The 275,559-nt window shown below is 40.5% G+C and overlaps 17 protein-coding genes, 3 long non-coding RNA genes and 96 other non-coding genes across 120 annotated transcripts in view; 92 read left to right on the top strand and 24 right to left on the bottom strand.

Annotated features, from left to right (window-relative positions):
- Positions 1-18,511, bottom strand: part of ints8 (integrator complex subunit 8) — a 25,138-nt gene extending 6,627 nt beyond the window's left edge. Inside the window, exons 1-16 of one of the 2 annotated variants that reach the window (XM_055219762.2) lie at positions 18,305-18,511; positions 17,591-17,726; positions 16,805-16,979; positions 16,243-16,383; positions 14,920-14,991; positions 14,788-14,839; positions 12,120-12,302; positions 11,880-11,987; positions 9,889-10,041; positions 5,605-5,705; positions 3,519-3,660; positions 3,041-3,105; positions 2,795-2,970; positions 2,557-2,687; positions 1,231-1,341; positions 662-866 (exon numbers count right to left, since the gene is read on the bottom strand). In XM_055219762.2, coding sequence (XP_055075737.2) covers positions 662-866; positions 1,231-1,341; positions 2,557-2,687; positions 2,795-2,970; positions 3,041-3,105; positions 3,519-3,660; positions 5,605-5,705; positions 9,889-10,041; positions 11,880-11,987; positions 12,120-12,302; positions 14,788-14,839; positions 14,920-14,991; positions 16,243-16,383; positions 16,805-16,979; positions 17,591-17,720 — 1,945 coding nt within the window. In that variant the 5' untranslated portion in view covers positions 17,721-17,726; positions 18,305-18,511. The remainder of the gene's footprint in view (positions 1-661; positions 867-1,230; positions 1,342-2,556; positions 2,688-2,794; positions 2,971-3,040; positions 3,106-3,518; positions 3,661-5,604; positions 5,706-9,888; positions 10,042-11,879; positions 11,988-12,119; positions 12,303-14,787; positions 14,840-14,919; positions 14,992-16,242; positions 16,384-16,804; positions 16,980-17,590; positions 17,727-18,304) is intronic. The other variant, XM_055219763.2, reaches the window with a different exon arrangement.
- Positions 18,512-19,561: 1,050 nt separating this feature from the next.
- LOC129455101 (zona pellucida sperm-binding protein 1) lies at positions 19,562-23,747 on the top strand. Its single transcript, XM_055219764.2, has 11 exons — positions 19,562-19,883; positions 19,967-20,085; positions 20,238-20,463; positions 20,849-20,971; positions 21,886-22,058; positions 22,144-22,241; positions 22,388-22,542; positions 22,649-22,826; positions 23,278-23,416; positions 23,496-23,570; positions 23,653-23,747. Exons 1-11 carry the CDS (start codon positions 19,613-19,615, stop codon positions 23,659-23,661), a joined length of 1,566 nt encoding a protein of 521 aa, XP_055075739.2. The 5' UTR covers positions 19,562-19,612; the 3' UTR covers positions 23,662-23,747.
- A 13,752-nt stretch (positions 23,748-37,499) lies between these two features.
- Positions 37,500-66,761, bottom strand: LOC129455638 (zinc-alpha-2-glycoprotein-like). Its single transcript, XM_073858033.1, has 5 exons — positions 66,595-66,761; positions 48,254-48,526; positions 47,875-48,162; positions 41,636-41,920; positions 37,500-37,639 (listed from the first exon to the last, which is right to left on the bottom strand). The coding sequence occupies exons 1-5, from the start codon at positions 66,674-66,676 to the stop codon at positions 37,515-37,517; spliced, it is 1,053 nt and encodes a 350-aa protein (XP_073714134.1). The 5' UTR covers positions 66,677-66,761; the 3' UTR covers positions 37,500-37,514.
- Positions 60,008-63,899, bottom strand: LOC141351380 (uncharacterized). Its single transcript, XR_012359623.1, has 2 exons — positions 63,715-63,899; positions 60,008-60,199 (listed from the first exon to the last, which is right to left on the bottom strand). It is a non-coding gene; the product is annotated as an uncharacterized lncRNA (long non-coding RNA).
- On the bottom strand, positions 64,296-65,820 carry LOC141349135 (class I histocompatibility antigen, F10 alpha chain-like). Its single transcript, XM_073858141.1, has 4 exons — positions 65,709-65,820; positions 65,235-65,531; positions 64,631-64,915; positions 64,296-64,477 (listed from the first exon to the last, which is right to left on the bottom strand). Exons 1-4 carry the CDS (start codon positions 65,818-65,820, stop codon positions 64,311-64,313), a joined length of 861 nt encoding a protein of 286 aa, XP_073714242.1. The 3' UTR covers positions 64,296-64,310.
- A 24,996-nt stretch (positions 66,762-91,757) lies between the features above and the next one.
- Positions 91,758-104,962, bottom strand: LOC141349023 (zinc-alpha-2-glycoprotein-like). The gene is made up of 6 exons (XM_073858031.1): positions 104,806-104,962; positions 101,495-101,769; positions 101,100-101,392; positions 96,410-96,694; positions 96,144-96,269; positions 91,758-96,053 (listed from the first exon to the last, which is right to left on the bottom strand). The coding sequence occupies exons 1-6, from the start codon at positions 104,878-104,880 to the stop codon at positions 96,043-96,045; spliced, it is 1,065 nt and encodes a 354-aa protein (XP_073714132.1). The 5' UTR covers positions 104,881-104,962; the 3' UTR covers positions 91,758-96,042.
- A 1,070-nt stretch (positions 104,963-106,032) lies between these two features.
- Positions 106,033-115,265, bottom strand: LOC129454452 (class I histocompatibility antigen, F10 alpha chain). Of its 2 annotated transcripts, XM_073858028.1 has the most exons (10): positions 115,115-115,265; positions 111,478-111,751; positions 111,100-111,387; positions 110,495-110,779; positions 110,230-110,358; positions 108,289-108,336; positions 107,968-108,096; positions 107,776-107,820; positions 106,882-106,959; positions 106,033-106,219 (listed from the first exon to the last, which is right to left on the bottom strand). In XM_073858028.1, exons 1-9 carry the CDS (start codon positions 115,172-115,174, stop codon positions 106,892-106,894), a joined length of 1,326 nt encoding a protein of 441 aa, XP_073714129.1. In that variant the 5' UTR covers positions 115,175-115,265; the 3' UTR covers positions 106,033-106,219; positions 106,882-106,891. The 2 variants fall into 2 exon arrangements, with proteins under 2 accessions (XP_073714129.1, XP_073714130.1); XM_073858029.1 differs by lacking the exon at positions 108,289-108,336 and having other exon boundaries at positions 115,115-115,264.
- A 1,637-nt stretch (positions 115,266-116,902) lies between these two features.
- Positions 116,903-118,978, bottom strand: qrfp (pyroglutamylated RFamide peptide). The gene is made up of 2 exons (XM_073858032.1): positions 118,491-118,978; positions 116,903-118,213 (listed from the first exon to the last, which is right to left on the bottom strand). Exon 2 carries the CDS (start codon positions 118,211-118,213, stop codon positions 117,710-117,712), a length of 504 nt encoding a protein of 167 aa, XP_073714133.1. The 5' UTR covers positions 118,491-118,978; the 3' UTR covers positions 116,903-117,709.
- Positions 118,979-128,409: 9,431 nt separating this feature from the next.
- On the bottom strand, positions 128,410-134,179 carry cenpa (histone H3-like centromeric protein A). Of its 3 annotated transcripts, none has more exons than XM_073858027.1 (5): positions 134,047-134,179; positions 133,169-133,323; positions 130,621-130,736; positions 129,050-129,124; positions 128,410-128,771 (listed from the first exon to the last, which is right to left on the bottom strand). In XM_073858027.1, the coding sequence occupies exons 2-5, from the start codon at positions 133,290-133,292 to the stop codon at positions 128,643-128,645; spliced, it is 444 nt and encodes a 147-aa protein (XP_073714128.1). In that variant the 5' UTR covers positions 133,293-133,323; positions 134,047-134,179; the 3' UTR covers positions 128,410-128,642. The 3 variants fall into 3 exon arrangements, with proteins under 3 accessions (XP_073714128.1, XP_055076637.2, XP_055076636.2); XM_055220662.2 differs by having other exon boundaries at positions 133,951-134,093; XM_055220661.2 differs by lacking the exon at positions 134,047-134,179 and adding an exon at positions 133,467-133,747.
- A 1,493-nt stretch (positions 134,180-135,672) lies between these two features.
- Positions 135,673-139,983, bottom strand: psmb10 (proteasome 20S subunit beta 10). Its single transcript, XM_073858026.1, has 8 exons — positions 139,761-139,983; positions 138,680-138,773; positions 138,464-138,561; positions 138,217-138,357; positions 137,777-137,892; positions 137,498-137,556; positions 136,174-136,323; positions 135,673-135,992 (listed from the first exon to the last, which is right to left on the bottom strand). The coding sequence occupies exons 1-8, from the start codon at positions 139,823-139,825 to the stop codon at positions 135,879-135,881; spliced, it is 837 nt and encodes a 278-aa protein (XP_073714127.1). The 5' UTR covers positions 139,826-139,983; the 3' UTR covers positions 135,673-135,878.
- Positions 139,984-151,173: 11,190 nt separating this feature from the next.
- On the top strand, positions 151,174-153,589 carry LOC129412685 (uncharacterized). The gene is made up of 3 exons (XM_055167061.2): positions 151,174-151,563; positions 152,237-152,742; positions 152,816-153,589. The coding sequence occupies exons 1-2, from the start codon at positions 151,174-151,176 to the stop codon at positions 152,639-152,641; spliced, it is 795 nt and encodes a 264-aa protein (XP_055023036.2). The 3' UTR covers positions 152,642-152,742; positions 152,816-153,589.
- Positions 153,590-157,812: 4,223 nt separating this feature from the next.
- On the top strand, positions 157,813-157,884 carry trnap-ugg (transfer RNA proline (anticodon UGG)). The gene has a single exon. It is a non-coding gene; the product is annotated as a tRNA-Pro (tRNA).
- A 266-nt stretch (positions 157,885-158,150) lies between these two features.
- Positions 158,151-162,400, top strand: LOC129438943 (uncharacterized). The gene is made up of 5 exons (XM_073858025.1): positions 158,151-158,805; positions 159,002-159,062; positions 159,917-160,601; positions 160,697-160,918; positions 161,595-162,400. The coding sequence occupies exons 3-5, from the start codon at positions 159,917-159,919 to the stop codon at positions 162,398-162,400; spliced, it is 1,713 nt and encodes a 570-aa protein (XP_073714126.1). The 5' UTR covers positions 158,151-158,805; positions 159,002-159,062.
- On the top strand, positions 162,365-166,617 carry LOC141351465 (uncharacterized). The gene is made up of 7 exons (XM_073858290.1): positions 162,365-163,186; positions 163,306-163,509; positions 163,682-164,068; positions 164,200-164,264; positions 164,400-164,653; positions 165,272-165,517; positions 165,927-166,617. Exons 1-7 carry the CDS (start codon positions 162,478-162,480, stop codon positions 166,615-166,617), a joined length of 2,556 nt encoding a protein of 851 aa, XP_073714391.1. The 5' UTR covers positions 162,365-162,477.
- Positions 166,618-167,845: 1,228 nt separating this feature from the next.
- trnaq-cug (transfer RNA glutamine (anticodon CUG)) lies at positions 167,846-167,917 on the top strand. The gene has a single exon. It is a non-coding gene; the product is annotated as a tRNA-Gln (tRNA).
- Positions 167,918-168,791: 874 nt separating this feature from the next.
- Positions 168,792-177,172, top strand: LOC129440513 (uncharacterized). Its single transcript, XM_073858289.1, has 10 exons — positions 168,792-170,888; positions 170,980-171,063; positions 171,151-171,234; positions 172,178-172,706; positions 172,803-173,130; positions 173,222-174,023; positions 174,269-174,475; positions 174,585-174,958; positions 175,634-176,139; positions 176,217-177,172. Exons 1-10 carry the CDS (start codon positions 169,883-169,885, stop codon positions 177,067-177,069), a joined length of 4,773 nt encoding a protein of 1,590 aa, XP_073714390.1. The 5' UTR covers positions 168,792-169,882; the 3' UTR covers positions 177,070-177,172.
- A 1,289-nt stretch (positions 177,173-178,461) lies between these two features.
- Positions 178,462-178,534, bottom strand: trnaa-agc (transfer RNA alanine (anticodon AGC)). Its single transcript has one exon. It is a non-coding gene; the product is annotated as a tRNA-Ala (tRNA).
- A 93-nt stretch (positions 178,535-178,627) lies between these two features.
- trnap-agg (transfer RNA proline (anticodon AGG)) lies at positions 178,628-178,699 on the top strand. Its single transcript has one exon. It is a non-coding gene; the product is annotated as a tRNA-Pro (tRNA).
- Positions 178,700-179,079: 380 nt separating this feature from the next.
- trnap-ugg (transfer RNA proline (anticodon UGG)) lies at positions 179,080-179,151 on the top strand. The gene has a single exon. It is a non-coding gene; the product is annotated as a tRNA-Pro (tRNA).
- A 90-nt stretch (positions 179,152-179,241) lies between these two features.
- On the top strand, positions 179,242-179,315 carry trnai-aau (transfer RNA isoleucine (anticodon AAU)). Its single transcript has one exon. It is a non-coding gene; the product is annotated as a tRNA-Ile (tRNA).
- Positions 179,316-179,395: 80 nt separating this feature from the next.
- Positions 179,396-179,468, top strand: trnaf-gaa (transfer RNA phenylalanine (anticodon GAA)). The gene has a single exon. It is a non-coding gene; the product is annotated as a tRNA-Phe (tRNA).
- Positions 179,469-179,575: 107 nt separating this feature from the next.
- trnaq-cug (transfer RNA glutamine (anticodon CUG)) lies at positions 179,576-179,647 on the top strand. Its single transcript has one exon. It is a non-coding gene; the product is annotated as a tRNA-Gln (tRNA).
- A 686-nt stretch (positions 179,648-180,333) lies between these two features.
- trnaa-agc (transfer RNA alanine (anticodon AGC)) lies at positions 180,334-180,406 on the bottom strand. Its single transcript has one exon. It is a non-coding gene; the product is annotated as a tRNA-Ala (tRNA).
- Positions 180,407-180,499: 93 nt separating this feature from the next.
- Positions 180,500-180,571, top strand: trnap-agg (transfer RNA proline (anticodon AGG)). The gene has a single exon. It is a non-coding gene; the product is annotated as a tRNA-Pro (tRNA).
- Positions 180,572-181,591: 1,020 nt separating this feature from the next.
- On the top strand, positions 181,592-181,663 carry trnap-ugg (transfer RNA proline (anticodon UGG)). The gene has a single exon. It is a non-coding gene; the product is annotated as a tRNA-Pro (tRNA).
- Positions 181,664-181,753: 90 nt separating this feature from the next.
- trnai-aau (transfer RNA isoleucine (anticodon AAU)) lies at positions 181,754-181,827 on the top strand. Its single transcript has one exon. It is a non-coding gene; the product is annotated as a tRNA-Ile (tRNA).
- An 80-nt stretch (positions 181,828-181,907) lies between these two features.
- trnaf-gaa (transfer RNA phenylalanine (anticodon GAA)) lies at positions 181,908-181,980 on the top strand. Its single transcript has one exon. It is a non-coding gene; the product is annotated as a tRNA-Phe (tRNA).
- Positions 181,981-182,087: 107 nt separating this feature from the next.
- Positions 182,088-182,159, top strand: trnaq-cug (transfer RNA glutamine (anticodon CUG)). Its single transcript has one exon. It is a non-coding gene; the product is annotated as a tRNA-Gln (tRNA).
- A 686-nt stretch (positions 182,160-182,845) lies between these two features.
- trnaa-agc (transfer RNA alanine (anticodon AGC)) lies at positions 182,846-182,918 on the bottom strand. The gene has a single exon. It is a non-coding gene; the product is annotated as a tRNA-Ala (tRNA).
- A 93-nt stretch (positions 182,919-183,011) lies between these two features.
- On the top strand, positions 183,012-183,083 carry trnap-agg (transfer RNA proline (anticodon AGG)). Its single transcript has one exon. It is a non-coding gene; the product is annotated as a tRNA-Pro (tRNA).
- Positions 183,084-184,179: 1,096 nt separating this feature from the next.
- Positions 184,180-184,253, top strand: trnai-aau (transfer RNA isoleucine (anticodon AAU)). Its single transcript has one exon. It is a non-coding gene; the product is annotated as a tRNA-Ile (tRNA).
- An 80-nt stretch (positions 184,254-184,333) lies between these two features.
- On the top strand, positions 184,334-184,406 carry trnaf-gaa (transfer RNA phenylalanine (anticodon GAA)). The gene has a single exon. It is a non-coding gene; the product is annotated as a tRNA-Phe (tRNA).
- A 107-nt stretch (positions 184,407-184,513) lies between these two features.
- On the top strand, positions 184,514-184,585 carry trnaq-cug (transfer RNA glutamine (anticodon CUG)). Its single transcript has one exon. It is a non-coding gene; the product is annotated as a tRNA-Gln (tRNA).
- Positions 184,586-190,814: 6,229 nt separating this feature from the next.
- trnaa-agc (transfer RNA alanine (anticodon AGC)) lies at positions 190,815-190,887 on the bottom strand. Its single transcript has one exon. It is a non-coding gene; the product is annotated as a tRNA-Ala (tRNA).
- A 93-nt stretch (positions 190,888-190,980) lies between these two features.
- Positions 190,981-191,052, top strand: trnap-agg (transfer RNA proline (anticodon AGG)). Its single transcript has one exon. It is a non-coding gene; the product is annotated as a tRNA-Pro (tRNA).
- Positions 191,053-192,072: 1,020 nt separating this feature from the next.
- Positions 192,073-192,144, top strand: trnap-ugg (transfer RNA proline (anticodon UGG)). The gene has a single exon. It is a non-coding gene; the product is annotated as a tRNA-Pro (tRNA).
- A 90-nt stretch (positions 192,145-192,234) lies between these two features.
- trnai-aau (transfer RNA isoleucine (anticodon AAU)) lies at positions 192,235-192,308 on the top strand. Its single transcript has one exon. It is a non-coding gene; the product is annotated as a tRNA-Ile (tRNA).
- An 80-nt stretch (positions 192,309-192,388) lies between these two features.
- On the top strand, positions 192,389-192,461 carry trnaf-gaa (transfer RNA phenylalanine (anticodon GAA)). Its single transcript has one exon. It is a non-coding gene; the product is annotated as a tRNA-Phe (tRNA).
- A 107-nt stretch (positions 192,462-192,568) lies between these two features.
- On the top strand, positions 192,569-192,640 carry trnaq-cug (transfer RNA glutamine (anticodon CUG)). Its single transcript has one exon. It is a non-coding gene; the product is annotated as a tRNA-Gln (tRNA).
- Positions 192,641-193,326: 686 nt separating this feature from the next.
- trnaa-agc (transfer RNA alanine (anticodon AGC)) lies at positions 193,327-193,399 on the bottom strand. Its single transcript has one exon. It is a non-coding gene; the product is annotated as a tRNA-Ala (tRNA).
- Positions 193,400-193,492: 93 nt separating this feature from the next.
- On the top strand, positions 193,493-193,564 carry trnap-agg (transfer RNA proline (anticodon AGG)). Its single transcript has one exon. It is a non-coding gene; the product is annotated as a tRNA-Pro (tRNA).
- Positions 193,565-194,584: 1,020 nt separating this feature from the next.
- On the top strand, positions 194,585-194,656 carry trnap-ugg (transfer RNA proline (anticodon UGG)). The gene has a single exon. It is a non-coding gene; the product is annotated as a tRNA-Pro (tRNA).
- A 90-nt stretch (positions 194,657-194,746) lies between these two features.
- On the top strand, positions 194,747-194,820 carry trnai-aau (transfer RNA isoleucine (anticodon AAU)). The gene has a single exon. It is a non-coding gene; the product is annotated as a tRNA-Ile (tRNA).
- Positions 194,821-194,953: 133 nt separating this feature from the next.
- Positions 194,954-195,025, top strand: trnaq-cug (transfer RNA glutamine (anticodon CUG)). Its single transcript has one exon. It is a non-coding gene; the product is annotated as a tRNA-Gln (tRNA).
- Positions 195,026-195,779: 754 nt separating this feature from the next.
- LOC129441128 (uncharacterized) lies at positions 195,780-204,005 on the top strand. Its single transcript, XM_073858024.1, has 11 exons — positions 195,780-196,076; positions 196,910-197,858; positions 197,950-198,033; positions 198,121-198,204; positions 199,184-199,712; positions 199,809-200,136; positions 200,229-201,030; positions 201,275-201,481; positions 201,591-201,964; positions 202,639-203,144; positions 203,224-204,005. The coding sequence occupies exons 2-11, from the start codon at positions 196,913-196,915 to the stop codon at positions 203,933-203,935; spliced, it is 4,572 nt and encodes a 1,523-aa protein (XP_073714125.1). The 5' UTR covers positions 195,780-196,076; positions 196,910-196,912; the 3' UTR covers positions 203,936-204,005.
- Positions 204,006-205,053: 1,048 nt separating this feature from the next.
- On the top strand, positions 205,054-205,125 carry trnap-agg (transfer RNA proline (anticodon AGG)). Its single transcript has one exon. It is a non-coding gene; the product is annotated as a tRNA-Pro (tRNA).
- A 1,020-nt stretch (positions 205,126-206,145) lies between these two features.
- On the top strand, positions 206,146-206,217 carry trnap-ugg (transfer RNA proline (anticodon UGG)). The gene has a single exon. It is a non-coding gene; the product is annotated as a tRNA-Pro (tRNA).
- Positions 206,218-206,307: 90 nt separating this feature from the next.
- Positions 206,308-206,381, top strand: trnai-aau (transfer RNA isoleucine (anticodon AAU)). The gene has a single exon. It is a non-coding gene; the product is annotated as a tRNA-Ile (tRNA).
- An 80-nt stretch (positions 206,382-206,461) lies between these two features.
- On the top strand, positions 206,462-206,534 carry trnaf-gaa (transfer RNA phenylalanine (anticodon GAA)). Its single transcript has one exon. It is a non-coding gene; the product is annotated as a tRNA-Phe (tRNA).
- A 107-nt stretch (positions 206,535-206,641) lies between these two features.
- trnaq-cug (transfer RNA glutamine (anticodon CUG)) lies at positions 206,642-206,713 on the top strand. Its single transcript has one exon. It is a non-coding gene; the product is annotated as a tRNA-Gln (tRNA).
- Positions 206,714-207,392: 679 nt separating this feature from the next.
- trnaa-agc (transfer RNA alanine (anticodon AGC)) lies at positions 207,393-207,465 on the bottom strand. Its single transcript has one exon. It is a non-coding gene; the product is annotated as a tRNA-Ala (tRNA).
- Positions 207,466-207,558: 93 nt separating this feature from the next.
- trnap-agg (transfer RNA proline (anticodon AGG)) lies at positions 207,559-207,630 on the top strand. The gene has a single exon. It is a non-coding gene; the product is annotated as a tRNA-Pro (tRNA).
- Positions 207,631-208,650: 1,020 nt separating this feature from the next.
- On the top strand, positions 208,651-208,722 carry trnap-ugg (transfer RNA proline (anticodon UGG)). The gene has a single exon. It is a non-coding gene; the product is annotated as a tRNA-Pro (tRNA).
- A 90-nt stretch (positions 208,723-208,812) lies between these two features.
- Positions 208,813-208,886, top strand: trnai-aau (transfer RNA isoleucine (anticodon AAU)). Its single transcript has one exon. It is a non-coding gene; the product is annotated as a tRNA-Ile (tRNA).
- Positions 208,887-208,966: 80 nt separating this feature from the next.
- On the top strand, positions 208,967-209,039 carry trnaf-gaa (transfer RNA phenylalanine (anticodon GAA)). Its single transcript has one exon. It is a non-coding gene; the product is annotated as a tRNA-Phe (tRNA).
- Positions 209,040-209,146: 107 nt separating this feature from the next.
- Positions 209,147-209,218, top strand: trnaq-cug (transfer RNA glutamine (anticodon CUG)). Its single transcript has one exon. It is a non-coding gene; the product is annotated as a tRNA-Gln (tRNA).
- A 680-nt stretch (positions 209,219-209,898) lies between these two features.
- On the bottom strand, positions 209,899-209,971 carry trnaa-agc (transfer RNA alanine (anticodon AGC)). Its single transcript has one exon. It is a non-coding gene; the product is annotated as a tRNA-Ala (tRNA).
- Positions 209,972-210,064: 93 nt separating this feature from the next.
- trnap-agg (transfer RNA proline (anticodon AGG)) lies at positions 210,065-210,136 on the top strand. Its single transcript has one exon. It is a non-coding gene; the product is annotated as a tRNA-Pro (tRNA).
- Positions 210,137-211,156: 1,020 nt separating this feature from the next.
- On the top strand, positions 211,157-211,228 carry trnap-ugg (transfer RNA proline (anticodon UGG)). The gene has a single exon. It is a non-coding gene; the product is annotated as a tRNA-Pro (tRNA).
- Positions 211,229-211,318: 90 nt separating this feature from the next.
- On the top strand, positions 211,319-211,392 carry trnai-aau (transfer RNA isoleucine (anticodon AAU)). Its single transcript has one exon. It is a non-coding gene; the product is annotated as a tRNA-Ile (tRNA).
- Positions 211,393-211,472: 80 nt separating this feature from the next.
- On the top strand, positions 211,473-211,545 carry trnaf-gaa (transfer RNA phenylalanine (anticodon GAA)). The gene has a single exon. It is a non-coding gene; the product is annotated as a tRNA-Phe (tRNA).
- Positions 211,546-211,652: 107 nt separating this feature from the next.
- On the top strand, positions 211,653-211,724 carry trnaq-cug (transfer RNA glutamine (anticodon CUG)). Its single transcript has one exon. It is a non-coding gene; the product is annotated as a tRNA-Gln (tRNA).
- A 680-nt stretch (positions 211,725-212,404) lies between these two features.
- Positions 212,405-212,477, bottom strand: trnaa-agc (transfer RNA alanine (anticodon AGC)). Its single transcript has one exon. It is a non-coding gene; the product is annotated as a tRNA-Ala (tRNA).
- A 93-nt stretch (positions 212,478-212,570) lies between these two features.
- On the top strand, positions 212,571-212,642 carry trnap-agg (transfer RNA proline (anticodon AGG)). The gene has a single exon. It is a non-coding gene; the product is annotated as a tRNA-Pro (tRNA).
- A 1,020-nt stretch (positions 212,643-213,662) lies between these two features.
- trnap-ugg (transfer RNA proline (anticodon UGG)) lies at positions 213,663-213,734 on the top strand. Its single transcript has one exon. It is a non-coding gene; the product is annotated as a tRNA-Pro (tRNA).
- Positions 213,735-213,824: 90 nt separating this feature from the next.
- On the top strand, positions 213,825-213,898 carry trnai-aau (transfer RNA isoleucine (anticodon AAU)). The gene has a single exon. It is a non-coding gene; the product is annotated as a tRNA-Ile (tRNA).
- Positions 213,899-213,978: 80 nt separating this feature from the next.
- On the top strand, positions 213,979-214,051 carry trnaf-gaa (transfer RNA phenylalanine (anticodon GAA)). Its single transcript has one exon. It is a non-coding gene; the product is annotated as a tRNA-Phe (tRNA).
- A 107-nt stretch (positions 214,052-214,158) lies between these two features.
- On the top strand, positions 214,159-214,230 carry trnaq-cug (transfer RNA glutamine (anticodon CUG)). Its single transcript has one exon. It is a non-coding gene; the product is annotated as a tRNA-Gln (tRNA).
- Positions 214,231-214,910: 680 nt separating this feature from the next.
- On the bottom strand, positions 214,911-214,983 carry trnaa-agc (transfer RNA alanine (anticodon AGC)). The gene has a single exon. It is a non-coding gene; the product is annotated as a tRNA-Ala (tRNA).
- Positions 214,984-215,076: 93 nt separating this feature from the next.
- trnap-agg (transfer RNA proline (anticodon AGG)) lies at positions 215,077-215,148 on the top strand. The gene has a single exon. It is a non-coding gene; the product is annotated as a tRNA-Pro (tRNA).
- Positions 215,149-216,168: 1,020 nt separating this feature from the next.
- On the top strand, positions 216,169-216,240 carry trnap-ugg (transfer RNA proline (anticodon UGG)). Its single transcript has one exon. It is a non-coding gene; the product is annotated as a tRNA-Pro (tRNA).
- A 90-nt stretch (positions 216,241-216,330) lies between these two features.
- trnai-aau (transfer RNA isoleucine (anticodon AAU)) lies at positions 216,331-216,404 on the top strand. The gene has a single exon. It is a non-coding gene; the product is annotated as a tRNA-Ile (tRNA).
- Positions 216,405-216,484: 80 nt separating this feature from the next.
- Positions 216,485-216,557, top strand: trnaf-gaa (transfer RNA phenylalanine (anticodon GAA)). The gene has a single exon. It is a non-coding gene; the product is annotated as a tRNA-Phe (tRNA).
- A 107-nt stretch (positions 216,558-216,664) lies between these two features.
- trnaq-cug (transfer RNA glutamine (anticodon CUG)) lies at positions 216,665-216,736 on the top strand. Its single transcript has one exon. It is a non-coding gene; the product is annotated as a tRNA-Gln (tRNA).
- A 680-nt stretch (positions 216,737-217,416) lies between these two features.
- Positions 217,417-217,489, bottom strand: trnaa-agc (transfer RNA alanine (anticodon AGC)). The gene has a single exon. It is a non-coding gene; the product is annotated as a tRNA-Ala (tRNA).
- Positions 217,490-217,582: 93 nt separating this feature from the next.
- Positions 217,583-217,654, top strand: trnap-agg (transfer RNA proline (anticodon AGG)). The gene has a single exon. It is a non-coding gene; the product is annotated as a tRNA-Pro (tRNA).
- Positions 217,655-218,674: 1,020 nt separating this feature from the next.
- Positions 218,675-218,746, top strand: trnap-ugg (transfer RNA proline (anticodon UGG)). The gene has a single exon. It is a non-coding gene; the product is annotated as a tRNA-Pro (tRNA).
- Positions 218,747-218,836: 90 nt separating this feature from the next.
- trnai-aau (transfer RNA isoleucine (anticodon AAU)) lies at positions 218,837-218,910 on the top strand. Its single transcript has one exon. It is a non-coding gene; the product is annotated as a tRNA-Ile (tRNA).
- An 80-nt stretch (positions 218,911-218,990) lies between these two features.
- Positions 218,991-219,063, top strand: trnaf-gaa (transfer RNA phenylalanine (anticodon GAA)). The gene has a single exon. It is a non-coding gene; the product is annotated as a tRNA-Phe (tRNA).
- A 793-nt stretch (positions 219,064-219,856) lies between these two features.
- On the top strand, positions 219,857-219,928 carry trnap-ugg (transfer RNA proline (anticodon UGG)). The gene has a single exon. It is a non-coding gene; the product is annotated as a tRNA-Pro (tRNA).
- Positions 219,929-220,018: 90 nt separating this feature from the next.
- On the top strand, positions 220,019-220,092 carry trnai-aau (transfer RNA isoleucine (anticodon AAU)). Its single transcript has one exon. It is a non-coding gene; the product is annotated as a tRNA-Ile (tRNA).
- An 80-nt stretch (positions 220,093-220,172) lies between these two features.
- Positions 220,173-220,245, top strand: trnaf-gaa (transfer RNA phenylalanine (anticodon GAA)). The gene has a single exon. It is a non-coding gene; the product is annotated as a tRNA-Phe (tRNA).
- Positions 220,246-220,352: 107 nt separating this feature from the next.
- Positions 220,353-220,424, top strand: trnaq-cug (transfer RNA glutamine (anticodon CUG)). The gene has a single exon. It is a non-coding gene; the product is annotated as a tRNA-Gln (tRNA).
- Positions 220,425-221,104: 680 nt separating this feature from the next.
- trnaa-agc (transfer RNA alanine (anticodon AGC)) lies at positions 221,105-221,177 on the bottom strand. Its single transcript has one exon. It is a non-coding gene; the product is annotated as a tRNA-Ala (tRNA).
- Positions 221,178-221,270: 93 nt separating this feature from the next.
- On the top strand, positions 221,271-221,342 carry trnap-agg (transfer RNA proline (anticodon AGG)). The gene has a single exon. It is a non-coding gene; the product is annotated as a tRNA-Pro (tRNA).
- Positions 221,343-222,362: 1,020 nt separating this feature from the next.
- Positions 222,363-222,434, top strand: trnap-ugg (transfer RNA proline (anticodon UGG)). The gene has a single exon. It is a non-coding gene; the product is annotated as a tRNA-Pro (tRNA).
- A 90-nt stretch (positions 222,435-222,524) lies between these two features.
- Positions 222,525-222,598, top strand: trnai-aau (transfer RNA isoleucine (anticodon AAU)). The gene has a single exon. It is a non-coding gene; the product is annotated as a tRNA-Ile (tRNA).
- An 80-nt stretch (positions 222,599-222,678) lies between these two features.
- trnaf-gaa (transfer RNA phenylalanine (anticodon GAA)) lies at positions 222,679-222,751 on the top strand. Its single transcript has one exon. It is a non-coding gene; the product is annotated as a tRNA-Phe (tRNA).
- Positions 222,752-222,858: 107 nt separating this feature from the next.
- On the top strand, positions 222,859-222,930 carry trnaq-cug (transfer RNA glutamine (anticodon CUG)). The gene has a single exon. It is a non-coding gene; the product is annotated as a tRNA-Gln (tRNA).
- Positions 222,931-223,610: 680 nt separating this feature from the next.
- trnaa-agc (transfer RNA alanine (anticodon AGC)) lies at positions 223,611-223,683 on the bottom strand. Its single transcript has one exon. It is a non-coding gene; the product is annotated as a tRNA-Ala (tRNA).
- A 93-nt stretch (positions 223,684-223,776) lies between these two features.
- Positions 223,777-223,848, top strand: trnap-agg (transfer RNA proline (anticodon AGG)). Its single transcript has one exon. It is a non-coding gene; the product is annotated as a tRNA-Pro (tRNA).
- Positions 223,849-224,868: 1,020 nt separating this feature from the next.
- trnap-ugg (transfer RNA proline (anticodon UGG)) lies at positions 224,869-224,940 on the top strand. The gene has a single exon. It is a non-coding gene; the product is annotated as a tRNA-Pro (tRNA).
- Positions 224,941-225,030: 90 nt separating this feature from the next.
- trnai-aau (transfer RNA isoleucine (anticodon AAU)) lies at positions 225,031-225,104 on the top strand. Its single transcript has one exon. It is a non-coding gene; the product is annotated as a tRNA-Ile (tRNA).
- Positions 225,105-225,184: 80 nt separating this feature from the next.
- trnaf-gaa (transfer RNA phenylalanine (anticodon GAA)) lies at positions 225,185-225,257 on the top strand. Its single transcript has one exon. It is a non-coding gene; the product is annotated as a tRNA-Phe (tRNA).
- A 107-nt stretch (positions 225,258-225,364) lies between these two features.
- Positions 225,365-225,436, top strand: trnaq-cug (transfer RNA glutamine (anticodon CUG)). Its single transcript has one exon. It is a non-coding gene; the product is annotated as a tRNA-Gln (tRNA).
- Positions 225,437-226,116: 680 nt separating this feature from the next.
- Positions 226,117-226,189, bottom strand: trnaa-agc (transfer RNA alanine (anticodon AGC)). Its single transcript has one exon. It is a non-coding gene; the product is annotated as a tRNA-Ala (tRNA).
- A 93-nt stretch (positions 226,190-226,282) lies between these two features.
- trnap-agg (transfer RNA proline (anticodon AGG)) lies at positions 226,283-226,354 on the top strand. The gene has a single exon. It is a non-coding gene; the product is annotated as a tRNA-Pro (tRNA).
- Positions 226,355-227,374: 1,020 nt separating this feature from the next.
- On the top strand, positions 227,375-227,446 carry trnap-ugg (transfer RNA proline (anticodon UGG)). The gene has a single exon. It is a non-coding gene; the product is annotated as a tRNA-Pro (tRNA).
- Positions 227,447-227,536: 90 nt separating this feature from the next.
- trnai-aau (transfer RNA isoleucine (anticodon AAU)) lies at positions 227,537-227,610 on the top strand. The gene has a single exon. It is a non-coding gene; the product is annotated as a tRNA-Ile (tRNA).
- An 80-nt stretch (positions 227,611-227,690) lies between these two features.
- On the top strand, positions 227,691-227,763 carry trnaf-gaa (transfer RNA phenylalanine (anticodon GAA)). The gene has a single exon. It is a non-coding gene; the product is annotated as a tRNA-Phe (tRNA).
- A 793-nt stretch (positions 227,764-228,556) lies between these two features.
- trnap-ugg (transfer RNA proline (anticodon UGG)) lies at positions 228,557-228,628 on the top strand. Its single transcript has one exon. It is a non-coding gene; the product is annotated as a tRNA-Pro (tRNA).
- A 90-nt stretch (positions 228,629-228,718) lies between these two features.
- trnai-aau (transfer RNA isoleucine (anticodon AAU)) lies at positions 228,719-228,792 on the top strand. Its single transcript has one exon. It is a non-coding gene; the product is annotated as a tRNA-Ile (tRNA).
- Positions 228,793-228,872: 80 nt separating this feature from the next.
- trnaf-gaa (transfer RNA phenylalanine (anticodon GAA)) lies at positions 228,873-228,945 on the top strand. Its single transcript has one exon. It is a non-coding gene; the product is annotated as a tRNA-Phe (tRNA).
- A 107-nt stretch (positions 228,946-229,052) lies between these two features.
- On the top strand, positions 229,053-229,124 carry trnaq-cug (transfer RNA glutamine (anticodon CUG)). Its single transcript has one exon. It is a non-coding gene; the product is annotated as a tRNA-Gln (tRNA).
- Positions 229,125-229,804: 680 nt separating this feature from the next.
- trnaa-agc (transfer RNA alanine (anticodon AGC)) lies at positions 229,805-229,877 on the bottom strand. The gene has a single exon. It is a non-coding gene; the product is annotated as a tRNA-Ala (tRNA).
- A 93-nt stretch (positions 229,878-229,970) lies between these two features.
- trnap-agg (transfer RNA proline (anticodon AGG)) lies at positions 229,971-230,042 on the top strand. Its single transcript has one exon. It is a non-coding gene; the product is annotated as a tRNA-Pro (tRNA).
- A 972-nt stretch (positions 230,043-231,014) lies between these two features.
- Positions 231,015-231,086, top strand: trnap-ugg (transfer RNA proline (anticodon UGG)). Its single transcript has one exon. It is a non-coding gene; the product is annotated as a tRNA-Pro (tRNA).
- A 90-nt stretch (positions 231,087-231,176) lies between these two features.
- Positions 231,177-231,250, top strand: trnai-aau (transfer RNA isoleucine (anticodon AAU)). Its single transcript has one exon. It is a non-coding gene; the product is annotated as a tRNA-Ile (tRNA).
- Positions 231,251-231,510: 260 nt separating this feature from the next.
- Positions 231,511-231,582, top strand: trnaq-cug (transfer RNA glutamine (anticodon CUG)). Its single transcript has one exon. It is a non-coding gene; the product is annotated as a tRNA-Gln (tRNA).
- Positions 231,583-232,282: 700 nt separating this feature from the next.
- Positions 232,283-245,711, top strand: LOC129455635 (uncharacterized). Its single transcript, XM_073858285.1, has 9 exons — positions 232,283-234,495; positions 234,587-234,670; positions 234,758-234,841; positions 235,783-236,284; positions 236,409-236,736; positions 236,828-237,561; positions 237,638-238,408; positions 240,646-240,793; positions 245,469-245,711. Exons 1-9 carry the CDS (start codon positions 233,550-233,552, stop codon positions 245,709-245,711), a joined length of 3,840 nt encoding a protein of 1,279 aa, XP_073714386.1. The 5' UTR covers positions 232,283-233,549.
- trnap-agg (transfer RNA proline (anticodon AGG)) lies at positions 239,699-239,770 on the top strand. The gene has a single exon. It is a non-coding gene; the product is annotated as a tRNA-Pro (tRNA).
- A 1,866-nt stretch (positions 245,712-247,577) lies between the features above and the next one.
- Positions 247,578-249,130, top strand: LOC129454641 (uncharacterized). Its single transcript, XM_055219183.2, has 3 exons — positions 247,578-248,155; positions 248,252-248,579; positions 248,669-249,130. The coding sequence occupies exons 1-3, from the start codon at positions 247,578-247,580 to the stop codon at positions 249,128-249,130; spliced, it is 1,368 nt and encodes a 455-aa protein (XP_055075158.2).
- Positions 249,131-253,448: 4,318 nt separating this feature from the next.
- On the top strand, positions 253,449-253,520 carry trnap-agg (transfer RNA proline (anticodon AGG)). The gene has a single exon. It is a non-coding gene; the product is annotated as a tRNA-Pro (tRNA).
- Positions 253,521-258,522: 5,002 nt separating this feature from the next.
- On the top strand, positions 258,523-261,371 carry LOC129455952 (uncharacterized). The gene is made up of 2 exons (XM_055220743.2): positions 258,523-259,987; positions 260,580-261,371. Exons 1-2 carry the CDS (start codon positions 259,460-259,462, stop codon positions 261,060-261,062), a joined length of 1,011 nt encoding a protein of 336 aa, XP_055076718.2. The 5' UTR covers positions 258,523-259,459; the 3' UTR covers positions 261,063-261,371.
- Positions 261,372-261,506: 135 nt separating this feature from the next.
- Positions 261,507-263,253, top strand: LOC129439900 (uncharacterized). The gene is made up of 2 exons (XR_012359622.1): positions 261,507-261,797; positions 263,070-263,253. It is a non-coding gene; the product is annotated as an uncharacterized lncRNA (long non-coding RNA).
- Positions 263,254-272,534: 9,281 nt separating this feature from the next.
- On the bottom strand, positions 272,535-275,349 carry LOC129455953 (uncharacterized). Its single transcript, XR_008648597.2, has 3 exons — positions 274,778-275,349; positions 274,349-274,716; positions 272,535-274,170 (listed from the first exon to the last, which is right to left on the bottom strand). It is a non-coding gene; the product is annotated as an uncharacterized lncRNA (long non-coding RNA).
- Positions 275,350-275,559: the final 210 nt, after the last annotated feature.

Below are 275,559 nucleotides of genomic sequence, written 5' to 3'. Positions count from 1 at the left end.
TTGTGCAGACCAAACGATAAGGCCTAGAGACTTGAAACTAAATGTGGGGACACATTTCAAGTGAGAGCAAGGTTACATCGTGTTACCTTTTAAGATAAATTGTTACAGTGTCCTTTCGAGGGAACTCGCGCTGCGTCACTGCGGTGACACTTTGGGGATGCCTCCAGGAGTAAGTGCGTCTGAATGTGTATATCAAATTCAACCAATGGTGAGGCTTAACAACAAAGACAGGGTGATGCGGGACCCAAGAAGTATATCGCTATCTGAAATATTGCCAAAGACGGCATTACAGGGACGCAGGAAGTATGGCAAGAAAGACGCAGCGCGAGTTCCCTTCTCCAGGAACAAAGGGTACATCTGTAACCAGAGACGTTTTCATGTGTCAAACACAACTATGGAAAAAAAGTCTAGAATTTTTATGATATTATACTACACTACACAGGGAATAATATGTTTTTTTCAGAAAACTTGTTGCATAAAATAGATTCAAGCACTTTCAATGACTTGTATCTATGTATGTATTTTTTCAAAAACTTCCCAGGGCCTTGAATTTTTCCCCCAGATGAACATACTTTCAAGGATTTCAAGGACCCGTGGGAACCCTGAATTTGTCAAAATATTAGTTAGAAAAAACTTGACAGTTCAAAGTATAAACACACACCATGTATCCTCATCTCCAGGTATCCTCGTACCCTGCTGACCAGATCGGGTGGAGGTCTCTCCATGTTGCCATCGGCAGTACCCGCCTCATGCGCTCTGATCTCCAGTAAGAGCATCTCATTGAGCATCACCTGACGCAGCTTAGGAGAAAACTCTGTTACCACCTCCAGACATGCTGTGAACAGCTGCCGAGCGTGAACAAAATCCTGTCGCACACAACGAAACAAAGGCTCCATCAAATAACAACCACAGAAAATCCACCAAAACCATGTAATAATAAGACTTACAACCTTTTCATGATTTAACATTATTTCGAGATCAGGAGCTGTATTTTTAAAAACATCAAAGGAATATTATTTGTATTACATGAAACAATATGTAAATATTATAAACATTTATAAATATATCATCAGATATAACAATATAACTTGCATTAAAATACCAATTGTCACTGTTGCAAAAAGCATTTTGGAAAACTTGGCTGTCAGAAGTCTGCAAAAGTCACATCCTGACATGATATGAACTGTAATTATTGTACGTCATTGATGTTGATCCTGTCTGGATACATACCTTTACATCGATGCAGTGCAGCCCCTTTGCCATTAAGATGTACAGCAGGTCTCGAGTCAGGTTATCTTTTATTGCTAGTATTACATTTACATAATCAGCTGGAACCTCCCACTAAGGAAAACACAAAATAAAATGGATAAATACATACAAACACTTTATCTTAGTTTAAAGTACACAGTCAACAATTATTAAGACTAATAAGACACATTTTTCCAAAAAAGTGTAAAAAACTATTATCAAACTAAAACTATTTAAATATAACATTCAACCATCCCAATTAGTCCCCCAAAAGTAATACAGGGCTCAACTGCTGAGTTTAAGGTGACCAATTTAACATAGAGCAATATGTGGCACATAAATTACACATTTCACAAATGACAGTAAGTGACCTCTAGGGCGCACTCACACTATCCAAACCAAACCCCTCCCGAGTGTTTTCGACCCCCAAAGCCTGGTTCATTTGACTAGTGTGCCTCATGCATATGGGCATCTAATTTGGAAAATAACTTGAGTAATGCAATTACTTAAAACAGTGTTTCCCAATCCTGGTCCTCGAGCACCCCCTCCCAGAAAAATTTAGGCTATGTTTACACGTACATGGTTATTTGGAAAACGGAGACATTTACCTTCGTTTGCACCCTTCGTTTACACGTAAACGTAGATTTCGCCTCTGAAACCGATTCTTTCTAAAAACTCCGGCCAAAGTGGATATTTTGAAAACCTTCGTTTGCACGCTTGCATGTAAACTGAGACAAACGAATCTCGCGAGAGCGAGTTGAGAAATCACACGTAGAGGTCTAATTTCGAATCAGTCTCGCGGTACTTTGACGTCATCGAACACCTACTGCTACAACTCCTCCCTCCAACACAAAGAACCAGTCCGCGTCACCACTAGCGCCGCCGGTGAGTGGCTTACGTTGGCTTGAGCTTCTCTTGACGGCATATATGCACGGGTACATGTAAATGAACACTTTTCTGAAAACTGACATGTGTGCACAATATTATTTTTGAAACCGGAGAGGTTGAAATGTCCGTTAATGAAAATATCCGCCCACGGATAAACGTAGCCTTAGATGTCTCTTTATTTAACACACGTGATTTAACTCATCAGCTTGTTAGGGAGACATGTTTACCATTTTGGAAGAAGGCTCGTAAGTTGAATCAGGTGTTTTAAATAAGGAGACATCTAAAACTTTTTTTGAAGGGTGCGCTTGAGGACCAGGATTGGGAAACACTGACTTAAATTATGAAGTTGATGCACACTTGAAAGATTGACTGCATTAATTTATTTTGTAATTTATTGCAGTAAAATTTGTGACATTTTACCTTACTGCTGACCCTCCAGAAGGGTCGCTCGGCCATCCCGTGAAGCTCAATAACAATTTGTCTGATCTGTCGAGCATCGAGTGAGAGAATGAGTTGTTGTTCAAGCTGACCGATGTTGACGCTGGCAGTCGCTGTCCAGAGCAAAACACAAACAACAATAACCAGTTAAATGACATTTCCCCCTAAGGCATTTGATTATAATTCACACTGTCAGATTAAATATAAATCAAAGACATACTGGGAATATCATAGAAGGAAGGGAGAGGTTTGGCGTTGAGGTTGACTGTGGCTGAGCTCCTCCTCATCTGCTCCATAAGGAGCCGCTTCTCCTCGTCCCCGAGAAGCTCTGTGAGAAGCTGATGAGACGACACCATGAGAGCCAGAGAAACATCCTCCAGACTTTCACAAACATTCCTGCAAATACAAACAAGGACATTAAATCTACAATGAAAAACTGCTGGCGAAACTTTGTAATTATACTTACTTGATGAAGAAAGCCATTTTCTTTTTGATTGTTTCAGACGTGTTATGTACAGACCGCGCACACACCTGCAGACACAACACAACTGTGAGTACTGACAGCGACAGGATTTTGTTTCAAGAGAAAACACTGTAAAGAAATATTATTTGTTCTGACTAATAACAAATGATTTATTTAACATTTGTGTCTTTTATTTTATTGATATTGCCACTGTTTATTAATGAAAAATAAACCACTTCAGTTGATATTTACATTTAGGCATGTGGCAGAAGTTTTATCTAAAGTGATTTTCTAAGGAAATCAGTATGTGTTTTTCCTGGGTCCAAGTAACGCCCACAACTTTTTGCGCTACTAACACATAGCTCTACACCTTCAACACTGAGCTATACAAGAGTCAACATAGAATGAGTAAAGAGGTTCACCAGTACCGCATGATAAAATGACTGTAATACACAGCAATGAGTGGGTGCTTGGTCTGTACCTCCAGCAGGAAGTTGATGTCATTTTTGCTGGGTTTCAGAAGCAGCTGATGAAATGACACACTGAGAATTCGACCTTCCAGCGAGTCTCTCACTGCGTTACACACACACAGTTTATGACACACCTCCTCCACAACCCTGTCCCTGACACAAAACACACAAAGTTATTTTCATTTATTTTTCACAAACTTTAAAAATTCCCATAATGGAAAACTGGCTTTGAAGCTTCTTCTCCAGTAAAAACAGTGCACCTTAAAAGGTACCCTGACTATGAAGACTTGTATGCTTGTAACTATAAAAATTAAAGGTATAGCGGAAGATTTCCGTTTTCCGGGCGGATCATCAAGACTATTGGTCATCCCAGATGTCAATCATTCTGATTATATGTTGACGTATAACTGTCGTACGTGCTCGCCTCTAGGTTCGCTTGCTGCACATGCGCACTTTCACGTGTATGTGTGTTGTTCTACGGTTTCAAACATTCATTGAAGCTCGCGTTCTCACTGTGTTTTTTTTCGAAATGTCTGAGGGTCGCAAGAAAAAGTGTCTACGAATTGTATGACAAGAAGAGAAAGGACTATAAAGAAAGAAACAAGACCAGAGTGTTTATGGGAGACTATTTCACACGCTGGCGTGAGCTAATAGGACAGGTTGGGCTTCCCACGCGAAGTTTCTACTGGAAAGGTACATTTTGTCATGCTATTTGGAGAAATCCATTTAAAATCACTGCTAGTAAAAGTTGATGTAAGCTATGATTAGCGATGCTAGCCCTGGCACAAGTCACGAACCGCACAGACACGGTAAACATGCCGACAGAAACTTGTAAACAGAGAGAAGAGAAGAATTGAGCTCCTGCATGCTCTCTCTCTGTCTCGTGCACGCGTTTAACAGGCGGTCCCTCTCGGGAGTGTTGCGTGTGCATTTTTTAAAAAATATCAAGGGCCGGTTCTTTTAAATAATTCGGGAAAAATCTTCCGCTATACCTTTAATTTAAAGAAAAACATTAAATATTAAAACATTACTTAAAAAACCCAACATGTAATAATTTTAACCTTTGGAGGCCGCCATTATGTTTTGCGTTCTGAAATGGATGACGTGTAAAGATTGTTGTGAAATATTACTAGTTTACTATAATAAATACTATGGTACATACTATAGTTTTTCATGTGAGAATATTTTATATTCTTACCTCTCAGATCACCTTTATTTTGATCTTGTTTCATTAGTATATTTTCTGTATTATTCTTCAATTAAGTTACTCACTGTGAAAGTGCTGAACAGAAGACCTGATGCTGTATTTTTAATGCAGACCAAATACTGCCACCTGCTGTCTGTGCGTGTTTATAACTCTGAACTTCTGTTTTAACTCATTTTATAATCTACTGATTAAAGACTTGTTTATCATGTTTACCTTGCTGTAGCCTTAATAGAATGTGTTTTATTGCAACCATTTGATGTCATGTGTAATGAAAAACACAATGGCAGCCTCCAATTAGTAAGATTTTTTCAAGTTTATTAAATGTCACATTCTTCCTGATCCCATTTTTCAAACTTTAGTTAGTGTGTAATGTTGCTGTAAGTGCATAAATAATATCTGCAAAATGATAAAGCTTAAAGTTCACTGCCAGGCGATATATTTTCTTGAACAGAATTCACTACAGCCCTCTACATTCTACTTTAATGACGTCAGTATAAGAGTTTTTGACTAAACTCCGTCCACAGGACTAGGTCAGTAGCCATATAAGGTCAAACGGCTCTGGCTAAACTGCTGTCGAATCACAACACACTAAACAAACTACACAATCAGAACTTGTTATGCATTTCTGAAGGAGGGACTTCATAGAACAAGGAAGACATCAGCCCGTTTATAGGACAGTGAAAACAGCAATATAAAGATAAGTTAATTGTGTAAAAATACCGTGTTTTTTACACGTGAAACATGAACACATGTTATATTGCACACTGTAAACACAAGTAAAGCTTCAAAAACCCAGAAAGAACGGGACCTTTAAAACTATGACATGTGTACTGTTTTTATTTTTACGTTTAAACCATACGTGTTTATAAAAGCATCAATTAGCGTCTCACCCTTGTTGAAGTTTGTGCAGTAGCTCCAGATGAACAGAATGTCTGAAGCTGTTGGGTAGATTTAGTGTGACATTGTCCCTAATAAAAGCCTCAATTATTGCCTGTATGACAGAGACATAAATAAAATATGTATGATTTAGAATTTTGGAAAGGAGTTAAAATGTTATAAGATTTTCAGTAGCTCTGTGTGTTCAAGTGTCATTTGAAAAGATCATTCCTCTAGCATTCAGTTCTCTGCTTGTCTACATTGCTGTTAAAGGTCTGGTCACCAATGCCCAACAACCGAAGTGTCCCTGTTGGTCCAGGTCAATACATTCCCAATCTGCCTTTACGAAAATTAACCATGTTTTTTGTAGTAAAAAATTATTAAGCATGTTTTTTTTGGTGTATTGATTATTATTAGTTATAACACAGGGTTGTTGAATGCTTTATTCTGATTGGTTGAGAAATGTTTCATGGGTGTTGATTACTTTTTTGTGAACTGCACACCGAACCTGTCAAATAGAGACAGAGCGCAGCGTGTCATAACCTGAAAACCACGCCCAACGGGGGGGAAAACAATCCAACCGTCTCCATTGACTTTGTATTGTGAGAGGCCACCTCCTTGTAGAGCCCTGCACGGGCCAAAAATTCCAGCCCTAACCCGGCCCTGGCCCGAAGTGTTCAAGCCCTACCCGACCCTAGCCCGACAAGGCCTGCAATTTTTTCAGCCCGAACCCGACCTGACCCGAGACCAATATCAATCACTTTTAAGCTCTCTCTGACGCGCGCGCTCTTTGATGCGCGCTCTCTCTCTCGGATGCGTAATAAGAGGTGAAGTATAGCTTTAGCCTACAGATTAGAAATGCTTATTGCTTTAATGTAGGGAGTTAATAGTTCATTGTTCACAGTTCATCTTTATGATCTTATAGTCCATTTGAACATTTTTGTACGAACTGACTGTATTCTTCAGAAAAACACTAAATAACTTATCTTCCCTTAACTGTCACTGTTCAGTGTGCAATTAATAAATAAAAATTAGTATGACGTTAATTTTTAAAAGTGTGCGAGGTCCGTGCACGTCCTCCGCTATAGCAAAAAGCGCAATTGGCTAAACAAGCATTAAATATTAATATGACGTTGATTTTTTTGTGTTTATTCATTTATATTCACAAAACTTATCAACAAAACATCGATTAAAATTAAGAGACAAATAATATGAAACGAAATTCATTTTAAAGTAGCAAGAAAAACTTAAATTAAACTCGAAAATAATATCTGACCCATTACAATTCTCCCTTCAAATTGACCTTTACAACGCGTATGGCGTTTAAAATTACGGTCTATCTTTCGTAATAAGCTAAATAAATTTAAACAAAACAACAACAACATTACAACAATATTCAAACCTAACAATACTCAAACATAAATATAAAACAGACATTTTCTATAAGGATACATGCTAAAACAATCTGATATAGCGTTTATAATAGCTGGTTGGTATAGATGTTTACTATTTTTGTCAAAACCTCCGTTGCAAACCTCCATTTACCTGAATAAAAATAATTTTTACTTTGAAAATGATGCGCTGTCACTGACAGCGCCTGTCACATTAACATGAGCTGTTCGTTTACATAAGACTCCATCTACGTTCATTTACACAGCAGCGCAACGTCTTGAGTTCTCAAACTAAAACAAGGTCTGCAGCTTTTGCGAACGAATCCGTTTATGAGGGTCGAAAACGGTGGTGTGTAAATGAAAGGAGTAAACGTAGCAAAAGTAACGTTTAAAGGATAAACCCATTAATGTAAGCCTCAGATGCGCGCTGTCTCTGCTACACACGCAAACACACACACAATGAGGAGAGACGTTAAAATAAGCCCGACCCGAGCCCGGTCTGTAAAAAAAAAGAACGGCCCGAGCCCGGCCCAAATGGGCTTAGCCTGTCGGGCCCCGTCGGGCCCCGACGGGCTTGCAGGGCTCTACCTCCTTGTCATTTCTGGCTTATAACAAAAAACTGAATAATGCCTAAAAGCTGCTGTGTGACAAGGTGTACAGCTAACAAGCCAAAAAAAAACAGAAATAAGTTTTAATAAGCTGTCAAGCCGTAAAACTCAGCCTTTAAAGAGAAAAAAGTGCATCATCGACTACCTTCCCCCCTAGTGGACGCAGTTCTACTAATATGAGTACTATGAAAAGCTGCCTGTTTATAAAAGTTTATAAAAACTTATTTACAGATTAAACTTAAAAACAGAATAATACCTAAAAGCTGCTGTGTGACAAGGTGTACAGCTAACAAGCAAAAAAGTTTTTATAAGCTGTCAACCTCAAAAAACGAGCGTTTAAAGACACAAAAGTGGAAACAGGCAACTTTGACACTATTAGATGGAAAATCTAACTGAGAATTTGATTGTAAAGTCTAGAAGGGAGTTTTGTTGAACTGGTCCTAATGTAGAGAGTCTTGCCTACTGCAAATATGGAAAAAAAACAGCAGCTAAATTTCAAGTTTCTATGAGGGCTTAATCTATCAAAGTGCATTAACCCTCTCAGCACAGTGTTGCCCTCGGGCAACAAACTACCTTTCTGAGCCTCACACCGCCCCTTTAATTATTTTTTTTAAATATATATATGTATAATATCACCTGACAAGTCTCTCCAATGAAATGAGGGGCTGAAGTGGTTGTGACCTTTTGTTTGGGGGTGGAGCAGTACTTGTTGAAAGCAAAGCCACATGGGATGCAGTGCCACCAATTGGCAGGATAAATATCACTTTTTAACATGTTTAAATTGAAATAATTTTACAGAAAAAATATGTGTATGTGCGCAGTATATAAAGAAGTATGTTTGATTGTCTGAAGACTTTCTTTGTTTTTATTTTCATACTTAGACCAGGGCAACGTTGTGCTATAAGGGTACTAAAACACCAAGGTTTTTTATCTGATAAGATATATGCATTAGAAAGTTTAACTCTAACAAACATCAATCACAAATGATTCCACTTAATCACAAACATGACTAATTCGTTTTATGGGCAACATTGTGCAGTTAGACCACTTTTTAACAGGCAATATCATGCCAAAATGATGCATAACACACACACACACACACACACACACACACGCAAGCACGCACGCACAAAGACACGCACACACAAAGACACGCACACACAAAGACACGCACACACAAAGACACGCACACACGCACACTTTTGTTGGTTTATATGTTTATATGAAAATGTGGAAAACATTTACCCATGCAGTGTTAGTTACAATTAGAAGTGGGCATGTTTGGCTGGAATCATTTGTGATTGATGTTTTTTCCCTAATGCATATATTGCTTATAATATGCATATAATGCATATATTTATCATATACAGGGTTCCAACACCTTGATTAAAGTCAAATTCAAGGACCTTTCAAGGACTTTCCAGGTCCAATACCCTCAAATTCAGAGACTAAATGTGGGGACACATTTCAAGTGAGAGCAAGGTTATATCGTGTTACCTTTTTCGTGTTACAGTTCCCTTTCGAGGGAACTCGCGCTGCGTCACTGCGGTGACACTTTGGGGACGCCTCCAAGGGTAAGTGTGTCTGAATGTGTATATCAAATTCAACCAATGGTGAAGCTTAACGACAAAGACAGGGTGACGCGGGGGCCAGGAAGTATATAGCTATCTGAAATATTGTCAAAGACGGCGTTACAGGGACTCAGGAAGTATGGCAAAAGAGAGACGCAACGTCTTATTCCCTTCTCAGGGAACAACAGTTACATATGTAACCCGAGACGTTTTCATGTGTCAAGCACATACCACAAAGCATTTTGGTATGTATCAACATTAGCATACAGAAGATATAAGCATTTAAAGCGAACAGTTTAGCACGTGTGCTTAAAAGTCTAGAATTTGTATGATATTATCCTACACTACACAGGGAATAATATGGATTTTTTTCCAGAAAACTTCTTGCATAAAATAGAATCAAGCACTTTCAATGACCTGTATCTATGTATGTATATTTTTAAAAACTTCCCAGGGCCTTGAATTTTTTCCCCCAGATTCACAAACTATCAAGGATTTCAAGGACCCGTGGGAACCCTGCATATAAAAAACCTTGTTGTTTTTGTACCATTGTAGCACAATGTTGCCCCGAGGCAACAAAATCAATTCTAAGACAGGGGTGGTGGGGGGATAAATTGTATGATGGATATTTTATCAGTGACCCGCAAGCTCCCAAAAAGTGAGGTGAAATATTTGTTTCCCCAAAAAATAAAAAGTCATGCCATAGAGGGTAAAGATTTTCCGCTGACCTCATAGTTTTCATTCCTCATGAAAGAGCTGATCTGGCCATATGGGCTGAGCTGAGCCTCGCTGGGGTCTGAGGTTCCGATCAGAGTCCTGCAGGCGCTCCAGTAACCTGCCAACCGCTGCTCATCCAAATGACAGAGAGACAGACGATCCAACTGACAAACACAAGAAACCTGTTATGGTTCACCCAATTACCTGTTTTATTTGATCATATACAATGCATGGATCGATGTCACGCTGTACTCAAATGCTGCCGCTCTGTCAGTGGGCATAACCGCAGTCCCTCTTGCCGACGGTGACGTCATGTGCATACCAGAGATGTATAAAGTACTAGGGACCCAGACTTGAGTAAAAGTACAAGTGCTCTATCAAAAAAGTGACTTAAGTAGAAGTTGAAGTGCTCTTTAAGCACAGCACTTAAGTGGAAGTACTAAAGTATTAAACATGTTTTGTACTTAAGTATTGCAAGTAGTTTTTTTAAAAATATACTACTCAAGTACTGAAAGTAAAAGTACAAGTATTGTGTAATGTAGTTATTAAAGAAAACAGTCAAAAGTTTGAATATAATATTGTTTATATTATTTCAAATGTTTAAAGGGATACTTCACCGATTTAGCATTCAGCTTTGTATCTGTAGAAACCCGGCAGTATTACTGAATGACCATGTTTCCCTCCCTCATTTCCCCCTGAGAGGAGAGATATCTGCATTTTGGTTCTGCAAAAAAGTCCTCCGATGATGTAATATGACGATTTTTGCATCATCGGAGGACTTTTTTGCAGAACCAAAATGCAGATATCTCTCCTCTCAGGGGGAAATGATGGAGGGAAACATGGTCATTCAGTAATACTGCCGGGTTTCTACAGATACAAAGCTGAATGCTAAATCGGTGAAGTATCCCTTTAAGCTAAAGGACACTCACAATTCCTTTGGCTGTAGCAGGAGTACAAAGACAGGACTGTTCAGATAATTTAGATTAATTTAACTGATATGGCGATAGAGAATTCAGAATTAATAAAATATTAGTCGATATAATGGTAATAGGTACAGTAAAGGTACAAGGTGTTTCAATGAATTTAGGTTTCCTTCTTTCGCGCACACTCGCCCTTTCTCGCGCACTTTGGTTCTCTCTTTGCTTCATATTTGTCCACAACCCCGGCTCATATTTGGGAGTGAGAGGGAGGGAGGGGTCCGCCCTTCACTATCTCTGATTGGTTTAGACCACCATGTGTGTGTGTTTCACCGCTCCGGCAGTGATAATGTGGGTTTGGAAAGATTCGTTACATTTGAGTGTAACGAGTAACTATGCAGCACATAACAAATATATCGAAGTAAAAGTATTAAACTCATCGAAAATATGTACTGAAGTAAAAGTGGAAGTAGGAGAAAAAAATAATACTTCAGTAGAGTACAGATACTGTCTTTTAGTACTTAAGTACAGTAGTGAAGTAGTTCTACTTCGTTACTATACATCTCTGGTGCATACCCTCTATAGACTGTTTCATCGGGTGCACGTGCAATGGTCTGACTAGTTGCTGAAACTGAACTCTTAAACAAATACCTCGTCGAAAATAATGAAAATGTTTTGGGTTCCAATGTACCGTAATCTACGTGTTGTTTATTTAGCTTGTTATATAAATAAACTACTTTAAAAGGACTTTATTGTTATTTATTCTTTGCAGAGTTTTCCGGAAGTTACGTGATGACCACGAAAGCCGCGTGTTTATGTTGTTACTGCTGAAACCGTCTCTAAATCATTTCGATTTATAGATAAAACAAAGGTGCTTACTCCTTTTTTATGATATGCCTGTATAATGTGATGTTTGAAGCTCTCTCAGATTAGTTAAGATAGTATGTCTTTATTTTTATTGGTTGATAAGGGACTAATCAGCAAACAAGTATTATTTTTAATATAAAAGCATCTATTTTATTGGTTTACACGGCACCATGACTGCATAATGAGAGTACTGATTCTTTATGTGGAAAATGTCTCACCTTTGCAAGTAATTCTCGAGTTTTTCTGAAGTGCTCTCTGGCTTTCTCATATGCTGAATGATCCGAACAGCCTTGTTGAAAGTAAATGCCTGCTAAATCAAAATGCACCTGACACAGACATAGTTTACAATATAGACGCGTTTTCTTGTAACATACAAAAGCAGCAGTCTAAAGACTAAAGCTAAAGCAGAGTTAACTAGTTAAAAATGTGTTATTCTCTCTATAGGTCATGTGACACACCTGACACTGCAGGTCATCGGTGCTAATCCTCAACCCTGCAGTCGACGACTCTGTCTCTCCGTTGGCCGAACTCGGATCAGCTGCCAGCAGGTCCAGGGTTCGAAGCGTGTGGATGTAGAAATCTTTTTTGATGTTCAAAGCTCTTTCTAACACCATGATAGAGTCTGCTGCTTGTTCTCTGAGCTAAGAAACAAAGCGTTAATTTACAGGTAAACACCAAGCTAATATTAAAGAAGGTTTATGAGCAAACAGATGTGGGGAACCATTTACGTCTATAGTTTTTTATTTTTCTATTGAAGTTTCCCAGATCTGCTTCGTTACAAACATTCTTCAAAATATCTTCCTTCGTGTTTAGCAGAACAAAAACAATACATACAGGTTTGTAAAAACTTAAAGTAGCCAAATGATCCAGTTTTCCACGTCCATTTACAACCCTAGGATTTGTCTCCAGAATCAAATAGTCTATTATTACCTTATTTGAAATGGTCATGAATAATAATGTTGAGCTCTGCTTTGATTGGCTGTTTCTCGGAGCAGCTCATTTCAGTAGCTCTGTGTGTGTGCAAACAGACCTTGGGCCCTATTTTAATGATCTAAGCACATTGTCTAAAGCGCACAGTCTAAACAGGCGTGTCCGATGCCACTTTTGCTAATTTAACGACGGGAAAAATGGTTTGTGCGCGGAGCGCACCGTTGAAAAGCGTTGTTCATATTCTCCTAATGAGTAATGGGTGTGTTTTGGGCATAACGTGCAATAAACCAATGAGAGTCTCATCTCTCATCCCCTTTAAAAGCAAAAGCAAAGCATTTATTTACTTACCAGGCTGCAGGTGAAGCAGCTCTTTGCGCCTTCTAACGTCTCATAATTAGTCCTCATTTATGTCTAAGAGACTCAATAATAATCTTTTACATTCAATCCTTTAATCTTTCATATTTAAAAGCATGTTTGTGCTGCTGCGCATTCATGTACTTTGTGATAAACAAACCCGCGTTGTCCTCCCGTTTAGCGCATATTACTAATGCGCTCTTTAAATAACATAAAACACATTGCGCCATTGACTTTAGACTTTAGAGCAGGATTTGTTGGTCAATGGCGTAGTCTATTTTAGTTGCCTCAAAATAGCAACGTGCCAACAATGCGCCTGAACACACCTCGTTCTCAGACCAGAACGCCCATGGGCGCAAAAGGGGGCGCAAATGCATTTGCTATTTAAACAACGTGGCGCTAAACGTGAAAATTAGGGTGGAAACTAGCGAAAGACACTTGCGTCGCGCATTGCGATGCATTGCGCCGGGTGTAAGATAGAGCCCTAAGAATTTACAAACGTTAACGTTAATGTTGTGTAACGTCACAGTTGGTGTTATGTTGAGATTGGTCTGTTAGTGGTCTTTTACATAAGAAAGAGGAAACAATAGTGTTTGAGATTTACAATAGGTCATCATTACCATGTACAGGACTCTTATTATTCATCTATGCCTACATAAATACACTTTTACATTCCATGGCACCTTTAAGGGCAGAGGTGGAAAAAGTACTAAAATATTGTACTCAAGTAAAAGTAAAGTTACTTTAATAATATTTTACTTAAGTAAAAGTAAATCTACTCAAGTAAAAGTAAAAAGTAAGTCATTTTAACTTTACTCAGAGTAAAAGTTACTTTTTTTACAGCGGGGAGAGGTGGAGGATTCTAGTATAGTTCAAAAACGACAAGGGAATATACATCTCAAACTAGTTATTTTTAATTGTAGGAACATCTTTACAATTAAAGTGCAATAACAAAAAGTTAATAAAATAAAAAGCTTTTTTAAAGTAAGAAACATTTATGGAATTGTTTAATGATTTTTACAGGTGAGTTATGCACTTTTGAAGGTGGTCAGCAGCTAGTAAATACAATCACTATAGTAAGGTTGTAATTGATGTATTGCTGGTAACATACATTATTTTATTAAACTATATATATAGTTTAAATGAGCATATAATGAGATGAGTGCCATGTCTATATACATTTGACACGTTTATTATCTACTTACTTCCCTGACCTGGGACCTGATGACCTTTATTCTTCTCTCTCTCTCTCTCTCTCTCTCTCTCTCTCTGCAATGTCTAATGACCTGAGCATTCTAGATGACGTTTTGAAGTTGTGTTTGAATTGACACGAAGCTGCTATACCTCCGAAGATAATGCGCATGGTATTAAAAACGCGTTGTGCAATTTCGTACTTAAGAGCATGAATCCTACCTTTCATAGAAATGAAACACTCGCTTTGCGTCAGTGGAAAGTGGCCACTTAAATATGACCAGGGGTTTCTTTCATAAGATTTGAACTGAGGCGGGTCTGCATTAGCGCGCGCCTGTCTCGTCCGTCTCCATGGTTCTTTTTGCGCGTTCCCCAGGGCCCCGCCCATTTACATCCGTTGCGCGTCTTTATCACCTTGCTTTTTAAAATATTTTTTTACTCAGTAACGGATATGATTTAAAATGTAGCAAAGTACAATACTTTAAATAAAACATACTTAAGTAAAAGTAAAAGTACAGATTTTAAAAACTACTCAAAAAAGTAAAAATACACAAAAAAACTACTCAATTACAGTAACGTGAGTAAATGTAATTCGTTACTTTCCACCTCTGTTTAAGGGTAAATTATTTTACAAACAGATACCAGTCATACCACACTCAGTATGTTGTCTGTGAGTTCCTTTTCCTGCTGGACCAGGTTCATCCTATAAGACACACAAAAAACATCACTAAAACACACTGTCCAATTATGCATGTTTTGTGACGGCAAAAAAAAAATTCTTACATGTTTAGCTGATGTGGTCCAGGTTTAGTCTGTTTGTCAGGAAAACTGCTTAACACAATGGTTCGAATAGCCCTTTTAAGACAAGAAGGCATTGAAAGTTAAAAAAAGTTTTAGTTCAGTACTTTATGTTCACTAACAACTAACAACTGGCAGTATTGATGCCGCACTTTCGAAACTGTAAAAGTAATTCTCTTCCATTTGATCATTTGCTAAACGAAATAGTTTACAATTGCATATATATGTTAGAAACAAACGATTATTTAAATACAAGCCCAAAGATCAGAAACTTCATGAGCAGGCCTGATATAACAACAAACAGGAAGTATGGCAAGGGAGACGCAGCGTCTCATTCCCTTCTGAGGGAACAACAGTTACATATGTAACCAGAGACGTCAAACACAATTATGCAAAAAAGCATTTTGGTAATAATCAACATTCGCATACAGAAGATACAAGCATTTAAAGTAAACAGTTTAGCACGTGTGCTTAAAAGTCTAGAAATTTTATGATATATCCTACACTACACAGGGAATAATATGGATTTATTCCAGAAATTGTCTTGCATAAAATAGATTCAAGAACTTTCAATGACCTGTATCTATGTATGTATATTTTCAAAAACTTCCCAGGGCCTTGAATCCCCCCCAGATCTACAAACTTTCAAGGATTTCAATGACCTGTGGGAACCCCGTGTAAACTATGTATTACTGGATTGTGAAGTTACACCATTTTTTTCTACATTTCTGTGTTCATGGTTATTTAGGTGGGGTTAAAACGGTCGCTCAATGACGCACTGAAGCCACCGAACTTGGCCACGCCCCTTCCATAATTGCGACCATCCATTCAGGTTGTAGCTGTGTCTACGTGTGGCTTTAGCACTGAAAGCAGACATGCCCAGCCCCCAAGGGTTGAGAATGCTGCTTATTTTTCCTAGATTTTGACTATTTATTTTATTTAGTTGGCGGTTTGTTATCATTCATATTTGGCTGGGTGGTTAATAACCCATTTTTCTCTGGTATGACAAACTCAGAACACATATTTAATATCACTTTACACAGACTATAAATACATAATGATTAGAATTTAATCAAAATTAAACCTAGTTCAGACAAAGGGTTTACATGTTATAACAATTAACATAAAAATACACAGAGAAATTATAGTTAAGTCCAAAACTATACACTAATACATTATGTAATGTTTAACATCACTAAAATAATATATATTTTTAAGTTTATCATTTCATTTTACTGAGTAATTTGTTAATTTGTAATTATAAAGCCAATTCATTAGTGACCACATAAAATTAAGCGTCACACTGACCATCTGTTGTAGATGAGAACAGCCATTGCTGTGGTGGGCGGCAGGCCTTGTAGATCCAGATCCACATGTTTAACTCCAGGAGGAACACGGCTAGCACACAGTAGCTCATTAAGTAACATGTTTAGTACAGGGATGGTCAGACTGCAAACACACATTTAAGCAGAAAGACATAAACAATTATTACAATTGTATACACAATCTGTTGTACTGCAACTGGCTGTAATGCTGCACATAATAGAGCAAATACTCAGATCTTCGCTTGAGGATTAATTATATTCAGCAGTGTTAGGCTCTCGGAAAGAAATCAAAGTGAGGCTTGTCAGTTCACTAGTTGGGTGTTTACTTACCCAAGTCAAAAAAGGCCACTCCTACATCTCAATAATAATCTATTTTCTAGGCTGGCTTGAGTTCTCAATTCTGCAAGCCTTAGTATGAGCAATGCAAGTAGTGATTCTTTATATGAAATAATAATAATTAATTATCATAGCTAATTGATTACTTAGATCAAATCTTCTAACTAAGAAGTGTGGATATGCAGCGAATCACATTAACCTTTACACACCCTTTCTCTAGAATGTTCAAGTCCCATTTTAGGTGAGCTGCCACTTTGAGGGCCAAGAGTTTGAGTGTACGGTTCCTACGGTTGTCTACCGGTGGCTGGACCTGGTTCTGTTCATTCACAGATGGTTTAGAGGCTTGCTCAAGAAACTGAATAATCAGCTGAACAGGAGATGGATCTGAAAAAACACAATACAGTGTAAGATTTCAGAAAATCACCATTATAAATAGAAAGTCTTTACTGCTTTATTGCTCACCCTTACAATGGTAAAACGTTTTAATTATCAGCCCAGATCTGCCCTATAAATTTAGCATTTATTGTAATGGTCCGGCTACAATCTTATATACATCACTGTTTTAAATTTGTAGGTTTGCGGTGCATCTAAGGATGATGATATCATTGCTCTATGCTTTTACACTGCTGTTCATGGTATTAATGCAGATTCCTTATGTGGTGCCAAATTTCTGCTCTTATAAATGTTTTTCTCCTTTTAAGGGCCATTTTATTGTCAGATGGAAAGGCGTGTCTAGTATGATGCCTGTTATTTGTCATGTTAATTGACTAAATGTTTGAAAGAAAATTAGATTATAATCTATTTATGAGTAAAATTGCATAAAAACACAATGTTTCCTATTCTATACACTGCATATAAATATTTTCCCATGTTCTGTTGTTTCTTTTCTTCGTCTTTTATGTAAAGCTGCTTTGAAACAATGCACCATTTTAAAAGGCATTTTATGAATACATTTGACTTGACTTTCTGAGAATAAATGTGAAGCTATCGGATACCTGGATGAGGCCCCTGTAAGTGCTGCTCCAGTAATGATGGATCAAGCAGAAACTCAAACCAGGAGGTCTGTGGTGGTGTGCAGGGTCGACTGCCGCTCACTGCAACCCGGTCTGCAGCCTCGGCACTCATTCTCACCTGTCCAAAAACAGAAAATAAGGCTCTGAAAACAGCCGATGCGCAGCAGCCCAGATAACTGTTCATGTATGTATGCTGGACTTGTGGCCCATCTATGTAAACATTTTACTGTGTTATTTAACTGTGTGATGCATGTAGTAATACATGTTCAGAATCTAATGAGCTGCAAACTTAAAGATTATTCTGCGTATTTTTTCTACTACAATGTATTGACATACTTCTGCATAATAGCCTAAATGACCCGTTTGCCTATAGATCAGGTGTAAAGTATCCTGTTTTGTGAAGTACATCATGTTGTTAAGTCAATGCCACAGAGTTAATGGCATGAAGGGTACATCACCTCATGAAGTTTTAAACATATTCCCCTCATGTATTGCTGCACCATGTCTAAGCAATTGCATGCAAACAGGCAGGCAATGTCGTTTTATCAACCGATCATAACATTGGTGCCAATATTATGTTTGATTTGCTTTATTCATAAAACGCAATTATGTACGCGTCTGTTCGGATGGTCAGTTCATTGATAGTCTTTGATTAGCATTGTCCTATTAAAAGTTATAAATACATTATACACTGACCTGTTTTGGGACTTCCAGGTTTATAATACGACAGAAATCAGAAACAGTTTATTTTAAAGCAAATGCTGTAATGCTCCTAACAAAGAGCGTCAGTATAAGTTATGTGCTGTTACGAAGCCATTGATCGGCTTCTTCAACGGAGAAAAACAACAGCGCCTCTTCCCTCCTTCCGTTTCAATAGCGCCACCCAAAGAACAGGCGACGCACTGCCAGTGTTGCCAGATCGTAAATATCCAAGGATCGTACCAGAAGCTCACAATTATGGTATTTTTAAGAAAATTATCGTACAATTATAGTAATTCAAATGTGCGAAACACAGCCATTATAGAGAGAGAGAGAGAGTTATTCTCCACGATGATTGGTCGAGAAGACGTGAGAAGAGTTGTGGCTAGAAGGGCTACAGGAACGCCGAAATCTCCCTTTTTTTAACAATGAATATGGTCAATGAAAAAACAAGTGTAATTCATCTTCTATATTACAAAATGAACATAAAGAAGATTTTTTTTTGGTGGCCCCCATTTTAAAAAAATTGCTCAAGTACAATCTTGAATTGGAGTTCCTTAATAATTTTGTTTGATAAAGCTTGTATGAAAAGTTCCATAAGTTTTTAACATCAGAGTTTGGAGCCGAAATCTCCCTGATGAGCGCTGTTTTATCCTAATCCAAAATTAACCCAAAACCAAACATCTCGCGAGATTTAGGCCGTAGCTGTATCCCTTCTAACCAAAACCAAGCAATAAAGACATGCGTAATTCACGTTATCCTCACAAATATAACGGTAGATGTGGGATCCACAGATAGATCACTGATTATAGAAGCCATACTATTGCAATGACCCTTTGAAGTTTCTCAAAAATGTGGAAATTATCGTACATTATGGGATTTTTCCCATTATTGATCGTACATACGTCTGGCAACACGGTCCATTGACTTCATTAGCGCCACCCACAGTACAGGCGACCCGCGCTGCGGCCGAAACCGCATACTTCCATACTATATAGTAGGCAAAGTAGTGCTTCTTGCATACTATATAGTATGGAAGTAGGCGATTTCGGACGCAGCATTGGCCACGCCAATTTGACCTAATTTCCATTCATTAACAAAAAGGGGCTGGCGTCTTCAAGCAGGGCGCAAGTACCGTCACATGACCTAATAAATATTCCACGTGGCCTAATTAAATATTGAAACTCAATTACGCACAAACCATTGGAAGACAGGTGTTGTGAATGATGTATCCACTAATTTAAGGACTGCTGGTTCCTTCCATTGCAATTCCAGTTCCAGTTCCGTTCAGGTGTAGATGCACACATGGCTGCACCGCAAGCAAACGCATTTGTAATTCTGTTTTTATTCTGCTTTGAATTGGGATTTTTACAGAGTTCAAAGCATGTCTCTGATTCAGATTATTTTGCGAGCATGGAAGATTATTATTCTGATAGTGAAGGTGAACATCTACAGTTCGAGGACAGCCCTCAAGGTACTTCGGATGTAATGAAATTTAAGCCAACTGTTGACTGTCTTGATGACTCTATGAGAGTGATTTTGCCCTCTGGTTCACCAAGTCTGGTAAAGATTTTGGGTGAGTGTGATTTCTAAAGTGTATTTGATTTATTTCAATGTTTAATCATGAAGATATTCAAGATTTTTAATTAATATTTGTAGGACATGCGGTACTTGACTCTGTGCTCGAAGCCCCAGAGTACTGTGGATATTCTCTAACACAAGGCCAAGACTACAATGTCCTGCTTGTCAACTATAAAGGTTGCCACGTCACCTTGGAGGTATCTCTTAAAGTTGCAAGAACATTTCAGCTTGAAACACTAAATCCAAACCAAAACTTATTTTCTTATCTGATGGTCAGAATAATGTCTTGCACTATGCTTGTTTTTAAATAGTTTTTATTTTCAATACAGAACTTACTTTTGTTTTTTAGCATGGCCGTTATACTCTGAAGGTTCTCTATCCAAATGAAGCCGGACAGCTGGATGTGGCTACTTTGTCATGTAATGCGAAAATAAATCCTGCAGCTTCCCAAAAAAAGTCCCGTATGCAGTCAGATGAGGCGCCACCCTGTGCCAAAATACCCCCTGCTGCTGAGCCTTTCCCCCAAGAAACACCATCCTTTGATAACATGATACCTTTGAGCAGCAAACCAGGAGGTAAAAGTTCTACAGCCCAAAACGGCACTTTTTTTTTAAGTGATTAACATTTTTGTATTTCTCCATTAATGATTTTAAGGGTTGAGATGCAAAACCCGTTAAGTGCATCTGTCTTTTTTCCCCCAATTGTCACTTTTTTTAAAATCCAATCCTTAATGGATTCTGCCAACAAAGCTGCATTTCTGCATGGCCATGGGATTAAGTGAATGTTAAGCAGTTCATGACCGTATAATGTGTGCAGAAAGCCTTTGGTTAATCTCATTAGGCCTCTCATTTTTAACTGAGGTGGCTTTTAGCGGTTTTTGCATCGCAGCTCCTCATTTGTTGCTTCATTTAGAAATGTCTAGTTGCATTAAGCAAGTTTGTCTTTGTGATTCTTTTGAAGGCTGCAGTGTTTCTTTTGGTCAGAGAGTGATGTGTAACTCCTCAGCAATATCTTCAGATCAATGTCTGGCCAATGGATGCTGCTTTGATGGGATAACCTCTGCCTGCTACTATCCCATGGATGGTATGTTTTTATTCCTCAGTTTTCTCATGTGTGGTTTTACACAATTGCTGAAATTCCCACAATTGATGTATACTGTATGTTGCTTAGTGACGTTTATCTGGAAAAAAATACAATTTTCCCAAATATCATTTAAGCAAAGTTAATTACCCAGCATGGGTTTATTCGCTACCAAATGGTTCTGTCCAATATTTAGTTAACCATGAGTTTAAAACAAACCCAGCATACATTATGCATTTATGTGCAGTTTAGGGTTTATGCTGACTCATTTGGAAGCTAACCTACAACTTGCTTAAACTAGTTTGTAGCTTTGGTGTTTTTAGACCTGAGACAGTACTTTTGAGTTAAATTGAGACATTTTAAAGCAATAGCTCACCCAAAAATGAAAATTCTCACAAGTATGCACGTTACAAACCCAGTGGTGTAGTGCAGGGTATATATGGGTATACCCACTTTATTTGATGGCATGGGGTATACCCACTTTAACTTTAATTTAAAAACATGGTGGCATAGAGTACCCACTTCTCCAGGCATCACTACACCAATATACAAACCTGTACAGTCGATCACGAATCTCTTTAGAAACAGATCATGAGCTCCATTTACTTGCATGGTAGAAAGAATACTAAAGTCAATAGGGCTCATGAATGGCTTTGTTACAAACATTCCTCGATCTTTCTTGGTGTTTACCAGAATAGAGATTTACTCGCACTCAAATTGTTACAAACCTGTATAAATGTTTTTCCTGGGCCTTTAAGTAGCTTTTATTGTGTGCATGCATTTATATCCTGCTCCTGTTTAGTGGTGTTTAATTTGGGTTTGTGTAACTAGTTGTCTAAAAATTGACATTGTGCCAGTATATGGTAAAAAATGTTAGACTTGAAGTTAAAATGGTTAAAATATTCTTCTCTTTTCAGAATGCACAGCTGACATGAATTTTGTATTTACCGTAAACAATGATTTTGCAAACATCCCAGTAAACCCCATGAGTTTGTTGGTTGCTGGAAATGCTGGTTGCAAGCCTGTTATTTCCAACAATGATTTCGCAGTCTTCAAATTTTCGGTCACTGAGTGTGGAACACGTTCTTTCGTAAGTATTCGGTTGTGGCGTCTGTGTACAGTCACTTACTGTAATCAAGTTACTATACTTAGGCCGCATGCTGTTTCTTCATCAGGTCATAGGCGATACAATAATTTATCTGGCTGAGGTACAGAGCATCGTAAGAGTCCGCAACCTGAAGTATGGCATGATCTCCAGGGATAATCCCATCAGGTTTTGTGAACTGGGTTCATTGAAAATAGTGCAGCCTTTTACTGCTTTGTACTGTATTGTCTGTCAATATTGGCTTGATTACTTCTTGAAAACATCAGTAACATGATTAGTTTTGAAACTCAAACTGTTACCTTTGTCCTCTTTAGACTTGTAGTTGAATGCCGTTACCCGAAGGATTCTTCCACTTCTGTGCTGACCAGACCCGTGCTTGCCAGTGCAGGATACATGGTTATGAGTCCAAGTCTTCCTCCATACCTGCTGTCTGAAGGATTGTTTGGCGTTCAGCTTTTGATTGCTGAGGGTAAAGCTCAAAAGCTATGTCACTGCTAGCCTTTATAGACACCATCTGTAATCGAACATCAGTAGAGATCTTTTAACTAACAATTTTGCTGTTCACTTTCCTGCAGATGTGTCTTTCACGAAGTTTTACCCACGGTGTCATCAGCCTTTGAGTGTTCTGTTGGGGAAATCCGTTTATCTGGAGTTGCGTCTGAAGTCTCCCAAACCTGAAGCTACTCTCCTTGTGCATTACTGTGTGGCTTACCCACGATCTGCTAGGAGTGCCCTCGTCCTGCTTTTTGATGGGTGAGAACATGCAGTGTAGATGATATACATAATGTTTTGGCACCGGAGATCAATCACGTGTCTCAGTCTCTAAATTAAATTGCATTTAAATGCAAACCTCTTGAGTTTGTTACAAAATCCAAAGCACAGCACAGGTGGAAGGTTTTTAAGGAAACTGAAAGATCTTATGAGAAATTTGATACACTGGCTTGTTTGAAAGCAGTATAAATATCAATAGTCTTTTTTTTTCAGTTAAAACTGCTGATGTAATTTCCCAATAAGTGTCCTATCAAATTAGTTGGCCCAATCCTGTTATGTTTACTTGTACTGTAAAGCTGCTATAAGAATTACATCGAACTTTCAGCTATTTCATGAGATTTTACAGTTCATTTAAAAGTGACTTGGACTCTTAAGCAGTGAATGTTTAAGATTGTAATAGTTTCTTATCTCAGACATGGCATTTATTTTTCAGATGCCCTAATCCTCTTGATACTGACAACACCGCGCTCCTTTATACGAAAGACCTGCCCCAGAGTCGGCACAGGCGTCGGTTTGAGATTAAAGCTTTCCAGTTCATTGATGTGGCCACCAATAAGTATCTAAATGAGGAGGTAACAAAATGAACACCCATGAGCATGTCAGTCCAGTGTCTGTCTGAATCACCTACTGATTGCATTATTTCTCAAACAGATTTACTTCATGTGCTCCACTGAAGTGTGTATGCCCAACGGATCACCTTGTGCAGAAACCTGTTTTGATGGAAAGGTTAGTTTTGTTATGAAATCCAAAAACATTCATGGATACAATTGCTTAACTCTGTCCTTATCCTTGTTTTTTTTTTCTTTAGTCTCCATGAATAAGGACTTGATGGACCAATGACATCGGAAGTGTGATAATCTGTGTTGTACTGCCTAACAAATAAATTTTATCTTTTCTTTGCAATATTGGACTTTGAGTTTTTGGACTGTGAGCCTTGGTTATTCACAAATGTAATTAGCTAGTGTAACTTATCAACACTGTAAAAAGCGCTACAGTATATACATTTGACTTGATGAACAGTTACTATCTAGTAAATTTAATCCACCAGTTCAAGTCAAATATATTGGAGCGCTTTCAGTGTTGCACTGTTTCCAAGCGGCTTTACATGAAGGAAAACCACAAACTATTAAATATTCAGCATAGAGTAGAATATAGTGATTGTTTTTTGTCCTTTAATAGATTAATGTAATAAAATGTGTACTTTGACTATTGTTTTGGTCAAGTAATATAAATAGCAGGTCACATTAAACGACATGCCTTTCCATTTTACATGGTCCTTAAGAGAAAAATTATAAGAGCAGGAGATTGACAGAGTTTAAAATGCTACTTCAAAAAAGCATAGAGAAATTATATCAACATTAAGTGGACCACACACCTAAAGTGATTTAATGAAACAGCCAGATAGTAGTCGCAGCATTACAAGTGTAATTCTCAGAATTTACAAAACCATAAATTAATGTCTGCAGTCTACTATATTGTTTATGTGCTTATAAGCTGATAGATCTAGAGGCAGTTTCCCGAACAAGGTTTGGATTAATCCAGGACTAGGCCTTGGCTATATTAGGAAAATTAAGTCTTTTTTTCAAACAAACCTTACAAACGGCTCAAATGTGCATTTTAGTCTGGGACTAGGATAAGCCCTGTCCTGTGTAACTGCCCATTAATCCAGTACTCTAGGGGGTGGTTTCCCAGACAGGGATTATCTAAAGCCAGGACTAGGCCTTAATTTAATTAGGAATATAACTAGTTTTAACAAACATGCCATACTAAAAACATTACTTGTGTGCATTTTTAGGCAAAACAAAGAGCACTGAATTTTAAAGGGCCATTTCACAGATGGGAACATTAATCTTTATAGAAAGTGGGTCATATTTGTAGTCAAAATGTAACATAAATGTAGAATTTTGTGCCTATTTGACTGAGAAAAGACAAAACGTGACTTTAGAGCACATTTGTATGAAAAAGTACAACTGCCACTATGCACCACAATGCACTACTTTGCAAGCCACTCCCATTAATCGGAACACGCCTCAGATATGATATTGTGTACATAAATGCCACGTTAGTAAAACAAAGAAAATAGCCACCACTGTGTCTGACAGACTTACTTTTAAATCATGACTTACTTTTAAATGTGATGTTACATTGTGTCACAGACAATAACACTCTGGCCTGGTGTGTAGCAAAGTCTTATTCAAACAGTAACGTGCGGTTTCAGCTCCGCAGTACAAATGTCTTTTCAAGTACTTAAAAAAGCGTATGCATTTTAAATGTTTATTTAGTTTTACCAATTTTCTTTTTGTCTCTTGGTTACTGTAATTACATCCGTGTTATATCGGCTCACTGCTCTCAAAATATAGACATATAAAACACCACTCAGATATCCTATTGTGTACATAAATATCACCTTAGTATAACAAAGACAACAGAAACACTCACTTTAGTCAGACGTCCGTTTATCCCTGCATCCTGCACACAAACGCGTCCCCTGCGCAATATCTCCACAGACGCGCTGCCTCAGCTCTGTGCTTGTAAGCCGAAACACGTCTTTGAAATAAGCACGCATCCAGAAACATTCACAAAACAAACGTTTATATCCTTATATGATGGAAAAATGTTAAACCGAAAGCACACAGCGAGAGTCCGTCCAAGCTCATATACTCCGCAGCGCGTCTGCTTGTAACCCGAAACACGTCTGTGAAATAAACATGTCCAAACGCGCGCAAAGTAGCTCTCTTACCTAGAAACCTTCCCCAAACAAACGTCCATATCCTTATCTGATGCAGAAGTGTTATAAAGCAAGCACACAGCGAGATACAGGCAGTAGTCTGTCCAAGCTTCTCTACGCAGCAGAGGCCGATGGTTGCGGCGTCTTCCCCGTGCTCCTCTACTCAGCCGAAGCCCAGGCTCCGGCCTACTCCTCGGGCTTCTGTTCCTCCATCTGCCTTAGATCTTTGCTGTATTGTGGCTAATAAAGGTGCAATGAACAGCGGATTAGAGCATCACGCTTGCGAATTCAACCTCTTCCATATCATATAAATTACCTTCAGCTATAATTGCAACAAGTCTGGCTCGCTCACAACTTCTGTTTAGCTTAGCTTAGCATAAAGATGGCGGCTGATCGTTTTTTTCCCGTCTGTATTCATATATTTTCGTAAGTCCCACCCACTGAGATGTAATAGGTCTGTAGCGTCAGTGGGTCCCACCCATAGCCCCCACCTTGGAAAAATGAGGAATGAGTATCTGTAGTCTTTCACACTCAACAGAGATACAGGATTTCCTTCTTTCAATGACGCAAAATGACGATTTTTACATCATTGAAAGAAGGAAGTGCCTCACTGAAATCAGTATTTCTCTCGTCTCAGGAGAAACTGAGGGAATGATGCACAACCATTCAAAAACATGACTGGGGTTCTAACTATACAAAGCTTAATGCAAATGGGTGAAGTTTCCCTTTAAGATATAATGTTGTTTACAGTTTGGACAGCTCTTACATTTATTTTAGTCTAGGACTAGTCTAATCTCTGTCCGGGAATCTGCCCCTTTATCTGTCTTCCAGGACTCTAGATTGCTCTTAGTGAGGCAAATGACTTCAACCATTACAATTTTAATTGAGCACAAGGCCCAGACACAGAAATGGGTGGGAAGAAAAGATACAATAAAATGAGCTCAGAAAAATCTTTGATTATCAATGCTGCAGCCTGACTTTGTCTGACTAGTATATATGTATATGTATATATATGTGTGTGTGTGTATGTATATGTGTATATGTATATGTGTATATGTGTATGTGTATATGTATCGTCGCGATTTCTGTGATCGGTGGTCCTATGTCGTACAGTGAGAGAGGTTCAAAGACGGCCGTTTTCCCGGTCTTGCGTCCAAAGATATCACCGCACAGTGTGTTTGCTGCTACGACCTGTGTACTGGTATTTGTTTACCACGAGCGCATGCTGTTGACGTTGCGCTACGTGTGACGCAGCCGCCGAAGCGTCTGTGTCATCATCGTACAGTCTACATGCCTTTCGTGCCCCAGTTTAAACAATCCATGTCGCACAGTGTGATAAGGTAATGATCTTATAAGAGGGCAAAAATCCTGCAGTGTATTCCGGGCTTACGGCATAGGACCACCGATAAAGAGCCACGATCACAGAAATTGCGACGATTGTTTCACGATGGCAATCTTTCGTCTGGGACAGCCAATAATTGTGCAGTGTATCTTGGGCTTTAGTTTAATTAGGATATATAACTAGTTTGAAAAAAAAAACATGCTTTACTACAAAGTTACTTGTGTGCATTTTTAGGGCAAACAAAGGGCACTGATGTATTTTAAGATGTGTCCGTGCAAGTTGTTTCAGTTTGGACAGCTCTTACATTTATTTTAGTCTAGGTCTAGTCTAATCCCTGTCTGGGAACTGCCCCATGTGTAATTTTAACACATTGTGTCATTCTGTGTTAAAATAAAACAAAAGTTGTTTTAAAAGTAAAACAAAATGTGTTGTTTCAATAATAACACAGAGATTATTGTGTGGATTCTGGGACAATTCGTTTGGTGTGTTCTCCCAAAACTTACACTGATGTGTTGTTTTTAACACATCTGTATTTACCAAAAAATAACTTGCTTTCTGAATTGTTGACTTCCAATCCGCAGGGCTCAACATAAAGGACTGCCCGGTGGCCCCGGGGCCAGTGTGAGAGACGCTCAGGTCAGTAAAAAGTATTGTCACTTGCCCGATCGGGCCAGTGCTTAACCCTCAGTCACTAAAATATATTTTCTGCATGTGGCCGTCAAGGCCGTAGCCAGGATTTTTCTAATACCGAGGACAATCCCTATTTTTTTTTTAAATTATTTATATTTTTTCCATATTACAGAATAACAATAAACATGTTCAAACTACGACATGGCACAAATGTAACTGTGTCTGTGAGATTTTTGTTGGTGACTAAAAGCATCCAAAATAAATCAATGGTTACATTTCATCATCTGAAGTGTAATTCACCCTTTGCCTAAAAACTGCAAAACTGTGTCATTTTTTTTCAAGAAGCTTCTTAAATATTTAATTTAGGATGAATTTTTTAAGAGTATAGAAGGGGTTTATAGTATGGGCTCTTATTTCCTGCTTTTTCTTCAATATTCAGTGTAAAATACATTTTTTTGTTTTCTAATAACAAAAATTTATCTGTTTGGCACAGCTATATTTTTGTCTACGAAAGTAATTTCAAGCATTTAACCATAAGCCTTCAGATTAAATGATTTTTAAGATCATAGTTAACATTTTAGTCAAGTGACCTTAAACTTTTGAACAGTAGTGTAGGTTTGAATCTCATTGGTACCTGTATTGCATTTCATATTGTAGGCTATTTGCTGCATAACCATTAACTCTCCCCTTCCCTCCTTCTCTTTGTCTGCTCATCTTTTGCTGGCTTTCCAAATGATAATTTAGTTTGTTGCAGCCTTTTCATTTTTATTTGCTTTATTAGATCAGAATTACAGACCTGGAGAGACTCTTTCTTCTTACTCAGCATAAGTTGCACGTTAAACATTCTTGCCTTTCTTGCATACTATTCTTGTATAAAAGCAGTGATTATCATACTTAGTGTTTGCGACTGCTACCTTCGAGTTTGTTGTACTTGCCATCATTCTGTCGTTGCGGGTGTCAGGGGCTCTGGTGGACTCCACGTGAGGACCGGGCTGCCTGTGAGTGTCTAGCAGAAGCACCCACTGCTCGTTGAGTGGAAACAATGATACATGCTCTCGCGTCAGTCTCCAACCACGACAGAAAAGATCGCTAGATTTGTCCTTTTTTGCTTTTTTAAGTCGCTAAAGGGGTTTAAAAATTGCTAAATCTAGGGACAAAGTTATCATCAAGTTGGCAACACGGCACTGCTCGGACTGTGCATGTTTATACAGTGTATGCACTAAGCCTGCTTCTGGTTGGCTAACGATGGAAATTCAGCCAGTAATTGTTGGTTATGTGGTTGTCCCACCCCCTTTAACATACACAGGCCAATCATCAGCAGTTGAAGAGAAAAACATTGCCTGTCTGACAGTCTACTCACTTCACTGAGATTAACGCGCAGCATTTTAATGTCAGTAACAGTAACGGCAGAAATGTATTTGATTACTCGTTACTGAAAAAAATAACACAGTTAGTAACGAAGTTTATATGCCATCACTGCACGTGATGTGCGTATATGCAAGGATAATTGTGTCGTCAGCTTTTTTCACATCAAAATGAAACGAAACTTCAAGAAAAACTACCGAGGACATGACCTCGGTGTCCTCAATGGTAGCTACGGCCATGGTGGCCGGTTGTCTGTTTGTATTCTTATACAATGTTACAATCGAGACACATTTTAAGCGTACGTTAACTTCTCGCTACACTAAAGGTACAACACTAAAGAAATTATGCAATGTTTTGCAGTTTGCCATCAGTTTCAAGGTAAAGCAGAGAAGTTAGGAGCTTTTTTGTTGGAACAAGCAACTAACGTAAAGGGTTGCCGATAACCCTTCATCTGGTCCACTGACCTTAATAGCGAGACATATGAATGAAGACAATTTTAAGCGCATGGAAAGACATATCAACACAGCAAATTAATAACATTGTTTTATTAATATTAGCTCATTATCTTCCATAATTAGAGGGCGCTGTCTTAACGTCTTTTGGCTCTAATTATGCTTACACCTGTGAACCGTGTTACAATACTAAACAAAAAGCACAACATACTGTAAGATGCCTCAGTGTAGTTAATACTGCATTATGCACGCTATAATGTTTAAATTGGGTTAAAGTGTCCCCAAAATTGACAACTGGTCTCTTACGATTTGTCTGAGTAAATTCAGCTGAGCTTAAATTCATAGATGTAATGTGTGAAAGAGTGAATATACGTCAGGGCAATAAAAAACACTTAAAACAGTTTTCAGTTTATGCATTTTGGCATTTGTAATATCAGTGCCATTATTTTGACTTAAGATCCACATCCTTATGCTTTTTTAAGGTATGTTTGCAAAAACTACTCAAATGTCCTTATATAACTAAGGTCTAGTCTTGGCTCGGTTTGTTAAAACACTACACAGTTAACACAACCATACACCAAAGTAGCATAACACTTCAGATCATTTGCAAAATGGAACACTTTTGTCAAAACTATATGTGACTTTATAAAAACAATATTTTGTTACCATACGAAAAACACACACATTTTATAAGACTTCAATCTTTTTGAACCAGTTACACACTGCTGTTGCTAACCTTAAACACTTTTAGCAAGTCTAATTCTCAGTGATTAGAGAACTGCAAATGAAGTACAAAGAGAGTGCAACTATACAATAGTTTACCAAACACTACACAAGACCAGAGGGCTATTTCATAAAACTCGCTTGAAAAAGCGAGGATTAAAGTTACAAACTCGACTTGAATTAACCTAACAAATGAGGCGAGGCTAAAGCGGTTTCAAAAAAGGCAAATGAAGCTTACGCAATCCAACTAATGTGATCCAGATTTCCCTAGTCAAGATAATTGCACGTGCACGCTATTCTTGAGCAGCCCTAGAGGTCGAGCGTGGATCAAATCAATCAAAGTTAAAGAGAAAGCGGTAATTTTTGATAAAAATTTATGAAAATGTACTACTGACTGAAAATTATAATACTGCTGCAATAAACAAACCCATTAAATAGTTGGAAAGTCCTTATGGATTAAATCCTTGCATGCAGAAACTAAATTTAAATATATTGTCTTATTTTAAAGTGATCACATGAAAGCATGAAACACTGTTAGAAATGATGGCCTAGTGGTTAGTGCTCTCAGTAGCGCATATGGGGATCTGGGTTGACGATCCCCGTCAATGCTTATGTGGCTAATGCTTTGCTAATTTTTATATACTGTACTTTTTAAAAATAACACAAATCTTAACTTTTAAAAGACAATTTGTAGTTTACTAAGTAACCTATATAATACATATTTAGCAGATGAATGATTTTAATACATTTAGAGTAACTTTAAATGTAACTTAAACATTTTTTTTATTTGGGGGTACATTTCAAAAGCAGCAACTTGAGTGGACAATAAAGTAACAGGTGAAAATAAAATATAAATATATTGTTCATAAGAAGTGTAGTTGATTTAAGCATAATCATATGCTAGAAGAAGTGTCTAATCTCATAATGTTAGGTGCCAAAGATGTTGACTGGCAATGAGGAGAGCACTGGCATCCATCAGCAGCACAGCTTTACTCCTGCAGATGAACTGTTCTTGAAAGAAAAAAATGGGGTCACTGAGATCATGGTGGGTGAACAGCATATGCATTTCTGAATTTACAGTAGTACAAGAAATGATTGTGTAAAATCATATATGTTACACATATTCTTGACCAATCATTATTACTTGACATGTTACTCAAAACATTTTTGATGGCAAATTATGTGTGCGTTATAGAGCCACAAGTCATCATGTTAAACCCTGGGAGTATGAGAGATTTTAAACCACTGGTTTATTATCACACTGTTAAAAAAATCAGCTGTAGTTATGCAGCTGTTTGCCAGTAACTTATGTAGATTTAAAGGTTTATTATTTACTGGCAACAGTTTGTTCAAAGTTAAATCAAAATTAAACATTAACAAGTCTATGATTTTACAGCATAAAACTATAAAATAACAGCCTCATGCAAAGCATTTTGTGAACCAGAAATCCTCATCAACCTTTTTCTGTTGTTTCCTTCATATTTTGGTTCCCAGAATGCTTTGCATGATGCTGTTATTTGATGGTTTTATTCTGTAAATAAAAAGACTTGTTAATGTTTAATGTTCATTTAACTTTGAACAAACTGTTGCCAGTAAATAACATATAAATCTACAGTAATTTACTGGCAAACAGCTGACAGTAATACTGTAAGTTCTACATAATTTTTTAACAGTGTAGTGTTAGGTGTTGATAGATAAACAGAGTTTCATGAATGGTTACAGGTTGAGGATCAGTTGAAGAAAAGGCTGAGGTATAAGCACATTATACTGTAAGTCTACAGTACAAGCCTTGTGAGCTGAAAAATTATTGTATGCAGGACACTAACAATCTTCTCTGTGATAAAAAGAAGAATTTTAACTCATTACAACAAAATGCCAAGAGCATACCATCACATAATTATATTGTATTCCTTCAGCCATGCAGACACCATAATTTTTTTTTTAATTTCAAGAAAAATGTAACAACTAGAGAAAGATACAAATACTGTAGATCTTTAAAATAATGTGCATTTTTATGCACACCAAGCATAAAAAAATTAAATGACTGTAGTTGACTTTTGTTTGTTGTATATTTAAATTAAATTTCCTCTTTGTGTGACAGACAATCTGAAAAAATAAATAAATAAATAAATAAATAAATAAATAAATATATATATATATATATATATATATATATATATATATATATATATATATATATATATATATATATATATATGTAAGCAATAAGGTACGAGAGGCTGTGCTGTTTCGTGAATAAGTAACGGCTGAAGGGCGTTGTTAGGCACAACGCGAAGCGGAGTGCCTGCAACCCCTTCAGCCGTTACTTATTCACGATACAGCACTTGCCTCGAGTACCTTATTGCTTTTATAAAACGGTTACCACACAATATTAAAGTAAAAAAAATATTAGTGCAACTTTCATGAAGTTAAATCAATAAAAGCATTCATTCCGCTAGAAAAAATAGTCCTTGACTGCGAACAACAACATGAAAGCTCAAATAAAAACAACAAACTGTTCTCAGACTTTGTCTCATTATATGTTTATGTGTTGCTAAGGGTGTTGCTAAGGGCGCAGTGATATTAAATAGAACCGTTGGGTGAAGCGGTCATAGCAGTGTTTTATTGTGAATAAAGCACACCTATTGACCAATCAGAATCAAGGATTGGAACTAACCGTTTTATATATATATATATATATATATATATATATATATATATATATATATATATATATATATATATATATATGTGTATATATATATATATATATATAAAATCAATACGTTGCAATTATATGAATTTAGATACATCTTAAATTTTTTAATAAACTACTATCCTTATATTGAGGTAGTTAAGATTATCATTTATATTCAACATTTGATTGGCCTATATACCATATTATGAAACACATGTCTATATTTTATTAATTATTATTGTAACAAAATGTATCAAATTTAATATATAAGTTTATTTTCTTCAATTGTTAGATTAATAATTGTTAATAAAGTCAAATAAAATGTCAAATAGTCAGCTGTAATATCATTGCATTTACATTTCAGTGTTAGTGGAAGTCTAGTTTAAGCAACAACTGAGGCTTAGCCTGACAGTTAGCCTGCTCCGGACCAGGCTAGTTTCAAGCATAAGTTTCCAGAGTAACCGGGGTTGAGCTAGTTCAAGTTTGTTTTATGAAACGAAATCCACCGGCAATAAGTCAGACTTAACAAAATAAGCCTGGCTTATTCTGTAATCTAGTTTTATGAAACAGCCCTCATGCTGCAGACTGAGGAAAATATAATTGATTTCTCTCCATATACCAAAATCAGTCAACATGGAGAATCACAACAAACATGTCCCAGTTTTCATGCTACTACAGTAGTGTGCATAACACTGTTAGCTCAGCAAACAACAGACAAACATAAAATACTGACAATATTGACAATATTGTAAAGAAAATATTACGGTCATCCCTGCTGGAAAAAACAGCAAACCAGCATATGTTGTGTTCCAGTTCCCATGCTGGTTTGGTAATGGTTTAGCTGGTGGCCATCAGGATACCAGCATCCCATGCTGGTCATACCAGCAAGACCAGCATATGATGTTTTGGTTCCATCAACATCACAAGCAATATCCTCATAAGCAAGACTTCGCGGGAAGAACCGTCTTGAATGTTGCATCCATCCTTAAACAGCTTAAACCTTTCACCGCCGATAGGGTTTAGAAACTGAGAGTATGGTGGAAGGTATAGTACTGTCAACTGTGGATGGTGTTTAAACCAGTTCTGGACCAAAGCAGAGCGGTGGAATGACACATTGTCCCAGATGACAGTATATTGTATCTGGTGCATTTCATACCTGCTGTGACAATGTGGTGCAATCGGTCCAAAAATGCGAGAATGTCAGGTGTGTTCTACGTGCCCATTTTGGCAGGATGGAGGAGAACCGCATGCTGTGAAATGGCAGCGCGAAGGGTGATGTTACTTTCACGTTGCCCCGTCAGAGCGTTGAGAATTTATACAACCCACTCCGCCACATACCGCAAGTCAGATCAGCTGTTTGTGAGCTTTGCGGATCATTCTTTAGGTATGCCGGACACTAAACAGCAGCTATCTAAATGGATTGTCGAAGCCATCGCACTGGCTTACGCCTCCCTCAATGAGCAATGTCCTGTTGGTGTTAGCGTCCACTATATGCGAGGTATGGCTTCATCATGGGCTTGGTCTACAGGGGTTATGTGCTTACCGGTGCGTTTTAAACCCCACCGTATGCGCGTTAACATTCTATATTATGCTTACACTTTTGCTTATTAAAGCTGTGAATACACTGGATATATGGCCACATGCAATGTCTCCGGTAAGGCACCTCAGTCTGTTGTGTATGCACGGCGTGATGGAATTACGTGTCCCCATAGCATCAGCAACTGACGCAATGCGAAGTGAACCGTATTGAAAGGGAACGATGGGGTTGCTCACGTGGCCCTGGTTCCCTGAAATAACGGGAACAGGTATTGCATAGCTGGCCGTGCTACAAACGCCTAAGCAGTGAGCTTTATTTGGCTACGTGCTTCAGGCGAATGAAAGTGAGCTCATGGCGCTCTCTCCCAGACTATAAATGGCATAGCCTCACCCCTGTTGCGGGCTCGAACGGCATAGGTCTATAATTTTTACAGACGTAACCAATAGGCTTCAATCGCGGAGTAAACAGGAGTTTCCCCCATAGCGTCAGCAACTGACACAGTGCTCGTTCCCGTTGTTTCGGGGAACCAGGGTTGCGTGAGTGGCCTTGTCACTTCCTGATTTTTTTTGTAAATTTACCCAAGCCTGGTGGGTTCAATTCAAGTTGAGTTTATTTCTATATCACGTTTTACAATTTTTTATTCTTGCAAAGCAGGTTTACAGTAAATGCATGATAGTAAAGATGATACAGCAAATACAACAACCAAATATCACAAAAAGATGTAGCATACCGCAAAATAACTTTCTTTAGTCTTTAGGTTTGTGTCAAAATCTTCATATACAATATATAGCAATACTCACATTCTTACAGGGAAAAGAGTTAAAATGAATTACATCATTGTTCTTAATTTTCCTTAGATTGAAAGTATGTCCCAAGCAAAAAGGCTACATGACTCCACAACGTATGAAATCCCCGGTGGAGGATATCATGCAAATAATTAATGTTATTAATATTGTTACTTTTGACAAAATTATGCTCATAATAAGTCAGAATTTTTCACACCATGTTCTTTTTTACAATTAAATGACTGTTAATATAGTAACTATATATTTTATATATGTTGTATGATTACTGTATATTGTAATATAATATTGTAATATAATTGTTTCATCGGTCATATGCTATGTTGTAATACCGACAGTTATTTTTATTGAAAAGTTGAATACCAACTAGAGGCATCATGCTTATTCAAACTGAGGGGGCATGTGCCCCCTTGGTTATTTTTGAGCCAAATGGATTTTCCATGCAACCTCAAATCCAAACTAAGCGTCAATTAATCTGTTATTTGACTTTTAATCTGTTTCATATGCACAATACTATCAATTTTATGCTGCATCCTTGTCACTTTTATGAGATTTTCGCCGTTTTGATGGTGTTACATTACTTTATTCTGGCGGCAGGCGCCACAGACAGCGCAGTCGCAGACAGTGCAGTCACAGACGTCGTCTGAGCACGCTATTATTATTTTTATTTATTTACGTTTATGGGACAGATACAAAGAAGAGACATAAATACACTGTAAACAGTCATTTGATGTATGTATCATAGTGTTTTTAGCCGAAGCTAGTTTACAACACTTGTCCCTAGAGGGGCTTTTAGTTAAAAAAGAAGGGGAAAAGAGAGAGAGAGAAAAAAAGAAATACAGACAAACCTTATTAAAAGTGAAGTAAGAACCAGTTTAAATTAAATACAAAAAGAGCAGTATAAAAACTAAATATTAGAGCAATTTTGTTCCTGAATTAGCCACAATTTAGTATGTTTTTTAAAAGTGAAAAATGTTGGAATACATTTCAAGTGGCCTGGCAGAGAATTCCATAATTTCACCCCTTTTATTGAAAAGGCAGTTTGGGCAAATGATGTTCCTACGGTAAGGGATAATGCAATTGCCATTTAATGCTGCTCAGGTGGATCTAGTACAATTTTGCAATTTTGTTATTAGTTTGCAAAGAGGTGGGGGAGCAGTGTTATTAAGGCATTTAAAAAACTTATTTAATAAGATGCAAAGAGATAAAATTAGCAAAACTTAAAACCTTATATTTGCTCAAGATTTTGCAATGATGGTACCTTATTCTCTTATTGTCCAGGATTTTCAAAGCTCGATTATAAAGACACTCTATAGAATTAACTGATGACTGGTCAGCTTGGGACCATGTAGTCAAGCCATATGATATATGTGAAAAAATCATAGAGTTTATAAAAATAAAAGCACAATCAAGAGTCAAGCAATTTCGTATCATCCTAAAATAGCCCAAGTTTGCCCTAATGGTTTTACTAATTTTCTTGATATGACTTTTAAAATTCAGTTGATAGTCTATAATTATTCCCAGGTACTTTACTTCAGATACTTGCTCAACAAGCTCCCCGTTAATTTGTACATTCAATAGTTGTGTTACAGGTCGTTTTTTAATGGAAAAGCAGACAGAGTTTGTTTTTTTTAGCATTTAAAACTAAACAAGATGAGGCCAGCCAAGATGATACGGGGCCAGCCAAGATGAGGCCAGCCAAGATGAAAGTTCGCTCACGGGCTCTTTGCTGTTGCTGCATTTGGCTGAGGAATTAAAATGTGTAAGAAAGAACATTTCCAAACCCCAGTACGGTAATGTGCAGTTAACCTCCTCTGTGTAGAAAATGCATGTGACAGTCTCAACGTTATATAAGTAGATTTCTAGATTCATCCTGGTACAACGCCAAAGTTCGCCAGATTTCACGGGGACGCGGATCAATTACACATGTTCACATATGAGGTAAAATTTGATGCAATTGCGTTCCTATAATAATTTTATCTACACATTTTTTTAAATAATTATTGAACATTAAAATCAATCACGTGGCTATAGCTTATGTCATTTTCGTTGTATATACTTTATGGATTTAAAATCACATTAATTATAGGATAATGCAGTTGTTGTGCAAAATGCATTAATGACACAATTAAACAAGTAATTTATTAAAACTTAAATAAATAAAACATGCCGTTTCAGATGTAAATATGATACCAATATGTGACATTATTCTGATTAAATAGTATTTGATATGAAAGTTAGTCAACACTTTTATTTTGGATGTTTTTGCATGAAAGCAGGGGTTCAGATAGTTAGAAATGTAAGTGCCATGGAAAAGACTGAAAGCTCTATAATACTTCGTTTGATGTCTGTGTATGCACAAATTTCTGTGAGTTGTGCACACTGTGCCCCCTTAAAAAAATTGGCGTATGACGCCCCCGATACAAACGGCTGTAACTAAAATGAAAACAACTGTAATCACAATGCAGATCACAACACCATTAGCCGGGGATTCACGGCAGTCACTGCATTTTCCATCTGCAAAAAAAAAATGCAAAAACTTTGTCTGTGATGCATGCAACTGCTAAAAAGTGTAACATTTCTAAACTGACATTTAATTTCATTAAGTTATAATCATGTGTCATCCCATATATTTTCTTTAACCACTTAACTGTCACTGTTCCTGAGGAACACCTAGGTTTACTTCAATATTTTGGATGTAAATGTTTATTGAATCATGACAAACTATATATTTTTAAAAAGCCTCTAGAATACATATTTCAGCAGTGTTTTATAAAATAAATTATGTAGGGAGAGTAATTGATTAATTCTTGAAGAGAGTGTGCGTCAAAACATTTATGTCCTGCTAAATGTCACTGTCCCACCGGTGGGATGCCTACAATTACTTAAGTGTTTTGCATATGAATTCTTATCCAATCATGACAAACTGTATATCAATGGAAAGCTCTAAGAGTCTAGATTTCATTTGTCATCATCATTTTGGGAATATATTGACATAGTGTGAGTCTTTTTACTCAAGCGGGCCACATTGTTTTTACATATTTATAACACTAATACCCTATCCTAAACCTAAAAATCTTGACAAACTATATATCTTTGGAAAGCTCTAAGAGTGTAGTTTTCATATTTCATCACAATTTTTGGAAAATTATGACGTAGTCAGAGTCAGTTTCTAAAACGTAACGGGCCACAGGTGGACCCAATTTGTTTTTACATATGTATAGCACTAATACCCTGTTCTAAACCTAAAAAATCTTGTCAAACTATTTATCTTTGGAAAGCTCTTAGAGTGTAGTTTTCATATTTCATCAAAATTTTGGGAAAGAAATGACATAGTGAGAGTCAATTTCTAAAAGGTCACAGGCCAACATGTAGGCCCAATTTGTTTTTACATATTCTAACACTAAACCCCCTACTCTAAACCTAAAAAATCTTGATAAACTATATATCACTGGAAATCTCTCAGAATGTAATTTTCTTATTTCTGTCATGACTCTAGTTTGATTGATTGTTATTTTGGTTTCTCTGTGTTTTCGTGTTTTGTTTTGAATGCTTCACATGTGCGCGTCTCTATCACGGGTGTCATTAGTGTGATCTTCTTCACCTGCGTCATTCACAGCTGTTGTTCATTTGTTGCCCAATCGGTTTAGTATATATTCCCTGTGTGTTTAGTGTGTCGTTGCAAGTTCGTTTTACATGTTCCTGCCCGCTAGCTCTGCTAGTTTTTGTCTTGTCGTGTTGTCAGAGTGTTTTGCTAATTATCGTTTGTGCCTTCTGCTGTCCTAGCCCCTTCTGAGTTCCCAGTTCTTCATCTGCCCGCCCGTGTTTTGAAAACTCAACATTGCTGTTTGTATGCTGGAATATCACAAGTCTCAGTCCAGCAACTCATCTGCTGTGACACAGCCGAGTTTGACTTTGCTACATTGGAATATCATTTTCGCGCTGTCCAGTCCTGTAAGCGCTGTCCAGCGATTGTCCTGCTGATACTTTCCACTAACATTATTCCCTCCCTCTGCAACAGCTCCGGACTGTTTGCTGTTTTTGAGCTGTCTAGCGAGTCTTCTGTGGACCGGTGGCCGTGGTCCAGTTCGGCTAGTTAAATCTCCATGGCGTTTAAATTACCCTGCCTTCCTCCGTCCCTGTGGCTCCCGTGACGCGGCCCTCATGGGAGTGGTCTATGTAGTCTGCCCCGTATCGGGGCCCCCCATGCCTTCATCCCGTACATTAATAGCCGGGGAACTAATTTTGGCTGATTGACATTTGGTGGCTGAGAGACTTACCCATTGTGAATTATTAATAAACATCTCTGCTTTGGGATCCCTGTATTTTGTATTTTCTGACAGAACAAACTTGCCATTGAGATGGATCCTGCGGAGGTTGACGCACTTCGATTGGCGCTCGCTTACCAGGGGTCTTTGTTAGGTCAACATTCTGCCCATCTCTCCTCCATGTCTAAGGAAGTCGAGGATTTAACCTCCCGAGTGGCTGACCTCTCCTCACGTTTCGACCAGGTCCGTCTAGAAGTCACTCTTCCCAGTCAGTCGTTCGAGAGGGAACCCCATGCCACAGCCCCACCACCATCTGATGGTAATCCCACCTCTTGTCGAGCGTTCTTCTCATAATGCTCCTTGGTTTTAGCTCTCCAGCCGCGCCGCTTTTCCTCTGAGCGCACCCGGGTTGCAAATGTTATCACTTTGCTGGTTGGTAAAGCGTGTGAATGGGCTACGGCTGTGTGGGATGCTTGTGACCCTTGCTGTCGGAGATGGAGAAACTTTTCGACTGATCTGTGCGTGGAGACGCTGCAGCCGCTCGATTGGCTCATTTAGTTCAAGGAAAGCTTTCTGTTACCAATTATTGAATTTAAGACCTTAGCGGCTGCCTGTCAGTTCGGGAGTCCGGGTGGGCGCCACTTCTAAGCTCTCCTCAGGTTCCAGTACCCATCTTCATGTCACGTTGTCCTTCGCTGGCTGTCGTCACTCGTCCACTGCCCTTCTCGATTTTGGTGCGGAAGGCAACTTTATTGATGAGGCTCTGGTTCGCGCCTGGGGTGTCCCGGTTGTCCCTCTCCAGTTCCCCTTGGATGTCTGGTCCCTTAGAGGACAGCAGATGGCGCAGATTACACATTGCACTTCTCCTGTGAGTCTGTCTGTGTCTGGTAATCATCGTGAAGAGATTGTGTTGTACATCCTTCATGCCTCTCTATCACCTATTATTTTATGGCATGTATGGTTAGCGCAACACAATCCTCACGTTGATTGGCAACGTAATGTCATTTTGTCATGGTCCCAGTCATGTCATGTGTCTTGTCTTGGGTCTGCTGTTTCTGGTTCTGTTCTCTCTCATCCTCAGGTTTCGGCGGTCGATCTAACTGGAGTCCCGGCGGAGTATGCCGACATCGGTCAGGTGTTCAGTAAAGCCCGGGCCACCTCCCTTCCTCACCACCGTCCATATGATTGTTTTATCAAACTCCTCCCAGGCACTTCTCCGCCTAAAGGTAGACTTTATTCTTTGTCTGGTCCTGAGAGAGAGGCTATGGACCGTTATATTAAGTATGCCCTTAGTGCCGGTCTCATCCGTCCCTCATCCGGGGTTTTTCTTTGTTAAAAAGAAGGACGGCTCCCTCCATCCCTGTATTGATTATAGGGGCTTAAATGACATTACTGTTAAGAATAGGTACCCTCTTCCTTTAATGTCTTCTGCTTTTGAGCTTTTGCAGGGAGCACGGTTCTTCACCAAGTTAGATCTGCGCAACGCCTATCATTTTCTGCGCATAAGAGAGGGCGATGAATGTGTGGCCGTGGTCCAGTTCGGCTAGTTAAATCTCCACGGCGTTTAAATTACCCTGCCTTCCCCTGTCCCTGTGGCTCCCGTGACGCAGCGCTCACGGGAGCGGTCTACGTACCCTGCACCGTATCGGGGCCCCCCATGCCTTCATCCCGTGCATTGATAGCCGGGGAACTACTGTAATTTTGGCTGATTGACATTTGGTGGCTGAGAGACTTACCCATTGTGAATTATTAATAAACATCTCTGCTTTGGGATCCCTATGTTTTGTATTTCCTGACAATTTCAAGGTCATCTGATGATAGAAATAATGTAGTGACAGTTTTTAGTTACATGACCCCACCCCCCATAGGAATGCATATTAATTTTATATAATCATAATATCCTGGTATAAATCTACAGAAATGTTGACAAACTATATATCATTGGAAAGCTCTAAGAATGTAGTTTCCATATTTCAAAACGTTTTATGAGTAATAATAATGCAGTGACAGTATTTTATTAATTTGTGACAAGAGAGTGCAGCAAACCGTTGACATCTAGTGGCCGTTGTTGGTAAAACCACTAAAAGTGTTACACAAACCTCATTTTTGTGATCTTAACTTAAAATTTGGATCACAACTGCTTGAGACATATGGCCTCATGTTTACATTATTACTTTTGTGAAACATTTTCATTTTTATAATTTTATTTATCAAATTAATGATGAAATCAATTCTTTCAGCTTACCCCATTTGATGATTATTGGTTCATCTAGGGTGATGTGTGACACAAAACAATCATAATCTGCTTTTTCATTTTCTGCAATTTCCACACTCTTTCGCAGCTGATATGTTCCATCATGATTTGGTCTGACTCCTGTGGATTCAATCTCATTATCAGGCAGAGATGTGCGATATTTCCTAATGACCAAAGTCACATCTTTGGGGTAGAAGCCAGTGGCCATGCAGGTGAGTTTCAAGTTGTTTTTGTTACCGGTAGCCCTTTTTGCAACCACATGAACTTCTGGTGGAGCTGAGAAAAAGGGAAGCAGTTCATGAATCGGGTACAGCACTATAAAAGCCGTAGATCAGGGGTTTCCAAACTTTTCATTCACGTAGACCATGTAGACATGTATAACCCTTCTCATGCCCCATGAAAATATTCTTAATGGAAATATGGGGGAAAACACAGTTGTTTTATTTTTAAGTGTCCTGTTAAACTATAAATGAACTGTATGTTTAATTGCAACACCAGATGTGAGGAAAAATATCGAAACCATAACAGTGAAAGCGTTTACATGGACAGTCTTAGGTCGATTATGCTCAATAAACTGATAACGTGGGGTCATGTAAACACGTAAAATGGTTTTGTTTTATCGGGGAAAGCCCGTCACTGACGTCACTGCCTGCAAGAAACCTGACAAATCTCCAAGTCCCATGTAAACACAGTTCCCTGTCGAGAACGTTCTCTCGACATTGCATCAGTAGCTGACGCTATGGGATTGATCCATCAATCACGATTACCCTGAAGCCTTATTGCACAACGCCAGTGCAGTTGGAACTTGCGCTGGCCAATGACGCTCAAGACGGCAAAGGAAGCATGGTCTCCTTACAATAATAGCAGCCTGAGCGAATATCCCTACAACAAGATATCTGTTGAGTACGCTGATAAGACGAACGTCCCTTTTAGCGATCCAGATGTCACGAATGTGCTCACGGTGCGGAGGTCCCATCGACCCGCCCGATTCGCACAAGCTGTGTATAATATGCCACGCCCCAGGGCAGCTCCCATCCTCATATGAACACGCATGGCGCACCATCCTCGCTTTCAAACACCACCACGACACACGGGCCGCAGAGAGAGCGGGGACTGAAAGAGTTAATGCCTGGTCTCAGCGAGCCGCACAACAGCCCGTTGTCTATTGTGGTGTCAGCCGCCTTCCAGCCATCCTCTCTTGTGTCCGTAACACACACGCTGCACAGAGCGGAGAGGTATCTCTTAGTCTCGTTTGGTCCCTCGCCCCCCGAGCAGCGATCCAACGAGCAACGCGCACCCCCCACGAGGACCAAGCTACCCGTCATGCACGGGACACACGGCACCACCGAGCGGTTCAATCATCCAGTCATCTAAACGCTATCACTGCGCTTCGATGCGTGGCATGCCATTCCCAATATATCGGACTGGATGCTGAACATTATTCAGAAAGGACACTCTACAGTTTCGCTCAGACCCCCCGTTTCAACGGCGTGATAGCGTCAACGGTCCGTGCTCAGGACGAGTCGATATTGTATCAGGAAATCTGCAATCTCCTCACCAAACGAGCAATAAAGTCAGTTCCGATTCAAGAGAGAGAGAGATTTTTACAGCCGGTACTTTGTCATCCCGAAAAAAGACAACGGTCTCAGACCGATCTTGGATTTGAGACTAATCAACAAAGCATTACACAAACATGCTTTCAAATGACTACACTGAAACAGATCCTCGCCCACATTCGGCCCGGGGACTGGTTTATTTTAGTGGACCTAAAGGATGCTTATTTTCCCATTCAGATCGCCCCGCACCACAGGCGCTTTCTGAGATTTGCATTCAAGGATGCTGCATACTAGTTCACGGTCCTCCTGTTTGGCCTGGCTCTCGCCCTGCACACATTCATGAAATGTGTAGACACAGCGCTGTCCCCGCTGAGAGTAAGCAGCATTCGCATCCTGAATTATGAAATTATTTGGACGATTGGCTGATCTTAGTACAATCCAGAGAGGTGCTCATCCACAGCCACAGAGACGCAGTACTTTCGCATTTAGACAGCCTCGGTCTAGGTGTGAATTTGCAGAAGAGCGCTCTATCTCCAACGCAGGAGATCACGTTTTAAGGTGTGCGTCTCAACTCGGTCTCAATGAAGGCTTTCTTATCAGAAGAGCGCAAAAGATATGTGACGTCTGCTCTGAATGTATTCAGCAGACATGGGGACTTGTGACTTGGTGACTTGGACTCGAGTCGACTCGAGTCGCTATTTTTGTGACTTGTGACTTGACTTGACAAAAAATAAAATACTTGAGACTTGACTCGGACTTGGAAGTTAAAGACTCGGGACTTGACTTGACTTGAGACACGATGACTTGAATGACTTGAGTGTTAATCACATCATGTTTTCAGTTTGAATATAAAATATATAAATAATTTTAAAAAATAAAGTTGACGCAGCTGGAGCCCAGGCTAAGAATGGCGTTGTCATGACTGAATCACGACACTATTATCAGCTCTCGTACCTTACGCACGCCACGCCCACTTAGATCAGATATCAACATCTCAGCCGGAGGGGCACCGAGGGTCATCGCTTTCGGCTTCAACAAGATGTCAAAAGATGAACAGTGCATTGCAAGACATGCAACATTAAAATCACGGGCAGCCACGTGACAACCTCCAATTTTGTCCGTCATTTGAAGAGCCATAGTAAGTGCTTGTCATTTTTTTAATGTCTGGTTAGTTGGTAGATAGCTAATGTAATAATCGCTAAAGTAGCCATTAACCCTCATCAATGATGAGTCATTATTCCGTGTTGGGGACAAATGTGGGCAAAATCATTTAGATTTTTTTTAAATACTTCCCTTGATCTGAGCGGTATGAGACTTGGCTACTTTTTCTAAGTTTGTAAGCGTCTTTTGCGCGCTTAAGTTCGTTATTTCAAATGTAGGCGCACGAACGGAAGAGACGCGCACGCGGTGCGACGCGCTCGTTTTTCTGGGCGCAGCCTTGAGCATTCAGAGCATTACACAAGTGTGTGTGTGGGAGAGAGAGAGAGTTTGTGTGTGTGTGTGTGTGTGAGAGAGAGAGAGTGTGTGTGTGTGTGTGTGTGTGTGTGTGTGTGTGTGTGTGTGTGTGTGTGTAAACTATGTTTGAGAGAGAGAGAGAGAGAGAGAGAGAGAGAGAGAGAGAGAGGGAGGTGTTCAGAGAGGAGTCTGTTGGATGTTAAGCTGTTATTTGTTTTATGGACTCAATGAGTACGTTTACATGCACAGCATAAGCGGATAACTATCAAAAATCTGCTTATTAAAACTGTTTTCATGGGTTTACATGCAAATCAATAAGCCGGCTATGCAGACAACTGCGTTTACATGGGACTTGCAGAATTATCAGTTTTCTCGCAGGCAGTGAAGTCACCACCTATAGTACACAATAGTCATTCAAAAAGTCATAGGCATATCTGTCTTAAGCTGTACTGTTGTATCTGTTCTCGTGTCTGCAGAACCTGTAAATGTAACATGAGCTGCTATTTTAACAGTTTCTCTGCCAACTGCTTTAGTCGAGCGGAGACTTTTATGCGTTACTTTGCGCTTACTTCCGCGTGTGACGTTTATCTTTCATACGCGGAGACATGCGCACATGGACAAAACCGTGAGAAAGCCGGTTAAGGTGTTTACATGCCACGCGAAAGCGGCGTAATGAGCAAAAAACTACCTGTGCCGATCGGTTTTTGCTTACGCCGTTTATGGGCTTTCCCCGATTAAAGAAAACCGGTTTACGCGTTTACATGACCCCACGTGTTATCAGTTTACTAAGCATAATCGGTGTAAGACTGTGCATGTAAACGCACTCAATGTTGAAAATTTCAAACATTTCAAACAAGGTTGGCAGAAGTGAAAAATAAATAATTTATGAAGTTACAATTTTGTTTGATTCCATGATGTATTTTACTGAACATGAGTATTTACAATGCAAATCCAAATTATTGTAATTAACTGTTAGTTACTTACTGTATATCTTGTCTTTTCACTTTATTAAGATCAGATTCTGCAGGTAAAATTACAATAATAAGGTGACTTGACTTGGACTTGACTTGACCTACTACAGGACTTGACTTGACTTGACTTGATATAGCCTGTGACTTGACTTGACTTGACTTGCCCAAGACAAAAAATACTTGGGACTTACTTGAGACTTGAAGGTTCAGACTTGAGACTTACTTGAGACTTGCACATGTGTGACTTGGTCCCATCTCTGGTATTCAGCCACGGATGCACGTGCCACTGAAACGGTTTCAGAGACTTTTAGGCTTGATGGCGGCAGCCTCCTCGGTTTGCCCACTCGGCCTGCTGTATATGCCCCCGTTACAGCTATGGTTACGATCCAGAGTGCCCAACAGGGCGTGGATATTGGGACGAGCGCGCATTACAATTATGAACGGATGTATGCGAGCGCTGAGACCCTGGTTCGATCCCAACCTGTTCAGCGGGGGTGCCCCACTTGGGCTGGTTACGAGACGAAAAAGTAGTCACGACGGGTGGTTGATGCTATTTCACTTGCATACTCTAGCCAAGGCGTGGAATGCCCTTTGGATATTAGAGCTCATTCTACGAGAGCTATTGCATCGTCATGGGCCTGGTATAAAGGCGCATCTATTCAGCATTTATGCTTGGCTGCTGGCTGGTCGTGTCAGAACAACTTTGCTAGATTTTATAATCTGGATGTTTCCTCATTGGCTTCCCGAGTGCTTTCGGTAAGCACGCCCTCCACCTCCAGTGCCTGACATACCTGTGGGTTTCTATCAGGTCGTGAGAATACCTTAGCGCCAGACGCTGCTAGCTCGCTGAGTATTTGATTTATTTACTACGAGAATGCCATTTACTGGTTTTTCGGATTATCACTTGCATTCCTGACGCTGGGAATCAACCGCTCGCTGGAAGCTGAGTCATATGAATACTGCATGTGGATTAGTTCCTACAAACTTTATCGCCGGACCACATCCACCCGTTTGCCAAATTAACATGTGACTGCAAGAGTGCTGTGTTCACTGCTGCTAGTCCCGTGATCTAGGCACTTCCACAACTTGTGTGCCGGACGCCGTCCGCTCGCTAGGTATGTTGCTTATTCATTAGCGTTTACTTCTTACCCGCTTAATGTGGTAGTTACGCTAATAGGCTGACTGGCCCTGTTATGGTTTTAGGCTGGTGCTTAGTACAGTATGTCATTATCCGGCTGGTCATTAAGATTGTTGCATGTTGTTTGCTTCGCTATGCTTGGCCTATCTTACCATATGCACGGCGCGGTTCTATACAATCTCCTATAGCGTCAGCTACTGACGCAATGTCGAGATAACGTTCTCGACAGGGAACGTCTCTGTTGCTGTCGTAACCTCGGTTCCCCAAGAGAACGTGAACGAGACATTGCTTTAGCTGCCGTGCTCACGGCTTCGATAGGCTGTATGCTCATTAAGTCGTTTTTATTGAAGATATTCGCTCAGGACGGCTGCTATTATAGTAAGGACACCACGCCTCCTTTGCCGTCTTGAGCGTCATTGGCCAGCACAAGTTCCAACTGCACTGGCATTGTGCATTACGACTTCAGGGTAATCGTGATTGAAGGATCAATCCCATAGCGAGGGTATGATAGTAACCAAGATGTTTTCTGCATAGCCGATTTATTGCTTTGCATGTTTTCTATAATAAGCAGATTTTTGATAGTTATCCACTTATTCTGTGCATGTAAACGCACCCAGTAATAGTAATGTAATAGTAATTATTGGATTAAACCATTTAAGTGCCATTCAGTGCAACAACCATGTGGCTTTGCACAACCTAATTAATCATACTTTGCCACCCACAGTTTGAAACCCGCTGCTGTAGATAAAGGCTGTTTCTCAATTCCAAGAACGCAAAGAACGGACTTGTGTTCTTGTGAATACTGGTCTTGCCAGGCGACCTTGGAAGAATAAACTCAGAAGGTTGCAAGAACACAGAACGCACTTGTGAGAATTGAGATGTGTGTGATCTTCCTCTTGGTCACCTGACCTCCCCAGACTTCAGCGAACATGTCTGCATTCGATGCATTCTCGATATCAAGAACACATCTGGGTATTTTCACGCGTCCTCCCTACTTGTGTTCTTGAGAATTGGAATTTAACTTTGACGGTTAATGATGACGTACAGTGAGAACACAAGGACACAAGATCGCTGAAGAACACATATTGAGAAACAGCCAGGTTTACTCACATTGTTTTTTGAGTTCTCTTTCTCCATATTCTCTGAACTTGTTCAGCCAGTCCACACACTCTTTCTCCAGGTAGCCCTTGGTGTACTGGTTTAAGATGGGCACATTATCCCATTTCCTCTTGGTTGGGACAGCTGCAGGAGCGGGGGCAACCCACTGTGAGGTCTTATCATCAAAGGAAAGGAAGTTTTCACCATCATAGCTGTATTCATCGATTCCTTTGGAGAATGTCACTTCATTTCCCTGTTTTTCAATTTCACAACCATGTCTCCACTGAAGAACATGAACATCTACACAGAGGCAAATCAACATGTTTTTAAGCTAATAATAACAGACATAATAGATATGATATGCATGATAAACTGCATTAAACTTCCTCACCTGATTCATTGTGTTTCATTCGTTCCATCAGAATGTTGACATTCACATTAAACCACTGTTCTTTGCTCTTTCGGGATTGGGTACCTTTCTCCCAGTAATCCTGTGGCAATTTCTCTTTCATCCAACCCTGTTTAGGAATCTTTTTTTGTTCCTTGCTGTTGTAGTAGTCAATCTGTCTGTCATCCAGTAAACCCATAGCTGTGAAATCATAGATGCCTGGCAGATTCACAGGTTTGGATAAAGCTGTGTAGATGTAGTACAGGGAATGCGTCTCTGCAATGTAAAGTAGTGAAATTTATGTAGTCAAAGGTTTTATAAAGAACGATTTATTTTGTACATTTGTATAATCTAAAGAACCTAAAAAATCACTACAAAGAACCTTTTGTGAAACCGAAAAGAGATGTTAAAGATGCTTTAAAGAACTGTTTAGACAAAAAAGTTTCGTCAACGGCATTCTGGAGCTCATTTATTTTACATTATGTACAGTTACTGAAATTACTATTTTTTACAATTTAATCCAGAATATTCTTTGTGTCTGATCATTTATTTGGTTTAATAAAGAATTGTGGTTTGATAGAGATTGTTAAAACAATCCTGTTAAAATGAGATACAGGGCGAGTGTCTAATTTTGTACTGACATCAATCATTATTATGTACAGCAAGGCAGATTAACGGTCCTGTATGCTATATCAGAGTTCAGGAAGCATCCATCTACCCATATGAAAAGTTACTGCGCGCTTTCTACAAATAAAACAAGTAAAACAATAAAAGTTTACTTTCGCTTTAGAAAGAGCGCATATAAATTTGACTTACCTGCTTGAACCGACACTAAAGTTCCGAAATAAAGAAAAATACCAAGCAGAGTAAAACGCTTAGCGATGGCACCCGAGTCCATGATTTAAATGGGTGGGTAACTTTAATAATCTTTAGCCTATATCGACATGTGGTCGAAAAAACAGGAAACTGTTTTCAGGAAATGGCAGACGCGGTATTTGAACCACTAGCCTACTTAATTTTATTGCCATATATTTTACTTTGCATTGCATTTGCCTTCATCAAAACTGGATCTTCATTGTTTATAGTCAATTATCGTCTCCAAGCATAATTGGGCATTTCTTCAACTAGGGGCACTTTAACCCTTGTGAATTTGATTTTAAAAAACTTGCTTAAAAGTCCTGTAACACAGTCTGATAAGTTTAAACAATTTGTCTAGTTTTAAGATCTGTAAGAGGGCAAAATTAGATTACAAGATAAATTGTTAATATTTTACATTTTTTCAGACCTGCAAAGAACAAATGTCATTTCCACCACTCTCAATATACAGTTGTTATTTAAAAGTATAATTACTTATGCCACTCCAAAATTGTTTAAGATAATTTTTGTGAGTAGTTTTACCATTTTTCCACAATGTATAATAATTATATATTTGTCAACAAGATAAATTAACTGCCATAAGAACCAAATGCTGAACAGTTCACCTGTCACACTCTAAAATTTAATATTTGTTTGGGTAAAAGCTTATTAGAAAAAAATAACTTAAAGGGTAACTAAACCCTTAAGCAACTTTTTTTAGTTAATGATCTGTAAGAATGATGCTTTATTAGTGCTGTTCATTGATTTTAGTAAGTTTTTTGACATTTGAATATAAAGTGTTTCAATACTACAATATATGGTGTAAAAACGTCTGAGTGCTGCCCTCTTCAGGTTGAACGATGGCTACTGCAGTTGAATTTTCCTATTGGATGGTGGGTCCAAAAAGTAACTCGTGACGTAAGCAGGTTCAAGCGCACCACGCCCTTGTTATGATCTCACCACACGCTTGGTACGAGCTTAGTTCGTCCCCTCTATCTCTGATGGGATCTGCCCACTTTCTTGCATTTTTCAAATATTGCCAGTGGGTGGAGTCAGGCTCTGACCAGAGGTTTAGTTACGCTTTAAATTGTTATATTGCAGTTTTTACAGACGTTATGACACAATTCTCCATACTTGGGTCACTTTTGCAAAACTCTTCACACAGTGAGCACAACAGAAATCTTTGTGGGCTAAACTGAGATTCAATTATCATTGCTTTGGCACAAAATGCATTCAATGACTACAACTCTCAAATTTCATGAATTATTTTCTCACTCAGACACAACAACTGCCAAAACTTTTCATACATACAGGCCAATTTGCACATGCTTACAAACTGTTTTCAAAACTGTTACCGTTTTTCTCAGTTGCTTAAACACATTTCTTGAAACTATGCCTCATATTCTCAAAACAGTAAACACAATTGCATAACACCTCACCCAATATACAAACATCATATTTTCAGGTGAAGCTCTACACTCAAAACCATTCACTCTTACTGAAAAACCAAACTTTTCCCTCAGACATCACACACAAGCTTTCAAAAACACACACACTAACATAGTATTACACTCTGGTGCAATAAATTCAAAACAATTATGTCCAAAACTGGTAAGTTGCTAGTGGTTCTCCCCCTCAAAAACCTTTTCATATGATCTACTGATATGTCTATCTGTATGGAAGGCAGTTTTATGCATTTCTTTATTCCAGCAGCATAGTCCAACAGTGTATGCACACTAAAGTTACTGTACAGAGCAGTCTTACTGTAAGTACATCTATCTGTTTTCCTCTCTGAAGGTTCTGAAGGTGGAGGCACCAGTGAAGCAACTCAAATTAGGCTTTTCTTGTTTCTCAGCCTCCGTCATAGTCATACCATGGACAAGAACATGGTCAGCTAGAGTGGCTCGAATTTCATCTGAGACTGCTTGTCACCTTGCCCTACGTCTCCCTCCTCCTCTTTCACCAAGTCCTCCTTCTTTACCTTCTCCTCTGCTTCCTTCTCTCCCTCTTCCTCTCCCTCTTTCTCCTCCTTGACCTATTTCTTCACCAAGTCCTCTCCTTCCTCTTTCACCATGTCCTCTTCCTCCTCCTTCACCATGTCCTCTTCTTCCTCCTTCACCATGTCCTCCTCTCCCTCCTCCCTCACCATGTCCTCCTCTTCCTACTCCATCACCAAGTCCTCTCCCTCCTCCTTCACATGTCCTCTTCCTCCTCCTTCACCACGTCCTTCTTCTTTCCCTTCTCCTCTGCTTCCTTCTCTCCCTCTTCCTCTCCCTCCTTCTCCTCCTCAACCTATTTCTTCACCATGTCCTTTCCCTCCTCCTTCACCACATCCTCCTTCCTTTCCTTTCTTCTTCTGCCTCCTCCTCCTCCTCTACCTCTTCCTCTCCCTACTCCTTTTCAACCTAGTTCTTCATCTTGTCCTCTCCCTCCTCCTTCACCATGTCCTCCTCTTCCTCCTCCTTCACCATGTCCTCCTCTTCCTCCTCCTTCATCGTGTCCTCTTCCTCCTCCTTCACCAGGTCCTCCTTCTCTCCCTCCTCCTCCTTCTCTAACTATTTCTTCACCATGTACTCTTCTTCCTCCGTTTCCATGTCCTCTTTCTTTTTCTCCTCCCCTGCCGCCTCCTCTTTCTCCTCCTTCTCCTCGACCTACTCCTTCATTTCTCTGTGGATCCATTGTTCCAAAGCTCAGTGAACTGATTCAGGCCCTTGTATCTATCTATTGAAGGATCTGATTTATGTGTGTTAAATTTTGACTCTTAGTGTTTCCAGCTTGGTAATTGTTTGCTAATTAAGCCTAAGCTGTGCTGACTTGGGTAAACAGTTTTGAATGCTAGTGCTTTCCATATGACCAGATGGTGTAAGCACTGAGAAATGTAGGGATTTGTGTGTAGAGTTTTATAGTAAAAGTTCACCAAATCTGACTCATGTGTTAAAGCAGGGGAGTAGTGTTTATGTTCGGCAAAATGATTGTGATTCTTGAAAAATGACGCTTTGGTTTTGAAATTTTAGTTCAAAAGCCTATTTATAGTGTTTTAGCAATCGAGAAAAACTGTAAACTTATGTTCAAAACAATAACATAATACAAAACTGAATAAAACAGCTATTTGCTACATTTCTACAGTATATTTTAATGAAATATATTTTAAATCTTAAAATTAAAAACAATTGGTCCAATGGAGAAGACAGAGTTGATCAGCATTACTATTGTATATGTAACAGTGGATGGTGTGTATACAAATTCTTGTATTTTGGAATTACTTGGAGTGCAAAAAACTAAAACTAAAATACATAAAATATTGAAGAATTCTGCATCATGTCTGATTCATTCCAGTAACATATATTGCAGTCAATTATAAACAGAGAAAACATTGTATAATGTTACATGTTGTAAGTGTTTTTTAGGTCATTGTTTTGTGGTTGACAAAGTGTGTTTGTCGGTTGTCAACCTTTGCTAGTGTTCCGGAAGAATGAGTTGATTTGAGACCTGAATAAAGTGTATTGGTGGTTGTAGTGCATTTTGAATGTGAAATGAACTGCTTTGCCAAACTGAAAGTTTGTTAGGAGAACTGTGTGAAGTATTTTGCAAAAGTGACCTAGGTGTTGAGAGGTGTGTCATAGCGTTTGTTAAAGACTGTAAGTAGAACATGATCTCATAAATTGTGAGTACATTTTTAATGTGTGATGAGAACTTGAGAAATATTTTCTAAAAACGTGAGTGGTGATGGAAATGACAGGGTGGTGGTGGAAATGACAATGAATTAATGTGAACGTAGAGACACAGTATAGAGATTCTTTTAGAGAAGGATATTTTTGTTTCGTTTTTTTGCAAACACACAATTACAATATTTACAGATATGAAGTAAATTGCAAAATACTAATACAAAGACCAACAAAACATACAGTACAGCCAGTAAGATTTGTGTGTGTGTGTGTGTTATATATATATATATATATATATATATATATATATATATATATATATATATATATATATATATATATATATATATATATATATATATACAGTTGTGTTCAAAATTATTCAACCCCAACTGAAATTGATTGTTTTGGCCGGTTTGACATTGATTTTGATCATTCAGTCATCCTGCTTACAATTACATCAAAGAGGCATGTGTAGGTCAGACAAATATAACATAACATTTATAATGAAATAACCACAAATGTCTTTTCTGTGCTCACATCATTATCAGTTTTATTCAACCCCCAAGTGACATTCAATCTTAGTACTTAGTACAACATCCTTTTACAGTTAAAACAGCTTTTAAACGTGAAGCATAGCTTGACACAAGTGTCTTGCAGCGATCTACGGGTATCTTCGCCCATTCATCATGGGCAAAAGCCTCCAGTTCAGTCACATTCTTAGGCTTGCGCACTGCAACTGCTTTCTTTAAGTCCCACCAGAGGTTCTCAATTGGATTTAAGTATGGTGACTGCGATGGCCACTTCAAAATGTTCCAGCCTTTTTTCTGCAACCATGCTCTAGTGGATTTGGAGGTATGCTTGGGATCATTGTCCTGTTTAAAGGTCCAACGTCTCCCAAGCCTCAGGTTTGTGACGGACTGCAACACATTGTCATCCAATATCTCCTGGTACTGGAGAGAATTCATGGTACCTTGCACACGCTGAAGTTTCCCTGTACCTGCAGAAGCAAAACAGCCCCAAAGCATGATTGACCCCCCACCATGCTTCACAGTAGGCAAGGTGATCTTTTCTTCATAGGCCTTGTTTTTCCTCCTCCAAACATAGCGTTGATCCATGGGCCCAAACAGTTCTAATTTTCCACAGAACACTATCCCAAAACTTCTGTGGTTTGTCCACATGACTTTTGGCATACTGCAGTCGACTCTTCTTATTCTTTGGAGACAGCAAGGGGGTGCGCCTGGGAGTTCTGGCATGGAGGCCTTCAGTGCGCAGGGTGCGCCGTATTGTCTGAGCAGAAACTTCAGTACCCACATCTGACAAATCTTTTCTCAGTTCCTCAGCAGTCACACGGGGACTTTTTTCCACTCTACGCTTCAGATAGCGCACAGCAGTCGCAGTTAGCATCTTTTTTCTGCCACGACCAGGAAGCGTTTCAACAGTGCCCTTTGCCTTGAATTTGCAAATGATGCTTCCTATGGTGTCTCTTGGTATGTTTAACATCTTTGCAATCTTCTTATAGCCATTGCCCTTCCTGTGAAGATTAATCACCTCTTCTCTTGTCTTCCTGGACCATTCTTTTGACTTCACCATGTTTGTAACCACACCAGTAAATGTTTAGAAGGAGTTGAGTATCACAGTCATTTTAAAGCTGCCTAATTGGTGCTTATTAGGCTTTATTGCTGTTCCCTGACATCCATAGGTGTTTTTAATACCTGATTGAAAACACTTCAATGAACCTCTGTTCTTCAGAGTGGTAGTTCTTTAAGGGGTTGAATAATTGTGTCAATGAAGAATTCACAAAAGAAACATTTACTACTATATTACAAAACCAATTGATGTCATTTTAGTTGCATATGGTTCTTTAAGAAGTCATTGTAGGATTTCATTCTGAATACAATTACAAATGTACACTAAATTCCCTAAAACCCTTAACAGCATTGGGGGGTTGAATAATTTTGAACACAACTGTATATATATATATATATATATATATATATATATATATATATATATATATATATATATATATATATATAAACTGTAAATGTAATTGGATGTAAGAGTGGACATTTTTGAACAAAGGATAATAATAATAAAAAATTATATTACAGTTTTTCTCCATTGGTTTGGCTCGTTTCTTGGAACAGAAATTACATTCTCAAAACTCTAAGATCATTTGGCAAAACAGTCTTACAGTTCAGCTTAACACTATAGCTCACTTGCAAAAGCTCATATATTTCCCAAAACTGTCTCAATGCTTTGGCTCATTTTTTGAAACAGACCAGACGTTCTCAACACTCTTGTTGCTTTTGTCATAATAAGTGGATGGTTCGGCACAACACCATGGTTCACCTGCAAAAGCTCATACCTCCCAAAACTGTTCACTTATGTGTCAAAACTAAAAATCCTTCTCATTTAAACAGTCAGTGCCCCCAGAATGCTTCGTCCCTTTGGCATTGTGTAAGCACTGCAAGTCAAAATGTTTAGTCACTATGGCAGGGGACCATTGAAATATCCCTCATGTCCACCTTTCAGTCTTAGCCCAGTACTTCATAAACAATGATTACTGTACTGTTTTTGTCTAGCTAACAGAATACAATTGTGTATAAAATGATTTTAGGGTTAGAGTAGCCTCCAAGGTTTGACACATTGCACAGCCAAGGAAATTTTAACCATTATCATTCACACAGATAAAGTAACTTTCATACATCAGAGTAAAAAGAAAATATATACAGCATAATATACTCTAATATAAACACAAAAAACAATGAAAATTATATTCAACCTACACTGCTGTAAATAATGCTGGAGTTTCAGAACTAACATTTCTTCACTGGTCGCTGTCCTCACCCTCCCTCTCCTGGCCACCGTCCTCACCCTCCTTGCAGTGCTGGGCAAGCTACTTGGAAAATGTAGTGAGCTATGCTACCAGTTACTTCACATTAAATGAAGCTTCACTACACTGAAGCTACCCCCCTGGGAAATGTAGCAAGCCAAGCTACATCAATAGTAGCTTGCTACATCCAAGCTACTTTTTTATTTTTAACCAGTTTTATTATGTAATTATTTATTCAGTTTCAATTTATCATTTTGGTAATTATAGGCAATACAAGCATAATGTAGGCCTAGGTACTTCACATTATGGGGCGGTTTGCAGGACAGGTCTTATCCTACTCCCAGAACAAAATGTATGTTTGAGTTGCATTTATTCAAAAACACCTGGCCCTGACATATCTTAACACAAGGGTCTACAACGTGGGCCCGCAGGCAGCAGGTAGCCTGCACAGAGTCTGTGAGGTGCCCGCCAAAGCACATTCTATTAATAGTTTCAATTGTAATATTTTTATATTACCTTGGCTTGATGACATAACCCAATCAGAGGTAGAGCATGAGTCTTCACAGAATGCGAGTGGTAATGTTTTGTATGAATGAAGGCTGCACAACTCGAAAATACGGAAAAAACGACGTCCTGTGTCGATTCAAATGACGCGCTTATTCTCAAATTCAGGATGACTTCAGAAATGTTTGGAAAATTGTAGCTTATGTGGAAGCTACCTCACTACTTGGTCAAAAAAAGAGCTTAGCTACTGAAAAGCTATTTGATTTAGAAAGCAGCTAAGCTACCGCCAAGCTACTGAAAAATGTAGTTAAACTACTAGCTTCGCTACTTGTAGCTACTGCCCAGCACTGCCTCCTTGCCATCCACACGTTGCTGTCTGTCTGGCCACAGATTCTCATACACATCACAGTGTATATTCACCCTTGACATACATTGAGGGAAGAAACAGCGTGCACATTGCAACCATTTCCTACACTGATCTCCTGTAATATCCTCACACACTGCGTTTATTGCATGGAGCAGGGACTTTTGATCTTGAGCCTGATACTCATACATCTCCACCTTCAAGCGGAGAAAAACTCCTCAATAGGAATGAGGGGAGTGTAAGGTGGTAGGAACACCATGATGAGTAGTGAACCACCATCCTTGGATGAGTAGTGAACCAGTCCCTGATGAGCGGGCCACGGTGGAAATTCACGTTGTCCCATACAATGACATATTGTGGTAGATGAGGCCCTATGAGACCTGAGAAGTTTCTGTGTATTGTATTGGCCAAGACTGAGGATGTGAGTGGCCACACCATTCTCAGATATGGCAGCACACATGGGTATTTTGCCCCCTCGCTGGCCTGGGACATCCACTGTGGCTCGATGTTCAATAATATTATGGCCACATCTTCAGCCCTTGGCCAGGTTGAAGCCAGCTTCATCCACAAACATGAGGATGTGAGGGGTCTCATTTCCTTCCAGAGCCATTATTCCATATGATAGCGTAAAAAAGCAAACATCAAATCAGACATACAGAATGCAAATACTTTAAGAACATGTAAAAAAATGAAAGCAAACACCTTGAACACCTGTTGACTTTGCTTCCATTGTTGGAATATCGTACATCTTCAAGTTATTTTGGCAAAAATGTCATGTAATCAAATTCAAAGTTATTAAGGGTAGAAGTGGGTTAATCATAGCCGGACTATATTGGGTCTATAGTTAGCCGTCATTTCAACGTTTTGGTTTTTGCTTGCTGGGGACGTTTCTGTCTGTTAGAGAAAGTCAAGATTCACCTGGGAGCAACTGACCAATTCAGGACAGATTTAGAAAAAAAACATCTAATGGAAATTTATAGAAATATGTTTGACCAAATCCTGTATGCCTAAATGTTGTGGGGAGTGAGACCCATTATAATATATTTTGATCAACATGACATAAGCAATTGATAATGTAGGAAAAAGCAGAGAATTGTACATAATCATTTGCATGGATGTACTAAAGCATTTGCAACTTGTTCAAAGAAATGAGAAACTGCTTTTTTGATGTGCACAAGTGACACAATGACATGAAAATTGAACACAAAGTTTTGAGAATTTCAATTCTGATCTGAGAAATGTACCAAAGCGACTGAGAAAAACTGTAAATCTACTGTTTGATTGGTCATCTGAGATGTGTAAAACTCCTTCTTTGTTAGTCAATTTCTAGTTTCACCTGACTGTCAATTGCTGTAATAAATGTATCAAATGTTTCAAGGATTCATACAGTATATATGGTATTCAGGGGCGTAGGAATAAGTTTAACATTGGGGGGGGCACATATCGGAAACCTGACAGATCCGTTAATGGCTTGAACAGAAATATGTCATAAATGAACTACAGTGCAAAACATTCACCAACATACTTTATTCAGGCATGAAAATGGGTCAGGAGTGAAGGGAGACAATGGTGAGAAGACGGTTGCCAACTGTCACTATATAAAATACAGGACAAAAGGTGGGCTACAGCAACAATACGGGCATGGTTTTGTGTGAATATACAGTGTATTGATTTAAGCCATTTGTCAAAATGATAGCTAGTCTCCTAATTTATACAATACTTACAACATATGGTAGGTTTATTAATAGTTTGTTAATTTACAGCTTTACTTTTAACACAGTCCTTTAAACAAAACACTTGTGACTCTTGCACTAAGGGTTAAAAACGTTATCCCCTTCATATTAATCTACGTGTGACAAACTAAAAAAAAAACATCTTGCATAGATTCTGTAAGCTGTAGTTTCCAGTCAACATCATATACTTTAACAAAAAAGATGATTAAAACACACGCAAGTTACAGTCTGTGAATCACGCACGAGAACGTCCAAGCAAAGTTGGAAATGCATAATAGATTGAGGCAAAACGGCTTAATAACCCACTTTAAAAAAAGAAAATATGAAATCGTATTATATGATCCCCTTTAATGTACACTTGAGGGGGTCTGTGATTGAATGACAGGTGATCATTCTCATGTGTTGTGATCAGCATTGCTGCTGGTTCGACTTCGTGCAGCGGTGCTGGAACCGACAGGCAGATGACATCAAAGTACCGCGAGAGCATTTCGATAGCTGGCTCCTCTGTATGTTTTCTTGATTCGCTCTCATAGGATTTTGATGTAATCTACCTCTCGGTTCTTGTGGCGCCACATGAACTTTAACAAACCTGTTTCAGTCACTGGTTAGATCAGAGTATCAGTCAAAAAATGGGACGCGAGTGATTATGTACGGGACAAATCAATTACCCCCAAATTACTGCCTCATGCAAGACACGTACCTGGCTCGGCTGGCTGTTTGATTTTTTATCCCACAAACTAAAAGGCTTCCCCATTTCGCTAAGCCATGTGAATCACCATTTGTCTTTTACACCTTTATTGACCTCCGATATGAGCCTTCCTGCATTAAAAGTATGTCCATGCTTAAAGTGAATTTAAGAATTTTGCAATTGACAAGAACTTTAATCCATGGTCCAACGTTAGACAGAAATTATAAATATCCCCCTGTACAAAATTATTACCAACTCACATTCCTTTATTCTTCCCCATGAGAAAGAAATCACTTAAACTAAGCTGCTGTTGTCTTTTCATCTTAACCTCTAACGACCTTTCACCAGCTTCAGACCCCACTAGCCGTATCTTCCTTTCCTTTTGCAAATTTACAATAAATATACATATCAAAAAAGTGAGCGTATCTCAGTTAAAAAAATAAACTATCAACACAAAATGAATACTATGGAAGTAAATGGGGTCCACAAATGGTTTGATTATGAACATTTCTCAAAATATCTTCCTTTGTGTTCATCAGAACAACAAATTTATGTGCGTTTGTAACAACACGAGGGTGAGTAAATAATGACAGACTTTTCATTTTTGGGTGCACTATCCCATTAAAAGTAAAACAAAATGTGTTCAATGTAATAACACAGAGATGTGTGGATTCTGGGACAATGCATTTGGTGTGTTGTCCCTAAACTAACACTGATGTGTTGTTTTTAACATATCTTTATTTAGCAAAAAATAACTTACTTTTTGAATTGTTGACTTCTAATCAGTTAAAATATAATTATGCTTACACCTGTGATCCATGTTACAATACAAAACAAAAAGCACAACATGCTGTAAGATGCCTCAGTGTAGTTAATACTGCATTTTGCACACTAGAATGTTTAAATTAGGTTGAAATGTCCCTTGTCAAAATTGGTCTCCTTTGATTTGTCCGAGTAAACCCAACTGTGCTTGAATTCAAAGATGTAATGTGTGAAAGCATTATTATTTTATAAAATAAAAAACACTTTTTTTCAGTTTATGCATTTTGGCATTTGTAAGTAATATGGATGTCCTAATTTGTCACATGGTAAAACATGGGCAACATGTCGACAATGGCATTATTTTGTTTATAGTTCCATTTTTTTTAGTTAGAGCATTGAGCAGCACAGTGGCTTAGTGGGCAACACTGTTTAGCAAGGAGTTCAATAAATCCAAATGCACTCTTGCTTTTCTGAAGCTTTTTTCTTTTGCAGTTGCAAACAGCAAGTGGAGGCGCTGAGTTCTTGCTCTTCATTTCTTCCTGTGACACAAACATAAAATATGATTAATATCAAAGTGACACATCACTAAAGTATAAGATATCAATACAAAAACTGGAAAACCAAAACAATGATGCCATTTCTGAAAACAAAGCAACCACATAATATTTATGAGAGCTTATTTATCATTCACAAGCTGATGATTTTTGTTTATTCTTTATGGGTCGGTTTCCCGGACAGGGATTAGACTAGTCCTAGACTCAAATAAATGTAAGAGGTGTCCAAACTAAAAACAACTTGCACTGATGTATCATTAAATACATCAGTGCCCTTTGTTTTGCCTCAAAATTCACAAAAGTAATGTTTTTAGTAAGGCATGTTTGTTAAAACTAGTTATATTTCATAATTAATCTAGTCCTAACCAATCCAATCCCTGTCCGGGAAACCACAATGCTTTAAAGGAACAGTATGTAGGATTGTGGCCAAAACTGGTATTGCAATAACAAAACTTGTGGCTAAAACTGGTACTGCAATCACACAACTGGGGGGTATTGCACAAAAGTAGAATTAAGAAAGCCAGGATAACAGAATAGGCCCAGCTTGACCTAGTTTAATCAGCCCATCCTGGCTTAGTCTGTTGCACGATTGCTAAACCAGGATGAGAACGTGCAGCTATGTCAAGCCAGGTGTAGCTAGCTAGGATAAGTGCACGTTCACGGCATTCCTAAACAGACCACGGGATCGATCACAGAATCACTGATGCAAAAATTTATAAAACTAATAAAAAATAATCACGAAACTGCAAACACTTAACTACTACTATGTGTATCTACAGTATTTGATGCAAAAAGTGTGCATTATCTTTAAAAAAGCAATTTATTTCATAACAATTTATATTTGGTGGAATTAAATCATTCAATTATTATAAGATTTTTGTACAGGATTTGACCATATGAAGAATTTTTTTAAGGAAAATATAAGGAAAGGGCAACAATAAAAAGGCACCTGCTAAAAAGCAAACATGCTGGTGTCTCTGTGATACCAATAAGCCCTCAATATGGGATCCTTCAGTGCATAAAAGTGGATTTCAACCCCACCCCCAAACTAAAGCTTCCAAAAATATTACATTTGCTTTGAGCTTCATGAAATTTTCAAACCGTTTCATTCATTGACATGCCATAATACACTGAATATTATATTCTGGATTGTTGGTAAATAGCCACCATGTTCAAACAAGGCTGGTTTGGACTGGAATATTGGGAAGTAAGATGGTAGGTCCCTTGAGGGGGCCAAAATGACATCTGGAAGATATGTAGAGTACCTTAAAGATGGTCTTCTAAAATTAATTTACTTTAATGCATGATACTTCACTATTGCATGCTCCAAAAAAGCAACACCGACTATTTTATTATATGGGCATGAAATAAGAAAAAAATTAAGGTACAGTATGAATACTATCCTCTGACCTCTCTATGGAGCATCAATATATGAAAGATCTGTGAGGTGGACAGCACTATAATTCATATTCAAACATAAACTCTGGGATGCAATATTAGCATCTTCAAGTGAAATAAAGACAGAAACTGTAGACTTACAAGTTTAATGAATGGGAGAGTTAAAGTCATGTCAAAAATATGCTCATATACTAATATGTAACCTATGTTAAATACATTATTTGATTTACAATGTGTGTTTTAATTATGTGTCCATGCAGCACATTTGACAGATATATGTTTTGTGGATCATTTTAACACACTGAATTTTGATAAAGTGCATTTTGCATAATATTTGGAAAAGCATAATTTCCATATTTTTTTAAGTAATAAAGTATCTTTTGACATTTTAAATATGTCAAATTATGTATTTAAATAGAATAACATGCACACTGTCATATAACTATTGAGATTAAAACACAATTTGTAAACTTACTAACCATCCATCACAATTTTAACATGAAAGAAGTCTTGTATATCTGGCACAGGGGTGGGTGCAGTCAACTGCATCCAATGACAACAGGGAAAGCTGTAACACAAAATAATGCATGTTCTACTGCCCTAATGTAACACTTTATGGACTAATCTGTTTATGTTACTTGCAATCTTGTAGAAGTGATTTCAGTGCTAGACTGACATTTCTTCATATGAGAATCTGTACCTCTCAGTCAGATATTTCTCATGCCTTAATGCTAGTCTACATATGTACTTAATTAAAACCGCCTTTCAACTTCATCTGTCATTTCTTATCTCAACAACTGTATTAATAAATATATTCATCAAACCCCTGACAGCAGTCTTCATAATAACACTAAAATAACAGTACGCATACTTAGATAAATTACAGTATATCTAGTATTTTAATGCAGGACCACGAAGTGACTAAAACACAAATCTAGTAGGATTGACAGAGGAACTAGCCGATTAATCTGAAATGGTATAGTCTGCTATACTATGCTGTGAATGTTTTATGAGTCTGTGCTGTTTAGCATAATTTTTTATGCAGTGGTCTGTTGGGGAATTGGTATAAAGGTGGTGGACAAAAACAAACTGGACAAATTCATTAGAGGTGCTGGACTGTACATGGTATGGAGCTGGACTCTGTTCATGTTGTGGCTGAAAGAAGAACACTGTCAAAACTAAATTCAATTCTGAACAATCCCTTTCACCCACTACCAAGGATGCTGGCCGACCAGAGAAGTCCTAACCCTAACTGAGCATTTTAGAAGATCCTTTACACCTGTGGTCATTAGGCTTTATAACTTTTCTTTGTAAGTGCTGGGACAATTCATTGTTGAAGTAAATTACCCTTTTTATGTGTTTATGAATTTTTTTACATTTCTTATCTATTAATTTTTAAATCATTGATGGGCATATAATTATGTTTTTATTTCTTTTTTCTTTAATTTCTTTCTTTTCTATAATTGTAACATTAAAGCAATTTTCCCCTGGGATTAATAAAGTTTTCTGAATTTAATTAATCACTAAGATTAATCTTAGCCTGGTTGTTAGCCTGCTCTGGAGCAGGCTAGCTGCAAAGAGTAAATCTCCATAGTAACTTCATCAAGATTAATTTAGCCTCCCTTCATGCAACTGAGTCAGGGCTAAATTCAGCCAGGATAACTGGAAAATCCCAGCTTAATCCCTTATCTTGCTTTTGTGCAATACCCCTCTGGTAGCCAATACACAAAATGACAACATAAACATCAGTTGAGGGCTGCAACTCCACTTTTTAAATGACAATATCCTGGCCGAACCACTGTTGTCAGTGATACAAGTATTTGAAATTAAAATTATTTCCTAATGTCTAGTGATATATCAGGGCCATTTTATGATTAATTGATATAAATTTCTTACATACTGTTCCTTTAAAGAGGACAGAGAAAAATGAAAGAGCAAAATGTATTAACCTATGATTATATAATGTTTAGTATTTCAGCAAATAAAGTTTTAATATAGATATCAATAGAATCTAGAAAATACATACAAAACTAGTTTGTACAAGTAAAAATACCTTTTGTGTATCATTTAGTGATAACAAACCAAAAACAAAACCTACCTACCATTTGTTTTAACAATTTCCATTTTCGGTAGTACCGTTATTGAGTGAAACTCTTGTTTCTTTTGGCCCAGAGTAATCTGTACAGAGAAATTAAGACATATATGAGTGCCACAATAAGTAAATATAAATGAAACATAATCCAATTGGTATGTATGTGGATAAAAATGTGTATTTGTAAACATGGAGTGGAATACATTTTTCTGACTTTTTTCTCAATTTACGCAACCCTAGCGTGTTCAGTTCAATTTGAGATTTCTATAGCACTTTTTAAAATTTTTCATTCTTGCCAAGCAGGTTTACAGTAAATATGTAGTATTAAGACGATAAAGCAAATACAAAACAAAAATAAAAATCACAAAAAATGTATATTACACTGCGAAAACAATTGTTTTTAGGTTTTCATGTGTCAAAATGTTCATATACAATATATATATATATATATATATATATATATATATATATATATATATATATATATATATATATATATATATATTAACAATACATGCAAATAATTAATGTTATTGATATTGTTACTTATGACAAAATTATGCTCATAATAAGTCAGAATTTTTTACATCATCTTCTTTATTACAATTAAATGACTGTTAATATAGAATATGTAATGTTGTAATACTGACCTTTACATTTCTTGTAAAGATAAAAGCCAACTGCTGCAACTGAAATGACAACAACTAAAGTCATCACAATGCCGATCACAACACCAATAGCCAGGGATTCACGGCAGTCACTGCATTTCCCATCTGCAAAAAAAAAAAAATGCAAAACTTTGTCTGTGATGCAACTGCTGACAAGTGTTACATTTGTAAATTGACATTTAATTTCATTAAGTTATAATCATGTGTCTTCCTATGAATATATTTTCTTTAATGATGAAATCAATTCTTTCAGCTTACCCCATTTGGTGATTATTGGCTCTTTTAGGGTGATGTGTGACACAAAACAATCATAATCTGCTTTTTCATTTTCTGCAATTTCCACACTCTTTCGCAGCTGATATGTTCCATCATGATTTGGTCTGACTCCTGTGGATTCAATCTCATTATCAGGCAGAGATGTGCGATATTTCCTAATGACCAAAGTCACATCTTTGGGGTAGAAGCCAGTGGCCATGCAGGTGAGTTTCAAGTTGTTTTTGTTACCGGTAGCCCGTTTTGCAAACACACGAACCTCTGGTGGAGCTGAGAACAAGGGAATCAGTTCATGAATCAGCTTCAGAAATATGAAAAGCTCAGGGGTTCACAAACTTTATCATTCAAGACCCATCTACACATGTATAATCTTTCTCCTGCCCCACCAAAATATTCTTAATGGAAATATGTATGTTTAATTACTACCACATGTAAGTTAAGATATCAAAACCATAATAGTAATAGAAATTTAATAGTAATTAATTGGTTAAAACAACAACCATATGGCTTTGCACAACCACTTAATCACACTTTGGCACCCACAATTTGAAAACCCCTGCTGTAAATAAAGTTTGCTTCATTTACTTACAGCCTTTTTTGAGTTCTCTTTCTCCATATTCTCTGAACTTGTTCAGCCAGTCCACACACTCTTTCTCCAGGTAGCCCTTGGTGTACTGGTTTAAGATGGGCACATTATCCCATTTCCTCTTGGTTGGGACAGCTGCAGGAGCTGGGGCAACCCACTGTGAGGTCTTATCATCAAAGGAAAGGAAGTTTTCACCATCATAGCTGTACTCATCGATACCTTTGGAGAATGTCACTTCATTTCCCTGTTTTTCAATTTCACAACCATGTCTCCACTGAAGAATATGAACATCATCTAACACAAAGAAAAATCAAAATGTTTCAGTTAATAACAACAGACATAACAGATATGATAAAATACACATTCATGATAATCTGCATTAAACTTCCTCATCTGATTCATTGTGTCCCATTCGTTCCATCAGAATGTTGACATTCACATTAAACCACTGTTCTTTGCTCTTTCTGGATTGGGTACCTTTCTCCCAGTAATCCTGTGGCAATTTCTCTTTCATCCAATCCTGTTTAGGAATCTTTTTTTGTTCCTTGCTGTTGTAGTAATCAATCTCTCTGTCATCCAGTAAACCCATAGCTGTGAAATCATAGATGCCTGGCAGATCCACAGATTTGGATAAAGCTGTGTAGATGTAGTACAGGGAATGCGTCTCCGCAATTAAAAAGAAGTTAAATGTATTTAGTCAAAGGTTTGTATAATCTAAAGAACCTAAAAAATCACTACAAAGAACCTTTTGTGAAACCGAAAAGAGATGTTAAAGATGCTTTAAAGAACCGTTCTTTAAAAGCACATTTATTTTACTTTATGTACAGTTACTAAAATTACTATTTTTCACAATTTAATCCCGAACATTCTAAAATTACTATTTTTCACAATTTAATCCAGAACAACACAATCTTGTTAAAATGAGAAACAGGGCCTAATTTAGTACTGACGTTAATTATTATTCTGTACGACATGACCTGTATGTGATCCTATATCTGAGTTTAAAAAGTATTCATCTACCCATATTATTCATATTATTGTTTACTGCAAATAAAATCAAAACATGTCTACCCCACAAATTCACGTTTTAGCAACAGTAACCATGGTTTTTGTCATAAAACCGTGATTTTGGAAATGGTCATGAAAACACACCAATAAAACTACACTTATGGTTACTACAGTTTTACTATAATAAAATAATTGTTAATTTTGGTGTGTATATTTAATGTCAAAAGTATACAATTTAGCAAATATAATATAATCTATGTGTCATAAATTTGTACAATTCAAGTACAAACACGTGTTGATGGAAGTATCGTGTTTTACTTTCGGTTTACAAAGAGCGCATATAAATGTGACTTACCCGCTTGAACCGACAGTAAAGTTCCTAAATAAAGAAAAATACCAAGCAGAATAAAACGCTTAGCGATGACACCTGAATCCATGATTTAAAACCTTCAGGCTGTGTAACTTTAATAATCTTTAGCCTATATCGACATGTCGTCGAAATCCAAATGTCAAAATGTTCAGTAACAGGAAACTGTTTACAGGAAACTGTTTTCAGGAAATGGCAGACGCTGTATTTGAACCAAACAAAAAAAAACCTAAAGCTTAATAGTCATCTGATAACCGAGGTTAAAAATTAAACACCCAGCATTAACTATTTAGATTCTATTATATTTAAAGTTATTATGGCTGTCAAATGTACAATATCTTATAAAAGCACTAGCCTACTTAATTTTATTACCATACATTTTTAGCATTGCATTTGCCTTCATTAAAATAGGATCTGTGTTTCATTGTTTATCATCAATTATTATCTCTAAGCATAATTATGATGCTTGGAAATCAATGTTTTAGATAGATCATCAAGAAGGGAAGGTGGAGTGTTAATATATTTGAGAAATGCAATTAAGTTTTCCTGACCTGGGCACCTGATGTCTAAGACCTTTAATACCATCTATAATGTTTATGGTATTCATTTATAAGTACTCCTGATCTCTCATTTCTGGACTGTGTCATGACCCTGCACCTTATTGTGGTTCTGAGCGAAATGTGTTGTTAAGGTGTGATTGACTTCACTCGGGGCTGGGTAGACCCACTGGTAGATTTGAGCGCATGGTGACAAATGATTGACGCGTCATGCAAATGAGTGATAAAACCCAATCACCCAATACATTTTTTGTCACGGGGGCCTCATGCCACCACCTAAATCTGCCACTGCACACTTGAGGGATTGCAATTAGAGATTGATTTATTGCCGGGCCGATAATTTGGCTGATTTTTGGCATATTTTAAAAAATCATCTTTGACCGAATTTTCTGCAAAAATAAGTCTGATTAATTATCTGCCGGCACTTAAAGTGTATGTTGCAGGTTAACCACCACTGTCGATTAATGGGTACATAAATCACTCAAGATATGTGTATAATTTTTAAAATGTCTCAAAAATGGTCTTAAAGACCACTTTTTTTACGTTTTTGGTATTAACGGTTTTTTTAATGCAATTCTGCGATGACGTCACGTTGGGGAGAAGTGGAGACAGACTCAGCCAGAGCCATAGAGATAGATGAGACATTTATTGCTGTTTAATACTTACGTATATAATTTGGAAATCATATATACATCGTAGGAAATATATAATGTGTTATACTGCAAAGTTACCTTGCTAATTATTATTTATGATATATGTGGAGATAAATAAAACTTCGCAAATCTGCTGATTTGATCCATTCATGTCCTGACCACCAGGCTAGAGATTTTTAAACATCCTTAATCCACACTTACTAGTCTATCAAATAATATCTCAAATATATTGTTTTGTGAAATGAAAGGATGCTTTGTTATATTGTTTATGCGATTATAACGAATCACACGATCATTTTATACGCAGCAGCAGTCAGCAGCTGCAGCTGCAGCACACTCGGATCCGACCGCATACATACTGTAATAAACAGGCGTTCGGCGGCTTTTTACATCACGACAGGCTAAGCCATTTGAGGAGGAACCGCTCATTGATCACCGTATTTTTATAAATCCTGTACATGTTTGGACCTGCCGAACAGGTTGAGCACTTTTATATACTTTATTGAGCAGAGAGGATGCCTGCACAGTTTGACCAGCGGGAACCGGCGCACATCACGCCGCCAGACGGTGTTGCTAATATAACTCGAAATGTATAACTATTATCAGATCGGCCCACCGGGAAATAATTAAAAAGTTTCTGTAGAAACCTACTGGCTGTAAGAAAGTGAGTGCGTTTGGGTCGCTGGTCCCCGCGAACAGACGTGACGTGCTTCACTCACCTTCCAGGATTAGAGACATGCTGCCAAAACCGTTTGTGCTGAAGATCGCATAAAGTTACACTCATTTCAGGCAGGATCATGGACCCCCTCAAGCCAGCATGCACGAGTATGTTAATTGTTTGTTTACTTTCTACACGAAGATATGCTAACCTTATGCTATCTGGCTGTCTGCCTATCTCTCTATACTAGCCTATCCATCTGTCTGTCTGTCTATCTATCTGTCTATCTATCTGTCTATCTATCTGTCTGTCTATCTATCTATCTATCTATCTATCTATCTATCTATCTATCTATCTATCTATCTATCTATCTATCTATCTATCTATCTATCTATCTATCTATCTATCTATCTGTCTGTCTATCTATCTATCTATCTATCTATCTATCTATGTATTTATCTATTATCTGCGCTATCAGAACTGTACTTTACTCGTCTTTCTATAGTCATTCTCAATGCTCTCAAGGCGGCTTTGGTAAATTCTCTCCCCAGCGTGACGTCATACAGTGCGTTGTGGGGGAAAGGAGAATCATTGCAAACCACTGTACTTTTTCATACTTTTTCGGGTTTTGTGATACCCAACAACATAAAATACAATGGATAACAGTCTAAATGTTTATTATCAACAAGCAAATTGCACAAATTCGTTGAAAAATTTTACCTGCAAAACGCCCTTTAAGCGTTGTTTTAGAATTTGTGACGCCCCGCCTCTTCCCGCAAGCAGATCTCTCCCTGTGTGTGTGAGACTCTACAGCCGTGCCTTGTTCACAAACTGCTTTAGTAAACAATGGCGGGATCATGCAAGTTAAAGGAATAGTCTATCCAATTCCTTCCAATAACTTAAATTTGATAAACACGTTAAAAAACTAAGTAAACTGTAAAGACTAATCTAAACTGTTTTAGAATGATCAGACATTACGTCACACGGTGACGATTTCTAAGGGGGCGAAACCAAAGGTGGGGAAGATTGGTTCTACCCGGACGGAAGAGTGAAAACACCGGAACTTCCGGTAACGCCGCAAGGTAAAATCAAGCCTGATTAAACGCAGGTGTGGATAATAAACGTAGCGGCTGGGGATTGGAGGATGTGAAGACGGAGAGGGATATAAAAGACAGCCTTAAACATGAAGAGGATGTTGTTGTTGATTGTTGGTGTTGTGGTGGCCGTGTTGTGTTGAAGAACCGTTCCGGTGTTGCAGAGTAAGGACCTGGGCACAGTCACGCTGGTAGCGGTAGGAAATTGTTGTTGCTTTATTAATTTACTTAAGGGAAGGGGGAAAGGGAAGCTAAAATCCAATGGATTGGATGGGCACAGTCTTGAGTCTCGGTGACTCAGTCGCAGGTAGGTCTCAGGTGGGTCCTTTCTTATTGCCTCTTCTTTCCTTGCGACATTGATAGTTCATTCACTGGTCTTCTGCTGTGTTCTTTCCACAGGGCGCCGATTCCGAGGCTCTCGCCTTCTCCTAGGCGTAAAGAGAACAAGAGTGAGTAGTTTGGAAGAGGGAGTTCGATACCTGGACTCCTGTACGTCTGGCTGCCGACCTAGCTCTGCCCGTCGGATGGCAATGCAGAGGGACACTGAGGTAAGTATTTCACTGGTTCCCTAGATGGAGGCACAGGTAAATGCTGCAGGAGGGAGGGCACTCGAGCTGTGGTGGAAACACAGGTAAGTATCAGCAAGTTGGATGTAAGAGGCAGACACAGTGTGTTCTTCGGCCAGCAAGGAGGTGTGCACCACAGTACACTAGTTCTTAATTCTCTCCAGACGACAGACTTTGCCTTGTTTTCCAACAGCACAAGTCTGATGGCTCGTAGCTATAGGCAGAAGATAAGTACTCCCAGGTGACTGGGGCTTTACTTTCACTTAGACAGCGGGCAGCACAGTTGGGTAACTCTTAACAATCGAAATACGGTAAGTACTTTCACAGGTGACTGGGGCTTTACTTTCACTTAGTCAGCATGCAACACAGGTTGGTAACTCTTAGCTATAGACAACGGTAAGTACTTTCACATGTGACTGGGGCTTTGCTTTCACTTGGACAGCGTGCAACACAGTTTGGTAGCTCTTAGCTATAGACGACGGTACGTACTTTCACAGGTGACTGGGGCTTCACTTAGACAGCATGGAACACAGTTTGATAGCTCTTAGCTATAAATGACGGTGAGGGCTTTACAGGTGACGGGGGTTTTACTTTTACTTTGGCAGGTGGGGACTCACGTAGACAACATTTATCCGGGCTGATAGACTTGTGGCAGGTGAGACTACAGGATTTAGTTTAGTTTAGTTTAGTTTAGTTTAGTTTAGTTTAGTTTAGTTTAGTTTAGTTTAGTTAGAAAGGGACAGTGCATATTAATGAACATCAGTACACATACACAATGTAAATATGCTAGAGTTAGCACCACAGCTAATTTTCACCTATAGTCCCTAGGCAGATAAAAACATAAAAACAAATACAAACATACACACCCTCAATAATTTGAGGGACACAATAAAACACTTACAACAACAATAGGATAATGAATAAAAAGGAAATTTCAGACCTTTAGCGGTGGTTGGCGTCCTAGCCTTGGCCTGCTCCGATGCTCCAATGGAAGACGGTAAAGCTGGAGACTGCTGCGGTGGGCCGAACGCTTCCCTCTCCTCCAGCTGACAGAACCAGAGATCTAGACAGGGGCGAACTTCGAACACAACAGACGTAGTTACTCACACAGCTAATATCCTCTCTCCACAGTCAACTTTCCTCCTTACAGATATTTTCCACTTTACTCACAAACACTTACTTTGCTTACTTACTTTGTCTTACTTGTCTTGTTGGTTCTCCACCGCCTAAGGCCAGGAGGTTTCCCAATGTCAGCACGGGATGTCTATACCAAACACCGATGCAGGTCGTCCTCACTGGACGTCCATACAGGGGGTCAGATGGGGCATATAGAGATTTAGATGTTACTTAACAACGTCCACTTACTCTCCCAAGACTCACTTCAGCCTAGAGGCGGTCACTGACGACACAAGCACAGCATAACACTGCAAACCTCTTCAAGTGTACACACTCACGACAAAGGACATGGACTCACCCACTGCACTCCACACACTTCAATGAAATAAGGTCACGAACCAACGACTTACAGGGAATTGTCCTGGGAATTCACTGGGCGCTGACTTCGATGAAGATCGAGATACAGCCGTTGCCGTCCTGACACCCCTGTCTCTTCCTTTATTTCGTGACTTCCGGCTCACCCACCACACTCTTCCACGGTGGGGCCGTTCACCTGCGAGGACCAGAACTCACAATATTCGCCTCGTGATTCACACTCCAATAAGATGTAGCTTTCACAATTGTTCAAAGGTACTCACAAGCAACCGCTAATACTCTCCTTTTGTTTCCTTCTCCTTCCAGTGGTCCGCTGAATCCTCTTTCCTCCGTTTCCCCGATGCCAGAAATCCTCCTTCGATGACACTTCCGGTGAGTATTCCTGTTGCGCACACTTAGAACATATCACTAGTTTGTACACGTTGTTTCACACATTCTCATTGAAAAGTATAAATACTCAGCCAATCTCCTGTGCCCCTATATCCTTCTTCAGCCAGTCACTCGTTATTCCTCTGCCTTCTCAATACTGCACTTGCTCAGACACTCCACTTCCTCTCACCGTATCGGCTAGAAATAAACTGCGTTGTTTGCAACTTCTGAAGCCCTTTATATCCTCCTCCTCTTCTCTCTGTCGTCCAACCTGCGATCCCCACATTCGCTAATCACACCTGTGCCTGATCAAGCCTAATTTTCCCTCCCGGAGTTCCTGGAAGTGCCGGTGTTTGCACTTTACGGTCCGGGCGGAACCAACCTCCAACATCTTAGTTCCGCCCTCAGAAAGTCACCCTGTGACATGTGGATTCCGGGACAATGCATTTGGTGTGTTGTCCCAGGGCTTACACTGATGTGTTGCTTTTAACACATCTGTATTTACCAAAAAATAACTTACTTTCTGAATTGTTGACTTCTTATCAGCAGGGCTCAACATAAAGGACTGCCCAGTGGCCCGGGGCCAGTGTGAGAGATGCTCAGGGTGCGTTTCCCAAACAACGAAGTAACTCGTTGCTGAACGACCATAGTACGATGCATCGTTGGAGAAACGAACTACCTTGTCACGACTGTTTCCCGAAAGCATAGTAACTTTGTCGCACATTCGTCGTTTGAACAATGTTGGTTTAACATAGTTGATTATGTCACGTGGGAGGTGAAGTACTAATTAATCTGTGCAAATCGATTTAATGTCAGATTATTGCTGTAAATAACATATATTGCATCGGAAGAGATATTTTGTTATCGTGGTTTAGTTATCTATTGTTTATTTTCAAGATATTTAATTCACGCGCAAGTTTCCTCTTACGTCACTCCTCCCAGGGATTCCCCAGGGTCTTAAAGCTCGTAGGGCTGCGCACATGCGCAGTTTTCAAATGCAACGCTTTCATTCTGTTTACAAATTTAAAGACGTAAAATAAAATTGTAATACTGTATATTTAGAATGATGGATATTGACTGTACTTCATGTTTTTTTGCTTATTTTGTTCAAAAGCATGATCAACGTAAGTCTACATATTATAATAACAAGGAACGATGCTTCTAATGACAGGTCAAGAGCTGTCGTACCAACGACACAAGTTAGCGATGCAGTTTGCGAATGTTTGTTTGAACGATGGTTTTGGGAAACACCAAATCGTTGAACGATGTTGAGAAGGGGTTTTAACATTAAGTGGCATGGCATCTTACGCACAGAAGCCAGTGGCACGTACCACTACGTTTTGTGGCACTTCCAGTTTCAATTGGCTCGTACCAGTGGCACTTCCGGTGTCCAGTGGCTCATGGCATGCCACTCCGTTTAATGGCTCATCGAGTGGCATGTCCGGTGTCCAGTGGCTTATGTCACTGTTAAGTGGCTCGTCGAGTGGCACTTCCGATGTCCAGTGGCTAATAGCACTCCGTTTAGTGGCTTGTCTACTGACACATATCAGTAAAACTTAGGTCTGTTGGATTGAGGCATGTGCACTGATATTCACAGATCGATCATTACAGATCCGAGAGTAACTTACGCGTGCTGGTACTATATGTTCATTTAATTTTGACACAATGATTTTGTGTGTCCTTTTTGACTGTCTGGTGTTTCAGGTAACCGAATGCGTGAAATGCATCGAGAGCTAAATAGGACATCTTGATGATCGTTCAACAAGGGATTGTATGATCATAATTTACAATTTAAGTATTAAAGATGTAAATATTTAAAATGGGAAGGCAAATATTTTATATATTTAATAAAGCACAGCATTTATCTGAGCTATATTGTATAATACTGTTAGTTTTTAATATAATTTTTCTAATTGTATTAATTGTGAAAATGTAGTTTGTGAGTGGCATGTTCTTATTTGTAACCAGTGTCAATGTGTTGTATTTAATAAAAAGTGTCATTTATAAGAATCTCGCAGAATATTATAATATTTTTTTTCTGCAAAGTACCGCATTTACACACATGCACGCCAAAACAGTAGGTGTCAGTCCAACCATGTTTATGTTTAAAAACAATGTCCTATTACATATTTTACGACTTGATTACACGGTGTTGACTGCAGATACGTCACGTGCCCTTCAAAATTACATTTTATATAGTCTATATTGTTGTCTATAAGCAATAAGGGTTTGAACAAATAGTTATTTCACAACATTTTTGAGAATTAGTAATTATTTTAAATAAATTGTTGGATTATTTCAAAGCAAAACAGATTTTTAAGTAAGCTCCAACAGAAACACTTTACAAATGATTAAAGGGGACATTCCAGAAGACGTTTTTAAGATATTAAATAAATCTTTGATGTCCCTTGAGTACATATGTGAAGTTTTAGCTCAAAATACCATATAGGTAATTTATTGTGGCATGTTAAAATAGGCACTTTATGGGACTGAGCAAAAATGCACCGTTTTTGTGTGTATCCCTTTAAATCCAAACGAGCTGCTCAGGTGGGCGGAGTCTCAAGCGCTGGCGCTGTAGACAGAGCATCGAGGGAGATTCTCTCACGAAAGAAGTTAGTGAGCGATGTTAAGCATTATATATTTGAACATGTTAAAAAGTCAATTATCTGTTTTATGCATACTAAATACATGTTTATCAGCAGATGGGAAACATTGTAGAATAAAAATAAAGACTTTTAGCTCTCATGCTGCTTTTAAACAGGCACAATGATTTTCAGCATGTTACAATAAATTATACTTCCACAAACACTCAGAAGTTTACTTTTTGACCAAACCACACGAGCACATTTAAATGATCTGTAATAAAACATTTAATGCTTAAACTTTAGAGAAACAAATCAAATGACATGTTTAAGTTTATTGTGTACACATATTGAACATATTCGCGTTTCTGTCAGTCTCTCATCTATTTTGTAACTCCTCATTCATTTGGAACTTCAGAGAAACATTAAACAACATATTTACTTATTGTGTATGATAGTGAATACGCGTTGTTCACTCACTCTGTCTCGTGCAGTGCATTAATCCTCGTGTTCATTTATATAAACTTCAGAGAAACATATTAAACAACATAACTTGCTTGAAAGCGAACCGTCGCGTTGCTCTCTCTCTCGTTCGTTCGCTCACTCGCTCTCTCTCTCTCTCTCTCTTGCACTAAGGTAATGTTAATCCTTTAGAACGTTAATTCAATCTTTAGAAAGATTATTAAAACTACAAGTTATAAGATTGTAGGCTCCTGTTTGTGTTTGATGGAATACAAACGCGTCGTGCTGTCAGTCATTCTTTCTCTCTGTCTAACGCACTCGTAAGGCCGTTCATGGTTGGATAGCGCAGTTGAAGGGGAGGTATCAATATAATAAGATCCCTTAGCTACGTCATGCGGGGAGCGAAATCCGCATGACCTATTAATTCACATGCTTGCAGAGAGAGCCTTACCAAAACAAAGTTACAGGGTTGCTATTTTTCATGTTTTCTGGGTTGGTAGAAGCACTGGGGACCTGATTATAGCACTTAAACATGGAAAAAGTCTGATTTTCATGGAATGTCCCCTTTAAATCAAACACAGTTTTTCCTTTTTTCCTTTATTTTATGCATTTCAATGGATCTAAATGTTGGCTACAGTATGCTTTAAGAAGGGGTCAGTTTTTTTCTCCGATCTTGTCTTTCATTTAAAGGGTATCTAGTAGACTCCCTAAATTAGGCATACTACTTAAAAAAAAAAATTTACACAAACTGATTAAATATTAAGAAAAAGCACAATGTTCACATGACCATGGCTCAGGCAAATACTGTGCTTTATTAAATTAAAACACTCAGGGGTGGTTTCGCAGACAGGGATTAACACTAATCTTAGAATTAAATGCACATTTAAACTGGATTAACTAAAAAAGCATTTCTCAGACATGGTTTAAAATAGTCTCAGACTTTCCTTAGTCAAAAATTATAAAGTCAGATTTCCTAAAGGATGATCAGAGATAGTCTAGGTGTATATGAAGGCATAACTTAAACCTGGCCAGAGGCAGGTTTAACTTCCGGTTAACTGATGTTGGCCTTCAGGTTGACATCAGCAAAGGAAGAAAATTGATTACTTGGACTATTTTAATGATGATGAAAGGGTACCACCAAGACCAGATAGGCGGGCAATTATAGACAGGAGCAACCCACTAAACGAGTTTGATAAAATTAACTTTCGTGACCGTTTTCGTATGTACAAACAAAATTTAGCTGACATAATTATTTTGCTGGAACCAAGGCTGTCATCTCACTCTTTAAGGGGAAGGCCTATCCCTCCTTCCCTACAAATATTGATTACCTTGAGGTTTTTGGCATGTGGAACATTCCATCGTAAAACAGGAGATTTGTGTGGTGTGAGTGAACCAACAGTGTGCAAAATAGTCCACAAAGTCTGCAATGCTATATGTAAACTAAAAGATGACTACATCAAGTTCCCTGATGCTGCTACCCAAGCCATCTACAAGGTGCAGTTCTATGAATATGGCAATTTGCCTGGAGTCATTGGCTGCATTGATGGGTGTCATATTCCCATAAAGCGTCCCTCTACACCAGATGCTGAAGAGTACAGGAATCGTAAAAATTGGTTCTCAGTAAATGTGCAAGGTGTGTGCACCAGGGGCGGAGCCAGACATTGTAGACATTGGGGGCTTAGCCCTAATCTAGGGGTTTCAAAGCTTGGTCCCCTGTTGATATTTTTTCTCCATTCACGGCAGCTTTATAAACTATTTTTTAATCTAAGTGTTCTCTGTATTGTCCGGTGTTGGGTGTAAGTTAACTAGTTACTAAGTAATTTGTTACTGTAATTTAATTACTTGAAAAAGTAATGTAAGGGATTACTCTTATTTTTCTTGTAATCGAATTACAGTTACTTCTGATGTAACTAAATACTGTGTATGGACTGTAGAACAATTATGTATAAATAGTGGATTTAACATGGTTTTAGTTTACAATTCTCACTATTAACTGGTTGATTATTAGCATTAATATTACTGAGATGTTGACTGTTTTTTAGTAGGCCTACTTAAATAACACATATTAATGCCTGATTCTGCAAAACCTTATTCTACATCCTTAACCCTCCCCATTTCTACAAATACTTAAAATAAACAACTACTTTAGTATTAATAAGCAGTAGTTGGAGTATATTGAGGCAAAAGTAGTTAATAGTTAATTAATAGAGAGAAATGAACCTTAAAGTGGGACCAGAATAATTTATGTACTTTTATATATTGTTTCTTCGAGCCATTTCAAGCCTATCCTTGTATCATGTACTAAATAGGACCACAGTAAGTTAGACGTTAGCCATGCAGATAATAAATCAGTTGACGCTATTTAACAGTATTTACATCACATAACTATAAATATACACTTACAGTAATAACGAAGGCACTGTAATAATAAAGACACTTTGAAAATGCGTTTACTGTGGGGAGATTCAGCATATTATTTTGCCTTCAACACGCATCTCTTATTCATTTTCAGTTGAGTGGGGGACCGGAGAGTTAAAGCTGAGTGCCGCCACCTAGCGTCATGGATGAATTCATTTTACAGATCCGAAAAGATTTGGGGCTTTTGACAAAACATTCGGGGCTTGAGTCCCATAAGCCACACCCCCCCCCCCCCCCCCCCGCTCCGGCCCTGGTGTGCACTCTCACTATGCAGTTCTCCAACATTGTTGCACGTTGGAAAGGTATAACTCATGACTCAAGGATTTTCCAAAACTCCTCTTTGTATGCTCAGTTGGAAGGAGGACAACATAGTGGAATCATACTTGGTGACAGTGGGTATGCACAGAACAACTTCTTGTTCACCCCCTATCTTCATGCAGTCACACCAGAGTAACAGAGGTACAACCAAGCTCACATTCGCACTAGAGGTATAGTGGAGCGCATGTTTGGTGTGTGGAAAAGTCGTTTCCAGTGTCTCAGAAGCACACTGCGCTTTGAACCAAGAAGATGCTGTATTGTGATAATTGCTGCAGCAGTGTCAACTTACCACATCGCCAGTACGGTCTCCTTACATCACAAAATAACCAAGTACGTTCCAGTTATGTAAGAAATTCGTACTATTTTGGTAATTTCATAACTTACTGTCAATGTAACTGTTACGTCCTAGGGAGGTAATTTCATTACCATTACTGTACCAAATCACCACGTCGCCAGTACGGTCTCCTTACGTTGCAAGATAACCAAGTACGTTCCAGTTACGTAAAATTAAATTCGTAGTATTTTGGTAATTTTATAACTTACTGGCAAAGTAACTGTTACGTCCCAGGGAGATAATTTCATTACCTTTACAATTAGGCTATATAAACATTAATTTCATTTTCTATATAGCTTGTTAAAACTTTTCAATCCTAAAGTTTCCCTTAAATGAGTCAAAATAGATTTAATACACCCGAGCTGCCATTTACAGTACAATGGAAACAAAAAACAACACGCGCCTCCCGCGCCCAGCTGAACTCAGAGCGCGCGGCCGCGCGTGCACAGTAGAACGGCGTCTGACAGGACCGTGTTGTTTCTCTGAACTGAGACACGTTTAAATTATACAACAACTTATTTCAGTTGCTTAAGAGTTATGAAAATGCTTAGGTTACTCACGTAACCCTGGTTCCCTGAAATAAAGGGAACGAGCATTGCGTCAGTTGCTGACGCTATGGGGGAAACTCCTGTTTACTCGGCGATTGAAGCCTATTGGTTAACGTCTGTAAAAATTACAGACCTATGGCGTTCGAGCCCATGAAAGTGGCGGGACTATGCCCTATAATAGTCCGAAAAAGAGCACCATACCTCACTTGCATTCGACTGAAGCATGTAGCAGAATGAAGCTCGCTGCATAGGCGTTTGAGGCACGGCCAACTACACAATGCTCATTTCGTTATTTCAGGGAACCGGGGTTACGCGAGTAAGCATTCCCTTTCAATACGGTTCACTTCGCATTGCATCAGTTGCTGACGCTATGGGGGAACGTAATCCCATCATGCCGTGCATACACAGCGGACTGAAATGCCTTCCTGGAGAGACACTGTATGTGGCCCTATATCCAGCATATTCACAGCTTTAAAGCAAAGGTGTAAGCACCATATAAAATGTTAACGCGCATACGGTGGGGTATTAAACGCACAGGGAAGCACATTACATAGCACAAGATGGTGAGTCACAGAGCGCGCCGCTGGTGTGCGAGAATAAGTAAGTCCAGAGTCACGTTGGTGAGCTCGTTGAGTGCACTGCGGTGTACATGTAAAACGCATGAATGCACGTGCATGCTTAAGCCGAGAGAACCTGCACTCGTAGGGCGGGACGTCTAAGCTGTAAAATCTGACAAACGTAGATGGGGAAGACCAGCCGGCCGTGTTGCAGATATCAAGAATAGATACTCCTGTAAACCAAGCCCATGATGAAGCCAACTTCGCAGAGAGTGGGCTCTAACATCATAGTTTATTGAGGAAGGCGTGAGCCAGCCTGATGGCTTCAACGATCTATCCAAATAGCAACTGTAGTAACCGGCATACTTAATGAATGATCTGCGAGGCTCATGAACGGCCGATCTGACTATAATATGCGGCAGAACGGTTCGTAGCGTGGGATTATACAGATACCACAATAGTGTGAACCCAGGTGAGCCCTCGAGCGCATCGGGGATGCATATACTGTACAGTAGGTAATATTATAGTGCACAGGTCGGCGAGCTTCCCAAGCGTGCCGTAAATGTGTACTGACTATAAATTGCACGGGCACAGGTGAACACTTGAGTACATCGTGAATGCATATAGATGAATCAGAGTGTTATAGTGCACAGGCCGGCAAGATTCTAGAGCGTGCCATTATGTGTCCTGCTAATAAATTGTGCGCACACGGGTGAACCCTTCAGTGCACCATGAATGCGTATAGATAAATCAGTGCACAGAACGCGCCGTGAATCTGTACAGATATGATTGATGAACGTAACGGTGGTTACCCAAAGCACCGTGAATGTACACATATGAACAACAATGTATGTGTCACAAAAGGATAACACAGCCGTGTATACAGGTGAGCTTCTCCAAGTGCATCTTTAGTGTATACCGAAATCTTATAGCGTGCGTAGGTGAGCTTCTCTAAGGTGGACGCATATAATTAAAAACCATTTCGTGCATACAGGTGAGCTTACGCGGCACACCTTTTAATGCAACAAACCTAGTAGTGCGCAAGGCAGGTATGTCGAAGCTGTAAAATTGATGATGTGGACGGCGAGGACCAGCCGGCTGGGTCACAAATGTCAAATGAGAAACCTCTAAGACCATGCCCGAGGTAAAGCTAATCCACACATGGAGTGAGCATCATTGTTACGGGAGGTGATAACTTCAACGATCCATAAATAACCTGTGTTGACAGGTGCGCTAGTGAGTGATCTGTGAAGCAGATGAACAGCTGATTGTCTGATGTATGTCAGACGTATCTGTCATTCAGGACCTTGGACAGTTCCAGAGCGCTGCGCCTCGGGCACCGTCCGCATCTGAGAAATGACAGGCTTGTGAATTAAATGAATGGTCGGTCGTAAAAGCGTGGTTCGCTGGTATCGCCGCCACATAGATATAGCGTAGGGGGAGACATTCGCTGTGTACGAGCCTCTGTAGTGAGGAGAAAAGTGTTCCAGACCACAATTCACGGGGGTTCAGACTTCACTGTCACCAGACAGAAATAGATCAGACTTTGAATAAGGACGCCTCGCGAAAGGGGTCCTAGCAGCTCTTGTCAACGTGTCATAAGTAATAAGTAAATAAACGGCCTACATTTTCTTTGCTTTTCAGTAACTAAATTGAAGAAAAATTTTCAAAAAATGTTCTTCACCAACTGGCTAATAATAAAGGCTTAAATAAAATAAATAATTAAATAAAATAAATAAAAATCTGTTGAACTGTGTGTGTTTATAGTAGGGTAGGCAGCTAGCTATATACGGTGGTCATCATTCAGTTTATTCACGAGTGCTGTGAAGAAAAAGAACAGCATCCACTGTTGAAGGCTTCAAAGATGTCCTCCTCTCCTCCAGCGTCCTCCCTGCTGTGCTGAAAACGCGTTTGCTGCTACTGCTGCTTGCAGGTATGCTCAACACATGACGGGCAAGTCTTGCCAACAAAGGAATGGTCTTCGCATGTTGACTCCACCAACCAAGCAAATCTCGATCGTCATATTCATTCTTGTCCTTGCTAGGCTTAAGGTTGAGGTATATGTGGAGCTCATCCTCAACAACTGTGTCATCATAGTCTGACGTTGTCATACTCAATTCTAGTCAGAATTTGAGTCTGATACTGCTCCATTGAGCTTTAATTATGAGGCGTGTCTCAACCGAAAAATGCCTCTGCACTCAATTGGATGGGCCTACGACCAATCAGAGCAACGGAGTGTGTGTATGTTGAAATTACGTCTTTTGCAGCCTGACCGAACTGCTAGTTATTTCGCTACAATGACACTAACATTGTGATTACACTAAGTCTGAGTTAGCGAATGTACATCAACACCTACTATGTTTAAAACATTTTGTTTATATCACAACATTAAGTATTTACTAAGTCATACAGTAAGACTATCTCTTACCATTTGTACGTTAGGTGAACTTCATCCACGACGATACCCATTACGTTGGCTTGAAAATATTGGAGCCTAGCATGTCCCTGCACTTATTCAGCAGCCACGATTCCGGGCTTCCGAAAAGAAGCTGGCAACGACCGCTAATTATATCCATTTCGTCATACACGCCGAGTTGCATCGCCGTGATACCCATTTCAGTTGCGACCAACTTTTGCCGAATCCCGTAGGAAGGACAACAAAAACATCAACAAATGCCTTGCTTGCGTTTCTCTGTTCCTCTTTTTAAATCAATGCTCTGTCGATATCTTTTAGAAAAGACTCAATGTCAGAATCCACACATCTGAACTCTACAGCGGCAGCCATTTCGTTGTAAACAGATTCAACACACGCGCTCTTTGGTGATGTGGTTCATTACGTTACGGTTGATTATCTGTCCATCATCGTATAAAGCCCGGCCTGACAATTTGATTGGTTCGCCCAGCTTTGGGTCTAGCATAGTAGCTCCTCAACGCAGAAACCCCAGACCGAACTTCCCATTCTCAAAATCTTGTGGGCGGGGCTAAGACCGGATGGCACCCAGGGGCTAGTGACATTTTCCCACTCCAATTCAAAGTCTGACAGGGCTCTCTTTTTTGCTGCAGGTGGCGGAGTATCTGACGTCACATCTGTCACTGGCGGCTCATCCTTAGTCGCATCTCCACCGGTTGCTCTAAAGTTTGCGATCCAACTCTGTGCATCTTGCAGGATAGCATTTCTCTCATTTTCACAAATTGATGTCCAAGGCATGTCGGAGGACCGTGTTGTAGATGTGATCCTGACAGTCCAAGCACCGGTAAGGTCGTAATGCAGCAACAATATTCGAACTTTGATCCGTTACCCACACCACTTTACACATTACAGAGGGATTAAACTTAAGAACTGTCACAAGCTGCTTCTGCAATTCCTTGCGGATATTTTCAGCTGTTTTAGCATCATTGTGAGGGAACATGGCAGCTGTGAGTACATTACTTTTCAACTTGAAATCTGACGTAATGAAGTGACATGTGATCGCCATGTAACTGACCTTGCGGTAATCATCAGTCCACATGTCTGTAGTCATCCCAACGTTAACTGAACACATCACCTCTTTTATCTCAGCAACAATCGATTCTCTTTTTGTTGTTGCCTTTTCATGGCATCTGCGTGAGATAGTCGTGGGGTCAGGTAGCAACTTTTCTGCAGACAGGCGACCATAGGCTGCTCCGACGTTTATTAGTTGCTGGGCTAACTTTATAAATCCTCCGCAACCCACCGGGCTTGCAGGGCTCTAGTGTCAATACACAGTATAGTAAGCATGGAAAATTGCTCTTAGAGGGATTCAATACCGTTCGCCACTACAGTGAGGTTGCATAACTGACAGTATTACACAGTATGTTTTTTGGATAAACAGCTCAGAAAACATTTCAGGGCAGTCCAGCCGAGGCGCGACTTAACCCTTCCTCTCCCAGACAGTCTGTTCTCTGTTGACGCAGCTACGCTGCGAAGACCAGAGCTCGGCCGTTCAGGTGCACGAGCCTCAGTAGTGACGGTGACTAGAGCGGCTCACAGAGCAGAGCAGTATGTCTAGGTGGTTTGATGTCAGACTGGACCCATCACGCAGAGAGGAAGTCTGCCGTGAGGCCCGCGGTTTTGGCGTTTATTAAAAGGCCAGAAAAACCGGGGTATATAAGGAATGTACCAATATTCAGCGCACTGACATAGGACGGGACTGAATAAAGGGAGGTATTCAGGCCTCAGCATATTATAAACAAATTCGTTCTGCCTCTGATTCTGTCTAAGCCAGAGAGAAATGACCGGGCAGACAAATAGTGAGTTCTACCGAAGTGAGACAGACTCAGGCCGGTTAGGCTCTTATAATAAGTTTTCTTAGTGCTCCAATAGCGGCGTGTGGGGAGGGGCATGAAGCTCTGTAATCGTTGAACACTAGACAGCTGCAATTAGAGGCAAGGAGCCGTAAGACCGCGTGCTAACTCTAAGCCGCCAGTGAGAGACCTCGCCACTGCAGGGGAAGGAGCTAGGGACTCCGCGAGCGTAGAGCACGAGTGGCTGTGCTATGACAGAGAACAGGGGCAGGACCCGCCCGTGTTTGCTTGTCCTATGCATCTATCTTAGTTCTACGGCTCTGTTGCTTGCTCATCTCAACAAGAGAGGAACGGCAGAGGGGAGCATGCAACACAGATAGAACAGCCATGCATCGTATGAATGGTATCACCCGATGCACTCGGAGGGGATTCATATGAGCGTGCCAGAGATCTCGCCACTGACTGTGAGAGGAGCGAGGGACTCTGTGAGTGTAAGGCATGAACGGTTGCGTTGTGACAGAACACGGGGGGGGGGGGTAGCCCATGTGTGCTTGTGTATGCATCCATCTTAGTCTCATGGCTCGCCGCGTGTTCATCTCAGCAAGAGAGGAACAGCAGGGGAGCACGAAACATGGATAGGACAACCGTGCATATGAGAGCGGTCTCGGCGTGGGAGGTGCCAGACCAGTGACGCGCTCGGAGGAAATTCATAGCAGAGAGGCTCACTCCAGCCGCTGTGCTGGACGCTATTACAACAGCGCCTGCTCTTTTAGCTTATAGCATTATATTAAAAATATTGATCTTACCGGGCGGCCGCAAGGGGAGACCTCGTCACGCATGTGTCCGCTGTACAGGGCTCGTACCATGGCAAGCGAAGGCTATCTTCGGTTCTCAGCCGGAAAGCGGCAAGGGAAGACGCTAGACCTGGATTCTGCTATCTTCAGTTCTCAGCCGGAAAGCGGCAGGGGAAGACGTTAGGCCTGGATTCCGCTGCAGGGCTTGTGTCGACGGCGAGTAAGGCTTCTTCTTCTTTAGAGCAGCGAGAGGTTCGCGCTGAAGGAGAATGCGAATGAGGTATGGCGCTCTTTTTCGCACTATTATAGGGCACTTTCGTGGGCTCGAACGCCATAGGTCTGTAATTTTTACAAACGTTAACCAATAGGCTTCAATCGCGGAGTAAACAGGAGTTTCCCCATAGCCCCAGCAACTGACGCAATGCGAACTGAACCGTATTGAAAGGGAACAGCATTTTTACATACTTATTAAGGCTCACAGAATCTCTCCCGACAGCATAAACCGCGTTTTATGCTGCACTGACAGGAATGTTCATCTGACAGGAAATTTCTACTTCACAACAAATAAAAAGATTTTTATGAAAACGTGTAGATGTTCTTCAACCTTTATTTATTTTATTGTCTTTAAGTTTTGTGGGACACGTTTGATGTTTTGGACTGGTGAAGGTTAGAGCAGCGTTACCCTGGCAACCGGAACATGAAGAGGACACTCTCTCACTTTCTCCGTCTGACAAAACTACGCTACCACAATTCAGAAACGACATCCTCGTTTAAACTATATGGAGAATCCATTTAAATGTTTATTTTAACATATGTTTATTTAAATATTTTTAATGTTCATGTTCAATAAAATTAAGTATTCCAACTACGAGTCTGTCATTCATATGTTATGGTAAGTCTTTTAATTATGGGCAAATAAGGACAAGTTCAATTAGTTGTACTGCAGATGTCCGCCCAAAGAATATTAAATAAAAGATTTAAATTACTAACTGGTTCCCAACATAAAACTTTTAATCCATTACGTTGTCACGACGTGCCCACGACAAATCCAGGAATTTCACTTTTCCAGTCGCCACGACGTAACTCGTTTCGTCGCCATGACTTAAGTTTGGTGCCGCTGCTAGCCATTTTGGTGCCCTAAGCATAATTCCTTTATAATGCCCCCCGACCCTGAGAAAAAAAAACTTTTGTTTTGCAAGTTTAATTTTTATTACCAAACATATATAACTTCATTGAAAGCAAAATCTTCACAGCTTTAGCCAACACACACTACACATTTGAAAGTGCAAACTTTTATAGAATAGGAAAATAGCAAAAAATTACCAAACTTAAATTATCAAAAAATCCAGACATGATAAGTATACAAGAATACTCATTATTCTTAAATAAAACCAAGATTCAGAGAACTAAGTGTCACAGTAATGTTTGCTTCATATCATAAATAATGACGTTTTATATTGATATATTTAAGAGTCATGAATTGTTAGCCTACCATGTGCACTGACTGCTAACGTTAACTTTGACTGAGAAAGTTTTAACCACCATCACGTCAAAATAAACCACAAAATAAACTACTGCTCAATATCTAAAGAAACGTAGTAAAGAAAGTAACAGCTGCGTCAGTTATTTGTAAAATGCATATGCATAGGTAATGTTTTACAGTAAAATCTCAATTTAGCTTGCACTGAAGTTATAAATTAACAACATAGTAACATTAAAATCAGCACTGCAAGTTCGAGGCGCATTACGATTAGCAGCAGCTGCAGCCCATGATTAAACATGATGGACTTACCTGCAAGTGAGCACGGGCATCATCCCGCATGTTTGGCCCTGTCCCAAATGGCACACTCCGGACTTGTGGTCCTCCTTAGAGTCCACGCTTTGATGACATCACGTAGTCCAGACTTTAGGGACCCTTGATGGGAGTCCACGTGGGTGCACCGGAGTTGTATTTTGGGACACACTTGAGCATCACACCGGAAATAGGTAGAGAAGTTGCCCGTCAGTGTAAGCTCCTCCCTTCCGTCGACTGATTGGTCTGATTACCCTTTCGCAAGGACTTCTGGGTTGGCAAAGTGCGCGAAGCCTGCTGCAGTGCGGGCTTCGCTGAAGACCGCATCAAGGGGGCAAAGGAGGCGCTGATGAGCACACTTCAAAGCGTAAAAATGACAGATGGGACACCCTACGGACTCGTAGACTAAGCGAGAACGCGCAATTTAAGACCACAAGACCGAAAGTCCACACGAAGTGCGCCATTTGGGACAGGGCCTTTCTTCTTTTTTTCCGATCCTGACTTCTACTTGTCTACTGACTGGCCCTTTCTCAACCCGAAGCCCAGCTAACAATTTTTGGTTCCCAAAATGTTCCCCTAACGTTAGTTTTTGGTTCCCATAACGTTATTTTCCAAGGTTTGTTTTTGGTTAGCCAGGAAAGTTTTCTTTACAGAAATAGAACGTTATTTTTAGGTTATTTTAACGTTTTCCTAACGTTAGGAGAACGTTAGAATAATGTTAGGAGAACGTTAGAATAACGTTAAAATAACCTAAAAATAACGTTCTATCTCTGCAAAGAAAACCCCCCCCGGCCAACCAAAAACAAACCCCGGAAAATGCACAGCTGACATGGAGTGAAAATGATCTCACCAGGGCGCGAGGGCGCGTTGCCGCGGCTCCGTGCACGCACTGACAGAGCGCGCAAGACTCCAGCCTCAGTGAAAAAGTGAAGGCTTACAAAAGTACGGCACGTCTATTAGTAAATCCCATGCTGTGTTTTGGTTGGTTTTTATCTATCATATCTATCTAAAATAAGTAACACATTTCCGTATAAGGAGGAATAAAATAATTTATTTAATACAAAATCTATAATAATTAAATTATGCTATAACTGGAAAAAATGTCTATTAAAATATTATACCATTATATAACACAGGTTATTTTATATAAAAATACCTCAACACATCACATATTATGTATTTAGATAACATTATATTTTATCAAATATATAATAGTGACTTCAACACAATAAAGAAGAGTTAAAACAGATATTTATTGAAAATATATTAAAGCAATAAGCCCCAAGAAGCAGTGGGTTACCAGTGCATTTTATAACGGCTAAGGGGCGTTGTTAGGCACGACGCGAAGCGGAGTGCCTAAAACCCCCTTAGCCGTTATAAAATGCACTGGTAACCCACTGCTTCGCGGGGCTTATTGCGTTTATAAAACGGTTGCTTCAAATTATGTATAGCAGGATTTCATATAATAAAACACAGCAAATAAGTTGTAATTATATTAGTACAGATATTAGTCTTCCGCCAAACAAAGTAGTTCCTCAGACTCAAGTGTGTCTGCAACAGAGCGGTTCCTAAGCAAAACAGACGGAGCAAAGACACAATGAAAATATGATTCATTAAGACTGTGGTGTTTATTTTCATAAATTAACATTCATCTAATTTATACATTAACATTTATACCGTGCAACTGTTGATGTGTGGATCAAATATGCTTGGAAGCATGTGCTTGTGTTAAGCATGCTTAACACTTTCCCTGCCAGCGTTTTTTAAAAGAGTTGCCACCCAGCTTTAGGTAAACATTAATGCCTTCCAGGAAAATGTTCTTCTTTAGATATATAAACATACAATATATCAAATTAAAGAACAGACCCTCTGCTTTCAAACAACAAAATAAAAACGTTTCACCCTACCTTCAATTGTTCTTTTATCCTCTCAAATTTTGAGCAAAATGTTGGGATAATTCCATTTCTGTGAATGACTTTTGTTAGAGATCCGATTCAGATCGCGGATCAAAAAATACACTTGAGTTTTAAAGTGTTGAGTGAAAGCATCAGTGTTTATGTTGTTGTGTAAGATCGCCACCCAGTGGATAATATACGGTACAACTACTCCTCACGGAAGCATTAATCAACAAGAAAACTCAACAATATTTATTGACACTTATCTGGATATCGCCATTAATTGTTCAATTGTTGAGGATTATAATTAATACAATATAATATAATTAGCCCACCCAATAAATCAAAATTGACAACAAAATCCGACATTTTGACAGTTATTTTCTACAGTACACAACAACAGTGGCGCAGTGATACAAGCTATGTAATACGGTTTGAGCCGTGGGTTTACCGGTGAGTTTTATCACAGCTGAGAACGCGTTTCAACCAATCAGAATGAAGAACCACAACTGGCCGTTTTATAAAAACATGTAATTCACTTTAGTTTAACAGACCTTACAGCAGCTGCCTCTCCATTATTAAGTAACAACAATCAGCATCTCTCTCTCAGTTTTTACAATAATCAAAAGCTTCTAACTTCATATTCTCTTCATGGAAATAATTAAAATATATATTCGTTTTCACATATTTAAGCTACTAATGAAGAAACAAAAAAGAAATCGCTAGAATGATATACTCTGAAGTTAAAACGCAATGAGAAATAAATCAGTCACTTTAGTTTTACAACAATAAAAAGTTTCTAAAATTATATTTTCCTTAAAATTCTCCTCACATCGATTGGAAATCACTCGTATATATATTTCTTCTCACATATTTAAGTTACTAAATCAAGAAAGAGACAAAAGAACCGCTAAAATAATGTTAGTCTCTGAGGTAAAAACGAAAGGACCGTTATTTTTGAAATTAACGGCTTTTCCTGAGCACAAGATAAAGCGGGTACTCGTGAAGAAGGCGGTAAGCTCATGCAGACAAGCACGCGCATATTAGACGTGCACACTAAAGGAATAATGGGTTTAATTATGCATTCACTTCATTTCCTAAAAAAAACATAACCAAAAAATAACCATTAGAGAACGTTATGTATAAGTTATTTTTAGGTTATTTTATGGTTCCAAAAAACCAAAAAATAACCAAAAAATAACGTTCTGTATAAGTTATTTTTATGTTATTTAAAAATAACCACCCTGCAAAGTTATGAGAACGTTATTTTATGGTTCCAAAAAAAGAACCAAAAAAAGAACCAAAAAATAACGTTCTGTATAAGTTATTTTTAGGTTATTTTAAAAATAACCACCCTGCATTGTTATGGGAACGTTATTTTATGGTTCCAAAAAAAGAACCAAAAATAACCAAAAAATAACGTTCTGTACAAGTTATTTTTAGGTTATTTTAAAAATAACCACCCTGCAACGTTATGGGAACGTTATTTTATGGTTCCAAAAAAAGAACCAAAAAATAACCAAAAAATAACGTTCTGTATAAGTTATTTTTAGGTTATTTTCAAAATAACCACCCTGCAACGTTATGGGAACATTATTTTATGGTTCCAAAAAAATAACCAAAAAATAACGTTCTGTATAAGTTATTTTTAGGTTATTTTCAAAATAACCACGCTGCAACGTTATGGGAACGTTATTTTATGGTTCCAAAAAAAGAACCAAAAAAGAACCAAAAAATAACGTTCTGTACAAGTAATTTTTAGGTTATTTAAAAATAACCACCCTACAATGTTATGGGAACGTTATTTTATGGTTGCAAAAAATAAAACCTAAAAATAACGTTCCCAGAACGTTATTTTTTGGTTCCCAAAAAAATAACCAAAAACTAACGTTAGGGGAACGTTCTGTGTTTGCTGGGAGGCTGCAGCCTGCAGCCTGCGCGAGGTCGCATATGCAGGCTGCAGCCTGCAGCCTGCGCGAGGTCGCATATGCAGGCTGCATACGTCATCAAGCCTGGTTTATTTCAGTTAACTGAACATTACATTAGCAAGTCATAAGCATATCACAACAATTTACGATTAACGAAGAATAATAGTCGTTAATATTACGAGATAAGAAAGTTTTGATGGCGTATGTAGCCTAGAAATGCGACCTCTGGAGGCTGCGCCCTTCGGACTGAGAAACGGCCTCTGTCAAACTTCGTGTCAGGCGCTCGCGCGATCAACCGGCACGGACCATCAAAGGCTGGAGGGCATACTTTCTAGACCAGAGCAATTAAATTCTCTCGTTCCCCCTTTTTTGTAACATATACACGGATAAAAGGTGCCTTATAATATTTCTATAGACAGACACAGTGAAAATAATAATAGAAATAATATCAGCATTATAATTTTTTTTCATTAGGCTATTTTTGGTGCCCCCTGATGCCCTACGCACAGCGCGTGATGGGAGCGGCGGGCTGAGTTTGGTCATAATATTACATCGACGTTACGCAACAGTTACGTATTTGTGTTAGCTGGGTTGTCACTTGCCCGATCGGGCCAGTGCTTCACCCTCAGTCACTAAAATATGTTTTCTGCATGTGACCGTTTGTCTGTATTCTTATACAATGATATACAATCGAGGCATATTTTAAGCGAACGTTAACTTCTCGGCAATGTCATGAGGTTTGTCCTACCTTATTGGTTGTTGTGGACGCTATTGCGCGTGTTGTGTTATGTCAACTGGTAGAGCAAAAAGACGTTAAGACGACAGCACCCTGAAATTATAAGGCCAAACAAAACATAATTTTTTAATATCTTGGAAGCAGGCACTAAATAAATTATGCAATGTTTTGCAAGTTGCCATCAGTTGCAAGGTAAAGCAGGCAAGTTAGGAGCTTTTTTGTTGGAACAAGCAACTAACGTAAAGGGTTGCCAATAACCCTTCATCTGGTCCACTGACCTTAATGGCGAGACGTATGAATGAAGACAATTAAGCGCATGGAAAGACATATCAACACAGCAAATTGATAACACTGTTTTATTAATATTGTTTCATTATCTTCCATAATTAGAGGGCGCTGTCGTCTTAACGTCTTTTGGCTCTACCAGTTGACGTAACAGTTCAATCCTGATATACCTGCAACTATTAATTCTGATAAGAGTATTGGGAAATTTCTGAATTAGAGTTTACATTTAAAATTGCCAATTGCCTTAACAAACGAAAAATAAAATGCATATGTTTACAATTATATATGACTTTTGAAATATTATTTTAAATATATTACTCTGAAATCTTTTTTTGGTGGGGCCAGTAAAAACTTCGGCAGGGCAAGTAAAAACCTAAACAAAAGGCCTGACTGGGTCAGTATAAAAAAATTATTTACGTTGAGCCCCAACAGTTAAAATATAATTATGATTACACGTGTGAACCATGTTACAATACTAAACAAAAATCACAACATACTGCAAGATGCCTCAGTGTAGTTAATACTGCATTTTGCACAGTATAATGAATAATTGGGTTAAAATGACTCATAATGCATTTTGGCATTTGTAAGTAGTACAGATGTCCTAATTTGTCACATGGTAAAACAGGGGCAACAAGTTGACAATGGCATTATTTTGTGATAGTTATTTTCTAGTTCTTCCATTTTCTTAGAGCATTGAGCAGCACAGTGGCTTAGTGTGAAACACCGTTTAGCAAGGAGGCCACAGGTTTAAATAATGTAGATAAGATAGATCATTTTGATCCACATATCAAAGTACTTCAAGAGAGAGTGGTGTTGAAAACTTTCTCATGAAGACCAGGAACCTTGACTTTGTACAGAAGTAATCTTTATTGTAAATAATAATAAACAAACGTGCAGTCAAGTCTTAAAGTAGACAGGGTGGTTGACAGGGCTTATCATAGTGCCAACTATAATGCATGTTTGAGCTGACTTAATTAAAAAACTTGCACTGACAAATCTTAACGCATATCAGTGCCATTATTTTGACTTAAGATCCACATCCTTATGCTTTTTTAAGGTATGTTTGCAAAAACTACTCAAATGTCCTTATATAACTAAGGTCTAGTCTTGGCTTAATCTAAACCTTGTCTGGAAAACTTCCCTGACATGTTTATTTAGCTGTTTTAAGGGGCAGTCCCCTAAAATAAAAATCATCGTCTATACTGGCAATTAAGAAAAGATCTCCGGCCACACTACATGATCGAACCTGACCATTTATGCACACTTGGCATGCGTGTTCTATTGCTAGCTTACATTGGTAAATGGTAAATGGACTGCATTTATATAGTGCTTTTAACAGACCTATGGCCATCAAAAGCGCTTTACAAGTTGCCTCACATTCACCCATTCACCTACCCATACACCGACAGCGGTGTCAGCAATGCAAGGTGCCATCCAGCTCGTCGGGAGCAGGTGGGGTTAGGTGTCTTGCTCAATGAGAGCTTTGACACTTGGTCAGGTGGAGCCGGGGATTAAACCACTAACCTGGTTTTTAAACAACCTACATGAACCACTGAGCCACTGCCGCCGCTACATTGCTTTAATTATACTGTAGCTTGCCTCTTGCGCATGTAAGCAGACACAGTGAACAATTGCTGTTAATCTTCAACAGTTGAATTTCATACTTGTTTGTGTGAGTTTAACTACAAGTGACAAAAGCAGACAGCTTTTACTGAAATTTGACTCCCCTTGTGATGTCAAAAGGGGATCTTGTTATAATAATAATACTGCTCCTTATTCTGCACTATCCAACCACAGCACTGCCATTTAATGCAGAAAGAGAGAAAATAATTTCAACAAACCACCTAAGTGGCCATTATTTTCAGTGTTTGCATTTCACCAGCTCATTTGCATTTAAAAGGACACGCAAAAACTAGAAATTTTTTGCTTACCCCTAAAAAAAATGGCAAATTTAACATGTTATAAAAATTATCTATATGGTATTTTGAGCTAAAACTTTACATACTGAATGTACTCTGGGCACACCAAAGATTTATTTTACATCTTAAAAAACATGTTATTGTTTAAACGGTCATTGCATCTTGTCATTGTTATCCTTTAGTAGCGTAATGGTCATGAAAGGGGCTTGACGAATTAAGGAAGGATATGCAATGATCCAGGAGATCATGGAGCGAGCAAATGTGGGCAGTAACTTAATTTACGCAAGACTCCATTTAGGACGTCTGCACTGCAGCAGAATCCTGAAGTATTCAAAAGTGTGGATGCCAGGCGTAACCACTGCAAGAGTAATGTATTTAAAACAAAACCACATTAATGCAAACAGAGCCACAGATGAGGCCAAAACTATGCCGATAAGAGAGCTAACCTGATTCTGGAGATTCAAACAACGCTTAATAGAGTTAACATAACTTTCTATGATGAAAAATAGTTACCAGCTCAAATAATACTAGGCATAAGCCATTGCATGTTACTGCGTACATCTATCTTAGCTATTTAACGTCAAGATAGTTGAGAGAAAAAGAATCGGTTAATCTGACAGGGACTTTCAAGCTTGTTTTCGCGTACACCTATCTTAGCTATTTAACGTCAAGATAGGTGAGATAAAAGAGAATCGGTTAATCTGACAGGGACTCTCAAGCTGGTTATCCACAGTAGATGTACACATTAAAAAAGCTCAATAATCCAAATGCACTCTTGCTTTTCTGAAGCTTTTTTCTTTTGCAGTTGCAAACAGCAAGTGAAGGCGCTGAGTTCTTGCTCTTCATTTCTTCCGTGTGGCACAAACATAAAATATGATTAATATCAAAGTGACACATCACTATATTATGTGTTCGGAGTGACGTGTGTTGGTCGTGTTTTCAAAATATGTGTTTGTTGCGTCATGTGAACCAAGTTCATCACGTGTTTTGTCAAAACAAGTGCCTGCTCCACACGCGTCAAAACTGTTTATGATAAAAGAGACGGTCACGTTCACAAAATACATGCAAGACACTCCCTTAACAGTAAACTCTGATTACTAGGGGTGTGACGAGACACTTAATCCACGAGACGAGACACGAGATTGGGTTCACGAGAACGAGACGTTTTTTACACTTTTTAAGAAACCCTCAATGATAAAATAAATGAATAAGAAACTGAAATCAGGTTATTTTTAAATGTTTTAACTAGTCAAGGACTGGCCCTAACAATTATTTTGCTAACTGATAATGAAGTAATTTGTTATTTTTGGGTAATAAAAATAGACCCAAGTGAGCAATAGACTTTAAAATGACATAATAATGAAGATGCAATAATAATTGGTTCAAATAAAGTATTAAAACCAAGTTACATTAAACAACATTACATTAACAAACACATTACATTTGTGGTCTATAAATAAAAAGCAGTATGTATATATTATAACAAATGCCTGCAGGGGACGATAGTGGACTCGTCTCGAGGACGCTATCTTCATTTTCACTTTAGACGGAGAAACGCTTATTTTTAGCCAAACAATGTTTAAATCCATTTGAATATTTAATATACGTCCATTTCTTTACAATAGAAATGATACAGCTATTGTCATTTTTGAGCAAGAACATGCAGACATTAAATCATGTAAACTCTGTGATGGTTTAATCTGCTGAGACTTCACATCTGACACTGATCAACAGACAAACACAACGTGTCTCAGACTTCATACGAGTTCCCAAACGAACATTTTTGGAAACCCAAACAAAAAAGCAAATGCAGTAAAAGACAGAATGCATGCACTGTAAGGGGCTAATCACACCACCGTGCTTTAAACGCAAGGCGCGACGCACTGCCTTTTTTAAAAAGAGCAGGGTGACGCAGATTTTTATATTGCTAAGCAACCACCGAGTCAGCTGTCTTGTCAATCAAATATTGAAGCGTGCGCTCTTTTGCTGTTAACTGTCATATTAGCAGAAACTTTAAAAAGAGGGCGCTTGCTCTGACCTTGTTTGAGGGTGAGAGGTGCACAAACACGCAGGAGAGAGTGAGCGAGTGGAGTCCGGTTCTTCAAAGCAACTGTAAACTTCCCTCACCACAACGTAAGGCCCGCCTCTCCTCTCATTCGAGTGGACAATGGAAAGAAGCGAATGACGTCGGGCGCTTCTCCGCTCTCAGCTTTCCTTCAAAGGCGCGTGCTGCGGCCGGCAGCAAAAACCGCAAGGCGCTCAGCGCGCATAAACAGCACGCAAACGCTCCCTGCCCATAGAATATCATTCAAAAAAGGCGCCTGCAACTGCCATAAACGCTTTGTGTAACTGGCTCCTAAAAAGGTCAAACAGAAAGCTCCTCCTCCGGAGGTCGCATATGCAGCCTTCATACGTCATCAAGGTTTATTTCAGATCATTAAAGGTTCTCTAAGCGAATCTGAGTGTTGATTTTTGAAATGTGTTTTCAAAGAAACTGAGCGTAGTTAACTCCTCCCCCTCCCTTCCGTGCTTTCATGAACGCGCCCAAACCCAACCCCCAAATCCTTCTTGGCGTTTATTGGTTAGAACACTTTGTTATGGTTTCTGGTGTAGGTTTGGCCAGTTTGTTATTATTGCAGTTTGTGGAGGCTGGGCTGTCTACAGAGATCGCTGTTTTTACAGTTTGATCAGTGGACAGGAAGCAAGCAGATAGTGAGGAGATGTTTGCTGTATGTAACAACAAATGTTTTATGGTCTAAAACACGTGAATTCGCTTAGAGAACCTTTAACTGAGCATTATATTCGCAATTGTGACTTATGAGCATATTACACCAATTTGCGATTAACTAAATTATTAGTAAACTTTATAATTGTTAATCGTGACCTCCAAAGGATGCAGTCTTTTATTGGAGAAACGGCCAGCATTTCACCTCCACAAGAAATCTCGCGAAACACATTTAATCTCGCGAGATCTCGTCGCACAAGACCTCGTCACACCCTTACTGATTGCGCATGAGATTATGAGAGTATCTGGCAAACGTGAACGTTTCTTTTATCATAAACCCTTTAGAAGCGTCTGCAGCAGGCACCTATTTTGACAGAACACGTGATGCACATAAGTTCACTCGATGCGCCAAACACATATTTTGAAATGACAAACCACACACATAATGGGCTACATACATGTTCTGACGAACTTCACATCCTACCCACTTCAATAGGCCGCTGTAATATAGAAATTATATATTTTGAATACATGTTGTATGATTACTGTATAATTGTTTCATCGGTCATATGTAATGTTGTAATACTGACTATTTGTTTTTTTCTTGAAAAAATGAATGCCAACTGCTGCAACTACAATGAAAACAACTGAAGAAATCACAATGCCAATCACAACACCAATAGCCAGGGATCCACTGCAGTCACTGCATTTCCCATCTGCAAAAAAGGCAAAAACTTTGTTTGTGATGCAACTCCTGAAAGTGTTACATTTGTAAATTAACAAGTTATAATCATGTGTCATCCTATGAATGTATTTTCTTTAATGATAAATAATAATGATTTTTTTTTCAGCCTACCCCATTTGGTGATTATTGGTTCTTGTAGGGTGATGTGTGACACAAAACAATCATAATCTGCTTTTTCATCCTCTGCAATTTTCACACTCTTCCGCAGCTGATATGTTCCATCATGATTTGGTCTGACTCCTGTGGATTCAATCTCATTATCAGGCAGAGATGTGCGATATTTCCTAATGACCAAAGTCACATCTTTGGGGTAGAAGCCAGTGGCCATGCAGGTGAGTTTCAAGTTGTTTTTGTTACCGGTAGCCCTTTTTGCAAACACACGAACCTCTGGTGCAGCTGAGAAAAAGGTAATCAGTTCATGAATCAGTTATAGCACTATGAAAGCTATAGATCGGGGTTTCCAAACTTTTCATTCAGGAACCACCTACACAAAGTATAATCTTTCTCATGCCCGACCAAAATATTCTTAAAGGAAATATGGGGGAAAACTATAGAAGTAAAACTGTGCCATTGGATTTTGAATTCAAATTCTTAACACAGAATTTTTTACATCTAATTTTTAACAATGAATTTTATTTTGCATCTAAATCAGACTTTGAATTTTAAAGAGCCACACAGATCCAAAACCGAAAGTAACCTTTATTGCAGTGTGTCATGTAGCTGTCCATCAATGTAAACAACGTGTAAAGTAGTTGAACCAAAAAGTGCACGATTAATAAAGTTATTGGCTTCTAAAGCAGGGAGTCGACTCTGAATCAATGAAACGAGTCATATAGGGAGTGAGTCTTCTTTCTGATATTTGCCACGTCACACGAACGCATCCACGTCACATGAGATACTAATCTCCACCTACAGCCTTGCCCGGGAGAAACGAAAACTATGACCCGCCCACAGCTAGTAAGTGTGTGTAAACATCAGCTCACGCTGTGTTTTCAGTTTGTGTTGTTTTTACTACCAAAGGAGACTTTTTCAAGGAGGGATATACTAAACGTGTCTGGCTGTGAAGAATCAGTGGTTGTTTGTATTGCTTGGATTAATGATGAATGATGTCTTTGTTTAAACTGTTCATTTACTGTCAGAGAGTCACGTTAGCAAACGGCTAACGCATGCTCACTTACGGTTTTGCTATGACCCGGTTAGTTTACATAAATGCTTAAATGAGTGTAAAATGTTAGTTTCAATCGTCGTTTTTATTGCTTGGATTAATGATGAATGATGTGTATTGATGTTGACAATGTCTTCTCAGTAAATCATGTTAGCACGAGGTCAATACATGTTGCACTATTGTTGGTCTGTGCCACTGATCTGTGGTCTGTGCGACTGATCTGTGATCTGTGCAAAGAGACTCTGTCAGTTGACCAATCAGAGCAGAGAAGGCTACTGAAAGGTGGGGTTTAGGCAGACTTGAGTCGTTGAACGGCTTCACATGAATCGTTTGGGGATCTCCGAGAAATGGGGTAATTTTAAATTTATATTTTGAGAAAATTACAGTGTTTTTGACCTTGCATGCATTTAAACCTGTTGTCCGGGACTTATAAATAGCAGAGGTGGGACAAAGTCATTGTTATGCAAGTCACAAGTAAGTCTCAAGTCTTTGCTTTCGAGTCCCGAGTCAAGTCGAGTCAAAGACGAGGCAAGTCCCGAGTCGAGTCACAAGTCAAAGCCAACAAGTCTCAAGTCGAGTCCAAAGTCCTACCATTTTACTTTCGAGTCATTTCAAGTCCTCTTACCACAGAAATAAAATGCGTGCTGTGGACAGGTGGAGGGAGGCTCTATACTGCATTGCATTCGCAAAAGATCAAATTGGCCAAAAGTCTGTCAGTCATTTGTGCGTGATAGGGACGCAGAATAATGCCACCATGGCTGAAAACTCGCTCCACTGGAGAACTAGAAGCAGGCACTGCCAAGACTCGGATGGCTACTTGAAAGAGTGAAGGAAGAGTTTTACTGTTCTGTGCCCAGAACAAAAGGGCATACTGTCCTTCTGCCATGTCAATGTAGTGACTTAGCTGCAGTGGTAGTCTAGATTTTTGTTTTCCCTTTGACCCTTATGCTCACTCGTCCCAGCGCGACACCCCATATGCACCACTACATTCACAGATGCATACAGTATAGATATTCATGTAACTGAGAGCATTCTGAAAGTTTACTCATAAACACATAAACTGAATGTATTATCAACATATCAGTTTATTATAAGAGAAAAAAAGACTTTAATAGCCAATTTGCATTTACAGCTGGGGAAACTGGACTGATTTTTAGACTAGTTTAGTGTTAATTAACATCTAACTCAGGGCCAAAAGCTACTCAACTGTTCATTACTCTTTCAATAGCTATAATCTGACAACTATTGATACCATTACCATGTGTAATTTAATGGTGTAAATGTTTTTATTTAATACACATTTAAGATGACCATGAATTAACTCTAATTTGCATAGTCTTTGATATAAAAAGCTTATTTGCATATAATATACAAGCATTGTCTAAAAATGAAAATAGGCTTTTACTTAATTATTGTTACAAGATTATCATATTGCCTAATATTAGACACCCAAACCAAACAGAAGTTTAAGATCATATACATCTTGAACGTAGATATATAAATGAACACAGAGAAGGAAAGTTTAACACTAAGCACAAGCAAACATGCTGAAGGCAGCTAAAAACCATCAGGACATAAACACGGGCTTATTTTATTGCATTTGGAGCCTTACCTCCAGATAAACTAATAAACTGGACTGATGATTTAAATGTTGTTTACTCCCATGTGCGTTGTTAACTCTCCGGATTTTATGTTGCAGCACTCGTTCACTTCACATGGATTGTTTGTTTACAGGGTCGCGTGAGCAGCTACACTGCAGGTTCGACTTCATTTGGCGCCAAGCAGACCTCTTGGTGATGTCAAAGTACCGCGAGAGCGATTCAAAGCAGATTTCTCCATGTGATAACTGGAATCACTCTTGCGGTACTTTGCTGTCACTTGGCTGTGGCGCCACATCGGTCTGCTCCCCAGTCACTTTCGCGCTGCTATAGTAATTTCACATGCCGATCGGATCACGCAGTCAGCAGGAAATCAAACACACCAAATATATAGCCTAATATGTATATGCATTTCAACCCGCTAAAGTAGCATTTGTAGCATGCTGGTCAGTGCTTCACTATGACTAAAAGTTTGAAATGTCACAAAACCATGCTGTTACGCATCCTCGTGCTATTTTTAGTGGGTATACGGAATTCCTTGACAATTCCTAGTGGGTATAAGGCGTGTACCTGTGTATCACGTAGACTACACCACTGCTGAGCTGTACTGCTGGTACGGTCCCAACATCCAAACCAACGTGGGACTACAGTGATTGGCTGTCGTGCAGGCAGCGCGCGTGCTCTCTGCATGCAGGTTGTGCACATTTTTTTCACAGATGCAGATACACAGAGCGGCGTGGCCGTGTGAAAAAAAAATTCCCCATGGTTTCGTGTGAAGTAGCAAGTCTTCTCGAGTCATAAGGCCCAAGTCCAAGTGAAGTCACGAGTCATTGATGTTCAAGTCCAAGTCAAGTTGCAAGTCTTTGTACATTTTGTCGAGTCGAGTCTGAAGTCATCAAATTCATGACTCGAGTCCAAGTCACAAGACTCGAGTCCACACCTCTGATAAATAGTGATAGGATGCTTAAAATTGTCATCTTACTGGCTCTTTAAAAGCCATCGAATTTCTAGCACTGTTTTTTTGCCTATGACATTTTTTTCAATGTTTTAAAAAAATTCAGTGTAAAAAAATTCAATGTCTAAAAAAATTCTGTGTAAATAAATTCAATGTCTCAAAAGATTCAGTGTAAAAACATTCAATGTTTCAAAAGCTTCGGTGTAAAAAAATTCAATGTCTCAACAAATTCAGTGCAAAATAATTCAACGTCTCAAAAAATTCAGTGTAAAAATATTCAGAGTCAACATCCGGGGAACCAAGGAGAAGCAATCGATCCCTGTATCAAATCATTAAACATCCAGCCAATCATTTACGCTCCATTGGTCATGTGACGCTGAAACGGGAAGGCAGTGAAGTTCAGGCAAAGGGTTTATTTGCATTAACATACGAAATCTCACATTTTCACATCTGGCAGATCGTATCATCAGTATATTAGGACACAGCGCGTTAACATTTATCCACATTAAAGTGGCTTCTGTATCTGGATGTGTCATCGATCCCTTGCGGGGAGACGCGCTGGATGAATAGCTGACAATCACAAATGGCTACAACTGGCTATAACCATATGATTTATGCTTTATATTTTTAGCTTTAAAAGTTTTTATCTTTGTTGATCTGCAGCGTCCGCACCGCGGACTTTACCTGAACTTGCCTTTCACCCACATGCTTTTTATCAACAACAAAATCCATGTGAAACATTAGGAAAAAAGTCTGATTTAGATGCAAAATAAAATTCAGTGTTAAAAATTCGATGTAAAAAAATTCAGTGCTAAGAATTAGAATTCAAAATCCAACGGCAAGAAACCTGACAAATCTCCAAGTCCCTTGTAAACGTAGTTTTCTGCATAGCTGTTTTCTATAATAAGCAGATTTTTGATAGCTGTAAATGCACCCAGTAATATGTAATAGTAATTAAATGGATTAAACAATTTAAGTGTCATTCAGTGCAACAACCATGTGGACACAACCTACTTAATCCCACTGTAACACCCACAGTTTGGAAACCCCTGCTGTAGATAAAAGTTTACTTCATTTACTCACATTGTTTTCTGAGTTCCTTGTCTCCATATTCTCTGAACTTGTTTAACCAGTCCACACATTCTTTCTCCAGGTAGCCCTTGGTGTACTGGTTTAAGATGGGCACATTATCCCATTTCCTCTTTGTTGGGACAGCTGCAGGAGCTGGGGCAACCCACTGCGAGTTCTTATCATCAAAGGAAAGGAAGTTTTCACCGTCATAGCTGTATTCATCGATACCTCTGGAGAATGTAACTTCACTTCCCTGTTTTTCAATTTCACAACCATGTCTCCATTGAAGAATATGAACATGATCTAACACAAAGAAAAATCAAAATGTTTCAAAGTTAAAAACAACAGACATAACAGACATAATAAAATACACAAACATGATAAACTTGATTATAACTTCCTCATCTGATTTATTGTGTCCCATTCGTTCCATCAGAATGTTGACATTCACATTAAACCACTGTTCTTTGCTCTTTCGGGATTGGGTACCTTTCTCCCAGTAATCCTGTGGCAATTTCTCTTTCATCCAATCCTGTTTAGGAATCTTTTTTTGTTCCTTGCTGTTGTAGTAATCAATCTCTCTGTCATCCAGTAAACCCATAGCTGTGAAATCATAGATGCCTGGCAGATTCACAGGTTTGGATAAAGCGGTGTAGATGTAGTACAGGGAATGAGTCTCCGCAATGTAAAGCAGTCAAATGTATTTATATAATACTTATTTAAAGAACCATTTTAATAAATTTTTATAATCTAAAGAACCTTTTATTACTACAGAAAGTAAATATAAGCTATTGCCCGGTGGCCCGAGGCAAGCGTGAGAGACGTTCGGGCAAGTAAAAAGTATTGTCACTTGCCCGATCGGGCCAGTGCTTCACCCTCAGTCACTAAAATATATTTTCATCAATGTATATATTTAACATCTTGGAAGCAGACATTTACTTGAGTAAAACACGATAAAAGAAACAATGCAATATTTTGCACTGTTTGCTGTCAGTTTACAGGTGAAGCAAAAAAGTTGGGAGCATTTTTTCATTGGAACATGTCTGTTGTATATTTATACGATTATATTTGACTTTTGAATTATTATTTTTAAATATCCGACACTGACATTTTTTTATTGGGGCCAGTAAAAATGTTGGCAGGGCAAGTGAAAACCTGAACGGGCCAGTATAAAAAATTATTTGCGTTGAGCCCTGTAATAATTTTTTTTTTCAAATTTGTGTTTGGTATATAAAATTGTTAACGGTTTGGCTTCTTCCATTCTTCCTGATTTTGTGCATTTTCGTCTTATAGACTGAATAGATACATAAGATGAATAGATCATCATGGACAAATGATTAAACTCATCAGCCTCCTTCCAGAATGGTTAACATGTATCCCATCAAGCTAATGAGTTGAATCAGGTGTGTTAAATAATGAGACATCTAAAAGATTCTGGATGGGGGTATAGTACCAGATTTGTTAAACACTGCCATAGATAAACAATGCATACAAAAAACAGGGGCATATATACATATATAAGTTTGAGGGTGTGCAGTAAGCAACCACTCAGCCACCACCTTACCTGCCTATAGCAACAAACACTGTTGAGTTCTGTGAATTAGTGAATTAGTATGTTCTAAGTCATCCACTAGATGGCAGTAGAGCACAGACAAGTGCATAGAAATAGAGAGTAAACAAGGAAGTGGAGTGTTGTATTGCTGCTAGATGTACACGTATGCTCTCTGACATTAAAGACAAATTTGTTGGAGGTGTAAGGTTTTCTTTGGTTCTTCTCTCACTATACAACACCACAAACACCCAGGCCACTGATCATGTTAGTAACTTTATATTACAGTAAACCCCATTCTCTGAAACAAATTCCCAGTGGCCTAAACCCATTTGTCAAATTATTCACACTTTTGTAAAAACCTTAAACAGGTTAAGGTAGTTAGATACTGTTTGCAAAACTCATGCACTCTTTTTGCAAAACTAAACACAAACCTCTCCATAAAACACATTTCACACTGCAATGCATGTGTTTTGCAAAATGCTACACAGAGGCAGGCAAAAGTTAAATGCAACAACAACACAGTTATCTTTGATTGATCACAACTTTTTCCAATCATATGGATTGGAAACAGTCTGATGGGCAGAGGAAGAGCAGGACACCACAGACAATGCAATTGGCAAAGTTTTAACAAAAAACAAGTGCTGCATATACAAACATTCAAAACCTACCATTTACTGTATACACTATATTTACAGAACTACTTTGTGATTATAATAATGCAGATTTTTAACAGTATTTGTCAAATGTGTTTATACAATAAACCTGCTTTTTTGTAACCAGATGTCCTGGATGTTGCGTTTTCCATTTTTTAAGATATTATTGACTCATGTGTGTAATAATTTGAATGCTTTGTTTGATTTTGAGTACAGATGAAATAGTTTTGAAGGGATTGTGTGATTTTGCTAGCAGAGTCAGGGGTTCTGTGAATTTAGTTTGAAAAATGTGGTTTTGTGTTAAAGGTTTTGAAAAAATAAATGCTGGTTTCGAGAAAAGTGTTTGTGGTAACTTACAGTATTTCTGTGAATTGCTAAGTGTTTTGTTTAGGCGAGCGCCACTTACATTTATTTCAGAAAACAAAAAAAGCTTTTAATCTTTTTTTTTTAATTCTTGTTTTTAAACTATTAACAACATACACAGATAAGCTGTACATTAAATTAATGTTTTTGATGACAAACCCCATTATAAACAATCAGCTGTTAAAACCATAACAAAATAAGTTTGTGTCATTTTTGAAAGATTTAAAGCCCAGAAGTGATCTACAAGCTGCTGGGGGTCTTTCTTTCTTCTCACAGATAAGATCACACAATTATTAGCAAACACATTACCAATACAAACCCACGACCATCATCGTGTTCCTTAAATGTAATACAATTTCCATTATAACCATTAGAATTTCTGTGATGGTTTATATTGGAAAAATGCACATTGTACAGTTCAGCTTTGAAATCAAAATTTTAAACCACAGCTATAAAACAAACCTTTAAAACATTTTTGTGTTGTTCTGAAAGACTACTAGTGTAACTAACTAACTAAATAATCATCCCAAAAAACAAAAGGGTTCCTTAATATCCTAAAGCACCTTTATTTTACCTTATGTGTTACTAGAAATAACTATTTTTCACAATTTAATACAGAACATATTTTTTTCTGATCATTTATTTTGGTTTAATAAAGAATTGTGGTTTGATAAAAAAATGTTAAAACACAATCTTGTTAGGGATCTAATTTTTGTACTGACGTCAATGGTTATTCTGTGGCATGGCGGATTAACGGCGGTAGCCTAATGCTATCGAAGTATCTAACGTTACGAAATCTTGCCATGGTTTTACTACAAATAAAACAAAAACATGTCTAAGTTACCGCACAAATTAATGTTTTTGCAACTGTAACCATGTTTTTGTCGTAAAACCGTGGTTTTACAAATGGTAATAAAAACACACCAATAAACATGTTTACTACGTTTACTATAATAAAATGATTGTAATTTTGGTATGGGTATTTTTTGCGTCCAAAGTATACACATTTCATATAAAGTACATGTCATAAATTCGTATAACGGTTAATTCAAGTCAAAACACGTTTTAGAGGAAGCGTACGTTACTGTTCTACTTTTACTTTCGTTTTAGAAAACAAAAAACAAATGTAGTCTAAATGTGACTTACCCGCTTGAACCGACACTAAAGTTCCGAAATAAAGAAAAATACCAAGCAGAGTAAAACGCTTAGCGACACCCGAGTCCATGACTTTAAACCCTGAAGATTGTGTAACTTTAATATGTAGCTTTAGCTTATCACGTCGTCAACACCCAGACCTCGAAATGTTCAGTAACACAGGAACTGTTTTCAGCAAATGGCGGACGCCGTTTGAACCAATCAGAAAAAGCTGAAAGCGTATAATCATTTGTATCTGGGCAAAGTTGGTAAACTGAGGTTACAAAATGAACACCCAGCATTAACTATTTAGATTCTATTAAAAGTTAAGGCTGTCAAATGTACAATGTCTCTCAGAAAAGCACCAAAATACATTTTACTTGGCATTCCTTAGCCTTTATCAAATGCTGAACCTCACAATCTCATAGACAAAATATGAATACAGAAAACAGGGGCATAAATAGGCACCAAAACATAAAAGTTTGAGGGTGTGCGGTTAACCACTCAGCCACCACGTTACTTACCCACTGCCTGCCTAGCAAACAACAAAAACACCTGACCCTGGAAACGGATCATGTTATTCATTTTATATTAAGTTGCCAAGGGTTTTGCACAAGCAAGCACACTTATAATTTTTTTCAGAAATTTATTTTATTATATATTTATTTCAAAATCTTTGTTTTTCAAAATATTAACAAACAAATATGCTGTACATAAAATTAATAAATCATCAGCTTTAATGCTGCTGTCTTTTTTATCTGTCAGATGATAATTAGCAAACACCTTATCCACTAGACCATTTTTGCTTTCCTTAAATTTAATACAATTTAAATTATAACTAAATTAGATATATTAGAATTTCTGTGATCTCTATTGGGAAAATGCACATGTACAGTTCAAAGCATTGAAAACAAAATTTTAAGCCACAGCTAAAACAACCCTTTATATACAAATATTTGGCCTGTTCTAAAAGAAGAAATTAACATATCCCATAAAACAGAATGACATTTAATGCAGAAAAGAAAGCCTTCACCAACTCTGAACTCAAAAGAACATACATGATGTAATGAACAAAAAAAGAATCAACTAATGTAATTGTGTTAAACTTTTTTTTTTTTTAATTAAATGCATTGCAGTAGTAGTAATAATAATCAAACAAAATATTTCAATCTAGATCTGGGTCTTTGCCCGACTAAAAGATTTTATTATCTTAGATATTTTATATCTATAATTCAGATTTACGTAACTGCTATTCATATGCAACCTACAGTAAAAATATAATTTTGAACTTTGACAATGATAAATAATATACTGTATCATTTGATATTAATCATCCGTCACTGTTACTTTGTATCAGAGGTTGATCTGTTGGGTTATTGATTCTGTATCTGTAGACTCGTTTATTAGTCCGTCAGCACTGGAACCTCACACTAAAACACAGACAGAAACATTAGTTTGTATTGGGAGTTAGGTTGTTAGTATTTTTCCCATCAATGATATGGGCCCAAATTATATTATATACTTAAATAAACTATAATTGTATTCACTAAGCAAAAAGTGCATCGAAAACTGAATTACTAGATTTACAATACAGCTCATAGCAACCATAGCTGCTACAATGCAGACCCATGCTTGCTTGTACACTCTTAGAAAGGATGTGTTAATTTTTTACACATCATTGTGTGGTAAGCTTTTAACACATTACGTGTAATTTTAACACATTATGTGTCATTTTCTGTTGATTTTGTGTTAAAATATAACACATGTTGTGTTAAAAGTAACACAAAATGTGTTGTTTCAATAATAACACAGCGATGGGTGAATTCTGGGACAACGCATTTAGTGTGTTGTCCCAGAATCAACACTAATGTGTTGTTTTTAACACATTCGTTCTAAGAGTGTACCAAGGCACTTCAGTGGGCCTTTAAAAACATTCAGTTATTGCACAACTGCAATATTTGTATGGTTTCTAAATACTGTGCAGCCCTACTAGTGGGTAATCTAAGAATTGCTGATTATGGTCTCACACATGAAAACAAAAGTGCCTATTGAAAGAGCCATCAAAGTAGATGCACTGTTGCCTGATATTTACCCTGTTCAAATTAAACATTCACTTTCTCCTGAGAACTAGCTGGACTGCTGTCTGAAGATTCGGTTGAGCTCCCTTGTCCTGTTGGTGAAACAGAGATGATGTCAAGATGTACCAACTGTACTATACTGTGGCCTTCCATGTGTGTATAGAATAACATATTCTGGCCACAGAAATGATCTATCTAAAAATTTAATTTTCAGTATCTGGTAAAGATTTAAGTTAAATGTGACCTTGTCTGTTGAATCCCAGCTGAATTAGGAACATCAAAGTTTGAAATCAATCATTGATTTCAATCTTTGACCTTACCTTTTTATAATTTTCTTTACATTATGTAGTATGATTTTATGCAGATAACAGTAAAACAAAAGGGTCACAAATAGTTACTTTCTCAGACTTTTCTCTGTTTTTTAAAATAAAACTTTGACAGGGAAAATGCAACATGCATGTCAAACAATCCAAAGACTGCTCACATTCAGCTGAGCCATGCTGACCGTTACCATTTGTAAATTATAATGATATTTAAATAACTTGATTATTATCTTTTCTCCTAATCTTTTCTAAAAAAAAAATAACAATTACTGATTGGTTGCTACAAGTAAGTGGTTTCTAGCATGTTCTGGGTAATTGTAACTGTAAGGTTGCTCATAGGCTCTAGACAAAAAAGCCTAAAGAAGATTGTTAATCTGATTGTAAAAGCAGTAGGATAAGATATGCAGCTTAAGTCAAACTATGAGCAATACTCATAATCAATAAATTATGATGTCTGCCCTAGCAAATTCTACTAAATTATCAAAAATTAATAATTTAAGTTTTGATTTTATGCCCTGTAGGTTTTAGTTTTAGCCAAACACTAAAAATAAGCAAGAAGTTTAAACAAATAAGGTGCATGTTCACCAGAATCAGGTGTTCTTCTCTCCTGGCTTCCAGTGCTTCCACCATCTAGATGTGAAAAAGTTACACTGTTACTCTGTCAACAATATGTACTTTGTACACAATATGTGCAACTGATATTTGATACATACTATGCCTGTATATTACATTTAAATATGGCCTAATCAATGATATGTATGTCTGCAACACAGTTACCACATTTGTTCACTTCCTCCAGAGAACTATTGCCACTGCTGTCTGATGGTGCTTTATTAATCAAAGCTTTATTCTCTTCATCATTCGGTGTACTGTTGTTTGCTGGTCTATTAGCATTATTCTGGTTTCCTGAAGACAGAAAACATGTAAAAATGTAAAGATAGGACTTTTACTATGTCCCTCTCTTAGAGTCCATATTTTACATCAGCATAGCTAAGATATATCTGTACGAGGCATGTTTGTTTAAATTGTCCTAATACGAAACCCTGTGAACATACAACCTAGACAGATCAAGTATTAGATTTTTTGGATAGTTGGTACCTGTAACCAGAGGAACTTCGGGATCGGTTTGGTTACTGCGTTGAGAATCTAAAAGGTGGATTACAGAAAAAAATAATTTTGAATGCTCATTATACTCTAGATGTGATTCCAATGGTAACATTATGTTTCAAAAACACCAAAACAAATCAAGAAACAAAAGTTTAGTCCAAAACAGATATAATAAAAATTCTATTCATGATTAAACTCTATTACAGTTTATCTCAATTGCTAAAACCTATAACCACGCTTTTGAACTAAAATTTCAAAACCAAAATCCATTTTTCAAGCAGCACACCCATTTTGCTAAACTATAAACAATATTCCCCTGCTTTAATGAGTTAGATTTGGTGAACTGTTCCTGCAAAACTCTACACACAGAGTGCAGAGCTTCATTTTGACCTGAAAATATGATGTTTGGAGAATTGGGTGAGACGTTATGGATTTGTGTTTACTGTTTTGAGAATATGAGGCATAGTTTCAAGAAATGTGTTTAAGCAACCGAGAAAAACTGTAATTAGAACAGTTTATCTGTAAGGTTGTTCCTAACCTCTATCCTATTTTTTATTTATACATTTGTTTAACTGTTTGTAGTACACTTTTTGTAGTACATTTTATAGTACACAAAATGATAATTTCTATAAACCTTTTGTGAAACCTTTATTTCATAAACACCAATAAACATAGACACGACATGGTGCTTTTTGGTGCATTTAGCTGATGCTTTTATGCATTTAATCAGTATGGTCGTTCCCTGGGAGCAAACTCACAACCTTGTGTGCCACTAATGAATGCTTTATGTTTTTTCACTGTACTGAAAGTGTACCTTTAAAAAGAATTAAGATATTTAGCACACCACATGATTACAGAATATTACAAACATTACAAATGTAAGATAAAGCAATGATCAAGTCAAAGTCCAGATTTTAATCTCAATGAAATGTTGTGAAGGAATTCAAGAAAGTCAACATCTCAAGACTCACAGACAATTATACGAAATGTCTACATGAAGGTATTTCTGCCAGAGTGGGTAATACTAGCTCACTGCAAAGGTTGCTCTTTTGTTTATGTTTATCAACTTATACAACTTTATTAATAGGGAATGTTTTAAGGAAAATTAAATGTTTGCTTAACATTTTTGTTGCAGAACCCAACAAGTACATGGGGTGTAACTTCCCCTTCTGAAAAATCCGCGAAAAAGTCAGGTCCTGTCCTGATCCGCGAATGGTTCCAAAATTATCATGAAATTTGTGATGTTTACAGATCAAATCTTACACTTCATGATGTGCTCGCAAGCAAGTTGGGGCTGCTCCTGATCATATCAAACATGTTTAATATTTAGGATTTTAAATCTGGATGATTATATCAGTACTTTCACCAATAACCATTAAGAAAGGGAGGTGGATGACCTAACTTTTGATATGGTGACCACAAAACAAGGGGTTGTATGTGTCAGGTAGACAGTGGGGACCGAACATCTTGTGGAAGCATGGAAACACTACGACTGCCTGAATAACATGTCTGCAAAAATGCATCAAGATCATTGCCTCAAAAACAAGAGCTAATGAAAATTCACCTTGGTTTCTTACCAATTAAGAAAACACATCAGTTGAGTAGAAACTGCTACAGTAGCCCACTAGCTAGTAAATGTGGACATTAAAAATAATAATCAATGTTTCACTAAATTCACTTCCCATGAGGTAACATGAATTGCTTGTTTTGAAAAATCGTAATAAACTTCTTTAGCGTGTGATGTGCCGTGATTTTGAAATCTTTTAGTATGAGCATGTTTAAGATTTGAGAGAGAAAAAAAATCTGTCAAGATTCTCTTATGTGTACTGCAATCAGATTTAATAATCAACAAGGATTTAAAAAATCCTGCAGTGTGAGCCTGGCTTAAAGGAAACAAAACGAAATGACAAGAAACTGTAATGTAATACTGACCAGCTCTTCTTTTCTTGCGAAGATAGAGGGCAACTCCAACTCCAGCTAAACAGCAAACAAAAATACCAGCCACAGCCCCGATCACAACACCAATAGCCATGGATTCACTGCAATCACTGCATTTTCCATCTGCAAAAAATTCAAAAATTTTGCCTGTGATGCATGCAGCTGCTGAAAAGCACTATTTCATTAAGTTATAATCATGTATCATCCTATGAATATATTTTCTTTAATGATGAATAATAAAGATTTTTTTTAAGCTTACCCCATTTAGTGATTATTGGTTCTGGTAGAGTGATGTGGCTCACAAAACAATCATAATCTGCTTTTTCATCCTCTGCAATTTCCACACTCTTTCGCAGCTGATATGTTCCATCATGATTTGGTCTGACTCCTGTGGATTCAATCTCATTATCACGCAGAGATGTGCGATATTTCCTAATGAACAGTGTCACATCTTTGGGGTAGAAGCCAGTGGCCAGGCAGGTGAGTTTCAAGTTGTTTTTGTTACCGGTAGCCCTTTTTGCAAACACATGAACCTCTGGTGGAGCTGAGAACAAGCCAATTAGTTTATGAATCAGCCCCAGCACTATGAAAACTATAAGGGGCGGTTTCCCGGACAGGGATTAGACTAGTCCTAGACTTAAACACTTTTAAGAGCTCTCCAAACTGAAAACAGCTTGCACATATCTTAAAATACATCAGTGCCCATTGTTTTGCCTTAAAAAGCACACAAGTAATATTTTTAGTAAGGCATGTTCATTAAAACTAGTTATATTTCCTAATTAAACTAAGGCCTAGTCCTGGCTTAAGCTAATCCTGGTCCGGGAAACTGCCCCTATATAAAGTTACTTAAATCCATTTACTTACAGCTTTTTCTGAGTTCCTTGTTTCCATATTCTCTGAACTTGTTCAACCAGTCCACACACTCTTTCTCCAGGTAGCCCTTGGTGTACTGGTTTAAGATGGGCACATTATCCCATTTCCTCTTGGTTGGGACAGCTTCAAGCATTGGGGCAACCCACTGTGAGTTCCTATCATCAAAGGAAAGGAAGTTTTCACCGTCATAGCTGTATTCATCGATACCTTTGGAGAATGTCACTGCATTTCCCTCTTTTATAATTTCACAACCATGTCTCCACTGAAGAACATGAACATCTACAAGAGACAAATCAAAATGTTTTTAAGCTAATAATAACAGACATAATAGATCTGATATGCATGATAAACTGCATTAAACTTCCTCACCTGAATCATTGTGTTTCATTCGTTCCATCAGAATGTTGACATTCACATTAAACCACTGTTCTTTGCTCTTTCGGGATTGGGTACCTTTCTCCCAGTAATCCTGTGGCAATTTCTCTTTCATCCAATCCTGTTTAGGAATCTTTTTTTGTTCCTTGCTGTTGTAGTAATCAATCTCTCTGTCATCCAGTAAACCCATAGCTGTGAAATCATAGATGCCTGGCAGATTCACAGGTTTGGATAAAGCGGTGTAGATGTAGTACAGGGAATGAGTCTCCGCAATGTAAAGTATTGAAATAAGAAAAAAAGACAATATAAGCAATTTCAACAGGTTTAGGAAAAGTTTTAATGTTCCATTTCTAAAAAATATTCTTTTAAGAGACATACTAATAAAAATGTTCATCTTCCCACATAAAAGGACACCAAAGACAGACCCTGTTCCAATCTGGACGGAAACTTCCCACATTACCAGGTAATGATTATGGCATAAACCACTGAAATGCTACATAAGCTGCACCTTGATTTAAAAATAGCATTGCACCACAAACCACCTATACCACCATAGCATGAGATTGACCATGGATACCTATAATATTATTTGATTAACAGCTAGAAATTTTATAATTTTGTAAAATATTCTTTAATCAAACTAATTAATGACTGTAATGAGCTTGGTTAACTAGCATCATCAGTACTTTAATGTAAGTCATAGGGAAACTTCCTCCATCCTGGTTTCTCTCAAAGTTTTATTCTATTCTACTACAACACCTTTTTAAGAGTTTTGGTTCTGTCCCACAGTCACCTCTGGACAGCCCACCAGGGACCAAACCACATCTATTAAGACATATATTTTCACCACATTATGTAATGTTCAGCTGGACTTCTGTTAAAGGGATAGTACACCAAAACAACTGTCCCTAACTGTCAACAACTTCCGTCTTGGTTTACACGCACTTTTTAAAATTTTTATTCATATGTCATAAAAAGATGTGCTAAAACAGGTTAATTCAAACAACTTGTTAAACCAACTTGATACATTTTAAATGTGTCAGGCTGACCAACAATAGCTTATGTTAAAAATTAATATGCTAATAATACCATGTTAATTAGTAACAACACATGTTATCATGCAAATGGAAGTTGTAAACGACACAAAGAATGAACAAACAAAAAGAGACTGTACTGCAGTGCTCACTGGCATATTAGCACAATTCAATGAGTGAAATACTTAAAATCCCACAAACTAACCAAAAACCTCTGCTCTGAGTCTTTCTCTTTACCTGAAAACGCACAAAATAATAAAAAAAAATTACTCTCCAAATTCAGTCAAAAGGGAAACATGCTTGGAACTGAAAATCCTCTGCCAAGTTAATAATGTCAACAAAAATCATTCATTTTGTCCTTTACAGATGGGTTGAACATGATAAAATTAAAGTGATAGTTCCCTAAAAATTTAAAACTCTGTCATCATTTTCTCACTCTCATGTAGTTACAAATTGTATACATTTCTTTTTTGTGATGAACACTAAGGAAGATATTTTGAGGAATGTTTGTAACCAAACTGATCAGCCCCATTCACTTCCATAGTAGGAAAAAAGAATACTATATGGAAGTGAATGGGGCTCACGATTCCTCAAAATATCTTCCTTCGTGTTCATCAGAACAAAGAAATGTATACAGGTTTGTAACAACATGAAAGTGAGTAAATGATGTGGGAATTTTTTTGGGTGAACTATCCCTTTAAGTTGTGACTATTTAAAAAAAATAGTCTTATGTTATCTGTTTATGAGTGGTCTGGTGAGTGGTGTGAACACAAAGAGTGGTCCTGGTGATCTTAACTACCGTACATAACTATCTTGTTTGTGGCTCAGTGCTTACAAATGTAAATAATTTAGCATTGACTTGAAAGTAAGTTAACTGTCTACTATGGCTGGGTATTGAGCCCCGTTCCATTATTTAATAAAATTTCTGATTTACAGAGTATATGGTTAATTTTGTAAACATAAAATTCTAATTTAAAATGCTGGTAACTGAAACCCTCCTAATTAAATAACGAATAAACATTTACATTAAAGGAACAGTATGTAGGATTGTGGCCAAAACTGGTATTGCAATCACAAAACTTGTGGCTAAAACTGGTACTGCAATCACTCAACTGGTGGCCAATACACGAAATGACAACATAAACATCAGTTGAGGGCTGCAACTCCACTTTTTAAATGACAATATCCTGGCCAGACTACTGTTGTCAGTAATATAAGTATTTGAAATAAAAATGATTTCTTAATGTCTAGTGACATATCAGGGCCATTTTATGATTAATTTATATAAATTTCTTACATACTGTTCCTTTAACAACAGGGCACATCACATGTAATTGTGTTTAATATAGTTTACTTTTAATATGAAATTTACTTTTTAAATACGTTTGAGATATATTTTTTTAAATACATAAAATATACCCGTTTAAATAAATATGTTTAAAACAGGTCCATAAAGCCTCAGAGTAATTGTTCTTTAAATCCAACACAAAGCAGTAGTCAGTGGTGTAGTGCAAGGTATACGCAGGTATACGGAGTATACCCACCTCTTTATTTGATGGCATGGGGTATACCCACTTCTACTGGGGGCATAAATTTAGAGTATACCCACTTCTCCAGACACCACTACACCACTGGCAGTAGTCAGTAATAATTTGCCTGAACAGCAACTATAAATGTATTCTTATTATAACTAATAAACTTTATTAATAAACTGTTCATTCAAAAAGTGTCAGATATAATCAGCCCCCAAAGTTCATTAGTTGCAGCAGCATTACAAAAAAATGCATGTACATTCTCTTGCGCACTCCTGTGGAAACATCGAGTATAAACCATGGATTTACTTTGCTGTAACTCTTATGTAAGCCTGGGTAGTCATGCTCATTTTACTTTCGCTTTTAAATAAGCAGCAATGGTTTAAATGCAATGCTTGCTTTAAGGATTGTGCCTGCCGTCATAAGCCTTTTCCTTCCAATTCTACATTAGCAGCAATGCCAGGGCAAAACAATGAATAACATCTTGTCAAGATAGCTTTCCCAACTAATAGCCTAAGACTAATGTAAATGTACGTTTTAGTTGATGAGTTTCATGGTGTAAGATGCCAAAGTAAATGTAAATGCTACTTATTTTGCTTTTAAGTTTTATATCCATTAAAACACAGTCACAGAATATGATGTGCTGTTTATTGTGGAATCTGTTTATTTTGCGAAACTCCCCAATGTGTAACCAATACTCAATTTCAATTAAGGTCAGGAAAGTTGGACTGTCAAACAAATAAAAACCTTAACGCAGTCAAAATAATTAAAGGAGCAATTTCATTTGCCACAGCATACGCATCAACAGTTTTAAAACCGAAAGTATTTTTGTCCCAAGTTCCTTGTTTACCTGCGCCATTTTACTGACAAACCTGTTGAGTTTACCAGATCCTAATAAACATTAGTTTCTTTGATACCGATATAATATAGGCCTATATATACGCATTTTAACATACGCTACTGTTAAGCGTAGACAGCGTAAACAAACTGCTACATTTAGACACCACTTGTTTAACTTTTAGTTTCTGAAAGCGCAGATTGTATGAAAATAACAGCAGACTTACCACTCTGGACCGGTACAACAGCACCGAGCAGAACCACTGAACACAAAACAATAATATCCATTTTTCAAGGTTGTGGGTGCTCCAGTGCGCGAGCCACTCCACACACCATTTGTTCCTGTTACACTGAATCAAATGATTTGTCAGAGCGGACTTCACTCCTTATCCACAACCTTCCGATTTTAAACCAATAACAGGACAGGAAACACAGCGTCACTTATTCACATGAGAACTCCGTAGTCAGAAGTTTCAGCTGTTTATGTTGATCATTAGCATGACTGTGTAATGATGTATTTTTGTGTCAATTTGTTTCAGAACATTTGGAGAATGAGATTCTCTCAATCCCTTCATTAAAAAAAACGTTTTAGTTTTGTAAAATAATTTGTATTTTTAGGACATTTATGGACACCTACAAAATAGATGTTGCAATTCAACATAAACATTCATGTTTTTCGAGATATGACACAAAATCAATTTTGCTATAGCCTACATTTTGAAAGAATTCCACTTATTTAACATGGATTTTACATGTGATCACGTGGATAACATGGGACTTTACACAGGATTTGAAAATTTCTGCACACATGAAATTCCTGTGGCTTTTCTTTCAGGGACTGTTAATTGATTATTTATAATAATTATAGAATTATTATAGACATTGCTTTCTGCATGGCAATTCATTTCTGCATCATCTGCGTATGGGTGTTTAATCGATTGTGCAGCTGAGGCTTCTTGAGACCAGACCATGTAATGGTAGTGGGATAAACAAATGTTTTCTGCCTTTGTCTGCTTGACAGAAACAACTTGTAAAGAGACAAGATTGATTAAAATCTTTTAGACAGCTTATAATATCTCACAAAAGATGACCAACAGCCTGTCAATGACAAAAACACGCTTGAAAAAATATTTTTAACAATCGTTTTTAAAATAGTTAAAATGCAAAATAATTAAAGTTGTACTAATTAAACAATGCATTAAATGAAGTTTTTCCACAGTATTTTTTAATTGGCCCACCAAAAAGTGTCAGATTGTTGTCTCTTTGCCAGATAAGTGTAATGCATTCCCTGTATTGTGCTGCTGATTGTTTGTTTACTTAGATAGCAGCATTCAAAATTACACATCCTAAAAATGGTTTGAAAGTGTGAATAGTTAAAAAAAAAAATCAGAATTTTATCATCATCGTTTTGTTCTAAACCTGTATGAATTTCTTTTTTCTGATGAGCACAAAAGAAGATATTTTGATAAATGATGGTAAGCACACAGTTGGTGGTACCTATTGAATTCGTATTTGTTTTTACTACTATACAAGTCAATGGTTTCAGCTGTGTGTTTTTCATCATCTATCAAAATATCTTTAAAAAAAAAAATGGTGAACTATCCCTTTAATGTTTTTTTTATTTAAAAGGGACATTCATTGCAGTTGCACCCTTTTACTTCATTGTTGCTCCACCTCACTACAACTAATTTAAATTGAACTGGCTTCTGCTTGGATTCCGGTGCTTTTTTTCAGAAAGAAACTCTGCTTGGATTTCTTCTTGGATTATCTGGTTTTGGAACAGAACTCTTCAAGTATAGTTTTTAATTACAATTTAAAGATGTTTGATAAAATAGCATTTTCCTAATTTTCCATTGGTTGTATCATCCCGGCATAATAAAACAAGTGCAACATTAAAATAATTGTTTTTTTTTTAGTTTATCAGAGAAATCTAAAATCTTTTAGGATCACTTGGGGTCAGATGGATAACATAAAAAGTAACCACACATAACAAACCACGAACAGTCTTTAGTAAATTTGTTTATTTATTGTTAATGGCATTCCATCAATCCTTACACATGTTAGGGGAAGGGGAATTTGGCATTTCCAATTAAACTAACTGGGAGGAAACCCATGCTGACATAGGGAAAACTCCACCCTGAAATGCTGCTTGGCTTAGCCGGGGCTTAAACCACGGTAAGTTTGTTCAATGGAATAAACCTACAGAAATGTAAAATGTGACCCCTTTTTAAATCTCAGAAACTATTGTCTCTCTTTAATTTCTTTTGGTTTGTAATTTTTTTGCTTGTAATGTATCCATTATTTCTCACTGGAATAAGCTGTAGCAGTCTACATAGATTTGTATGTATAATAATGCTACTTGGGTTGGCTTCAACACATAATTGGAGTAATGCAACATTTTCAGCACTATACAACTCCAAGGAGCAAACACTTTCTTCATCATTACTGCATGTTTAAACTTCAGGCATTGCATCCCTATAGTCTGCTAGAACTGTTCCTTTTTTAAAACACCTACAGACTTTACAGACAACTTTTCTCTAATAGTTTGGGTTTCTTGCAATTGTTACTTTGTAGTTTCCAAAAATACTCATAAACACACAACTGCAATTATATAAAGCTACTTTAGACTCACCCAAATCCTCACCACACCCTTATGAAATGAAAATATTTGCATATTTTGAATGAAAAAAATGTATGTAATAATTTATTAATGAGTTATTTATCTGTGGATAAAGTCCATAAAGGTAAGTTTCGTTCAGCTAACTTCTGGAGTTAAATTTGTCCCAGAGTTATTTTTGTGAACATAAACACAGAACTTTCTCTTCATTTTCTGCCAAATCGAAAGCCAAAACCTCCTTTCTGTCTATTAAAGGCCTGCAAACCTCCAGCGATTGAAGTGAGGGCCTCGTTCCGCTTTTCCCCACCCTCTTCTTCTTCATCCTCACCACCCTCAGAATAGTGTAGAGCCTCTATATGATTGTCTGGGAATGTCCCCATGGGTCTCCGTCCCAGCTCTTCTCGTTTCTGGCTCTTCACGATGCTCCTCTGCCCCCAGCCCAGTTCTGCCTTCATCCTCCCTAGAAGCTCCTCAGGCTCCTCAGTGAGATCCCAGGGTCGGAGCTCTGATGTCGGTCTGTTGTCTGAAGCTCCTAGTGAAGCCTGAAGCTTGAGCATTGCAGATTCCCACTCAGGACTGTCCAGCATGGGCAGGTAAACCATGGGTTGGTGTGGCAGCATCAGTACTCTGGGAGGCTGAACTAGTAATACTAGCAAAAAGAAGACTGTGGTTTTAATAGGGGAGGAAATATGGAAAACCTGGAATTTCATCTATAAGAAATAGAGGGGAAAATTAGTCCACATAAAATGAAAACAACTTTAAATTGCTTCATGTTCGCATTGGAAAAAAGATAAATGATTTAAAAAAGCAAACTTTTTAGGCAAAGTAAAAAAATCCAGCTTAAAATAAGAAGAAAATCTACACTACTACTTGTATAACGTTTTTATCCAGAACACAATTTTCTCACTTAAGAAAGTTCATTTTGTTTAAGAATGTATTCAAAAAGAAATTGAAATATGATTTATGCCAGTGCAGGCTATGACTTACCTTGCAGACCTGTCTGAATCTCTAACCCATCCTCTCACAGCCTCTTTAAATACCCTACCCTTCTCAGATCTGCCCATTGTCAATGACTGGATGGGTCTTTGCTAATTGGTTAAAACATCTTTGTGACGCACAAACGATCTCTAGTAAGTCATCAAAATTTCTTTACCTAGGATACGCAGTTAGCTTAACTGGCAAACATCAAGTGGACAATTACTGAAAAACAGTTACATATACAATCAAACTCCCACACAGAGCTTTTAAGTTTGTATTGAGAATGCACCTCACCAGGAGGTGTGACAGACATCAAGAAGAATTTGCTCTTCAGGATGTGTAGTATTAAGACCATTAGGCTATTTTACCAGTAGTGAGGTCTACTCTTTTCTTTTTAAAGAAAAATATGAGTGTTAACTATTAATGTTGTTTACTGTATGAAATAAAATTGTAACCATTTAAAGAGTCAAATGAGTCTTTTTTTTACAATTCTTAAAAGAAAACAACACTTTAGATTTAACCTAAATGGTAAACACCTTGTGGACATTAAAGGAAACACAACAGTTTTTTAACATTTTACTATGTTCTTACCTCAATCTTTTTTCAATGTGTGCACTTAATCTTTGTAACCGTGCGTTGTGAATGTATTAGCATTAGGCTAGTCCCATTCATTCCTTTGAGAATTCATTCCAAAGAATTGATTGGTCACCGTTCAGGTAATCAGTCTTTCCATTGGTATGCATGCACCATTTCTCTACATGAAGATACACATGGACAGTGCAGTTTGTTGTGTGCTTCTGTGAAGAATTAAGTTCATACATTGATTGATTGATTGATGTAGAGTCTGTCCTGAATACCTTTTATTACACCTTGTTATATAAAGTTAAATGACAATGAACACAAAGTGAACTTAATTGTTTAAGTACACTGTACAAACTCCAAGCTTGGTAACTTAACAATTTAAATTCAATCTATGTGGCCACCAAGTTTAGGAACTCAAATATCTAAGTTTTTGGGAGACATTATTTAATTGAATTGAGGAAACATGTTTACTTAATCAAATGAGTTCAGTCAACTTCTTAGGGTTTTCAGTGTACTTGTATTAATGATCAATGGAGAAGTTAATCATTGCCGAGTATCTATGTATCCATATCAACATTACAATCAGAAATTGTTGATAAATCCCTGTCAAATCAAATACTTGTATCACATTACTGTTTGGATATTTTGTATCTAGCATTTTCAGAAGAGCACATAGCTCATAGCTGCCTAAAACTGTTTTAGCAGACACACGGCCTCATACAAACCTTAATGAAACATAACTTTCAAAGGCTGGTGTTTTAAACTCCGCCCCCATGTTATAAAACCTCTCTTGCTGTCTCCCTTTCATAAATCTACTGTTGCCAAGTTGCAGTTAGAAAGAAGTTCATTAATGAGCTGCTGTCGTTTGGAGCATTGGTTTGAACATTCTGAAACCAAGCAATAGGATAAAAAAATATAGAAGAATACCACACACTACACTAAATATCATTTTGTACAAGATTAGGGGTTTTGCATTAAAAAACATTTATAGGGTCAGCCACGTCTCTTGCAACATTTAAAAAACAATTAAAAACCCATTTCTTCCAAAAATACTTGACATAGATATTGAGTGCACTTCTTTCTCTTCTCCTTTGTCAGAAAAAATATAAATAAATAAATAATAACACTCATTCTTTTTCTCTCAACAGGTATTGTTTAGAAATATTGAAAACTTTTATTTTATAAGCGCCTTTTTTACTATTGCCTCTCTGACACATCACTTTTAGTGTTTCCGAATCTTTGTAAGTCACTTGGGATAAAAGTGTCAGCTTAATGAAATGAAAAATTTAAATGTTATTCTAAAAAATAAAAGTGTCAGACATTTTTTTACCTTTAAAATTTTCATTTTAAATACTTTTGCAATGTTATGTGATTTATCTAGGGCTGTAAACATGTTAAATCAGTTAAATTAACTTAAAGTAATTTCGAAATAAAAGTGCACTGCATAAATAAAAATAAAATCACATAATGTTGACTAATGTCTATATTTTATTTATTTTGTTTAATTAATCAATATTTTGTGTTATTATATGAAACATTTTAATCAAGTGACAGCCCTAGATATATTTCTAAATAATATTTTTTTTTATAACTTTTTAAATACCTATGGAGAAAATTAATAAGGAAGAATTTAAAGGTGTTAAAAATGTCCAGTCACTCTCTAAATAATAAATAATTAAGGAATTGCATTTGAAATTAATTCAGTGAGTTTGCCACGTCCTGAATTTATGAAAACACATTTATGCTAAAGTGATACTAAAGTAGTGTATAATACAACACAAGCAATGTTACATTTCTTAATCTCTCTGGTATAATGTCAATATATTTCCTCTGAAATTCATATTATCCCATGCCTTCTGCTCTATGGGGTTGAGGGGACCAGTAAGAAAAATGACCTAAATCTCCTTATAATGGCTCTATTCTATGGTATATAGAGCATAATGATGACTTTATAGATACAGTAGTGGCAATTCATAGTAGTGAAAGTGAAGTACAGTAGTGGTAGGGATTCAAAGTTCTAATAATTTTGGCCACCACTTTATGAAAGTGAGAATGTATTTGATTGGAGCAGTACAGACAAGGACCAAACATTTATCTATGTCTGTTCTTTTGGTAGCTTTTCTTTGTAGCTGATAACGCTTTGAAATCTCATACACCAGGAAGTTAATAGATTTTAAAATATGTGACACTGGTTCTGGCTCATCGAAGTTTGTGGCACTGGTCTCTTCTTGTCTTTAAATTTACCTTTAACTCATAACCCACAATAATTTGTTTAAATAAAATAATTAATAAAATATGCTTTACATCTTAATTGCTCAATAAGGCATAGTCATGGCTTTATCTAAGCCAAGAGAGAGGTTTTATAACATGGGGGCGGAGTTTAAAACACCAGAGCCTTTATCTAAGGAAATATATTGACACTATACCAGAGAGATTAAGAAATGTAACATTACTGTTGTTTTTCAATGAGTTGCATGCGTTGTATTATAAACTACTTTAGTATCACTTTAGCAAAATGTGTTTTCATAAATTCAGGATGTGGCAAACACACTGAATTCATTTCAAATGCACTTCCTTCATTATTTAGAGAGTGACTGGACATTTTTAACACCTTTAAGTTGTTCTTTATTAATTTGTGTTTGTAAATCCAAACTGTTATGTATTACTTTATTCAGATGGATTAGGCTCAATATAAAATTTTGTCTTGACTTTAATGTTCTAGAATCCAGTGACTGAAGTCAACAAAGCTATAGGTTGTCGCTAAACCAGTCCTACTGGTCAGACTATTTTATCTTTCGCATGAGGGTTGTGCTAAAATGCATAACAAAATTCCAGAGTTGCTACGTGTACCACACACTAATTCAACTGTCAAACAACATTGTCCTTCTTAAATGACTTAATAATTACTGATTTAAAACTTTGGTCTAGATCATTATGTGCTGGCATTGTTGTAACCACCTGGTAGACATGACAAACTTACTGCCCTGCTGAAAAACAGCATCAAACTAGCATGGGAATTATGCTGGTCTATGCTAGTTTGATGCTGGTTTAGCTGGTGGTCACCAGCATACCAGCACCAAAACACAACATATACTGGTCTTGCTGGTATGACCAGCATGGGATGCTGGTGCTAATGCTGGTTTGGTGCTGGTTTAGATGGGGTTCACTATTCACAACATATTCTGGCCTTGCTGGTATGTTGTGACGTTACAGTTGAGATATACCCCCCACCATTTAATTACACATTTAATTAAGTACAATGTTGTTAAAATGCTAAAAACAAATTTGTGACTGCTGAGTTTAGCGCTACATGCAAGTTAATGCTATATGCTAACGTTTAGGCTGAAGTAGGGTGGCCATTCGTGCCAATTCCGCCAGACATCTTCCATGGTTTCGGCTGCGTTCTCCGGAAGTCACATTGCTCGACCGCATACGTCATCGAGGTTCTCACATTTCAGTTAAAATACATTAGAAAATTAAGATTTATTTCTTTTAAGACATACATTCATTGTAGTTTCATTCTTACCTTGAAATGTAACGGTTGCTTTTCTGAAATTAAACTCGAAATATTAAACCTTGATGACGTGTGCGGTCGACCAACGCGACTTCCGGAGAACGAACCCAAAAACATGTTCAGGACGTGTCCGGCGGCACGAATGGCCACCCTAGGCTGAAGTATTGACTACTATTCTACTATTGACTTTACAGTTATGTTTTCCATGTCTACGCTGAAAAAAACACAAAAACAAAAAAACTTACCACTCAGAAACATCCATTAACAATCTCTAAACAATTGATTATTCCTCAAAATCTGTGTCTTCATCTAATACAGGCTCAAACATATAAGGTCTGTTTACTAATGTGAGCTACTGGCATGAGCCGCAGAGCAGAGCCAATCCCCAAAAGCATCGTTAGCCAACTATGGTCGCAAGTTCTGTCGTTTCGCAAACTGCATCGCAAACCTGTGTGGTTGTACCTACAGCTGTAAAGCTGTGGTTAAAAGGATAGTTTCTTGTTATTATGACATGTAGACTGGCATTGAACATGCTTTTAAACAAAATAAGCAAGTAACATGCAGTACAGTCTATATCCAGCATTTTAAGTCCATCTTATAGTTTGTAAACAGAATTAAAGCACTGTTTTTAAAAAGTGTGCATACTTGCAACCCATGGGCTTTAAGACCCTGGATAATCCAAGGGAGGAGTGACGTAAGAGGGAACTTGCACATGAATTAAAGCTTTCCAAGGCAGGAAGGCACCAAGGCATGTCCGAATCCAATGTTAGGTTTACTTCACGACTCATGAGATCTTGTCCCACAATTCTATGCGTGTGCGCGCATGGGGAATGTGATATGTCCAGCCTGATCAAGTTCGAAAAAATAAAATGGCGGCTGGAGCACAAATTTAGTGAAAATAAATGTATATTTTCACTTTTTACACATTTTTTAATTGCATTTCTAGCAAGAAATTAGTATTGTAGTTTTCAAATATGTGATTAGTTATCACAAAGGTGCTCTATGTTTATATTTCAAACACGCTGCCATTGAAGTGTGTCCGAAATCATTTCTCTTAGCTGCCTTCATGCCTCCGAAGTCATTGCCTCACGAGGCAGCGAGGCAACAAGCCAGCTGCCTTAAGTTTTCGGACGCAGCCATAGTCTGATGATGCTTGCTATGCTCAATGACTTACGGTGAAATGCCACTACATCCAAAAGCCAGAGGGCGCTCTCATGCAGAAACTCAATATGGGCCGGCCGCAGAAGAAGAACCATTATACACGCAGCCATAGATATGTATTAAGGCTAGATGTCCCGCCCGCGCTGCTGGCCAATTGAGTGTAACGTTCGCATTTGGCGGCCATCTTACCACAGGGAGCATCGTGTTTTAATGATGTATGTACGTTTAAATGACCATAACTTGCTTAATTTAAACAGGTTGGTTTGTTATAAACGTCAAAGATGTACCTATGACACTGCATACTTAAACAAAAACAGAAAAATAATTTTCATGAAACATGTTAAAGCATCCAGAATTATAGCCACGAAAGAAAACAACCCTTTTGAAAATTGGTAGAAAATTGAGCAAGTTATGGTCATTTAAAAGTACATGTACCATTAAACTCAATGCTACGAGTGAGCGAGCTGCCTGTGGTAAGATGGCCACCAGGTGACGACGTTAGAGACTCCGCCGTAACACATCTAGCCTATGCACGCAGCTATGACACCCAGCTCCAGGAAATGTCTTAAGGATATATTTATATTGCTGTTCTTCAAACCTTTTCAGGTATTTTCATGTTATTAAAGAATATGTATAATGATTATGTTTGACGAATGTGGCTTTTTCAAATGCATGTTTTTAAAGACTCAAACTAACAGTGATTTCAGATCGATAAGGACTTACTGATCAAAACATGAAATGGCTGTGAATAATATCGGCTGTGTGATTCAGAAAAGTTATCGGCCAGATATTATTAGTGTATATTGTCATTTATCATCGCATCCCTACTTGAAATGAAACAAGAAAAAACTATATCACGGTAATGAAATCTTAAAATCTTTTGATGCAGTGGACGTTATTTACAGCAATCTGACATTAAATCGATCTGAACAGGTAATTAGTACCCTACCTCCCACGTGACATCATCAACGATGATGAATGTGTAACAAAGTTACTTTGTTTTCAGGAAAGTGCCAACTATGCATCGTACTATGGTGGTTCAGCAGCAAGTCATGTCATTGTTCGGGAAACGCACCCATGAGCAGAGCTCAACATTTTTATTCATGACCCTTTTAAAGGACAAATTTCATTTAAAGGACAAATCCTAGGGTTGTAAATGGACAACTGGATTATTTTTGCATTTAATAAAGTTACATACCTTCTTTGTAAATATCAAAGAACAATTTAACATACTATTTCAATGCATTCTTTGGCACCTTTAATTGTTTGTGTGGACATAAAGCTGTTTTGACTCATACACACACTTTTTGTGTCTTATGCTGGGTACACACCAAAAGATAATCGGTCTGATTTTGGGCCGATTTCCCCCATTCCGACAATCCTAGCTGTGTTCCGATTATCTTGATGGTTCTAGAGATTATCTTATCAGATTTTCCCTTGGTGTGAGGTGTGTTAAGAGTGTCTAGGATTTTTTATCCTCATGTTTGTGGTCTATCACATTTTGAAAATCTTATAAGATGTAAAAAAAATATTTTGTTGTGTACCCAGCATTAGTGGCGACTTGCCATTGACCTCTATTGTTTTTATACTTAACTAATGATATACCTTTACCCAACCCTTACAACTCATGTACAACATTTTTCCCTCCAGAATGTTACTTTAGTGGAGTAAAAGTGATTTAACATGAAATAAACTATGTCTAAAGCAGCAATGACATTCTTAACTGTGATAATCAGAAATTGTCCTTGTTGTGAAAGAGAAAGTTGTTGGCGGTGTGAACAGGACTTAAGGTTAGGGATGCTACACATGATCTCATGTTTAATTGGTAAGTGGCACCCATGGGAGTTCGATTTTTTTAAACATGCTTTAATTGTAATCTGATTTCCAGACACCTGAGATTGACGCAAGTCTGACAACATCGGTCTCTTAAAGAATTTTCATGTAAATGTGAGGAAGTGTTTTTAGTGCCACGCCCTTGTTGTGCACTATTGCAGTACAGTAACTCACAGAATCCAGTTTCTTTTTTCATGTTAATTCATGGTCAGAAGCTTATAGCTGTGAGACTCAACCAAAAAGTATTTTCCAAAAAGTCTTGGGGATTATCACAATGTTTTCTGGCAAAACTGAGACGAGCCTTTATGTTATAACTTTAGAAATGGCTTTTTATAATCTTTTCCAGACTGACAGAACTCAAGCACTTTTTCATGTTGTGTTATCTTTAATTAATATTTAAATGTGTTTTATGATCTGAAACATTAAAGTGTGACAAATATGTAAAGAAAATAAAAAATCTGAGGGGGCCAACACAAATTTGTCCACTAACATCAAATCAGTGCAGCTGTTATTAACACCAATTAAGGGTTAAACTAATGTAAGAGCTTGCCTATGCAAACTATAAACATACAGTCACAGATTGTAACAGCAGAAAGAATAGTTGCAAAAAAATAAGTTTAAACCACCATAAGCCGTTTATCTTACAAACAGGTAAACATTCTGTCAAAACATCAAAGGAAAAATTAAAATAGAAAATCCCTTCTTCTGAGAAAATGGGCCAATCACAAGAAAGACATGGGTGCACCTGACCTGTGCACCTTCGGACAGATAATCTACAATGCTACAGACTTACTATGCTCATGTACACATACATCATCTAGGGGTTCACAGCAATTGAACTTAAGGATGCATATTGTAACAATAACATTTATGCAATTTCCTGAAAAGTACGTACAAATAGATTATTCTTGTGTATTATGCAGAATTATTATTAGTGTGTATTATGCATTTCAGATGCCAACTCAGCCCGCTGGACATGAAGGCGGCTTCATCTTTGACAGGGTTCCTCTTGATAATAAACTTCATGCCTGATGTCTCACGTACAACCAGCATACTTGGATGTAGCCCAAGCTTTCAATGAAAGTAAAAGCATCTGACAAATGTGTTAAAGGGGACATATCACAAGACTTTTCAAAGATGTAAAAAATCTTTGGTGTCCCCAGAGTACATATTTGAAGTTCTAGCTCAAAATACAATATAGATAATTTATTATAGCATGTTAAAATTGCCACTTTTTAGGTTTAAGCAAAAATGTGCCATTTTTGGGTGTGTCCTTTTAAATGCAAATGAGCTGATCTCTGCACTAAATGACAGTGCTGTGGTTGGATAGTGCCGATTATTACACGGCTCTCTGGAATGCTTGATTCTGATTGGTCAGTTAAGACATTTGCAGGTTCGTTCTTTTCAAATAATAACCGCTCCAAAGTAATAACGCATAGCCGGTGCTACTTGTATGTTTTAAATCCCTCCGCGCCAACAAAGATTGTTTGGCGCCATCTTGTGACAAACACTGGACAACCACAATTAAGAATAGAACATTTTGACATTAATTTTAACATGTACGGAAAAAACAAAACATTTAAACAGTGAATAGAAGAACGAATAACGACAAGACACAGAGAGCTTACTGAGACTGAACTTGACAAAATAGAGCATGACAGCTACGAAGCCAACACCAAAAAAAAAAAAAACAGAATGGGCATTAAAACTTCTCAAAGACTGGCTAAAAGAGAAAAAAGTGGAGACAGAGAAGTATGAATCAGAGGATCTTAATAACGTATTATTATCTTTTTATGTATGTGTGCAAAGTTTCGCGGAAGGATAAAAATGTTAATTTAAAACAAATATGCCAATAAAATGCTTCAAATTCATATTCATGTCCAGTTTTTTTTTCTTATGTGGCAAGTAATAAGCGGGATAATGTAGAGGCAGCCGGTAGTTATTGGGAAATAAGCCCCGACAGTGTGATCAGGACCCGACGCGAAGAGACTTAAGAGACGGTATTTTCCCCTTCTGACATCACAGGGGGAGACAAATTTCAATGACCTGTTTTTTTTTCACATGCTCGCAGAGAATGGTTTACCAAAACTAAGTTACTGGGTTGATCATTTTCATATTTTCTAGGTTGACAGAAGCAATACTAGGGACCCAATTATATAATTTAAACCAGGAAAAAGTCAGATTTTCATGATATGTCCCCTTTAAAATTTAAATTCTGATAAACAAAATACATTGAATAAAGCTTGCAGTTTACCCTCACATGCTCTTAATTATTATATGTAGAGATCTGGGCAAGCACGCTGGTTGAATTTCTGACATGCACACATCGCTTTGCTGCCACCTAGAGGACAAAATATATCAACTCATAAAACCTGGATTCTCATTTTAGGTTCTACTGGACGTGTAATTTTACAGTGACAGCAATCATACAATGTTCAGGGAGATTTTAAATGATATGATCAAAAAATCATTTGTACAAAATATCATGACATTTACAGTATACGTTTTAGGTAAAAGACATTTGTACTATAATGTACTATATCATTGTATATCCTCTGCTGTCATCTTCAAATAATTTCAAGAATTTTAGTTTGTATAATTATATAACTGTTATCCAGAACGGTGCACATATCCTGCATAATTAACTGAAAGGAAGATAAAAGAAAGCAAAGTTATATTTAAAGGTTTATTATTAGCTAAGAAATTGTAAAATACAAATAAAATGTACTCATTTATAATTAAGTTTTTGAAATCTAACTCCCAAATGCCACAATTTATGCTTTCTAAATGTATAAACAATGACTATTGTTGAAAGAAGCAGTTAACTGTACAAACAACTACAAAAAAACTGTTTATTAACAACAAACATAACTTTACAACACTGATTTTTTTATACATTACAATAAAACCATTTAAAATGTGTCCATGTTTCAGATATACATGTAGCTTTCTTAAATGCCTATTTTAATTGTTTGAACATTTCTGAACATTTCTACAGGTCTGAAAAGTACTGGAAATTTAAAACATGTCCATACACTTTATCCAGTCTAAAAAAAGAAGAAAATATAACTTCACATGTTTTCAACACCTCTGATTCGACGGGCAAGCTGTATATCACGTGGAAACAATGTCACCCTCTTGGCATGAATAGCACAGAGATTGGCATCAGAGAACAAACGGACCATGAACGCCTCTGCAGCCTAAGGAACAAAAATTAACAAAAATGTAAGCTTTTTTTACACAACGTTAGTACTTTTTTTCCACTATCATCATTAATAAAAATATGTAATTTTTCTCTTAATCCAATGAGATTACAATAAACTCACAACATGCATTACACCAATTGAGAAAAATAGGAGAAATCAACATGCATTTTCCAGAGACAACCCAATATGACATTTCTGAATTTAATTTGTTTATTGGGAATCGTAAAAAGGTTTACCTGCAAGGTAAGTAGTCAAATATAATGGTCACTCACCTCTTGTAAAGCCATTAGTGCATAGCCCTGCCACATTAAGTTCTCCCGGCTAAATGTCTGACACACCTCACGTACCTGTATGCATGTGAAATGAATAAAAATAATCATGTCATCAAATAAATCTGAGCCATTTAAAATCTACATTAACAACTTTATCCAAAACAAGTGTATTCAAACTATACATTTTTCCAGTATTTGTAGATATTAAAGAAAATAAAGAAGAATAAGAATTGATTTTCATACATGAAGTGCTTTTTAAAAGTTCATATGATGCAATTTTTGATTTTCATTTTTCTTAAGTTTGTTGTGTAGCTGTGCACATATAAGGTCAAAGTCTAAAACCAAATAATTTATAATTCTACCTCAAAGAGAGATTCAGACCTGCCTAAAATAGTTACGTCACTGTGTAGGAATATTTGCATAATGCCACCCAAATGTATATTCAAAGAAAGAAGGCGTGGCTTCAGTATTCACTAAAGTGTACCCTCCATCATGTTGTGCACATGCTGTTTTTTTTTGTGAAAGTGTTTTAGTTGGCCTTCCAAAAGAATACAAGTTAAAAATCAGTTTTGCTGAATTATTTATAAAACTGTTTCAGAACAGTACAACAAAATTATTTAAGCGTGTGCAGCGGACAGTTTCCTGAACCTATGCAAAGCCGACGATGCAAAAAGTGGGGCAATTCTAATGTGGCGTTCTGATTTACAGCCTGCAAGTATGTTGTATTTATTTTTTTAATGCAAGGGTATACTTACACTATCCAAACCAAACCGCGCTTGGACGCGTTTGACCCCCAAAGCCTGGTTCGTTTGACTAGTGTGATCACTCCATAATTAGTGGGCACGCTTTTGTCATTAGGATGCAGTTGTTTTGAAGAAAACAGGAAGTAAAGGGCTCTCTCAACACTGAACAACCATGCTCGAGCCCACTGTGCAAGCCGGCCAGGGCGTGATTAATCAAACCGTGCCTGGTAAAGAGTGATCACACTGTTCATACAAACCAGGCTTTTGGGTTCAAACGCGCCCAGGTCTGGTTTGGATAGTGTCAGTGTGCCCTAACGTATGCTGCTTGTCAAGCATAAAAAGTGTAAAAATTGCTTATTTTTACATAAAAGAGATTATCACACTTAGACCATGGCCATTTGCCAAGTTGATTGGGGAGAAAGGGGCTACAATAATGCATTTTTTTAAAAATCTTAAACCATGTAAACACAATTTATCAATGTAATGTAGAAACAAGCGCAGACCTATGTGCAAATATCATCTTATGACAACGCTCGTGTGTGATTCATTAAACTTTCGTATGTGGCCAATTCCATCGCACAAATGAACGGGTGTTGATAAAACGAAGTAGCTTAAAAATATCAAAGGAAGTTGGAAAATGCAGTTTGGACCCAGATCACTGAAGAGAAATTGATCACCAAAATGGCAAAATTTGTTTTGAAACATATATATAAACTTATACACCATATAAGACCTGTGTAGTACATATATTCTGCTTCGATGCATAAAAGTTTAAATAAATATTATTAAGGTAACATTAAAAGCTAAAAATAAGAATTTAAAACATACCAGTCGTGAAAACGGGCCCTTGCGCAACAACAGATCTGTGGATTTCTGATATTTGCGTATCTCCATGAGAGCTCGCGTCCCAGGTCGAAACCTGTGCTTCTTGCGTGGGGGTGCCTCTAGTAAAGAGCAAATACAGATTGATGACAGCCAATGAAATCATGCTTTGACATAACTTATTGAAGTCAACCAATTTATTCTAAATCCCCCATATATAGTTTTTAAAATAAAGGGTCTAAACAAAGTTGATATAGAGTAGTATGAGTAACAACTACAAAGAAATATGCAGAGCATCTTAATTTCATGTCTGTTATAAACAGTGCTGGGGACTTTAGCTGGGGACCTATTTTAGGGTGTTTTCACATATGTTGGTGCGCACCAAAATACATTGTATAATTTTTCAGTTAGTGCGGTCCGTGTTCACATATATTTTTTTTTTACTGTACTCGAAATGCCGCACCGTACACCATGTGACAACGGTCAGCGCTGTCATTGGTCTCTGACAGCTCTTACCATCTCATGACCACCCCCACGTTTCCACGACAACCAACCTGACAGGGAGAGCGCAGCTATCAAGATGTGGAGATAAACGATGCACGTCTTTGCGAAGTTTCTTTGCTTTAACGCGAAATTGCGTAGCTGTTCTATTAAAGCCTTTCTCACGGAGCCGTTTGCTAAAAAGCCCGTAATGTCACTATTTGTGTGCGGAGGACAGCTATGCATTTATAAAATCATCAGCTCAAACGTAAAGGAGACAGCGAATCTCTGCAACGGACCAGGATTGGCTTGTTTTTTTGTTGTTAACCCACAATATAAAACCCGGCTCACGTGACAACGGAAGCCCAGTGGCTCAAACATGTGGAGGACTTCCTGTATTTGGTTCGGCCCGAGGTACAGCAGTGTTCACACCACAGGTGGGTCGCCCCAGAGTTCGGCGACAGCCGCTTGGAGACCACCTGTTTAGAGCGGTCTCGAAGCGGCCGTTTAGTGCACACCCGAGTGCGGCTGTTGTGTTCACACTGACCCAAACGAACCGTACTCGGAGCGACACATCATTTGGGCCGACCTAAACAGTGTATATGTGAAAACACCCTTATATTGTATATGCACAAAATCCCCCATTATCTATGTATAAAATTTGCACAGATTTTGGAGGCTATTTCATTGATAAGTTCTCCACATTTTGAACTCTGCGTCCCACCTTTAAATGCACTCCCTGGATTTAGTCCTGACTATTTATAGCCGTCATGTGCCCTTGTGTTTAACAAATTCATAGGGGGAATTCGTAGGCCTAATTTTCTCAAGCACACGAAAAAAAAATCAACAACAAAAAACAGGTCTTCAAGTACAGACGGGTCGCTGGTTTACAAACATTACAGAGTGTGCGCGCATCCAGGAGGCAGAAAGCCCACTTGGTGAGCTGATCCGCTACTGCAACAACCTTAATTATTGAAGCGTTCTTTATTGTTTGTGTATAAATAAAACTTGATTTTAGTTGGATCTGTTTTTCTGTCTTTATTTTTGCAGTGTTACTGTGATACATGTATGAATTATAATGTTAGGCTAGTAAGGTAATAATCGCATCTACTGGTATGTTAACATCATGCACCCAGCACTGACTCTGTTGGTACTATTTTCCACGCAACAACTCCTTGGCATTTTGACTTACAGACACCGCAACTAGCATACAACACAATGCACTTCTCTTCTTTCTGCCTCTCGGTTGCACGCGCAACCAGTTAATGACGTCGCCCTGCAACCCGTCTATAGGAACACACTTCTTATTTAGTAGTGTTTTGTTTATTACAGTTTATAGATTACATTTGCAGTAAGTGTGTAAAAGATGTCATTAAATGCTTGACCTGTTTTTGTTGCTTGTATTCATGCTTTTTGTGCACTATTGCATGCATTTCTGGATCTGTCACATGCTTGTGTAAGAAGTTAGGATACCGTTTTCTCAAAACGTGTCTTAAAATTGGCAACACTAGACACATTAGACAGAATTTACATTTGAACAGGGGTTGTTTCAGATACGTAAACACAGCTTTGTCCATATTTGTTAAACAATACAGAACTTCTATTTTTTCTTTATTGATCTTCACTTTTGTATGTTATTCTAGATACAATTGTTTTGCAGTAGATAAAATATAGATATCATTTTAATTTAAAACAGAAATAATTATAGAAATCCTTTTAATAGGATCTAAGAAAAAGGCATCTTAAAAAATGGGAACTATACCTTTAACCATGTACAGGCTTTAGTAAACAAAAGGTAGGGAAGCTAATCAGACAAACATTAAATAATATTTTTAAAACATATTTGGCAAACAATATCCCTATATCTCAAACCACTATAAAGACTAATCAAATTCAACAAAAAAGATTAACTACAAAAACCTTATCAAGCTCAAACCTGGCTGGGAGGTAGGCAAGTCTTGCCATGAGAAAATGACGACAATGGCAACGGGAAATAACCCAAAGCAATGAATTGTACAAAACAGTAGACTTCTGCACATTACATTACGGTGCATACATATCTGAAACAGCTTACCAGATGGTCCACTGGTGCGTCGGGTTCTGGATCTGGATGTGGCGGGTGCTGCTGGTGTAGCAGGAGGAGATCTGCGCCTGGGGGTCGATGGCTTTCGCTTATGTGCTGATTTATTGTGCCGCATGTCCACACAATATCAGGTTTACAGGACGAGACTGCAACACATCAATGCAACTATAAATGTTATGCATCTAAGTTAATATTATTTATACACATCATAAGACAACAAGCAACGTATTTAAAAATAAAACCCGTTAAATTAGTAAGTACCCGCCAAAAACTACGAGAAATAACTTACGTGACTGCAGTTATGTTGTAAAGCCTTTAAACTATACGCACGAGATGCAAACGTAAAGAGCGAAACTTTACGTTAACCCCTTCACATCAGCAGTACGAAAACCAAAACACTTTCACTTCATACAAACACACTCTCTAGGCGTTGTATTCCGCACATTAAAACAACAACAATAACATTGAATCAGTATACAATCTCGCTTTTCCCAGCACTGAAACTCGTAGATGTAAAATCCTCTATCACGCACGATTTCAAACAATGCTACTGAGCGGTTTCTGTAGTTCACTGGCCAATGAGGAAGCCGATAGGCATATGACGTCACCAGAAAACTATGTTTGATTGGCTGGTATGCACTAAGACGCATAGTATACATACTCGGTCCCATGTCTATAACAATTTAAACGTCAATGTAAAAAATATGATTTGTACTCCTTTATATATATTAAATAAAACTGAGAATGCTTAACCAGAAATTGAAAATAATTACCTGTAATTGGTCAGGAATTATGTTGCAGGTTTTCGCCAGTATGAGCGTAAGGTAAACACTACAAGTTAATTTGTTAAACGTCGATAGCTAATTTACCTTGAATGCCAGATGTTAACTACCATGTCGTAAGCTCTCCGTAAAGTGAAACGGAGACGTCCACTTTTGTTGATCCAATGAGAAGACTTCAAATTTGTAAACAGGAAGTCGTGCACTTCAATGCATTTTTACATGCACATGGAAAGAGTGCCTCATAGCCTGGAACTGACTTTATTAAACCGATCACTTATTAAACAGGCAGGGTGCAAACGAAAGAACAGTTTCTACCCACATGCCATCAAAACAGATTTTAAATAAGGACAAATTAACAATCTGTAAACTTAACAAATAAATTTGAAACTTCAATCAATACTGGTTAAAACATGATTTATGTAATTATATTTTTACCAAAATAATGGCACATTTATTTGTTTGTTTGTTTGTTTGCTTTTAGATTGTTATGACATTTTTTGTTTCCACTTGAACAGACATCCTATGTCAGATATGTGACACTCACATCAGCAGCAGAAAGACAAAGGCAGTTAAGATGCTGACACAAGAGGAGCACATGCTGAGATGTGATTTATAACTCATATAAAACCTAACACATTAAGTCGAGCTATTTTAAATTGTTTTTATAACTCAGAGTAACCGATCACTATGTTTTAAGGGACACATTAGCAGGTAGATGTTTTATAATAGGGTTTATGCAAAACCCTTAAAGAAATCAATTTTGTCTGTTATGGGGCTTGGAATAAAATTGTAATACATAGTAAAAATAATAAAATGAGGTGGAAAAATATTATTTTGTTTAATATGTCCCTAATGATGAAAATAAATCAGTGTAGTTGAAATTTGACTGAATCCCAGGAATGATTCATAAATAAATATTAATACAAACTGCTTCCCTGTCTCTCACATGAGCAACATGATAGGAGAGGCTTAGGCTTCAGTTAAAAAATGTAAAGAACCACTTATTTAGACACAATCCCACTACTCCCCTAATCACTGTGTTTTGTGAGACCAACTCAATTTTTTAACGGTTAGTACTGCTAATGTCTGCATCTTGTTTTGCATGCTTATTTTGTGCTATGGTGAATATATATGAATATTTTTTGCAGTTGATACTGCTAATGTACTTATGTTTTGTGATTAGTCATGGCCTAATGGTTAAAAAGAGTCATGCTTGTCATATATTTGAGGCTTTGCTTTTCAGCATCGTCTGCTTAATTAAACCCTATCCAGCAATAATTGATGTTAAGATTCAACTTTTCACATTGATGATAAACAAGAGACTCATACACAACTATTGCAATAGATACAAACATTCAGTGATGCTTTCAGTGTAAATGGTTATTATTTTGTCTTCTGGGAAACATGTATATTTTTAATAACTTTAATAACAAATTAATAACAATAAATACTGGTCATCCTGCCCAAAAGTTTACATACACGCCTGACTAAAATGTATGGGGACTTCTTGAGTATCATTTAAAGTTTCTATCTCTTGTAAAAATGAGTCTTTTTGATTATCCTCAGTTTATAAAGATGAATCTCAACATCATACAGTCACTAGTGAACAGGGTTTAAATATGCAGAAGATGATAAAAAGCAAAGATTCAACAGGGTCTGGAAGATTTTTCTGAAGATTATTGAACAGTAAAACAAGAAACTTTTAGACAACCATAACAAAGAACTCTCTGAGTTTTATTGGTGTTTTGTGCTGAGATTAAATTATAGGCAATTGTGTGGGCCATCATGTAAACAAGAAACATCTTAGATGTAGAACAACAAGATGGACTCTTACATGCAATCAAGCAAACTATGAAACAACTAATGTTGTTCTTTGAGAAAGACAGATGCAAGGAAATGCAGAAGTTCTCTTGGTGGTTTCATTCGGTGTCCATCACATGAACAGATTCTTCCACAAGATCCAGTGTTAATGGAGTTACTGTTTCTGTGAGCACAGCAGTAGTGCCTGGCTTGTATTTATATGTGCCCTCCCTGGTGCATGGGAAGAGATAAGACATTATTCATTTGAATAATAAGTTATTAAAAATTGTGAAATGTTTTTGTTTGAAAGTTAGATGGCAAGTCAGACATGAAGGTTAAATGATAAAACATGATTATCTTTTGGGATATCATTAGTGCTGTTTTCCATATGACACAGGCCTATGTGCCCTCCCTTTGTCCTTTTCGAGTGGGCTGGTCATATCCCCTCAGATAATCTACTCGTTTTTCAGTGATCACACACAGGTCTACATTACTGCCAGAACCCAGATCATTGAAGATCCCTGCTGTGATGGCATCTCTCACTAGCTGCTTTCCTTCCTCCAGCTTTTTGATCCAGACAGTTCATGTATATGGATTTGACAAACAGGAACAAATATAAATATAGCTGCAAGCAGCAATTATCAAATGCTTTAAGACCTCCAAAAAATGCTTACTGCACATCTCCACGGGTATATTTGTAGCAATAGCCAACAAAACAATGGGTCTCATTCACTAAGCATGAGTACGCACAAATTTGTATCGTGAAATGTGCGTTCGTTCGGATGTTTTAACTACAAATCATGAATCAACAACAAATTTTATACAAAAATTCGCAAAAACGTAAGAACACTTTAGACTACACATACGCAATAATTATGGACAAGGATAAAGAACCCTATAATATAAATCTGTTTTATATATTTTATATAATTTTTCCTTGTTCCTGAATAAGTGAAGAGTTTTTTTTACGCCACCCCCAGATTTACCATAATAGTTTTGTGATCCTCTGCTTCCATCTACTGGTTGTAATGGTAACATTTTTAAGGGTGTTACTAAGGTTTTCCACCAGAAATCTCCACAAATGCATGGCACATTTTTCGTGTTAAGCATACTTTTCATGCTTTGCACAGACTTTTAAGTATATATTTAATTTAAATAAATGACAGAATGTTTAATTCACATTTAATATTGTCAATATCAACACCTGTGTTATAGATAATGCTTTATTTTTTTCCCTATATAACTTTTTTCAAGCTTGATCCTGTAATTATAATGTGGCATAATTGCAAAAAGCTATTGCCAGATCTCCGTAAAAGTGTGCATGCTTGTTTATAGTCAAAAGACCAGAATGTGTCCCCTAATTGAAACCCAAGTTTCATGCATCCAGGCCTTCCTGTTTGGTCTGTATGATCGATTTTACAGCAAAATATTCAAATGGAGCCTTTAAAACACTGAAATATTACATAATGTAACATGAATCCTAAAATAAAATATTCAAGGTAATAATTTAAATGACCATTTCTTCTTGCAGAATCAATTGTAGTTTGCAGCAGGTTAATACATGATTTTAGATCTTGTTTATAGCGCAGACTTAAGGACATACACCTAAACGTTTTGCAAATAGACAACTCATAACACTAACCATTAAAATAGTAAATCGAGATAATTAAAAAATAAAATTCTGAAACGCATAGTGTATGGGAATATCAACAAAAAACTGTGAAAACAGTTGTCTCACCTCCATGTTTTGCTTGTATCGATCTTCAAATACAGAAATAGCAGCAGCTGCTCCAGACCCTGAAATATATATTTAGCATTAATGCGATTCAACTTTAAAGATCTAACAGAATGTGCTCATCAGTCAACCACAAATTTTAAGAGCTGTGCTCAAACTGTACATATCATGAGACCAAAAAAGCAGTGTTATACTATGGTAGGCTACTATAAAAACCGGGCTCAATGTCAGAAAATCAATCAGGAAAAAAGGAATCAGAGGAATAAAGAAAATCGAGTGTACCCATGGTAAGGAAAGGAAGCTTATCATAGGAACCATGAGGATAGATGCTATAGAGCTGCGGACCATTAACATCCACACCTCCCACAATTAGAGAAGAACCAATGTGCCCCTGATACCTATAAAATGAAAATAAACAATCAACATCTTTCATATACAGTAACTGTTTTACTAAAAACCTTTTGGGTGTATCAAATCTAGTAGAATAATCATGAGTCTTACTTGATAGACTTTTATGTGAAGAGCATTATGTAAATGCCAATTTTTCCTATTTCTTTGAATTTGGTAAAAAAAGCATAGTACAAGATTTTTTACAAGATGTACTTTTCTCATTTTATGTCAGCAGTTTTATCTTATAATGATGCTTTTCATGTTTCATTCTAAATTATTATTAAAATGTTATTTTGTAGTGTAAATGGACTGAATGAGCATCACTTTTCCACCTAAACAGCATCTGTTTCAGTTGTCGTGTCACAGTGACAACGAGAGGAGGTCGTCCAGTGCTGAGCGAATGAAGTTCCACATTTGATGACATCATCTGTGTGGTGACTTCAGCATCCGCTGCCACACCTGCACCACAACAGCTACGACAAAAAAATTATGTAAGATATCAGTTGTAGTACAATCTATTTTTGACCAAGACTCAAGCTCTTTCGACATTCAGGCAAAGAAAAGATCGAGAACACTCACTAGATATTGGGGGCTATGTAGTGGATCTTCATACAGTTTTTATCAGCTACGACCATATCATCCGTGGCCCTCGTGTCTGCTCCTAAAATCACTCCATCCTAAAATAAAATGCACTTCATTTTGTTTATTGAATATCATTATAATATATATATATATAATATACATAATAACATTAATTACACAACCACATGTTGCAATTAGACATGTCAAACAGACCTTGAATAACAAGCCAGCGATGGTGGTGCCAGTCTTTCTTGCTTTTGGTGCACTGTAGCCCTTCTCAGATAGGTTTGATTCCAGAACAGCATTTCTATGATAAAGGCAAATCCAGACCTGTTTAATATAAACTGCAACACTATAGCACATGTGTGTTGCCAAGGTGCCAGCCTCAGCTAAAGCAGCCCTGGTATATAAAACTCTTACACTAAGACAATCATTGTTTGAGACTCTAGAAACCTTGGCAATAAAAATCAAAACCTGAACACTTTACCTATTAATTATCACATTTTTTATTATTTATTTTCATTCATATAACAGATGTAACAGACAGGATTATGCTAACATGAAGAGTAACACTGACAAAATAGCAAACAATGTTTAATGAGCAAAGAATGGAAATCTTAAAATGTCAAATTTTTTTGTCTTAATAAGTCAAATAAGGATATTCCTTATAATTGTGAAAATTATGCATAAAAATAATGTTTTACAAAACCTCAAACTAGCAGCCTTTGTCTCTGTGATTCTGTACACGTTTGAAATACATTTGAAAAGAGGCATGTTTTCACATTGGTCAACATGTTCAGTATGCTGTGTATTTTCCTGGACAACAAATGTTCAATAGTTTTGTTGTGGCCAAGCTAAGATGTGTGCCTTTTAGATTTTAAAAAATGAAACCTGAACCTAAAAATGTATTTAAAGAAGAACAATGTAACTTCCTCTCCATATCTCCATTATCATGGCAAAGGATAACTGTACTACTATTTTGTATAAAAAAGTAAAGTATTTACGTACACATTCAATGATGTGAATATGCACCAGACAGGGTTGGGCAGCATGTCCAACATTACAGAATTACCATAATACTTTTTGAAAGTGTTTTGGGTGTTTGAATGGTGGCCATGTCTGTTTGCTCATATTTAGGCTAATGTTTCTATAACTAGTCTGATTATACTAATTTATAACGAATTCCAAATGTATGTAACACATCACAGAAGCAGTAGTGCTTATAATCTCTGTAGATTTTCTGCTTAATCGCATTTGAGTCTTTTTAAATATAAACAAACAATGAATGTCTCACCTGCGCGTGTTCTCAAAAGAAAATCCTCCGGTCAGACTCTGACACTTTTTTGATGTGTTCAGCATCGTTCACCTGCACACTATGTAGTATATAATGCGAGTTAAGGCCTGAATAAATGACTGTGTAAACTATCTTTTTGAGTGTTTACTTGTCTCTTATATAAAATGTCGGCGAGTCAGTGCGTCAGCAACTTTAACGCATGAGCAGGTTTTTTGTTTCACTTTCACTTATGCCACATAATAGCTTCTCTGAAAAAAATATAGCCCTACTTTTGACTAACTTTTAAAGAAATGTCTAAATTGTTACTATTAATTCATTGTATTAGTTTTTCTCAAATTATATGTATGCTTTATAATATGAATAAAAATTGACAGTAAGTAAAAAGTTTATATAATTTTTGAAAACCTAATATTTACTATTAAATACAGAAAAAGCTTTTGAATAAACTCTAATGGTATTTTGTTACTGGCAATTTTATAAACTTATCTCAAATTTCTAAATCTATATAATAAGTCTATTAATGAGCCTGTTCTCTGTGCCATGTGTGTTTTTCTCATACAGTGTATATAATGTTCTACTCTTCTATAATCTGCACAACAAACCTCTTAAAACCACCAATGTATCCACAAGCTTTTCTCCTCTAATCCTGACATTTGGTATCTCGTTGTGTTCATGCTTTTACAACACCTATAAGCACCTTAAAATAGCCTGGTCTACTGAATTAAGCAACAGGGTGTCTGATGAGATCTGGGAAGAAGGTCTGTCAAGGATAAAGAGCTGTTCTGTTAATTCAAGATATAAACTAATCCAGTTTAAAGTTATGCATCGTATCCATTACTCCATAACTAGATTGAACTAAATATTTCCCTCAATTTCTTCTCAATGTGAAGATGGCAGAAGGGACATTGGCGCATTTATTTTGGTTTTGCCCTATTCTGGATGATATTTGGTCTAACATTTTTGAATTGTTTTCAAGCGGATATGGAATTAACATTCAACCCGACCACAATCTGGCTATTTTGGGCTATTCTGATGTTATGGATAGTATCCCTCATATTCATCAGTACGCGCTAATGGTAGGCTTAATCGCAGCCAAAAAGATTATACTTCTCAATTGAAAAACCTCACAAGCTCCTTGATTTCAGAGATGGTTAAATGAGATGCTTCATATCATCCAAATGGAACAGCTACGTTTTGGTGAGCTTGGTTGTGACGCCCAGTGGCCGTTCCTTGTGTTGCGTGTGTGTTGTGTTTATATTGTTTGCAGGTGGCTGCTGATTGCGGCGTGATTGGAGGCACCGGTTTCTAGGTGTTTGTGGCTCCATATAAGAACCGATTATTCCTGTTGGTGGTCGGCGCTGGATTTAATGGTAGCTTTTAGCTCTTCGTAACCTTTTCTGGCAAAGGCTTGATTATTTTAAGCATGTTTATAAAATAAAGTTGAGATGTTTGACAAGCTGTACGTACTCGTCTTCTCCTTATTTGTTGTGATCCTTTGTGTTCGCAACATTGGTGCACTAAAAGATTTGAAGGGACCCCTCTTGAGACTTTTGGAAGTTCAAAAACAATATACTCTAATCATCTCATTTTATTTATTTTTAAATTCGTACCAGTTTTACTTACTTCTCCAATGGTGATATAACTGATTCACAACACAACTGTGAATATTGTCAGTTATGCTTACTCTCGATAATTATTATGTATATATTTGCTGACTGAGGCAATCCAGATGTTTTCCCTTTTTCTTTTTTCCTTTTTTTTGTGTATTCTTGTTGTCTACTGTTGGTTGTTGATTAATACTTTTGTGTTTGTTAATGTATCTTTAAAACTTTAAATAAAATATAAAAAACACCAATGTGAAAACTCTTTCAAATAACAAACACAAAATACTAAACATTAGTTTAGCATTAGCATAAGTAACATTTACTTTCCTCGTGTTTTCATCTTGATTAAATGCATAAAATAACACTTGGTTTTTAGACATTTACTGTAGGTCTACTTTGCAAAGCATCCTTGGAAGGGACAATCTTCAGCACATTTTAACACAACACATGGATTAGTTGACCACGATTTCAAAGTCAATTCAATTCAATATATATATATATATATATATATTAAATGAAAGTAAAATTAATGTATGTTCTTTACACTTAAAAGTGCAAATAGTTCATATATTAAACTGCATGGCTACAGAGCCTCCTACGACTTGCCTAGCTTTAATTTGTGGCTTGCATGGCAAGTAAAAATTTTAGTTGATAAATTTTACCTTTTATTGGTGATTACCAAAGAAAATCATACCCATTACATCAAAACGCATGTTGATTAAATGATTCTCATATGATATCAATGTACTGGGGAGATCAGACTGCTTGTGAAATTAAGCGCAAGGGGACCCCTAGTGCTTTAAGGAATGGTGGTCTTGTTTCAGCTACAAATTTAAATGGTAAATGATAAAGAATGATTCCCCCTTTTGTATTTATTGAACCATAATAACAAAACTATTCTTTTAATAATAATAATTTACAACTAAGATGAACTAAGAGTTGCTCCGCTATCAGTGGAGGAACGCCAAAGCAACTAGCATCTTTGCTTCTATTGTGGTAACCCAGGACACCACAACATTTCCTGCCCTGCTAAAACCCCACATCAAAGTCAGATGGTAAACAATAAGCCATGTACCATTACTGTAGAAATTGTTCATGAAAATGCTTTTCTGCCTTTAATAGCCATGATTGACTCCAGAGCCGCTCTCAGATTAATCCATGAAGAAATTGTGAAACGTTTTCATATCCCTACTCAACCCTGCAAACCTCCTCTCAAAATCACAGCCATTAACAACATCCCTATTGGTAAAGGTATTACTCACCAAACCGTTCCACTTACATTAAAGATAGTAGGGCTGGGTAAAAATATCGATTCATCAATGCATTGCAATTATTTGTTTCTCAATTCAATATCGATTCATCAAATCCTATGAATCGATTCAGCTCCCCCGGCCAGTGGCGGCGCTGTGGGCAACACTCTAGTGAGAGCGTTCAGCGTTGTACAAGACGCGCTTTATCAAAACAGAAAGAGCAAAGATGGCAAACAGCAGCACTTCTTTCAAGCCTGTACCATCAACGTGATCAAACATTAGCAGAGGTGGAAAGTAACGAATTACATTTGCTCACGTTACTGTAAATGAGTAGTTTTTTGTGTATTTTTTCTTTTTTGAGTAGTTTTTAAAATCTGTACTTTTACTTGAGTATGTTTTGTTTGAAGTATTGTACTTCGCTACATTTTAAATCATATCCGTTACTGAGTAAACTTTTTTTTTTAAATGCAAGGTGATAAGGACACGCAACGGATGATTGATGGGCGGGGGAACGCGCAAAAAGAACCATGGAAACGGACGAGACAGGCGCGCGCTAATGCAGACCCGCCTCAGTTCAAATCTTATGAAAGAAACCCCTGGTCATATTTAAGCGACCACTTTCCACTGACGCGAAGCGAGTGTTTCATTCCTATGAAAGGTAGGATTCATGCTCTCGAGTACGAAATTGCAGACCGGGTTTTACCGCTCATTTGCATGACGCGTTTTTAATACAATGAGCATTATCCTCCGCAGTCTAGCAGCTTCGCGTCCTCGTGAATGCGCAGGTCATTAGACATGAGAGAGAGAGAGAATAAAGGTCTGACATCAGGTACCCAGGTCAGGGAAGCTAGAAGACAATAAACGTGTCAAAAGTATGACATGGCACTCATCTCATTATATGCTCATTTAAACTAGATATATAGTTTAATAAAATAATGTATGTTACCAGCAATACATCAATTACAACCTTACTGTAGTGATTGTATTTACAAGCTGCTGACCACCTTCAAAAGTGCATAACTCACATGTAAAATCATTAAATAACTCCATAAATGTTTCTTAGTTTAAAAAAGCTTTTTATTTTATTAACTTTTTGTTATTGCACTTTAATTGTAAAGATGTTCCTACAATTAAAAATAACTAGTTTGAGATTTATATTCCCTTGTCGTTTTTGAACTATACTAAAATCCTCCACCTCTCCCCGCTGTAAAAAAAGTAACTTTTACTCTGAGTAAAGTTAAAATGTTTTACTTTTACTTGAGTAGATTTTTAGACCAGTAACTTTATTTTTACTTAAGTAAAATATTATTAAAGTAATATTAAAGTAACTTTACTTTTACTTGAGTACAATATTTTAGTACTTTTTCCACCTCTGAACATTAGTAATACTACACACATTATTTAAAAATATACTCAGGTACTTAATTGCTTGTGTATTTACTTATTATTGAATCGATATCGAAGCAAGCAAACCAATATCGAATTGAATAGAATCGAAGCATCAAGAATCGAAATCGAATCGAATTGCGAAATACCTAACAATACCCAGCCCTAAAAGATAGGACTATTTCATCAGGAAATCATTACCTGTTATATCATCTACTCTAATCGCCATGATGTGATCCTCGACCAGCCATGATTGACTGCACACGACCCAAATATTTCATGGAGGACTGGTGAAGTTATGCAATGGTCACAACACGGTTTTGAATAACTGCATTGTTAACCCCTTCCATGACCCCTGTCTTTCCACCACAAGTTCTGTTGCCAAGCCTGTAAATATCCCAGAGTGTTACCAAGAATTTCATGAAGTGTTCAGCAAAACTAAAGCCAACAAGCTGCCTCCTCACCATTCATGGGACTGTGCTATTAACTTACTTCCGAATGCCATGCCCCCTAAGTGTAAGGTTTACCCCTTATCACAAGCAGAAACCCAAGCTATGGAGGATTATATTACTGAAGCCATGAATAATGAGTTTATTCGCCCTTCCACCTTACCTGCTGCTGTTGGATTTTTTTCATGGAGAAGAAAGATGTAGGTTTACGACCATGCGTGGATTACAGAGGTCTCAACAACATAACTTTCAAGTTTCCATATCCTTTACCTCTCATCCCGGCAGCCTTAGAACAGCTTCAAGAAGCCAAAATCTTCACTAAATTGGACTTAAGAAGTGCATGCAATCTCATCAGGATTAGAGAAGGTGATGAATGGAAACTGCGTTTCACACCACTAGGGGGCACTATGAATACTTGGTCATGCCATATGGGGCCCTATTTTAACGATCTGAAACGCAAGTCCGAAGCGCAAAGCGCAAGTGACTTTGTGGGCGGATCTTGGGCGCTGTTGCTATTTTCCCGGCGGGAGAAATAAGTCTTGCGCCGGGCGCAAATCAATAAGGGGTTGGTCTGAAGAAGGTTCATTATTCATAGGTGTGGTTTGGGCGTAACGTCAAATAAACCAATCAGAACGCTATCCAACATTCCCTTTAAACACAAGGGCGCAAGTTCCATGGCGGGTTGCTATTATTATGACGGATTTGACAGGCGCACGCCAGGAGCGGTTCACAGCCGAGGAGACCCATGTTCTTGTAAGAGCAGTCAAAGACAGAGAAGTTGTTTTGTATAGGGATGGGAGAAACCCGCCCAAATCAGCGTCGGTTAAACAGGCGTGAGAGGAAATAGCCGCAATTGTCTCATCAGCTGCTAACTTTCTCGGGTACAATATCAGTCACCAAGGAGTAGAGATGAATAATGTAAAGGTTAAAGCAGGTTAAGCCATGAAGTGATTTATAAACGTGTAACAATACTTTAAAATCTAATCTAAATGTAACAGGAAGCCAGTGTAAGGACTTGAGGACTGGAGTGATGTGCTCATATTTTTGTGTTCTGGTCAGAATTCTGGCGGCAACGTTCTGTATGAGCTGCAGCTGTTTAATGGTCTTTTTGGGGATCCCAGTAAGGAGTCCATTGCAGTAATCCACTTTAAGATGTTGTACTGTTTCTTCCAAGGTTTTTATATCAATTATGTCAAATTCTGAAAGAATGACTAATTTCTGAGGTTGTTGTAATGATATCTTACTGACCACAGTACAATATGAGGGCGTATTGATCGCCATTCAGAGGAAATTGTTGATAAAAGCTCTGTGCATTCATCAACAAATGCAGAGGTGTATTTGGGAGATCTATACATAATTGTAAACAGAATGTGTGGTGTACCTTTTAGGGCAATACACAGATATTCAAAAGACTGGTAATCACCAAGTAGCACTTGCTTGCATTGAAAGGCATCTTTGAATAAAGCAGCTATTCCTCCACCTCTTCTAACAGCTCTACAGCTTGCCTTGCCTTGAAATGGCGTTAAGAAAATAAATCAGCATGTTTAACTATTCCAGTTATTCCAAACAAAACAAATATTAATGCTATACAATACAGACCTTGTCACAGTATTTCCAGTCAAGTTCTTTCACACCATTTCTAATTTCAAGCATGTACTAATATTGATAAGTGCTTATTTTGACACCAGCCCAACACTAGGGCAGGTTGGCTTATTGTGGCTAATTAGAGTAGCAGGACCCAACAGGCCTGCCATCCCCAGGAACTGCCTGAGGAAGCTGGTGACTGTGCTGTAGTCACTGTTTCACAGCGGCACAGCAAAGGGGTAGCATGCCTTGGGTTGTTGGTCTAGGGATATGATTCTCACTTTGGGTGCGATAGATCCCGGGTCCAAATCCCGGACAAGCCTGTCTCTGTTTGCTTCTTGTTGCTGCTACACTGTGTTTCCTAGGGGGCTGGTGAGGTTCCCCGATTGCGTGGTGCTAATAACGCCAAGGTCGCGGGTTCGATCCCAGTACGGGCCATGCGTTTCTTTTACCTCCTCTGGCTGACCGCTTTAATGCGGTGATTTGTCATGGAAATTCCTGCTGCACAAGCCATTGCGGCCGAAATAGCTCAGTTGAGAGGGAGTTGGACTGAACATCTTAAGGTCCTTAGTTCAATCCCGGGTTTCGGCGTTGAGGGCCAATTCTTAGTGTTTGTTTAGTCGACTCACTGCGGCTTACCTAACAGTCCCTGTTCAAGTGTCCTTTTTCCATGACCCAGTGCATCAGGCGCAAAAGCAAAACGTGGTTCCATGGTGTAACGGTTTGCACTCTGGACTCTGATTCCAGCGATCCGAGTTCAAATCTCAGTGGGACCTATTCAAATTGTTGATTCAAATTTCAAATGGGAACAAAATGCTCCTGGAATGTAAAGCTCCTTATTGCTTTGTGAAGTAACATCCGAATAGGAGACCTTCGTGTTTGTGCTCAGGTGCCATTTTGAGGGCCGACACTGGAACCTTTTGGCTTTCTCTTCAGAGAATTTAGCAACAAATCAAAATCACGTGGAGAATGCAGGCATTGATCCCGCTACCTCTCGTATGCTGTTGCTTCCCACCGAGTTTCTCCCTGTGGCTTACTTTTGATGAATCACTTTCTCTTCTGTGGCTTACTTTTGACCAATCGCATTTCACTTCCATGGCTTACTTTGGACCAATCGCGCGTTCCTCTCCTGTGGCTCACTTTTGACCAATCGCGTTTCTCTCCTGAGGTAAACTTTTTAACCAATTACCGGCAGCTATTATTATCATCTTTGAGTTAGCGATAGGTAAGTCTTGTTTACTTTGTTAACTTTGTTATTAAATATCGGTCATTATTTGTGAATAAAATGTGTATATATTTGGGAAATTAAACTTGCCTATATAGATGTCTAGCATGTATTGGAGATGTTTTCTTCTGTGCAGTTTAACACGGTGGTTAAGTTAACGTTAGTTCAACGTTTGACATTCATTAGACATTCCGTTTCATACTCATTAAAGTTAAACTCTCGGTTCATGTTTTCAGTCCAAAACAATAAGAGTTAACTGTGGTAAAGTTGGTTTTATAAATGATATGTAACAATATCCTCATGACAGTTGGATGAAAGATAAACGTTCCTAAAAATATCCCTTTCATAGCGCAAGGACCCTTTTGGGGTATTATGTCTTTTTTGTCCTATGAAAGGATATTATTAGGAAAAAAAAATGTCATCCTTCTGCCATTGGGTCGTATTGATAAATAAATGATAAATTATTTAATTGATTAAATAAAAACAGCAAGTGCTAGAGTCAAACGAATTATTATTATTCAAACAAATATCAAATATAAAATCAACTTTACTGCAGTAATGTATGTCAGATATGCATAAACACATTTCCTTTGCATAGTACAAGGCTTAATTAAAAAAACTATATACAACTATTATTTTATACAATTTTTTAATACCAAACTAATTGTAAAATGGTCAGAAAAAATATTCCTTATAATACAATTCTCTGATTAATTATTTTATATATTTTAAACAATTGGGAATATTAAATGTATGCAATACTGTAAATCCTTTAAACTACAATACTGTTTGGCCTAAAGGTATCAAACCAACTTTAAATTACTTAGTATTATTCTAGATTCCTCAGTTGAGTTTTTTAGACTCTTCTAGGCCTCTAGAATCGTGATGTTTAAGACGACAGCTTTGGAAATAGAAGTAAATTTCAGACTTAATATTTGACTTTACATATTTTATATACGGTATCCGAAATTCCTTCCCCTGTAGAAAACTCATCAGCAAACCAGTTTATGGTCATACCCATATTTATTACCACAGTAATATGGTTTACGTGTAGCTCGTTAAATTACCATTACACACTTAACGTCAGATTGCTAGAGGTAATAGTCTCTTTCTAATTTACTTTTCAGAAAATGTATGCGTTTCCTGTTTTTCAAGGCCAATCGGCAACATCAAGCCGACTCCTGATGGCACCATCAGCAGAGGCAAAGCGCCTAGAAAGCTTGAGTCCGGAAGGGCCAAAAGTAAAGAGGAGGTGCTGGCAGAGGCTAGATCTTTTGTCAGCACAAATGATGGAGACCCCAGTGACCAGTTTTTAGTACTGGCTCACTGCAAACTTCAGTTTGGGAAGTACCATGGCCAGCGATTTAGATGGCTCCTGGAAAACTCTCTGGGGTATTTGGTGCTTAGCAGTTCCAGTGAGAAAGCCCATCCAACCCCGCTGTCAGAAAACAAACAGCTGTACCTGCAGTATACTTCTCTTATTAGAGAGATGGCAGAAGAAGCAGAGAAGTATAAGAGAAAGCAGGAAATGCAAGCAGAAGCCCATGCAACTGGAGACCAAGGCTGCTTGATGGTGGAGTTTGGTGACTTCCAGGGACGGTCCATGAAGGATGTTTATGAGGACCAGAGCAAGCAGGCCCAAGCCCTCATCAGGTACCTGGTAAAGGCAAATCCCAACCCCAACACCAACATGGCCATTTTCAAGACGTATGTCTTGAAAAGACAGGCTTCTGCTGTGGGCACCTGTGTATGCCAGCCTGCACCTCAAGTTGCAACCTCCAGTGCCTCTGCACCTCCACCTGCAACCTCCAGTTCCTCTGTACGTCCACGTGCAACCTCCAGTGCCTCTGCACCTCCACCTGCAACCCCCAGTGCTTCTGTACCTCCACCTGCAACCTCCAGTGCCTCTGTACGTCCACGTGCAACCTCCAGTGTCTCTGCACCTTCACCCGCAGCCATCCAAACTGGGGTAGCATGCCTTGGGTTGTTGGTCTAGGGATATGATTCTCACTTTGGGTGAGACATTTGTCTCATAAGTTTATGGTGAACAACATAACATAATAACAGTTTTATTATTATTTGTGCTCCAGGCACTTCCGTTTCCACTGCTGAAGATGATGATGATGAGGAACTGGTATTTGCTGCATCACAATGTGAAGCACAGCTAAATACAGGTCTGGCATATGACACACATGCAAATATTATAAGAATGTTTTTGTGAAAACGCAAAAGCAGAACCTTTTTTTTAAATAAATGATGTTTTATATAAACAAGGTTTGGGAGGAGCTGATCAGTCAATGAACACGGCTGGCTCTCGATCATTAATCAATGAACACAGCTGGCTCTCAATCACTAATTAATGAACACAGCTGGTTCTCGATCATTAAGCAATGAACACAGCTGTTTATCAATCACTAATAAACACAACAAACTTAGTACCAGCTCTATAAATAATCAAGACTCCTTACCCTCATTCTCCGGAATCTTTGCAAACCCACCTCCACCCCTTTGCCTCACTACGTACATTTAGCTCAGCACGGGGGATAACCCGGGTCAGGGCACGCCCCAGGCCCGGGGCTCCTTCCCCGGTCAAGGGACGAACGTTCCGAACTCGGGGGGTATTTCCCGAGCTCGGAACCTTCGCCCCGGGACAGCACGCCACTCACGCATATTAGCAGTCCCACTTTATTGTCAGTGAGGCGAACTCGTAAATCAACATTTAAAAAAATGTTTTGTTTACAATACAGAATTATGTCAGATCTTGCCTCAAGCTGGATGTATGCTTTGAGCGCATTTCTTCAAAACCGTAAGGATGTTTAAAGGTGTCAGTGTATTTGGGTTTCCGAACGTACCCGTGGTTAAACAATCACTGCATAACTTTTTCACACCGCTTGCACTTCTCACTCACTCTTTAGCTCCACCTTAGCAGACAGGATGGTTGGGATTCATTGTTCTAATTATTAGAGGAACATCTTTTCCTTACTGTGTCTGTGTGCATGCTTCATGTCTGTGGACATAATTAATTCATACTAAATTCACCACGCCTCATATTCTTGCTCCATTCTATCTAATTTACACATCTACATTTTATCCCAGCAAGCAAAAACCTAGACAGTGAAATGACAGCTAACTATAAACCCCATGTAGTCCAGCTATGAGTAACCCACTTCTACCCTAAAATAACCTTGAATACATTTACATGCCGTTTTTGCCTAAATAACTTTGAGATGTATGATATTCCATTATGTAAGCAAAGTCAACAGGTGTTCAAGGTGTTTGCTTTCATTTCTTTTACATGTTCTTAAAGTATATGCATCATCTATTTGTGTGCTATGGTTAGACATCTGTTAGACTTTCATGGGCAGCCCAAATTCTGCCTTATTTTAGCCAATATTGCTTGCTGGGATTTACATCAATGAAGTGTACACTGGGTTCTTTGCTTCTTAACACTAGTACAATTTTCCTCACTGTTATTCCTAAATATAATCCTAATAATTATTCATTCTTGTCCAGAATTCTGCTTCGCAGACTGTTTGTGGGCTGCTTTGTGGTATTTAACTACTGTGAAACGGTGTCTGATTGGACATCCTAGGGGTCCAGCGCAGTGGCCCGATGCCAACCGCTTGGTTCATACCATTTGTATGAAGCTGTGTGCTTTACACAAGTCGCCAACCGAGAGGGCTTGATGCGCTGGAATGATGACAGGATGGAAGATGCCATAAAAGGAGCGTCCTCCATCCGGAAATATGGCAGTGCCATGAAAGAGGCTGTGGACAAGCTTTCCGGAACTGTCTTTGGAAAGCCCTGGGATGAGCGCTATCGCCCTCCTGGAGCATATACAGGCAAGAAATTCAATAATTAGTTTTTTGTAATATTCTACTAAGTTATCTATTTAGCTTCTAATGTACTAGACAAATGATTGACAACACTTTTTTTATTCTTGTAGGTGAATTGCTGGGAATGGAGTACCTTTACAGCCAGATTGGCAAAACACTTACTCCAGTGCTCCAGAACCCAGAGGAGGAAGACAGGCTGGTGGAGGAAGTTGATGATCAGGACCTGCAAGATGAGGGGTTTGAGGAAGAGATCATGGAGGACATCACAGTTCCAGTGCTGTATGAGGATGACCCTTGCCGTGATCTTGAAAACAGCCCCTCATCTTTGCCTCTGCATCAGTCCCCAGCATCGATGGCTGAGCCGTCCACATCATCATCTCCTGGTGGAGAACGACAGCATCTTGCCCCTGCCCCTTCAGTGCTGTCACAGCCATCTGACACTGGAAGCAGTATTTCCGACGAGGCTCAGGTAAGACACTCTAAGGTCTTTTTTTCAATTGCTAACAAGCATTCCTCCGCACACTCTCCCTCTCTGAACCAACCTACTTTCCTTACCAACCTGTCTTTTTTATCCATATTGCAAAATTGCTAAATAAGTTCCAGGATATCCCCTTTTAATACTGTAAATCATGGTAATGAGACTAGAGCAGAACATCTGGGTTGGCTTTCAAGTAAAACTGCAATTAGCTTAGAATGATTACTAATTTATTTTCTGCTACAATTTTCTATATTTTTAAAACAATTACTGGAGAAATGCATGAAATTTGCCATCATTCTTTTGAAAATGTTTATAACAATTTCAAAAGCAGTGTGTTAGCATTTGAGAAATGTACATAGTATACATAATACATTGTGTTTTGCAAGTGGTAAAGCATAAATGACAGAAGAATTTTGGAAGATGTGGATATTGAATGCATTGAACTGATGGATCACATTAACCTCATTACAGCACAGTGACATTAATAAGAAGTCCAACCCTGTTGGGTTAGTTGCTTGTTCCTGCTGTGACAGGTTTTGACTGTGTACAGTTTTTAAATGCCTCCTTAGTATTGAACTAAAACAATGCTTGTTAGCAATTGAAAAAAACCTAATTGTAATCTCGTTTTACTCCACATAAATTAACATAAATCTGCATTTACTAGGGAGCAGTCATTGGACCCGATGGCATCGCTGGGTGGGACAAGGTCCAGGATTTGGCTGGTTTCCTGGTGGGTCTTCGTGAGGCTCCTTACCTTACTGACCAGCAGGTGACAGAGGCTATCCAGCTGTGGACAGCTCTCCTAGATTTCGACAAACAGCGGATCAACTATCAGCCTCGACATCAGCCTCAGCTGACACATGGGCGCTATAAGGCACCGAAGCGGTCTGGAGTCACACCAGGTGTGGAGAGTGTGAAACGGTGTCTGATTGGACATCCTGGGGGTCCAGCGCAGTGGCCCGACGCCAACCGCTTGGTTCATACCATTTGTATGAAGCTGTGTGCTTTACACAAGTCGCCAACCAAGAAAGATGGATTTTGCACCCCCAGGTGGTCTAAAGTTCTTTAAGATTACCACCACATCCGAGAGTTGGTGCTTAACAATCCCACGCTGATGGATGAAACAACGATCCAGCTGTTTGAGATAAACCATAGGACATTCACTCAGTGGTAAGCAAGGCACATTATTCGCTTCAAATTAACTGAATACTTACATATATATAATAGAAAAATATTTTTTCAGGTTTCGTAAGTGGAAGAATAGACAGGAAATGGGCGTCCTCGGTCAGGGTCTGACCCCATATAACCCAATTGCTGTGGCTGATACGCACCTGCCTCCACTGAGGGAAAAATTGAATGAAGTACATTCGACATCAGGCCCAAAACATACATTTTTCCTTCCACCAAATCGTGAAGGACAGGCTCCTCTTCTGCGACCAGGTCGAAAGCCAGCTGCTGCCACCAGGGAGTTTCCCATCGCACCTGCCCCCACAGCATCAGGAGTTGTGCAGCCCATTTTAGCACCCATCGCACCTGCCCCCACAGCATCAGGAGTTATGCAGCACATTTTAGCACCGGGGTTGTCGTTTGGCACGGTAGTCTTTAATCCAGACATGACTCTGTCAGTGATGATTCCACCTTCTGGTGCTTCGACATCCAGTGCAGTCCCAGCTCCGCCTGCTCCGGCGTCTGCTGCTCCTGTGTCCCGTTACACCCAAAGGAACAGGCGCCGACGGGCTGTAGAGAATGAAAGTGGTGTCCAGAAGAGGAAGTATGTGCGAGGGGTTACTTTTAACACGTGCAGCAAATGTGGGCAGCCCAAAACGAAAGAGTTTGGCCATAGCCGATATGGTAATGCCACATTTTGCTTGCGTGCCTCAAATGGCAAATCTTTAGAGGAATGGTTGGCAGAGCAGCGCCAGCAAGAAAGATGTCAAACTCCACCACCTCAATAAATAACATCTTTCATGTATATATTGTACATATGTGTGCATGTGTGTGTGTGTGATCATTTCAATATTTGTGTGTATTTATTTTAATAAAAATTTTTACATCTGAAGTGTCTGTGGATCTGATAAATAAATCCGATAAATCATATCAATCAAATCATATGCCATACAAAAACACGTCTTTAAAGAAACATTTTTATATAAATATAAAAAACATACAAATTTACCTTACTTACATTACCTTATAAACACGTAATATTTTATAAAAAATAATATACACAAAATAATGAATATCAATCAATATAATGATATGTCATAGTAGATAACTAATAGAGGCACAGATAAATGAACCATGTTTTTTGTGATAAACGTGTAGTAATCATGCTTTTTATTAATTTGTATGTAAACAAACAGGTAATATTCTTTTAAATATTAATATACACAAAATTATTAATATAAACCAATATAATGATCATAGATAATAGAGGCATAGTTAAATTAACCATATTTTTTGTGGTAAAAGTGTAGTATGGTTTTTATTCATTTTTATGTTCTTTTAAAAAATAATATAAAGTTACAAAAAATAATAAATATAAATCAATATAATGATATGCCATATAGATAACTAAATAGTTGCGCAGTTAAATTAACCATGTTTTTGTGGTAAAAGCGTAGTTACCATGCTTTTTTGTGTATTGTTTACTATTAGCAAAACCATGTTTATTTTGTGGTAACCATGGTTTTACTACAGTACATTTTTTGTAAGGATTTGTTGGATACTTCGTCACGCAGACCACGGGTTTGAATCCAGCCCGCGGAGGGTGACTTGTTTCAAATATAACTAAAACTACTGTAACATGACGTAGAGGAAAGTATCCCGAATATTGTGCAGGCGAAATCTGGCGCCGTATACCCGCTTTTTGCGTATTTTTCGCTTGCGTGCAGGTCCCGGGTTCAAATCCCGGAGGAGCCCACCTTTAAACTCGCCTCTCGGAACTTTAACACACAGCACAGCTGTGTATGGCAATCTGGGCAGTGATGCATGTGTCCAATTTAGTTTACGGATGATTCATCAGAATTTTCTCCCAATCTAAAATCAACACTTGGAAAATGTGATAAAGACATGGCTTCTTAGATGTTACTTGACGTTACTAAGTTTTGGGATGCCCCTTCTAATAAAGATGTTTGGGGCAACACAGTGGCCATCCCAAACAGAGCACTGTTGTCTCACAGCAAGTAGGTCTCCTGTTCAAGCCCTGGCTTGGTCAGGAGGCCTTTCTGTGTAAAGTTTACATGTTCCCCTTGAGTCAACGTAGAATTTCTCTGGGCTCGGTGTTATTGGTTTCCTTCCACAGTACAAAAACTATACACACCTTGATCTATACACAGACATGTCACAAGGTGACGATCTTTTAGGGGGCGGAACCAAAGTTGGGGAAGTTTGGTTCCGCCCGGAAGTGTTTCCGCCCGGACCGGAAAAACAGAACACCGGAACTTCCGGTAGTGCCGTAAGCGGGAAAATCAGGGAATCCGATGCACCTGTGCCTAGTTAGGAACAGCGGTTGGCGATTGGAGGATACGCCAAACAAGGCAGTACTTAAGGCCAAGTTTATTCACAGTCTGAGAGCTTTTTGGTGCATGTTGAAGCGCTGTGTTGTGCCCGTTTGGTGCGCTGCTGGTGGCTGTCTAAACTCTCTCCCTCTCTCAGGCTGAAACCGTATGGTTGTGGAAGACATCGCGACCTTAAAGGTTGAGAAGTGAACGGAGTATATTTCAAACGGAGACGAAGGAAAAAGGGGATTGAAAACGGCATTGATGTGAGTACCAAGATCAAGTTGAAAGCATCCTGTATATTTACCTGGCTTTATGTTGGATTCCTCCAGGAGAAGGAGGGCGGCCCTACCCCTAGCTTAGCGTGGTGGGTGAGCCGAAAGAGTACTTATTGAAGCAGTCACGACGACGACATCACTAGCTAGGCCGCATATTTCATCGCCAGATCCGAACCAAGCAAAGAGAAGTAACGGAAGACGGGAGTCCTTTTTGTGCACTGAGCGTGGTGGGTGAGTCCTTGTGCTGTGAACACTTTTACTTTTGACGTGGTGCTGTATAATTGCTGTGGGTTGCTGTGTATTGCTGTGTGTCCTGTCAGATAAACCCCCGCCTTCACGCACTTCGTCGGGGAAGGACAAAGAGGCTGCTGGTCCTAGCCTAGTTCAGTACAGCATATGATGTGAGCGTGTTTCAGATCTCGGGAAATAACACGGTGCCTTGGGACGATCTTTTCCCGTCTGGACATCGGGCGGATGTGAAGAGTGGCAGTAAGGAGCTGAAGAAACAGCAGAGGTGTGAGTACGATTTGGGGTCATTACCATTGATGCTTCCAATTGCATGAATATTGTTGTTGCAGAGAGAGAGGTGTGTGCATTTCATCATCCCGTGGCCTCTACAAAGGGGCGCCCCTGTCCAGAGTTCGAACGCCTGACGGCAGCGAAGAGAGGGAAGCGCTCGGCCCGGTGAGACGTTGAGATATCCCACCCCTCTGCCACCACCGAGTAGTCAAGAGGGTACGCCCCCGACGCCAAGTAGAAACTACTTACCCCATCAGACGCCTCGCAAAGTGCTGTAAGTCCGCCACTGCTGCCAGTGTAGATATCAACCTCCTAAGCCGTCGATTCATAAGGACGGAGCACGCACTGTATCCGTTGATCTGTGAGGAGCCCCCTGAAGAGAGAGATCGAGTAGAACCTGTACTTACAGTACGCTGAGTCCAGCCAAGAGGTGAGAGCCCTTTAAAGCAAAGTAACTGTGTTTTGTGCCCCAGTGATACCTGTGGAGAGAAAAGGAGAGAGAGTGAATATTCTGAGGAGAAATCGAGGAGACCTGTACCTACGGTACGCCGAGTCCAGCCAAAGAGGTGAGAGCCATCTAAAGCAGAGTAACTGTGCTTTTGTGCCCCAGTTGATACCTGTGGAGAGAAAAGGAGAGAGAGTGAATAATCTGAGGAGAAATCGAGGAAACCTGTACTTACGGTACGCGAGTCCAGCCAAGAGGTGAGAGCCATCCAAAGCAGAGTAACTGTGCTCTTGTGTCCTAGTTGATACCTGTGGAGATAAAAGGAGAAAGAGGGAATAATCGGAGGAGAGAATCGAGGAAATCTGTACTTACCGTACGCTGAGATCGGCCAAGAGGTGAGACCCATCTAAATTGAACTAACTGTGTCTTTCCGTCCCAGTGGCTACCTGTGGAGAGATAGAGGAAAGTAGTGAGTGACACGACAAGAGCTGTGCAAGTACGAGGAAAAAGGCCTCCACCAGAGAGATTCAGGTACGCAACCAGAATAGCAACCCCCCCACACTCATTGGCTTTTGATTTTGCCTCCAGGAGGAAGAAGGAGCGCGCCACGGATAATAAAATCCAGGCCGAAGCCTGAGTCCCACGCCCCGGACCCCCGTTGCCCCCTTGCTCCCCGTCATCTCCCGGCTGAGGCCCATCTGGAGGGCAGAGCCAGAATTTAGTTTTAATTTCCCTTTCCCCATTTCCCCAGTACATTTTAAATATGTATTCAATAAAGATTATTTTATACTTACTTGTTCCCGTGTTGTTTGGTCATTGGGTTGGCTTTGGGGACCTCCTCGAGGTGGAAGTTGAGAAGGGGCGTGGCTTTAGCCATTAGCAGCCAGCCCCTGGGTGTGACAGACACATACCAAGGGAAGGGCAATTTGACATCTCCAATTCACCTAACCCGCGTTTCTGACGTTGCCAATAACCAGTTCTCGCCATGAATATCCCCATAGATGGCGAAATGGCATTAAGAATAAAGTAGCATGTTTAACTATTCCAGTTTTTCCAAACAAAACTAATATTAATGCTATACTATACGGACCTTGTCACAGTATTTTGTTTCCATCTATGTTGCAGCAGTTTTGCAAAAAGGACTTTCTGTGCTGAAATGACTGTGACCCTGGGAACAAATCATTGATAGGTTTGGGTGATGAGTGTTTGGCTCAGAGCCTGTAAGTCATAACAAAGGTGTTCAGCTGGGTTCAGGTCCGAGATTTATGCAGACCAGTCAAGTTCTTTCACACCATTTCAAATTTCAAGCAATTAGCATGTTCTGATATCGATAAGTGCTTATTTTGACACCAGCCCAACACTAGGGCAGGTTGGCTCATTGTGGCGAATCAGAGTAGCAGGACCCAAAAGACCCATCCCCAGGAACTGCCTGAGGAAGCTGGTGACTGTGTTGTGGACACATGTTTCACAACGGCAAAGCACCGCGGTCTTACACCTTGGCTCGTTGGTCTAGGGGTATGATTCTCGCTTTGGGTGCGAGAGGTCCCGGGTTCAAATCCCGGACGAGCCCGTCCCTCGATTTGCTTCTTGTTGCTGCTACGCTGTGAAACATTCATGTCAGTCCTGGCAGAGACGTTCGCAGTACCACTAGACGACCCTTGGCCGGTTAGCTCAGTTGGTTAGAGCGTGGTGCTAATAACCCCAAGGTTGCGGGTTCGATCCCCGTACGGGCCATGCGTTTTTCCTACCTCTTGTGGCTGACCGCTTTAATGCTGTGATTTGTCATGGAAATTCCTGCCACACAAGCCGCTGCGGCCGAAATAGCTCTCCCTGCCACCTGTAAGTCGTGGTTATTCTTGGTTATGACAGCCAATCACGTTCCCCGCTGAAACCAAGATTTGCAAGCAACGGCCAATCAGCGTTCCCGGATGAAACCAAGATTCGCAAGCAACGGCCAATCAGCGTTCCCGGCTGAAACCAAGATTTGCATGCAACGGCCAATCAGCGTTCCCGGCTGAAACCAAGATTTGCAAGCAATGGCCAATCAGCGCTCCTGGCTGAAACCAAGATTCGCATGCAATGACCAATCAGCGCTCGTATCGCTATCATGAACCTGTCTGCTAGTAACAACCAAGAATTGACCAATCAACGTCAAGAGCCCCCCAGAGCTTGCGGATTACGACCGGAGAAACATCTTCAGGTAAGTCACTTGTCAACAAAAATAAAGTAGCAAATATTTTAAATTGTTTTAAACGAAAAACCTCTAGCACAGACTAGCTTTGTAATTTAGGTAACTAATCCAAACTAATAATTAAACGTCAATTGTTATTTTATATATATGTAACTTTTATATATATATATGTGTGTGTGTGTTGTTGTAATCGTTATAACGTTACTGTAATCAAACTTATATGTTTTATAGATTTGCCGAGTAATCAAAATAAAGTATTACGTTACAGTTTACTACATCTTTACTACAACTTCGTACACAGTAAGTTACATGCTTCTATTTTTAGTACAGTAGCAAATTTTTAATTGTTTTAAACGAAACACCTGTACCGTTAGCCAGGCTAACATTAGCTTTGTAATTTAGGTCATTAATACAAACTTTTAATTAAACATCAATTGTTATTTTATATGTTGTTGTTATAATTGTTATACTGTAAGTTAATCTGTATGTTTTATAGATTCACAGAGCAATAAAGTATAACTGTAAGTTACTACAGCTTTACCACAGCTTCGTACACAGTAAGTTACATGCTTCTATTTTTAGAACCTTTAAGTGTATTTTGATGCTAAACTTACTTGTTTTAGCTAAATCAATTGTAAATGCATGATTTAACGTTAAATGCTTTACTTTTAACGTTATTAGAGCTTACTCTGGAATATAATGCTGATATGTTAGTTAACATTTTGAATCTGTTGGAAAAATATACATATTTATATACATAGAATAATAAAAATCAACACTGTAAGGTGATCATAAGTAAATATATGCAATTTCTGCGTTATTAATGTGATTTTTTTTGTCAAAACATGAAATATAAATAGTCAGAGTCAATATGTTTGTTATCAGACATCAAAATAATATCAATCTATGCACAAGTTTTCTATTTTGGATGAGGGACTGTTATGAATGTTATGGAAGTGAAAAAAAGACACACGTTTTTGAGAGAAAACATTGTAGGATTTCAGTGAATTATTATGCACAAACCAGAAGCCAAAAACAAAACAAATAGAGAAGGGATGACCCTTTTTTAGAACAAAATCAATGCATTTAAATGTAATTTTCATGTGTGCATTAAAGAGGAATATGTACTGTTATGGATGTGACAGTTCTGAAATGGTTTTTATATGATTATGAAAAAGGCATACTTAAAATGCTTTAAAATCTTTAAGAAAGAGACCTCACACGGGTATAAAAACCACACATTTTTGACATCTAAGCAATAAATGCAGTGAAAATCTTTGGTAAAAAATGTTTCATGGTAAAGTTAGCATTTGTAAGGAATTGCCCATATAGTAATGTAATTTACACAGCTGGATTACCAAATGTGTTTTCTTTTTCTCTGTAATATTTATATCTTCATTTTTTAATTCAGATGGAGCCTCGCTTCAGGAGACGGGCTGATGGCAGCCTGAATCTTTCGGACACACTGGAAGCAGCAAAGGTGAAGGAAGCAAACAAAGGAAAGCCTTACACAAGACCCCTGTCCCCGGAGGCTGTGCTGGACAAGGCCAAGAAAAGCTTAAGTCAGCACCATGGAGATCCAGCTAACAGAAAGCACCTGCTGGGTTTCTTTGAAATCCAGTTTGGTATCTTTCGTGGGCAAACATTCAGGTGGGTTGCAGAAAATGCACTAGGGTATGCTGCTTACCTGGTTGCATCTATGAAGAGGGACCCCACAGGAGGCAGCAAAGACTCTCAAGAACATGCCCACAACAAGGGGAGTTTCAGGGAGTATATTGAGCTCTTTCCTTCTGGCAAAATTGCCATTGCTATGAAGGAAGAGCAAAATGATGCAAAAGCTTCCAAGCACGATGCCCCTACTCAGCACGCTGCACCCACCCAGCACGCTGCACCCACCCAGCACGCTGCACCCACCCAGCACGCTGCACCCACCCAGCACGCTGCACCTACCCAGCACGCTGCACCCACCCAGCACGCTGCCACCACCCATGCTTCCACTGCCTCTCTACGCTCCCTCTTGGTTGGGAAGTTGCCTGACCAAAGAACCCTGACCAAGACCATAAAAAGGATGGTTTCCCCCATCAAAACCACACCTTGTAAGCAAACATTTATGTGTAAAATACTTGGTTTGTTTTTTGTATTTGTTGCTGTTCAGGAGTCATGTTTAATTGTCCCTTGTTTTGTTTTGTAGCTTTGGCCCAGGCACGTGCACGACCCTCTGCCACCCTCACCCATCCAACTGTGTCCATTGAGGGAGCCACAGGGCCCACAGCCACCCTCACCGACCCGACAGTGTCCATTGAAGCCACCGCAGGGCCCTCAGCCACCCTAACCCACCCCTCTGTGTCCACTGAGATAGATGACAGCACACTGCTGGCAGAGGCAACTATGTTTGAGGAGGCACATGTGGCATGTACGTTTATACTTATTTAAAACATATAACAAAATATTCAAGTGTCCTTTACAGGCATAATAAAGTAAAGTAAAACAATGGGTGGGTTGCACCGACAAGGATTAGGCCCAAACATTTAATCCTGTTTAAAAATAAACAGGGTTACATTTAAATTATCATTTTGATCCAGGTTTAAATTTTACATTAAACCTAGATTATGCATGACAAATGCGCTGGCACAGCATTATATCACAATATCTGAGCTTGTTTCCTGCCACATTGCTCCATTAATCAATACAATAGACTGTTTTAATAGATTGTCAAATGTTATTATTTTGAATCAACCCTTTAGATTTCCGATGCATGTAGGTAGTGATTTATAATACAAAAATGACTTTACCTTTGCCTGCATAAACTGTTTATTTTCTTTTGAATGACAACGTCAACATTGTTGCTGTTTAATTACAGCAAATTCATCGTGGCGGACAAAATAAATCACAGATGAAGGGTGTAGTTAAGGTTTTAATCTAAGATTTGTTAATCTGTGTTTAAATTGAAGTAGTGCAACACAAGTCAAATTAAAATTAAACTAAGATCAACAAACCCTGGATTAGCTCTAAACTGTCTGTCAAATTCTATGCTTAATTGAAGCCTTGTTGGTGCAACAATGTGAATTAGTGTTTATGTTTTTTTCCAGCAAAACGAGTCTGTCTTCCAGCTGGATGGATACACACCCTGCCTGAAGTAGACCAAAGGTGGATATCCAAGGCACTGTTCAGATGGGCTGCACCAGGCCGTCCTGAGCTGATCTATAACAGGGTGGACAAACTTTGGTGGTATCCTCCACCGGTACCACTGAAGACCAGTAGTGCTCCTTCCTTGGAGAATTACTTTGGCCATCCTCTGCTGCTCTGGATGCCACGAAAGCTGTGGCAATTGAAGCTGACCTGTCCACATCCAGACTGTCAGAAAGACCTTCTGACCTCAGCTGGCCTGCATCAAAAGATCAGGGTCGTGATTGCTTTAAATAGTGTGTACTTTGTGGCATCTGAGTACCTGGCCTGCCGAAGATGTAAGAGAAAGGTCATCAGCTGGAGCCATGATATCGTCTCCCAACTCGACATTGGCCACAGAGTGCAGTTCCCCTGCATTCTAACCTCAAAACTTGCATGTGACTTTCAGGTAGTATGTTTGATGCGTCAACGAGGCCTGGGAAACAGCAGCAGCCAGATCCAGCGCAAGCTGCAGGAGCGTCATGCTGAGGTCTGGTTGCAAAAAACAGTCCAATATCTTACAGATTGCAAGGGGATTGCCAGTGCTGTCACATCAAGCTTGATACTGCCTGTGACATTTGAACCGCTTCCTCCAATGCCTTCTGTCCCTAAGCACCGGTGGCTGATGCAGGTCTATGCCCAGGATGTCCTGCAACGGCTGGATGAGATCAAGGCCGCTATAACATCACAATATGGTCGGATCTTAAAAATGGATTCCACAAAAAAGTAGCCAGAAAACTAGCAGGACCCAGCTATGGCACCGCTGCCTGGGCAACCAATGTTGGAAATGAGCATGGACAGGTGATCATGTCCGTGCTCACAGCAAGTGAGGGTTTTGGTCTTGGGCCAATGATTGAAGGCCTCATTCGGAGATACAGAGTGGCTGGGGTAGCTCCTCCCGAGGTACTGTATGTGGACCGAGACTGCTGTGGCAACACTCTTCTGAGGAGGATGTTTGAAGAGTGGGAGCAAATGACCATCCGGTTGGATATATGGCACGTTATGCAGAGATTTTCTGTGGGTTGCACCACCGACTGTCACCCGTTATATGCCACATTTATGAGTCGCCTCAGCCACTGTATTTTCATGTGGGACCAGGACGACCTGACGGCCCTGAAGATGGCAAAGCGTGCAGAGCTAGAAGCTGACTGGAGACCATCATCTGAAGCTGATGTACTGCGCCGTATCAGCCGTAGCGAGCTAGCCCTACATTGCAGGAGAACCACTCGTGGGACCAAGGAGACCCTGACGATGATTGAGAGCCTCATTCAGGCCTTTGAAGGAGATGCTGGTCGTGACACTCTGGGAGTCCCTTTAATAAACTCAGCCCGGATGAGTGAGATCATAAAGTCCCAGCGAAAGCATGTGGCCTGCATCCAGGATCCTCAAGGTGTGCAGCTCTACATGCAGACGGGCACTTTAATGAAGGGAGGGCATCGTCTGCCAACTTACCGCTGTGCCAGAGGTTCTACTTCGCTGGAGTCTTTTCATCTGCACCTCAACAGATTCATCCCAGGTAAGTAATTTTAGTCACAGATTTTTTTTAATAAGATTTTACTTAATTATATATTGAAATAATTATGAGAATAGCAAGAACAGTTATTTATGTATTTATATGATTTTTTTAATGTACAGGCACGCTGGCAAGTGACACCTTTTTTCAGGCGTATCTTTTGGATGGACTTGCAAGGTGGAATGAGGACCGGGCTGTGGCAGCAACGACTGATGAGCAGCAGCCACATTCCTATAGTCATCTTCTCCGTCATGCTGCCAATATTCTTTCAGAGGAGGTCATGGGCATGAAAATCAGCCCTTATGTTGGGCCAAGAAAGTACACTGGTAGATAACTGTTTGTTGTTTTTGGTGACAATTACACACACACGCACGCACGCACGCACGCGCACGCGCACACACACACACACACACACACACACAAACAGTGTTATAATAAAGAGTAGTAATATAATATTCTGGTATATTATCTAATTGTCATTGTTTTAATATTTTAAAGGTGAACTTCTCGGAGTAGAGTATCTTTACCAGCAAACTGGTAAAGTTCTGCAGGACTACAGGTTGGCCATTGAAGAGTCTGAGACCACTGAGGTTGCTATAGAGGTGGAGGAAACTTATGATGAACTTGAGGAGTTTCAAGACATCACTGTCCCCACCTTTGACACAGAGCGGATACCTTCTGCTGCTTCACAAGCATCAGTGTCTGCAGCATCATCTTCAACCCCTCCGGCAACCAGACCAAAGTCATCACTGTATGTGTCACCAGTGAGATCTCCTGTCACCAGCTCTACGTCATCACTGTCTGTGGTCCCTCCAGTACCAGTCACATCTTCTGTTTCCAGCTCACTGCACACTCAGCCAGCACTATCTCCTGGCGCACATAGCTGTGAGTTTTACCAAAGTATTTTTATTGAGAGTTGTTTGTTGTCACACTAACTCTAAATGACTCTAACTGAATATTTGTCATATTGAAAGATAAATACAAATGTAAACTAAATATTTACCTTTTTCATGTAGCCCCAGGTAACCAAGGGTCCACAGAAACTGACCTTCCAACATCTGAAGAGAACCCTTCGCATGATGTAAGGGCACGGTTTCTTTTTTAATGTACATATACATGTATGCAAACAAAATCTGGGTTATGTTGGCTGTGCTTTCATGTGAATATTTGTATTCATTGGTGCTTTCAAAAGTTGCTAAATGATCTTTCATTTTAGGATTGTGTTGGACCCGATAATATTGAAGGTTATGGAGCTGTGCAGGACTTGGCAGAGTATTTGTTCAACCTTAGAGAACACCGTCTGGTCTTAACTGGAGAAGAGTCTGATCAAATCATCAACCTATGGCAGGCATTGGGGGAGTTTGATAAGAAAAAGACCACTTACTCGCCACGTCACCAAACCAACCTAAACCAGGGACGATTCAGGGCCAGTAAGAAGAATGTGGCACCAGGTGTGGAGAGCACCAGAAGGTATGCTAAATTTAGCAAATACGGGGTTTTGATTTGTTTAAGGGTTTTGATTTTTATAAAAAGATAACCTGACGAATTATGACTAGCTTATCTTCCTGCAGCCTGTTAAGTTCATACTTGGCCTAGATATAACAAAAATTGTTAGTTGTGATTTACGTTTAATGCTGATTTTATGTTATGTAAGTTACATTCCTCTGGACACAGTTCTAACCATACATCGTTGAAAAAAACGCAGACCGGGGTCATTATATAGTGTCACAGGGATGACATATTTTTGTTGGCTGACCCTCTCAAAAAAGCCAGTTTATTTTCTCATAGACTTTTGGATTATCACAAAAATAATCTCTGTGTTTAACAACAGTTTAAGACACTTTTTGTCCAAAGCTGTGATAATGCCACAACACAGTAAAACAGTAGATTCCTAATTTATTGATATGATATTTCAACATCGACCCAGAAAACAAACAAGACAACATAACTCTGCACAGATATTACAAATTAACATTTAGACAACACATAGCAAATCTGACAGAAAAAAAACAATAAACTCAACAGAGAAAAGTTCACACACTGAAATCAATTTTACATTAATAATATGAATTCTGCTGTAATTTGTAGATGTTTCGTTGGGAATCGTAGTCCTGCACAGAGGCCTGACTGCAACAGAGTGGTGGAGGGCATCTTCATAAGGCTCTGTGCTCTCTACCAAAACGCGGTGCGTGATAATGGAGAGAGGGTCACCCGCTTCACAATGATTGCACGGGTCTACAGACATATCCGAGAGTGCATCCTCACCAATGATAGGGTGATGAGAGAAACCACCATCCAGCTTCCACAGATGAACGCTAAAACAATCTCAGACTGGTGAGTAAATTAGCATTGTTACCGCTATACCAAAACATGAACCCTCTGTATAGCCCTCAGCTGCTTTAAGTAATTGACACGGTTGACCGAATGTAACTGTGAGTGCTTTGGCGGGTCTAGAAACAAATCAACAAGTCCAACTTCTGTTTACTTTTCTATTATGAAAGATATGATTTATTGCTTACGACATGATCTTTAACAGACTGTAAGAATCCATAATCCAATGTTAATTTCAATTAAAGTAGTCATTTTACAAAAGCAACATGACACTAGGGTGTGATCAATTGCTATATGATATCAGCTGTGTAATGCTGTTGCATTATAGTCGTGATTAAACAGTAAATGATCACAGCACTTTTTTATTTTTGTTTAAATGTTTATTAATACTGGTTGTTTTATGTTTTTCCAGGTTCTCCAAGCGTGACAAGTCACAGGATGTGGGGGTTACAAAGCAGGGTATCAATTTCCCAGATGCACCCATGGCTGGACCTGAGAAGCTTCCTGCGGCTTTGCAGAAAGGGCCGACCCTATTTCCAGGGAGCTTGGCTGAGCCTCACCTTTTTGTCCTGCCAAGAAACACTGCTGGGGAGGCAAAACTCAAGAGGAGGTCACAACCTCCAGCCATCTCCCAGGCACCACCATCACATCAAAGACTCCCTATCATTGCACCAGCAATACCCGTCTCTCTGCCTTTCATTTTGCCCTCCCTGCAGCTTCCGACAGTTGTAGATACACCATCTTCAGTGCCTGGAACTTCACAGGTGGTGTTCTTTAACGTACCTTTACCTTCTGCTATGCCACCATCAGCTCAGACACAAACATCCAGTCAAGCTGTACCTTACTCCACTCAGCAGTACAGAAAGAGAAAACAGATGAGGGAGGACACTGGAACTGTCACACGCAAATATGTGAGGAAGACAGATGTTATTCTTTGTAGAAAGTGCAACAAAGAGAGAAAGCCACCATCACATCTTCAGTACTTTGGCAACTGGTACTGCAAAGAGACTGAGACTCAGTCATATGCTGAATGGAGGGCTGTGCTGGAGGGACGTGGTTATGGGAAAAAAAAAACAGGAAATGACAATCCTCCAGCTCCTTAAAAATTTCACATTTTCTATACACACTGTAAATAATACACACGCTATACACACTGTAAATAATGTTAAGTTTACCTTGTTTATGGTCAAGTTTTTTATTGTTATTGTTTAGGATGACCTTTCAAAGTTGCACTACTGTGATAAATGTTTGTTTTGATTTAAAAAAAAATTTAGTCTGACATGTCAAAGGTGCACTGCAAATTTTTGTTTTTGTTATTATTATTATTAACATTGATACGTCAGAATTGCACTACTATGTTGAATGTTTATTTTATTAATGTTTACTATTTATTATGTTGACAATCCTCCAGCTCCTTAAAAATTTCACATTTTATATACACACTATAAATAATATACACGCTATACACACTGTAAATAATGTTAAGTTTACCTTGTTTATGGTCAAGTTTTTTATTGTTATTGTTTAGGATGACCTTTTTTAAAGTTGCACTACTGTGATAAATGTTTGTTTTGATTTAATATTATTTTCTTAGTCTGACATGTCAAAGGTGCACTGCAAATTTTTGTTTTTGTTATTATTATTATTAACATTGATACGTCAGAATTGCACTACTAAGTTGAATGTTTATTTTATTAATGTTTACTATTTATTATTTTATTTTAATAACATTGCTGTTCTGGTTTTTTATTTACCTTAAAAATCTATGCAAATAATAAATTTTTAATCCTTGCCCTCACATTGTTTCTGTGTCTATTTATATAGTCTATTAATTTGGCTACTCTATACTTTACGAATAAACAATATTTTGTAGCTGTAAACACAAAAACAAGTCTTCAATCAATAAAACACACCATAAGAACAGGGACAGTCCTGTTTATAGTTTTTATTCCGTTATTAAAAGTGTCCAATTACAGTGCTGGGGGGGGCTGATTTACAATTGATTAAAGTGCGGGAGACAGTGATGATGACACATGCGTGCACTAGCAGCGTCAAACTGACACGTCACACGAATTCCACCACTGGTCTGAGCGAGGCGCGAACTCGCGTCGCTGTGCCGTCTTTTGGTTGCTTTACCTCGACTAACACGCGCCGGCTTTAGCGCAGTTGGGAGAGCGTTAGACTGAAGATCTAAAGGTCCCTGGTTCGATCCCGGGTTTCGGCATTGATGGCCAATTCTTAAGGGTTCGTTTAGCCGACTCGCCGCGGCTTACCTAACAGTTCCTGTCCTTTTTTCCGTGACCCAGTGCATCAGGCGCCAAAGCAAAACGTGGTTCCATGGTGTAATGGTTAGCACTCTGGACTCTGAATCCAGCGATCCGAGTTCAAATCTCGGTGGGACCTGTTGGAGGTTTTGGGGTTTCCAAGCAGAACCCTGTCCAAGGGAACAGTGTTTGTAACCCCCAAAACAATCCCCCGCCCTTTAAGCCTTTCTACCAGAGCACTCAGGCTGTAGACGAAAAATGAGTTAATTCAAGCAACATTGAGCACTTTTTTCTTTTCACCCTGACGGTGGGCCGACAACACACAATGTGCCAAGTTTCAGCAACCACAAGCACATTACAGGGAAGCAAATTAAACATGTACGAAACCTTAGGATAAATGAAAAATGCATCGACATTTTGGTTAAATGAAACACACAGCTCATGTGTACAGGCCAAAGAAAACACACAGCTCACGTGTACAATATGACAATGAAATGCAATAAAAATACCTTACCAGAAATGACAGGAAGACAAATGAACATTGAAAGCAAATGATTCAAATTTTAAATGGCAACAAAATGCTGCTGGAATGTAAAGCTCCTTGTTGCTTTGTGAAGTAACATCCGAATAGGAGACGTTCGTGTGTGTGCTCAGGTGCCATTTTGAGGACCGACACTGGGACCTGTTGGCTTTTTAAAGCAAAATGTTAGATCTGGAGCAAAAGTGAAGCCCTTTTCTGCAAGTGTAAACGCAAAAGCACCCACAGAGAGGGAACGCCTCGGGTCTGTAGCTTCAGAGAATTTAGCAACAAATCAAAATCACGTGGAGAATGCGGGCATCGATCCCGCTACCTCTCGCTTGCGCCTACTGCTTCCCACTGAGTGAGCCAAAGTAAGCCCGCATAAGCCAATCACGTTTCTTCCTGTGGCTTACTTTTGACCAATCGCGTTTCTTCCTGTGGCTTACTTTTGACCAATCACGTTTCTCCCTGTGGCTTACTTTTGACGAATCACGTTTCTCTTCTGTGGCTTACTTTTGACCAATCGCGTTTCACTCCCATGGCTTACTTTGGACCAATCGCGCGTTCCTCTCCTGTGGCTCACTTTTGACCAATCGCGTTTCTCTCCTGAGGTAAACTTTTTAACCAATCACCGGCAGCTATTATTATCATCTTTGAGTTAGCGATAGGTAAGTCTTGTTTACTTCGTTATTAAATTTCGGTCATTATTTGTTAATATAATGTGTATATGTTTGGAAAATTAAACTTGCCTATATAGCTGTCTAGCATGTATTGGACATGTTTTCTTCTGTGCAGTTTAACACGGTGGTTAAGTTCACGTTAGTTTAACGTTTGCAAATGTCATGACATTCATTAGACATTCGGCTTCATACTCATTAAAGTTTAACTCTCGGTTTTCAGTCCAAAACAATAAGAGATAACTGTGGTTTTATAAATGATATGTAACAATATCCTCATGACAGGAGGATGAAAGATAAACGTTCCTAAAATATCCATTTCATAGCGCAAGGACCCTTTTGGGGTAATATGTCTTTTATGTGCTATGAAAGGATATTATTAGGAAAAAATTGTCATCCTTCTGCCATTGGGTCGTATTGATAAATTATTTAATTGATTAAATAAAAACAGCAAATGCTAGAGTCAAACGAATTATTATTATTTAAATGAATATCAAATATAAAATCAACTTTACTGCAGTAACGTACGTCAGATATGCATAAACACATAAACTACAATACTGTTTGGCCTAAAGGTATCAAACCAACTTTAAATTACTTAGTATTATTCTCTATCATGCACAAGGCTTGTTTTTTAGATTCTTCTAGGCCCCTAGAATGGTGATGTTTACAGCTTTGGAAATAGAAGTAAATTTCAGACTTAATATTTCACTTATATTGACATATTTTATATACGGTATCCGAGATTCCTTCCCCTTTAGAAAACTCATCAGCAAGCCAGTTTATGGTCATAGCCATATTTATTACCACAGTAATATGGTTTACATGTAGCTTATTAAATTACCATTACACACTTAACGTCAGATTGCTAGAGGTAATAGTCTCTTCCTAATTTTCATTTCAGAAAATGTATGCGTATCCTGTTTTTCAACGGCAATCGGCAACATCAAGCCGACTCCTCATGGCACCATCAGCAGAGGCAAAGCGCCTAGAAAAGCTTGAGTCCGGAAGGGCCAAAAGTAAAGAGGAGGTGCTGGCAGAGGCTAGAGCTTTTGTCAGCACAAATGGTGGAGACCCCAGTGACCAGTTTTTAGTTCTCGCTCACTGCAAACTTCAGTTTGGGAAGTACCAGGGCCAGCGATTTAGATGGCTCCTGGAAAACTCTCTGGGGTATGCAGTGTATTTGGTGCTTAGCAGTTCCAGTGAGAAAGCCCATCCAAACCCGCTGTCAGAAAACAAACAGCTGTACCTGCAGTATACTTCTCTTATAAGAGAGATGGCAGAAGAAGTGGAGAAGTATAAGAGAAAGCAGGAAATGCAAGCAGAAGCCCATGCAACTGGAGACCAAGGCTGCTTGATGGTGGAGTTTGGTGACTTCCAGGGCCGGTCCATGAAGGATGTTTATGAGGACCAGAGCAAGCAGGCCCAAGCCCTCATCAGGTACCTGATAAAGGCAAATCCCAACCCCAACACCAACATGGCCATTTTCAAGACGTATGTCTTGAAAAGACAGGCTTCTGCTGTGGGCACCCGTGTATGCCAGCCTGCACCTCAAGTTGCATCCTCCAGTGCCTCTGCACCTCCACCTGCAACCTCCAGTTCCTCTGTACATCCACGTGCAACCTCCAGTGCCTCTGCACCTCCACCTGCAACCTCCAGTTCCTCTGTACATCCACGTGCAACCTCCAGTGCCTCTGCACCTCCACCTGCAACCCCCAGTTCTTCTGTACCTCCACCTGCAACCTCCAGTGCCTCTGTACGTCCACGTGCAACCTCCAGTGTCTCTGCACCTTCACCCGCAGCCATCAAAACTGGTGTACACCAGAGCGCCACTGTGAAAGCACTGTTGACGCGTGGCAAACATTTGTCTCCTTCACACCTGGCGAGAAAACTCATGTCACCAGTGAAACACTGTGAGTAGGACTGTGTGAATATTGAATTTTCCTTACAGCAGTTTTACATGTATTTATTTATCATTATGGCAAATTTGTTTTTTGTTTCCAGATCCATTGCTGCAGTCCACTTTACCTCCTCCAGCAGCAGAACCCCCAGTCACACATTTGACCCGAAGGCAGCTTTTCACTACTGGTAAGCACCATCTTACCTACATTTGTCTCATAAGTTTACGGTGAACAACATAACATAATAACATTTTTATTATTATTTGTGCTCCAGGCACTTCCGTTTCCACTGCTGAAGATGATGATGATGAGGAACTGGTATTTGCTGCATCACAATGTGAAGCACAGCTAAATACAGGTGTGGCATATGACACACATGCAAATATTATAAGAATGTTTTTGTGAAAACGCAAAAGCAGAACATTTTTTTTTTTAATAATCAACATTTTTAACAATTTTTTGTTTACAATACAGAATTATGTCAGATCTTGCCTCAAGCTGGATGTATGCTTTGAGCGCATTTCTTCGAAACCGTAAGGATGTTTAAAGGTGTCAGTGTATTTGGGTTTCCGAACGTACTCGTTGTTAAACAATCACTGCATAACTTCTTCACACCGCTTGCACTTCTCACTCACTCTTTAGCTCCACCTTAGCAGACAGGATGGTTGGGATCATTGTTGTAATTATTAGAGGAACATCTTTTCCTTAATGTGTCTGTGTGCATGCTTCATGTCTGTGGGCATCATTCATTTATACTGAATTCTCCACGCCTCATATCCTTGCTCCATTCTATCTAATTTACACATCAACATTTTATCCCAGCAAGCAAAAACCGAAACCCAATGTAGTCCAGCTATGATTAATCCACTTCTACCCTAAAATAACCTTGAATACATTTTTATGCTGTTCTTGCCTAAATAACTTTGAGATGTATGATATTCCATTATGTAAGCAAAGTCAACAGGTGTTCAAGGTGTTTGCTTTCATTTCTTTTATATTTCTTGTATCATCTATTTGTGTGCTATGGTTAGACATCTGTTAGACTTTCATGAGCAGCCCAAATTCTGCCTTATTTTAGTCAAAATTGCTTGCTGGGATCTTACATTAATAAAGTGTACACTGGGTTCTTTGCTTCTTAACACTAGTACCATTTTCCTCACTGTTATTCCTAAATCTAATCCTAATAATTATTAATACTTGTCCAAAATTCTGCTTCGCAGACTGTTTGTGGGCTGCTTTGTGGTATTTTACTATGAAATGCAACATTCATCCTTATATTGTTTTTGTTTTAATTCACTCAGAGACCTGTTCTGGTCCGTCTCCATCAGCGGAAACAGCAAAAGCACCAGGTCTTCCACATCATCCACCACCAGCTGAGCTTCCAGTTCACTGGAAAGATCATCTTCCACCTTTCCAGCATGAGTGGATACGGAACACACTATTTAAGGCCAACCCGCGAACCGGCAAGCCAGAACTAGTGTCCCAACTGAAGCTTTGGTGGTATCCTCCTCAGGTCCCTTTAATTCACACTCAGCCGCCCGCCTCACCTGACCTCTTCTTCTGTCGGCCCCTTTTCTTATGGATGCCGCTCAAGATGTGGCGATTTCCTCTTGTCTGTGTTCGACCAGACTGTGATAAGCACAAACTAACAGCCGCAGGACTTTACCGTACCGTGCGCAAAGTCTTGGACATCGACGGTTGGTATGATCTTGCCACTGAGTATCTGGAGTGCAAACGCTGCAAAAAGAAATATCCCGCCTGGTCCGAGGACATTTTGGGGCAACTGGATATGGGCCACCGCAGTCAGTTTCCAGCTTTGCTGACATACAGGTAATTCATAATGGCAATCATTCATTATTAGGCACTTTAATTTGTGATTCTTTTTACCAAATAAAGCATTTGCATGATTATACTGTTGTTTTTTAGATACTCATGTGACAACCGGGTGCTGAGGATGATGAGGGAGAGGACACAGGGCAACAGCGTGACACAGCTGTACAAGAAGCTCATGGAACAACACAGTGAGGCATGGACACAGCGTGTCCTTCAGTACCTGACTGCCTGTGAACCATTTACAAGGTCCTTCCTTGTGCAGCCACCTGTGTTTGCCGAGCCTCCCTCTTTACCTGCCCTACCTAAACCTAAGTGGCTGTTAGCCGTGTACGCCAGGGATGTTCTGGGCCGACTGCACGAGGTCAAAGCCAAAATTACATCTGTCTTGGGCTGTGTTCTAAAGATGGACTCCACAAAGAAGGTAACACATCCCTGTATCCAGAAATTTGCCATATGGAAAAGTGTGTATACATAATAAACACAGTTTTTAATTATTTTATTTTTTGCAATAGGTCACAAAGAAACTTGCCGGTGCTGCTGCAGGAACAGCTGCCTGGTGCACAAATGTAGGAAACGAACACGGCCAAGTCCTTGTCTCTGTGCTGACAGCCGCAGAGGGACATGGACTGCACCCTATGGCAGCTGGCCTAATGAAACGCTACCGGGAGGCAGGAGAGGCAGCCCCGAAAGTGATGTACGTGGACAGAGATTGCTGCAGTCTTCATGGCAAGTCTCAGGTGAAGGTCATGTTTTCGGAGTGGGATGAGCTTGAAGTGCGCCTTGACATCTGGCATTTCATGCGGCGATTTGCTGCAGGTGTCACGACAGAGGCTCATCCGCTCTACGGGACCTTCATGGCACGTCTGTCCATGTGCATCTTTCAGTGGGATTCAGATGATGTGGCTGCTCTTCACCGTGCAAAGGAGGGTGAGCTGGCAGCAAAGAAGGCCGGCCACATCTCAGGAAAGGCGCTGAGTTCCCGCATTACCCGGAGAGAGTTGGCACTGCACTGCCGGAGGAGGACCAGGGGTGTGGAGGAGACCACCAGATTAATTGGATCTCTGGTTGATCTGTTTGACAGTGCGAGTGGTAAAGACACTCTGGGAGTTCCTCTGCTGGACCATGAACGGATCCAGCAGATATGGAAAGAACAGCGGAAGCACGTACAGTGTATCCAAGACCCAGAGAACTTTCCCCTCTACATGAAGACAGGGACACTGAAGAAAGGCAGTGTGGAGCTGTGCTGCTACAGATGTGCCCGTGGCTCTACCTCTTTGGAGTCATTCCACCTCCACCTAAACCGTTTTATTCCAGGTATTACATACATATGGATTACATTTTTTTTTTAAAGTAATGTCACATCAATAAATGTCACACTCTACAGTAATATCACAGTTCTTTTCTGATGTCATAAGCATTGACAAAGCTGTCTTGCCAGTCACTAGTAACTCTGGTTATAATACCAATAATTGTTTATGTAATTACATAGCACCTCATGTGCAGCACATATCTTGTACATGTGTGACACATATAACCATTTTTGTTTATCTGACTTTTAGGAACCAGTGCCAGTGATTCACATTTTCAGGCCTATCTTCTTGAGGGCTTGATGCGCTGGAATGATGACAGGATGGAAGATGCCATAAAAGGAGCGTCCTCCATCCGGACATATGGCAGTGCCATGAAAGAGGCTGTGGACAAGCTTTCCCGAACTGTCTTCGGAAAGCCCTGGGATGAGCGCTATCGCCCTCCTGGAGCATATACAGGCAAGAAATTCAATAATTTGTTCTTTTGTAATATTCTACTAAGTTATCTATTTAGCTTTTAATGTACTAGACTAGACAAATGATTAACAACACTTTTTTATCCTTGTAGGTGAATTGCTAGGAATGGAGTACCTTTACAGCCAGACTGGCAAAACACTTACTCCAGTGCTCCAGAACCCAGAGGAGGAAGACAGGCTGGTGGAGGAAGTTGATGATCAGGACCTGCAAGATGAGGGGTTTGAGGAAGAGATCATGGAGGACATCACAGTTCCAGTGCTGTATGAGGATGACCCTTGCCGTGATCTTGAAAACAGCCCCTCATCTTTGCCTCTGCATCAGTCCCCAGCATCGATGGCTGATGTGTCACTGGCTGAGCCGTCCACATCATCATCTCCTGGTGGAGAACAACAGCATCTTGCCCCTGCCCCTTCAGTACTGTCACAGTCATCTGACACTGGAAGCAGTATTTCCGACGAGGCTCAGGTAAGACACTCTAAGGTCTTTTTTTCAATTGCTAACAAGCATTCCTCCACATACTCTCCCTCTCTGAACCAATCTACTTTCCTTACCAACCTGTCTTCTTTTATCCATATTGCAAAATTGCTAAATAAGTTCCAAGATATCCCCTTCTAATACTGTAAATCATGGTAATGAGACTAGAGCAGAACACCTGGGTTGGCTTTCAAGTAAAACTGCAATTAGCTTAGAATGATTACTATTTTATTTTCTGCTACAATTTTCTATATTTTAAAACAATTACTGAAGAAATGGATTCAATTTGCCATCATTCTTTCGAAAATGTTTATAACAATTTCAAAAGCAGTGTGTTAGCATTTGAGAAATGTAGATAGTATACATAATACATTGTGTTTTGCAAGTGGTAAAGCATAAATGACAGAAGAATTTTGGAAGATGTGGATATTGAATGCATTGAACTGATGGATCATATTAACCTCATTACAGCACAGTGACATTAATAAGAAGTCCAACCCTGTTGGGTTAGTTACTTGTTCCTGCTGTGACAGGTTTCGACTGTGTACAGTTTTTAAATGCCCCCTTAGTATTGAACTTAAACAATGCTTGTTAGCAATTGAAAAAAAAAACTAATTTTAATCTCGTTTTACTCCACATAAATTAACATAAATCTGCATTTACTAGGGAGCAGTCATTGGACCCGATGGCATCGCTGGGTGGGACAAGGTCCAGGATTTGGCTGGTTACCTGGTGGGTCTTCGTGAGGCTCCTTACCTTACTGACCAGCAGGTGACAGAGGCCATCCAGCTGTGGACAGCTCTCCTAGATTTCGATAAGCAGCGGATCAACTATCAGCCTCGACATCAGCCTCAGCTGTCACAGGGGCGCTATAAGGCACCGAAGCGGTCTGGAGTCACACCAGGTGTGGAGAGTGTGAAACGGTGTCTGATTGGACATCCTGGGGGTCCAGCGCAGTGGCCCGACGCCAACCGCTTGGTTAATACCATTTGTATGAAGTTGTGTGCTTTACACAAGTCGCCAACCAAGAAAGATGGAGTTTGCACCCCCAGGTGGTCTAAAGTTCTTTCAGATTACCACCACATCCGAGAGTTGGTGCTTAACAATCCCACTCTGATGGATGAAACAACGATCCAGCTGTTTGAGATAAACCATAGGACACTCACTCAGTGGTAAGCATGGCACATCATTCGCTTCAAATTAACTGAATACTTACATACATATATATAATAAAAATTAATTTTTTCAGGTTTCGTAAGTGGAAGAATAGACAGGAAATGGGCGTCCTCGGTCAGGGTCTGACTCCATCTAACCCAATTGCTGTGGCTGATACGCACCTGCCTCCACCGAGGGAAAAATTGAATGAAGTGCCATCGACATCAGGCCCAAAACATCAATTTTTCCTTCCACCAAATCGTGAAGGACAGGCTCCTCTTCTGCGACCAGGTCGAAAGCCAGCTGCTGCCACCAGGGAGTTTCCCATTGCATCCGCCCCCACAGCATCAGGAGTTGTGCAGCCCATCGCACCTGCCCCCACAGCATCAGGAGTTATGCAGCACATTTTGGCCCCCATCGCACCCGCCCCCACAGCATCAGGAGTTGTGCAGCCCATTTTAGCACCCATCGCACCTGCCCCCACAGCATCAGGAGTTATGCAGCACATTTTAGCACCCATCGCACCCGCCCCCACAGCATCAGGAGTTGTGCAGCACATTTTAGCACCGGGGTTGTCGTTTGGCACGGTAGTCTTTAATCCAGACATGACTGTGTCAGTGGTGATTCCACCTTCTGGTGCTTCGACATCCAGTGCAGTCCCAGCTCCGCCTGCTCCGGCGTCTGCTGCACCTGTGTCCCGTTACACGCAAAGGAACAGGCGCCGACGGGCTATGGAGAATGAAAGTGGTGTCCAGAAGAGGAAGTATGTGCGAGGGGTTACTTTTAACACGTGCAGCAAATGTGGGCAGCCCAAAACGAAAGAGTTTGGCCATAGCCGATATGGTAATGCCACATTTTGCTTGCGTGCCTCAAATGGCAAATCTTTAGAGGAATGGTTGGCAGAGCAGCGCCAGCAAGAAACATGTCAAACTCCACCACCTCAATAAATAACATCTTTCCTGTATATATTGTACATATGTGTGCGTGTGTGTGCTGTGATCATTTCAATATTTGTGTGTATTTATTTTAATAAAACATTTTACATCTGAAGTGTCTGTGGATCTGATAAATAAATCTGATAAATCATATCAATCAAATCATATCCCACACAAAAACACATCTTTAAAGAAACATTTTTATATAAACATAAAAAACATACAAATTTACCTTACTTACATTACCTTATAAACACGTAATATTCTATAAAAAAAAAACACAAAATAATGAATATCAATCAATATAATGATATGTCATAGTAGATAACTAATAGAGGCACAGTTAAATGAACCATGTTTTTTGTGGTAAAAGTGTAGTAACCATGCTTTTTATTAATTTTTATATAAACATAAACAACTAATATTCTTTTAAATAATAATATACACAAAATTATTAATATCAACCAATATAATGATCATAGATAATAGAGGCATAGTTAAATCAACCATATTTTTTGTGGTAAAAGTGTAGTATGGTTTTTATTCCTTTTTATATAAGCAGGTAATGTTCTTTAAAAAAAAATAATATACACAAAGTAATAAATATAAATCAATATAATGATATGCCATATAGATAACTAAATAGTAGCGTAGTTAAATTAACCATGTTTTTTTGTGGTAAAAGCGTAGTAACCATGCTTTTTGGTGTATTGTTTACTATTAGCAAAACCATGTTTAATTTGTGGTAACCATGGTTTTACTACAGTACATTTTTTGTAAGAATTTGTTGGATAGTTCGTCACGCAGACCATGGGTTCGAGTCCAGCCCGCGGAGGGTGACTTGTTTCACATATAACTAAAACTACTGTAACATGACATAACGCACAGGAAAATATCCCGAATATTGTTACAGGCGAAATCTGGCGCCGTGTAACCGCTTTTTGCGTCTGTTTCGCTTGCGTGCGGGGGCGCAAAGATTGGGCCCCTTCCTTTGCGCAGCGAGCGCTCTACCATTTGAGCTAATTCCCCTTGCGCCCAAAGCGTGACTGTTTTGGCTTACAATCTGACAATGAAATGCAATAAAAATACCTTACCAGAAATGACAGGAAGACAAATGAACATTGAAAGCAAATGATTCAAATTTTAAAGGGCAACAAAATGCTGCTGGAATGTAAAGCTCCTTGTTGCTTTGTGAAGTAACATCCGAATAGGAGACGTTCGTGTGTGTGCTCAGGTGCCATTTTGAGGACCGACACTGGGACCTGTTGGCTTTTTAAAGCAAATTGTTAGATCTGGAGCCAAAGTGAAGCCCTTTTCTGCAAGTGTAAACCGCAAAAGCACCCACAGAGAGGGAACGCCTCGGGTCTGTAGCTTCAGAGAATTTAGCAACAAATCAAAATCACGTGGAGAATGCGGGCATCGATCCCGCTACCTCTCGCATGCTAAGCGAGCGCTCTACCATTTGAGCTAATTCCCCTTGCGCCCAAAACGTGACTGTTTTGGCTTGTTGGAAGCTGGCTGCTACGTGGTGGAAAAATGTCTGCCAGGGGGCCGGAGGGGTTCTCCGATTGGCTCGTTGGTCTAGGGGTATGATTCTCGCTTAGGGTGCGAGAGGTCCCGGGTTCAAATCCTGGACGAGCCCACCTTTAAACTCGCCTCTCGGAGCTTTAACTCACAACACCGCTGTGTATGGCAATCCGGGCAGTGATGCATGTGTCCAATTTAGTTTACGGATGATTCATCAGAATTTTCTCCCAATCTAAAATCAACACTTGGAAAATGTGATAAAGACATGGCTTCTTAGATGTTACTTGACGTTACAACGTACACTAAGTTTTGGGATGCCCCTTATCGATAAGTGCTTATTTTGACACCAGCCCAACACTAGGGCAGGTTGGCTCATTGTGGCGAATCAGAGTAGCAGGACCCAAAAGGCCCATCCCCAGGAACTGCCTGAGGAAGCTGGTGACTGTGTTGTGGACACATGTTTCACAACGGCAAAGCACCGCGGTCTTACGCCTTGGCTCGTTGGTCTAGGGGTATGATTCTCGCTTTGGGTGCTAGAGGTCCCGGGTTCAAATCCCGGACGAGCCCGTCCCTCGATTTGCTTCTTGTTGCTGCTACGCTGTGAAACATTCATGTCAGTCCTGGCAGAGACGTTCGCAGTACCACTAGACGACCCTTGGCCGGTTAGCTCAGTTGGTTAGAGCGTGGTGCTAATAACGCCAAGGTCGCGGGTTCGATCCCCGTACGGGCCATGCGTTTTTCCTACCTCTTGTGGCTGACCGCTTTAATGCTGTGATTTGTCATGGAAATTCCTGCCAAACAAGCCGCTGCGGCCGGAATAGCTCAGTTGGGAGAGCGTTAGACTGAAGATCTAAAGGTCCCTGGTTCGATCCCGGGTTTCGGCATTGATGGCCAATTCTTAAGGGTTCGTTTAGCCGACTCGCCGCGGCTTACCTAACAGTTCCTGTCCTTTTTTCCGTGACCCAGTGCATCAGGCGCCAAAGCAAAACGTGGTTCCATGGTGTAATGGTTAGCACTCTGGACTCTGAATCCAGCGATCCGAGTTCAAATCTCGGTGGGACCTGTTGGAGCTTTTGGGGATTTCCAAGCAGAACCCTGTCCAAGGGAACAGTGTTTGTAACCCCCAAAACAATCCCCCGCCCTTTAAGCCTTTCTACCAGAGCACTCAGGCTGTAGACGAAAAATGAGTTAATTCAAGCAACATTGAGCACTTTTTTCTGCTCACCCTGACGGTGGGCCGACAACACACAATGTGCCAAGTTTCAGCAACCACAAGCACATTACAGGGAAGCAAATTAAACATGTACGAAACCTTAGGATAAATGAAAAATGCATCGACATTTTGGTTCAATGAAACACACAGCTCATGTGTACAGGCCAAAGAAAACACACAGCTCACGTGTACAATCTGACAATGAAATGCAATAAAAATACCTTACCAGAAATGACAGGAAGACAAATGAACATTGAAAGCAAATGATTCAAATTTTAAATGGCAACAAAATGCTGCTGGAATGTAAAGCTCCTTGTTGCTTTGTGAAGTAACATCCGAATAGGAGACGTTCGTGTGTGTGCTCAGGTGCCATTTTGAGGACCGACACTGGGACCTGTTGGCTTTTTAAAGCAAAATGTTAGATCTGGAGCCAAAGTGAAGCCCTTTTCTGCAAGTGTAAACCGCAAAAGCACCCACAGAGAGGGAACGCCTCGGGTCTGTAGCTTCAGAGAATTTAGCAACAAATCAAAATCACGTGGAGAATGCGGGCATCGATCCCGCTACCTCTCGCATGCTAAGCGAGCGCTCTACCATTTGAGCTAATTCCCCTTGCGCCCAAAGCGTGACTGTTTTGGCTTGTTGGAAGCTGGCTGCTACGTGGTGGAAAAATGTCTCCCAGGGGGCCGGAGGGGTTCTCCGATTGGCTCGTTGGTCTAGGGGTATGATTCTCGCTTAGGGTGCGAGAGGTCCCGGGTTCAAATCCCGGACGAGCCCACCTTTAAACTCGCCTCTCGGAGCTTTAACACACAACACCGCTGTGTATGGCAATCCGGGCAGTGATGCATGTGTCCAATTTAGTTTACGGATGATTCATCAGAATTTTCTCCCAATCTAAAATCAACACTTGGAAAATGTGATAAAGACATGGCTTCTTAGATGTTACTTGACGTTACAACATACACTAAGTTTTGGGATGCCCCTTCTAATAAAGATGTTTGGGACAACACAGTGGCCATCCCAAACAGAGCACTGTTGTCTCACAGCAAGTAGGTCTCCTGTTCAAGCCCTGGCTGGATCAGGAGGCCTTTCTGTGTAAAGTTTACATGTTCCCCTTGAGTCAACGTAGAATTACTCTGGGCTCGGTGTTATTTGGTTTCCTTCCACAGTACAAAAACTATACACACATTGGTCTATACACAGACACATGGCAGGGAAGGGCAATTTGACATCTCCAATTCACCTAACCCGCGTTTCTGACGTTGCCAATAACCAGTTCTCGCCATGAATATCCCCATAGATGGCGAAATGGCATTAAGAATAAAGTAGCATGTTTAACTATTCCAGTTTTTCCAAACAAAACTAATATTAATGCTATACAATACGGACCTTGTCACAGTATTTTGTTTCCATCTATGTTGCAGCAGTTTTGCAAAAAGGACTTTCTGTGCTGAAATGACTGTGACCCTGGGAACAAATCATTGATAGGTTTGGGTGATGAGTGTTTGGCTCAGAGCCTGTAAGTCATAACAAAGGTGTTCAGCTGGGTTCAGGTCCGAGATTTATGCAGACCAGTCAAGTTCTTTCACACCATTTCAAATTTCAAGCAATTAGCATGTTCTGATATCGATAAGTGCTTATTTTGACACCAGCCCAACACTAGGGCAGGTTGGCTCATTGTGGCGAATCAGAGTAGCAGGACCCAAAAGGCCCATCCCCAGGAACTGCCTGAGGAAGCTGGTGACTGTGTTGTGGACACATGTTTCACAACGGCAAAGCACCGCGGTCTTACGCCTTGGCTCGTTGGTCTAGGGGTATGATTCTCGCTTTGGGTGCGAGAGGTCCCGGGTTCAAATCCCGGACGAGCCCGTCCCTCGATTTGCTTCTTGTTGCTGCTACGCTGTGAAACATTCATGTCAGTCCTGGCAGAGACGTTCGCAGTACCACTAGACGACCCTTGGCCGGTTAGCTCAGTTGGTTAGAGCGTGGTGCTAATAACGCCAAGGTCGCGGGTTCGATCCCCGTACGGGCCATGCGTTTTTCCTACCTCTTGTGGCTGACCGCTTTAATGCTGTGATTTGTCATGGAAATTCCTGCCAAACAAGCCGCTGCGGCCGAAATAGCTCAGTTGGGAGAGCGTTAGACTGAAGATCTAAAGGTCCCTGGTTCGATCCCGGGTTTCGGCATTGATGGCCAATTCTTAAGGGTTCGTTTAGCCGACTCGCCGCGGCTTACCTAACAGTTCCTGTCCTTTTTTCCGTGACCCAGTGCATCAGGCGCCAAAGCAAAACGTGGTTCCATGGTGTAATGGTTAGCACTCTGGACTCTGAATCCAGCGATCCGAGTTCAAATCTCGGTGGGACCTGTTGGAGCTTTTGGGGATTTCCAAGCAGAACCCTGTCCAAGGGAACAGTGTTTGTAACCCCCAAAACAATCCCCCGCCCTTTAAGCCTTTCTACCAGAGCACTCAGGCTGTAGACGAAAAATGAGTTAATTCAAGCAACATTGAGCACTTTTTTCTGTTCACCCTGACGGTGGGCCGACAACACACAATGTGCCAAGTTTCAGCAACCACAAGCACATTACAGGGAAGCAAATTAAACATGTACGAAACCTTAGGATAAATGAAAAATGCATCGACATTTTGGTTAAATGAAACACACAGCTCATGTGTCCAGGCCAAAGAAAACACACAGCTCACGTGTACAATCTGACAATGAAATGCAATAAAAATACCTTACCAGAAATGACAGGAAGACAAATGAACATTGAAAGCAAATGATTCAAATTTTAAAGGGCAACAAAATGCTGCTGGAATGTAAAGCTCCTTGTTGCTTTGTGAAGTAACATCCGAATAGGAGACGTTCGTGTGTGTGCTCAGGTGCCATTTTGAGGACCGACACTGGGACCTGTTGGCTTTTTAAAGCAAATTGTTAGATCTGGAGCCAAAGTGAAGCCCTTTTCTGCAAGTGTAAACCGCAAAAGCACCCACAGAGAGGGAACGCCTCGGGTCTGTAGCTTCAGAGAATTTAGCAACAAATCAAAATCACGTGGAGAATGCGGGCATCGATCCCGCTACCTCTCGCATGCTAAGCGAGCGCTCTACCATTTGAGCTAATTCCCCTTGCGCCCAAAGCGTGACTGTTTTGGCTTGTTGGAAGCTGGCTGCTACGTGGTGGAAAAATGTCTCCCAGGGGGCCGGAGGGGTTCTCCGATTGGCTCGTTGGTCTAGGGGTATGATTCTCGCTTAGGGTGCGAGAGGTCCCGGGTTCAAATCCCGGACGAGCCCACCTTTAAACTCGCCTCTCGGAGCTTTAACACACAACACCGCTGTGTATGGCAATCCGGGCAGTGATGCATGTGTCCAATTTAGTTTACGGATGATTCATCAGAATTTTCTCCCAATCTAAAATCAACACTTGGAAAATGTGATAAAGACATGGCTTCTTAGATGTTACTTGACGTTACAACGTACACTAAGTTTTGGGATGCCCCTTCTAATAAAGATGTTTGGGACAACACAGTGGCCATCCTAAACAGAGCACTGTTGTCTCACAGCAAGTAGGTCTCCTGTTCAAGCCCTGGCTGGGTCAGGAGGCCTTTCTGTGTAAAGTTTACATGTTCCCCTTGAGTCAACGTAGAATTACTCTGGGCTCGGTGTTATTTGGTTTCCTTCCACAGTACAAAAACTATACACACATTGGTCTATACACAGACACATGGCAGGGAAGGGCAATTTGACATCTCCAATTCACCTAACCCGCGTTTCTGACGTTGCCAATAACCAGTTCTCGCCATGAATATCCCCATAGATGGCGAAATGGCATTAAGAATAAAGTAGCATGTTTAACTATTCCAGTTTTTCCAAACAAAACTAATATTAATGCTATACAATACGGACCTTGTCACAGTATTTTGTTTCCATCTATGTTGCAGCAGTTTTGCAAAAAGGACTTTCTGTGCTGAAATGACTGTGACCCTGGGAACAAATCATTGATAGGTTTGGGTGATGAGTGTTTGGCTCAGAGCCTGTAAGTCATAACAAAGGTGTTCAGCTGGGTTCAGGTCCGAGATTTATGCAGACCAGTCAAGTTCTTTCACACCATTTCAAATTTCAAGCAATTAGCATGTTCTGATATCGATAAGTGCTTATTTTGACACCAGCCCAACACTAGGGCAGGTTGGCTCATTGTGGCGAATCAGAGTAGCAGGACCCAAAAGGCCCATCCCCAGGAACTGCCTGAGGAAGCTGGTGACTGTGTTGTGGACACATGTTTCACAACGGCAAATTTGCTTCTTCTCGATTTGCTTCTTGTTGCTGCTACGCTGTGAAACATTCATGTCAGTCCTGGCAGAGACGTTCGCAGTACCACTAGACGACCCTTGGCCGGTTAGCTCAGTTGGTTAGAGCGTGGTGCTAATAACGCCAAGGTCGCGGGTTCGATCCCCGTACGGGCCATGCGTTTTTCCTACCTCTTGTGGCTGACCGCTTTAATGCTGTGATTTGTCATGGAAATTCCTGCCAAACAAGCCGCTGCGGCCGAAATAGCTCAGTTGGGAGAGCGTTAGACTGAAGATCTAAAGGTCCCTGGTTCGATCCCGGGTTTCGGCATTGATGGCCAATTCTTAAGGGTTCGTTTAGCCGACTCGCCGCGGCTTACCTAACAGTTCCTGTCCTTTTTTCCGTGACCCAGTGCATCAGGCGCCAAAGCAAAACGTGGTTCCATGGTGTAATGGTTAGCACTCTGGACTCTGAATCCAGCGATCCGAGTTCAAATCTCGGTGGGACCTGTTGGAGCTTTTGGGGATTTCCAAGCAGAACCCTGTCCAAGGGAACAGTGTTTGTAACCCCCAAAACAATCCCCCGCCCTTTAAGCCTTTCTACCAGAGCACTCAGGCTGTAGACGAAAAATGAGTTAATTCAAGCAACATTGAGCACTTTTTTCTGTTCACCCTGACGGTGGGCCGACAACACACAATGTGCCAAGTTTCAGCAACCACAAGCACATTACAGGGAAGCAAATTAAACATGTACGAAACCTTAGGATAAATGAAAAATGCATCGACATTTTGGTTAAATGAAACACACAGCTCATGTGTCCAGGCCAAAGAAAACACACAGCTCACGTGTACAATCTGACAATGAAATGCAATAAAAATACCTTACCAGAGTTATATTGGGGACACGTGATGGCGGCATAAGAGACAGACGTGTTTGTGGGAGCTCCGCGAGTGCCCAAATATTTTGCAATATTTCGTTAGATATTTCCTTCTTTCTGCAAATGCTGACGCTGTATTATGACTTTGGAACACTTTTGGACTAAACAACACGAAACGATGCCCTCCGGTAAGCGAAAGAACGTCAAACTGGATCAGCAGGCCATGGACACCTCGGCCTCAGTGCTAGTTCAACATGGCGAACAAGACATCGAAAATGGCAGCAACCCGTCTGAACCTGTACTGGAGCCCGGACTTGCTAAAGCTTTTGAAGAAATGACAAAAAAGATCTTACTCCAAATTAGCGAAAAACTGGATCCTTTGGCGAAAACAGTCGCGTCGCATACAACTGAGCTGATACGAGCTAATGAGCGCCTGGACGAAGCGGAAGACAGAATAGTACAGCTAGAAGCGGCGACGGAGCCTCTTGCTGCTAAAACACAGGCCCTAGAGGAGAAAGTCAAGGCCTTCGCTGACCATATTGATGACTTAGAAAACAGGGGACGGCGAAAGAATATATGTATCTTTAATATCCCTGAAGACACGGAAGGCGTAAATGCTCCGGGTTTCTTTGAACACTGGCTGCCAACTTTCCTCGGCGTAGATATGAAGGGTGGCCGTGTCAAGCTTGAACGTGCACACCGCTCCCTCGCACCCAAACCTGGTGATGGCCAGCGGCCGCGCCCGGTCATTGTCAGATTCCACTCGTTTCCAGATAAGCAGAGAGTGATGGCGGCAGTGCGACGGGAAGCGGCGGAAGGCGACATTACTATGGGCGGAAAGCGGATTTACTTCTACAATGACCTCTCTGCTGCTGTGTTGCGGAAACGAAAGGAATTCGCAGAAGCTAAAAAGCGCCTCAGAGATATTGGCGCACAATACTCCATGCTCTACCCAGCGAAACTACAGGTGTCGTTCAACGGGATAAAGAAAACTTTCCTTTCGCCGGCCGATGTTCTTTCTTTTGTGTCCAGTGTTGCAAACCAACGTTGAGGAACGTTTATTTACTACGACGCGGTGGGTCATATAATGTGTATGTTCACACATCCATCTTACGAAGACTGTTTCTGTTGTGTTTAGGAAGTTCATTTATACTACCCACCTGTATGTGTTTTATATTACTTATATTGGTTGAGAAAGCGATCTGCATTAAGATTTGATCACTTACTTACGGGCACTTGCCTCTGTCCCTTCCACGTTGTGTATTAGTTCGGGCAAGTGTTTATGCACCTCTTTATGGTGCAATCTAAAAAGGTGGCCCTCATAAAACCTGGGGGAGGTCCCCCCCAAAAAGAACTTATATGTTATAGTTTTCTACTATACTTCACAACTTTACATTTTTCCTTTTCTTCTACTATTATCCTTTGTTGTTGTTTTTCCCTCATGGTGTGTGAGGTTTTGTTCGTTGTTATGCTCAGCTCTGATATGGTAATTATTTTTTTTTTGTACTTTAAGATGCATCATTATGTTATCAAAATTGCTTCACTGTACAAGGTTTAATTATTATTAATCTTGATAATGTCAAATAATAATGTCAAATTTTGTTCATGGAATGTAAGGGGTTTGCGAGGCAGAGTTAAACAGAGAAAAGTATTTGCATTACTTAAAAAGGAGAAAATTGATGTAGCGCTGCTTCAGGAATCGCATCTTATTGATAGTGAGCACCTCAAACTAAATTATGGTTGGGTTGGCCAGGTCTACTTTTCCTCCTTCACCACCAGTAGTAGGGGTGTTGTAATACTTATAAGCAAGAAAACACCATTTTATTTAAAGACATGTGTTAAGGACACACGTGGAAGATATGTTATTATCAAGGGAATTTTACAAGGGCAAGAAACTACTGTGATGAATCTCTACTGCCCTCCTAATTATTCTCCGGATCTCTTAACAAAAGCATTTTTAGAATTTACAGAAATATTGTCACCTGTAGCTTTAGTGGGTGGTGACTTTAACTGCCTGCTCAACCCCCTAATCGATAAACACCCTTCGCGTAGCTCTGCTTTAACACACCAGGCCAGTGCTCTATCTGCGATATGTGATGAGATAAGCTTTCTCGATGTTTGGCGAGCTTTACACCCATCCGACAAACAATTTACATTCTACTCCCCTCCTCATAAATGCCACACTCGTATAGACTATTTATTTGTCCCGAAGCCCCTTATACAATATATTTCATCTTGCGAAATCGGGAGCATTGTTGTTAGTGATCACGCTATGGTTTGTCTGAAACTGACTACTGTTGGACATTTTACAGGAGGTAGGAGATGGAGATTTGACTCACGCCTCCTAAGAGATGAGAAATTTGTCTCTTATATGACCAGGGAATTCAAAATCTTTTTGGATATAAATTCACAGTCTACTGAAGATCCCTCTCTACTTTGGGAGACTTCAAAAACATATGTCAGAGGCTTAGTAATCGGCTACTCTGCCTCTAAGAAACGAAGGCAATCAGAGCTCCAGTCAAAGCTGGAAAAAGATTTAAAGGATATTGAGAAAACGTTAACCTCATCATCCGACCCACTATTATTACAAAGTAAATGCGCTTTGCAAACGGCATTAGACGCTTTGTTAACTCAACAGGCTAAGAGTTCTATTCTCTTTTCTAGACAGCGACTATATGAATTTGGTGATAAACCCAGCAAGTACTTATCTTATTTGACTAAAGTCGAGTCAAAACCTCAAATAATTGCCTCAATAGTCGATACTGCCGGTATACGTTATTTTGATAATAAAAACATAAATAATATTTTCAGAGAATTTTACTCTCAACTTTATAAATCAGAACTTCCCCCAGGAGCCTCTGTGGACATGGAACACTTTCTGTCTCAAATAACTCTCCCTACTATCTCTGAATCTCAGAAGATTGAATTAAATGCGCCTATTACTAAAGATGAAGCCCTGTTTGCACTTAGAACATTACAATCAGGGAAGGCACCTGGGCCAGATGGCCTGTCTGGCGACTTTTATAAAGAGTTCCACCATGTACTATTGGACCCTTTTTTAGCAATGCTAGAGCATTCTTTTACATCCGGCCTTCTGCCTCAATCTTTGAGAGAGGCAGACATCACAGTTATCCTTAAAAAGGGCAAGAACGCAGATCACTGCTCTAATTATAGGCCTATCGCTTTGTTAAACCAGGATCTAAAGTTACTTTCCAAGATACTAGCTCTTCGACTTGAAAAAGTTTTGCCCGAAATAATCAAGGAAGACCAGACGGGGTTTATCAAGGGAAGAAGTTCTAGCCACAATGTAAGAAGACTTTTAAATATTATTAATATATGTCAAACTCAGAATATCGAAAGTCTAATCATTTCACTTGACGCGGAAAAGGCCTTCGACCGTGTTGAATGGCCTTATTTACATCATATTTTACACAAATTTAATTTAGGAGAGACATTTATAAGGTGGATCGGTTTGTTGTATAATAACCCTTTAGCTTCAGTTATCACTAATGGCTATAGGTCTAACAATTTCTCACTTTACCGCTCGACACGCCAAGGCTGTCCTCTCAGCCCTTCTCTATTTGCCCTGGCGATTGAACCCCTGGCCGCGGCTGTCAGGCAAGATTTACTAATAAAAGGAGTTTGCACTGGTGACATTCAACATAAAATTTCTTTATACGCAGATGATATTTTATTATATATATCAGAACCAACTTCAACTATTTCCCGTCTCATCAAACTCATTCGCCAATTTGGAACTTTTTCGGGTTATAAAATAAATTTCTCCAAATCTCTTGCGATGCCTCTGGGGGCTCTCAGAGGAAGGACTAATTCCCTTAAACATTTTCCATTCCGTTGGTCCTTATCTGGCTTTGTGTATCTTGGTGTTCATATCACCCCCATATTTCACCAAATGTTTAAGGCAAACTACACTCCATTACTAGAGGTCATAAAAAAAGATTTACAAAGGTGGTGCTCTCTTCCCTTATCTTTACTTGGTAGGGTATCTCTTATTAAGATGAGCGTTCTACCTAGATTACTCTACCCCCTACAGATGATCCCTTTACTACTTTCAAACAAAGTACTGAAGCTACTTAACAGCTGGCTGAGTGAATTTATCTGGAATAAAAGAAAACCCCGGCCTAAATTTACTAAGTTACAATTACCTACGTCAAAAGGAGGGGTGGATGTGCCTAACTTTAGATTGTACCAACTGGCATCACATCTGAGATTTGTAGCCGAATGGGTAAGGGAGGATTCCACCTCTGTCTGGTTATGTCTGGAAAAGTTTAATACTCACTGCTCACTGCTCGGTCTTCTATCTTGTAAGAGCTTAAAGGCTGTAAGGACTCTGTGCAATAACAACCCTATAGTTGTTAATACTGTTAAAGCATGGTTTGCAGCGCGTAAATTGGAGGGAAGATCTTTACTGACTCCTTTGCTCTCTCCAGTGCAAGGAAATCCTGATTTTGAACCGGGCATGACAGACGCAGGTTATGATATATGGACACGCCAAGGAATTAAAAAGATGAGTGATTTGTTTGTGGGATCCTCCCTATCCACATTCGAACAAATTCAAGCTAAATATAACCTCCCTGGATCTCATTTTTTTAGATACCTCCAAGTGCGAGATTTTATATTTAAAAAAACTACATTTGCTTCTGAAGCCTCTTTATCCCCAATAGAAAAATTACTACTTAAATGTCCAGTTAAAAAGGTGATCACTTTGATTTATAATGCGCTCAACCAGACATCTGCCATATTAGCAGCTTCAGATGCAGCACTAACATGGCAAGCTGAATTGGGCGTAACTATTGATGAGGAACAATGGGATGTCATCTGCAATCAAACAAAACGGATATCAATCTGTAATCGCGCCAGATTATTACAGTTTAAAATTCTTCATAGATTGCAAATATCTCCTAGCAAAAGACATAAAATGTATCCCCATACCTCTCCTGATTGCCTTAAATGCAAAACTGCGTTGGGAACATACACTCACTGTATTTGGTACTGTCCTAAAATTCAGTCATATTGGCAAGATGTTCTAGAGGATATGTGTGCTATTTTTGGATCTGTTTTGACCTTTGATCCTGTCTCGCTATTATTGGGATATAGAGACAGTAAAATTAGTCCTGGTTCAGGCAGGCTGTATGATATGCTCACTTATGCTGCACGCAAGAACATTTTCCTATCATGGATTAGTGACAAACCTCCTTCTAAAGCATCTTGGCACAAACTCATCATGGAACTCTTTCCTCTGGAATACCTAACTTGCCTCCTCCATTCCACGAAAGGACGTTTCTTAAAGATTTGGACTCCATATCTCTGTTTTACCAACCTTACTGTTGCATCTATATTGAAAAGTATCACTTTAGATTGATCATTTATTTATTTATTTCTTATTTGTATAATACCATATGTCCTGTATACTACTCAAATGTATACTGTCCAGGCTATACTATGCTGAGCTTTGTTCTCTGTTCTCCTGTTCTTGTTTGTAAAAAATAAAATAAAAAATATATATAAAAAAAAAAAAAAAATACCTTACCAGAAATGACAGGAAGACAAATGAACATTGAAAGCAAATGATTCAAATTTTAAAGGGCAACAAAATGCTGCTGGAATGTAAAGCTCCTTGTTGCTTTGTGAAGTAACATCCGAATAGGAGACGTTCGTGTGTGTGCTCAGGTGCCATTTTGAGGACCGACACTGGGACCTGTTGGCTTTTTAAAGCAAATTGTTAGATCTGGAGCCAAAGTGAAGCCCTTTTCTGCAAGTGTAAACCGCAAAAGCACCCACAGAGAGGGAACGCCTCGGGTCTGTAGCTTCAGAGAATTTAGCAACAAATCAAAATCACGTGGAGAATGCGGGCATCGATCCCGCTACCTCTCGCATGCTAAGCGAGCGCTCTACCATTTGAGCTAATTCCCCTTGCGCCCAAAGCGTGACTGTTTTGGCTTGTTGGAAGCTGGCTGCTACGTGGTGGAAAAATGTCTCCCAGGGGGCCGGAGGGGTTCTCCGATTGGCTCGTTGGTCTAGGGGTATGATTCTCGCTTAGGGTGCGAGAGGTCCCGGGTTCAAATCCCGGACGAGCCCACCTTTAAACTCGCCTCTCGGAGCTTTAACACACAACACCGCTGTGTATGGCAATCCGGGCAGTGATGCATGTGTCCAATTTAGTTTACGGATGATTCATCAGAATTTTCTCCCAATCTAAAATCAACACTTGGAAAATGTGATAAAGACATGGCTTCTTAGATGTTACTTGACGTTACAACGTACACTAAGTTTTGGGATGCCCCTTCTAATAAAGATGTTTGGGACAACACAGTGGCCATCCCAAACAGAGCACTGTTGTCTCACAGCAAGTAGGTCTCCTGTTCAAGCCCTGGCTGGGTCAGGAGGCCTTTCTGTGTAAAGTTTACATGTTCCCCTTGAGTCAACGTAGAATTACTCTGGGCTCGGTGTTATTTGGTTTCCTTCCACAGTACAAAAACTATACACACATTGGTCTATACACAGACACATGGCAGGGAAGGGCAATTTGACATCTCCAATTCACCTAACCCGCGTTTCTGACGTTGCCAATAACCAGTTCTCGCCATGAATATCCCCATAGATGGCGAAATGGCATTAAGAATAAAGTAGCATGTTTAACTATTCCAGTTTTTCCAAACAAAACTAATATTAATGCTATACAATACGGACCTTGTCACAGTATTTTGTTTCCATCTATGTTGCAGCAGTTTTGCAAAAAGGACTTTCTGTGCTGAAATGACGGTGACCCTGGGAACAAATCATTGATAGGTTTGGGTGATGAGTGTTTGGCTCAGAGCCTGTAAGTCATAACAAAGGTGTTCAGCTGGGTTCAGGTCCGAGATTTATGCAGACCAGTCAAGTTCTTTCACACCATTTCAAATTTCAAGCAATTAGCATGTTCTGATATCGATAAGTGCTTATTTTGACACCAGCCCAACACTAGGGCAGGTTGGCTCATTGTGGCGAATCAGAGTAGCAGGACCCAAAAGGCCCATCCCCAGGAACTGCCTGAGGAAGCTGGTGACTGTGTTGTGGACACATGTTTCACAACGGCAAAGCACCGCGGTCTTACGCCTTGGCTCGTTGGTCTAGGGGTATGATTCTCGCTTTGGGTGCTAGAGGTCCCGGGTTCAAATCCCGGACGAGCCCGTCCCTCGATTTGCTTCTTGTTGCTGCTACGCTGTGAAACATTCATGTCAGTCCTGGCAGAGACGTTCGCAGTACCACTAGACGACCCTTGGCCGGTTAGCTCAGTTGGTTAGAGCGTGGTGCTAATAACGCCAAGGTCGCGGGTTCGATCCCCGTACGGGCCATGCGTTTTTCCTACCTCTTGTGGCTGACCGCTTTAATGCTGTGATTTGTCATGGAAATTCCTGCCAAACAAGCCGCTGCGGCCGAAATAGCTCAGTTGGGAGAGCGTTAGACTGAAGATCTAAAGGTCCCTGGTTCGATCCCGGGTTTCGGCATTGATGGCCAATTCTTAAGGGTTCGTTTAGCCGACTCGCCGCGGCTTACCTAACAGTTCCTGTCCTTTTTTCCGTGACCCAGTGCATCAGGCGCCAAAGCAAAACGTGGTTCCATGGTGTAATGGTTAGCACTCTGGACTCTGAATCCAGCGATCCGAGTTCAAATCTCGGTGGGACCTGTTGGAGCTTTTGGGGATTTCCAAGCAGAACCCTGTCCAAGGGAACAGTGTTTGTAACCCCCAAAACAATCCCCCGCCCTTTAAGCCTTTCTACCAGAGCACTCAGGCTGTAGACGAAAAATGAGTTAATTCAAGCAACATTGAGCACTTTTTTCTGTTCACCCTGACGGTGGGCCGACAACACACAATGTGCCAAGTTTCAGCAACCACAAGCACATTACAGGGAAGCAAATTAAACATGTACGAAACCTTAGGATAAATGAAAAATGCATCGACATTTTGGTTAAATGAAACACACAGCTCATGTGTCCAGGCCAAAGAAAACACACAGCTCACGTGTACAATCTGACAATGAAATGCAATAAAAATACCTTACCAGAAATGACAGGAAGACAAATGAACATTGAAAGCAAATGATTCAAATTTTAAAGGGCAACAAAATGCTGCTGGAATGTAAAGCTCCTTGTTGCTTTGTGAAGTAACATCCGAATAGGAGACGTTCGTGTGTGTGCTCAGGTGCCATTTTGAGGACCGACACTGGGACCTGTTGGCTTTTTAAAGCAAATTGTTAGATCTGGAGCCAAAGTGAAGCCCTTTTCTGCAAGTGTAAACCGCAAAAGCACCCACAGAGAGGGAACGCCTCGGGTCTGTAGCTTCAGAGAATTTAGCAACAAATCAAAATCACGTGGAGAATGCGGGCATCGATCCCGCTACCTCTCGCATGCTAAGCGAGCGCTCTACCATTTGAGCTAATTCCCCTTGCGCCCAAAGCGTGACTGTTTTGGCTTGTTGGAAGCTGGCTGCTACGTGGTGGAAAAATGTCTCCCAGGGGGCCAGAGGGGTTCTCCGATTGGCTCGTTGGTCTAGGGGTATGATTCTCGCTTAGGGTGCGAGAGGTCCCGGGTTCAAATCCCGGACGAGCCCACCTTTAAACTCGCCTCTCGGAGCTTTAACACACAACACCGCTGTGTATGGCAATCCGGGCAGTGATGCATGTGTCCAATTTAGTTTACGGATGATTCATCAGAATTTTCTCCCAATCTAAAATCAACACTTGGAAAATGTGATAAAGACATGGCTTCTTAGATGTTACTTGACGTTACAACGTACACTAAGTTTTGGGATGCCCCTTCTAATAAAGATGTTTGGGACAACACAGTGGCCATCCCAAACAGAGCACTGTTGTCTCACAGCAAGTAGGTCTCCTGTTCAAGCCCTGGCTGGGTCAGGAGGCCTTTCTGTGTAAAGTTTACATGTTCCCCTTGAGTCAACGTAGAATTACTCTGGGCTCGGTGTTATTTGGTTTCCTTCCACAGTACAAAAACTATACACACATTGGTCTATACACAGACACATGGCAGGGAAGGGCAATTTGACATCTCCAATTCACCTAACCCGCGTTTCTGACGTTGCCAATAACCAGTTCTCGCCATGAATATCCCCATAGATGGCGAAATGGCATTAAGAATAAAGTAGCATGTTTAACTATTCCAGTTTTTCCAAACAAAACTAATATTAATGCTATACAATACGGACCTTGTCACAGTATTTTGTTTCCATCTATGTTGCAGCAGTTTTGCAAAAAGGACTTTCTGTGCTGAAATGACTGTGACCCTGGGAACAAATCATTGATAGGTTTGGGTGATGAGTGTTTGGCTCAGAGCCTGTAAGTCATAACAAAGGTGTTCAGCTGGGTTCAGGTCCGAGATTTATGCAGACCAGTCAAGTTCTTTCACACCATTTCAAATTTCAAGCAATTAGCATGTTCTGATATCGATAAGTGCTTATTTTGACACCAGCCCAACACTAGGGCAGGTTGGCTCATTGTGGCGAATCAGAGTAGCAGGACCCAAAAGGCCCATCCCCAGGAACTGCCTGAGGAAGCTGGTGACTGTGTTGTGGACACATGTTTCACAACGGCAAAGCACCGCGGTCTTACGCCTTGGCTCGTTGGTCTAGGGGTATGATTCTCGCTTTGGGTGCGAGAGGTCCCGGGTTCAAATCCCGGACGAGCCCGTCCCTCGATTTGCTTCTTGTTGCTGCTACGCTGTGAAACATTCATGTCAGTCCTGGCAGAGACGTTCGCAGTACCACTAGACGACCCTTGGCCGGTTAGCTCAGTTGGTTAGAGCGTGGTGCTAATAACGCCAAGGTCGCGGGTTCGATCCCCGTACGGGCCATGCGTTTTTCCTACCTCTTGTGGCTGACCGCTTTAATGCTGTGATTTGTCGTGGAAATTCCTGCCAAACAAGCCGCTGCGGCCGAAATAGCTCAGTTGGGAGAGCGTTAGACTGAAGATCTAAAGCAAAACGTGGTTCCATGGTGTAATGGTTAGCACTCTGGACTCTGAATCCAGCGATCCGAGTTCAAATCTCGGTGGGACCTGTTGGAGCTTTTGGGGATTTCCAAGCAGAACCCTGTCCAAGGGAACAGTGTTTGTAACCCCCAAAACAATCCCCCGCCCTTTAAGCCTTTCTACCAGAGCACTCAGGCTGTAGACGAAAAATGAGTTAATTCAAGCAACATTGAGCACTTTTTTCTGTTCACCCTGACGGTGGGCCGACAACACACAATGTGCCAAGTTTCAGCAACCACAAGCACATTACAGGGAAGCAAATTAAACATGTACGAAACCTTAGGATAAATGAAAAATGCATCGACATTTTGGTTAAATGAAACACACAGCTCATGTGTCCAGGCCAAAGAAAACACACAGCTCACGTGTACAATCTGACAATGAAATGCAATAAAAATACCTTACCAGAAATGACAGGAAGACAAATGAACATTGAAAGCAAATGATTCAAATTTTAAAGGGCAACAAAATGCTGCTGGAATGTAAAGCTCCTTGTTGCTTTGTGAAGTAACATCCGAATAGGAGACGTTCGTGTGTGTGCTCAGGTGCCATTTTGAGGACCGACACTGGGACCTGTTGGCTTTTTAAAGCAAATTGTTAGATCTGGAGCCAAAGTGAAGCCCTTTTCTGCAAGTGTAAACCGCAAAAGCACCCACAGAGAGGGAACGCCTCGGGTCTGTAGCTTCAGAGAATTTAGCAACAAATCAAAATCACGTGGAGAATGCAGGCATCGATCCCGCTACCTCTCGCTTGCACCTACTGCTTCCCACCGAGTGAGCCAAAGTAAGCCCGCATAAGCCAATCACGTTTCTTCCTGTGGCTTACTTTTGACCAATCACGTTTCTTCCTGTGGCTTACTTTTGACCAATCACGTTTCTCCCTGTGGCTTACTTTTGACGAATCACGTTTCTCTTCTGTGGCTTACTTTTGACCAATCGCGTTTCACTCCCATGGCTTACTTTGGACCAATCGCGCGTTCCTCTCCTGTGGCTCACTTTTGACCAATCGCGTTTCTCTCCTGAGGTAAACTTTTTAACCAATCACCGGCAGCTATTATTATCATCTTTGAGTTAGCGATAGGTAAGTCTTGTTTACTTCGTTATTAAATTTCGGTCATTATTTGTTAATATAATGTGTATATGTTTGGAAAATTAAACTTGCCTATATAGCTGTCTAGCATGTATTGGACATGTTTTCTTCTGTGCAGTTTAACACGGTGGTTAAGTTCACGTTAGTTTAACGTTTGCAAATGTCATGACATTCATTAGACATCCGGCTTCATACTCATTAAAGTTTGGATGAAAGATAAACGTTCCTAAAATATCCATTTCATAGCGCAAGGACCCTTTTGGGGTAATATGTCTTTTATGTGCTATGAAAGGATATTATTAGGAAAAAATTGTCATCCTTCTGCCATTGGGTCGTATTGATAAATTATTTAATTGATTAAATAAAAACAGCAAATGCTAGAGTTAAACGAATTATTATTATTTAAATGAATATCAAATATAAAATCAACTTTACTGCAGTAACGTACGTCAGATATGCATAAACACATAAACTACAATACTGTTTGGCCTAAAGGTATCAAACCAACTTTAAATTACTTAGTATTATTCTCTATCATGCACAAGGCTTGTTTTTTAGATTCTTCTAGGCCCCTAGAATGGTGATGTTTACAGCTTTGGAAATAGAAGTAAATTTCAGACTTAATATTTCACTTATATTGACATATTTTATATACGGTATCCGAGATTCCTTCCCCTTTAGAAAACTCATCAGCAAGCCAGTTTATGGTCATAGCCATATTTATTACCACAGTAATATGGTTTACATGTAGCTTATTAAATTACCATTACACACTTAACGTCAGATTGCTAGAGGTAATAGTCTCTTCCTAATTTTCATTTCAGAAAATGTATGCGTATCCTGTTTTTCAACGGCAATCGGCAACATCAAGCCGACTCCTCATGGCACCATCAGCAGAGGCAAAGCGCCTAGAAAAGCTTGAGTCCGGAAGGGCCAAAAGTAAAGAGGAGGTGCTGGCAGAGGCTAGAGCTTTTGTCAGCACAAATGGTGGAGACCCCAGTGACCAGTTTTTAGTTCTCGCTCACTGCAAACTTCAGTTTGGGAAGTACCAGGGCCAGCGATTTAGATGGCTCCTGGAAAACTCTCTGGGGTATGCAGTGTATTTGGTGCTTAGCAGTTCCAGTGAGAAAGCCCATCCAAACCCGCTGTCAGAAAACAAACAGCTGTACCTGCAGTATACTTCTCTTATAAGAGAGATGGCAGAAGAAGTGGAGAAGTATAAGAGAAAGCAGGAAATGCAAGCAGAAGCCCATGCAACTGGAGACCAAGGCTGCTTGATGGTGGAGTTTGGTGACTTCCAGGGCCGGTCCATGAAGGATGTTTATGAGGACCAGAGCAAGCAGGCCCAAGCCCTCATCAGGTACCTGATAAAGGCAAATCCCAACCCCAACACCAACATGGCCATTTTCAAGACGTATGTCTTGAAAAGACAGGCTTCTGCTGTGGGCACCCGTGTATGCCAGCCTGCACCTCAAGTTGCATCCTCCAGTGCCTCTGCACCTCCACCTGCAACCTCCAGTTCCTCTGTACATCCACGTGCAACCTCCAGTGCCTCTGCACCTCTACCTGCAACCCCCAGTTCTTCTGTACCTTCACCTGCAACCTCCAGTGCCTCTGTACGTCCACGTGCAACCTCCAGTGTCTCTGCACCTTCACCCGCAGCCATCAAAACTGGTGTACACCAGAGCGCCACTGTGAAAGCACTGTTGACGCGTGGCAAACATTTGTCTCCTTCACACCTGGCGAGAAAACTCATGTCACCAGTGAAACACTGTGAGTAGGACTGTGTGAATATTGAATTTTCCTTACAGCAGTTTTACATGTATTTATTTATCATTATGGCAAATTTGTTTTTTGTTTCCAGATCCATTGCTGCAGTCCACTTTACCTCCTCCAGCAGCAGAACCCCCAGTCACACATTTGACCCGAAGGCAGCTTTTCACTACTGGTAAGCACCATCTTACCTACATTTGTCTCATAAGTTTACGGTGAACAACATAACATAATAACATTTTTATTATTATTTGTGCTCCAGGCACTTCCGTTTCCACTGCTGAAGATGATGATGATGAGGAACTGGTATTTGCTGCATCACAATGTGAAGCACAGCTAAATACAGGTGTGGCATATGACACACATGCAAATATTATAAGAATGTTTTTGTGAAAACGCAAAAGCAGAACCTTTTTTTAAAAAAATAATCAACATTTTTAACAATTTTTTGTTTACAATACAGAATTATGTCAGATCTTGCCTCAAGCTGGATGTATGCTTTGAGCGCATTTCTTCAAAACCGTAAGGATGTTTAAAGGTGTCAGTGTATTTGGGTTTCCGCACGTACCCGTTGTTAAACAATCACTGCAAAACTTTTTCACACCGCTTGCACTTGTCACTCACTCTTTAGCTCCACCTTAGCAGACAGGATGGTTGGGATTCATTGTTCTAATTATTAGAGGAACAGCTTTTCCTTACTGTGTCTGTGTGCATGCTTCATGTCTGTGGGCATCATTAATTCATACTAAATTCCCCACGCCTCATATCCTTGCTCTATTCTATCTAATTTACACATCTACATTTTATCCCAGCAAGCAAAAAACGGTACAGTGAAATGACGGCTAACTATAAACCCAATGTAGTCCAGCCATGAGTAACCCACTTCTACCCTAAAATAACCTTGAATACATTTACATGCTGTTTTTGCCTAAATAACTTTAAGATGTATGATATTCCATTATCTAAGCAAAGTCAACAGGTGTTCAAGGTGTTTGCTTTCATTTCTTTTACATGTTCTTAAAGTATATGCATCATCTATTTGTGTGCTATGGTTAGACATCTGTTAGACTTTCATGGGCAGCCCAAATTCTGCCTTATTTTAGCCACAATTGCTTGCTGGGATCTTACATCAAAAAGTGTACACTGGGTTCTTTGCTTCTTAACACTAGTACCATTTTCCTCACTGTTATTTCTAAATATAATCCTAATATTTATTAATACTTGTCCAAAATTCTGCTTTGCAGACTGTTTGTGGGCTGCTTTGTGGTATTTTACTATGAAATGCATCATTCATTCTTATATTGTTTTTGTTTTAATTCACTCAGAGTCCTGTTCTGGTTCGTCTCCATCAGCGGAAACAGCAAAAGCACCAGGTCTTCCACATCATCCGCCACCAGCTGAGCTTCCAGTTCACTGGAAAGATCATCTTCCACCTTTCCAGCATGAGTGGATACGGAACACACTATTTAAGGCCAACCCGCGAACCGGCAAGCCAGAACTAGTGTCCCAACTGAAGCTTTGGTGGTATCCTCCTCAGGTCCCTTTAATTCACACTCAGCCGCCCGCCTCACCTGACCTCTTCTTCTGTCGGCCCCTTTTCTTATGGATGCCGCTCAAGATGTGGCGATTTCCTCTTGTCTGTGTTCGTCCAGACTGTGATAAGCACAAACTAACAGCCGCAGGACTTTACCGTACCGTGCGCAAAGTCTTGGACATCGACGGTTGGTATGATCTTGCCACTGAGTATCTGGAGTGCAAACGCTGCAAAAAGAAATATCCCGCCTGGTCCGAGGACATTTTGGGGCAACTGGATATGGGCCACCGCAGTCAGTTTCCAGCTTTGCTGACATACAGGTAATTCATAATGACAATCATTCATTATTAGGCACTTTAATTTGTGTTTTTTTTTACCAAATAAAGCATTTGCATGATTATACTGTTGTTTTTTAGATACTCATGTGACAACCGGGTGCTGAGGATGATGAGGGAGAGGACACAGGGCAACAGCGTGACACAGCTGTACAAGAAGCTCATGGAACAACACAGTGAGGCATGGACACAGCGTGTCCTTCAGTACCTGACTGCCTGTGAACCATTTACAAGGTCCTTCCTTGTGCAGCCACCTGTGTTTGCCGAGCCTCCCTCTTTACCTGCCCTACCTAAACCTAAGTGGCTGTTAGCCGTGTACGCCAGGGATGTTCTGGGGCGACTGCACGAGGTCAAAGCCAAAATTACATCTGTCTTGGGCTGTGTTCTAAAGATGGACTCCACAAAGAAGGTAACACATCCCTGTATCCAGAAATTTGCCATATGGAAAAGTGTGTATACATAATAAAAACAGTTTTTAATTATTTTATTTTTTTGCAATAGGTCACAAAGAAACTTGCCGGTGCTGCTGCAGGAACAGCTGCCTGGTGCACAAATGTGGGAAATGAACACGGCCAAGTCCTTGTCTCTGTGCTGACAGCCGCAGAGGGACATGGACTGCACCCTATGGCAGCTGGCTTAATGAAACGCTACCGGGAGGCAGGAGAGGCAGCCCCGAAAGTGATGTATGTGGACAGAGATTGCTGCAGTCTTCATGGCAAGTCTCAGGTGAAGGTCATGTTTTCGGAGTGGGATGAGCTTGAAGTGCGCCTTGACATCTGGCATTTCATGCGGCGATTTGCTGCAGGTGTCACGACAGAGGCTCATCCGCTCTACGGGACCTTCATGGCACGTCTGTCCATGTGCATCTTTCAGTGGGATTCAGATGATGTGGCTGCTCTTCACCGTGCAAAGGAGGGTGAGCTGGCAGCAAAGAAGGCCGGCCACATCTCAGGAAAGGCGCTGAGTTCCCGCATTACCCGGAGAGAGTTGGCACTGCACTGCCGGAGGAGGACCAGGGGTGTGGAGGAGACCACCAGATTAATTGGATCTCTGGTTGATCTGTTTGACAGTGCAAGTGGTAAAGACACTCTGGGAGTTCCTCTGCTGGACCATGAACGGATCCAGCAGATATGGAAAGAACAGCGGAAGCACGTACAGTGTATCCAAGACCCAGAGAACTTTCCCCTCTACATGAAGACAGGGACACTGAAGAAAGGCGGTGTGGAGCTGTGCTGCTACAGATGTGCCCGTGGCTCTACCTCTTTGGAGTCATTCCACCTCCACCTAAACCGTTTTATTCCAGGTATTACATACATATGGATTACATTTTTTTTTAAAGTAATGTCACATCAATAAATGTCATACTCTACAGTAATATCACAGTTCTTTTCTGATGTCATAAGCATTGACAAAGCTGTCTTGCCAGTCACTAGTAACTCTGGTTATAATACCAATAATTGTTTATGTAATTACATAGCACCTCATGTGCAGCACATATCTTGTACATGTGTGACACATAAAACCATTTTTGTTTATCTGACTTTTAGGAACCAGTGCCAGTGATTCACATTTTCAGGCCTATCTTCTTGAGGGCTTGATGCGCTGGAATGATGACAGGATGGAAGATGCCATAAAAGGAGCGTCCTCCATCCGGACATATGGCAGTGCCATGAAAGAGGCTGTGGACAAGCTTTCCCGAACTGTCTTCGGAAAGCCCTGGGATGAGCGCTATCGCCCTCCTGGAGCATATACAGGCAAGAAATTCAATAATTTGTTCTTTTGTAATATTCTACTAAGTTATCTATTTAGCTTTTAATGTACTAGACTAGACAAATGATTAACAACACTTTTTTATCCTTGTAGGTGAATTGCTGGGAATGGAGTACCTTTACAGCCAGACTGGCAAAACACTTACTCCAGTGCTCCAGAACCCAGAGGAAGAAGACAGGCTGGTGGAGGAAGTTGATGATCAGGACCTGCAAGATGAGGGGTTTGAGGAAGAGATCATGGAGGACATCACAGTTCCAGTGCTGTATGAGGATGACCCTTGCCGTGATCTTGAAAACAGCCCCTCATCTTTGCCTCTGCATCAGTCCCCAGCATCGATGGCTGATGTGTCACTGGCTGAGCCGTCCACATCATCATCTCCTGGTGGAGAACAACAGCATCTTGCCCCTGCCCCTTCAGTACTGTCACAGTCATCTGACACTGGAAGCAGTATTTCCGACGAGGCTCAGGTAAGACACTCTAAGGTCTTTTTTTTCAATTGCTAACAAGCATTCCTCCACATACTCTCCCTCTCTGAACCAATCTACTTTCCTTACCAACCTGTCTTCTTTTATCCATATTGCAAAATTGCTAAATAAGTTCCAAGATATCCCCTTCTAATACTGTAAATCATGGTAATGAGACTAGAGCAGAACACCTGGGTTGGCTTTCAAGTAAAACTGCAATTAGCTTAGAATGATTACTATTTTATTTCCTGCTACAATTTTCTATATTTTAAAACAATTACTGAAGAAATGCATTCAATTTGCCATCATTCTTTTGAAAATGTTTATAACAATTTCAAAAGCAGTGTGTTAGTATTTGAGAAATGTAGATAGTATACATAATACATTGTGTTTTGCAAGTGGTGAAGCATAAATGAGAGAAGAATTTTGGAAGATGTGGATATTGAATGCATTGAACTGATGGATCACATTAACCTCATTACAGCACAGTGACATTAATAAGAAGTCCAACCCTGTTGGGTTAGTTGCTTGTTCCTGCTGTGACAGGTTTCGACTGTGTACAGTTTTTAAATGCCCCCTTAGTATTGAACTTAAACAATGCTTGTTAGCAATTGAAAAAAAACTCATTTTAATCTCGTTTTACTCCACATAAATTAACATAAATCTGCATTTACTAGGGAGCAGTCATTGGACCCGATGGCATCGCTGGGTGGGACAAGGTCCAGGATTTGGCTGGTTACCTGGTGGGTCTTCGTGAGGCTCCTTACCTTACTGACCAGCAGGTGACAGAGGCCATCCAGCTGTGGACAGCTCTCCTAGATTTCGATAAGCAGCGGGTCAACTATCAGCCTCGACATCAGCCTCAGCTGACACATGGGCGCTATAAGGCACCGAAGCGGTCTGGAGTCACACCAGGTGTGGAGAGTGTGAAACGGTGTCTGATTGGACATCCTGGGGGTCCAGCGCAGTGGCCCGACGCCAACCGCTTGGTTAATACCATTTGTATGAAGCTGTGTGCTTTACACAAGTCGCCAACCAAGAAAGATGGAGTTTGCACCCCCAGGTGGTCTAAAGTTCTTTCAGATTACCACCACATCCGAGAGTTGGTGCTTAACAATCCCACTCTGATGGATGAAACAACGATCCAGCTGTTTGAGATAAACCATAGGACACTCACTCAGTGGTAAGCATGGCACACCATTTGCTTCAAATTAACTGAATACTTACATACATATATATATAATAAAAATTAATTTTTTCAGGTTTCGTAAGTGGAAGAATAGACAGGAAATGGGCGTCCTCGGTCAGGGTCTGACTCCATCTAACCCAATTGCTGTGGCTGATACGCACCTGCCTCCACCGAGGGAAAAATTGAATGAAGTGCCATCGACATCAGGCCCAAAACATCAATTTTTCCTTCCACCAAATCGTGAAGGACAGGCTCCTCTTCTGCGACCAGGTCGAAAGCCAGCTGCTGCCACCAGGGAGTTTCCCATTGCACCTGCCTCCACAGCATCAGGAGTTGTGCAGCCCATTTTAGCACCCATCGCACCTGCCCCCACAGCATCAGGAGTTATGCAGCACATTTTAGCACCGGGGTTGTCGTTTGGCACAGTAGTCTTTAATCCAGACATGACTGTGTCAGTGGTGATTCCACCTTCTGGTGCTTCGACATCCAGTGCAGTCCCAGCTCCGCCTGCTCCGGCGTCTGCTGCTCCTGTGTCCCGTTACACCCAAAGGAACAGGCGCCGACGGGCTGTGGAGAATGAAAGTGGTGTCCAGAAGAGGAAGTATGTGCGAGGGGTTACTTTTAACACGTGCAGCAAATGTGGGCAGCCCAAAACGAAAGAGTTTGGCCATAGCCGATATGGTAATGCCACATTTTGTTTGCGTACCTCAAATGGCAAATCTTTAGAGGAATGGTTGGCAGAGCAGCGCCAGCAAGAAAGATGTCAAACTCCACCACCTCAATAAATAACATCTTTCCTGTATATATTGTACATATTTGTGAGTGTGTGTGTGTGTGTGTGATCATTTCAATATTTGTGTGTATTTATTTTAATAAAACATTTTACATCTGAAGTGTCTGTGGATCTGATAAATAAATCTGATAAATCATATCAATCAAATCATATGCCACACAAAAACACATCTTTAAAGAAACATTTTTACATAAACATAAAAAACATACAAATTTACCTTACTTACATTACCTTATAAACACGTAATATTTTATAAAAAAAGAAAAAACACAAAATAATGAATATCAATCAATATAATGATATGTCAATAGTAGATAACTAATAGAGGCACAGTTAAATGAACCATGTTTTTTGTGGTAAAAGTGTAGTAACCATGCTTTTTATAAATTTTTATATAAACATAAACAGGTAATATTCTTTTAAATAATAATATACACAAAATTATTAATATCAACCAATATAATGATCATAGATAATAGGCATAGTTAAATTAACCATATTTTTTGTGGTAAAAGTGTAGTATGGTTTTTATTCATTTTTATATAAACAGGTAATGTTCTTTAAAAAAATAATATACACAAAATAATAAATATTAATCAATATAATGACATGCCATATAGATAACTAAATAGTTGCGCGGTTAAATTAACCATGTTTTTTTTTGTGGTAAAAGCGTAGAAACCATGCTTTTTGGTGTATTGTTTACTATTAGCAAAACCATGTTTATTTTGTGGTAACCATGGTTTTACTACAGTACATTTTTTGTAAGGATTTGTTGGATACTTCGTCACGCAGACCACGGGTTCGAGTCCAGCCCGCGGAGGGTGACTTGTTTCAAATATAACTAAAACTACTGTAACATGACATAACGCAGAGGAAAATATCCAGAATATTGTTGCAGGTGAAATCTGGCGCCGCATACCCGCTTTTTGCGTCTTTTTCGCTTGCGTGCGGGGGCGCAAAGATTGGGCCCCTTCCTTTGCGCAGCGAGCGCTCTACCATTTGAGCTAATTCCCCTTGCGCCCAAAGCGTGACTGTTTTGGCTTGTTGGAAGCTGGCTGCTACGTGGTGGAAAAATGTCTCCCAGGGGGCCGGAGGGGTTCTCCGATTGGCTCGTTGGTCTAGGGGTATGATTCTCGCTTAGGGTGCGAGAGGTCCCGGGTTCAAATCCCGGACGAGCCCACCTTTAAACTCGCCTCTCGGAGCTTTAACACACAACACCGCTGTGAATGGCAATCCGGGCAGTGATGCATGTGTCCAATTTAGTTTACGGATGATTCATCAGAATTTTCTCCCAATCTAAAATCAACACTTGGAAAATGTGATAAAGACATGGCTTCTTAGATGTTACTTGACGTTACAACGTACACTAAGTTTTGGGATGCCCCTTCTAATAAAGATGTTTGGGACAACACAGTGGCCATCCCAAACAGAGCACTGTTGTCTCACAGCAAGTAGGTCTCCTGTTCAAGCCCTGGCTGGATCAGGAGGCCTTTCTGTGTAAAGTTTACATGTTCCCCTTGAGTCAACGTAGAATTACTCTGGGCTCGGTGTTATTTGGTTTCCTTCCACAGTACAAAAACTATACACACATTGGTCTATACACAGACACATGGCAGGGAAGGGCAATTTGACATCTCCAATTCACCTAACCCGCGTTTCTGACGTTGCCAATAACTAGTTCTCGCCATGAATATCCCCATAGATGGCGAAATGGCATTAAGAATAAAGTAGCATGTTTAACTATTCCAGTTTTTCCAAACAAAACTAATATTAATGCTATACAATACGGACCTTGTCACAGTATTTTGTTTCCATCTATGTTGCAGCAGTTTTGCAAAAAGGACTTTCTGTGCTGAAATGACTGTGACCCTGGGAACAAATCATTGATAGGTTTGGGTGATGAGTGTTTGGCTCAGAGCCTGTAAGTCATAACAAAGGTGTTCAGCTGGGTTCAGGTCCGAGATTTATGCAGACCAGTCAAGTTCTTTCACACCATTTCAAATTTCAAGCAATTAGCATGTTCTGATATCGATAAGTGCTTATTTTGACACCAGCCCAACACTAGGGCAGGTTGGCTCATTGTGGCGAATCAGAGTAGCAGGACCCAAAAGGCCCATCCCCAGGAACTGCCTGAGGAAGCTGGTGACTGTGTTGTGGACACATGTTTCACAACGGCAAAGCACCGCCGTCTTACACCTTGGCTCGTTGGTCTAGGGGTATGATTCTCGCTTTGGGTGCGAGAGGTCCCGGGTTCAAATCCCGGACGAGCCCGTCCCTCGATTTGCTTCTTGTTGCTGCTACGCTGTGAAACATTCATGTCAGTCCTGGCAGAGACGTTCGCAGTACCACTAGACGACCCTTGGCCGGTTAGCTCAGTTGGTTAGAGCGTGGTGCTAATAACGCCAAGGTCGCGGGTTCGATCCCCGTACGGGCCATGCGTTTTTCCTACCTCTTGTGGCTGACCGCTTTAATGCTGTGATTTGTCATGGAAATTCCTGCCACACAAGCCTCTGCGGCCGAAATAGCTCAGTTGGGAGAGCGTTAGACTGAAGATCTAAAGGTCCCTGGTTCGATCCCGGGTTTCGGCATTGATGGCCAATTCTTAAGGGTTCGTTTAGCCGACTCGCCGCGGCTTACCTAACAGTTCCTGTCCTTTTTTCCGTGACCCAGTGCATCAGGCGCCAAAGCAAAACGTGGTTCCATGGTGTAATGGTTAGCACTCTGGACTCTGAATCCAGCGATCCGAGTTCAAATCTCGGTGGGACCTGTTGGAGCTTTTGGGGATTTCCAAGCAGAACCCTGTCCAAGGGAACAGTGTTTGTAACCCCCAAAACAATCCCCCGCCCTTTAAGCCTTTCTACCAGAGCACTCAGGCTGTAGACGAAAAATGAGTTAATTCAAGCAACATTGAGCACTTTTTTCTGTTCACCCTGACGGTGGGCCGACAACACACAATGTGGCAAGTTTCAGCAACCACAAGCACATTACAGGGAAGCAAATTAAACGAAACCTTAGGATAAATGAAAAATGCATCGACATTTTGGTTAAATGAAACACACAGCTCATGTGTCCAGGCCAAAGAAAACACACAGCTCACGTGTACAATCTGACAATGAAATGCAATAAAAATACCTTACCAGAAATGACAGGAAGACAAATGAACATTGAAAGCAAATGATTCAAATTTTAAAGGGCAACAAAATGCTGCTGGAATGTAAAGCTCCTTGTTGCTTTGTGAAGTAACATCCGAATAGGAGACGTTCGTGTGTGTGCTCAGGTGCCATTTTGAGGACCGACACTGGGACCTGTTGGCTTTTTAAAGCAAATTGTTAGATCTGGAGCCAAAGTGAAGCCCTTTCTGCAAGTGTAAACCGCAAAAGCACCCACAGAGAGGGAACGCCTCGGGTCTGTAGCTTCAGAGAATTTAGCAACAAATCAAAATCACGTGGAGAATGCGGGCATCGATCCCGCTACCTCTCGCATGCTAAGCGAGCGCTCTACCATTTGAGCTAATTCCCCTTGCGCCCAAAGCGTGACTGTTTTGGCTTGTTGGAAGCTGGCTGCTACGTGGTGGAAAAATGTCTCCCAGGGGGCCGGAGGGGTTCTCCGATTGGCTCGTTGGTCTAGGGGTATGATTCTCGCTTAGGGTGCGAGAGGTCCCGGGTTCAAATCCCGGACGAGCCCACCTTTAAACTCGCCTCTCGGAGCTTTAACACACAACACCGCTGTGTATGGCAATCCGGGCAGTGATGCATGTGTCCAATTTAGTTTACGGATGATTCATCAGAATTTTCTCCCAATCTAAAATCAACACTTGGAAAATGTGATAAAGACATGGCTTCTTAGATGTTACTTGACGTTACAACGTACACTAAGTTTTGGGATGCCCCTTCTAATAAAGATGTTTGGGACAACACAGTGGCCATCCCAAACAGAGCACTGTTGTCTCACAGCAAGTAGGTCTCCTGTTCAAGCCCTGGCTGGATCAGGAGGCCTTTCTGTGTAAAGTTTACATGTTCCCCTTGAGTCAACGTAGAATTACTCTGGGCTCGGTGTTATTTGGTTTCCTTCCACAGTACAAAAACTATACACACATTGGTCTATACACAGACACATGGCAGGGAAGGGCAATTTGACATCTCCAATTCACCTAACCCGCGTTTCTGACGTTGCCAATAACCAGTTCTCGCCATGAATATCCCCATAGATGGCGAAATGGCATTAAGAATAAAGTAGCATGTTTAACTATTCCAGTTTTTCCAAACAAAACTAATATTAATGCTATACAATACGGACCTTGTCACAGTATTTTGTTTCCATCTATGTTGCAGCAGTTTTGCAAAAAGGACTTTCTGTGCTGAAATGACTGTGACCCTGGGAACAAATCATTGATAGGTTTGGGTGATGAGTGTTTGGCTCAGAGCCTGTAAGTCATAACAAAGGTGTTCAGCTGGGTTCAGGTCCGAGATTTATGCAGACCAGTCAAGTTCTTTCACACCATTTCAAATTTCAAGCAATTAGCATGTTCTGATATCGATAAGTGCTTATTTTGACACCAGCCCAACACTAGGGCAGGTTGGCTCATTGTGGCGAATCAGAGTAGCAGGACCAAAAAGGCCCATCCCCAGGAACTGCCTGAGGAAGCTGGTGACTGTGTTGTGGACACATGTTTCACAACGGCAAAGCACCGCGGTCTTACGCCTTGGCTCGTTGGTCTAGGGGTATGATTCTCGCTTTGGGTGCGAGAGGTCCCGGGTTCAAATCCCGGACGAGCCCGTCCCTCGATTTGCTTCTTGTTGCTGCTACGCTGTGAAACATTCATGTCAGTCCTGGCAGAGACGTTCGCAGTACCACTAGACGACCCTTGGCCGGTTAGCTCAGTTGGTTAGAGCGTGGTGCTAATAACGCCAAGGTCGCGGGTTCGATCCCCGTACGGGCCATGCGTTTTTCCTACCTCTTGTGGCTGACCGCTTTAATGCTGTGATTTGTCATGGAAATTCCTGCCACACAAGCCGCTGCGGCCGAAATAGCTCAGTTGGGAGAGCGTTAGACTGAAGATCTAAAGGTCCCTGGTTCGATCCCGGGTTTCGGCATTGATGGCCAATTCTTAAGGGTTCGTTTAGCCGACTCGCCGCGGCTTACCTAACAGTTCCTGTCCTTTTTTCCGTGACCCAGTGCATCAGGCGCCAAAGCAAAACGTGGTTCCATGGTGTAATGGTTAGCACTCTGGACTCTGAATCCAGCGATCCGAGTTCAAATCTCGGTGGGACCTGTTGGAGCTTTTGGGGATTTCCAAGCAGAACCCTGTCCAAGGGAACAGTGTTTGTAACCCCCAAAACAATCCCCCGCCATTTAAGCCTTTCTACCAGAGCACTCAGGCTGTAGACGAAAAATGAGTTAATTCAAGCAACATTGAGCACTTTTTTCTGTTCACCCTGACGGTGGGCCGACAACACACAATGTGGCAAGTTTCAGCAACCACAAGCACATTACAGGGAAGCAAATTAAACGAAACCTTAGGATAAATGAAAAATGCATCGACATTTTGGTTAAATGAAACACACAGCTCATGTGTCCAGGCCAAAGAAAACACACAGCTCACGTGTACAATCTGACAATGAAATGCAATAAAAATACCTTACCAGAAATGACAGGAAGACAAATGAACATTGAAAGCAAATGATTCAAATTTTAAAGGGCAACAAAATGCTGCTGGAATGTAAAGCTCCTTGTTGCTTTGTGAAGTAACATCCGAATAGGAGACGTTCGTGTGTGTGCTCAGGTGCCATTTTGAGGACCGACACTGGGACCTGTTGGCTTTTTAAAGCAAATTGTTAGATCTGGAGCCAAAGTGAAGCCCTTTTCTGCAAGTGTAAACCGCAAAAGCACCCACAGAGAGGGAACGCCTCGGGTCTGTAGCTTCAGAGAATTTAGCAACAAATCAAAATCACGTGGAGAATGCGGGCATCGATCCCGCTACCTCTCGCATGCTAAGCGAGCGCTCTACCATTTGAGCTAATTCCCCTTGCGCCCAAAGCGTGACTGTTTTGGCTTGTTGGAAGCTGGCTGCTACGTGGTGGAAAAATGTCTCCCAGGGGGCCGGAGGGGTTCTCCGATTGGCTCGTTGGTCTAGGGGTATGATTCTCGCTTAGGGTGCGAGAGGTCCCGGGTTCAAATCCCGGACGAGCCCACCTTTAAACTCGCCTCTCGGAGCTTTAACACACAACACCGCTGTGTATGGCAATCCGGGCAGTGATGCATGTGTCCAATTTAGTTTACGGATGATTCATCAGAATTTTCTCCCAATCTAAAATCAACACTTGGAAAATGTGATAAAGACATGGCTTCTTAGATGTTACTTGACGTTACAACGTACACTAAGTTTTGGGATGCCCCTTCTAATAAAGATGTTTGGGACAACACAGTGGCCATCCCAAACAGAGCACTGTTGTCTCACAGCAAGTAGGTCTCCTGTTCAAGCCCTGGCTGGATCAGGAGGCCTTTCTGTGTAAAGTTTACATGTTCCCCTTGAGTCAACGTAGAATTACTCTGGGCTCGGTGTTATTTGGTTTCCTTCCACAGTACAAAAACTATACACACATTGGTCTATACACAGACACATGGCAGGGAAGGGCAATTTGACATCTCCAATTCACCTAACCCGCGTTTCTGACGTTGCCAATAACCAGTTCTCGCCATGAATATCCCCATAGATGGCGAAATGGCATTAAGAATAAAGTAGCATGTTTAACTATTCCAGTTTTTCCAAACAAAACTAATATTAATGCTATACAATACGGACCTTGTCACAGTATTTTGTTTCCATCTATGTTGCAGCAGTTTTGCAAAAAGGACTTTCTGTGCTGAAATGACTGTGACCCTGGGAACAAATCATTGATAGGTTTGGGTGATGAGTGTTTGGCTCAGAGCCTGTAAGTCATAACAAAGGTGTTCAGCTGGGTTCAGGTCCGAGATTTATGCAGACCAGTCAAGTTCTTTCACACCATTTCAAATTTCAAGCAATTAGCATGTTCTGATATCGATAAGTGCTTATTTTGACACCAGCCCAACACTAGGGCAGGTTGGCTCATTGTGGCGAATCAGAGTAGCAGGACCAAAAAGGCCCATCCCCAGGAACTGCCTGAGGAAGCTGGTGACTGTGTTGTGGACACATGTTTCACAACGGCAAAGCACCGCGGTCTTACGCCTTGGCTCGTTGGTCTAGGGGTATGATTCTCGCTTTGGGTGCGAGAGGTCCCGGGTTCAAATCCCGGACGAGCCCGTCCCTCGATTTGCTTCTTGTTGCTGCTACGCTGTGAAACATTCATGTCAGTCCTGGCAGAGACGTTCGCAGTACCACTAGACGACCCTTGGCCGGTTAGCTCAGTTGGTTAGAGCGTTGTGCTAATAACGCCAAGGTCGCGGGTTCGATCCCCGTACGGGCCATGCGTTTTTCCTACCTCTTGTGGCTGACCGCTTTAATGCTGTGATTTGTCATGGAAATTCCTGCCACACAAGCCGCTGCGGCCGAAATAGCTCAGTTGGGAGAGCGTTAGACTGAAGATCTAAAGGTCCCTGGTTCGATCCCGGGTTTCGGCATTGATGGCCAATTCTTAAGGGTTCGTTTAGCCGACTCGCCGCGGCTTACCTAACAGTTCCTGTCCTTTTTTCCGTGACCCAGTGCATCAGGCGCCAAAGCAAAACGTGGTTCCATGGTGTAATGGTTAGCACTCTTGACTCTGAATCCAGCGATCCGAGTTCAAATCTCGGTGGGACCTGGTGGAGCTTTTGGGGATTTCCAAGCAGAACCCTGTCCAAGGGAACAGTGTTTGTAACCCCCAAAACAATCCCCCGCCCTTTAAGCCTTTCTACCAGAGCACTCAGGCTGTAGACGAAAAATGAGTTAATTCAAGCAACATTGAGCACTTTTTTCTGTTCACCCTGACGGTGGGCCGACAACACACAATGTGGCAAGTTTCAGCAACCACAAGCACATTACAGGGAAGCAAATTAAACGAAACCTTAGGATAAATGAAAAATGCATCGACATTTTGGTTAAATGAAACACACAGCTCATGTGTCCAGGCCAAAGAAAACACACAGCTCACGTGTACAATCTGACAATGAAATGCAATAAAAATACCTTACCAGAAATGACAGGAAGACAAATGAACATTGAAAGCAAATGATTCAAATTTTAAAGGGCAACAAAATGCTGCTGGAATGTAAAGCTCCTTGTTGCTTTGTGAAGTAACATCCGAATAGGAGACGTTCGTGTGTGTGCTCAGGTGCCATTTTGAGGACCGACACTGGGACCTGTTGGCTTTTTAAAGCAAATTGTTAGATCTGGAGCCAAAGTGAAGCCCTTTTCTGCAAGTGTAAACCGCAAAAGCACCCACAGAGAGGGAACGCCTCGGGTCTGTAGCTTCAGAGAATTTAGCAACAAATCAAAATCACGTGGAGAATGCGGGCATCGATCCCGCTACCTCTCGCATGCTAAGCGAGCGCTCTACCATTTGAGCTAATTCCCCTTGCGCCCAAAGCGTGACTGTTTTGGCTTGTTGGAAGCTGGCTGCTACGTGGTGGAAAAATGTCTCCCAGGGGGCCGGAGGGGTTCTCCGATTGGCTCGTTGGTCTAGGGGTATGATTCTCGCTTAGGGTGCGAGAGGTCCCGGGTTCAAATCCCGGACGAGCCCACCTTTAAACTCGCCTCTCGGAGCTTTAACACACAACACCGCTGTGTATGGCAATCCGGGCAGTGATGCATGTGTCCAATTTAGTTTACGGATGATTCATCAGAATTTTCTCCCAATCTAAAATCAACACTTGGAAAATGTGATAAAGACATGGCTTCTTAGATGTTACTTGACGTTACAACGTACACTAAGTTTTGGGATGCCCCTTCTAATAAAGATGTTTGGGACAACACAGTGGCCATCCCAAACAGAGCACTGTTGTCTCACAGCAAGTAGGTCTCCTGTTCAAGCCCTGGCTGGATCAGGAGGCCTTTCTGTGTAAAGTTTACATGTTCCCCTTGAGTCAACGTAGAATTACTCTGGGCTCGGTGTTATTTGGTTTCCTTCCACAGTACAAAAACTATACACACATTGGTCTATACACAGACACATGGCAGGGAAGGGCAATTTGACATCTCCAATTCACCTAACCCGCGTTTCTGACGTTGCCAATAACCAGTTCTCGCCATGAATATCCCCATAGATGGCGAAATGGCATTAAGAATAAAGTAGCATGTTTAACTATTCCAGTTTTTCCAAACAAAACTAATATTAATGCTATACAATACGGACCTTGTCACAGTATTTTGTTTCCATCTATGTTGCAGCAGTTTTGCAAAAAGGACTTTCTGTGCTGAAATGACTGTGACCCTGGGAACAAATCATTGATAGGTTTGGGTGATGAGTGTTTGGCTCAGAGCCTGTAAGTCATAACAAAGGTGTTCAGCTGGGTTCAGGTCCGAGATTTATGCAGACCAGTCAAGTTCTTTCACACCATTTCAAATTTCAAGCAATTAGCATGTTCTGATATCGATAAGTGCTTATTTTGACACCAGCCCAACACTAGGGCAGGTTGGCTCATTGTGGCGAATCAGAGTAGCAGGACCAAAAAGGCCCATCCCCAGGAACTGCCTGAGGAAGCTGGTGACTGTGTTGTGGACACATGTTTCACAACGGCAAAGCACCGCGGTCTTACGCCTTGGCTCGTTGGTCTAGGGGTATGATTCTCGCTTTGGGTGCGAGAGGTCCCGGGTTCAAATCCCGGACGAGCCCGTCCCTCGATTTGCTGCTTGTTGCTGCTATGCTGTGAAACATTCATGTCAGTCCTGGCAGAGACGTTCGCAGTACCACTAGACGACCCTTGGCCGGTTAGCTCAGTTGGTTAGAGCGTGGTGCTAATAACGCCAAGGTCGCGGGTTCGATCCCCGTACGGGCCATGCGTTTTTCCTACCTCTTGTGGCTGACCGCTTTAATGCTGTGATTTGTCATGGAAATTCCTGCCACACAAGCCGCTGCGGCCGAAATAGCTCAGTTGGGAGAGCGTTAGACTGAAGATCTAAAGGTCCCTGGTTCGATCCCGGGTTTCGGCATAGATGGCCAATTCTTAAGGGTTCGTTTAGCCGACTCGCCGCGGCTTACCTAACAGTTCCTGTCCTTTTTTCCGTGACCCAGTGCATCAGGCGCCAAAGCAAAACGTGGTTCCATGGTGTAATGGTTAGCACTCTGGACTCTGAATCCAGCGATCCGAGTTCAAATCTCGGTGGGACCTGTTGGAGCTTTTGGGGATTTCCAAGCAGAACCCTGTCCAAGGGAACAGTGTTTGTAACCCCCAAAACAATCCCCCGCCCTTTAAGCCTTTCTACCAGAGCACTCAGGCTGTAGACGAAAAATGAGTTAATTCAAGCAACATTGAGCACTTTTTTCTGTTCACCCTGACGGTGGGCCGACAACACACAATGTGGCAAGTTTCAGCAACCACAAGCACATTACAGGGAAGCAAATTAAACGAAACCTTAGGATAAATGAAAAATGCATCGACATTTTGGTTAAATGAAACACACAGCTCATGTGTCCAGGCCAAAGAAAACACACAGCTCACGTGTACAATCTGACAATGAAATGCAATAAAAATACCTTACCAGAAATGACAGGAAGACAAATGAACATTGAAAGCAAATGATTCAAATTTTAAAGGGCAACAAAATGCTGCTGGAATGTAAAGCTCCTTGTTGCTTTGTGAAGTAACATCCGAATAGGAGACGTTCGTGTGTGCGCTCAGGTGCCATTTTGAGGACCGACACTGGGACCTGTTGGCTTTTTAAAGCAAATTGTTAGATCTGGAGCCAAAGTGAAGCCCTTTTCTGCAAGTGTAAACCGCAAAAGCACCCACAGAGAGGGAACGCCTCGGGTCTGTAGCTTCAGAGAATTTAGCAACAAATCAAAATCACGTGGAGAATGCGGGCATCGATCCCGCTACCTCTCGCATGCTAAGCGAGCGCTCTACCATTTGAGCTAATTCCCCTTGCGCCCAAAGCGTGACTGTTTTGGCTTGTTGGAAGCTGGCTGCTACGTGGTGGAAAAATGTCTCCCAGGGGGCCGGAGGGGTTCTCCGATTGGCTCGTTGGTCTAGGGGTATGATTCTCGCTTAGGGTGCGAGAGGTCCCGGGTTCAAATCCCGGACGAGCCCACCTTTAAACTCGCCTCTCGGAGCTTTAACACACAACACCGCTGTGTATGGCAATCCGGGCAGTGATGCATGTGTCCAATTTAGTTTACGGATGATTCATCAGAATTTTCTCCCAATCTAAAATCAACACTTGGAAAATGTGATAAAGACATGGCTTCTTAGATGTTACTTGACGTTACAACGTACACTAAGTTTTGGGATGCCCCTTCTAATAAAGATGTTTGGGACAACACAGTGGCCATCCCAAACAGAGCACTGTTGTCTCACAGCAAGTAGGTCTCCTGTTCAAGCCCTGGCTGGATCAGGAGGCCTTTCTGTGTAAAGTTTACATGTTCCCCTTGAGTCAACGTAGAATTACTCTGGGCTCGGTGTTATTTGGTTTCCTTCCACAGTACAAAAACTATACACACATTGGTCTATACACAGACACATGGCAGGGAAGGGCAATTTGACATCTCCAATTCACCTAACCCGCATTTCTGACGTTGCCAATAACCAGTTCTCGCCATGAATATCCCCATAGATGGCGAAATGGCATTAAGAATAAAGTAGCATGTTTAACTATTCCAGTTTTTCCAAACAAAACTAATATTAATGCTATACAATACGGACCTTGTCACAGTATTTTGTTTCCATCTATGTTGCAGCAGTTTTGCAAAAAGGACTTTCTGTGCTGAAATGACTGTGACCCTGGGAACAAATCATTGATAGGTTTGGGTGATGAGTGTTTGGCTCAGAGCCTGTAAGTCATAACAAAGGTGTTCAGCTGGGTTCAGGTCCGAGATTTATGCAGACCAGTCAAGTTCTTTCACACCATTTCAAATTTCAAGCAATTAGCATGTTCTGATATCGATAAGTGCTTATTTTGACACCAGCCCAACACTAGGGCAGGTTGGCTCATTGTGGCGAATCAGAGTAGCAGGACCAAAAAGGCCCATCCCCAGGAACTGCCTGAGGAAGCTGGTGACTGTGTTGTGGACACATGTTTCACAACGGCAAAGCACCGCGGTCTTACGCCTTGGCTCGTTGGTCTAGGGGTATGATTCTCGCTTTGGGTGCGAGAGGTCCCGGGTTCAAATCCCGGACGAGCCCGTCCCTCCATTTGCTTCTTGTTGCTGCTACGCTGTGAAACATTCATGTCAGTCCTGGCAGAGACGTTCGCAGTACCACTAGACGACCCTTGGCCGGTTAGCTCAGTTGGTTAGAGCGTGGTGCTAATAACGCCAAGGTCGCGGGTTCGATCCCCGTACGGGCCATGCGTTTTTCCTACCTCTTGTGGCTGACCGCTTTAATGCTGTGATTTGTCATGGAAATTCCTGCCACACAAGCCGCTGCGGCCGAAATAGCTCAGTTGGGAGAGCGTTAGACTGAAGATCTAAAGGTCCCTGGTTCGATCCCGGGTTTCGGCATTGATGGCCAATTCTTAAGGGTTCGTTTAGCCGACTCGCCGCGGCTTACCTAACAGTTCCTGTCCTTTTTTCCGTGACCCAGTGCATCAGGCGCCAAAGCAAAACGTGGTTCCATGGTGTAATGGTTAGCACTCTGGACTCTGAATCCAGCGATCCGAGTTCAAATCTCGGTGGGACCTGTTGGAGCTTTTGGGGATTTCCAAGCAGAACCCTGTCCAAGGGAACAGTGTTTGTAACCCCCAAAACAATCCCCCGCCCTTTAAGCCTTTCTACCAGAGCACTCAGGCTGTAGACGAAAAATGAGTTAATTCAAGCAACATTGAGCACTTTTTTCTGTTCACCCTGACGGTGGGCCGACAACACACAATGTGGCAAGTTTCAGCAACCACAAGCACATTACAGGGAAGCAAATTAAACGAAACCTTAGGATAAATGAAAAATGCATCGACATTTTGGTTAAATGAAACACACAGCTCATGTGTCCAGGCCAAAGAAAACACACAGCTCACGTGTACAATCTGACAATGAAATGCAATAAAAATACCTTACCAGAAATGACAGGAAGACAAATGAACATTGAAAGCAAATGATTCAAATTTTAAAGGGCAACAAAATGCTGCTGGAATGTAAAGCTCCTTGTTGCTTTGTGAAGTAACATCCGAATAGGAGACGTTCGTGTGTGTGCTCAGGTGCCATTTTGAGGACCGACACTGGGACCTGTTGGCTTTTTAAAGCAAATTGTTAGATCTGGAGCCAAAGTGAAGCCCTTTTCTGCAAGTGTAAACCGCAAAAGCACCCACAGAGAGGGAACGCCTCGGGTCTGTAGCTTCAGAGAATTTAGCAACAAATCAAAATCACGTGGAGAATGCGGGCATCGATCCCGCTACCTCTCGCATGCTAAGCGAGCGCTCTACCATTTGAGCTAATTCCCCTTGCGCCCAAAGCGTGACTGTTTTGGCTTGTTGGAAGCTGGCTGCTACGTGGTGGAAAAATGTCTCCCAGGGGGCCGGAGGGGTTCTCCGATTGGCTCGTTGGTCTAGGGGTATGATTCTCGCTTAGGGTGCGAGAGGTCCCGGGTTCAAATCCCGGACGAGCCCACCTTTAAACTCGCCTCTCGGAGCTTTAACACACAACACCGCTGTGTATGGCAATCCGGGCAGTGATGCATGTGTCCAATTTAGTTTACGGATGATTCATCAGAATTTTCTCCCAATCTAAAATCAACACTTGGAAAATGTGATAAAGACATGGCTTCTTAGATGTTACTTGACGTTACAACGTACACTAAGTTTTGGGATGCCCCTTCTAATAAAGATGTTTGGGACAACACAGTGGCCATCCCAAACAGAGCACTGTTGTCTCACAGCAAGTAGGTCTCCTGTTCAAGCCCTGGCTGGATCAGGAGGCCTTTCTGTGTAAAGTTTACATGTTCCCCTTGAGTCAACGTAGAATTACTCTGGGCTCGGTGTTATTTGGTTTCCTTCCACAGTACAAAAACTATACACACATTGGTCTATACACAGACACATGGCAGGGAAGGGCAATTTGACATCTCCAATTCACCTAACCCGCGTTTCTGACGTTGCCAATAACCAGTTCTCGCCATGAATATCCCCATAGATGGCGAAATGGCATTAAGAATAAAGTAGCATGTTTAACTATTCCAGTTTTTCCAAACAAAACTAATATTAATGCTATACAATACGGACCTTGTCACAGTATTTTGTTTCCATCTATGTTGCAGCAGTTTTGCAAAAAGGACTTTCTGTGCTGAAATGACTGTGACCCTGGGAACAAATCATTGATAGGTTTGGGTGATGAGTGTTTGGCTCAGAGCCTGTAAGTCATAACAAAGGTGTTCAGCTGGGTTCAGGTCCGAGATTTATGCAGACCAGTCAAGTTCTTTCACACCATTTCAAATTTCAAGCAATTAGCATGTTCTGATATCGATAAGTGCTTATTTTGACACCAGCCCAACACTAGGGCAGGTTGGCTCATTGTGGCGAATCAGAGTAGCAGGACCAAAAAGGCCCATCCCCAGGAACTGCCTGAGGAAGCTGGTGACTGTGTTGTGGACACATGTTTCACAACGGCAAAGCACCGCGGTCTTACGCCTTGGCTCGTTGGTCTAGGGGTATGATTCTCGCTTTGGGTGCGAGAGGTCCCGGGTTCAAATCCCGGACGAGCCCGTCCCTCGATTTGCTGCTTGTTGCTGCTACGCTGTGAAACATTCATGTCAGTCCTGGCAGAGACGTTCGCAGTACCACTAGACGACCCTTGGCCGGTTAGCTCAGTTGGTTAGAGCGTGGTGCTAATAACGCCAAGGTCGCGGGTTCGATCCCCGTACGGGCCATGCGTTTTTCCTACCTCTTGTGGCTGACCGCTTTAATGCTGTGATTTGTCATGGAAATTCCTGCCACACAAGCCGCTGCGGCCGAAATAGCTCAGTTGGGAGAGCGTTAGACTGAAGATCTAAAGGTCCCTGGTTCGATCCCGGGTTTCGGCATAGATGGCCAATTCTTAAGGGTTCGTTTAGCCGACTCGCCGCGGCTTACCTAACAGTTCCTGTCCTTTTTTCCGTGACCCAGTACATCTGTGTAAAGTTTACATGTTCCCCTTGAGTCAACGTAGAATTACTCTGGGCTCGGTGTTATTTGGTTTCCTTCCACAGTACAAAAACTATACACACATTGGTCTATACACAGACACATGGCAGGGAAGGGCAATTTGACATCTCCAATTCACCTAACCCGCATTTCTGACGTTGCCAATAACCAGTTCTCGCCATGAATATCCCCATAGATGGCGAAATGGCATTAAGAATAAAGTAGCATGTTTAACTATTCCAGTTTTTCCAAACAAAACTAATATTAATGCTATACAATACGGACCTTGTCACAGTATTTTGTTTCCATCTATGTTGCAGCAGTTTTGCAAAAAGGACTTTCTGTGCTGAAATGACTGTGACCCTGGGAACAAATCATTGATAGGTTTGGGTGATGAGTGTTTGGCTCAGAGCCTGTAAGTCATAACAAAGGTGTTCAGCTGGGTTCAGGTCCGAGATTTATGCAGACCAGTCAAGTTCTTTCACACCATTTCAAATTTCAAGCAATTAGCATGTTCTGATATCGATAAGTGCTTATTTTGACACCAGCCCAACACTAGGGCAGGTTGGCTCATTGTGGCGAATCAGAGTAGCAGGACCAAAAAGGCCCATCCCCAGGAACTGCCTGAGGAAGCTGGTGACTGTGTTGTGGACACATGTTTCACAACGGCAAAGCACCGCGGTCTTACGCCTTGGCTCGTTGGTCTAGGGGTATGATTCTCGCTTTGGGTGCGAGAGGTCCCGGGTTCAAATCCCGGACGAGCCCGTCCCTCCATTTGCTTCTTGTTGCTGCTACGCTGTGAAACATTCATGTCAGTCCTGGCAGAGACGTTCGCAGTACCACTAGACGACCCTTGGCCGGTTAGCTCAGTTGGTTAGAGCGTGGTGCTAATAACGCCAAGGTCGCGGGTTCGATCCCCGTACGGGCCATGCGTTTTTCCTACCTCTTGTGGCTGACCGCTTTAATGCTGTGATTTGTCATGGAAATTCCTGCCACACAAGCCGCTGCGGCCGAAATAGCTCAGTTGGGAGAGCGTTAGACTGAAGATCTAAAGGTCCCTGGTTCGATCCCGGGTTTCGGCATTGATGGCCAATTCTTAAGGGTTCGTTTAGCCGACTTGCCGCGGCTTACCTAACAGTTCCTGTCCTTTTTTCCGTGACCCAGTGCATCAGGCGCCAAAGCAAAACGTGGTTCCATGGTGTAATGGTTAGCACTCTGGACTCTGAATCCAGCGATCCGAGTTCAAATCTCGGTGGGACCTGTTGGAGCTTTTGGGGATTTCCAAGCAGAACCCTGTCCAAGGGAACAGTGTTTGTAACCCCCAAAACAATCCCCCGCCCTTTAAGCCTTTCTACCAGAGCACTCAGGCTGTAGACGAAAAATGAGTTAATTCAAGCAACATTGAGCACTTTTTTCTGTTCACCCTGACGGTGGGCCGACAACACACAATGTGGCAAGTTTCAGCAACCACAAGCACATTACAGGGAAGCAAATTAAACGAAACCTTAGGATAAATGAAAAATGCATCGACATTTTGGTTAAATGAAACACACAGCTCATGTGTCCAGGCCAAAGAAAACACACAGCTCACGTGTACAATCTGACAATGAAATGCAATAAAAATACCTTACCAGAAATGACAGGAAGACAAATGAACATTGAAAGCAAATGATTCAAATTTTAAAGGGCAACAAAATGCTGCTGGAATGTAAAGCTCCTTGTTGCTTTGTGAAGTAACATCCGAATAGGAGACGTTCGTGTGTGTGCTCAGGTGCCATTTTGAGGACCGACACTGGGACCTGTTGGCTTTTTAAAGCAAATTGTTAGATCTGGAGCCAAAGTGAAGCCCTTTTCTGCAAGTGTAAACCGCAAAAGCACCCACAGAGAGGGAACGCCTCGGGTCTGTAGCTTCAGAGAATTTAGCAACAAATCAAAATCACGTGGAGAATGCGGGCATCGATCCCGCTACCTCTCGCATGCTAAGCGAGCGCTCTACCATTTGAGCTAATTCCCCTTGCGCCCAAAGCGTGACTGTTTTGGCTTGTTGGAAGCTGGCTGCTACGTGGTGGAAAAATGTCTCCCAGGGGGCCGGAGGGGTTCTCCGATTGGCTCGTTGGTCTAGGGGTATGATTCTCGCTTAGGGTGCGAGAGGTCCCGGGTTCAAATCCCGGACGAGCCCACCTTTAAACTCGCCTCTCGGAGCTTTAACACACAACACCGCTGTGTATGGCAATCCGGGCAGTGATGCATGTGTCCAATTTAGTTTACGGATGATTCATCAGAATTTTCTCCCAATCTAAAATCAACACTTGGAAAATGTGATAAAGACATGGCTTCTTAGATGTTACTTGACGTTACAACGTACACTAAGTTTTGGGATGCCCCTTCTAATAAAGATGTTTGGGACAACACAGTGGCCATCCCAAACAGAGCACTGTTGTCTCACAGCAAGTAGGTCTCCTGTTCAAGCCCTGGCTGGATCAGGAGGCCTTTCTGTGTAAAGTTTACATGTTCCCCTTGAGTCAACGTAGAATTACTCTGGGCTCGGTGTTATTTGGTTTCCTTCCACAGTACAAAAACTATACACACATTGGTCTATACACAGACACATGGCAGGGAAGGGCAATTTGACATCTCCAATTCACCTAACCCGCATTTCTGACGTTGCCAATAACCAGTTCTCGCCATGAATATCCCCATAGATGGCGAAATGGCATTAAGAATAAAGTAGCATGTTTAACTATTCCAGTTTTTCCAAACAAAACTAATATTAATGCTATACAATACGGACCTTGTCACAGTATTTTGTTTCCATCTATGTTGCAGCAGTTTTGCAAAAAGGACTTTCTGTGCTGAAATGACTGTGACCCTGGGAACAAATCATTGATAGGTTTGGGTGATGAGTGTTTGGCTCAGAGCCTGTAAGTCATAACAAAGGTGTTCAGCTGGGTTCAGGTCCGAGATTTATGCAGACCAGTCAAGTTCTTTCACACCATTTCAAATTTCAAGCAATTAGCATGTTCTGATATCGATAAGTGCTTATTTTGACACCAGCCCAACACTAGGGCAGGTTGGCTCATTGTGGCGAATCAGAGTAGCAGGACCAAAAAGGCCCATCCCCAGGAACTGCCTGAGGAAGCTGGTGACTGTGTTGTGGACACATGTTTCACAACGGCAAAGCACCGCGGTCTTACGCCTTGGCTCGTTGGTCTAGGGGTATGATTCTCGCTTTGGGTGCGAGAGGTCCCGGGTTCAAATCCCGGACGAGCCCGTCCCTCCATTTGCTTCTTGTTGCTGCTACGCTGTGAAACATTCATGTCAGTCCTGGCAGAGACGTTCGCAGTACCACTAGACGACCCTTGGCCGGTTAGCTCAGTTGGTTAGAGCGTGGTGCTAATAACGCCAAGGTCGCGGGTTCGATCCCCGTACGGGCCATGCGTTTTTCCTACCTCTTGTGGCTGACCGCTTTAATGCTGTGATTTGTCATGGAAATTCCTGCCACACAAGCCGCTGCGGCCGAAATAGCTCAGTTGGGAGAGCGTTAGACTGAAGATCTAAAGGTCCCTGGTTCGATCCCGGGTTTCGGCATTGATGGCCAATTCTTAAGGGTTCGTTTAGCCGACTCGCCGCGGCTTACCTAACAGTTCCTGTCCTTTTTTCCGTGACCCAGTGCATCAGGCGCCAAAGCAAAACGTGGTTCCATGGTGTAATGGTTAGCACTCTGGACTCTGAATCCAGCGATCCGAGTTCAAATCTCGGTGGGACCTGTTGGAGCTTTTGGGGATTTCCAAGCAGAACCCTGTCCAAGGGAACAGTGTTTGTAACCCCCAAAACAATCCCCCGCCATTTAAGCCTTTCTACCAGAGCACTCAGGCTGTAGACGAAAAATGAGTTAATTCAAGCAACATTGAGCACTTTTTTCTGTTCACCCTGACGGTGGGCCGACAACACACAATGTGGCAAGTTTCAGCAACCACAAGCACATTACAGGGAAGCAAATTAAACGAAACCTTAGGATAAATGAAAAATGCATCGACATTTTGGTTAAATGAAACACACAGCTCATGTGTCCAGGCCAAAGAAAACACACAGCTCACGTGTACAATCTGACAATGAAATGCAATAAAAATACCTTACCAGAAATGACAGGAAGACAAATGAACATTGAAAGCAAATGATTCAAATTTTAAAGGGCAACAAAATGCTGCTGGAATGTAAAGCTCCTTGTTGCTTTGTGAAGTAACATCCGAATAGGAGACGTTCGTGTGTGTGCTCAGGTGCCATTTTGAGGACCGACACTGGGACCTGTTGGCTTTTTAAAGCAAATTGTTAGATCTGGAGCCAAAGTGAAGCCCTTTTCTGCAAGTGTAAACCGCAAAAGCACCCACAGAGAGGGAACGCCTCGGGTCTGTAGCTTCAGAGAATTTAGCAACAAATCAAAATCACGTGGAGAATGCGGGCATCGATCCCGCTACCTCTCGCATGCTAAGCGAGCGCTCTACCATTTGAGCTAATTCCCCTTGCGCCCAAAGCGTGACTGTTTTGGCTTGTTGGAAGCTGGCTGCTACGTGGTGGAAAAATGTCTCCCAGGGGGCCGGAGGGGTTCTCCGATTGGCTCGTTGGTCTAGGGGTATGATTCTCGCTTAGGGTGCGAGAGGTCCCGGGTTCAAATCCCGGACGAGCCCACCTTTAAACTCGCCTCTCGGAGCTTTAACACACAACACCGCTGTGTATGGCAATCCGGGCAGTGATGCATGTGTCCAATTTAGTTTACGGATGATTCATCAGAATTTTCTCCCAATCTAAAATCAACACTTGGAAAATGTGATAAAGACATGGCTTCTTAGATGTTACTTGACGTTACAACGTACACTAAGTTTTGGGATGCCCCTTCTAATAAAGATGTTTGGGACAACACAGTGGCCATCCCAAACAGAGCACTGTTGTCTCACAGCAAGTAGGTCTCCTGTTCAAGCCCTGGCTGGATCAGGAGGCCTTTCTGTGTAAAGTTTACATGTTCCCCTTGAGTCAACGTAGAATTACTCTGGGCTCGGTGTTATTTGGTTTCCTTCCACAGTACAAAAACTATACACACATTGGTCTATACACAGACACATGGCAGGGAAGGGCAATTTGACATCTCCAATTCACCTAACCCGCATTTCTGACGTTGCCAATAACCAGTTCTCGCCATGAATATCCCCATAGATGGCGAAATGGCATTAAGAATAAAGTAGCATGTTTAACTATTCCAGTTTTTCCAAACAAAACTAATATTAATGCTATACAATACGGACCTTGTCACAGTATTTTGTTTCCATCTATGTTGCAGCAGTTTTGCAAAAAGGACTTTCTGTGCTGAAATGACTGTGACCCTGGGAACAAATCATTGATAGGTTTGGGTGATGAGTGTTTGGCTCAGAGCCTGTAAGTCATAACAAAGGTGTTCAGCTGGGTTCAGGTCCGAGATTTATGCAGACCAGTCAAGTTCTTTCACACCATTTCAAATTTCAAGCAATTAGCATGTTCTGATATCGATAAGTGCTTATTTTGACACCAGCCCAACACTAGGGCAGGTTGGCTCATTGTGGCGAATCAGAGTAGCAGGACCAAAAAGGCCCATCCCCAGGAACTGCCTGAGGAAGCTGGTGACTGTGTTGTGGACACATGTTTCACAACGGCAAAGCACCGCGGTCTTACGCCTTGGCTCGTTGGTCTAGGGGTATGATTCTCGCTTTGGGTGCGAGAGGTCCCGGGTTCAAATCCCGGACGAGCCCGTCCCTCCATTTGCTTCTTGTTGCTGCTACGCTGTGAAACATTCATGTCAGTCCTGGCAGAGACGTTCGCAGTACCACTAGACGACCCTTGGCCGGTTAGCTCAGTTGGTTAGAGCGTGGTGCTAATAACGCCAAGGTCGCGGGTTCGATCCCCGTACGGGCCATGCGTTTTTCCTACCTCTTGTGGCTGACCGCTTTAATGCTGTGATTTGTCATGGAAATTCCTGCCACACAAGCCGCTGCGGCCGAAATAGCTCAGTTGGGAGAGCGTTAGACTGAAGATCTAAAGGTCCCTGGTTCGATCCCGGGTTTCGGCATTGATGGCCAATTCTTAAGGGTTCGTTTAGCCGACTCGCCGCGGCTTACCTAACAGTTCCTGTCCTTTTTTCCGTGACCCAGTGCATCAGGCGCCAAAGCAAAACGTGGTTCCATGGTGTAATGGTTAGCACTCTGGACTCTGAATCCAGCGATCCGAGTTCAAATCTCGGTGGGACCTGTTGGAGCTTTTGGGGATTTCCAAGCAGAACCCTGTCCAAGGGAACAGTGTTTGTAACCCCCAAAACAATCCCCCGCCATTTAAGCCTTTCTACCAGAGCACTCAGGCTGTAGACGAAAAATGAGTTAATTCAAGCAACATTGAGCACTTTTTTCTGTTCACCCTGACGGTGGGCCGACAACACACAATGTGGCAAGTTTCAGCAACCACAAGCACATTACAGGGAAGCAAATTAAACGAAACCTTAGGATAAATGAAAAATGCATCGACATTTTGGTTAAATGAAACACACAGCTCATGTGTCCAGGCCAAAGAAAACACACAGCTCACGTGTACAATCTGACAATGAAATGCAATAAAAATACCTTACCAGAAATGACAGGAAGACAAATGAACATTGAAAGCAAATGATTCAAATTTTAAAGGGCAACAAAATGCTGCTGGAATGTAAAGCTCCTTGTTGCTTTGTGAAGTAACATCCGAATAGGAGACGTTCGTGTGTGTGCTCAGGTGCCATTTTGAGGACCGACACTGGGACCTGTTGGCTTTTTAAAGCAAATTGTTAGATCTGGAGCCAAAGTGAAGCCCTTTTCTGCAAGTGTAAACCGCAAAAGCACCCACAGAGAGGGAACGCCTCGGGTCTGTAGCTTCAGAGAATTTAGCAACAAATCAAAATCACGTGGAGAATGCGGGCATCGATCCCGCTACCTCTCGCATGCTAAGCGAGCGCTCTACCATTTGAGCTAATTCCCCTTGCGCCCAAAGCGTGACTGTTTTGGCTTGTTGGAAGCTGGCTGCTACGTGGTGGAAAAATGTCTCCCAGGGGGCCGGAGGGGTTCTCCGATTGGCTCGTTGGTCTAGGGGTATGATTCTCGCTTAGGGTGCGAGAGGTCCCGGGTTCAAATCCCGGACGAGCCCACCTTTAAACTCGCCTCTCGGAGCTTTAACACACAACACCGCTGTGTATGGCAATCCGGGCAGTGATGCATGTGTCCAATTTAGTTTACGGATGATTCATCAGAATTTTCTCCCAATCTAAAATCAACACTTGGAAAATGTGATAAAGACATGGCTTCTTAGATGTTACTTGACGTTACAACGTACACTAAGTTTTGGGATGCCCCTTCTAATAAAGATGTTTGGGACAACACAGTGGCCATCCCAAACAGAGCACTGTTGTCTCACAGCAAGTAGGTCTCCTGTTCAAGCCCTGGCTGGATCAGGAGGCCTTTCTGTGTAAAGTTTACATGTTCCCCTTGAGTCAACGTAGAATTACTCTGGGCTCGGTGTTATTTGGTTTCCTTCCACAGTACAAAAACTATACACACATTGGTCTATACACAGACACATGGCAGGGAAGGGCAATTTGACATCTCCAATTCACCTAACCCGCGTTTCTGACGTTGCCAATAACCAGTTCTCGCCATGAATATCCCCATAGATGGCGAAATGGCATTAAGAATAAAGTAGCATGTTTAACTATTCCAGTTTTTCCAAACAAAACTAATATTAATGCTATACAATACGGACCTTGTCACAGTATTTTGTTTCCATCTATGTTGCAGCAGTTTTGCAAAAAGGACTTTCTGTGCTGAAATGACTGTGACCCTGGGAACAAATCATTGATAGGTTTGGGTGATGAGTGTTTGGCTCAGAGCCTGTAAGTCATAACAAAGGTGTTCAGCTGGGTTCAGGTCCGAGATTTATGCAGACCAGTCAAGTTCTTTCACACCATTTCAAATTTCAAGCAATTAGCATGTTCTGATATCGATAAGTGCTTATTTTGACACCAGCCCAACACTAGGGCAGGTTGGCTCATTGTGGCGAATCAGAGTAGCAGGACCAAAAAGGCCCATCCCCAGGAACTGCCTGAGGAAGCTGGTGACTGTGTTGTGGACACATGTTTCACAACGGCAAAGCACCGCGGTCTTACGCCTTGGCTCGTTGGTCTAGGGGTATGATTCTCGCTTTGGGTGCGAGAGGTCCCGGGTTCAAATCCCGGACGAGCCCGTCCCTCGATTTGCTGCTTGTTGCTGCTACGCTGTGAAACATTCATGTCAGTCCTGGCAGAGACGTTCGCAGTACCACTAGACGACCCTTGGCCGGTTAGCTCAGTTGGTTAGAGCGTGGTGCTAATAACGCCAAGGTCGCGGGTTCGATCCCCGTACGGGCCATGCGTTTTTCCTACCTCTTGTGGCTGACCGCTTTAATGCTGTGATTTGTCATGGAAATTCCTGCCACACAAGCCGCTGCGGCCGAAATAGCTCAGTTGGGAGAGCGTTAGACTGAAGATCTAAAGGTCCCTGGTTCGATCCCGGGTTTCGGCATTGATGGCCAATTCTTAAGGGTTCGTTTAGCCGACTCGCCGCGGCTTACCTAACAGTTCCTGTCCTTTTTTCCGTGACCCAGTGCATCTGTGTAAAGTTTACATGTTCCCCTTGAGTCAACGTAGAATTACTCTGGGCTCGGTGTTATTTGGTTTCCTTCCACAGTACAAAAACTATACACACATTGGTCTATACACAGACACATGGCAGGGAAGGGCAATTTGACATCTCCAATTCACCTAACCCGCGTTTCTGACGTTGCCAATAACCAGTTCTCGCCATGAATATCCCCATAGATGGCGAAATGGCATTAAGAATAAAGTAGCATGTTTAACTATTCCAGTTTTTCCAAACAAAACTAATATTAATGCTATACAATACGGACCTTGTCACAGTATTTTGTTTCCATCTATGTTGCAGCAGTTTTGCAAAAAGGACTTTCTGTGCTGAAATGACTGTGACCCTGGGAACAAATCATTGATAGGTTTGGGTGATGAGTGTTTGGCTCAGAGCCTGTAAGTCATAACAAAGGTGTTCAGCTGGGTTCAGGTCCGAGATTTATGCAGACCAGTCAAGTTCTTTCACACCATTTCAAATTTCAAGCAATTAGCATGTTCTGATATCGATAAGTGCTTATTTTGACACCAGCCCAACACTAGGGCAGGTTGGCTCATTGTGGCGAATCAGAGTAGCAGGACCCAAAAGGCCCATCCCCAGGAACTGCCTGAGGAAGCTGGTGACTGTGTTGTGGACACATGTTTCACAACGGCAAAGCACCGCGGTCTTACGCCTTGGCTCGTTGGTCTAGGGGTATGATTCTCGCTTTGGGTGCGAGAGGTCCCGGGTTCAAATCCCGGACGAGCCCGTCCCTCGATTTGCTTCTTGTTGCTGCTACGCTGTGAAACATTCATGTCAGTCCTGGCAGAGACGTTCGCAGTACCACTAGACGACCCTTGGCCGGTTAGCTCAGTTGGTTAGAGCGTGGTGCTAATAACGCCAAGGTCGCGGGTTCGATCCCCGTACGGGCCATGCGTTTTTCCTACCTCTTGTGGCTGACCGCTTTAATGCTGTGATTTGTCATGGAAATTCCTGCCACACAAGCCGCTGCGGCCGAAATAGCTCAGTTGGGAGAGCGTTAGACTGAAGATCTAAAGGTCCCTGGTTCGATCCCGGGTTTCGGCATTGATGGCCAATTCTTAAGGGTTCGTTTAGCCGACTCGCCGCGGCTTACCTAACAGTTCCTGTCCTTTTTTCCGTGACCCAGTGCATCAGGCGCCAAAGCAAAACGTGGTTCCATGGTGTAATGGTTAGCACTCTGGACTCTGAATCCAGCGATCCGAGTTCAAATCTCGGTGGGACCTGTTGGAGCTTTTGGGGATTTCCAAGCAGAACCCTGTCCAAGGGAACAGTGTTTGTAACCCCCAAAACAATCCCCCGCCCTTTAAGCCTTTCTACCAGAGCACTCAGGCTGTAGACGAAAAATGAGTTAATTCAAGCAACATTGAGCACTTTTTTCTGTTCACCCTGACGGTGGGCCGACAACACACAATGTGGCAAGTTTCAGCAACCACAAGCACATTACAGGGAAGCAAATTAAACGAAACCTTAGGATAAATGAAAAATGCATCGACATTTTGGTTAAATGAAACACACAGCTCATGTGTCCAGGCCAAAGAAAACACACAGCTCACGTGTACAATCTGACAATGAAATGCAATAAAAATACCTTACCAGAAATGACAGGAAGACAAATGAACATTGAAAGCAAATGATTCAAATTTTAAAGGGCAACAAAATGCTGCTGGAATGTAAAGCTCCTTGTTGCTTTGTGAAGTAACATCCGAATAGGAGACGTTCGTGTGTGTGCTCAGGTGCCATTTTGAGGACCGACACTGGGACCTGTTGGCTTTTTAAAGCAAATTGTTAGATCTGGAGCCAAAGTGAAGCCCTTTTCTGCAAGTGTAAACCGCAAAAGCACCCACAGAGAGGGAACGCCTCGGGTCTGTAGCTTCAGAGAATTTAGCAACAAATCAAAATCACGTGGAGAATGCGGGCATCGATCCCGCTACCTCTCGCATGCTAAGCGAGCGCTCTACCATTTGAGCTAATTCCCCTTGCGCCCAAAGCGTGACTGTTTTGGCTTGTTGGAAGCTGGCTGCTACGTGGTGGAAAAATGTCTCCCAGGGGGCCGGAGGGGTTCTCCGATTGGCTCGTTGGTCTAGGGGTATGATTCTCGCTTAGGGTGCGAGAGGTCCCGGGTTCAAATCCCGGACGAGCCCACCTTTAAACTCGCCTCTCGGAGCTTTAACACACAACACCGCTGTGTATGGCAATCCGGGCAGTGATGCATGTGTCCAATTTAGTTTACGGATGATTCATCAGAATTTTCTCCCAATCTAAAATCAACACTTGGAAAATGTGATAAAGACATGGCTTCTTAGATGTTACTTGACGTTACAACGTACACTAAGTTTTGGGATGCCCCTTCTAATAAAGATGTTTGGGACAACACAGTGGCCATCCCAAACAGAGCACTGTTGTCTCACAGCAAGTAGGTCTCCTGTTCAAGCCCTGGCTGGGTCAGGAGGCCTTTCTGTGTAAAGTTTACATGTTCCCCTTGAGTCAACGTAGAATTACTCTGGGCTCGGTGTTATTTGGTTTCCTTCCACAGTACAAAAACTATACACACATTGGTCTATACACAGACACATGGCAGGGAAGGGCAATTTGACATCTCCAATTCACCTAACCCGCGTTTCTGACGTTGCCAATAACCAGTTCTCGCCATGAATATCCCCATAGATGGCGAAATGGCATTAAGAATAAAGTAGCATGTTTAACTATTCCAGTTTTTCCAAACAAAACTAATATTAATGCTATACAATACGGACCTTGTCACAGTATTTTGTTTCCATCTATGTTGCAGCAGTTTTGCAAAAAGGACTTTCTGTGCTGAAATGACTGTGACCCTGGGAACAAATCATTGATAGGTTTGGGTGATGAGTGTTTGGCTCAGAGCCTGTAAGTCATAACAAAGGTGTTCAGCTGGGTTCAGGTCCGAGATTTATGCAGACCAGTCAAGTTCTTTCACACCATTTCAAATTTCAAGCAATTAGCATGTTCTGATATCGATAAGTGCTTATTTTGACACCAGCCCAACACTAGGGCAGGTTGGCTCATTGTGGCGAATCAGAGTAGCAGGACCCAAAAGGCCCATCCCCAGGAACTGCCTGACCGCGGTCTTACGCCTTGGCTCGTTGGTCTAGGGGTATGATTCTCGCTTTGGGTGCGAGAGGTCCCGGGTTCAAATCCCGGACGAGCCCGTCCCTCGATTTGCTTCTTGTTGCTGCTACGCTGTGAAACATTCATGTCAGTCCTGGCAGAGACGTTCGCAGTACCACTAGACGACCCTTGGCCGGTTAGCTCAGTTGGTTAGAGCGTGGTGCTAATAACGCCAAGGTCGCGGGTTCGATCCCCGTACGGGCCATGCGTTTTTCCTACCTCTTGTGGCTGACCGCTTTAATGCTGTGATTTGTCATGGAAATTCCTGCCACACAAGCCGCTGCGGCCGAAATAGCTCAGTTGGGATAGCGTTAGACTGAAGATCTAAAGGTCCCTGGTTCGATCCCGGGTTTCGGCATTGATGGCCAATTCTTAAGGGTTCGTTTAGCCGACTCGCCGCGGCTTACCTAACAGTTCCTGTCCTTTTTTCCGTGACCCAGTGCATCAGGCGCCAAAGCAAAACGTGGTTCCATGGTGTAATGGTTAGCACTCTGGACTCTGAATCCAGCGATCCGAGTTCAAATCTCGGTGGGACCTGTTGGAGGTTTTGGGGATTTCCAAGCAGAACCCTGTCCAAGGGAACAGTGTTTGTAACCCCCAAAACAATCCCCCGCCCTTTAAGCCTTTCTACCAGAGCACTCAGGCTGTAGACGAAAAATGAGTTAATTCAAGCAACATTGAGCACTTTTTTCTGTTCACCCTGACGGTGGGCCGACAACACACAATGTGCCAAGTTTCAGCAACCACAAGCACATTACAGGGAAGCAAATTAAACATGTACGAAACCTTAGGATAAATGAAAAATGCATCGACATTTTGGTTAAATGAAACACACAGCTCATGTGTACAGGCCAAAGAAAACACACAGCTCACGTGTACAATCTGACAATGAAATGCAATAAAAATACCTTACCAGAAATGACAGGAAGACAAATGAACATTGAAAGCAAATGATTCAAATTTTAAATGGCAACAAAATGCTGCTGGAATGTAAAGCTCCTTGTTGCTTTGTGAAGTAACATCCGAATAGGAGACGTTCGTGTGTGTGCTCAGGTGCCATTTTGAGGACCGACACTGGGACCTGTTGGCTTTTTAAAGCAAAATGTTAGATCTGGAGCCAAAGTGAAGCCCTTTTCTGCAAGTGTAAACCGCAAAAGCACCCACAGAGAGGGAATGCCTCGGGTCTGTAGCTTCAGAGAATTTAGGAACAAATCAAAATCACGTGGAGAATGCGGGCATCGATCCCGCTACCTCTCGCTTGCGCCTACTGCTTCCCACCGAGTGAGCCAAAGTAAGCCCGCATAAGCCAATCACGTTTCTTCCTGTGGCTTACTTTTGACCAATCACGTTTCTTCCTGTGGCTTACTTTTGACCAATCACGTTTCTCCCTGTGGCTTACTTTTGACGAATCACGTTTCTCTTCTGTGGCTTACTTTTGACCAATCGCGTTTCACTCCCATGGCTTACTTTGGACCAATCGCGCGTTCCTCTCCTGTGGCTCACTTTTGACCAATCGCGTTTCTCTCCTGAGGTAAACTTTTTAACCAATCACCGGCAGCTATTATTATCATCTTTGAGTTAGCGATAGGTAAGTCTTGTTTACTTCGTTATTAAATTTCGGTCATTATTTGTTAATATAATGTGTATATGTTTGGAAAATTAAACTTGCCTATATAGCTGTCTAGCATGTATTGGACATGTTTTCTTCTGTGCAGTTTAACACGGTGGTTAAGTTCACGTTAGTTTAACGTTTGCAAATGTCATGACATTCATTAGACATTCGGCTTCATACTCATTAAAGTTTAACTCTCGGTTTTCAGTCCAAAACAATAAGAGATAACTGTGGTTTTATAAATGATATGTAACAATATCCTCATGACAGGAGGATGAAAGATAAACGTTCCTAAAATATCCATTTCATAGCGCAAGGACCCTTTTGGGGTAATATGTCTTTTATGTGCTATGAAAGGATATTATTAGGAAAAAATTGTCATCCTTCTGCCATTGGGTCGTATTGATAAATTATTTAATTGATTAAATAAAAACAGCAAATGCTAGAGTCAAACGAATTATTATTATTTAAATGAATATCAAATATAAAATCAACTTTACTGCAGTAACGTACGTCAGATATGCATAAACACATAAACTACAATACTGTTTGGCCTAAAGGTATCAAACCAACTTTAAATTACTTAGTATTATTCTCTATCATGCACAAGGCTTGTTTTTTAGATTCTTCTAGGCCCCTAGAATGGTGATGTTTACAGCTTTGGAAATAGAAGTAAATTTCAGACTTAATATTTCACTTATATTGACATATTTTATATACGGTATCCGAGATTCCTTCCCCTTTAGAAAACTCATCAGCAAGCCAGTTTATGGTCATAGCCATATTTATTACCACAGTAATATGGTTTACATGTAGCTTATTAAATTACCATTACACACTTAACGTCAGATTGCTAGAGGTAATAGTCTCTTCCTAATTTTCATTTCAGAAAATGTATGCGTATCCTGTTTTTCAACGGCAATCGGCAACATCAAGCCGACTCCTCATGGCACCATCAGCAGAGGCAAAGCGCCTAGAAAAGCTTGAGTCCGGAAGGGCCAAAAGTAAAGAGGAGGTGCTGGCAGAGGCTAGAGCTTTTGTCAGCACAAATGGTGGAGACCCCAGTGACCAGTTTTTAGTTCTCGCTCACTGCAAACTTCAGTTTGGGAAGTACCAGGGCCAGCGATTTAGATGGCTCCTGGAAAACTCTCTGGGGTATGCAGTGTATTTGGTGCTTAGCAGTTCCAGTGAGAAAGCCCATCCAAACCCGCTGTCAGAAAACAAACAGCTGTACTTGCAGTATACTTCTCTTATAAGAGAGATGGCAGAAGAAGTGGAGAAGTATAAGAGAAAGCAGGAAATGCAAGCAGAAGCCCATGCAACTGGAGACCAAGGCTGCTTGATGGTGGAGTTTGGTGACTTCCAGGGCCGGTCCATGAAGGATGTTTATGAGGACCAGAGCAAGCAGGCCCAAGCCCTCATCAGGTACCTGATAAAGGCAAATCCCAACCCCAACACCAACATGGCCATTTTCAAGACGTATGTCTTGAAAAGACAGGCTTCTGCTGTGGGCACCCGTGTATGCCAGCCTGCACCTCAAGTTGCATCCTCCAGTGCCTCTGCACCTCCACCTGCAACCTCCAGTTCCTCTGTACATCCACGTGCAACCTCCAGTGCCTCTGCACCTCCACCTGCAACCCCCAGTGCTTCTGTACCTCCACCTGCAACCTCCAGTGCCTCTGTACGTCCACGTGCAACCTCCAGTGTCTCTGCACCTTCACCCGCAGCCATCAAAACTGGTGTACACCAGAGCGCCACTGTGAAAGCACTGTTGACGCGTGGCAAACATTTGTCTCCTTCACACCTGGCGAGAAAACTCATGTCACCAGTGAAACACTGTGAGTAGGACTGTGTGAATATTGAATTTTCCTTACAGCAGTTTTACATGTATTTATTTATCATTATGGCAAATTTGTTTTTTGTTTCCAGATCCATTGCTGCAGTCCACTTTACCTCCTCCAGCAGCAGAACCCCCAGTCACACATTTGACCCGAAGGCAGCTTTTCACTACTGGTAAGCACCATCTTACCTACATTTGTCTCATAAGTTTACGGTGAACAACATAACATAATAACATTTTTATTATTATTTGTGCTCCAGGCACTTCCGTTTCCACTGCTGAAGATGATGATGATGAGGAACTGGTATTTGCTGCATCACAATGTGAAGCACAGCTAAATACAGGTGTGGCATATGACACACATGCAAATATTATAAGAATGTTTTTGTGAAAACGCAAAAGCAGAACATTTTTTTTAAATAATCAACATTTTTAACAATTTTTTGTTTACAATACAGAATTATGTCAGATCTTGCCTCAAGCTGGATGTATGCTTTGAGCGCATTTCTTCGAAACCGTAAGGATGTTTAAAGGTGTCAGTGTATTTGGGTTTCCGAACGTACCCGTTGTTAAACAATCACTGCATAACTTCTTCACACCGCTTGCACTTCTCACTCACTCTTTAGCTCCACCTTAGCAGACAGGATGGTTGGGATCATTGTTGTAATTATTAGAGGAACATCTTTTCCTTAATGTGTCTGTGTGCATGCTTCATGTCTGTGGGCATCATTCATTTATACTATATTCTCCACGCCTCATATCCTTGCTCCATTCTATCTAATTTACACATCAACATTTTATCCCAGCAAGCAAAAACCGAAACCCAATGTAGTCCAGCTATGATTAATCCACTTCTACCCTAAAATAACCTTGAATACATTTTCATGCTGTTCTTGCCTAAATAACTTTGAGATGTATGATATTCCATTATGTAAGCAAAGTCAACAGGTGTTCAAGGTGTTTGCTTTCATTTCTTTTATATTTCTTGTATCATCTATTTGTGTGCTATGGTTAGACATCTGTTAGACTTTCATGAGCAGCCCAAATTCTGCCTAATTTTAGTCAAAATTGCTTGCTGGGATCTTACATTAATAAAGTGTACACTGGGTTCTTTGCTTCTTAACACTAGTACCATTTTCCTCACTGTTATTCCTAAATCTAATCCTAATAATTATTAATACTTGTCCAAAATTCTGCTTCGCAGACTGTTTGTGGGCTGCTTTGTGGTATTTTACTATGAAATGCAACATTCATCCTTATATTGTTTTTGTTTTAATTCACTCAGAGACCTGTTCTGGTCCGTCTCCATCAGCGGAAACAGCAAAAGCACCAGGTCTTCCACATCATCCACCACCAGCTGAGCTTCCAGTTCACTGGAAAGATCATCTTCCACCTTTCCAGCATGAGTGGATACGGAACACACTATTTAAGGCCAACCCGCGAACCGGCAAGCCAGAACTAGTGTCCCAACTGAAGCTTTGGTGGTATCCTCCTCAGGTCCCTTTAATTCACACTCAGCCGCCCGCCTCATCTGACCTCTTCTTCTGTCGGCCCCTTTTCTTATGGATGCCGCTCAAGATCTGGCGATTTCCTCTTGTCTGTGTTCGACCAGACTGTGATAAGCACAAACTAACAGCCGCAGGACTTTACCGTACCGTGCGCAAAGTCTTGGACATCGACGGTTGGTATGATCTTGCCACTGAGTATCTGGAGTGCAAACGCTGCAAAAAAAAAAACCCCCGCCTGGTCCGAGGACATTTTGGGGCAACTGGATATGGGCCACCGCAGTCAGTTTCCAGCTTTGCTGACATACAGGTAATTCATAATGGCAATCATTCATTATTAGGCACTTTAATTTGTGATTTTTTTTACCAAATAAAGCATTTGCATGATTATACTGTTGTTTTTTAGATACTCATGTGACAACCGGGTGCTGAGGATGATGAGGGAGAGGACACAGGGCAACAGCGTGACACAGATGTACAAGAAGCTCATGGAACAACACAGTGAGGCATGGACACAGCGTGTCCTTCAGTACCTGACTGCCTGTGAACCATTTACAAGGTCCTTCCTTGTGCAGCCACCTGTGTTTGCCGAGCCTCCCTCTTTACCTGCCCTACCTAAACCTAAGTGGCTGTTAGCCGTGTACGCCAGGGATGTTCTGGGGCGACTGCACGAGGTCAAAGCCAAAATTACATCTGTCTTGGGCTGTGTTCTAAAGATGGACTCCACAAAGAAGGTAACACATCCCTGTATCCAGAAATTTGCCATATGGAAAAGTGTGTATACATAATAAACACAGTTTTTAATTATTTTATTTTTTGCAATAGGTCACAAAGAAACTTGCCGGTGCTGCTGCAGGAACAGCTGCCTGGTGCACAAATGTAGGAAACGAACACGGCCAAGTCCTTGTCTCTGTGCTGACAGCCGCAGAGGGACATGGACTGCACCCTATGGCAGCTGGCCTAATGAAACGCTACCGGGAGGCAGGAGAGGCAGCCCCGAAAGTGATGTACGTGGACAGAGATTGCTGCAGTCTTCATGGCAAGTCTCAGGTGAAGGTCATGTTTTCGGAGTGGGATGAGCTTGAAGTGCGCCTTGACATCTGGCATTTCATGCGGCGATTTGCTGCAGGTGTCACGACAGAGGCTCATCCGCTCTACGGGACCTTCATGGCACGTCTGTCCATGTGCATCTTTCAGTGGGATTCAGATGATGTGGCTGCTCTTCACCGTGATCAGCCTCAGCTGACACATGGGCGCTATAAGGCACCGAAGCGGTCTGGAGTCACACCAGGTGTGGAGAGTGTGAAACGGTGTCTGATTGGACATCCTGGGGGTCCAGCGCAGTGGCCCGACGCCAACCGCTTGGTTAATACCATTTGTATGAAGTTGTGTGCTTTACACAAGTCGCCAACCAAGAAAGATGGAGTTTGCACCCCCAGGTGGTCTAAAGTTTTTTCAGATTACCACCACATCCGAGAGTTGGTGCTTAACAATCCCACTCTGATGGATGAAACAACGATCCAGCTGTTTGAGATAAACCATAGGACACTCACTCAGTGGTAAGCATGGCACATCATTCGCTTCAAATTAACTGAATACTTACATACATATATATAATAAAAAAAAAATTTTCAGGTTTCGTAAGTGGAAGAATAGACAGGAAATGGGCGTCCTCGGTCAGGGTCTGACTCCATCTAACCCAATTGCTGTGGCTGATACGCACCTGCCTCCACCGAGGGAAAAATTTAATGAAGTGCCATCGACATCAGGCCCAAAACATCAATTTTTCCTTCCACCAAATCGTGAAGGACAGGCTCCTCTTCTGCGACCAGGTCGAAAGCCAGCTGCTGCCACCAGGGAGTTTCCCATTGCATCCGCCCCCACAGCATCAGGAGTTGTGCAGCCCATCGCACCTGCCCCCACAGCATCAGGAGTTATGCAGCACATTTTGGCCCCCATCGCACCCGCCCCCACAGCATCAGGAGTTGTGCAGCCCATTTTAGCACCCATCGCACCTGCCCCCACAGCATCAGGAGTTATGCAGCACATTTTAGCACCCATCGCACCCGCCCCCACAGCATCAGGAGTTGTGCAGCACATTTTAGCACCCATCGCACCTGCCCCCACAGCATCAGGAGTTATGCAGCACATTTTAGCACCCATCGCACCCGCCCCCACAGCATCAGGAGTTGTGCAGCACATTTTAGCACCGGGGTTGTCGTTTGGCACGGTAGTCTTTAATCCAGACATGACTGTGTCAGTGGTGATTCCACCTTCTGGTGCTTCGACATCCAGTGCAGTCCCAGCTCCGCCTGCTCCGGCGTCTGCTGCTCCTGTGTCCCGTTACACGCAAAGGAACAGGCGCCGACGGGCTATGGAGAATGAAAGTGGTGTCCAGAAGAGGAAGTATGTGCGAGGGGTTACTTTTAACACGTGCAGCAAATGTGGGCAGCCCAAAACGAAAGAGTTTGCCCATAGCCGATATGGTAATGCCACATTTTGCTTGTGTGCCTCAAATGGCAAATCTTTAGAGGAATGGTTGGCAGAGCAGCGCCAGCAAGAAACATGTCAAACTCCACCACCTCAATAAATAACATCTTTCCTGTATATATTGTACATATGTGTGCGTGTGTGTGCTGTGATCATTTCAATATTTGTGTGTATTTATTTTAATAAAACATTTTACATCTGAAGTGTCTGTGGATCTGATAAATAAATCTGATAAATCATATCAATCAAATCATATCCCACACAAAAACACATCTTTAAAGAAACATTTTTATATAAACATAAAAAACATACAAATTTACCTTACTTACATTACCTTATAAACACGTAATATTCTATAAAAAAACACAAAATAATGAATATCAATCAATATAATGATATGTCATAGTAGATAACTAATAGAGGCACAGTTAAATGAACCATGTTTTTTGTGGTAAAAGTGTAGTAACCATGCTTTTTATTAATTTTTATATAAACATAAACAAGTAATATTCTTTTAAATAATAATATACACAAAATTATTAATATCAACCAATATAATGATCATAGATAATAGAGGCATAGTTAAATCAACCATATTTTTTGTGGTAAAAGTGTAGTATGGTTTTTATTAATTTTTATATAAGCAGGCTATGTTCTTTAAAAAAAATAATATACACAAAGTAATAAATATAAATCAATATAATGATATGCCATATAGATATCTAAATAGTAGCGTAGTTAAATTAACCATGTTTTTTTGTGGTAAAAGCGTAGTAACCATGCTTTTTGGTGTATTGTTTACTATTAGCAAAACCATGTTTAATTTGTGGTAACCATGGTTTTACTAGAGTACATTTTTTGTAAGAATTTGTTGGATAGTTCGTCACGCAGACCACGGGTTCGAGTCCAGCCCGCGGAGGGTGACTTGTTTCACATATAACTAAAACTACTGTAACATGACATAACGCAGAGGAAAATATCCCGAATATTGTTACAGGCGAAATCTGGCACCGTGTAACCGCTTTTTGCGTCTGTTTCGCTTGCGTGCGGGGGCGCAAAGATTGGGCCCCTTCCTTTGCGCAGCGAGCGCTCTACCATTTGAGCTAATTCCCCTTGCGCCCAAAGCGTGACTGTTTTGGCTTGTTGGAAGCTGGCTGCTACGTGGTGGAAAAATGTCTCCCAGGGGCCCGGAGGGGTTCTCCGATTGGCTTGTTGGTCTAGGGGTATGATTCTCGCTTAGGACGCGAGAGGTCCCGGGTTCAAATCCCGGACGAGCCCACCTTTAAACTCGCCTCTCGGAGCTTTAACACACAACACCGCTGTGTATACCAATCCGGGCAGTGATGCATGTGTCCAATTTAGTTTACGGATGATTCATCAGAATTTTCTCCCAATCTAAAATCAACACTTGGAAAATGTGATAAAGACATGGCTTCTTAGATGTTACTTGACGTTACAACGTACACTAAGTTTTGGGATGCCCCTTCTAATAAAGATGTTTGGGACAACACAGTGGCCATCCCAAACAGAGCACTGTTGTCTCACAGCAAGTAGGTCTCCTGTTCAAGCCCTGGCTGGGTCAGGAGGCCTTTCTGTGTAAAGTTTACATGTTCCCCTTGAGTCAACGTAGAATTACTCTGGGCTCTGTGTTATTTGGTTTCCTTCCACAGTACAAAAACTATACACACCTTGATCTATACACAGACACATGGCGGGGAAGGGCAATTTGACATCTCCAATTCACCTAACCCGCGTTTCTGACGTTGCCAATAACCAGTTCTCGCCATGAATATCCCCATAGATGGCGAAATGGCATTAAGAATAAATTAGCATGTTTAACTATTCCAGTTTTTCCAAACAAAACTAATATTAATGCTATACAATACGGACCTTGTCACAGTATTTTGTTTCCATCTATGTTGCAGCAGTTTTGCAAAAAGGGCTTTCTGTGCTGAAATGACTGTGACCCTGGGAACAAATCATTGATAGGTTTGGGTGATGAGTGTTTGGCTCAGAGCCTGTAAGTCATAACAAAGGTGTTCAGCTGGGTTCAGGTCCGGGATTTATGCAGACCAGTCAAGTTCTTTCACACCATTTCAAATTTCAAGCAATTAGCATGTTCTGATATCGATAAGTGCTTATTTTGACACCAGCCCAACACTAGGGCAGGTTGGCTCATTGTGGCGAATCAGAGTAGCAGGACCCAAAAGGCCCATCCCCAGGAACTGCCTGAAGAAGCTGGTGACTGTTGTGGACACATGTTTCACAGCGGCACAGCACCGCGGTCTTACGCTTTGGCTCGTTGGTCTAGGGCAGGGGTGGGCAACTCCTGGTCCTGAGGGCCAGTGTCCCTGCAGAGTTTAGCTCCAACCCTAATCAAACACAGCTGAAAAATCTAATTGAAGTCTTCAGGACTGTTTGGAAATGACATTCAGGTGTGTTCGATTAAGGTTGAAGCTAAACTCTGCAGGACTACGGCCCTCGATGCCCACCCCTGGTCTAGGGGTATGATTCTCGCTTTGGGTGTGAGAGGTCCCGGGTTCAAATCCCAGACGAGCCCGTCCCTCGATTTGCTTCTTGTTGCTGCTACACTGTGAAACATTCATGTCAGTCTTGGCAGAGACGTTCGCAGTACCACTAGACGACCCTTGGCCGGTTAGCCAATGACCTTCTCCTAACATCCGACCGTGGCGAAATATCACTCCTTATATTATTAGACCTTAGTGCAGCCTTTGACACAATAGATCACACAATCTTACTTAATAGGCTAGAAAACTATGTTGGCATCAGTGGTCAGGCGCTAGCTTGGTTCAGATCGTATCTAACCAATCGCTATCACTTTGTTTATGTAAATGAGGAGGAGTCACATCACTCCCTGGTTAAATACGGCGTACCGCAGGGATCAGTTTTAGGTCCTATCCTGTTCTTGTTATATATGTTACCTCTGGGAGATATTATCAGAAATCATAACATACATTTTCACTGCTATGCAGATGACACACAGCTTTACATCTCCTCGCATCCTAGCGAAACACAAAATTTTTCTAAGCTATCAGACTGCATCAGCGATATAAGTGACTGGATGTCACATAACTTTCTTATGCTAAACTCCAATAAGACAGAGATACTTGTTATCGAACCGAATCGCTACAAATATAATATGACAGATTACAAGTTGCCCATAGATGGCTGCACTGTGGTGCCAACCTCCACGGTTAAGAATTTAGGTGTGATGTTCGACAGCAGTTTATCCTTCGACAGCCATATCTCCAATGTCTGCCGCACAGCATTCTTCCACCTTAGAAATATCTCAAAAATACGCCATATGTTGTCTGCATCAGATGCAGAGAAGCTTATCCACGCTTTTATGACCTCTAGAATAGACTATTGTAACTCGTTACTAGGAGGATGCCATGCAAAACAGGTCAACAAGCTTCAGCTAGTTCAAAACGCTTCTGCAAGAGTTCTTACTCGAACTAAGAAGTATGACAGCATAAGCCCAATTCTGGCATCTTTACACTGGCTACCAGTTAAATATCGTATACAATTTAAAATATTACTAATCACCTACAAAGCCTTAAATGGCCTAGCACCCTCATATCTTAGAGAATTATTATCAGAATACAATCCATCACGTGCATTGCGGTCACAAAATTCTGGCCTCTTAATTATCCCTAAAATATCAAAAGTGTCTAAAGGTGGCAGATCCTTTTCCTACTTAGCCCCTAAGCTATGGAATGATTTACCAACCGACGTCCGAAAATCAGAGACAGTAGATAACTTTAAATCTAGACTTAAAACTTTTCTCTTTAACAAGGCTTTCAAATAGTTGTTTTAACAATGGTACTTATCTCCTAATAGCTAGCTTGTACAACCTAATAAATAAATAAATTAATGAATAAATTAAAACCTTTTTTTTGTCAACACTCCAAAGCATGGTAAATCTCATTAATACTCTTTAGTAATATGCTGAAACTTTGAATTGGTTTTCGATTGAGTCTTAACTGCCAAATATGGCCGGCTTGCAATTTTGGCCTTTTCCCATGACCTTAAAATAGTATGTCATACAGAACCGTTTGCCACTGTACGTTAGTATTAAGGACGGCAGTGGGGCCTCTGGCCTCAGTCAAACGAGTTCTGTTTCCGTTTCTAAAATCATCAACTATATGTAATACACTTAACCAGCAATAGTTAGCCTGTCCGGAACAGAGCTGACTAAAACCACATTACTGTGTGACACTTGTTTTCTATGTGAACGGCCCCTACGCTAATAAGATTTTGTTTCTCTCTCCCTGTCTCGTACTTGATCCCGAGGACGAGACAAACAGATCCAGTTCCGGTACATGTGAAAGTCGGCACACAACTGATCTACTAGCTGTTCTTCAACGTGATGTCCAGCTGATGCCTGACCAAAGACCACCAGCAGAACCCGCTTAATCTCTGCTTAATCTCCGCTTAATCTCCTTCCGTTTCAATGTGTATATATATATATATATATATATAACTCCCAAGGGTTTTTTCCTCCTATGACTTTTTTTACTTCCCCGGCTAAAATTCCGGGGGGTTTTTTTCCTAGGGGGTTTTTTAACCCGGGGAGGCAGCCTTTTTGGGCTTAACTTCTATACGTTACATTAGTAATACGTTTGCTTATAATGTTGATTTTAACTGCTTGTGCTATCGTTTATTATGTTGTGCTATCTGTCGATTTTCTGTGCTCTTCACTGCATCTATTATGTAAAGCTGCTTTGATACAATTACCAAATTGTGAAAAGCACTATACAAATAAAATTGAATTGAATTGAATTGAAGCTCAGTTGGTTAGAGCGTGGTGCTAATAACGCCAAGGTCGCGGGTTCGATCCCCTTACGGGCCATGCGTTTTTCCTACCTCTTCTGGCTGACCGCTTCAAGGCTGTGATTTGTCATGGAAATTCCTGCCACACGAGCCGCTGCGGCCAAAATAGCTCAGTTGGGAAAGCGTTAGACTGAAGATCTAAAGCCGGGTACACACCAAAAGATAATCGGGCTGATTTTGGGCCGATTTCCCCCCTTCCGACAATCCTAGTTATGTCCCGAATATCGCGAAGGTTTCACAGATTATCTTATCAGATTGTCCCTTCATGTGAGGTGTGTTAAGAGTGTCCGAATCTGCTCGGAAGAACGTCGGAGCCGCACCAATCGCGAATCAAATGAAATCGCGCTGAAATGACACGACGTGATGACGACGTATGTCACGTGATGTAACAACATGGCGGATGTAGTACGTCCGAATCTCATTCATACTACCAGGATTCATACTATACAGTACCTACTGTTTTAACGCCAAGTAAGTAGGTACTTCATCTAATTCAGTACCTACTATACAGTATGCGGTTTCGGACGCAGCCTAAGGCTGAATCCGAAATCGCATACTTACTGTGTAGGTACTGAATTTCACTGGGTACCTACTTAACGTGCGCTAAGACAGTACCTACGTTCGCGTTAAGTATGGACAGCATCCGCCATGTTGACGTTCTCATGTGACATATGACGTAGTAGACTTGTTCGAGTTCATTCGGAACCACAAGAATCGACAGGAGATTGACATCACAATACCGCGAGAGCAAAACGAAATCAGACTTCTCCGTGTGATTTCTGGAATCGCTCTCACGGTACTTTGATGTCATCCACATGTTGGTTCTTACAGCGGTGCATAAACTCGAACAAACCTAATAAAAGACATGAAAACGTATGCGTGTGTATGTTGAGGGACAGGTGCACTAACACCTGATTCCATCAGTAACTTGACAACTCTACTGCGGTCTCTGTCAGTGTTACAGATATTACATGATTTTGTAGTGGACAAAAATAAGTAAAACAAGCAGATTGTAATTTAATATCTATTGTCACATGACAGCTGTGCTTGAATACAAACTAGACAATGCAGGCAATGTGATTATATACATTTTAGTGAAGCAATCTGTTGTATTTACTTAAAACAACGGGAAACATGAATAAAAAATGAATGAATAAAACCATCACAAAATGAAAACGTATAGAAGTGAATCCCATATGAAACAAAACTTTATTCAAATGTATTTTTCTAACAAACCATCACATATTTACTATCATCTCAACACAGCTGTGATACAGCTCTATTTTAATGAATCAGTTTGTGGAATATCCTGGGTCTGTGCGTGAAGTCAGGGTGCTGAGGAGTCCTGTGTAACGTATCGAAATCACCCGATTGGCTGGTCTCCGGTCGATTGCTTTGCTTTCCCGTGGCATCATGGGAAAGCTGGGATAGAAGTGTCCATCCGATGCACGCTATTGATAATTGATTAAATAAAAACAGCAAGTGCTATAGAGTCAAATGAATTATTATTATTCAAACGAATATCAAATATAAAATCAACTTTACTGCAGTAACGTACGTCAGATATGCATAAACACATTTCCTTTGCATAGTACAAGGCTTAATTAAAAAACTTTATATACAACTACTATTTTATACGACTTTTTAATACCAAACTAATTGTAAAATGGTCAAAAAATATCCCTTACATTATACAATTCTCTGATTTATTATTTTATATATTTAAAAAAAATTGGGAATTTTAAATGTATGCAATACTGTAAATCCTTTAAACTACAATACTGTTTGGCCTAAAGGTATCAAACCAACTTTAAATTACTTAGTATTATTCTCTATCATGCACAAGGCTTGTCTAGGCCCCTAGAATCGTGATGTTTAAGACGACAGCTTTGGAAATAGAAGTAAATTTCAGACTTAATATTTGACATATTTGACATCTTACATATTTTATATACGGTATCCGAAATTCCTTCCCCTGTAGAAAACTCATCAGCAAGCCAGATTATGGTCATAGCCATATTTATTACCACAGTAATATGGTTTACGTGTAGCTTGTTAAATTACCATTACACTTAATGTCAGATTGCTAGTGGTAATAGTGTCTTTCTAATTTTCTTTTCAGAAAATGTATGCGTATCCTGTTTTTCAACGCCAATCGGCAACATCAAGCCGACTCCTCATGGCACCATCAGCAGAGGCAAAGCACTTAGAAAAGCTAGAGTCCGGAAGGGCCAAAAGTAAAGAGGAGGTGCTGGCAGAGGCTAGATCTTTTGTCAGCACAAATGGTGGAGATCCCAGTGACCAGTTTTTAGTTCTTGCTCACTGCAAACTTCAGTTTGGGAAGTACCAGGGCCAGCGATTTTGATGGCTCCTGGAAAACTCTCTGGGGTATGCAGTGTATTTGGTGCTTAGCAGTTCCAGTGAGAAAGCCCATCCAAACCCGCTGTCAGAAAACAAACAGCTGTACCTGCAGTATACTTCTCTTATTAGAGAGATGGCAGAAGAAGTGGAGAAGTATAAGAGAAAGCAGGAAATGCAAGCAGAAGCCCATGCAACTGGAGACCAAGGCTGCTTGATGGTGGAGTTTGGTGACTTCCAGGGCCGGTCCATGAAGGATGTTTATGAGGACCAAAGCAAGCAGGCCCAAGCCCTCATCAGGTACCTGGTAAAGGCAAATCCCAACACCAACATGGCCATTTTCAAGACAGGCTTCTGCTGTGGGCACCCGTGTATGCCAGCCTGCACCTCAAGTTGCAACCTCCAGTGCCTCTGCACCTCCACCTGCAACCTCCAGTTCCTCTGTACATCCACATGCAACCTCCAGTGCCTCTGCACCTCCACCTGCAACCCCCAGTGCTTCTGTACCTCCACCTGCAACCTCCAGTGCCTCTGTACGTCCACGTGCAACCTCCAGTGTCTCTGCACCTTCACCCGCAGCCATCAAAACTGGTGTACACCAGAGCGCCACTGTGAAAGCACTGTTGACGCGTGGCAAACATTTGTCTCCTTCACACCTGGCGAGAAAACTCATGTCACCAGTGAAACACTGTGAGTAGGACTGTGTGAATATTGAATTTTTCTTACAGCAGTTTTACATGTATTTATGTATCATTATGGCAAATTTGTTTTTTGTTTCCAGATCCATTACTGCAGTCCACTTTACCTCCTCCAGCAGCAGAACCCCCAGCCACACATTTGACCCGAAGGCAGCTTTTCACTACTGCACCATCTTACCTACATTTGTCTCATAAGTTTACGGTGAACAACATAACATAATAACATTTTTATTATTATTTGTGCTCCAGGCACTTCCGTTTCCACTGCTGAAGATGATGATGATGACAGCTAAATACAGGTGTGGCATATGACACACATGCAAATATTACAAGAATGTTTTTGTGAAAACGCAAAAACAGAACTTTTTTTTAAAAATAATCAACATTTTTAACAATTTTTTGTTTACAATACAGAATTATGTCACATCTTGCCTCAAGCTGGATGTATGCTTTGAGCGCATTTCTTCGAAACCGTAAGGATGTTTAAAGGTGTCAGTGTATTTGGGTTTCCGAACGTACCCGTTGTTAAACAATCACTGCATAACTTCTTCACACCGCTTGCACTTCTCACTCACTCTTTAGCTCCACCTTAGCAGACAGGATGGTTGGGATCATTGTTGTAATTATTAGAGGAACATATTTTCCTTAATGTGTCTGTGTGCATGCTTCATGTCTTTTTTATACTAAATTCTCCACGCCTCATATCCTTGCTCCATTCTATCTAATTTACACATCAACATTTTATCCCAGCAAGCAAAAACCGAAACCCAATGTAGTCCAGCTATGATTAATCCACTTCTACCCTAAAATAACCTTGAATACATTTTCATGCTGTTCTTGCCTAAATAACTTTGAGATGTATGATATTCCATTATGTAAGCAAAGTCAACAGGTGTTCAAGGTGTTTGCTTTCATTTCTTTTATATGTATCATCTATTTGTGTGCTATGGTTAGACATCTGTTAGACTTTTATGAGCAGCCCAAATTCTGCCTTATTTTAGTCAAAATTGCTTGCTGGGATCTTACATTAATAAAGTGTACACTGGGTTCTTTGCTTCTTAACACTAGTACCATTTTCCTCACTGTTATTCCTAAATCTAATCCTAATAATTATTAATACTTGTCCAAAATTCTGCTTCGCAGACTGTTTGTGGGCTGCTTTGTGGTATTTTACTATGAAATGCAACATTCATCCTTATATTGTTTTTGTTTTAATTCACTCAGAGTCCTGTTCTGGTCCGTCTCCATCAGCGGAAACAGCAAAAGCACCAGGTCTTCCACATCATCCGCCACCAGCTGAACTTCCAGTTCACTGGAAAGATCATCTTCCACCTTTCCAGCATGAGTGGATACGGAACACACTATTTAAGGCCAGCCCGCGAACCGGCAAGCCAGAACTACTGTCCCAACTTAAGCTTTGGTGGTATCCTCCTCAGGTCCCTTTAATTCACACTCAGCCGCCCGCCTCACCTGACCTCTTCTTCTGTCGGCCCCTTTTCTTGTGGATGCCGCTCAAGATGTGGCTATTTCCTCTTGTCTGTGTTCGACCAGACTGTGGTAAGCACAAACTAACAGCCGCAGGACTTTACCGTACTGTGCGCAAAGTCTTGGACATTGACGGTTGGTATGATCTTGCCACTGAGTATCTGGAGTGCAAACGCTGCAAAAAGAAATATCCCGCCTGGTCCGAGGACATTTTAGGGCAACTGGATATGGGCCACCGCAGTCAATTTCCAGCTTTGCTGACATACAGGTAATTCATAATGACAATCATTTATTATTAGGCACTTCAATTTGTGATTTTGTTTACCAACCAAAGCATTTGCATGACTATACTGTTGTTTTTTAGATACTCATGTGACAACTGGGTGCTGAGGATGATGAGGGAGAGGACACAGGGCAACAGCGTGACTCAGCTGTACAAGAATCTCATGGAACAACACAGTGAGGCATGGACACAGCATGTCCTTCAGTACCTGACTGCCTGTGAACCATTTACTAGGTCCTCCCTTGTGCAGCCACCTGTGTTTGCCGAGCCTCCCTCTTTACCTGCCCTACCTAAACCTAAGTGGCTGTTAGCCGTGTACGCCAGGGATGTTCTGGGGCGACTGCACGAGGTCAAAGCCAAAATTACATCTGTTTTGGGCTGTGTTCTGAAGATGGCCTCCACAAAGAAGGTAACACATCCCTATCCAGAAATTTGCCATATGGATATGTGTGTGTACATAATAAACACAGTTTTTAATTATTTTATTTTTTGCAATAGGTCACAAAGAAACTTGCCAGTGCTGCTGCAGGAACAGCTGCCTGGTGCACAAATGTAGGAAACGAACACGGCCAAGTCCTCGTCTCTGTGCTGACAGCCGCAGAGGGACATGGACTGCACCCTATGGCAGCTGGCCTAATGAAACGCTACCGGGAGGCAGGAGAGGCAGCCCCGAAAGTGATGTACATGGACAGAGATTGCTGCAGTCTTCATGGCAAGTCTCAGGTGAAGGTCATGTTTTCGGAGTGGGATGAGCTTGAAGTGCGCCTTGACATCTGGCATTTCATGCAGCGATTTGCTGCAGGTGTCACGACAGAGGCTCATCCGCTCTACAGGACCTTCATGGCACGTCTGTCCATGTGCATCTTTGAGTGGGATCCAGATGATGTGGCTGCTCTTCACCGTGCAAAGGAGGGTGAGCTGGCAGCAAAGAAGGCTGGCCACATCTCAGGAAAGGCTTGAGTGCCTGCATTACCCGGAGAGAGTTGGCACTGCACTGCCGGAGGAGGACCAGGGGTGTGGAGGAGAGACCACCAAATTGATTGGATCTCTGGTTGATCTGTTTGACAGTGCGAGTGGTAAAGACACTCTGGGAGTTCCTCTGCTGAACGGATCCAGCAGATTTGGAAAGAACAGCGTAAGCATGTACAGTGTATCCAAGACCCAGAGAACTTTCCCCTCTACACGAAGACAGGGACACTGAAGAAAGGCGGTGTGGAGCTGTGCTGCTACAGATGTGCCCATGGCTCTACCTCTTTGGAATCATTCCACCTCCACCTAAACCGTTTTATTCCAGGTATTACATACATATGGATTACATATGGAAATATTTCTTTAAAGTAATGTCACGTTAATAAATGTCACACTCTACAGTAATATTACAGGTCTTTTCTGATGTCATAAGCATTGACAAAGCTGTCTTACCAGTCACTAGTAACTCTGGTTATAATACCAATAATTGTTTATGTAATTACATAGCACCTCATGTGCAGCACATATCTTGAACATGTGTGACACATAAAACCATTTTTGTTTATCTGACTTTTAGGAACCAGTGCCAGTGATGCACATTTTCAGGCTTATCTTCTTGAGGGCTTGATGCGCTGGAATGATGACAGGATGGAAGATGCCATAAAAGGAGCGTCCTCCATCCGGACATATGGCAGTGCCATGAAAGAGGCTGTGGACAAACTTTCCCGAACTGTCTTCGGAAAGCCCTGGGATGAGCGCTATGCCCTCCTGGAGCATATACAGGCAAGAAATTCAATAATTTGTTCTTTTGTAATATTCTACTTAGTTATATATTTAGCTTCTAATGTACTAGACAAATGACTAACTTTTTTTATTCTTGTAGGTGAATTGCTGGGAAAGGGGTACCTTTACAGCCAGACTGGCAAAACACTTACTCCAGTGCTCCAGAACCCAGAGGAGGAAGACAGGCTGGTGGAGGAAGTTGATGATCTGGACCTGCAAGATGAGGGGTTTGAGGAAGAGATCATGGAGGACATCACAGTTCCAGTGCTGTATGAGGATGACCCTTGCCGTGATCTTGAAAACAGCCCCTCATCTTTGCCTTTACATCAGTCCCCAGCATCGATGGCTGATGTGTTACTGACTGAGCCGTCCACATCATCATCTCCTGGTGGAGAACGACAGCATCTTGCCCCTGCCCATTCCGTGCTGTCATAGCCATCTGACACTGGAAGCAGTATTTCCGACGAGGCTCAGGTAAGACACTTTAAGGTCTTTTTTTTAATTGCTAACAAGCATTTCTCCACATACTCTCCCTCTCTGAACCAATCTACTTTCCTTACCAACCTGTCTTTTTGATCCATATTGCAAAATTGCTAAATAAGTTGCAAGATATCCCCTTTTAATACTGTAAATCATGGTAATGAGACTAGAGCAGAACACATGGGTTGGCTTTCAAGTAAAACTGCAATTAGCTTAGAATGATTACTATTTCATTTTCTGCTACAATTTTCTATATTTTTAAAACAATTACTGGAGAAATGCATGCAATTTGCCATCATTCTTTTGAAAATGTTTATAACATTTTCAAAAACAGTGTGTTAGCATTTAAGAAATGTACATAGTATACATAATACATTGTGTTTTGCAAGTAATAAAGCATAAATGACAGAAGAATTTTGAAAGATGTGGATATTGAATGCATTGAACTGATGGATCACATTAACCTCATTACCGCACAGTGACATTAATGAGAAGTCCAACCCTGTTGGGTTAGTTGCTTGTTCCTGCTGTGACAGGTTTTGACTGTGTACAGTTTTTAAATGCCCTCTTAGTATTGAACTAAAACAATGCTTGTTAGCAATTGAAAAAAAAAACAGAATTTTAATCTCATTTTACTCCTCATAAATTAACATATATCTGCATTTACTAGGGAGCAGTCATTGGACCCGATGGCATCGCTGGGTGGGACAAGGTCCAGGATTTGGCTGGTTACCTGGTGGGTCTTCGTGAGGCTCCTTACCTTACTGACCAGCAGGTGACAGAGGCCATCCAGCTGTGGACAGCTCTCCTAGATTTCGACAAACAGCGGGTCAACTATCAGCCTCGACATCAGCCTCAGCTGACACATGGGCGCTATAAGGCACCGAAGCGGTCTGGAGTCACACCAGGTGTGGAGAGTGTGAAACGGTGTCTGATTGGACATCCTGGGGGTCCAGCGCAGTGGCCCGACGCCAACCGCTTGGTTAACACCATTTGTATGAAGCTGTGTGCTTTACACAAGTCGCCAACCAAGAAAGATGGAGTTTGCATCCCCAGGTGGTCTAAAGTTCTTTCAGATTACCACCACATCCGAGAGTTGGTGCTTAACAATCCCACGCTGATGGATGAAACAACGATCCAGCTGTTTGAGATAAACCATAGGACACTCACTCAGTGGTAAGCAAGGCACATCATTCACTTCAAATTAACTGAATACTTACATATATATAATAAAAATTTATTTTTTCAGGTTTCGTAAGTGGAAGAATAGACTGGAAATGGGCGTCCTCGTCAGGGTCTGACTCCATCAAACCCAATTGCTGTGGCTGATACGCACCTGCCTCCACCGAGGGAAAATTTTAATGAAGTACCATCGACATCAGGCCCAAAACATCAATTTTTCCTTCTACCAAATCGTGGAGGACAGGCTCCTCTTCTGCAACCAGGTCGAAAGCCAGCTGTTGCCACCAGGGAGTTTCCCATCGCACCTGCCTCCACAGCATCAGGAGTTGTGCAGCCCATTTTAGCACTCATCGCACCTGCCCCCACAGCATCAGGCGTTATGCAGCACATTTTAGCACCGGGGTTGTCATTTGGCACAGTAGTCTTTAATCCAGACATGACTGTGTCAGTGGTGATTCCACCTTCTGGTGCTTCGACATCCAGTGCAGTCCCAGCTCCGCCTGCTCCGGCGTCTGCTGCTCCTGTGTCCCGTTACACCCAAAGGAACAGGCGCCGACGGGCTGTGGAGAATGAAAGTGGTGTCCAGAAGAGGAAGTATGTGCGAGGGGTTACTTTTAACACGTGCAGCAAATGTGGGCAGCCCAAAACGAAAGAGTTTGGCCATAGCCGATATGGTAATGCCACATTTTGTTTGCGTGCCTCAAATGGCAAATCTTTAGAGGAATGGTTGGCAGAGCAGCGCCAGCAATAAAGATGTCAAACTCCACCACCTCAATAAATAACATCTTTCCTGTATATATTGTACATATTTGTGCGTGTGTGTGTGTGATCATTTCAATATTTGCGTGTATTTATTTTAATAAAAATTTTTACATCTGAAGTGTCTGTGGATCTGATAAATAAATCAGATAAATCATATCAATCAAATCATATGCCACACAAAAACACATCTTTTTAAAGAAACATTTTTATATAAACATAAAAAACATACAAATTTACCTTACTTACATTACCTTATAAACACGTAATATTTTATAAAAAATAATATACACAAAATAATGAATATCATTAAATATAATGATAAGTCATAGTAGATAACTAATAGAGGCACAGTTAAATGAACCATACTTTTTGTGGTAAAAGTGTAGATACCATGATTTTTATTAATTTTTATATAAACATTATTCTTTTAAATAATAATATACACAAAATTATTAATGTAAACCAATATAATGATCATAGATAATAGAGGCATAGTTAAATTAACCATATTTTTTGTGGTAAAAGTGTAGTATGGTTTATATTCATTTTTATGTTCTTTTAAAAAATAATCTAAAGTTACAAAAAATAATAAATGTAAATCAATATAATGATATGCCATATAGATAACTAAATAGTTGCGCAGTTAAATTAACCATGTTTTTGTTGTAAAAGCGTAGTTACCATGCTTTTTTGTGTATTGTTTACTATTAGCAAAACCATGTTTATTTTGTGGTAACCATGGTTTTACTACAGTACATTTTTTGTAAGGATTTGTTGGATACTTCGTCACGCAGACCACGGGTTCGAATCCAGCCCGCGGAGGGTGACTTGTTTCAAATATAACTAAAACTACTGTAACATGACGTAGAGGAAAGTATCCCGAATATTGTGCAGGCGAAATCTGGCGCCGTATACCCGCTTTTTGCGTATTTTTCGCTTGCGTGCGGGGGCGCAAAGATTGGGCCCCTTTCTTTGCGCAGCGAGCGCTCTACCATTTGAGCTAATTCCCCTTCCGCCCAAAGCGTGACTGTTTTGGCTTGTTGGAAGCTGGCTGATACGTGGTGGAAAATGTCTCCCAGGGGGCCGGAGGGGTTCTCCGATTGGCTCGTTGGTCTAGGGGTATGATTCTCGCTTAGGGTGCAAGAGGTCCCGGGTTCAAATCCCGGACGAGCCCACCTTTAAACTCGCCTCTCGGAGCTTTAACACACAACACCGCTGTGTATGGCAATCCGGGCAGTGATGCATGTGTCCAATTTAGTTTACGGATGATTTATCAGAATTTTCTTCCAATCTAAAATCAACACCTGGAAAATGTGATGAAGACATGGCTTCTTAGATGTTACTTGACGTTACAACGTACACTAAGTTTTGGGATGCCCCTTCTAATAAAGATGTTTGGGGCAACACAGTGGCCATCCCAAACAGAGCACTGTTGTCTCACAGCAAGTAGGTCTCCTGTTCAAGCCCTGGCTAGGTCAGGAGGCTTTTCTGTGTGGAGTTTACATGTTCCCCTTGAGTCAACGTAGAATTACTCTGGGCTCTGTGTTATTTGGTTTCCTTCCACAGTACAAAAACTATACACACTTTGATCTATACACAGACACATACCGAGGAAAGAGCAATTTGACATCTCCAATTTACCTAACCTGCATTTCTGACGTTGCCAATAACCAGTTCTCGCCATGCATAAGGCCATAGATAGCCATAGATTTTACTGTTACCTATCAACCAGGAAGCAAAAACACCAAAGCTCTCTCCCACTGTCACGAATCCACACCACTCTCATCATTACCCCATCTCTCATCCTCGCCCCGATTTCCTGGGATATCATGCAAGAGATACAGGATGAGCTACCCAAAGTCCCTTCACCCCCAGAATGTCCAGCTACCAAACATTATGTACCTTTGTCTATGAGACCACGAATTATTCAATGGGTCCACACTTCCCTCTGTTCCGGTCATCCAGGCATTTCTAGAACTCTATCCCTAGCCCAAAATTCTTTTTTGTGGCCTACTATGCTTTCTGACATCATTAATTTTGTTAAGTCATGTCATGTTTGTGCACAATCCAAAACCCCCAAGGAACTTCCGTCTGGATTACTCAAACCATTACGCATCCCCGAACATCCATGGTCTCACCTCAGCATTGACTTCATCACAGATCTCCCACCCTCTAACGGATTCACCACCATTCTAGTTATCATAGACCGATTCTCCAAATCATGTAGATTAATCCCTCTCAAGGGTTTACCCACAGCCATGGAAACTGCACAAGCCACATTTCACCACGTATTTCAGAACTTTGGTATCCTTGAAGATATTGTGTCAGACCGTGGAACTCAGTTCACATCTCAAGTCTGGAATACCTTCTGCCAACAACTCGACATAAATGTGAGTCTTACTTCTGGTAAGGGAAACGCATCTGGAATGGTAACAGCATTTACTTTTCGAAAGTCAGTACAAAAACGGTGCGGCCCATCTGCCTTCGGCACCAAAATACACGGTGAACTCCACGGACTATTACTCTTTTCAGCAAAGCCATTCTGAACCAGATACTCCACTTCACGTCTCATGATCTCCCTTTTACTTACTGGACAGCGATACGCATGCTGTTTAATTGGACGAGCGTTAGCCACGTCAATGTCATGTTGGATGACGGTGGTACCTGAGGGAACATCAGTAAACAGGTTAGAAAAATTCTCTACCAGACTAATCACATCCTGTCGCTGATCACTAGACAAATAAGACAGTTGAGATGGCAAATCCTTCAAAATTTCTGAATTTTTTAAACAACCACCATTCAACAGTTCACTAGACATGTTTAATCCATCATCATCATCAAGTGTATTGGATAGCATAGACACTTGGTCTGCTTTAGCAGTCTGGAACTCACCCTCAGAAAGATTACTTGGCAGGTCAGTTTTATCAGCGCCACAATAGGTCTTCAACATATTCACATGACACAGCCGCGTCTTTCGTCTGTGTTCAGGAGTATGAATGATATAATCTGTATCACTGAGTTTGCTTTTGATTACGTATGGACCAGCAAATCGTGCGGCCAAAGCAGAACCCGGCGCAGGAAGCAACACCAACACTTTCTCTCCCGCTACAAAATTGCGTGCTCCCGCTCGCGTATCAAAGCGACTTTTCATTTTCTTCTGCGATAGAGAGAGAGCGATTTTGGCCACGGCACAAGCATTTTGTAAACGCTCGCGGGTACGAGAAATAAAATCAAGCACATTGCTTGTCTCAGACGACGTATTACAGAAAAATTCATCCTTCAGTACCTTTAAAGGACCGCGCACGTTGTGTCCAAAGACCAATTCAGACGGGCTAAAACCCAAAGACTCTTGTCGTGCTTCACGAGGGCAAATAAAACCAACGGAACCCCATCATCCCATTCATTACCAGTCTCCAGGCAATATTTTCGAAGAGCGGATTTCAAAGTCTGATGCCATCGCTCTTAAGCACCCTGCGATTCAGGATGATATGCACTTGACACAATATGAGAAACTCTCAGAGCTTTAAGAGCATTTCTAAAAACCTTGGACAAAAAATTCGAGCCTTGATCCGTTTGGACCGTTTTTGGCAATCCAAACGTAGTAAAAAAAATTGTCAAAGCCTTAATAATAGCGCTAGCAGTTATTTTCCGCACCGGAACTGCTTCCGGAAAGCGTGTAGCAGTACACATAATGGTTAAAAGATACTGCGAACCAGACTTTGTGCGTGGAAGCGGGCCGACGCAATCAACGAGAACGCGCTCAAAAGGTTCACCCACAGCCGGAACAGGATGAAGGGGGGCAGGAGGCACAATTTGGTTGGGTTTCCCCACGATTTGACAAGTATGGCAAGTTTTACAATGACGGGACACATCAGCTTTTAAACCCGGCCAAAAGAAATGTTTTAACACGCGGTTATAGGTTTTAGTCACACCAAGGTGTCCGGACCAAGGGTGATCATGGGCCAGTTTTAAAATATGCTGCCGAAACTGAGAAGGTACCACAATTTGATGGACCACATTCCATTCATTTGGAACATCTTCGCCCAACAAATGAGCACTCCAACAACGCATTAAGACAGTGTTACTCCAGTAAAAGTGATGTTACGCTGTGGTAACCTTTTACTATCAACACTTAAATGACATTTTTCAAGCGTTGGATCAGTTTTTTGAGCTTCCGTTAAAGCACTACATGAAATGGGTAAAAACACCTCAGGATCGGGACAGACAGGCTTCGGACTCTGTTTAAAAGCACCAGGAGATGAAGACAATTCATCTTGCCCTAAAATCTCTTTAAAAACAGACTCACCTAGATTTATCTCTTTTTCATCACCCAGCTTTTTTGCCTGTGCACGCGTTGTTACAACACTAACAGCGAATACGTTTGGAAAACTTTCAGCCAGTGCATCAGGATGCGCGTCAATAAGTGGGGTATTAGTAACGTGCATAACTGGCATTACTTTACCTCCAGCAATGTCATTCCCCATTATAAAATCAACACCCTGGACAGGAAGAGAAGGGCGGATTGCAACATCAAAACATCCAGAGACAAGATCAGACGCTACCCAAACACGATGAAGGGGAACAGGTACGAAACCCGTTTCTATTCCCTGAACGACTGTACTAGTGTCACACGCCGATTCGGCACTGAAGGGCAGAGAATTAGACAATATAAAAGATTGCGATCCCCCCGTGTCCCGCAAAATTTTAATGGATTTCTGATCATCAACACAACCAGTCAAGGACACCTGACCATCAAACACAAATGGTTGAAAACACTCATCAGGAACTATCGAATTCACAGGCGGCTGAGACACAACCAACACAACCAACCCCGAGGTTGATTCCCCGAAGAATCCATGCGCTCTTGTTTTCGTTTTAACACTCGGCATTCAGCGATCAAATGTCCCATCTTATGGCAATAGCCACACTCTTTACGAACCTTCAAACCAAATTGGTTTGATTATCACCAGAGTTAAACTCAGTTTCTTTTTGTGACGTGTGTTCAGAGTCAAACGAACGTCTTACAAACACGGATTTATGCATTAAAGCATACTCATCTGCTAAAACGGCTGCTTGTTGTACAGTACAAACCTTTTGCTCATTTAAGTAAACCGCAGTTCGCTCCGGAACACAATTCTTAAACTCTTCAATGAGCATTAATTCACACAAAGAATTAAAGTCAGTTACTTTACAAGCCTTCACCCACCTGTCAAAAAGTATCCCCTTTTCTCGGGAAAATTCAACATATGTCTGAGCAGCAGATTTTTTCATCATCCGAAAACGTTGTCTGTAATGTTCAGGGACTAACTCATATGCACGAAGAATCGCGTTCTTTACGATTTCATATTGAACACTTTCTTCCAAAGGCAGAGCGGCACAAACCTCTTGCGCTTTTCCAGTCAATTTACATTGTAACATTAATGCCCAGACCTCCTTCAGCCACTTTTACACCGTAGCTATTCGCTCAAAAGCCTGGAAATAAGCCTCAACCTCTTTCTCGCGAAACGGTGGAATGATTACAATGTTTTTCGCCACATTAATCTGAGGAGTCGGTGCATTTAAAGACTCCGCATCGGAATCAGAATCATTAACAGCAGACGCAGGATTTAAACCAGCAGTATTAGAGTCATCATTTACTTGCAGCGCAGCAGATATTTGTCCTTCGATTGAATTTTTGCTAATCTGTAATTCAAGCTGACGCATTTTAATTCTCATCTCCGCATCAATACGATACCGCTCAAGCTCATGCTGCAATTCATCTTTCCGTGCTTGCGCTTTATCTTGCATTTCTAACCGGACACGCGCTAAACATACTTTTAAACGCGCGTTTTCACACGGAGGAGATGAACCTCCTGTCGACGACAAGGTTAATGGTTCAAACTTTGGTATAGAAAATTAAGCTCCTACCTCACATCGCGGAACAACCGGAGTAACTGGTTCACCATCAGAACTCAAAGATCGCTCATCCGCCACAGGTGCCAGTGATTCTGCTGATTTCTCTGGAATATTCTCTGAAGGTAATACCCCTCTATCAATTAAACCTGCAAATAAACAAACTTTTAAATCTCTCTTAAGTGCTGTTTTGGAAACAGGTATTTCAAAATGTTGAGCAATATGAAAGAAATCATCCTTTCTGCACTTTCTCAGTTCCTCAAGACTCGGTTGTTTAATAAACGCATTTATATCAAATGTCGCCATAGTTCAACAACTCACAAATACAAAAGTGTAAACAATTCCAGACCTAAACCTACCTATTCAACTACTAAATAAATCCTAACTAACTCTTCAGAGGGTACCAATTTGGAAGCAAAGCCTCCCCCCGGATTACCTCCAAAAATAACAAACTAAAATAATGAACAAAACAACAAACCAGTAAACCGTAGATAAGGCCGGCACTAGACACGGTCCTCAAGGTTAACGCTGTCTTTCTGGAATTTGTTATGCACAATTGTAATAAGTTTCCCTCCAAAAAATTAGAAGAGGGGAGAAAAAAAATTCGGGAAGGACGAGCCCCCATTTTATGTTACGAACCCCTAAGCAAACCATAAGGAAGGGGTAAACGCAACGCCATAAAGGAAGGACACGTGAAACCAAATTACTGCAAAATATTTATTTAAAAAGGAAACACGCATCACAAGAAAAAACTAACCTTGAAAATTAAGTCTTTAAGTAAAAAAAATAATCAAATTACTCCCAATAATAATGCTAATTTAAATACCTGAAACCTTAACCCATAACAACTAATCAAACTTACAAATAACGAAAAAGAATAAAGAAAACTAAACAAGGAAAAAGAGAGATGTTTGCTGGAGCGGATTCTGCTGGTAAGTGCTCTCTTGGCTATTTCCACCAGCCTCCTTAATATAGCCACCCACAACGAACCCAATTGGATTTTCATGAACGGACATTTCAACCTCTCCGGTTTCAAAAAAAAATTCGTGCACACATGTCAGTTTTCAGAAAAGTGTTCATTTACACGTACTCGTGTATATTTGCCGTTAAGAGCATACCAAACATGTAGGTGGCGGTGTAACGAGAAGCTCAAGCCCACGTAAGCCAATCAGAATCACGAAAACAGCACTGAATCACTTCCTCTTCCTCTTTTCAACAAGGATGGCGCGAGGATCATCATTCGTGTGGACTGACCAGGAAGTAGAGCTCCTATTTAATGTTACTTTAGATTATAAAACCACAAAATTACAGGAGAACATCGACTGGGAGACGTGCCAAAGTAAATATGCCGACATACTAACCCTCTTTTTAGAGCAGTACCCCAACGCATCTTCCGAAGATTTTCCTCACCAAAAGAAGGACATTACCCGCGCCGTCCTCACAACCAAGCTTAAGGCAGTTCGGGCGAAATATAGAGGTGCTGTGGACACAGGCCGTAGGTCTGGGCATGGAAGAGTAGTCCTCCTGTATTTTGAGATGTGTGAGCAGGTATGGGGTGGTTCGCCGGCCACCACCACTTTGCCCACCGGTGTCGAAACTAATGACCTGGAGCCCTCGTCCGAAGCGTCGCGTCAAGGATCGTCAACATTGGATGTCATTGATTCCAGCGTAGAAGTTGAAGGACATGCTGATGATGGCAGCGTAGCACCACCAGTACAACCAGTGAAGGAGAGGAGAGATCTTCTAAATGTAAGTAATGTATACAATTGTCGGTAGTAACTTTACCTGTAACGTTATGTCTGACCTTATCAGACGGACACATCTAAATTTGTGTCACTGTGTCCTACACTTAATTGTACATTAATTTGTTACAAAGGCTTTTGAAATGTTTTGTTGTTAGAACATAATTTATTATGCAAACCTACAAACATTATTGAAATGTGTGTGTGTGTGTGTGTGTGTGTGTGTGTGTGTGTGTGTGTGTGTGTGTGTGTGTGTGTGTGTGTGTGTGTCGGTGTGTGTCTGTATGTAAGAGAGAGGGGCTGAGTGATAGAGACCCCATATTGTAGCATATGTTATCTTTGCCCTAGCAGAGGTAAATGTTAATGAAAGCTAGAATTTAGAACTCTATCATTGCCATGCCACCACAGGAAACATGCTAGAGAAACTCTTCAGCTCCTTGTCCTATTGCTAAACCCCTACTATTAATTGCTGCTACTGTTATGGAAATTGCTAACACGTTTTTTTTTTTAAGTGAATACTACAGTAGAATGGAAAAGCAATGTTTGGAACACTGTTTTTTTTTTCAGGAAAATTCATTTTTCTGATCTACTCTGTACAGGCCAAACTAAGAGGACACCGTCAGGAGCGTCTGAATAAAAGGCTTTCAGCAGAGGCTCTGCAACAACATGCTGTTGAAGAAGACCAGCGTATTAAAAGACAACTCCTTAACATCATTGAGGCCTCAGAAAAAAGAGCTGCTGACAACTTCTCTAAAGTTTCCACTACACTGGATAGACTTACAACCTCAATTGCTGATGGATTTTCTTTTCTGCTGGAAACACTCCATACACCACCAGTAGCACAGGCAGCACCACCACACTACACCACAACACTAGCCCAGCAAGTTCATGTGCCATCACAACACTCATATCTGCCAAATCAAATACATCAGGTATTCCCACAAAACTCATCAGGCAATAGAACACACCACCACACACACAACATAATGCCCATTACAACTAACACTGCAGATTTGTCCTACATACCTGTTGAAGGCCCAGGGGATTTCTCGTACACCCACGCACTTTTCAAGAAAGATTGAAAATATTACTGTTGATTCTGCTGGCTACGGCTACTTTTTGATAGTAAAAAAGCAAGTATAATAGGTTATGTTTCAGCATTTGCAATAATACTTTACACAAATTGCACTTTAAAGGGAAAATATAAAGGCTTGTCTGATGTTTTGGCAGCTGCAAAAACAGTTTACAAAAATTGCACTTTTGTTGTTTAGTGTACCTTCAGAATGGTTTTTTTTACCATTGAGGTCAGTTGAATTACGAATTGAGTTCATCTGAACACTGTTCCTATGCCCTATTTTTGAACAGTTATACCATTTGTTTATTGTAATGTGCTATGTAACACACATCTTAAAGCAGGGCCGGCCCGAGGCATAAGCGAACCAAGCGGCTGCTTAGGGCCCCGCTGGCCACCAGGGGGCCCCCGCCCCAATCGTTTTTAAAAAAATGTTTTATACAATTAAATAACTTAAACAGGTAATATAAATGGATAAATGAATGAATACGAATTTATAAATGAATAATTAAAGACAAGAAAATTTTGATTTGCAGACAACTATGTGTCTGCAGTGCTAGCGTTTTAGTCAGGCGCAACATAGACACCTGCGCCACCTGCGCGTCGGCGCGCAAGTGCACTACGTCGTCACTCACTGTAAACAATGATGAGCCATTTGACATGTCACAAAAAAGGATATATACCTCTGGGGCCGAAAAGAGAACAAAGAAAAGGACCGAGGATGAGAAAAAAGAGCAAGATAAAGGTATGTTTGCATGATTATATACAGTATGTTTAATTTGTGTTAGTGATGTGACAGATCGACGTTAATCCGTGACCGTGATCGACCCACGGTTCGGCTCGTATGCGCTTAAATAGTGAAAGTTTATCATTTGCACGTGTTTCAAAGGCTTGCAAAAGTTAAGATTTAAAGTGATTTTAAACAATTTATCCCGCAAAAAGGCGCTAAAGTGAGCAGTATTCTGCATGCCCATGCGGTTTAAATTGTCCAGCCCAGCTCCCTTCAGAGATCAGAACACTAACACTTGATGTTTAAACTTTAGAGAGAGTTACGCTATTTTGTGTCATACTGTAGTCCATTAACATATATTTGAGGAATAGAGCACTGAAAACAACTTTATGCTCCGCCGTCTGTATTTCCGTCTGTGTGAGCGCGCCGCGTATAAGTGCACTTAGTAGGGCACGCACACATGGAGAGACGAACATAAAATCTTTCTGTTCTTGACAGGGCACATACAAACAAAATGATCTCCACAGTACTCTTTTCCAATAAAAACATTTGTTTATGTCTTTGGACGGTTTATGTATAGATTAGGCAGAAACCAGGTCCGTGCTTCTCTTAAAGAGACAGCAACCTTAATTAACCTACTTAAGTCTGTGTCATTAATGTTAATCAAACCTTCCAAGACAAAGAGAAAATCACTTCTGTAGCTCTAAAAAAAAAAGAATTATATTTAATTCATACAATAAAGTGTTATGATTCATTTGATTTGATTTCTGTACCTAATGCTAAAATTAGCCCTTACTTAATGTGCAACTTTGTTCTTTTTATAAATGTTTGTAAGTAATTTCCTCATTTTTTATTAGTTTTTCCAACCCCTTATTCTGCTGATCCGAAAAATTATCAGATCTGTGCCTCAAAAACCATAATGTGATCCGAACCGTGAGTTTTGTGATCCATCACACCCCTAGCTAGCATTGCTGTATGTGTTGAAGTGAACGTTCCAACATCGGTAATGTTCCAGCTTCATAGGCAAAGCACATGCGCTCTCTGTCTAAGATCTTTGGTAAGAGATGGTATTGGACTTTATGAGAATATATACCAATACCATGTTGGGTAGGGAGATTTTTGTGATGAAAATAGACTTCAATCTTATTTATATGGTGGGTAGTGATGTAACAGTGCTATCCTCATATTTATTTATTTATTGCTTGTTGTGTAAGTAATGAAACATTAGCGAAATAAACTCATTCTGCTCGATCAACTATGCACTTATCCAACGCTATTTTTTTTCAGGAACACTGTTGAAGTACTTTGGAGCACAACCAACTCTACCCGCCCCTGATGTTTCATCAAGTGTCAGTGCCTCCACAGCTGATGATGCAGCAGATGAGGTTTTTCTTGTTGGCCAATGTTAACATTCCATAGCCTGTTAATATGACATGACACATTGAAGAATAAAGTATTTTATTTAAGTATAGATTTTTTTCATTATTTAACCTCACTGTATTCATTTATAATGTAACATTAGAGCATGACATTTGTGTCCGCGTGGTGGGAGGGGGGCCCCCAAACACATTCTGCTTAGGGCCCCGAAGAGGCTCAGGCCGGCACTGTCTTAAAGCCTCTTGGAAATGACACTGAATGCTGTTTAATTTATTGTTTTTTAATTTATGTCAGTTAGAAGCAGTAGGCAGAACAGAGGCATTTTATTTGAACAGTGTTTGTTCTCTTTAATGCTGTATTGACAAACAATTCTTGTGTGTGATCAAAATTAAACTGGTTGAAAGGCATTCAGACTTGTGTGTGTAATTTTATAAGATTCACATAGTGAGGTTTACTGGGGCAACTGTAACACCACTGTCCATTTGTTACTGTAAACCTGGGCCACAAAACTGAGTAGCAAATACAAAGAATGAAATTGAAATGAAAAATGCTGAAACATAAAAAGGAGCCTGTACTTAAACATTTAATTTTAACGTGTGTTAAAGGAATAGTTCACCAAAACAATGAAAATTCTGTCATAATTTACTAACTGTCATGTTGTTACAAACCTGTATAAATGTCTTTGTTCTGATGAACACAAAGTAAACGCAAACCAAATTGTTCATTGACCCCAATCAGTTCTGTAGTACTTAAAAAAATCCTATGTTAGTAAATGGGGTCCACAAATGGTTTGATTACCAAACTATCAAAATATCTTCATTTGTATTCATCCAAACAAATACATTTATACAGCTTTGTAACAACATGAGGGTGAGTAAGTGATGACACAATTTTCATTTTGGGGTGAACTATCCCTTTAAATCACTTGAACACACACACTTCAGGTCCCTTTATGGGTCAAGAAACTGTGTGAGGACTCTCCTGACCCTCTTTCCTTCAGCTGACATTCCCTCTCTGACAGTTGGTGGATTATCAGGTTGGTTGTCCCGGTCATACTAAATAGCCTCTATAATCCTGGTGTCATCCACAGTGTCCATAGCAGCCTCACAATAATTATGCAGGACGAAGCACGCATATACGACAAAGGGAAGATCATTAAGGTTAATGTCCATTGCTCTTCTAAGGGCTCCAAACCGCCCTTTCAGCCTCCCAAACGCGCACTCAATAACCATCCGTGCACGGCACAAAGACAGTCCAAAGTACTGCTCCTGAGCATTGCTCCCCCATTAGCATACTCTTTCATTAGGTATGGCAGCAGAGGATATGCAGGATCTCCGAGTAAGTACACTGGTATGGCATCTTCATCATCAAGTACTTGCTTGGGACATGGTGGGATCTTTCCATCTATCAGATGGCTGTTGAGTGTGGAATTTGCAAATATGCGGGCATCATGAACGCTCCCAGGCCATTTCATTACCACATCAATGAAACAATACTTGTAGTCGCAGGTAGCCTGCACGTTCAAGCTGAACCTCCCTTTTCTATTTACATAGTCTGTGGAATTTACAGATGGCTGCTTTATATCCACATGTGTGCCATCCACAGCACCTATGCATTGAGGGAGACCATGCACCTCTTCAAATTTCTGAACCAGTTTCTGCACAGCATTTTCGGATGTGGGCAGTTGTATGAACATAGGACCTAGATGGACAGCTATTGCCTTACACACTTGCCTTACTATTACTGACACGGTCGATCGAGAAAGACCGAAAGTGTCTTGCGCAGTCTACCCTCATCGGACAGGTAATATAAAGTGCAGGCAACTTTTTTTAGGACACCGACAGGGGATCGCATGACGGTCATCTCACCCTCGATTTAGGGACGTAGCAATTCGGAGAGTGACAGCAGCGATGACCTTGACATCGTAAAATTTTCACGCCACTCATCCGGGACAACAACTTCCTTTTCGAAGTTCTCCCACCAGACAGCAGAGCGCCCAAGTCGGACCCAAAACCGGCGCCGCTGGCGGTGACGCGGGCTGGTTCTGCGTGTTGGAGGCTGGAGAAGTTGTTGCAAAACTGCTGACCTCCGAGCACTCAGTCGTCTCTGCTCCTCGACGTAATGGAGCAGCTGTATTTGCAAATGCAAACACACTAAAAGACTTTGCACCAACATAAATGGAACTGCTACTCTGCTCTCCATGATCACACGTAAACAAGGGTCGCACGTTTGACGTAGGCTGAAGCTTTGGCGCATACTCTGTGACGTTGCCTGCTTAAACATCCGTTTGTCTCAGTTTATATGCAACCGAAGATTTTCAGGATCTCCACTCTGGCCAGAGTTTTTAGAAACAATCGGTTTCAGAGGTGAGTTCTCCATTTGCGTGTAAACGAGGGGCACAAACGAAGGTAAATCTCTCAGTTTTTAAAAATAACCATGTACGTGTAAACAGGGCCTAAAACACAAGACAAGAAAAACACCACACACGGCAAGAGCCGTAACAACACACACTGTGCTTTCCTTCTTATACACATCAGCATTCGAATGTCTACTCACACCAGGGTCTGGGCCTTCCGTATAATCCACCACCAACTGCACCGACTCACGACAGGGGCTCTTGATGCCACACCCGTCTCTACACCAAACCACTGCACAGCAGATGTATAAATAGCACTTCGCCCACCGCACGGCGTCTACTCTCATGGCCACTCACTGTAATGGCTCTTGACAACAAATACACAGCACAACACTGCACAGCATCAAGTGTACACATTCAGCAAAGTCACGACTCACCCACGACACACTTTAGTGATAATTATTAAGGTCAGGCCAAGATCTTCCCGGAGTGGGCCGTGGGCCAGCGGGGCGTTGTAATCGAAGGCTGAGATAGAAGATCGCTATTGCAATGGTCCTTTTCCTGGAAATGTTGCACTGCCGAATCGCCCACCACTCTGCTCCGTGACGGGGCCGCTATCTTCGTTCACTGGGGGCTCACACACACATGAAACAACAGGTTCTCAATAAATATATCCCACTGTAAATCTCTGGTACTCACGGTAAGTGATCACTCTCTCTCTCTTGGGCTCCGTGGTATTCACGCAGAGAACTGCATATAATCCAGTCGGGATTAGCCAATGATTTAAGTGAGGATATGCATGTCAATACTTTCACAATACTAATCACTTTCAATATACTCAGCCAACGATTTCTTCTCTTCTTCCGTTTCCACTCACAGTTCATTCAATCCTCCGTCTGCATATCATAACAACACCAGTATCCACTTCACCACCACAACGATGAGCTCAGCCAACACAACAAGCCCGATGGGCAAAACGAACCACTGGTCCTCGTGTCCTCTTCTGTGGTGCTCCTTTAACAAAGCGACCTCCACTCCTTTCGGCTCCAGCCGTCTTCTTTCCGCTCTCTTTAGCGATCCCCAGATCAACGGCGCCTTCTAAGGATCCGCCCTTGGCGGAGCGGAGCTTGCCCTGAAAATCAACTCTCCAGTCAACCGCGCCCATACTATGCTTCTATGGGCCTATTTATCTGTCTCCTCTTTATTCTTCCTCCAATCACAACTGCCACTTTCGAATCCGCACACCTGTTCCTTGTAAGCCCCGATTGTGTTGCCCCAGACAACCAGGAAGAAAGAGTATGTCGTCAAATGCTGCCTGGGCGGAAACCATCTTCAGGCGGAACCAATATCTGCCGCTTTTGGTTCCGCCCTACCATAGTCACCTTGTGACACAACACACTGCCACCAACTGGACATGCCTATGAATTACATTCTCAAGTTAAGTTGTATGGGCAATCTGCCGAAATGGCGTTCAGATTTTTCTTAATCTTGCTTAATATTTTCTCTGTCAAAGACTTTTCGTTTAACGCGACTGAACACACACAAAAACAGAGACTAAAGTTGCCTAATCACAGGCTCGTACGTTTCTTTTTGCTTTAACTCTTTCACCGCCAGCGTTTTTTAAAAAAGTTGCCAGCCAACCCCAGCGTTTTTCATGATTTTCACCAAAGTTTAATGCCTTCCAGAAAATGTTCTTCTTTAAATATATAAACATACAATATACCAATACCAATACACAATACCAATACACAAAAAAACGTTTCATCCTACCTTCAGTGGTTCTTTTGTAATCAGCTTTTGAATATGGGTAGGTTTCGGCAAAAACACCACATTTTGAGCAAAAAGCAGAGATAATTCAATTTTAGTGACGGACTTTTCATAGAGATCCCATTCAGAGCAATCTTTAAAACAGACACAGACATGCAGCCGCTTGCCATAGGGCAATACTTCCGGGTTTAAAAAGTTGTGGAAGTATCCACCTGGTGGATAATAGTGGTATTGCGGAAAGACGGAAAATCTCGTCATTGGCGGGGAAGCGTTTTCTCTTAATTGACGAGATATCAATGGCGGTGAAAGAGTTAATAGCAATAGCACATGCACATTTTTTCCCCTCACAACAGACTAAGTACATACATTCCATCAGCTCAATCGGCACGCTTCGTGAAGTTCCCTTAAAAACAGTGGTTTTGTCATGGGTGCTTTTTTAAACTCTACAACAACAAAACTAACAACAACAAGTTTACAAGTCACGGAATATACCAGATATATATATATATATATATATATATATATATATATATATATATATATATATATATATATATATATATATATATATATATATATATATATATATATATATATATATATATATATATATATATGAGCTCTCGCTCTCATTATGTCCACGCAACACCAGCTCAAACGCGCCACAAAATTTTGTGCAGTCTACAATGCATTTAGCTTTTAAAACAGCAAACAGTGAAAAAATAAAACTCAGGACTTACATGATATCCAGCTAGCCAACTCGGTTTGCCATGAGAAGTGGTGGAGCACAGAGGCGTCATGCCCATTGAAACTGAGGGGGCAGGTGCCCCCTCGGATTTTTGAACCAAATGGATTTTGCAAGCAACTTCAAAATTAAAAACGTCCATTAATCTTTTAATCTGTTTAAAATGCCCAAATTGTAAATTTTGTGCTGCATCCGTGTCACTTTTCAGAGTTTTGATAGTGTTTTGATCGTGTACATTACTTTATTCTGGCGGCAGGCGCTGCAGTCGGCGCAGACGTCTGCGCTCGCTCACGAGCTTAGCTGTTGCTGCTGGCTGCATTTGTCTATCTTAGGAATTAAAACGTGTAAGACACGCTCACAACATTTCCAAATCCCCAGTACCGTAATGTGTAGTTAACCTCCTCTGTGTAGAAATGTGTATGGTTTAAAATGTGACTGTCTCGACCTTATATTAGTAGCAGGGGTGGCGTTTGCGTATGGCAGTTGCTATACCCTAGCATTCAGACAAAACACCAGAAATCAACAGGCTATAATGATGCTCATTAAAGATAATTTAAAATATTTTCAGTAGAACATATCTAAACATTGGTACATCACTAATAAGGATAATTTACACGTGTGTTCGACTTCATGCCATAACACTGGAACTGACAAGCGGATGACATCAACATGCCGCGAAAGCGGTTTGAAATCAAACTCTTCCGATGATTCCTCGACTCACCCTCGCGGTACTTTGACGTCATCAGTCTGTCGTTCTTGCAGCGCAGCTTGAAGTCGAACACAATCTATAGTGGGTTTCGCGCTGCAGGAGGTCTCATGATGACTGCTGCTTTTATAATCTTTATTTTCGCAAGTAAAATCCTTTTTTTGTTTTAACATTTAAACAAACTCATGGTTCTCCCCCACACTCGCGCTTTGCATATTGCATATTCCAGAAGTAATATGATTTGCTCTGTGGATAAATAAATATGTTCTCTTCCACTGGGAATTGTTGCGCGCATTTTTGAATATGTCCACTTGTGGAATAAAAACTGCACGACGACAAAAGGTAAGACTTGTTTTTGCATTTAGCTCTGTTATACTAAGAGTTTTATTTAGTGTTTTAGTTGTGTGCTCTATCACATCATTTAAAAGTCTTTATTGTGTGTTTAGTGGTTTTGGCGGTTGTCGTGACAAGATTTGTGAAGGGATGTCATAGTATGTTTTGATATTATCTTGTTTTAGTTTATGTGTTGCTGGAGTTGTACTTAGTTAAGAATTATTTGAAAAGCATTTTAAATAACCATGATTTCTATTGTTCTATTGTTGTTGTTTTTCATTTGAATTGCTCCGTATTGTTGTCAGTAAGTGTACATCCGTGCAATTGTAGTATGATTTTGTACAGGTTGGTGGAGTATGTACACATATGTGGTTATAGATTTGTTATTTGAGAATAGCCTTCTTGTACGAAGAATTTTTGCCAGTTGTTGTGCAAAATGCATTAATGACAGAATTAAACAAGTCATTAAACAAAACGTAAATAGAACACATGCCGTTTATGTAAATATGATGCCAATATGTAATTAATCCGATTGAATAGTATTTGATATGAAAGTTAGTCAACACTTTTATTTTGGAGGTTTATGCACTATGGCAGGGGCGTTTAGAATGTTAGAAATGTAAGTGCCATGGAAAAGACTGAAAGCTCTATAATATAATTAGTTTGATGTATGTGTATGCACAAATTTCTGTGAGCTTTGCACACTGTGCCCCCTTAAAAAAAATTGGTGCATGACGCCCCTGGTGGAGCACACAGACTGCCATCATTTGACTCCGTTGGTCGATCTGGTTCAAGCTTCTTAATCCTTTATTTATTCATTCATCAATTAAATACCTTGTATAGGGTGATTTTGAAAGGATAAAATCATATTTTCCTTCATCTCAAGATATTTCACTTGCTTTCTCTGATCTGTACTGTAGCTATCAACAAAGCAATCTGCAACGCGGTTATGACACTCTGAGAAGGGTCCAATCACAGGAGGTAAAAAACATTAAAAACAATATTGATTCCCTTAAAACATAAGTGGAAGGGTTTAAGGCGCACAGTCCTGCGCACCAGGGTGGATCCGAAACCAGCCAATTAGAGCTCAGCCTCAGGTCACATGTTTTTACCCTTTTTACTGTGCGCGCACAGCGTTTGAAGCCTAATTCCTGTGTCCTGCAAATTGAGACCGTGTCACGCATAATCAATGCTTGCTCAAAAAAAGTTGGTCGCTCTATTAGCCCCAGGCAGCCAAACGAACATTACTAGACAGTTCAGGCTCGCTCGCAACTCGCACGATACTGTTGCGCCTCAGTTGAACTGCTGACTAGGTTGTTGTCAACTTTTTGTTGTTGTCATGACAGCGCAGTCCGCACGCCGCCACGCACGTGCATACCTTATAGATGCGCGCTTTCCAATTCGAAAAATGGAGAAAGAGACTGAGTCTGACTCTGCACCGTCATCATCAATTAAAAAGAGAAGGTGTGGGTACAAGAAAGACTGGGAAAATAAATATTTGTGGCTGAAAGTCCTAAAGGTGTCTCAACACAGTTTTTTTCTGTGCCTGCCTTTACTAACATGCAAGTTCACCATCCTTCCTCTCCCTTCTCGTTCCGTGAACGTCTGGAGTTGTGAGTTAAGACTTTTTTTAACTGTTTCTGTGTTGTTGAGCAACTTCAATTCCTGTTAATTCTATAATGTTATATTATAATTTGTGAATAAATTGTAATGAAAAATAAATTAAATAGCTAAAGTAAATTGTAAGTGGAAGTACATCTGTCAATTCATTGAATGTTCAAAATCTTTATTTTTTTTTTTAAATACACATTGGTTGGCCTATTCATGAGCATACATCAGCAATTACACATGTTTAGGGGAATAGGGCATTATTAAAGGTAGGGTAACAGATTTGATCCTGAGACATTTTTAGTTATGCTGGTTAAAAGTCTCCTCACATCCTGATAGCAATCACTGTGTTAAGTTGTTTAAATGTATTTGTAGAAATTTATGTCATATGTGAAAGGCGTAGGACCAAAAAATGTTCAACAAATCATAGATTTCGGTCCAACCGACGTTTCCTTTTTTGTCCCTCATACGTAAGCGTAATTTGAATTCCCACCGCGCAGCGAGTCCACGCAGACACCATACGTCATCGGCGCGTTCACGTGTGGTCACCTCCTGTCTGTAAACAGCGAGAACAGCAAACTTTTCTGCTGAAATGACAACCTACACTGGACCCACAAAACTAAAGGCATCTTTTATAACAACAAAAGCAAAAGCTGCCTGGATCAGCAAGAGCAAAAACCCAAATGAACATCGGTAACTTTACTGCTTTACCACGAGATGCAAACAGCTACAGGAGGCAAAGAGTCTGAAAGGGTCGTTGCACTGTTTATTTTGGTAAGGTAGGTACGCGATATGTTTGTATTGAGATGGATTCAGATATTCTACTTTGATGAAACATTGTGTTGCTTATGAAATTTGTGTTCGTATAGGGCCTACAGATTAGCATAACGATATAGTTTTAACTCTCTCCCCGCCATTGACGAGATATCTTGTCAATCAAGAGAAAACGCTTCCCCGCCAATGACGAGTATTTCCGTCTTTCCGCAATACCGCTATTATCCACTAGGTGCCGCCCTTCCGCAACTTTTTAAACCTGGAAGTATTGCCCTCTGGCAAGCTGCTGCATGTCCGTGTCTGTTTTAAAGATCGCTCTGAATGGGATCTCTATGAAAAGTCCGTCACAAAAATGGAATTATCTCTGCTTTTTGCTCAAAATGTGGTGTTTCTGCAGAAACCTACCCATATTCAAAAGCTGATTATAAAAGAACTACTCAAGGTAGGATTAAAACGTTTTTTTTTTGTTTGAAAGCAGAGGGTCTGTTCTTTCATTTGGTATATTGTATGTTTATATATTTGAAGAAGAACATTTTCTGGAAGACATTAAACTTTGGTGAAAATCATGAAAAAAGCTGGCGCTGGCTGGCAACTTTTTTTTAAAAATGCTGGCGGTGAAAGAGTTAATATGCCATGTACACTGCAAAAAAATTATTTTCGAGAAAAAAAATCTTAGTATTTTTGTCTTGTTTTCAGTAAAAATATCTAAAAATTCTTAAATTAAGATGCTTTTTCATGATTAGCAAAACGTCCCAAAAAATTACTGTAGTGTTTAGACCAAAAATATCAAATTTAAGTGATTTTGTGCATAAAACAAGGAAAAAATCTGCCAATGGGGTAAGCAAATTTTTCTTGAATTTAGTGTTTAAGAAAAATGTTCAAGATTTTTTTACTTATCCCATTGGCAGATTTTTTTTTTTGCTGGTTTTGTGCACAAAATCACTTAAATTTTATATTTTTGGTGTAAAAACTAGACTTCTTGAGTCGTTTTACTCATCAAGAAAAAGCATCTTCATTTAAGAATTTTTAGATATTTTGACTGAAGACAAAAATACAAAAAAAATTTTTTCTAGAAAATAATTTTTTTGCAGTGCAGGTGGTATGTGCTAGAAATGGGTAAACCACTATCGATAAGTCGACCCGTGGGTTGGGTGCACGGCCGGGCCAGGGAGTGTCCCACATTGTCCCTCAGTTACATACCCCTAGCAGGTGGTCACCCTAGACATGTATTAAATCTGTGTTTCTGTGGAAAGACCTTGAGTGCAAAGAAAGCATTATAGCAGAAGAGGCATTACATGCATACAAGTTAGAAAGCCAGGAACCTACAAATCATTTAGTCAAACCAGCTAACATTGGCTACCACAGGCAGTGCTACAGCCATTTCACAAATATAACGAAGATCAAACGTGCACAAAGGAGAAGAGAGGCAGTTTTAGTTGAAGAAACTGCAAAGCAAGGTTAGTATTATATTGTATAGACAGGCGGTGTGGTATAAGACATACATAGAGTAGTACAAATAGTAGATATGCAGTGTATTAACAGTAATATAAAAACATGCAAAAACTTAGCCTTTCCATAATGGCATCATTAACATCAACAAGCCCAAACACCTGAACGATGTGAAACCGGTTAATTACCCATGTTAAGGGAACAGGTGGAACCAATATATGGAGCATAAGTTTTCCCCCGCCAAGCATTTTTCTTCAATCAGTGATGTGGGGAAGAATGTAGAACCTAAACATATTTTTTGGCACTTTTAGTGGTAGGGGCAGAGGATGGTGAGGAAACGCCAGTAAAAACATGGGCCTTGAAGTCTTTTGCCTGTGATCTTCACACGTCCAAGCGGCCCCTACACCTGCTTCCAGTGCATTATTTGCAAACATGAGAAGTATAAGGTTCAGACACACAGCAGAAAAGGGTAAAAGAAAAGTTAACACGGTGTGAAACACTACATGCTGGGAAATTACTTCTTGCCAGCTGAAGGGAGAAGGGATGAGTCACTCCTTCTCCATATCCAAGACAGGGATTTGGTGGGTATCACTTTACCTGCTATCGAGATTATACCCGGTACCTCACCATACAAGATTGAGAGAACAGAAATGAACATATGCAAATGGATACAAGCACTTCTGCAAAACAGTCATTAAGCAAAGGCTGTTAAAACAACGTGAAGTACTGCGACTATCAAAGCTGAATTTGTTTTTTAAAAAAACTGTGGAAGAAACACAGAGAGTGAAAATTGCAAAGAAAGTGAGGAAAAAATACAAGTCAAGTAGATATTGAAAGAGAAAATGCCACCAACACAGATGATTCTCGGGTGATTTATCATGCAGCAATGATTCTTAAAGAAATAATTCAAAAGACATCAATAAAATCACCAAAACTTTCATGGCCTCCCACAGCAGGTGACCTCACACTGGAAAATGCCCTGAGTGTAGTGCCTTACCAACTTTTTAACTTCATTGCATGGACATCAGGAATGTCATCACAACCATCAGATGAACGTGTTGATGTCACTTCTGATGACAGCAGAAAGATAGTGTCTACTTGTCAAGACATTACCCTGGCAACCAGAGGACGGTGGCTCATGCCAAAACAGTGCTCACTTGCAATGGCAGTTCGGCATATGACTGGCTCTGCACAGCTTATAGGGTTGTTAAATGGCCTGGGTCACTGCTCATCCAATTCCCAAGTCCTTGAGCATGATACTGCCCTTGCTCACCTACAAATGGAGAGAGGAGAAATATACATCCCTGAAAACATTACTGCTGAAATGCCTGTGACTCTTGTCTGGGATAATAATGACTTTGGAGAGGAGACGCTTTCAGGTAAAGGGACAACACATAACACCAATGGTATAATAATTCAGAGGGCCATAAACAGTAATACAGCATCCTTACCAGCCACATTACCCAGACAGAGAACACGAGAGCGGTCTGTTCATCCTCCTCCACTGAATCTTTCAACCTACACAAGAGGAAAGCGGTCTGGTCCACAGAATTTTGCATTAAATGTAGATCTCCAGCAGGATCAATACAGATATGCCCAAACTACTGGTAGAATAATTGATGCTGCATTCTTCTTAATGAAAGTACCTGAGGCCCAGGGCAAAGTCCTTCCTGGATGGACAGGGTTTAATATCATGTTGAAGGAAGACACAGACCAACCATCAACATATGTTGGCTACCTACCAGTGATTGACGCCAGCCCGACTGACCTCAACACCGTCCACACCATCCTGACCCGCTCCATTGCCATTGCTAACAGCCTGAAAAAAAGAAGGTGTTTTAGTTATGGATCAAGCGATCCATTGGCAAACAAATTCTTACTCAGATAGAATTGTAGTGAGGATGGGAGAGTTCCACACAGCAATGGCATATCTGTCATGCATAGGAAAGTTGTATGGTGATGCTGGCTTTCAGGATATCTTGATTGAGTCCGACCTGGTGGCCGCAGGCTCGATCGATGGAGTGATATCCGGCCATCACTACAACAGGAGCATACGGGCTCACAAACTCCTGATGGAAGCACTCCAGAAACTGCGCTGGTGGGCATACTTGGACACACTCACACAAGAAGAAAATGCAGCTGCTTTAAAAGTGGCAAAAGATATGCAGGATTGTTTTCCCTCTGAAGAGTTCAAGGTCATGCTAACATCAGACACATTTCAGCAGTTACTGAAAGGTTATGAGGAATTTGTGGTGAAAAACAACTGTAACTACACATTTGCATTTTGGAGCACATACCTTGACATGATGGAAGATTTGCTTCTTTTCATCAGGGCAACAAGAGAGGGGAACTGGGCTCTACATTTGTCCACTGTGCAAAGTATGCTGCCCTGGTTTTTTGCCTGTGACAAAGTAAATTATGCCAGGTATCTGACAGCATATTGGGCTGAAATGACCACACCAACAGCTTCTTTCAGGGGATTTTGTGGCACAAAGACATCAAAGTCATGGTTTTGCCGGCACTGCATGTGATCAAGTCATTGAGCAAACAGCCAATCGTGACTCTAAGACAAAGGGAGGCATCAGTGGGTTCTCTCTGAACAAGGGCGCAGTTCACCGTTGGACCCTAACACAACATGAGCGGGCAGCAATCACTTTTGAAT

The sequence above is a fragment of the Misgurnus anguillicaudatus genome, chromosome 20 (genome assembly GCF_027580225.2).
Source record: "Misgurnus anguillicaudatus chromosome 20, ASM2758022v2, whole genome shotgun sequence".
Classification (NCBI taxonomy): Eukaryota; Metazoa; Chordata; class Actinopteri; order Cypriniformes; family Cobitidae; genus Misgurnus; species Misgurnus anguillicaudatus.
This window is presented reverse-complemented; position numbering and strand designations above follow the sequence as displayed.

Coding starts and splice junctions, on each gene's coding strand:
- LOC129455101 (XM_055219764.2), top strand. CDS start 19,613: ATGGCTGCACCGCAAGCAAACGCATTTGTAATTCTGTTTTTATTCTGC. Junction 20,972..21,885: donor CTGCTACTATCCCATGGATG/GTATGTTTTTAT, acceptor TTCTCTTTTCAG/AATGCACAGCTGACATGAAT. Junction 22,543..22,648: donor TCAGCTTTTGATTGCTGAGG/GTAAAGCTCAAA, acceptor ACTTTCCTGCAG/ATGTGTCTTTCACGAAGTTT.
- LOC141349135 (XM_073858141.1), bottom strand. CDS start 65,820: ATGGGTTTACTGGATGACAGAGAGATTGATTACTACAACAGCAAGGAA. Junction 64,916..65,234: donor AAGAGAACTCAAAAAAGGCT/GTAAGTAAATGA, acceptor CCTTGTTCTCAG/CTCCACCAGAGGTTCGTGTG. Junction 64,478..64,630: donor GCCAATAATCACCAAATGGG/GTAAGCTGAAAG, acceptor TTTTTTTTGCAG/ATGGGAAATGCAGTGACTGC.
- LOC129455638 (XM_073858033.1), bottom strand. CDS start 66,676: ATGGATTCAGGTGTCATCGCTAAGCGTTTTATTCTGCTTGGTATTTTT. Junction 48,527..66,594: donor TTTACTGTCGGTTCAAGCGG/GTAAGTCACATT, acceptor TTTACATTGCAG/AGACGCATTCCCTGTACTAC. Junction 41,921..47,874: donor AAGAGAACTCAAAAAACAAT/GTGAGTAAACCT, acceptor CCTTTTTCTCAG/CTCCACCAGAAGTTCATGTG.
- LOC141349023 (XM_073858031.1), bottom strand. CDS start 104,880: ATGGACTCGGGTGTCGCTAAGCGTTTTACTCTGCTTGGTATTTTTCTT. Junction 101,770..104,805: donor GAACTTTAGTGTCGGTTCAA/GCGGGTAAGTCA, acceptor CTGCTTTACATT/GCGGAGACTCATTCCCTGTA. Junction 101,393..101,494: donor CGAATGGGACACAATAAATC/AGATGAGGAAGT, acceptor TTTCTTTGTGTT/AGATCATGTTCATATTCTTC.
- LOC129454452 (XM_073858028.1), bottom strand. CDS start 115,174: ATGGATATTATTGTTTTGTGTTCAGTGGTTCTGCTCGGTGCTGTTGTA. Junction 108,337..110,229: donor TCGCAAGAAAAGAAGAGCTG/GTCAGTATTACA, acceptor TCCACCTTTTAG/ATTCTCAACGCAGTAACCAA. Junction 106,960..107,775: donor GAGAAGAACACCTGATTCTG/GTGAACATGCAC, acceptor TTTCACCAACAG/GACAAGGGAGCTCAACCGAA.
- qrfp (XM_073858032.1), bottom strand. CDS start 118,213: ATGAAATTCCAGGTTTTCCATATTTCCTCCCCTATTAAAACCACAGTC.
- cenpa (XM_073858027.1), bottom strand. CDS start 133,292: ATGCGGCACAATAAATCAGCACATAAGCGAAAGCCATCGACCCCCAGG. Junction 130,737..133,168: donor ACGCACCAGTGGACCATCTG/GTAAGCTGTTTC, acceptor GCTCTTTACTAG/AGGCACCCCCACGCAAGAAG. Junction 129,125..130,620: donor AGGGCCCGTTTTCACGACTG/GTATGTTTTAAA, acceptor ACATGCATACAG/GTACGTGAGGTGTGTCAGAC.
- psmb10 (XM_073858026.1), bottom strand. CDS start 139,825: ATGCTGAACACATCAAAAAAGTGTCAGAGTCTGACCGGAGGATTTTCT. Junction 138,562..138,679: donor TCGCTGGCTTGTTATTCAAG/GTCTGTTTGACA, acceptor ATTTTATTTTAG/GATGGAGTGATTTTAGGAGC. Junction 136,324..137,497: donor GATACAAGCAAAACATGGAG/GTGAGACAACTG, acceptor TGGATCAAAAAG/CTGGAGGAAGGAAAGCAGCT.
- LOC129412685 (XM_055167061.2), top strand. CDS start 151,174: ATGATTGACAACACTTTTTTTATTCTTGTAGGTGAATTGCTGGGAATG. Junction 151,564..152,236: donor GTATTTCCGACGAGGCTCAG/GTAAGACACTCT, acceptor TGCATTTACTAG/GGAGCAGTCATTGGACCCGA.
- LOC129438943 (XM_073858025.1), top strand. CDS start 159,917: ATGGAGCCTCGCTTCAGGAGACGGGCTGATGGCAGCCTGAATCTTTCG. Junction 160,602..160,696: donor CCCCATCAAAACCACACCTT/GTAAGCAAACAT, acceptor TTTGTTTTGTAG/CTTTGGCCCAGGCACGTGCA. Junction 160,919..161,594: donor TGAGGAGGCACATGTGGCAT/GTACGTTTATAC, acceptor GTTTTTTTCCAG/CAAAACGAGTCTGTCTTCCA.
- LOC141351465 (XM_073858290.1), top strand. CDS start 162,478: ATGTCCGTGCTCACAGCAAGTGAGGGTTTTGGTCTTGGGCCAATGATT. Junction 164,265..164,399: donor AAGAGAACCCTTCGCATGAT/GTAAGGGCACGG, acceptor CTTTCATTTTAG/GATTGTGTTGGACCCGATAA. Junction 164,654..165,271: donor GGTGTGGAGAGCACCAGAAG/GTATGCTAAATT, acceptor TGTAATTTGTAG/ATGTTTCGTTGGGAATCGTA.
- LOC129440513 (XM_073858289.1), top strand. CDS start 169,883: ATGTATGCGTATCCTGTTTTTCAACGGCAATCGGCAACATCAAGCCGA. Junction 174,024..174,268: donor CCTAAACCGTTTTATTCCAG/GTATTACATACA, acceptor TCTGACTTTTAG/GAACCAGTGCCAGTGATTCA. Junction 174,476..174,584: donor CCCTCCTGGAGCATATACAG/GCAAGAAATTCA, acceptor TTATCCTTGTAG/GTGAATTGCTAGGAATGGAG.
- LOC129441128 (XM_073858024.1), top strand. CDS start 196,913: ATGTATGCGTATCCTGTTTTTCAACGGCAATCGGCAACATCAAGCCGA. Junction 201,482..201,590: donor CCCTCCTGGAGCATATACAG/GCAAGAAATTCA, acceptor TTATCCTTGTAG/GTGAATTGCTGGGAATGGAG. Junction 201,965..202,638: donor GTATTTCCGACGAGGCTCAG/GTAAGACACTCT, acceptor TGCATTTACTAG/GGAGCAGTCATTGGACCCGA.
- LOC129455635 (XM_073858285.1), top strand. CDS start 233,550: ATGTATGCGTATCCTGTTTTTCAACGGCAATCGGCAACATCAAGCCGA. Junction 234,671..234,757: donor AAGGCAGCTTTTCACTACTG/GTAAGCACCATC, acceptor TTTGTGCTCCAG/GCACTTCCGTTTCCACTGCT. Junction 236,285..236,408: donor ACTGGATATGGGCCACCGCA/GTCAGTTTCCAG, acceptor GTTGTTTTTTAG/ATACTCATGTGACAACCGGG.
- LOC129454641 (XM_055219183.2), top strand. CDS start 247,578: ATGAAATGCAACATTCATCCTTATATTGTTTTTGTTTTAATTCACTCA. Junction 248,156..248,251: donor CCAGCTTTGCTGACATACAG/GTAATTCATAAT, acceptor GTTGTTTTTTAG/ATACTCATGTGACAACTGGG. Junction 248,580..248,668: donor AGATGGCCTCCACAAAGAAG/GTAACACATCCC, acceptor TTTTTGCAATAG/GTCACAAAGAAACTTGCCAG.
- LOC129455952 (XM_055220743.2), top strand. CDS start 259,460: ATGGCGCGAGGATCATCATTCGTGTGGACTGACCAGGAAGTAGAGCTC. Junction 259,988..260,579: donor AGAGGAGAGATCTTCTAAAT/GTAAGTAATGTA, acceptor TACTCTGTACAG/GCCAAACTAAGAGGACACCG.